The 286,882-nt window shown below is 43.9% G+C and overlaps 4 protein-coding genes and 1 pseudogene across 8 annotated transcripts; 4 read left to right on the forward strand and 1 right to left on the reverse strand.

The window, feature by feature from the left end:
- The first annotated feature begins 6,264 nt into the window (after positions 1-6,264).
- Positions 6,265-38,870, forward strand: TSPAN33 (tetraspanin 33). 2 transcript variants are annotated; one of them, XR_016281466.1, is made up of 9 exons: positions 6,265-6,400; positions 16,617-16,674; positions 17,590-17,717; positions 23,669-23,743; positions 26,221-26,316; positions 28,655-28,783; positions 33,379-33,540; positions 34,688-36,932; positions 38,388-38,870. XR_016281466.1 is itself a non-coding variant. In XM_089527386.1 (8 exons), exons 1-8 carry the CDS (start codon positions 6,287-6,289, stop codon positions 34,787-34,789), a joined length of 864 nt encoding a protein of 287 aa, XP_089383512.1. In that variant the 5' UTR covers positions 6,265-6,286; the 3' UTR covers positions 34,790-38,870. The 2 variants fall into 2 exon arrangements, 1 of the variants encoding a protein (XP_089383512.1); XM_089527386.1 differs by having other exon boundaries at positions 34,688-38,870.
- A 7,543-nt stretch (positions 38,871-46,413) lies between these two features.
- SMO (smoothened, frizzled class receptor) lies at positions 46,414-76,301 on the forward strand. 2 transcript variants are annotated; one of them, XM_089527388.1, is made up of 13 exons: positions 46,414-47,028; positions 56,010-56,215; positions 57,083-57,292; positions 57,733-57,905; positions 59,357-59,576; positions 60,102-60,225; positions 61,082-61,174; positions 62,563-62,671; positions 64,383-64,568; positions 66,398-66,546; positions 67,937-68,071; positions 69,239-69,345; positions 75,896-76,301. In XM_089527388.1, the coding sequence occupies exons 1-13, from the start codon at positions 46,758-46,760 to the stop codon at positions 75,977-75,979; spliced, it is 2,067 nt and encodes a 688-aa protein (XP_089383514.1). In that variant the 5' UTR covers positions 46,414-46,757; the 3' UTR covers positions 75,980-76,301. The 2 variants fall into 2 exon arrangements, with proteins under 2 accessions (XP_089383514.1, XP_089383513.1); XM_089527387.1 differs by lacking the exon at positions 75,896-76,301 and having other exon boundaries at positions 69,239-73,920.
- A 6,634-nt stretch (positions 76,302-82,935) lies between these two features.
- AHCYL2 (adenosylhomocysteinase like 2) lies at positions 82,936-236,076 on the forward strand. Of its 3 annotated transcripts, none has more exons than XM_089527389.1 (17): positions 82,936-83,426; positions 177,479-177,587; positions 183,722-183,865; positions 185,572-185,672; positions 186,371-186,473; positions 187,709-187,803; positions 201,623-201,729; positions 204,770-204,886; positions 210,124-210,187; positions 210,842-210,930; positions 212,408-212,478; positions 212,614-212,708; positions 216,856-216,954; positions 217,311-217,379; positions 221,595-221,673; positions 226,825-226,945; positions 228,787-236,076. In XM_089527389.1, the coding sequence occupies exons 1-17, from the start codon at positions 83,004-83,006 to the stop codon at positions 228,791-228,793; spliced, it is 1,893 nt and encodes a 630-aa protein (XP_089383515.1). In that variant the 5' UTR covers positions 82,936-83,003; the 3' UTR covers positions 228,794-236,076. The 3 variants fall into 3 exon arrangements, with proteins under 3 accessions (XP_089383515.1, XP_089383517.1, XP_089383516.1); XM_089527391.1 differs by lacking the exon at positions 82,936-83,426 and adding an exon at positions 156,253-156,276; XM_089527390.1 differs by lacking the exon at positions 82,936-83,426 and adding an exon at positions 174,190-174,298.
- LOC149311564 (solute carrier family 2, facilitated glucose transporter member 11 pseudogene) lies at positions 166,473-168,250 on the reverse strand (annotated as a pseudogene).
- A 7,351-nt stretch (positions 236,077-243,427) lies between the features above and the next one.
- STRIP2 (striatin interacting protein 2) lies at positions 243,428-285,460 on the forward strand. Its single transcript, XM_089527392.1, has 21 exons — positions 243,428-243,576; positions 251,645-251,714; positions 255,585-255,659; positions 257,863-257,997; positions 258,978-259,098; positions 260,123-260,191; positions 261,065-261,171; positions 262,840-262,967; positions 263,642-263,836; positions 265,010-265,233; positions 266,610-266,675; positions 267,846-267,909; positions 270,701-270,772; positions 272,702-272,776; positions 273,314-273,411; positions 275,332-275,458; positions 276,082-276,182; positions 276,304-276,370; positions 280,654-280,758; positions 281,729-281,933; positions 283,103-285,460. The coding sequence occupies exons 1-21, from the start codon at positions 243,481-243,483 to the stop codon at positions 283,351-283,353; spliced, it is 2,451 nt and encodes an 816-aa protein (XP_089383518.1). The 5' UTR covers positions 243,428-243,480; the 3' UTR covers positions 283,354-285,460.
- Positions 285,461-286,882: the final 1,422 nt, after the last annotated feature.

A 286,882-nucleotide genomic window follows, 5' to 3' on the forward strand; every position in this document is an offset into this window, starting at 1 on the left:
CTTTTTTAGCAGCCGCATCGCACTGTTGACTCATCCCTTTCACATGTATAAGTCTCCTTAACCCAGGTGTCCCTCATCCTATATCTCTGCATTTCATTTTTCTGCCCTAAGTGCAGTACCTTACATTTCTCTTTGTTGAAGTTCATTCTGTTAGCTGTGGCCCAGCTTTCTAGTCTATTCAGGTCATTTTGAATTTTGATCCTCTCCTCTGGGGTATTTGCTACTCCTCCTAATTTGGTGCCATCTGCAAATTTGATAAGCATGCCCTCTATTATTTCATCCAAGTCATTGATAGATGTCGAATAGCCCTGGGCCCAGATGTCGTGGGTGTTGTCGGCCACCTTGAGTTCCACATAAGGAAAAAGGCAGAGTACAAAAATTAAATAATCACAGAAAGGAATACAATAATTTTAATAGAGGAGCAGGAACAAAAGCCTGCAGGTCAGGTCATAAATGGGAGACAAATGAAGCCGTCACTGCGCTGTGAGGTTATGGATCTTGCCAGCCAATGGTGCCAGGAAGGCATCTCTCCCATCATCCTGACCCTGAAAACCATGAAAACCATGCATTCCATCTGCTAAAACTGCCATTCTTTTTTACCGTTGCCTTTCATTTCTTCTTTTTCAACACATTTTTGTCTGTTCTCGCTTGGATGGAATAGTTCTTTAATTCTTCCCTCTCATTTTGCCTATTCAGCACAGCCGCTGCTGGCAGGCCCTAACATTTTTCAGAGCATGGGGGGGATAATAACAGAAATCCTTTTTCCTCCCCCCTTTTTGAAAACCACACACAACATTTTAAGATCCTTGGTGCTAGAGGTGGGATATAATCCAAGAAAAGGGATTGCTAGGTCTTTCCAGCAGGCAGAGAATAGATGCCTTGATTTTTATTTTTGACCATTTGAGCTTTATCTCCAAAACAGTACCTCTGGTATGCAGGCATTAAAATGGTAATTCTGTGCACAGTGATTCAGATTCCTGCATTCATTTTAAATATATTATCCTTGCATTTCCATAAAAACATCCAGGTGAGCTGGACAACATCTGAATAAAAGAGAAATGGGAGATGGAGATAACTTTTAGGCTTTAAGAAAGTTCCAGATTTTGTTCCTGTTCTTTCCGATTTTATTGTGGAGATTTGTACAAGTTTTGTTTATCCCATAACATTTTCTGTCAGCTCCTGGTACAGTCAGAGACTTTTTACACCAGTTCCCCAGGTTAGTTTATTTTAATCCAATATAAAATTGGAAAGATCAGGAACAAAATCTGGATCTTTAACATTAATCTGGATGTGTAATAGATCCACACTGCACAGTTATAGCATTTCACTTGCCATGGTTCCTTGTTATGGAAGGCAAGGAGTTGTAGTTTGGGGAAGAACATAGAGTTCTGTACTAGGCTATATCTGCATTGCAGAATTAATCCAGTTTGACACCGCTTTAAATGCCATGGCTCAATGCTATTAAATGATGGGATCTATATATTTATAAGGTATTTAGCCGGTTGGAGAACTCTGGTTATCCATCACTAAGCTATAAATCCGGGGATTCCATAAAATGTACCCATGGAAGTTCAAGTGCTATTGAAGGTTCAAGACACACCACAGAAATAATCCAGTTTGAGACCACTTTAACTGCCCTGGCTCGGTGCTACCAAATTCTAGGAACTTTTTGTGAGACATTTAGCCTTCTCTTTCAGAGAGCTCTGATGCCGCAATAAACTACAGTTCCCAGGTCTCCCCAGCATTGAGCCAGGGCAGTTAAAGGAGTCTCAAACTGCATTATTTCAGCTGTGTGTTTTGGACTGACGTGTTATAATTGCACAGTGTAGATGCAATTATTAGAAAGAGAGAGAGAGAAAGCAATTTCCTATAGGAAAGCTTCCTATTTTTCTAGGAATAAGCACCACAAAACAGAAGAAGACTTGCTTCTGAGTAAAAACGTGTATGATTGCACTGAATGCATCGTTTCTGTTCTGTCCTTCCAATGCAATAATGGGAAAGACTTTCAAACGTCATCATCCATATCCCATCATTAACTCGTCTGAAAAGCGTGATCGACCACAATCGTTCAAAAGACTTTCAGATGACATTGCTCAGATCCCATCATTAGCCTATCACTTATCCATCATTAAAGCAACATTGGCCAGCACTTTGCATTTACAGAAGTTCGCATTATTGCAATGCTGCTTTAATGACAGGTTAATGGTGGGATCAGCACTATGATTTGAAAGCCTTTCACGCTGTCACAGTCACAGATGGGTTAATGACAGGGGAGCGATCCCATCCCTCTCCCAGCCCTATCCCGTCTGTGTATGATCTAGCAAATGGAGGGGTGCAGGTAGCAAGGAGAACCCTTACAACCCTCTGTTGTTGTTGTTGTGTGTCTTCAAGTCGTTTCCAACTTATGGTGACACAAAGGTGAATCTATCCTTGGAACACCAAGGAGGAGACCATTCTGGATTATGTGAAAATGGAGCCTAAGGGCACCCAACGAAAAGGTCCTTTTGTTCCTATCAGCCTTTTTCACTGTCCAGTTTTTGCAACCATACATAGAAATGGGAAATATGATAATGGCATGGGCAATCCTGACTTTTAGAGATACAGGTAGTCAAGCCTAGGGAGTTCAGCACACAAAGAAGGTGCACTGCTGTGGCCACAAGACAGTTTGATGTACATACTGGATTTTGAGGAGAATTCAAACAAGCCGAAGGACCAGCCAAGGGAGTCCCCCTCAACCAATCTCCTTGGCTTTCTCTGCAAAAGGCTGCAGGGCCTCTCTTTTGTCCTGCAAAGGGTTTGTCCCCCATTGGCGTCCAGTTCAGCAGAGGTCTGACGCAAATCCCTGCCCAGTGATCTGAGACAGTCTTTGAACAGGAGTCTGGGAAATGGGAAGACTGGCACTGAGGTCTGAGCCACTGTGAAAGACTTTTCACAAAGCTCTGGGAAAGAGCTTTCCTGGTTATAAATTCACTTATTCAGATGCCGTACTTCTTCTAGAGAGTTACGCTTGGCTACTGTGGTGGCTAGTAGCTCCTTTGTCTATCAGTTGCTGAAACTGATGCAACTTGGAGCTAGCCAAGGCTGCATCCGCACTGCAGGAATAATCCAGTTTGACTGCTGTGGCTCAATGCTATACATTTGCAGGATTTGTAGTTTGTTGTGTAACCTGAGCTCTCTGACAGTGAAGGCTAAATGTCTCACAAAACTACAAAACCCAGAATTCCATACCACTGAGCCATGGCAGTTAAAGTGGTGTCAAACTGCATCAGTTCTGGAGTGTAGATGCAGCCGTAGTTGGAGGACTGTTACTCTACTTTAATTGCTATGGAATCCTGGGACTTGTGGTTTGTTGGGACACTAGAGAACTCTGGCTACGAGTTCCAAATGACCCTCCGTAAACTGTAAATCCCAGAATTCCATAGGAGGTTGCCATGGCAATTCAAGGAGATATTATTAATACATCCTGACCTTCCTTATTTCTATTTTTTTAAATAGCTAAACTTAGGTTGCATCTGCACTGCAGAAATAATGCAGTTTGTTAGCCCTCTAACTGCAAAGTGTATGAATGGGCCCCAGTTGCTGGAAATGCATCATGTGGAATGACTGTTGCATGCGGTTTTTATTCTGAAAACAGGTGAACTGATATCCCTTCTATGGAACAAGAATGCATTTCCTAATGATCAGTCATCCCTTAAAAAGAGGAATCATAGAATCATAGAGTTGGAAGAGACTGCAAGGGCCATCCAGTCCAACCCCCTGCCATGCAGGAAATCCAGATCAAAGCATCGCCGACAGATGGCCATCCAGCCTCTGTTTGAAGACCTCCAAGGAGGGAGATTCCACTACACTCCGAGGAAGGAGTGTGTTCCACTGTCGAACGGCCCTCACTGTCAGGAAGTTCTTCCTAATGTTGAGCTGGAATCTCTTTTCTTGTAGCTTGCATCTGTTGTTCCGGGTCCTATTCTCTGGAGCAGCTGAAAACAAGCTTGCTCCCTCCTCAATATGACATCCCCTCAAATATTTAAACAGGGCTATCATATCACCTCTTAGCCTTCTCTTCTCCAGGCTAAACATCCCCAGCTCCCTGAGTCGTTCCTCAGAGGGCAAGGTTTCCAGACCTTTCACCATTTCTGTCGCCCTCCTTTGGACACATGGCTCCAGTTTCTCAATGTCCTTTTTAATTGTGGCGCCCAGAACTGGACACAATAGTCCAGGTGGGGCCTGACCAGAGCAGAATATAGTGGCACTATTACTTCCCTGGATCTAGATACAATACTTCTATTGATGCAGCCTAAAATCGCATTGGCCTTGTTAGCTGCCGCATCGCACTGTTGACTCATGTTCAACTTGTGGTCTACTTGGACTCCTAGATCCCTTTCACATGTTGTCTCCTTAGACCAATTCCCCCAGTCTTATATTAGCAAGATTCATCACACTGACAGCAAAGAACAGAAAGAAGAGACAGAAATTAATCTAGAAATGTCTGCAAAATTACAAAAAGGGAGCATGAGTTGGAAAACCTACGCTGATCTTGCATCTTGACAGTCTTTAGTTCTATTTTTTTAAAATTAGCTAAACTTAGATTGCATCTGCACTGCAGAAATAATGCAGTTTGGCAGCCTTAATTGCTATGGTTTGGAGCTGTGGAATCCTGGGAGTTGTAGTTTGTTGTGGCACCAGAACTCATACAATTTGCCTCACTGAGAGCTTATTTTTCACCTGCAAGCCCCACTTAACTCCATCCTTTATCCTTGCAAGAAAGGTAACATCCACTGGAGTTTGGCTCCGGGATCCCCTGAAGATACCAATATCTGTGGATACTCAAGTCCCATGGAATACAATGGAGTGAAATGGTGCCCTTTATATAAAATGGCAAAGTCAAGGTTTCTTTTTGGAACTGATATCTTTTTGGAATATTTTCAAACCCTGGAGAGTATGGCCAAAGAATCAGTGGAGGCCGAGGGCTGACTGTGCAGCTTAGGCTTCCAAAGAAAAGGAGTAGCCAGAATGACCCACGCGAATAGAGAGCTGTAGTGGTGCTTTGAGTGATTCTGGAGAGGAGGGTTCAGATCCCCACACAGCCATGGAAAACCATGGGGGACAATGCCTGCTGCAGTGGTCTCAGCACTGGGCTAGGGCTCCGGGAGACCAGGGTTTGAATCCTGGCTCGGCCTTGGAAACCCACTAGGTGACCTTGGGCAAGTCACACACTTTCAGCTTCACAAAGCCTGGTGATAGGGAAGGGCCCAGTGTGGTGTAATGGTCTGAGCGTTGGATTAGGACACTGGGGGACCAGGGTTCAAATCCTGGCTTGGCCTGGGAAACCCACTGGGTGATCGTGGGAGAATTACACACTCTCAACCGCACAAAACCTATTGATAGGAGGAGAATAGCCTGGCATAGTGGTTTCAGCATTGGGCTAGGGCTCTGGGAGACCAGGTTTTGAATCCAGGGTTAGCCATGGAAACCCACTGGCTGGCCTGGGGCAAGTCACACTCTCTCAGCCTCAGAGGTTGGCTATCCAGGCAGTTTTTAAATAAATAATAATAATAATAATAATAAATTTTATTTGTATACCGCCTTTCCAAAGGATCAAGGCAGTTTACAAAAAACGCACAAACAATGACATAACCACACAGACAACTAAAAATCCATCCCCTTACCTTACCTTAACTAAAATGCCAGCATTGAGATGCAGTAAAAATCAATCGCATTAAAATATATTTAAAATCAAGAATTTTAAACACGAATATTATATTTAGTGACCGTCCCACGATGTATTGTGCTATAAAACGTTGTGCAGGGTGCGCCTTGATATGTGTGTTTTAATGTAACGGTTGTGTTTTAACGATGTTGTAACCAGGCGGGTAAGAAATAAAATTATTATTACTAATATTATTAATTAATTAGTAATAACATAAATAAATAAATAAATAAATAAATAAAATTGGCAACCCTATGGCCAGTAAGACCTCGGAGGCCCCCATAACCAATGCTTCCCCCATTAAAGTCCCCATTGAGAGACCTCCCACCTGGGAGGGACGCGGCCCCTTTAAGACCCCCCACCTCGCCGCCGCCTTTGAACAGGTGGAAAAGGATACACAACGTTCTAAAAGAGAACGCGGGAGGGGGGAATGACCGAAGGGAGAGGCAGCCAATAGGAGGGATGCTGGCGGAGAGCTCGACCAATCAGAGCGCGGCTAGGCGAGAAAAGGGCGGGGCTGGGGAGCTGGTGGTGTTGCAGCTGGAAGAAGGTTAATCAGTAGCAGCAGTGGAGGAGGAGGCCATGGCCAAGCGAGTGGGCGCCCCCCAGCAGCAGCAGCCCTTCCACGGGGAGGACTTCTCCTTCGTCAGCCCCTTGGTCAAGTACCTCCTCTTCTTCTTCAACATGGTCTTCTGGGTGAGGCTAACAACTGGGGTGGGTTCAGACGTGCATGCGTGTACACGTGTCTGGAGTATACGTGTCTGGAGGGGATCAGGTGCTAGAGCTCCCAAGGGAAGGGGAAGGAGGGAGGCAGGGTTTGCACGCCTTTGCCCTTGAGCCTGGGTCTTCGGGGGGGGGGCAGTAATGGCTCCTGGTTCTCCCTGTGGTCCGCCCCAAGACCCCCTGGGCAGAGGCCCCTTGGCTTGAAAGGGTTGGGGTCACCTTGGAGATAGGACCCAGGTCTAAACATTACATCCATTTAGGTTTGCAATACCTCTTACCTGCAAAGCCTGAAGGTGGTTTTGCATGCAGTATAGTTAGTAATATTGGGCATGGGGCAAGGTTTGGGTACCTTGAACCATCAGAAAGCAAAGGTCTGTAAAGCAAAAGTATATACAGGGGGTGTGTGTGTGTGTATGTGTATATATATATATATATATATATATATATACACATACTCTCTCTCACTCTGTGTGTGTGTGTGTGTGTGTATGTATGTATGTGTGTGTATATATATATATATATATATATATATAAAAATCTGGACCATTTGGGGGTTTGCATTATTCCAGATTTTGGGGAATATCTGCATCTGTATAATGGGATATATCTTGGAGGTGAGACCCAAGTCTAACCATGACATTTGTTTAGGTTCTATATTCAACTTACCTGCAAAACCTGAAGGTGATTTTATTCACAATATATTTAATCATTTTGGGCACAGCGCAAAGTTTGGGCACATTGATCCATCAGAAAGCAAAGGTGTTAGTACTATGTCACCCACCCCTGTGGACAATGTTGGATTTTGGAGTATTTTAGATTTGGGAATATTTGCATCTACATAATATCTTGGAGACGGAATCCATGCATTTCATATACATCTTATACATAAAACCTGAATTCTGAACATTATACACAACATTTTAAAATAATTGTGTGGGTGGAACAAAGGTACAAAACACACTGCAGAAATAATCCCATTTGAGACCACTTCAATTGCCCTGGCTCAGTGCTAGGGAATCCTGGGAATTGTGGTTTTTCGGCACCAGAGCTCTCTTTGACAGAGAAAGAAGGCTCAATGTCTCACAAAACTAGAGTTCCCAGAATTCCCTAGCTTTGAGCCGGGGCAGTTAAAGCGGTCTCAGACTGGGTTATTTCTGCAGGTTTTTTCGGATGAAAGTTTGTGTAGTGAACCAGCCGAAAGGAAAGGGGTCACTGTCTCAGCTGCGTATCTGGACGATTTGGCATACTTGCGCCTACGTAATATCTTGGAGATGGGTCCCAACTCTAAAACATGACATTCATTTATATTTCATATACACCTTGTATACAAAGCCTCAGTTGGTGACATTTATACACAATTTGGTACATGAAACAAAGTTGAATCAGAAAGCAGAGGGGTCACTGTCTCAGCCAACCGTGAACCTTGTGGACCATTTTGGATTTGGGAGTATTTCAGAGTTCCAGATAAAGGAGACTCAACCAGTATCGTTTCTGACTTGAATTTTGGACCTTCCGTGATTCATTTTCTGCCTGAGAATTAGTGAGGTTTCCTCAGATAATGTGGCGTATGTTCTGAGAGCTTTGCTCTTTGCAAATGTGCTCCTCTGTTCCCATCCAATTAGGATCAAATTGTTTAATTGTCAGACTGTTATTCCCAGTTTCACGGTCTACTAGGTTTTACTGACTAGAGGTTTGGACCGTCAGGGATTTGACTTTTATCCAAGAATCTAGGAATCCGTGAGAGATCCTTGAGTAATGTGCCACGTTCCAAGTAATGCTGCTTTTTGTAATAGGATTTTGTAATAGGATAGGATTCTTGCCATCCTCCCTATGGCAGTTTCCTTCACTTTTGTTAATCAGCCATTTGGATTTGCTCCCAGGGCACCTCTCACAACTGGATAACCGTTTTTATGTTCTTTTCAAAAGAATCCATTATTTTCTGTTGTTATTAATCTCATTGCTATTATTAATGCAATCAAAAATCCATCAGTGATACTTTTATTGGCCAACCGAAATGCACAATATACTTTCAATTGGCCAATAAAGGTATCACTGATGGAGTTTGGTTTGCATTTGTTAAAAGGCCAACACAGCTACCCCAGCATGATCACTATTATTAGATGGTGATTATAATGTTGTTATTGCTGTTGCATTTCCAGCTGTAAGAAGACAATTTCCTGGCCCTTTCCTTGACAATGATTGCCTTGTAGGATTTTTTATTTTGAATTCGTAGAGGAGTAGAATTGAAAGGGTTCCCTAGTGGTAATCTACTCTAAGCCATTGCCAGTGCAAGGACCCACTGCCATCCAGCCTCTGATTGAAAAATTCCAATGAAGGAGTTACTTATTTGAGTTCAAGGCTGATGTTTTGTACCAGAAAGGACAATTTTATAAGTCTCGGGGTATCATTATCTTTGTACCACCAAAACCCTGTTTCCAACTCTATGATTCTGTGACTCTGGAGACCAGGGTTCGAATCCCAGCTTGGCCATGGAAACACCTGGCTGAGCAAGATTACATGTGAAAGAGATCTGAACATGAGTCAACAGTGCAATGCGGCAGCTAAAAAGGCCAATGCAATATTAGGCTGCATCAATAAAAGTATAGTGTCTAGATCAAGGGAAGTAATAGTGCCCCTCTATTCTGCTTTGGTCAGGTTCCACCTGGAATAATTCTATGTCCAGTTCTGGGCTCCACAGTTCAAAATGGATGTTGAAAAGCTAGAGCATGTCCAGAGGAGAGTGACTAAAATGGTGAAGGGTCTGGAAACCATGCCTTATGAGGAAAGATTTGGGGATCTGGAGATGTTTAGCCTAGAGAAGAGAAGGCTAAGAGGTGATATGATAGCTCTGTTTAAGAATTTGAAGGGATGTCATATTGAGGAGGGAGCAAGCTTGTTTTCTGCTGCTCCAGAGACTAGAACACAGAGCAATGGATGCAACCTACAGGAGAAGAAATTCCACTAAACATTAGGAGGAACTTCCTGACAGTAAGAACTGTTCGACTGTTCGGAGTGTAGTGGAGTCTCCTCCTTTGGAAACAGCTTGATTGCCATCTGTCCATGATGCTTTGATTGTGAGGTCCTGCATGGCAGGGGGGTTGGACTGGGTGGCCCTTGGGGTCTCTTCCAACTGTTTTGATTCTGTGAAAGTTGTAGTCTGACATTTTCCAGAATGGTGGTATGTGGTGTCATAGCTGAGTGTGCAACCCTTTTGCTTGGCATAGAAATGTCCCATGTTTAATCTCTGGCATCTCCATCTCCCTCCAAAAAAATCCATCATCCACAGCCAGTGTGGCCACCTGTCTGTTTTGCTCGGCTATAGTCTTAGCTTGTGTAACCGTTATTTGCTGTCTGCCTTCAAGTCAACTGTGCCATCAACTATGACTCCAACTTATGGTGACTTTCTGCTGCATCTTTCTTGACAATATTTATTCATAGGAGGTTGATCATTGCCTTCCTCTGAGGCTGAGAGAGTGTCACTTGTCCAAGGTTACCCAGTGGGTTTTGATGGCTGAGTGAGGAATCAAACCCTGGTCTCCAGAGTCCCAATCCAACGCTTAACCCACCATGGCTGTGGTGAGAAGATACAGTCCAAAAGCACAGTCTCTGCCATAAGCTGTACTCCATATATTTGGAAGGACTATAACTCCCAGCAACCTTGGTCAACATAATAGTGAGAAATGTTGTTGTTGTTGGGTGACTTTAAGTTATTTCCGACTTATGGCAACCCTAAGGCAGACCTATCATGGGGGTTTTGTTGCAACCCACTTTGAGCCCCAATCTGGGAAAAACGAGGGATAGAAATAAATATCAGCAGCAGCAGCAGCGTCTTGGTCTCCCCCAGCCATGCTGACACTGCTCTTAAGTGGCCTGATTTCTGGAGATTTTGGGGTGGGATGGATGGAAGAAAAATACTTCTTTCAGTCTTCCAGATATATGGAGAACAGCTAATGGCAGAGGCTGTAGTTTTAAACTATATCTTGCATTGCAACTTCCAGTATTTCTACAACTCTAGAGGTCAGGGTTCAGTTCCTACCTCTGCCATGAAACCCACTAGGTAACCTTGGGCAAGTCACACTCTCTCAGACTCGGAGGAAGGTGAAGGCAAAACTCCTCTGAACAAATCTTGCCAAGAAAACCCCATGATAGGTCTGCCTTAGGGTTCCCAAATTGGAAACAACTTAAAGGCACCCAACAACAACAACAACAAAAGTTCTCACTATTAGAGATGTTAACCAAGACTGCTGGGAGTTACAGTCCAGCTATCTGGGAGTCCAAGTAGACCACAAATTGAACATGAGTCAACAGTGTGATGCAGCAGCTAAAAAGGCCAATGTGATTTTAGGCTGCATCAATAGAAGTATAGTGTCTAGATCAAGGGAAGTAATAGTGCTACTCTATTCTGCTCTGGTCAGGCCCCACCTGGAATATTGTGTCCAGTTCTGGGCACCACAATTCAAAAAAGACATTGAGAAACTGGAGCATGTCCAAAGGAGGGCAACTAAAATGGTGAAGGGTTTGGAAACCATGCCCCATGAGGAGAGACTTAGGGAGTTGGGGATGTTTAGCCTGGAGAAAAGAAGATCAAGAGGTGATATGATAGCCCTTGTTAAATATTTGAAGGGATGTCATATTGAGGAGGGAGCAAGCTTGTTTTCTGCTGCTCCAGAAACTAGGACCCGGAGCAATGGATGCAAGCTGAAGGGAAAGAGATTCCAGCTCAACATTAGGAGGAACTTCCTGAGAGTAAGGGCTGTTCAACAGTGGAACAAACTCCTTCCTCAGAGTGTAGTGGAGTCTCCTTCCTTAGAAGTTTTTAAGCAGAGGTTGGATGGCCATCTGTCGGGGATGCTTTGATTTAGATTTCCTGCATGGCAGAATGGAGTTGGACTGCATGGCCTTTGCAGTCTCTTCCAGCTCCATGATTCTATGATTCTATTGTGGGGACAGACGGACACATGAGTCCCACTTTTGGTCTACCGAGGGTTCGGAAGTTACAAGCAACATGAATCTCCTTATTTTATTTTGCTAGAAAGGTGTAATAGAGTAACATTTCAAAAGCAACGTACTAGGCAAATGTGGATTGTATTGGATTTTATTGCTGCGATGAGTAACATCTTCTGAGTCCCTGTATTGGGAGAAAGGCGGGATATAAGAAAATAATAATAATAATAATAATAATAATTAGTATGTAGCAAACAGCAGCAACAAGTTACTTTTCCAGGGCTGTGACATGTAGTAGGAACACCTTTCTTATTAAAAGTAACTTTCTGAGTTCTGTGCTGAACATGGTATTCGTCCCTCTTTTCAGAGGAACAAAAAGTTCGAAAAGGGGTGATAGGAGGAGAATTTTAAAGAGCTTGATATAATGGAAGTTTGGATAAAACTGTATTCAGAGGTGAGTCATGAACTCAAAGCCGACTGTTTTCTCAGAGAAATACTGGGGAAATCACTGCTTTTTAAACTGGGCTGCCATTTGCTCCATTGCTTGTAAGATGTGTAACAATTCTCTCTTCAGAGGTTAGCATCTGCGAATGAGACATGGAGCATCCTTGCAACAGATCCAGTGTCTCTAGACTCCTAAATTTCTAGATTTCTATCAAGCTCCTTGTTCTGCTGACCTGCAGAATTCAAAGGTATAGCCACGTTCATCTATAAAACCAGTCTGCAAAGCGATCTTGAGACAAACTGAAAGGAGCAAATTGACAGCATGAGCTTTTGTAGACTGAAGTCTGCTTCTTCAGATGCATTTGGATTAATTCCCCAAATGCAACTGAGAAAATAGAACTTAAGTCTAGAAAAGCTCATACTGCCAGCTTCTTTCTTTCATATAGTCTCAAAGGTGCTTCAAGATCTCTGGTCAGTTGCAGGTTGATGTCCAAAGAAGGACCTGCACATTGTTGTTGTTATGTTTCGTCATGGCAAATTTGACTTGTGGTGACCCTCTCCTAGGTGTTTTCTTGGCAAGATTTATTTTGTGGAGGTTTGCCATTACTTGCTCCTGAGGCTGAGAGAGTGTGACTTCCTCAAGCTCAGCCAGTGGGTTTCCAGGGCTGAGCAGGGATTTGACTCCTGGTCTCTTGGAGTTTCAATTTCAGATGGACACACCATACTGGCTTTCAAGGCAACAATGTCCTAGGGCTTTCTTGGCAAAATTTCTTCCAAGGGAGTTTGCTATTGCTTCCTCTGAGGCTGAGAGAATGTGACTTCCTCAACCTCACCCAGTGGGTTTCCAGGGCCAAGCTGGAGGGATTCGATCCCTGGTGTCCTGGAGAGATTTAGCCTTCTTTGTCAGAGAGGTCTGGTGCCACAAGAGATTACAGATCCTAGGATTCTGTAGCATTGAGCCATGGCAGTTAAAGCGGTATCAAACTGCATTCTTTCTGCAGTGCAGATGCAGCCTTAGTGTTTTTAAACTTTTAAGAAGTCATAGAATCATAGAGTTGGAAGAGACCACAAGGGCCATCCAGTCCAACCCCATTCTGCCATGCAGGAAATCTCATTTTGTGTTGGCTTTTAAAAGCATTTGTTTTAATCTGTTGGGTGCCATCCATATTGAAAGAAAAGCAGGTTATCAATAGAATAAAATAATTCACTTCCACAAAGTGCAAGGGAAGGAGTGTTGTCCCCTTTCTTGCAAGGATAAAGGATGGAGTTAAATGGGGTTTGCAGGTGAAAAATAAACTCTCAGGGGTGGAACTGGTAAGGCAAGTTTTATGACCCTAAGATTTTCAGTGGCATTTGTGAAAAGAGCTAAACGTGGAGGGTGTGTCTGGAACGGAGAATTTATTGGGAAATACATGGTTGGAAGGCTTACGGCCCAGAAAGCCTAATTCTGCAATGCGGATGCAGCCATAAACGCTTGTGAACTAGAACAAGAGTTGGGATGATGGGCCCCTTGGGTCATGTGAGGCTTTAAACCCATTTGTGGGCCCCAAGGCACCCTTGAAGGCCTGGCATTACCCAGTGCGGTAACCCATGGTGTCCCCCGTTGACCACCTCCCATCCCACACCAAGCAGAATCCTTAGTGATGTTTTTTTTGTACTAATGTTACTCATAAATCATCATTCCCCTATATCACTGGATCTAATGGTAATAGTTTTTGGAAGGTTTTTCGGGCTTTGTGGTTGTGTTCTGAAAGAGTTTATTCCTGACGTTTCGCCAGCATCTCTGGCATCTTCAGTGAAACTGGTGAGGAAACACAACCTGCAAATGATCTATAAACTGACCAAGAAAATCCAGCAAATGCTGTGCTCTGCAAAGGACAGGAGGGACCCTCTCACGGCCGCAGGAGTTTCTCTTATGGTACATTTTAAATGGGAACAGGCAAATGCCAGAGCCCGTTTTTACCTGAACACAGATATTTGAGGAGCAGTGGTGCCACTTGGTGCAGTTTGAACCCCTCGCACCCCCTAATGATGCCACTGGGCCCTGGTTCTCAAATATTTCTTGTAAAAAGAGAAAAGAAGGAGACATCTTATACAAACAGATACTCCCAAATGGCACAAATGCATGATGCTGAGCTCCTTGGGCTTTACTTCTGCGTAGGCACCATCCACTGGATTGCTTAATAAGCTGTCAAGGTACTACAGGGTGCTTTGTTGTTCTGTGCAATTATTCTTGGCAAGGTTCGGAGTCGCTTGGAAACCCTTTGCTGAGTATGAAAGGAAGGCGGGAAAGGAACGGATGCCAACAAAGCAGCGTTGTGGAGTGGGAAGGGAGGCAGGCTTTTGTCTTTGGCTCCTTCTCTCCTGCCCTCCACTACTTTTGCTGATCACTTTTGCTCTCAAAAGGGAGGCTTGTGTTTCAGGTACCAGGGGCAGAAAGGTTACCACTAATTGTGCACTTAATGTGCTGAATGAGCCCATCACCACCCATGCCATTAGCATGGCAGAAGGAAGAAAAACATGCCAAGCCACCATCATCCATGGTCTGGAAGCCACCAAGACCTCTGAGGAGTGGCTTAGGAAGCTGGATATGTTTAGCCTGGAGAAGAAAAGGTTAAGGCAGCGATTCTCAAACTCTGGTCTAACAGGTGTTTTGAACTTTAGCTCCCAGAATCCCAAACTGTTGGCCAAAATGGCTGTGGCTCCTGGGAGCTGAAGTCCAAAACACCTGGAAAAACAGGGTCTGGGAATCACTGGGTTAAGGGGTGACGTGATAGCTCTGTTTAAGTACTTGAAGGGATGTCATATTGGGGATGGAGCAAAGTTGTTTTCTGCTGCTCCAGAGAATAGGACATGGTGCAGTGCATGCAAACTACAAGAAAAGAGATTCCAACTCATCATTAGGAGGAACATCCTGACAGTAAGAGCTGTTTGAGAGTGGAATACACTGCCTTGGAGTGTAGTGGAGTCTCCTTTTGGAAGTTTTCAAAGAGAGGCAGAGTGGCCATCTGTCAGGAGTGCTTTGATGGTGTCGTCCTCCATGGCACAATAGAGTTGGACTGGGTCGCTGTAGGGGTCATAGAATCATAGAATTGTAGAGATGGAAGAGACCGCAAGGGCCATCCAGTTCAACCCCATTCTGCCATGCAGGAACTCTCAATCAAAACATCATTGACAGATGGCCATCCAGCCTCTGTTTAAAGACCTCCAAAGAAGGATCATAGAGTCATAGAATCATAGAGTTGGAAGAGACCACAAGGGCCATCCAGTCCAACCCCCTGCCATGCAGGAAATCCAAATCAAAGCATCCCCGACAGATGGCCATCCAGCCTCCGTTTGAAGACCTCCAAGGAGGGAGACTCTATCACCCTCCGAGGGAGTGCATTCCACTGTCGAACAGCCCTTACTGTCAGGAAGTTCCTCCTAATGCTGAGGTGGAATCTCTTTTCCTGCAGCTTGCATCCATTGCTCCGGGTCCTAGTCTCTGGAGAGACTCAACCACTCTTCAAGGCAGCATCCTCTACTGTTGAACAGCTCTTACTTTCAGGAAGTTTCTCCTAATGTTGTGGTGGAATCTCTTTTCCTGTAGTTTGTACCCATTGTTCAGAATCCTGTTCTCTGGAGCAGCAGAAAACAAGCTTGCTCCCTCCTCAACATGACACCCCTTCAAATATTTAAACAGGGCTATCATATCACCTCTTATTCATCTCTCTGACTTATAACCAACTTCAAAGTCTGCTTCCAAACTTAATCCACACACGTACAACAATAAACACCACACTGCTGCTTTAGCCATAGCTCTCAACCAACCAAACATGCCAGCTGTCAACTGTCACCTGTCAGTCAAAAAAATGTGTGTGTGTTTTGTTGTTTTTTTGTTTAAAGACATATTACACCAACAATTTCCTCCATCACTGCTGCAAAAGGGTGAATCTGCCACAATCTGGTGCACCATCCCAGAGTCTGGCACTATTGCTCCCATCATCTCCAGCCATCTTGGCCATGCAATTTTGAGGATGCTGGCAGTTGTAGTGGGATAGAAATGATCATATGAGCACAGTTCATGGGAAGCAAGAGAGGTCCTTCTTCGTGGCTACTCCTAATACTCTGAAGGTCCTTTTCCAGGGAGACCGGAAGTAGTCCCTCCTTGCTGTCCTTCCACCAGCAGCTGAATACTTTTTAATTTCTTATTTTTTAAGTAAGGACATTTAAGAGGATGCTATGTTGTTTAGAATTGTGCTGGTTTTTAACTTCATCTGCTTATTATTAACTGTGTTTTAAGTTGCTTAAATATTATGAATTGATTCTGTTTTAGTATTGATGTATGTGTTAACCACATTATACTTGTTTTAGCTTGTAAAGCCACTTTTATTTCCAGATTTGGAGGAAAGTTGGGATGTATGCAAAGATGATGGTGATGATCATTAATGATTAATACCTGATCAATAAAACATCAGGGGAGTCCCCTGTTGGAGAAGACAGATGTGGTGTGCAACATAGCCAGGGGCTGGAAAACGATGACTTAAGTGTCAGTTTCTCACCTTACATCTCAGCATTAAAGACCAGTCTCTTCTAGCAGGCCTATCCCGATGATCATTGTGCACTTTCAATAATTAATTTTGAAATGTGGATTGTTCTAATATGTATGCATCTTATTTGTTCTTTTAAATTGACATGTGTGTTTTAATTGATGAGTTTTTAACTGATGTTATGTATTTGTTCATCTGTTGTTGTTCCCTGCCTCAATCCGTAGGAAGAGGCAGGTGAGAAATAAATGATGATGATGATTTATCTTTTGCAGATGATTTCCATGGTGATGGTTGCCGTGGGGGTCTACGCCCGTCTGATGAAGCATGCAGGTAAGAAGTTAAGGACTCAAAGAGAAAGAAAAAGGTGCTTTTACAAAACTGATAGGAATTCTGGTTCAAGGCTGCTGGGAGGTGCAGTCTAGCAAGGTCTGAAGGGCCAAGTGATGCCCATAGAATCATAGAATTGTAGAGTTGGAAGACACCACAAGGGCCATCCAGTCCAACCCCCAGCCCTGCAGGAACTCTCAATCAAATCATCCCAGTCAGATGGCCATCCAGCCTCTGCTTAAAGACCTCCAAGAAGGGAAGGAGTGTACTCCACTGTCAAACAGCTCTTGCGGTCAGGAAGTCCCTCCTAATGTTGAGGTGCAGTCTCTTTTCCTGGAGCTTGCATCCATTGTTCTGGGTCCTGTTCTCTGGAGCAGCAGAAAACAAGCTTGCTCCCTCCTCAACATGACATCCCTTCAAGTATTTAAACAGGGCTATCATATCACCTCTTAACTTTCTCTTCTCCAGGCTAAACATCCCTAGCTCCCTAAGTTGTTCCTCATAGGGCATGGTTTCCAGACCCATCACCATTTTGGTTACCCTCCTTTGGACACATGGTTCCAGTTTCTCAATGTCCTTTTTGAATTGTTTTGCCCAGAACTGGACACAATATTCCAGGTGGGGCCTGACCAAAGCAGAACAGAGTGGGACTATTACTTCCCTTGATCTAGACACTATACTTCTATTGATGCAGCCTAAAATTGCATTGGCCTTTTTAGCTGCCGCATTCCGCTGTTGACTCATGTCCAACTTGTGGTCTACTAGGACTCCTAGATCCCTTTCACATGTACTATTGTCAAGCCAGGTGTCCTCCATCCTGTATCTGGGCATTTAATTTTTCATCCTAAGTGTAGTAGTACCTTATGGATGGATGATGGTGGTGGGACTAAACTGTCTGCTTCTTCTCTCCCTTCCCAGAGGCTGCCATGGCCTGCCTGGCTGTGGACCCAGCCATCCTGCTCATGGTGGTGGGCATCCTGATGTTTTTCATCACTTTCTGTGGCTGCATTGGCTCCCTGCGTGAGAACATCTGTCTGCTGCAGACGGTGAGGGCAGAGGAGCATCAGCCTATGACTTCTCCAGTGACAGTTTCATGGAGAAAGAAAAAGGCTTGAGGGGGGTCTTCAAAATAAGGTCTCTTCCCACATTCCTCAACTTTGTTTCTGCTGGCTAAGACTGATGGGATTTGTAGACCAACAGTATCCAGAGGAACATTCTTTCTCCACCTCATCTTGATCTACTGTACCATGTTTCTGTGGGGATAAATTACTGTTATTTAAGGCAATTGTTTTTGCTGTTCTTGTGGTATTTATTTATTTATTTATTTGTACATTCACTCATTCATTTGTTTCCTTTTAATACTGGATTGTAAAGTACAGTCAGCCCTCTCTATCCATATCTTTATCCATGGATTCAAACATCCCCAGCAGATGCCAAGGGCCCACTGTAATAATAATAATACCCCATTGTATATGGGCTTAATTTTAAAGAAAAAAGAAATAAAGTATTTCACTTTTTGAAAAAACAGTGTGCAAGTATAATTTGCTTACAGGAAACCCATTTAAGGCATAAAGATAACAGATTGATTGAGAATAGCGGATTAGGAATATTATATACTGCTCCTAGCACTCATGTGAAAAAGAAAGGAGTGGCAACATATATAAAAAACAATATAAAATCAAAAGAAATATTCAAAGATAATATTAATGGTCTTTATGTGGCTACTGAAATAGAGGTAAAACCCGGTAAAATTTTGATAATTAACATTTACACCCCACAAGAAAAAAAAGCCAAATTCTTTAACGAGATAAAACAAAAATTAAAAGATTTAGAATATGAAAAAATAATTATTATAGGGGACTGGAATGGGGTATTAGACCCTAAGATAGATAGATCAACACAGGATAAAAAAAACAGCAAACAGGGAACACTCCCAAAAGCAGCACATAACTTAATAAATGACCACCATCTGATAGACATATGGAGAGTGCAAAATGAAAATGTTAAAGAATTTTCTTATTTTTCTGGATGCTTTAACTCCTGGTCCAGAATCGATTTTGCGCTTATTTCTAAATCATTATGTAGGGAAGTAGAAAAAACGGAAATATTGCCGAGGGTTATCTCCGATCATAGTCCAATTTTTGTTCAATTAAGGGAAGAAAGGAAAGAATATACGTGGAAACTTAGGGATTATATTTTAGCAGATGAGAGAATAATAGAAAAAATAAAACAGGAGATTAATGTGTATTTTGAACAGAATAACAACAATGAAACATCATTTGATATTATCTGGGATGCTTCCAAGGCAGTGATTAGGGGACACCTAATCCAACAAGAGATAAGACAAAGAAAGATTATGAAAGAAAAAAAAACTCAAAAGAAAAGAAAAAGAATACATTTCTAATCCAAAAAACAAAAGAATGGGTGAAGGAATACAGTTAATTAGAAATCAAATAGAGGAAAAAATAACAAATGAAATACTTCATAATATAAGAGAATGTAAACATTATCATTTTGAAAACGCAAATAAAGTAGGAAAATGGTTGTCCAATAAATTGAAAAAAGAAAAAGCAGGAAAAACAATCCTGAGATTAACTGAGAATGGAAGACCGTACACACAACAAAAAGATCTATGCAGGATTACAGAACAGTATTTCCAAAACCTTTTTAAGGAAGATAGAGGAGCTGAAAATGAAAAAGAAGCAAAACGGGAATATATCAGAAAGTGTCAAATCCCAAAAATAACTAAACAACAATTAGAAAATTTAAATTCCCCGATATCAATATCAGAGGTAGAAATCGCAATCGGAAAATTAAAGGAGGATAAAGCTCCAGGGCCTGACGGGTTTACAGCAAAATATTATAAAATATTTAAATATGAAATATCACCTTGGCTACACAAAACCATAAAACAGATAGATAACGGAAAAATTCCGGAAACCTGGAAGCAATCTTTAACGATTTTAATACTCAAGGATGGTAAAAACCCCGAAAATATATCAAATTATCGCCCAATCACCCTTTTGAATGTTGATTATAAAATTTATGTTTCTATTTTGGCAGATAGGTTTAAAAAATTCCTGGGGGAATGGATTTCGCAAGAACAAGTAGGATTTCTTCCAGGAAGATACTTAAGGAATAACATTCGTACCGTTTTGAACATAATTGAATATTACAACACTCATAAGAATCAAAAACTTGGACTGGTCTTTCTAGACTTAGAAAAGGCGTTCGACAACGTCAATTGGGATTATTTGTTAATGCTCATGGAGGAATGTGGAGTTCAAGGGAAATTCCTAAACGGTATTCAAGAAATCTATAAAAACCAAGAAACCCAAATAATTGTTAATGGGGAAAAAACAAACAAATGCAAAATTTTTAAAGGAACCCGTCAGGGATGCCCACTTTCCCCATCATTGTTTATTATGATTATGGAAACTCTGAGTAGAAAGATTAAAATGGAAGGAAAAATCTCGGTACCTAAAACAAAAAATTACCAATATCATTTGCGTGCATATGCGGATGATGTAGTAATCTTTTTGGACGATCCAATAAGAAGTATAAAAACATTAGAGGAAATACTAGAAGAATTCGGAAAGGCTGCCGGAATTAAAGTAAACAAACAAAAAAGCGGAATAATAACAAAAAATTTAAGACCCTTTGATATTGTAAAATTAAAAACAGAGACAGGATTTAAAATTATAGATAAAATCAAATATCTAGGGATAACAATCACGAATAGTAATAAAGACCTGTACAAAAACAACTATGAAGCCGTTTGGAAAAAAATTAAACTAGATTTAAATCATTGGAATAATAAGTATTTGTCATTTTGTGGAAGAATAGCATCAATCCAGATGAATGTCCTACCTAAGATGTTATACCTCTTCCAAACACTACCGGTTATAGTGAATAAAGCCCCCTTCAGACAATGGAACAAAGAATTAGTTAAATATATTTGGAAAGGGAGGAAGCCCAGAATAAAGTTGAAGGTGTTGCAGGGTAGAAAAGAGAAGGGAGGAATAGGATTACCTAATCTGGAACTATATTACAATGCATGTGCCCTTCTATGGGCGAAGGAATGGATCTTGTTAGAGAATAAAAAATTATTAGAACTCGAGGCACTGGACTTAAAAACAGGATGGCATGCATTTCTTACATATGACCAAAGAGATAAAAAGTTCAACACCCACTGTACGAGAAAAACTATATTAAAAGTCTGGAATAAATATAAGGATTTCTTCTATACAAAATTACCCAAATGGACCTCACCGCAAGAGGCATTTCATAAAGAGGAATATCCCGGAAATTATAATTGGATTAAATACGAAGAATGCATATTAAATATAAAAGATAAGATGAAATTAAAAGATAAGGAGGTGTTGGTACAAGAAGGGAAAAAAATCAATTGGTTACAGTATGCACAATTAAAATTGGAATTCAATAAAGATTTAAGAAAAAAAGGCATAGAATTGGGAAAAATGGATTTGGATAAAAATATAATGGAAAAAGAAAAAGGTGCCATTAAAATATATATAAACTACTTTTAGATATTGATCAGGAAGAAGAAACAGTCAAAGAGTGTATGGTAAAATGGATGGAAAATATAGGAAAAACAATACCTTTAGAAAAATGGCTGAAATCATGGAAAAATACACAAAAATTTACAAAAGGGAATACCCTGAAAGAAAATTATTATAAAATATTTCAAAGATGGTATTTGACCCCATCAAGACTAGCGAAGATGGTTAAAAATATGGACGGTTACTGTTGGAAATGTAGAGAAAGAGTAGGAACAATGTTCCATGTATGGTGGCAGTGCGACCAAACTCAAAAATTTTGGAAACAAATACATAAAGAAATACAAGAAATAACCGAAATACGAATACCTTTAATTCCAGAACTATTTCTATTGAACATGATAGAATTACCTCACGCAAAATTAGACAGAAACCAAAACAGCCTATTATTGTACCTCATTACGGCTGGACGTATGGTGTTTGCTAGACATTGGAAGGGAAGGGAAATTCCAGAAATGTTTGAGTGGAAAGTAAAGGTAATGGAGTTAAAAGAAATGGATAAAATGACTATGTATAGTAAAGGGAAAACAGAGCAAGAATATGAAAAGAAATGGGGAAGGCTTGTAGAAATATGGAATTAAAGGAAAGTGAGGAACATACTGGGAAAATAGAGAATACGATTCTTTTTATTACAAAAAGATGTTTTCTAATATTTGGCAAACTCTTGATAAACAATGAAGGGGAATATGAGGGGGGAAAAAAGGGGTGGGGGACTCAAGGTGAGTTTGGTTTATGTACTTACAGGTAGAAAATTTGTCAGCTTAGGTAAATTGCCCTTCTTCTCTCTGTCCTCTGTCCACATATTATGATAGAACTGGAAATTGTTTTTGTTTGTTTGTCTGTTTGTCTGTTTGTTTTTTTGTTTGTTTGTTTGTTTTCTTTTTTTTCTTTCTGGTTGTGAACATAACGACTTAATACAAAATCAGAGAGTAAGATACTTTTTTTTTAATGTATATAAAAATTGCAATAAACATTATAACAAAAAAATAATAATACCCCATTGTATATAATGGGACTTGTGCATCCACGGATTTGGGTATCCATGGGGGGGGCCTGAAATCAAACCCCAGCAGATGTTAAGGGCCCACTGTATTATACATTTTAATATATGTATATGTGTTCTGTGCTTTCAAGTAATTTCCAATGTATGGGGGCACTAAGGCAAACCTATCACAAGGTTTTCTTGGCAGGATTTCTAAAGACAGGGTTTGCCTTTGCCTCCCTCTGAAGCTGAGAGAGTGTGCCTGCCTAAGGTCATTCAGTGGATTTCATGGCCAAACAGGGATTCGAACTCTGGTATCACACTACAATGCTGAAACCACTGTACCATGCTGGATCTCGTTTGTTTACCACTTCTCAAACCACTAAGGCTCTTGAAATAAAAACATTAAATATTGAATACATGATGGAAAAAATATTAAAAAGCAAATGAAGCTCTTCTTTAAAAATAATTTTAGCACCTCAGTCAATTAAAAACAGCTTAAACTAGCCAGGGCAGCAATCCCTAATTTTAAGAGCCAAAGGCCAGTTGAAATAGCACATGACTCTGGAGGCCAGAATTTGAATCCATATTTGACCATGGGAGCCCACTGAGTGACCTAGGGCAAGTCACACTCTCTCAGCCTCAGAGGATGGCAATGGTAACTGTGTTTTCCAAATACTTCAGCTCCCAATATTCCTGATCGTTGGCCATGCTAACTGGGACTTATGGGAGCTGAAGTCCAAAACCACTGGAAGAGCAAATATTGAGAAGCAGTGCTCTAGCGCACTTCCTTAGACTACAGTTGTCCTTCCAAATTTGTGGCTTTGATTTTTGCAGATTTGATTATTCATGGATTTGATTAATATGTCCTCTCTAGGAATCTCTAGGTCCTCCACTGTGACTCTATTGTCAAATTCCACTGAAGGCCACTAGTAGACTTGCACTGGAAGACCTAGAGATTCCTAGACAGGTTTTCCCTGGGTTTTAAAAAAAGTGGTTTTTTATTTGTGTTTTCCCCACTTTCATTGGAGTCCTGCACCTGTAATCCCATCAAATATGGATGGCGCACTGTATAACATGAAAGCTTTCTGGCACACAATTCTATGTACTTATACAAACTACAAATCCCAGCATCCCCCAGGGTAGAGCTGTTGCAGTTGAAGTGGCCTCAAAATGCTATAAATGTGTAGTGTAGATGCACCCAAGGTTAAAAAGAGATACGGCTGAAAATTTGCTCATAAAAGAAAACGTTTTTTAAAAACCAGTTCAACCAGCTATTCTATTAGAACACCACTGATATGAAAACAAGGCACGGAGGGGTGAAGGTCAAAGAGGTTATTCCTCCACAGGGTTGGTTTTTGTGGGAGAGATGGACCTTGAATGCTTTTTTGGGGGTGCAAAGATCTTCCCTGATGAGAGTTTCTCCTCTCTGCAGTTCTCAGTCTGCCTGACGGTTATCTTCCTGCTCCAGTTGGCATCTGGCGTTCTGGGCTTCGTCTTCTCAGATAAGGTAGGTGCCCAAAGGCTGTCTGGAGGGCTGTATTCTTCCATACAAGGTTGCCCAGGCTTTGAGATCTTTGGTGCAAGGTGACCAGATGCTCTCCTTTTCCAGGATGTGTGTAACTTTTCAACCTTCTGTCCAGGAGGAATTCCAAAATGTCCTCCATTCAGAGTGTCCAGTTGTCTTCCTTTTCCAGAATGTGTTCTGCCTTTCCACCTTCTTTCCAGGAGGAATTCAAAGATGTCCTTCTTCGGGAAGACCAGACTCCTTCCTTTTCCAGGACCTATCCTACCTTTCAATCTTCTGGCCAGGAGGAACTCCAAAATGTCCTCCATTTTGAGCATGACTAAGGAGCCCATCATGTAACACCACGCTTGCTTCTTCCCTTTTGGGAAATCGGTTTACTTGGCAGGCTGCCCTTGCTGCAAATAAGGGGAATAGGATGGTATCTGATCTGGGAATTGAAACCCTGTCTCTAGAGTCATGGTCCAGTACGCAAAGCACTCTGCCATGCTGGCCCTTATGCAGTACAGTTGGCCCTCCACATTTGTGGCTTTCACTTTCGTGGATTTGATTATTTGTGGTTTTGATTAATATGTTCTCTCTAGGAATCCCTAGGTCCTCCAGCGCAACTCTGACAAAAGTTGACCATAGAGTTGTGCTGTAGAACCTAGAGATTCTCTCTAGACATTTGTAGGTCCTCCAGCATGATTCTGTTATCAACTTCTTGCAGATGTTGACCATAGAGTTGTACTGGAGGACCTGGCGATTCCTAGAGAGGTGTTCTTTTAGGATAAAAAGAATAGTGTTTTTTATTTGAGGTTTTTCCACATTCACAGGCGTCCTTCACCCCTAACCCCAGCTGATGTGAAGGGACCACTGTAGTCTAATCAAGAAAGTTGCTGGTGTATGGATGACCATTGCTTATCCTTGTCCAGGAAAGACCACAGGTGGCACACCAGTCGGAGCTGGCGCCAAACACTCCAAGCCACAAAGTTCACTTGGGCTCCAGGACCTAGGATGGATCCTGTCTGGGAGAAATACTCCCAAGTTATACAAGCTGAATATGGAGAGAAGGATGTTGAGAAGCTAGAGCGTGTCCAGAGGAGGGTGACCAAAATGGTAAAAGATCTGGAAACCATAAAGCCCTATGAGGAGAGACTTAGGGAGTTGGGTATGTTTAGCCTGGGGAAGAGAAGTTTAAGGGGGTGATATGATAGCCATGTTTAAAAATTGGAAGGGATGCTATATGGAAGAAGGAGCAAGCTTGTTTTCTGCTGCAATGGAGACTAGAACATGGAGCAACGGATGCAAACTACAGGAAAAGAGATCTCACCTCAACATTAGGAAGAACCCAACAGTAAGAGCTGTATGACTGTGGAAGACATTCCCTTAGAGAGTGGTGGAGTCTCCTTCTTTGGAGGTTTTTAAACAGAGGCTGGATGGCCACCTGTCGGGGGTACTTTGATTCTGCATGGCAGAATGGAGTTGGACTGGATGGCCTTTTGGGGTCCTTTCCAGCTCTATGTTTCTATGACAAGGGAGAATTAAAATCCTTTTCTCATTTTCTCTTTGCATCCGACAATCCTAGTAACAGTTGTGCATGATTGTGATCTGGAGTCTCACTGGGACAGAAAAAGACCAGGTTTTCTTGGGTTTTCCCCCTTCTCATTAGGTAGACAATCATTTACTGTATGAGGAAAATGTGAAAATCCACTCTGTACACACTCAGAAGCCTTCTCTTTATGTGTGTATCATGACGTCTGGGACTACAACATTGGTACTAGAGGCCATATTTTGGGGGATGGAGATAAAGTCTTTGCTGGGATTTGCATGGAGGGTGAGGAAAGCGGATCAGCCGTTTTCAGACTTTGGGGAAAGTTACTTTTTTTACCCAAACTCCCAGAATTCTCCATGCTAGTCCAAGAAGTCACTTCCTAAGCTCTGGTGATAGTTCACTGTCACTGTGGTGCTGTTTCCCATTGCTCTCCTGCAAAGAACAACCCATTTATTCAACACTCTAGTCCTTGTTGTTGTTAACTGCCCTCAAGTCAACTTTGATTTATGGTTACCCTATGAATGAGAGAGACCTCCAAGCCCCCGTCATCAGCTCTTGCAGACTCAGGGAAGTTTCCTTGACAGAGTCTGTCCACTTGGTCTTCCTCTTTTTCTACTGCCTTCCACTTTACAAAGCATTATAGTCTTTTCCATTGAGCCACATTGTGGGCATCTACACTGTAAAAATAGTGCCGTTTGATACCACTTTAACTGCCATGGCTCCACCCTACAGAATCTTGGGATTTGTAGTTTTGTGAGGCACCAGTTCACTTTGGCAGAGAAGGTCTTGTAAACCTACAAATCCCAGGAATTCTAAAGGAGTCAAATTCTAAAGGTGTCTATCCACCTGGTATGCAGCCTTACCCTTTTCCTGCTTCCCTGACCTTGCCAAGTATTATTATCTTTTCCCCTTGCACTTTCTCTTCCAGGCACGTGGGAAGGTAAGCGAGATTGTCAACAATGCCATTGTGCATTATCGGGATGACTTAGACCTCCAAAATCTCATTGACTTTGGTCAGAAGGAGGTAGGTCTGAGCAATATTTTTTATTATTTTAAATTTGTTGTTAGCTGCCTTGTATCTCTGTTGTTGTTGTTGTTGTTGTTGTTGTTGTTGTTGTGTACCTTCAAGTCATTTACGACTTATGGCGACCCTATTACAGAGTTGTCTTGACAAGATTTGTTCAGAGGAGGTTTGTCATGGCCTTCCCCTGAGGCTGAGAGAGAGTGGCTTGCCCACTGTCACCCAGTGGGTTTTGTGTCCAAGCAGGGAATCAAACTTTGGTCTCCAGAGTCATAGTCCAACACTCAAATCACTACATCACACTGGCTCTATGCTGGGAGAAAGGCATGATGTAAATAAATAAAAGAATAATACTAAAAATAATAATAAACATATGCAAATAGCCATTTTCTTACACTATCATTCCCAGCATCCCCCAGCAAGGGTGCAAGCCAAGGTGATATCTCCAAAATAGGTTCAACACCATGGATTGCTCCTTTAAAGTTTAAGCTCAGACCTAGAGTGGATTCACTAACCCACTGACCTGGAAGACTCTGCACAGTGGAATCTCTAATTGCGGATGCTTCCAGAAGTGCAATCTCCATGTTTTGAACAAAAAAAAGTGTGTATGCATGTGTGCAGTTGGCTCTCTGTATCCATAGATTGTGCATCCATGAATTCAACCCTCAACAGTTTGAAAGTATTCCAAACAGAATAATTCCGACAGTTAACCTTGATTTTGTCATTTTATATAAAGGATACAATTTTGCTATGGTATTGTATATAATGAGACTTGAGAATTTGTCATCCATAGGAGGTTTGGAACCAACTCCTAGAAGATACCAAGTGCCCACTGTATATAGATATAGATATATTTGACTGGAGAGAGGCATTGTGGCATAGTGGTTTAAGCATTGGACTGTGACTCTTGAGACCAGGGTTCAATTCCCCGGTTGGTCAAGGAAACCCACGTTGGGTGAATCACACACTCTCAGCCACAGAAGACTCCATGATAGGGCCTCCTTAGGGTCACTTTCTGCCTGGGTCAGAAAGACTTGAAGGCAGACAAGAACAACGTTTGACTTGAGGTATGGTCCGGAGGTGCACTGAGAGATGCAAACCTGGGCCATAGTAAGGCAGTGCATGGACTTGTTTCTTGTGCATCCCTGACCAGGATGTGAGGTGCATCTCTAAAGCAGGGATTGGCAACTGCCAGGGATTGTGGTAGCCACATTGGCCTCCCTTGAGAGATTCAAGGGGGCTGCCTACCTCCAAACAGCTTTAATTTTTCTTTTGAAATCGCTAAAAGTTTTTGACAATTTCTCCTTGTTTTGGGCTGTTTTAAGCCCAGGAGGGAAACCTGAAATCTATTTTTCTGGCTTATTTCCTGGGTGCAGGGAGGGGAGGTCTCTCCTGGGCTTAAAATAGCCCAGAACAAAGAGATGTGGCCCATCCTTGCTTCAGAAGATGCTTTGTTTAAAATGAGGACCCCAAGACAGTGGCATGCAGGCGGGGGGGGGGGGGGGGGGGCTGGTGTCATCTGTGGAGGCAGTGGGGAGTCAAGACTACTGTGACTTTTGGAAGTTATTTCAACCCCCAGCAGCCACCGCTGTTGGAAGACCTAATGCAGAGGCTGTTTGGACTCCGTCGTGGCTGCTGGGCAAGCAAGAAAAGGATGTGACACCCTTTCTTGGTCCCTGCACCCTCCTAGTGACACCACTGCCCTAAAATGAACAAATGAACAGGACGGGAGGCTTGTGACCAGCCTGTGGCTATGTATGAATGAAGAGTGAACCACAGTCTCTCTCTCTCTCTCTCTCTCTCTCTCTCTCTTTATTTCTCCATCCGTCTGTGTTGTCCCTTCCAAAACTGTTCCTCCTCTTTTGCTCACCTGTCTATATTTTACAGTGGTCCCTGTACATTCGCTGGGGTTAGGGATGGAGGACCCTTATGAATGTAAAAAAACTGCAAATAATAACAACAACAACACTATTCTTTTTACTTAAGGGAACTCCTTTCTAGGAATCTCCAGGTCCTCCAGCACAACTCTGTGGTCAACATCAGCCCAAAGTTTATCACAGAATCATGCTGGAGGTCCTATAGGTGACCAGAGAAGTGTTTTCCATAGGAACTGCTAGCTTCTCCAGCACAATTCTGTGGTCAATCTCTGGCAGAGATGTGCTGGAGGACCGTCCTAGGGATTCCTAGAGAGAACATACTGTATTAATCAAAATGCAAAATGTGGAGGACCAACTGTAGTTTGGAAGTCTGAGGAAAGGGGTTTCTGAAGAAAGGGGCACCTTTTCTTTAACGCATATGTGCACACTATCTGTCTTATTCTCTCTGCTTTCCCTCCTTCCAGTTCAGCTGCTGTGGGGGCATCTCCTATAAAGACTGGTCCCAAAACATGTACTTCAACTGCACAGCCCACAACCCCAGCCGGGAACGCTGCTCCGTGCCTTATTCCTGTTGCCTGCAAGCCGACGACCAGGTAGGTGAAGGCGGAAAGGCTCATTGCTGAAATATCTGCCCTACATGCAAAAAGGACCCAGTTGAGGCCCTGTTTATTATTTATATTTATTTGGATTTATTCATTTATTTCATTTTTATGCTGCCTTTCCCCCAGAAAGGGACCCGAGGCTCACAAATAAAAACATTTCAAAAAGCTTTACAATAAACAAATAAATTGTTTTTAAAACAATTAAAACTTCAAATAAAAACAGTATAAAAACAAAAAAGAACCCTAACTGCAGCGCACGCACCATATAAAAGCCACCCCACGATTATGTATTAAAAGCCTGCTTGAATAAAACTGTTTTTGCTTACTGGCAAAAGGGAAGCAGGAAGGGGGCCAGCTTAGCCTCCTGTGGAAGGGAGTTCCAGAGGTTGGGAGCAGCCACCAAGAAGGCCCTCTCTCAGGTCATCAAGCAAACCTGCGATGATGGCGGGACCAAGAAAAAGGCTTTTTCCAGGTTAGGGTTGCTAGTGCTTTCTGATTACTCGGTGCATTTTCATTCTATGTCTGGAAAAGTGACTTGTTTTTTCACTATGGGGGGAGGATTTAAGAGTCCAAAAAAACAACTTTTCCAAATTCCAAAACCCTCTGAAGAGCCTCTGACAGTCATAGTCGCACAGAAGTGGACAGCTGTGGGCCTTCAGATGTTATTTGATAGGTTTCCCAGATGTTGGGGCTTTCCCTGGTGTTGAGGGTGAGGAGAAGGATTCTCAAGGTGAGAGCACTGCCTTGAAATACACGTGTGTGTGTGTGTATTCCTAATTGGTTAAACTCACTTTGGAATGGCATACCGTGGGTCCTTGTTATCTACTGGGGTTTGGTTCCAGAATCCCCCGTGCATAACAAAATCCATGGATGCTCAAGTTCCATTAAATATAATGGCAGAGCAAAATGGTGTCCCTTATATAAAATGGAAAATCAAGGTTTGCGATTTGGAATTTATACCTTTTTTGGAATATTTTCAAGCCATGGGTAACCAAAAAGCCAGTGGATAAGGAGTTCCGACTGTACTTTGTGCAACTGTGGGTGATGTTTAAGACATCACCAGGGGTTGCTCCTTTGAACATCACCCTTGCCAAGGGACCATTCCAAGGTCTCAGATTTTGGTGGTGAAATCTAAGGATGAGTGGCAACTCTAATGACAACTCCCAACTCTCAGCTGGTTGCTGAGCTGATGTTGGAGGCGCCCAGGCTTCTTGTCCTGGGTGACTTCAACATCTCCCTCACGGCAAGCTCTGTTCCACCTGGTGCGGCTCGGGAATTCATGGAGACCATGGCGGCCATGGGCCTGTCCCAGCTGATACGGGGTCCCACGCATTGCGCAGGTAATACTCTCGATTTGGTCTTCTGTTCGGAGGCGGAAAATCCGTGGGTGGAAATAGCGGATATTTCCCCCTTGTCATGGACGGATCATTTCCTGGTAGAGGTGATAATCAAGGCTTCTACCCAGATCCCCCCCGGGGGTGGTGGACCTATTCGGATGGTCCACCCTCGAAGGCTGATGGAACCAGGGAGATTCCAAGAAGCCTTAGAGGGGCTCACGGTTGGAAATGATGGCGACTCTGTTGATGCCCTTACCGGTATCTGGAATACCGGTCTTTCGGGGGCTATACACAGAATCGCTCCCAAGCGCCCTCTCAGGCCCGCTTCCAAACGTAAGCCCTGGTATACGGAAGATCTCCGGGCCAGGAAGCGGGTCCTGCGACGGCTAGAGTACCGTTGGCGGAAACACCTTTGCTTCGACGACAAGACTCTCCTAGACCGACTATTAAAGGACTACGGAGAGGCAATACGAGCAACAAAGAATTCGTTCTATGGTGCTCGTATTGCGTCCGCGGAGTCGCGTCCGGCAGAGTTGTTCAGGGTGGTCAGGGAGCTAACTCAGCTCCCTCCCACCCTGAACCAGATCCTTGAACCTTCTAAGGCCTGCTGTGACTTGTTTAACGACTTTTTCGTGGATAAAACTTCTCGAATAAGCGAAGGTCTGAACGCCGACGTTTCGGCAGAACCTAGGGTAGAAGTGTCCAGAGCCTCTGTGGACTATCTTATTCTGGATCAGTTTGAGTTGGTGAGTACCGAGGATGTGGACAAGATCCTCGGAAGTGTTCGGAAGACGACCTGCTCCCTCGATCCCTGTCCCTCATGGTTAGCGGCCCAGGGGGGACCGGCGGTAACGTCTTTGCTACGCCGGATAATTAATACATCTCTCAGGGATGGGCGATTTCCATCGGATCTTAAATTGGCCATAGTAAGACCGATCCTAAAAAAGCCCTCCCTCGACCCCCTGGTTCATAATAATTATCGGCCTGTTTCGCTGCTACCATTTTTGGGAAAGGTGATCGAGAGGGCGGTTGCGATCCAGCTTCAGGCGGTCTTGGATGAAACGGATTATCTGGACCCATTTCAAACTGGCTTCCGGGCGGGTCATGGGGTTGAGACGGCCATGGTCGCCTTGGTCGATGATCTCCGTCTGAGCATTGACGGGGGAAGCGTGTCCCTGTTGGTGCTCTTGGACATCTCAGCGGCTTTCGATACCATAGACCATGGTATCCTTCTGGGGCGCCTGGCTGAGGTGGGAATCGGGGGCACTGCGCTCCAGTGGTTCCGCTCCTACCTCTCTGGGAGGTCCCAGATGGTGCAGCTGGGAGACGTGTGCTCCAGTGAGTGGGCCCTTAAAACCGGGGTCCCTCAAGGAGCCATTCTGTCTCCCATGCTATTTAACATTTACATGAAACCGCTGGGAGAGATCATCCGGAGACATGGGGCGCGGGGTTATCAGTACGCTGATGACACCCAAATTATTTTCTCTATGTCTCCGACTGATGCAGTGACCAGGGATGGCGTCTCTCCTCTCGTGGCCTGTCTAGAGTCAGTAATGGGCTGGATGAGGGAAAACCGACTCAAACTTAATCCAGAGAAAACGGAGGTACTGGTGATAGGTTCCCCTGGTCCAGGAATGGTGGTGGTTCCACCTGTCCTGAACGGGGTCACGCTCCCCGTGAAGGACTCCGTGCGCAGTCTGGGGGTGCTTCTTGACTCGTCCCTTCACCTGACTGCTCAGGTGAATGCGACGGTCAGGAGTACCTGTTATCAGCTTCGGCTGATTCGCCAGCTGCGCCCATACCTGGCCCAGAGGGACCTTGAAACCATCGTACATGCTCTGGTAACTTCGAGATTGGATTTCTGCAATGTACTCTACATGGGGCAACCCTTATACCAAACTCGGAAGCTGCAAATGGTGCAGAACATGGCAGCGCGGCTGGTCACTGGTGTCCCCAGGACCAGCCATATAACACCTGTGCTTAAAGATCTCCATTGGCTGCCCATCCGCTTCCGAGCTCAATATAAGGCGTTGGTTATTACCTATAAAGCCCTAAATGGCTTGGGCCCAGGTTTCCTGAAGGACCGCCTCTCCCCGTACATTCCGCCTCGCACCCTCAGAACATCTGGGCAGCAACTCCTGAAGGTGCCTGGGGCCAGGTTGGCTGTTACTGCCAGAAGATCCTTTTCCACAGCTGCCCCAGCCCTTTGGAATACGCTGCCCATGGAGCTCCGCTCATCTACCACCCTGGCCCAATTCAGGAAGGGTCTTAAAACCTTCCTATTTAATCAGGCATTCCCCGACTAAATATCCTACGGGCCTCCCTCCTCTCTCGTGGCCGAGAGGTTGGGCTAAGGGGCTTTTTATTGTTTTTAAGGATTGTTATTATGTGTATGGTCTTGGCTGTTTTTAACTTTGTATGATGTTTGCACTTTGGTGCTCTTGTAAGCCGCCCTGATCGTTTGGAAGGGCGGGGTATAAATAAAAATTTTATTTATTATTTATTATTCATTTGCAACAGCTGGCATCCTTCATCTTTAGGTGTGCTGATTAGAGCTGTTAGGAGTGCACAAGTCGACAATATTTGGAAATTGCTCATAATTTCTACCGCTGATCTGGCATCCTGTACCAACACTAGATGGTGCTGCTGTATTGCCTTTTGGTTATTGTTATTTGCTTCAAGATGATTTTGACTTATGGCAACCCCATGAATGAGAGCTCCAAGTCACTCTCTCATCAGTTGCCCTGCTCAGGTCTTGCAGACTCCGGGAAGCCATTGTGGCTTTCTTGATTGAATCCAACCATCTGGAATGCAGTGTTCCTCTTTTCCCCTTGTCTTCTACCTACCAAGCATTATTGTCTTTCCTAGTGAATTGTGCCTTCCCATTTTGTGGCCAAAGTACAAGAGACTCAGTTAAGTCATCGTGGCTTCCAGGGAGAGTTCAGGTCTGATTTGATCTATGACCCATATTGGTCTTTTTAGCTGTCTATAGTATCTACAGACCTCTTGTAGATGGAGCAAGTTTGTTTCCTGCAGCTCCAGAGAATAGGAGGTGTGCTGGGGTGCAAATTCTGGTGCAGTCCCATAATTTGGGGATGTAATTTGTCAAAGTCCCACACGATGAGAGCCGTTGGTGCCCATGCCAATGGGCAAACGCTCCCTTCCTGTGGCCAGTGATTAGACTGCCAGGTCATCATTATGGTTCTTGTCCTCCTGCTCCATCTGACCTGCCATTTCACTTCCTTCCAGTCGGTCATCAACACCATGTGTGGCCAAGGGATGCAGGCCCTTAACTTCCTGGAGGCCAGCGAGTTCATCTACACCAACGGCTGCATCGATAAGTTGGTGAACTGGATCCACAGCAACCTCTTCCTGCTTGGTGGGGTGGCCCTCGGCTTGGCCATTCCTCAGGTGAGCTTCCCTCTTCACCATCCTTGAGCTTGAGAAGGTTTCTTTTGTAGACCACAATCCTTTTGGGACACATATCCTTTTGGGGGTTTGTGTCAGTGTCGGTACTTTTCACAATGTTGCTGAAGGAGGTCTCTAGTTGCAACTTGGACAAGGTTTTTCATAGAATCATAAAGTTGGAAGAGACCTCAACACAGCAATGTCAAATCCTATCTGGGGACAGAGGGCATCTGTTTGATGAGGCCAGTCTGGGTCTTCTGTGTCCCCTTCCCCAGGCAAAATGTTGCAGAAGCTGAGGTGGAGCAAAGAATCATAGAATCATAGAGTTAAAAGAGATTCCAAGGGCTATCCAGTCCAATCCTATTCTGCCATGCAAGAAGACACAATCAAAACATCCCCAAAAGATGGCCATCCAGCCTCTCTTTAAAAAACCCCAAAGAAGGAGCGTCCGCCACCTCCAAGGCAGCATCTTCCTCTTACCCTTAGGAAAATCTTCCTAATGTTGAGGTCCTATAGCTTGAATCCATTGCTCTGTGTCCTAGTCTCTGGAGCAGCAGGGGAAAAAAGTCTCCTCTATCTTCAGTATGACATCCCTTCAAATATTTATTTATTTATATTGTTTATTAACACAATCAAAAACATCACAACATCAAAAACACACATATTACATGAATGCATAAATATGCACAAACACATGTAGCCAAAATTTTACACAACTTCCTTCACCTATCAATATTGGGTTGTTACTGAAGTTTTTAGCGTCTCTTCTGTATAACCTCATAAATCTATTTTCATACTATCCCCAAAAAGCGATTTCTCTATTCTTTCTCCTTCTCGTATAACTATGATCAGTGACACTGCCTTGGCATCCCTTCAACTATTTGAACATGGTTATCATGGCCCTAAGAGACCCAGTGTGGCATAGTGGTTTGAGTTCACCACTCATCCATGGAACCCACTGGGTGACCCTGGCAAGTCACACTCTCTCAGCCTCAGGGGAGGGCAATGGTAAACTCCTTTGAACAAATCTTGCCAGGAAAACCCAATGATAGGTTCACTTTAGGTTCATCATAAGTCTGGAACAACTTAAAGGCACATGACAGCAAACAACAACTGTGTCCTGCTTCACATTTCTCCTTCTCTTTTGCAGCTGGTTGGGATCCTGCTCTCCCAGGTTCTTGTCAATCAGATCAGAGACCAGATCAAGCTGCAGCTGTACAACCAGCAGCACCGTGCAGATCCTTGGTACTGAAAGCACCAATGTCCAGAGAAGAATCCCCTCATTTGAGGATCAGACCCCTGCAAGGAACATCCTGGTGAGAGAACGGAGGACCTCTTCTTAGCTGAGATTGCAGGAAGCGTGAAAGCAATCCCCCTTTCCCCTCCTCTTCCCCTCCCAAATTTAAGATTAAGGCTCATGGGGGAGAACAGGGATGGCACCACTAAAACCCCAACTTTCCCTTGCACTTGTTGCCTGCAGATACAGAAGCTGTGGCAGCAATGGCTTGAGATGCTGGTGGTCAGTATTTGACCAGCCAGGCAATGCTTTTGGCTACTTCATTGAGGTGTAGAGAAAGGTTTGGGAGGGATGGTTGCTGGATAGATTTATCAGTCAAAGGTAAAGGCACCTCCTGTTCCATGCTGTGGGAGAAAAGAGCCTTCTGGACTCAAGATCTGTCCATACTGCCAGTCTTCTGATTTTGTGATATATCCAGGATGGTCTTCAACAGAGGAATAGACAGGAAGAGACCAACGACTCTGAGACCAACGACCATCTGACTGGGATGCGAGCGTTGCATTCTGGATTACAGCTCACATGCTGGACATGGGCTAGACTAAATGACCTCTCAGGTGCCTTCTGACTCTGCGATTCTTTAACTGACCAATACAAGGATCAAGATGGAGGCAAGACCAGGAAAGCTAGTCGATCAGCCGGGGGAACCTTTGCACTTTAGATGGTTCCTTATTAGCAAATCCGTCTCCAGATTCTTCTAATGGGCACAAACTCTGTTGTCTGGAAGTGGAAATGCCAAGCATCATGCCAGGTTGAGTCTGGCCCTCGCTTCCTCCTCCTTCCCACTGAGAGCAGTGAGGTTCACAGCTGCCAAGGACAGCAAGTTTTCCGTTGTTCAGTCAACTGTTGTATTTCCACTCTGATCAGTGTTATGTGTGTGTTTGTGGATGCCATCTTGATTTTTCAGTTTAGGCCTCCAAAATGGCCTGAATTATCAGTGCCAGCAGTAATGTTCACCAGTCCATGTGAGAAAAGCCCTGCAGTGTTGGATTATCTGGCTAATATCCCAGCTTCTGTGGCATCTTGCAGTAATCCTGCACATTTCCACTGAAAACTGGAGAACCAGTTCCCACCTGAGATGGTTCCTTCCAACATTTGTGAAGTATCCCATTGCCCCAACAAGGCTGATCCACAATTTATAGGCTCTCTTTCCATCTGGTGTCTCCCAAGGTCAACACAGCCATGAATTTGCTCTGGGCTTTAGACTGAATTTATCCAAGGGGCTGAAGCCTTGTTCTGTTGTTGTTGTTTGCTGTCTATTTTGGCTTATGGAGACCTTATGAATGGGAGATCTCCTAGAGCCCCTACATTGTGTGATGATCAACACAATCATCAATATAGTTTGAAACGTGATGCTGGAAGAGAGTTTTATGGATACCATGGGCTGCTTTAAAAAGACAAATGATTTAGAGCAAGCCAAGCCTGAAATCTCATGTGAAGATGACTAAATCAAGGGTATCATATTTTCACCATGTCATGAGACAGTGGGTACATTTACACTGTAGATATAATGCACTTTGGCACCACTTCAAGTGTTGTAGCATCATCCTATGGACTCCTAGGATCTGTAGTTTTACAAGGCCTGTAGCTGTCTCTGCCAAAGCGTGCTGTTGCCTCACAAAACTACAATCCCAGGATTTTGTAGGATGGAGCCACTGTGGCTGTTAAAAGTGGTGTCAAACTGCATTATTTCTACAGTGTACATGTACCTGGTGTGTCTTGCTGGAAAAGACTATAATGCTTGGTAAAGTGGAAGGCAGTTGGAAAAGAGGAAGGCCACATGAATGAATTTATTACAGTCAGAGACCAGCACATTTTATTAAAACATAAGATTAAAATATACATCTATTTAAACATAGAATGGATATAGTAAAATATTACAATATTATTAAAATATCATTCTTATTTTTATTAAATTATGATTACCAAGACTACATTACAGGTGGATAGACTCAGTCAAAGAAGCCACCCTGAGTTTGCAAGACCTGAGCAGAGCTGTTGATGACTGGGCATCTTGGAGGTCTCACATTCAGAGGGTCGCCATACATCGAAGCCTTATGTCAGGGAAAACTAGAAAACACACAACAACAACAAAGAGGAGGTACTTCCAATTCTTGGCTAAAGAGCTGGCTTGTTCCAACTACCACCCTGAAATATATTGCTGGAGCTCTATACAGAGCATTGTGAATCCCTCACTAATTACAGATTTCTTGATTTGTAGGCGGGATCCATGATGACCATTAAACTGGGATAAAACCATGATAACAATGCAGTGCAGAAACTCCCCTACTGCTTTACACCCACAGCCTGCATATTTGCCCAGATCTTCCTAGCTGGTGGAGGTCTGAAGTGGTGAAAATTAAAAGATGGGTACAGCAGAGGCTGCTATTCAGATAGGGATTGTGAAGCGGGCAAGTGAGTTTCTAACACATCCAGACACACAACAGTCTGTCCCATGTACCACTGCTTTCCAATTTGTCACATCATGGGATGTGTTTAGCAGTGTAATTCTCAAACTGAAAAATCCTAAAATCTGCCTTTTCTAAGTCTATGATGATTTGAAGCTGTGTAAAACAGTGTCCTCAATCCATTTTTTTAAGCACCGGTTACAGCAAAGCCACTGAATCAATGGGCATTTAAGAAATTAACCCTTATTTATGTTCCACTGATTCAAAAGGTCTACTCATGGTGTAGGTCAGGGGCAGGAATAATCTTATACTCCCCCAAATGCTGGACTGAGTCCCTATATTGAGAGAAAGGTGGGATGTAAGAAAATATAATAATAAATAATGCAACTCCAAGCATTTCTAACACTCTGTTGGTTAGTTCCCAATGAACTAACACTCATGATAACATAGGGTACATCTGCATTGTAGAAATAATGTTATTTGACACACTTTAAGTGCTGTAGCCCAGTCTTATGGGATCCTGGGATCTGTAGTTTTACACTGTCTTTAGCCTTCTCTGCCAAAGAGCTCTGGTGCCTCACAAAACTACCATTCCCACTGTGTAGTTGTGTCAAATGGCATTATTTCTGCAGTGTAGATGCATCCGTCATCATCAGTTTCCTTGTGAAAATATGGGATCCAACACCATATTAAATCTTTTGTGTGCCATATAAAGGGAATTTTCAAAATGGTGCGACATGATCTCCCTGCCACTTCAAGGCTTTGAGGGAATATTGGGGACAGGTCTACTTGGCGACACTAGTCAACAAGCAGAATTCTCACTCAGCACTAGCGGGTTGGGCAGCTAACCGAACAATAAGGAAGGATAAAACGGCCCCTGTAACATTCTTAGTCAACAGGGATCACATTTTTCCAGTTCCCTTCGGGGACCTGGTGGCCTTCAAAAACCCTTGTCCTAAATCTTGACCAGTTCATCCTATAAAAGAATTGAAAAGGGAAAGATTGTGTATCAATTGTTTTTTCCCCCTAATCACTGAAAGTATTTTGTTACTGAATTGTAATTGTTGTGGTCAATATGGCCTTAAGTTTATGTAAGAATGAATATGAACTGTACGTGATTTGGGTTCTTTTTCTTTCATCTGTTCCAGTATAGGAGGATTATAACTGAGTTGAAGGTACTCAAAGAACTCTATTTTGTCAAATGTAAACTTGATTGTTACTGTGCAGATGGGAAAAACAGGTCTTACATTTTATTCGTGGTCTTCTGTCCGGCAAGGCCATCTTGAACTCAGAAGATGCAAAACAACTTCCTACAAAGTTAGTTTAAGGGCCGGTCAGTGGAATTGTTAGGAAAAAAACAACTGATGCATGAAAAATAGTGGCATGTTGGGTCAAGTGTTTCTTCTTAAATCTCTCAAATTCCAATTTCCATTAGGGGACCTGGTGGCCTTCAGAAACCCTGCTTGTCCTAGGCCTTGACCTGTTTGTCCTACAAAAGAATTGAAAAGGGAGAGACCACGCATCGGTTGTTTTTTTCTCTTAACCATGGAGAGAGAGTACTGTATTTTGTTATTGAACTCTGTGTGTTCTGGTCAACATGGCCTTAAATTTCTGTAAGAATAAATATGAACTGTAAGTGATTTGGTTTTTTATTTCTTTTTTCCATCTGTTCCAATATAGGAGGATTATAATTGAGTTGAAAGTACTAAAAGAACTACATTTTGTCAAGTGTGGCCTTGATTGTTACTGGGCAGATACAGGATGGTTATAGAGATGGCATGGACCTTTGCAACATGTGCTGTATTGTGATGGTGATGCTGGTGAGAAATGTGCCACAGATCCACCCCTCTGGATCCATCTTTGTCATGGTTGACCTGATAGGAATGTTTTCTACAGTCAAAGGTGGGGTCTTTCATAGCTGCCTTTCCCAGTACTAGTCTTCTGATTTATTGACTGCAGTCTCCTTTCTGATCAATAATTGATCCAAGGTAGTTATTTAATGGGTTGCTTGAAGAATGTGTTTGCAATGAACAAACTGTTGGCCTTGCAAAATTGAGTCACTCTCATTTCTTGATCCTAGGCCAGATTTTCCTACAGTCTTTGATTCTGCTCTTTTGCATTCTGCTTTTGCATTCCAGTCACCTATGATTAGCAAGAGGTCCTGTTTGGGTGGGTGATCTATTTCCTCCTGGACTCCAGCATAGACTCTTTCAGTATCTTCTTCTGTCTCTGTAGTTGGATCATAAACTTGGATTATGGTTATATTAATGGGTTTTCCCATTATTATCCCATCCAGAAAGCACGGTTGATCTCATTTGCATGAAAGACTTTCAAACGATGTTGCACAGATCCTGTCACTGTCCCTTCATTGAAGTGACATTATCCAACATTTTGTGTTAACAGGAGTTCACGTTAATTCAATGCAGTAGCACTATGATCTGAAAGCTTTCTGCAGGATCGCAGTGAAAGAAGAGATAAGGATGGGGGAGCGATCCTGTCCTTATCCCATCCCCGTGTGATAATCTCCACTGCACCCAACATGCATGGCCTATTAAAAGGGACTGCATCTGCACTGCGGAAATAATGTAGTTTGACACTGCTTTAACTGCAATGACTCAATGCTATGGAATCCTAGGATTTAGTTTTCTGAGATATTTAGCCTTCTCTGTCAGAGAGTTCTGAGGCCACATCAAACTACAAATCCCAGGAGTCCATAACATTGACCTGTGGCAGTTAAAGTGGTGTTAAACTGCATCATTTCTGCAGTGCAGATGCAGCCAGGGTTTCTTAGTGCCTCTGCAGCTTATCTGAGTTATGCATAAAGTTAAGTTTAATAAAGGTGATATAGGATTTCGGCAACAACTACAACAAGTACAGCAAGATCACACAGACTGAATATAAGAAACATCATGATAACGTGGCTGCAATAATATACTGAAATCTATGTATTTTTAAAAAAGGATTTACTCTCTGCAAGGAACTACTGGTGGGAACATCAGCTTGAAAAAGTTGTAAAGCTGGTGAAGTAAAAATCTCATGAGACTTGTAAGATTCAAACCAATAAACTATTATAATGCAGTATGCCAGATGTAATTGTGGTTGAGTTAAAGGAAGATGGCCTTATAGATCTAGTGATCCTGAGGGACAGTAGGATCAAAGACAAAGAGAGGGAAGAAAAGATTATGAAGCATCAAGATTTACGAATGGAGACTAGGTGCCGAAACACACTGCAGAAATAATCCATCTTGAGACTGCTTTAACTGCCCTGGCTCAATGCTAGGGAATTCTGGGAACTTTATTTTGTGAGGCATTGAGACTTCTGTCAGAAAGCTCTGGTACCACAACAAACTACAATTCCCAAGATTCCCTACTACTAAGCCAGGGCAGTTAAAGTGGTCCCAAACTGGATTATCTCTGCAGTGTGTTTTGGACCTTGGTGCCACTGGGAAAAGAAAACAACTTTCTTTCAGAGATGAAAAGGATGGACGGTGAATGGATGATGGAGTAAATTTGCTTTCGGCAACAAGATTCCAGTTGCAAGAGATTCCACCTAAACATTAGGAAGAACGTCTTGACTGTAAGAGCTGTTCAAGAGTAGAAATAGACTTTCTCGGAAGGTGGTGGATTTTCCCTCTTTGGAGGTCTTTATACAGAGGTTGAATGGCCATCTCTCAAGGGTGTTTCAGTTATGTTTTCCTGCATGGCAAGGGAGGGCCCTTGGAGGTCCCTTCCAACTCTTATGCTTCTAAAAAGTGGCACATCATGCACCTTCTGCGAAAGCTCCAGCTTTGCCTCTCTGTTTTTCCTCCTGCTGCTTGGAGGGTCTGAGCTGACATCACTGTGAGAATGCGTGTGAGAGCCAAAGGCATCCAGACACTCCTTGCTTACGTAGACAAAAAATGGCTGGGGAGGGAGGCACGACTCCAGACAGGCGGACCACACACACAGAGGGCCTGGCAATGGGGAAGGTTTCCATCCATCTCCCAGCAAACAGAGCAGTGGGGAGGAGGCACAACCCACCCACGTTCTGCTCCCAGGCCAAAAAGAGCAACGTCAGATCCCAGGCAGGGACAGAAGGAGTCTGTTTGGGGAGCAGAGGGACGGTCCAGGCCTACCATGGCCCCTTGGCAAGGCAAGGCAGTGCCGAAGATGGGGCAGAGTCAGAGGAGACCTCCAGGGCGATCTAGTCCAACCTCTTCCTTCTACATGGGAAGACACAACCCAAGCACTCCTTGTGGCAGATGTATCTGCTTAAAATCCTCCAAAGAGGTTTCGGAGAGACTCTGCCACCCTCCAAGGCAGCAGCGCCTTCCACTGTCAAGCCACTCTTAGGAGCTTATCACACGAGTTTATCTGGAGTTTATCCTGGGGGGGAAATCACGTAATTACACAAAACAATTTCACACGACATCGCACAAAACTCGTCATTAAAATGGTCACAAAGAATGCACATCTTTTTACTTTTGGGATTTCAGCAACAATGCATTACTAAGCACTTTACGCAATTGCATGTGATAATTCGCGCAATTACCATTTTCACTTTATTTGCAGAATGGTTTAAATGCTCTTTAATCTCTCTTTAATGCCGAAATTAGCCCCAGTGTGATAAACTCCTTTAGTGTCAGGAAGTTCTTCCTAATGTTTAGGGGGGAATCTCTTTTCCTGCAGCTTGCATCCATTGCTCTTTGTCTCTGGAGCAGCAGAAAACAAGCTTGCTCCTTGCTGAAGATGACATCCCTTCAAATAGTTGAACATAGCCTTCAAATGTATATAATCATAGAATCACAGGACATTCTTCCTAGTATTCAGAAGGAGTCTCTTTTCCTGCAGTTTGAACTCATTTCTCTGGGTCCTAGTCTCTGCAGCAGCAAAAAAACAAGCATGCTCCATCCTCTGTTTTACAGCCCTGCAAATATTTAAACATGGCTATCATGTCACCCCCCCTAACCGTCTCCTTCCCAGGCAAAATATACACAGCTCCCTAAGTTGTTCCACATAGTACATGGTTTTTTCCAGACCTTTCACCATTTTGATGAAAGAATTGAATTGCAATAATTTCCCATGCAAGCAAAGTCATGCAGCAATGCCTCCTACCTTATATGGGAGTGAAAGATCCCTAAGCTTCAAGATGGATTCAGAAAAGGAAGAGGTGCTAGGGATCACATTGCAAACATGTTGGATAATGGAGCGCATCAGGAAGAAAATCTGCTTGATTGGCTACAGCAAAACCTTTGACTGCATAGATCATGAAAAGCTATGATTTGCGCTTAGAAGAACGAGAGTGCCACAACATCTGATTGTCCTAATGTGTAACTTATACTCAAGGCAAGAGGTTGCCATCAGAACAGAAGATGGAGAAACAGAATGGCTCCCAATCGGCAAAGGGTCAAGCAAGTCTACATACTATCACACTATCTATTCAATCTATATGAAGGAAGTATCATATACAGAACAGTCTTAGACTCAGAGGCAAGAGGAATTAAGCTAGATGGAAGGAGCATTAGCAAGATATATAGATGACATAATACTACTAACAATTACTACTAACAGAAATAAAGGTTTGGAGTGATTGAGGAAGATCAAGGAAGAAAGTGTCAAGGTTGCATTGATGCTGAACATCAGATGATGATGATGATGATGATGTCCACCACCACCACGGAAGATCTACAATAATTCATTGTAGGCAATTGAAATAGTCAAAGAGTTCTCATACCTTGGTTCAAATATTGATCAGGATGGAGACAGCAGTCAGGAAACCAGAAGAAGACTAGTAACAGGAAGGGCTACAATGAAAGAACTGGACGAGATCATAAAATGTAGAGACATAACTAAACATTAAAGTGAGAATCATCCAATCCATTGTATTCCCCATCACCATGTACAGATGCAAGAGACGGAGAGCGAAAAAAGTTAGCAGGAGGAAAATCAACTCATTTAAGGGGTAGTGCTGATGGTTTGTCCGTAAAGCCATTCATTCAACTGCTGAATGGTGAGTCAAGCACATTGGTGAATGCCATTGATTCAGTGAATCTACTCAGTGCTGAGAACAGAAATTAGTCTATGGAGAGTATCACACGGGGGAAATCGGGATTAAAAGGGCATTTGCCTGGGAAAGTCACATGATTGTGGAGAAGATTTTCACACACATCGTGATCTGAGAGGACTTATTCTGGGAAGAACCAGGAATGCTCCAGCAACAAACCATTCATAAGGAAATCCCATGAGTGGTTTGTTGTTGGAGCATTCTGGGTCCTTCCTGGGATAAGCCTTCTTAGATCAGGACATCGTCTGAAAGTCTTCGCCACGATCGTGCAACCTTCCTGGGAAAATGCCTTTCTAATCCCCTGAATTTCCCCCTGTGATAGTCTCCTGTTATTTGATGAAAATTATTTAAATGTAATAAACCAAATGGTAAACCTCTGAGAGGTAGTTCTGAAATAATTAAGAAAAGGCTCGTGACTTTTCAGTGGGATTTCTGTAGTTGCCAAATACAAAGGGATCCCTGACACACCAAGAAGTCCGTCCGGCCTTCTTCGCACAGTGGTCTTGGTGGGAGTCTTCTCAAACCGTTTTTAGTTTCTGGTCAAGCTTAGTAATCGTTCCTTTTAATAGCAAACTCATCTGGAGACGGCCAGCAGAGTCAGAGGCAAAAGCGATGTCTCTGTGAAAGGAGGGATGAATGTGCTGAAGAGTTATTTTCCATGGAGTTGTTGTCTTTGGTGTATGGTGACCCTGTGAATGAGAGACCTCCCGAATCCCCAGTTTGGCACATATCATCCAACTCTCCCAGTTTGGTAAGGAAAGCCCCAAATAGTCGCCTGCTCTCCTGCTTTTTCAGCTGATTTTAAAATGTCCCAGTTTCTCGGTCTCCCTCCCACTTTCACCCTTTGTTTACTTACTTCAGTTGCTGCAAACTGAGTTCAAAATACTAAAGTTGTTTGCACTCTGCTAACTCAGTCAGAGACAGAGAAGAGCAGGTGGAATCTTCCTTCCCTTCCCGGATGGCTCTGGCAAAAGCAACCTGCTGCAGTCTCTCCTGGCTTTGGTGTTCTTCCCCATTAATAACTTTCACTATCTTGAAAGATACGGAGAGCCACCATGGTCTAGTGGGTTGAGTGTTGGACTAGGATACTGGGAGAGCAGGGTTCAAATCCCTCTCCAGCCATGGGAACCTACAGGGTGGCACTGGGCAAGTCACACTCTCTCATCCTCAGAGGAAGGCAATGGCGAACCCTGTCTGAACAAATTCTGGCAAGAAAACCCCACAATAGGTTTGCTTGAGGGTCACTATAAGCTAGGAATGACTTGAAGGCACACAACCATCACCACCAACAGCAACATCTTGACCACGTGGCATTTTTATTTTCCATGAAGGTGGCTTCCAACCTTTGGCGACTCTATGGATGAGAGACTTCCAAGAATCCTAGGCTGCATCCAGACTGGAGAAATGACCTGGTTTGGCACCGCTTTAACTGCCCTGGCTCAAGGGTATAGAATTCTGGGAGCTGGAGTTTGTTGTGGCACCAGAGCTCTCTGACAGAGAAGGTTAAATGTCTTGCAAAACTACAAATCCCAGAATTCCAGTGCATTGAGCGATAGGAGATTCTGCCTGCTCTTCTCTGTCTCTGGCTGAGTTAGCAGAGCGCAAACAACTTTAGTATTTTGAACTCAGTTTGCAGCAACTGAAGTAAGTAGACAAAGGGTGAAAGTGGGAGGGAGACCGAGAAACTGGGACATTTTTAAAATTGGCTGAAAAAGCAGGACAGCAGGCGACTATTTGGGGCTTTCCCCAAACTGCATTAATTTGGCCTCCTGGATGCAGCTGGAGTCTGGTCAGACCATCTTCCCTCCCCAAAGTATTGTCCAACCCATCTGCTTTGCTCAGGCCCCAGTTCTGGGCCCCAGAATTGAGGAAGGATGTGGACAAACTGGAGCCATGTGTCCAAAGGAGGGCCACCAAAATGGTGAAAGGCCTGGAAACCATGAAGCCCTCCCTATCAGGAGAGGGTTGGGGAGCTGGGCCTGTTTAGCCTGGAGAAGAGAAGGTTAAGGGGTGACAGGAGAGCCCTCTTTAAATACTTGGAGGGGTGTCATATTGAGGAGGAGGGAACAAGTTTGTTTTGTGCTGCTCCAGAGAACAGGACCCAAAGCAGCGATGGATGCAAAGGGCAGGAAAAGAGGTGGTAACACGTGTCTAGCAATGGCCAGAAGTCCCCAGGTGACTTGAAGCCCCCCCCCCCCCGAGAGACTCCCCCAAATGCCCCTGAGGCAGTCGACTGAAGCCTAGGAAAGCGCCTGCTTCTTTCTTTCTTTCTTTCTCTCTCTGAGTCTGAAAGGGGCCCCAAGGTCCTCCTGGGCTTAGTTCGAGTGAGGGCCAGAGTGTGGCTGCAGGAATTCCCTCTCTGTCTAAGGGGGGGGGCAATGGGGATCATGGGAAGGTCTTCCAATCCTTCCTTCCCTCTCCTTCTATCTCTTCCCTTCCCTTCTTGGCTGCGCTTCCAGGAGGAGGAGGCGGAGGGGAGGCAAGGGAGGGCCGGGCTGGGCTGGGCTCTCCTCCTCCTCCTCCTCCTCCTCCTCCCTCTCTTTCTCCTCCTCCTCCTTCCTTGCCCCCTTCCTTCCCCCTCTTTTTGGGGGAGCCTCCCTCGCTTCGCCTGGCCTCCAGGCCCAGGACAACAAAAGCCCCGCCGAGGAGGAGGCCGAGCAGAGCAGAGGCGCCGGGAGGGAGCCAGCTCCCTTTTGGGGGCAGAAGAAGAGAGACAGGGGCCCGGAGGAAGGGGCTGGGGCTGGAGGGACCCCCCCAAAAGCCTCCCCCTCCTCCTTCTCCTCCTCCTCCTCTTTCTCTTTGCCCTTCCTTTCCTTCTCTCTCTCTCTCTCTAACTTGGGCCAAAGTTGGGAGCAAGTTTCGCCTTTGTTCCTTTGGGGTCTTTCTTTTGGAGAAAGGCAAGAAAGGGGCCCGGAGCCAGGGAGGGGGGCTGGGGGACACCCCCCCCAAAAAAAAAAGAAGGCCTCCCTCCTTTTCTTTTCCCTTCTCTTCTCCTCTCCTTCTTTCTCCAAGTTTGGCCAAAGTTGGGACTCACTTTCCACTTAGTTTCCCTTGGGGGTTTTTTTTGGGGGGGGGGGGAAGGGGAGAGAGAAAGAAAGAAAGAAAGAAAAGTGGGGGGGGGGGGAGAAGAGAAAGCTGTAACTGAGGAGACCCCCCTCAAAAAGAGCCCCCTCCTCCTCCTCCCCTTTTCCCTTTTTCCTTCCTCGAAGTCCGACCCAAGTTGGGAGCCCCTTTCTTTCCTCTTTGTGGGTCTTGTTTTGGGGGGAGGAGGGCGGGAAGAGGAGGGCCTCAGGCGGGGGGGGGTCTCCTCCAAGTACCCCCTCTTTCCCCTCTCTTTCCTCTTTCCCTCCTTCCTTCCTTCCTTCCCACTTCGGGGCCCCTTTGCGCCCCGAGGGGTCTGTGGGGGGCATGGCTTTTCCCTCGGGGTCCCCTTCCTCCTCCTCCTCCTGGGTCCCCTGAGGGCCCCCTGAGGGCCATGGCTCCCGGGGCGACGGGGGCCTTCCTCCGCTGCCGCTGCCTCTGCCTGGCCCTCTTGCTGCTCTGGGGCTCTGCTGCCGGGGGCCAAGGCCGGGCGCCCCTCAACCGGAGCCAGGGGCAGCCTTTCTGCCGGAGGGCGGCCAGCTGTGAGCCGCTGGAGGAGGGCGCCTGCCTGGGCTCGCCTCTGCCCTACGCCGCCACCGCCACCCTCCTGGCCGGGGACTCGGCTTCCCAGGCCCAGGCCCGCCACAACCTCCTCCTCTGGTCCGGTAAGAAGAAGCACAAGGAGGCTGCGCCCCCCAAGCCCTCCTGGCTTTCCTTTGCAGGCAGCCAGAGCGGAGAGTCCTCCTCCTCCTCGGGAGCCCCTCGAAGAGCCCCGCTCTGGAGCCCCAAGGAACTCCCAGAAGGCCCTCCCTAGATAGCCCTGGAGCCAGAGCCAAAGCGGGCTCCCTGCCCGGCCCAGATGGGGATGGAGGCAGGGCTGCCAGCGCCGGGACTAGGAAAGCTGGCCTCTTGTCCGCCCAGGAAGGACGGAGGAAGGCTGCTCCCCTTCGGGGCCTTGGCTCTCCGAGTCCGGGAAGAAGGAGCAGCAGCGGCAGCAGGAGGAGGAGGAAAGGGGTCCTCTGGCCCTGCTTTGCCAGCCTCTCTCTTTCTTCCTCTGCTCCAGGAAGGAAAGGGTCGCCTACCTTTTGCACGTTTGGCACTTTCTCTCTTATATAAGGTCCAGGAAAGACAACCCTTTTCCTTTGGATGCCTTCGACCTTGAGTCTCTTGAATGCTTCCTAGGCTCCAGTAAAGACAAAGGTTTCTCTCACTTTGGGATGTTCTCTGTTTTGGATGTTTTGGATGTTGAATGTCGTGAGTCTTGTCTATGGTCCGGCAAAGACAACACTTTGCTTAACTTATTTGGGGTGTTTTGTATGGTCCAGTAAGGACCAAAGACTGACTTGAGTCTGGAAAACAACAACAGCCACAAACCTTTTGGGTGTTTTTTAGGGTCCAGTAAAGACAGAAGTTCTTTTTAAAGAAAAAAGTTCCACGTCTTTATGATAACTTTCATACTGTTTTAAGAAGATGTCTTTAATTGCTTTTTAAGTCGGATGGTAAAGGTTTGGGTCTTAAAAAGATAATATTCCTTTAAAGTTAAATACAAAGAAAGGGAACAAGACAAAACCAAACAGCAAATCATTTTTATTAATGACTTGGAGGACAGAATTGGGGGCATACTTCTCAAATTCTCAAGCTGAATCCAGAGAAAACGGAGGTACTAGTGATAGGTTCTCCTGGTCCAGGAATGGCGGTGGTTCCACCTGTCCTGAACGGGGTCACGCTCCCTGTGAAGGACTCCGTGCGCAGTCTGGGGGTGCTTCTGGACTTGTCCCTTCACCTGACTGCTCAGGTGAATGTGACGGTCAAGAGCACCTGTCATCAGCTTCGGCTTATTCGCCAGCTGCGTCCATACCTGGCCCAGAGGGACCTAGAAACGGTTGTACTCTATGAGGAACAACTGAGGGAGCTGGGGAGGTTTAGCCTGGAGAAAAGAAGGTTAAGAGGTGATATGATAGCCCTGTTTAAATACTTGAAGGGATGTTATATTGAGGAGGGAGCAAGCTTGTTTTCTGCTGCTCCAGAGACTAGGACCCGGAGCAATGGATGCAAACTGCAGGAAAAGAGATTCCACCTCAACATTAGGAGGAACTTCCTGAGAGTAAGGGCTGTCAGACAGTGGAACACACTCCTTCCTCGGAGTGTAGTGGAGTCTCCCTCCTTGGAGGTCTTCAAACGGAGGCTGGATGGCCATCTGTCAGGGATGCTTTGATCTGGATTTCCTGCATGGCAGAATGGGGTTGGACTGGATGGCCCTTGTGGTCTCTTCCAACTCTATGATTCTATAAAACCCAACTCCACCTACAAAAATAAAAACATTATACAGTCAGTCCTCCCCATCCACAGATTCTTTATCCATGGATTCAAGCATCCACAGCTTGATAATAGTCCAAAAATACATAAATGTCCAAACAGCAAAGTTTGATTTTGCCCTTTTATATAAGGGATAGCTTTTTACTATTCATTGTACTGAATGAGATTTGTGGATTCATGGATTTGGGTATCCACAGGGGTTCCTGCAACCAAACCTCAGCAGATACCAAGGACCCATGTTAATAATAATAATGTTATTGTTGTTGTTGTTGTTGTTAATCGCCCTCAAGTCAGCCTTGGCCCATGGTGACCTTGTGGATAAGACATCTCCAAGACCCCCCTATTTTCCACTATTTTTCTAAGTTCCTGCAAATTCATACCTGTGAGAAAGTCCATCGTCCATCTGGCATGAGGCCTTCCTCTCTTTCTGCTTAGCTCTACCTTTCCCAGCATTTCCAGTGAGTCCTTCCTTCTCATGATGTGTCCGAAATACTACAGCCTCAGTTTGGTCATCTTGACTTCCAAGGAAGTTTTCAACTTGAGCTGCTCCGGGACCCATTGGTTTCTCCTTTTGGCTGCTGTCCATGAGATCCTCAGCACTCTTCTCCAGCCCCACATAATCTCCAATGAAGGGACTTTCTTCCTATCTTCTTTCTTAACTGTCCAGCTTTCACATCCATACATGGCAATAAGGAATACAATGACTTGTATGATTCTAACTTTTGTGCTCATATCTTTGCATTTTAGGATCCTTTCTAGTTCTTTCGTATCTGCCTCCCCATTCTTAGTCTTCTTATGCTTTCTTGACTGCAGTCCCTGCTCCGATCAATGTTTGATTCCAGGTATGAGAACTCTCACTATTTCTATTTCCTCATTTTCTAGGTTAAATTTGTATAGATTCTCCATGGTCATTATCTTTCTTTTCTTTATGTTCAATAAAAGCCTGCTTTTGCACTTTCTTCCTTGATCTTCCTTAGTAGTTTCTCTAGGTCTGTGATGTTTTTTGCTAGTAGCGTTGTGTCATCTGCATACCTTAGATTGTTGATATTCCTGCCTCATATTTTCACTCCTCCTTCTTCTGTGTTCAAGCCTGCTTTTCACATAGTATGTTGTGCATACAAATCGAACAGATAGGGTCAAAGGATCCATCCTTGCCTGACCCACTTGCCAAGTGGGAACCATTCTGTTTCTCCTTGTTTTGTCCTGACAGTGACTTCTTGTCCTGAGTAAAGATTCCTCTTTAGGACTATCTAGATGTATTAGCACTCCCATCATGTCTTTAAGGGTGTTCCATAGACTATCATGATCTATGCAGTCAAAGGCCTTGCTATAAAGCACATGCTGATTTTCTTTTGGAATTCCCTGGTGGGCTCTATTAGTCATAATATGTTTGCAATGTGGTCCCTGGTGCCTCTTCCTTTCCTGAATCCTGCTTGAACCTCTGGGATTTCTCTCTCCATGTATGGTTGGAGTCTATGCTGCAGAAATTTGAGCAATAATAATACTACTACTCCACTGTATGTAATGAGACTTGAACATCCACAGATTTTGGTATCCACGGGGGTCCCGGAATCAAAGCCCATTAGATAACAAGGCCCACTGTACTTCCATACAGTTCATTATACTAAATTCGTTACACATCATTATTAATTTTATTGCATTACTCTCTACTGCTTTCAAGTCTATCTTATATTTCAATAACACAAATTATGTAACGAGATTGTTTTCGTTCTTCCTTTACAATGTCTAAAGCTCATTACATAACTCTTTCCATCCCTCCCTTCGTTTCTAAGATGAATGTGTTATCTACTAACCCCCATGTTAAATTCTTAGAATGTCGTAATTTATAATCTCTACCTGATCCTCTATGCTTCCTCTAAATTATTGAACCCCAATTAGCCTCCCGATATCTGGTAAATAACAGTCATTGATGTAAGGTTTTTAAAAATGTTTTATCTTGTGAGCTGGTTTGGGTCCTTTTCTGGGAGAAAGGCAGCACAAAAAACGAAATGATGAAAGAAAAGCAGAGGGGAAAACACTCCTAGAAATGCAAATGAATGCTTCTTAGTCCTGCACAAAATGGAGGATGTTTTGGAATTCCTCCTGGACAGAAGGTGGGAATGTAGGACAGGTCCTGGAAAAGGGGGATGTTTGGTCACCTTAGACTGGTTGTCGTCACTGCAGAGATGGATAAGGCACTGCAGAATGTAGGGCATTCCAGAAAAATGGAGGACGTGACCAAAGAAAAGCCAAAACCCAGTCATAGCAATGTAAATGCATGCTTCTTAGTCTTGTGCAAAATGGAGGTAGTTTTGGAATTTCTCCTGGACAGAAGGCTGAAATGTAGGATGCGTCCTGGAAAAGGAGGACATTGAGTAGTCCTGTAGTTCCCAGAGACCCCCCTTTACTTTTGCCTCCCAGTATTCTCACTTTTGCACACCCACAGTCACACTGTTCCATTCTTTTTCTTACACAGTTGCACTCTGACACATTGGGCAGAAAGGGAAGGTTTTTTCCATCTGGAAAGGGGCAAAAAGTTTCCTTTTCTCTGTTTGTGACACACATACAACCCTCTTTCTCTCACTCACATGTTCAGCTGCACACTTTTCTTCTGCTGCCTTTCTCCCTCACAATCTCTTAGCCAGTTTTGTTTGTGACAGACACACAACCCCTCTTTCTCTCACACATATGCTCATCTGCACACTTTTTCTCTGCCTCCCACATAGTCACACCTTCTCACACAGTCATACATTTTCTTTGCACTTTCTCTCACACACTAATTCTTATGCTCAGCCATGCTCTCTCACAGGCATTCAGTCACGCTTTCCCTCACTTTCTTTCACACGATTGCTCACACACAGACTCATTCACGCAAACTGACATACAAGTGATTTAAACACACTAATTCTCACTCGCACACTCAGTCACACTCGTTCTTTGCACTTTTTGTCTTATTCTCATGCTCAGCCATGCTTTCTCAGCCACGTTCAATCACACTTTCCTTTTCTTGCTTTCACACAAGCACTCTCACACACACCCATTCATGCTAACATACAAGTGATTTAAATACACTAGTTCTCTCACACATTCAGCCACACTCTTTCTTTGCACTTTTTGTCTCACTCACTAATTTTCATGCTCAGCCATGCTCTCTCAGCCCCATTCAGTCACACTTTCCTTCACTTTCTTTCACACAGTCACTCTCACATGCTAACATACAAGTGATTTTCTCTCACACACTAATTCTTTTTCACACACCCCTTTTCTTACTCTCTCTCCCTCAGATGCATTCATTCAGTCTCAAGCACAACTTTTCTCTCTCACACACATGCACACACACTCAGTCACACTCTTTATCTCTGTTGTATATATTCACATATGCACTCATTCACATGAGAGAGTTAATGTTTCTGTGCGACTCTGTGTGTGTGTGTGTGTGTGTGAGAGAGAGAGAGAGAGAGAGAGAGAGAATGCATGAATGAATGAAAGAGTGTGACTGAATGTGTACATATCCACAAGTGTGGCGATATGTAAGAAAGTATGTGTAAACGACTGTGTGTGAGTGAGTGCCAGTATGTGTGAGAGAGAATTCAAGTGTGCAATTGTGTGAATGAGTGTGTAGCAGAGGAAGAGTGTATATGAAAGATAATTAGTGTGTGTGACAGAGAGAGAGTGCATCAGAGAGCCCTATCACACTACACTGTTGTAGAGCTATTATTCCCCTGTAATTGCCATGGCAGCATGAGATCCTGGGATGTGTAGTTTAGGGAGTGGTATTTAAAATTTTCAGCCAGAGAGGCCACACTAAACTACAAACTCCAGCATTCAACAGGCCCTAACTCTCTGGGGTAGGAGGGCACTGGAGTGTAGATTTAGGAAGGTAAGGATGGTATGAAGGGCTTCATGAGTGTGATGTAGCAGCTTAAAAAGCCAGTATGATCTAGGCTGCATCAATAGAAGTAAAGTGTCTAGATCAAAGGAAGTCATAGTGCCACTCTATTCTGCTCTGGTCAGGCCCCACCTGGAATATTGTGTCCAGTTCTAGGCTCCACAATTTAAAAAGGATGTTGAGAAACTGGAGTGTATCCAAAGGAGGGCGACTAAAACGATGAAGGGCCTGGAAACCATGAAGCCCTATGAGGAATGACTTAGGGAGCTGGGGATGTTTAGCCTGGAGAAGAGAAGGTTAAGAGGTGATATTTTTAAATATTTGTAATGATGTCATATTGAGGAGGGAGTAAGCTTGTTTTCTGCTGCTCCAGAGACTAGGACCCGGAACAATGGATGCAAGCTCCAGGAAAAGAGATTCCACCTCAACATTAGGAAGAACATCCTGACAGTAAGGGCTGTTTGACCATTGTACTTTGGATCCTGGATGAAGAAATAATTCATGCCTTGAGGAGTGAAAGGTGGGGACTGTGTGCCCTTCCTTACAGTCTTGGATTGCAGATCCCAGCATCCATCACCATTGTCTGTGCTGGTTAGGGGCTGCTGGTAGATAGAGTCCAAGAACATATAGAGAGCCACACTTTGTCTGCCTTTAAGTAGATGGAACTGTGCATTTCTTCATATTGTTCATGTAACAATGCTGCAAGGGCTCAGCTGCTTGCTGTCAGAAAAGAGGACAACTTGATTATCAGTCTCTTTTGTAGATTGCATTCAATGACCTTCTCAACCCATATAAGCTTTCTGTGCATGGCAGACTTCCTGTGGCCAGAGCCATGACCCTAAAAGAATTACCCACCACAAGGTCCCTTCTGGAACAAACACAACTGCTTTCTTAAACTTCAGGATGAATTTCTTTTTTTTAAAAAATAAGTTCTTCAAAGTAGCCATTGCAAAATTTGAAAGGATAGTTTGGTCAAATCCTGGGCTGATATGTTTTATCTCGGGAATGGAATGGGGATGCAAGATGTGTGCCATTGATATATTCACAACATGACCCCAAATAACTTTGAAGAGAATGTGCATTGCAACAGGTAGAAGTAATGTTTTAAACTGGCCACCTGTAAAAAGTAAGAAAGGAAGGAGGAAGGAAGGAGGGATCTCTTGTTTTGTTTTCTTCCTCTATTGATATGTGAAAAAGCAGATGGTTGCATCAGACTTGGAATATATTTGTATTGGGTGCGCAAGAAGCTGTGGAACTCACTGTCACAAGATATAGTGACTACTAACTTGGATGTCTTTCAAAAGGATTTGGATGAATACCTGGCTGCTATTTGGTGTATACTTGTCAGGGTAGATATACATCACTGGCACAAAAGAAACTACTTGAGGATCTCAAAAAGAAAACTATACCTAACAAACTTGAGTGGAACCATGCAAGGTACCAAAATAATTCATGCCATGTTTCAGCTATGTTTTGGCATTGCAACTGCAGCCTATCTGAGAAGTTGCTTTGCTTATTATTCCACTCCTACAGCTTGACACCTCTAATGGTTTGAGTACTGGATTATGACTCTGGAGAGCAGGGTTCAAATCCTAGTTCAGCCTTGGAAACCCACTGGGTGACCTTGAGCAAGTCACACTCTCTCAGCCTCAGAGGATGGCAATGGCAAACCCCCTCTGAAGAAACCTTGCGAAGAAAACCCCATGATACCTAAAACCTAATCCTACATTACTTCACTATCCTATCATTGCAAAAAAATAAAATGAAAAATAGACATTTCTAGTTTTGGCCACTCAATGTATCCCAGAATATTTCTGAAACCACTTTTATTTTATGTACAGGTTTATGCAGTACATGAATACAGGAACTGCTTTGCAGGAACTTCTGTGCAGTACCTTTTGTTGGACAATATTCTGCTATAGCTTTCAGAAGAAAACTATTTATAACAACGTTGGCCATTGAAACCCCATTCCCCTTGTTCTATACTTTAAATGTCCAGAATGGTTGGGGAACTAACATCTTCTCCCCTTTTCCAATTTGAAGGGGTTTCTTAAATTTCTATTGCCCTTGTAAGTTTTTTTTTAGGGTCGCCATAAGTCGGAAATGACTTGAAGGCACACAAGAACAAACAGCAACAAACAGCTTGACACCTGAGGAAGTCAAGTAGTGTTTATTCCAAGATACAAGACTTGAAACTTTTGTGATAGAATCAGTTCTTTTTATGAACTTCTATTTAGGACAATTCTTTTCATGGACCTCTATTTAGCATCTTAGCAATCCAGCCAAGTACTGACATTGTGAATACTAATGGCAGTAAAGTCAATTTTGCAAAACATTGTCAGCTACTTTCTGTATGCAATTACATAATTGTCAGTTACTTTCTTGATAATTTTTTTTTAGTTTCTGTAATTTTATTTCATTATCTAATTAGTAGTTACCCTTTGTATGTTCTTTAGTTACTTTTGGATCATTTTATATCGTATTTGTTATCTTGTATGGTTTTCCCAATGGTTATTAGGTATAGAGATACAGCAGCTGTGTGGTGTACTGGTCTGAGCGCTGGACTATGATTTTGGGAGACCAGAGTTCAAATCCACACTTGCACATAAAAAAACAGTGATCTTGGAGACACACAACAGCAACAATAATAATCCGAAGAAAATAGGGAGAAAGGAATCCAGTAGCACCTTTTGAGACCTAATGGAGAAAAAAAGGCATTTCTAGCATAAGCTTTCACAGAGTCAGCTTCATCAGATGTTTGATGGACTGGAGGGCATGAAAACTTAGGCTGCAGATTTCTTCCTGGTTAATTTTAAAGATGCTGTGGGATGCCTTTGGGTGCATCTACAGTGTAGAAATAATGCAGATTGACACCACTGTAATTATTATTATTATTACAGTGGACCCTTGGTATCCACTGGGGTTTGGTTCCAGGTCCCCACTTGGATACCAAAATCCATGGATGCTCAAGTCCCATTATATACTATGGATTATTATTATTATTATTATTATTATTATTATTACAGGGGACCCTTGGTATCTGCTGAGGTTTGATACTAGGACTCCCATAGATATCAAACTCCATGGATACTCAAGTCCCATTATATACAATGGTGTAGTGTTGTTGTTGTCGGTCATGGATGCTCAAATCCCACTAAATGTAATGGCATAGTAAAATGATATCCCTTATATTAAATGACAAAATCAAGATTTGCTTTTTGGAATTCATATTTTCAAGCCATGGATAGTTAAATCGGTGGATTAAAAAACACATGGATATGGAGGGCTGACTATATTTATTTATTGATTCTTTTATTTTCATTTTAATACTGTACTATCAAGTGTTGTACATTTTATTACTAGAAAGCAAAAAAATTGCCAAGAGGAGGTGCTCAAGCCGGTATTGCTGATCCCTGTTGCTCTTGTCTATTTTATTTCAAGGTCTGCGAAATGCCCCCCGTTGCTGGGACGTAATCCAGCCCCTCCTTTGTGCCGTGTATATGCCAAAGTGTGAGGATGGCATGGTGGAGCTGCCCAGCCAGACCTTGTGCCAAGCCACACGTGGACCTTGCACCATTGTGGAACGGGAACGGGGCTGGCCAGACTTCCTCAAGTGCACCACAGACCAATTCCCCGAAGGCTGCCCGGTAAGGAAGTGTGATCCTAGTGTAGTCATGGCACAAAAAGTGATAGATCCTAGACCTAGGAAAATGCGATCCTAGGCTGCATCAATAGAAGTATAGTATCTAGTTCAAGGGAAGTTATAGTACCACTCCATTCTGCTTTGGTCAGGCCTCACCTGGAATAATTTTATGTCCAGTTCTGGGCTCCACAGCTCAAAAATGATGTTGGGAAGCTGGAGCGTGTCCAGAGAAGGGTGACCAAAATGGTAAAGGGTCTGAAAACCATGACTTATGAGGAGAGACTTAGGGAGCTCGGGATGTTTAGCCTGGAAAAGAGAAGGTTAAGAGCTGATATGATAGCCCTGTTTAAGTATTTGAAGGGGTGTCAAATTGAGGAGGGAACAAGTTTGTTTTGTGCTGCTCCAGAGAACAGGACCCAGAACAATGGATGCAAGCTACAGAACAAGAGATTCCACTTAAACATTAGGAAGAACTTTCTGACAGTAAAAGCTATTCAACAAAGGCATGCATTGCCTTGAATCATGGTGGAATATCCTTCTTTAGAGGTCTTTAAACAGAGGCTGGATGACCATCTCTCAGTGGTGCTTTGATTGAGAGTTCCTACATGGCAAAATGGGGTTGGACTCGATGGCTCTTGGGGTCTCTTCCACCTCTATGATTGTATGATTCTCTACGGTTAAAAAAAATAGTGTTTTTTTTATCTGCAGTTCTTCCGCTGTTGTGGTGGCCCTGTGCCCCTAACACTAGCGGATGTGGAGGACCTATTGTATATTAAAAATATTAAAGTGGGCAGGCAAAGTCCTGAGCATTGCAACTTCCAGGAAGTATATTGATTTGTACATTTTCCCACTTGCTTTTCTTTTCCCACAGAATGAGGTCCAGAACATCAAATTCAACAACTCAGGGCAGTGCGAAGCTCCCCTGGTGCGGACAGACAACCCCAAGAGCTGGTACGAGGATGTCGAAGGCTGCGGTATTCAGTGCCAGAACCCGCTGTTCACTGACACGGAGCACCGCGAAATGCATGTCTACATTGCCGCCTTCAGCTCCGTCACAATCTTCTGCACTTTCTTTACTTTGGTAAGTAGAATGGGGGTCCGATCCACATCTTAGTCCGAACTAGGGATTCTCAACCAGGAACCCTGGCTTTTTGCAAGTGGTTGCTAGGAATTCCACATGAGTAAAAGAAAAATAAATAAACTTTCCCCCCCAAATAATAGATACAATAATCTTTATGCAAAGATTTATTGAGCCCTAGAGTGCATCTACACTGTAGAAACAATCCAGTTTATTGTAGAAACAGTCCAGTATGTTAGAATCATAGAATCATAGAGTTGGAAGAGATCACAAAGGCCATCCAGTCCATCCTCCATTCTGCCATGCAGGAACTCACAATCAAAGCATCCCCAACAGATGGCCATCCAGCCTCTGTTTAAAGACCTCTAAGGAAGGAGACTACACCACATTCTCAAAATCTCAAAAGCATCCACTGATTCTGCTTTTTTGCCTGTTTTCCGTAGGCCACCTTCATTGCCGACTGGAAGAACTCAAACCGCTACCCAGCCGTCATCCTCTTCTACGTCAATGCCTGCTTCTTCATGGGCAGCATTGGCTGGTTGGCCCAGTTTATGGACGGAGCACGCCTGGAGATTGTGTGCCGTGCTGATGGGACTATGCGCCTGGGGGAGCCCACGTAGGTTTCCCAAGGGGACGCGCTTCATTTTGGGAGGGGGGCTTCCCTTGCACAGTGAGAACTCCTGGCTAGCAAGAAACAGAAATCCTTCTCTATGATACCCAGAAATGGGAAAAGTGTGGACCTCTCAGGCTGTTCTTGCGTCCCTCGGCACCTTCACATTCTCTGAGCTGCCCTTTGCTTGACAGTAAAATCTGGAAGCTTCTGGGTGTGGCAGTTTGCAAGGCTCCTGCATCAATTAACATTAAAAGGAAATCTTTTTTGTGGGTTTTTCAGGCTCTGTGACCATGTTCTAGAAGAGTTTATTCCTGACGTTTCACCAGCATCTGTGGCTGGCATCTTCGGAGAAATGAAGATCTGCTGGCGAAACATCAGGAATAAATTCTTCTAGAACATAGCCACATAGCCCAAAAAACCCACAAAAAACTATGGATGCCAGCCTTGAAAGTCTTTGACTTCACAAAAAAGAAATCTGTTTTTTTTTTTTTAAACAAGAAGTGGGTTTTCCACCTCTTCCAGGGTTTTGCTTTGTTTTCAATTGGGGCACCTCCAAAAGCTCCCAGAATCAAAAATCAATCAGTGAATCAATCACGTTAGTTATATCTCACCTTTCCCCCCAAAGTGGAATTCCAGGCAGCTTACAGAATAAAAAGAGATACAAATTAAACCACATACAGTTAAAAACATTTTTAAAAGCTAAGATTAAAATAATAATAAACTGCCTATAGAATTAATTGTAGTCAGCCATCCACATTTTCAGTTTTGACATTTGTTAATTTGATTATTCAGTGATTTGGTTAACATATTCACTTCTCTAGACATCTGTAGGTGTTCCAGCGTTCTGTGGTTAATGTTTGGCAGATATTGACCATAGAGTTATGCTGGAGGATCTAGAGATTCCCAGAGAGACATTATCTCAGGTTAAAAAAGGTGTGTTTTTTTAAAAAATTACAGTTTTCCCACTTCCATGGGTGTCTACATCTCTAACCCCAATGAAAATGGAGGGTCCACTGTATATAAAACAGCTTTATGATGCTCCAGAGGTGATGCTCTGGAGGTTAAGTTCTGAAGGGTGACTATTTTCTAATCTTTAAAAGGAGATACTCAGTGGCACAGCTGGTTTTGTTTCCCTGATCAATACTTTGGCTTTGGAATGAGGTGCGTGAGAGTGGCATGAGTGGCATTACGTCTCACACTGGGGTGTCTTATATCAATATGGATGGTAACAGCTTTTGAAGAGAGCTTGACCCCATGCCCCTCCTTCCCAGTCCTTTCCTTATGATCCTTAGAGTCATAGAGTTGGAAGAGACCCCAAGGGCCGTCCAACCCAATCCCATTCTGCCATGCAAGAAGACACGGTCAGAGGACTCAATGTGACAAATGAACATTCAGTCTCAGCTTAAAATCCTGCAAAGAACTTTTCTGATAAACTTTTCTGTCCCTATGTGCAGCTCCAATGAGACCCTTTCCTGCGTCATCATCTTTGTCATCGTCTACTATTCCTTGATGTCGGGCGTGATCTGGTTTGTCATGCTGACCTATGCCTGGCACACATCCTTCAAGGCTCTGGGTACCACTTATCAGCCGCTGATGGGCAAGACCTCCTACTTCCACCTGGTGACCTGGTCCATTCCATTTGTCCTCACGGTCGCTATTTTGGCTGTTGCCCAGGTAAAAGGCTGGACCTGCTCAGTTTCCATGGCCAAGCTGGGAATCAAACTAAAAATATACCCATGGCTAAATTATCCATGACTTATGGCTATCCAACCTCTGTTTAAAAGCATCCAGTGAAGACGACGCCATCACTTTCCTGTGGGAATCTTGTCAAAAGTCAAACAGCTCCTAGACAAAGAGGGAGCAGGTACAGGGCAAAAACCATGCAAGGATCTGGGTTGTGTTCCTTCCTAAAGGACCATGGTTCTTCCATGACTCTAAACATGGTTGGGAACATGGCCCTGTAGATATGGCTGGACTTTGGCTCCCTTAATCTCCAAGTATTGGCCATGCTAGCTAGAGCTGAGGTCCATTGAGAGACCAACAATATCTGGAGGAGCACAGCTTCTGAACCCACAGTTAAATGGCCCAAACTGTTGGAAAGAAGCGGGCAGTGGGTATTCCAAGAGAAGTGGTGTTTTAGTGGACAACCGTGGAACTTTCTCACTAATCTCTGTCTGTATCTCTTTCTGGCCTCTCCAGGTGGATGGAGACTCAGTCAGTGGCATCTGCTTTGTTGGATACAAGAACTATCGGTACCGAGCTGGGTTTGTCCTGGCTCCCATTGGCCTGGTGTTGATCATCGGGGGCTATTTTTTGATCCGAGGTGGGTTTTATTCCCAGTTCTTTGTAGCTCCTTTACTCAGAAGTTCTGTGGCCCTTTCAGACTACACAGTTATGCAGTGGACTTGCCATTTGCAGATTTAAGCATCCAAAGATGGCAAGCCCCATTGCTTTCAATGGGGGCATGTTCAGGCAGCATTAGTGGCCATGTGCCCACCAGTGAGGAAAATGGGACTCCTGCATTTTTCCTTATTGCATTTCCTTAACAGATCCCCCATGGATACAAAGGGTAGACTGTTGCACGATGACTCCATTTTCCTTTCCTTGGCTGCATCCTGTGGAATCCTGGGATTTGTAGCTTGATGAGGTGCAAGAGCGGTGGCTCCCAAACATTGCTCCTACAGATATTTTGAACTTCAACTCCCAGCAGCCCCAACCAACTTGGCCAACAGTCTGGAAGCTGAAGTCCTAAATATCTGTAATACCAAAGTTTGAGACCTATGTTTTGACCTATTCAGCATTGATGTTTATTGGTTTGGTTTGACTGATTGATTTTTAATGTTGCAACTGGTATGAAGTGTGGTTCTGGAGATGATTTTTAGTATAAGGAATACAGGTACACACCACAGGGCGTCATTTTTTGTAATAAAGAGGTCTTGTAGCACCTTTGAGACTAACTGAAAGAAAGAAGTTGGCAGCATGAGCTTTCCTAGACTTGAGTCTACTTCCTCAGATGCAGATGACTGTATGGATTGTTCATCCTCCCTGTATATCCAGAAGCCCTTGTGGTAAACTGGGTTTTCCTGTCAGTGCAGACACCCTCTAGGAGAAAGAGCTTGTTCCCATAATATAGACCTTAGGCTAAATAACCAATAGGACTTTTTGCTTCTTCATTCCAGGTGTGATGACCCTTTTTTCCATTAAAAGTAACCACCCAGGCCTGTTGAGTGAGAAGGCGGCCAGCAAAATCAATGAGACCATGCTACGTCTTGGTAAGTGGGCACAATCTTCATGTGTGGATCCATCTGTTTGGTGGTTGGGTTGCTTTACTTGTGGGACACAGCATCACCAAGGCTCAGGGTGCATCTACACTGTAGAGAGAATGCAGTTCGACACCACTTTGGGTGCCATAGCACCATCCTGTGAAATCCTGAGATTTGCGGTTTTACACGGCCTTTAGCCTTGTCTACCAAAGAGTGGTGGTGTCTTGCAAAACTAAAACTTGAGGGGGAGAGAGGCAGGCTAGCAGAAGAGCCCTCCCTCCGGTCCATCTGCCTTGGTCCAGGCCTCAGAGGGAGAGAAGAATGCTGGACCCGATCCCCTCCTCCCCACCATTCCAGATGTTCAGATATACTGAAGATATATAGATATTCAAATATACTGAAGACTCTGTGATTCTAAGCACACATTGGCTCAACAGTATGACTGCTAAAAAGGCCAATGCGATTTTGGGCTGCATCAATAGATGCATAATGTCAAGATCAAGGGAAGTCATAGTGCTACTCTATTCTGCTTTGGTCAAGCCTCACTTGTAATATTGTGTCCAGTTCTGGGCACCACAGTTTAAAAAGGATGCTGAGAAACTGGAGCGTGTCCAAAGGGTCTGGAAACCACGTCCTATGAGGGATGCCTTAGGGAGCTGGGGATATTTAGCTAGGAGAAGAGAAGGTTAAGAGGTGATATGATAGCCCTGTTAAAATACTTGAAGGGATGTCATATTGAAGATGGAGCAAGCTTGTTTTCTGCTGCTCCAGAGAATAGGGCAAGGAGCAATGGATGCAAGCTACAGGACAAAAGATTCCACCTCAACTTTAGGAGGAACTTTCTGACAGTAAGAGCTGTTTGACAGTGGAAGTCACTCCCTCAGAGAGAGCAGTATATCCTTCTTTGGAGGTCTTTAAGCAGAGGCTGGATGGCCATCTGTCGGAGATGCTTTGATTGAGAGTTCTTGCATGTCAGAATGGGGTTGGACTGGATGGCCCTTGGGGTATCTTCCAACTCTATGATTCTATGAATACTGTCAGTACTGTGCACAGATGCAAACTGATTTTATGAACACACATTCACACAACAGTGGGTGTGGACAATGCTGCCAGTATCGACAAGCTGTTCGACAGTGGAACACACTGCCTCGGAGTGTAGTGGAATCTCCTTCCTTAGAGGTTTTTAAGCAGAAGCTGGATGGCCATGTTAGGGATGCTTTGATTGGGAGTTCCTGCATGGCAGAATGGGGTTGGACTGGATGGCCCTGGCGGTCTCTTCCAACTCTATGATTCTATGACAAACTTCTCAAAGAATAAGAATATACTTGCCTCTTCTGTTCACCACCCATACACCTGTGAATCTGACAGCCTTCCTTTACTCTTGTCTGTGATGACAGGCATCTTTGGCTTCCTGGCTTTTGGGTTCGTGTTCATCACATTTGGTTGCCATTTCTATGACTTCTTCAACCAGGCGGAGTGGGAACGCAGCTTCCGGGAACATGTCCTGTGAGTAGGGGGATGCTGGTGCTTACACTAGTGACTTCCATGTTAGCAGGGGTGGTCTGGGGGGAAATTAATTTGTTCTGGGTTTAATTCCTAACTTTTAAAGACTATCCAAGATGTGCTGAACTCTTTCTCCCCCCCCCCCCCACCCCAAATAGGTTCAACTTCTTCAATAACTCCCTTAAAATTCAAGGTAAAAGCCGCAACAGAAATGCACACACACACACACACACACACTCCAAAAAAAGAAGCTATTGGCTACCACTGGCAACTTTTTTGGGGGGAGAAAACAAGTCATTAGTAGTTACTACTCATTTGCTGTGGAGAGTAATGAGAATGTAGTGTTTTCCAAATTCCACAATTCCAAAGCAAAACCATGAGCAAAATTGAAGTTATTTAATCAGCTCAACAAATAAAAATTTCAACTTAGGTTCAGATATTATTTTTATGGACATGTGCAGAATAATTTTATAAGTGTTTTCTAAATTTTGTTCCATTTAAATCAATCTTAAGGTTTTTACTCTCCCTGAATAGTAACTTAAGAGTAATGAGGAGTTCGCAAGAAATAATCAAATGGATTCTTTTTTAGCATTGTAGCTGGCTATTTTGCAAACTTGTGGGAATGAGTTACTTTTAGAAAGTAACTTCCCAGCCTTTGGAGAGTGTCCCTTCCAATCTCCCTCCTGTTTTCAACACTATGTATGAGAATTATTGGGTTTCAGGGTGAAATGAGTGCAGGTTAAGACGAACCATAGTTTGGCTAGATTGCCATCCATAATAGGTTAACACACATTTTTGAACTGATGATCCTTAGTTAAATAAATCCTTATTTGATTAATTGTACAAGTTGGGCTTCTTTTAAAACACTGGATTTTTAAAGTATGCCATTAGAAAGAAAGCAAATAGAAAGAAAGGAGAAAATGATGGAAGGGGAAGTATGTGCAATATGAACTAGGGCCAGGGATATCCTTTGACTGAAGCTGAAAAAGCACATTTTCTTGAAGCTGGTATCTATAAAAGAGATGTTGATTTGTACCTAAAGCAGCAAGATCTTCTGACTCCTGAACAACAGACAATGGGTGTTTATCTTTCCTACTTCACATGTCAGGTTTACAATACTGCAAGCATGCAGGATCCAAGAACACTCACCCTTAAATACATTCCACATTGCAGGAAAATAGTTTAAAAGAACATGTCCATTAAAAAAAATCCAAATATTTTTCTCATACAAAATTAATATGTTGAGACACGTCTAAGTAACAAGGAAGAACCACTGGACACACCTAGGACAAATTCCTTATGTTATCTGTATTACGTTGTCAACATCTGAGCTGCATCTACACTGCAGAGTTAATGCAGTTTGACATCACTTTAACTGCCATGGCTTAATGTTATAGGATTTTGAGAGCTATAGTTTTGTGAGCTATTTAGCCTTCTCTATCAGAGAGCAAAGGTGCCACAACAAACTATAAATCCCAGGGCTCTGTAGGATAGAGCCACGGCAGTTAAAGCAGTGTCACACTGCATTAATTCTGCAGCATAAAAGCAGTCAAAATCACCTGTAGGCATTAAAATATATCCTCAAATATTTCTTTTCAAAGTATATATCCTCAAAATATATTGAATAATTTGCAATCTTTCATGAGTCAAAGGGATATGGGATTTCGTGCCTGTTACCAACTCCATTTTGCCCTGTACTCTGCCTCTGACGCAGGTGCGAGGCCAACGTGACGATTGCTACAGAGACCAAAAAGCCAATCCCTGATTGTGAGATCAAAAACCGACCCAGCCTCTTAGTAGGGAAGATCAACCTCTTTGCCATGTTTGGAACGGGCATATCAATGAGCACCTGGGTGTGGACCAAAGCCACCTTGCTCATCTGGAAGCGCACCTGGTGCAGGTAAGGGATGGGATCGGTCTCTGAGGCTCAGGTTTGAATTGGTGAACAGACCCAGAGTCCTGTGCGTCCATTATAGGCATCGGAGACCCAGTTTGTTCTGTCTCTTTTGCCTTCCGAGTTCTCCTACCTTAAAGTACAGTGGTCTGTTTAAACAGTTTTAGATTCTGGACACTGTATTTGTATATCCCCACCCCACTGCTATATCTCCTGTTAGATGAAGGATGGGTAACTGTTGGGGGGGGTTGTCGTTGTTGTTATTGTTGTTGTTGTTGTGTGCCTTCTTATTATTTTATTTATAGCCTGCCTTCCTCCCCATATAGAGACTCATCTCTGATTTATGGAGACCCTAAGGCAAACCTATCATAGGATTTTCAATTATTTCTGATTTATGGAGACCCTAAGGCAGAGGTTCTCAGCCTGTAGGTCGCAACCCCTTTGGGGGTGGAATGACCCTTTCACAGGGGTAGCCTAAGACCATTGGAAAACACATATTTCTAATGGTCTTAGGAACCGAGACACCGCTCGGGGGGGTCAGCACAACATGAGGAATTGTATTAAAGGGTCGCATTAGCAAGGTTGAGAACCACTGCCCTAAGGCAAACCTATCATGAGATTTTTTTCCTGCAGAATTTGTTCAAAGGGGGGTTGCCCTTGCCTTCCTCTGAGGCATAAAGTGTGTGACTTGCTCAAGGGCACCCAGTGAGTTTCCATGGCCGAGTGGAGATTCGAACCCTGCTCCCTGGTTCCAGCACTCAGACCACTACATCATGCTGGCTGTGTGTTGGATTACAACACTTCAACAACCATCTTCTCCATCAAACAAGGGAGAGTTGGCTGAATTTGTGGGCTGAAGATAAAAGGTGTTGTAGTGTAAGAGGTGTTGTGTGTTGGACTACTCTTGAGATGAACTTATTGATTGTGGGAGAAGTTGGACAGTGGAATCCTAGAACCATAGATTCATGGAGTTGGAAGAGATCCCAAGGGCCATGCAGTCCAACCCCCTTCTGCCATGCAGGAACTCTCAGTCAAAGCACTTCCGGCAGATTGCCATCCAGCCTCTGTTTAAAAACCTCCAAAGTACAGCCTGCCTTGATGGTGGGCTCTCCATCTCTGGGAAGGGAGAGGTTGGAGGAGCATTTTGGGGAGTGTATTTCTCCATAGCAGTGGGTTGCACTTGATTCTCCTTGGGATCCCTTCCAACTCTTGAGGTTCAATGACTCCGTGGTCCAAAAGACAATGCAGAAATAATCCACTGTGTTACGACTTCAACTGCTGTGGCTCAGTGCTAGGGAATCTTGGGAACTGTAGTTTGTTGTGGCACCAGAGCTCTTTGAAAGAGAAGGCTATATGTCTTAGAAAACTAGCAATAGCAATAGCATTTACATTTCTATACCGCTTATCAGTGAACTCAGCACTCTCTAAGTAGTTTACAGTCTGTAAGCCAATCAGCCCCAACAAGCTGCGTATTCATTTTACTGACCTACGCAAGGATGGAAGGGTGAGTCCACCTTGGAGTCCTGCCTGGGATTGAACTCACAACCTTGTGGTTGTAATCCCAACATTTAACCACTGCGTTATCAGGGCCCCTTAACTACAGTTCCCAGAATTCCCTAGCATTGAGCTAGGGCAGTTAAAGCAGTCTCAAACTGGATTATTTCTGTAGTGTCTTTTGGACCAATGACTACACCGCTTGTCCTCAGCCAACAAACTTGAACTATCATACCACACCGTCTCTGTCGCCCCAACTGTGTGGTCCCCAATTTCCATCCAAGGTTCGTGCCTTGCGTGACCCTTGCTGGATGTCCACTGATGCCCTCTTCTCTTTTCAGGCTGACCGGTCAAAGCAGCAACGAGCCCAAGAGGATCAAGAAAAGCAAGATGATTGCCAAGGCCTTCTCCAAGAGGAAGGAACTGCAGAACAACCCCAACCAGGAGCTCTCCTTCAGCTTGCGCACTGTCTCACATGAAGGTCCAGTAGGTAAGTGCCATAAGGTGGGGAGAAATGGGCCCACTGTGGAGCTTTCTGGAGGTACAAGTTCAATCTTCCTTCTCCAGAATTCTGAAATCTAAAATACTCCAAAATGGGGGTGGCTGAGACGGTAACACCTTTGCTTTCCAGTGTTCAGTGTACACAAACTTTGTTTCATGCACAAGATTATTAAAAGATTGCCTGGAAAAGAGATAGTTAAGAGGTGATATGCTAGCCCTGTTTAAATATTGGAAGGGGTGTCATGTTGAGGATGGAGCAAGCTTGTTTCCTGCTGCCCCAGAAACTAGAAGCAGGATCAATGGGTGGAAGCTACAGGAAAAGAGATTCACTTAAACATTAGGAGGAACTTCCTGACAGTAAAAGCTGTTCAACAGTGGAACAAACTCCCTTGGAGTGTAGTGGAGTCTCCTTCTTTGGAGGTCTTTAAGCAGAGGCTGGATGGCCATCTGTCGGGGATGGTTTGATTGAGAGTTCCTGCATGTCAGAATGGGATTGGACTGGATGGCCCTTGTGATCTCTTCCAGCTCTATGATTCTATGAAAAACACTGTGTATAACATTGCCTTCAGGCGATGTGGGTAAAGTGTATACAGAACATAAATTAATTTCTTGTTTAGACTTTTGTCCCATCTTCAAAAATCTCATTATGTATATGCAAATATTCCAAAATATGAAAAACCCTGAAATCCAGAACATTTCTGGTCTCAAGCATTTCAAATAAGAGAGGCTGAACCTACCATGATGATTTAATTATATGTCAAAATTGGTTACTGCATTTATTCATGTATAAGTCTAGAAATTTTAGTCAAAAAATTGACCCTAAAAACCTGTGCCGACTTATCCATGGGTCCATATAAGTGCTATACTTTCATACTTACTAAAAAAAGGAACCGTACTCTGCTGAAAGGAAAGAGCATAATCTTTCCTGGAAGCACTGACCCCCTTTCTGTTACCTCATCCATACAGCCTTTAATATGAGCACAAACAATTAATGTCTGCTGGAATTTTGTATGTTTTTGACATTGTTTTCCTTTGCATCATCCTTTACATCCTTTGTTACATGCCCTTAAATTTTACCATCAACTTATCCATTGGTCATATCAAATTTTGGCCCCCAAACCTGCCCTTGACTTATACATGAGGTCAAAATATAGCCTAGTATATACGGTATGTTTTCAGGGATGTAAATTTTTGAGCTGTACCTATAAGACCTTAGGGTTCATGGCTAGGATTTGGGTTCAGGAATGGCCCTGGTGGCCTTGGGTGCCTGTGAATTTCTGCACATTCTTTGTGGGCGTAGATTGTGAAGAATTTAAATTTTTAAGGATTTTTTTTGTTAAAAAAATTAACATTTTCAATATCTTCTCTTCCAATTCCAGCTGGTTTGGCTTTTGATATTAATGAGCCGTCCGGAGACGTCTCCTCTGCTTGGGCGCAAAATGTCACCAAGATGGTTGCCAGAAGAGGCGCCATCTTGTCACAGGATGTCTCTGTCACGCCTGTCGCGACACCTGGTAATGCTTTTCGAGATGAAGGTTTGGTATTGTGGGTACTGGCAATGTCTGGCTAGGAGTAAGCAAAGCTTGGAAAAGTTGGGTTTTTTAAGACTACAACTCCAGTTGTTGGTTACTGTATGGAACACAACAACGGGAGTTGTAGTCTATTCAGGTAACTTTCCCACCAAAGTTTGTTTATTTATTTACAGGCTTGGCTGGTTTAAATGACTTTAAAAACCCCCAAAATCTTGTTTTTAAAAATTGTTTATTCTTTTTCTTTAAAGTCTGGCTATTATTATTATGTAACAACAACAGCAACAATCTTCTTACTGGAACAACAACAGCAACTTGAAATTAAACCTTCTAACTTAGCAGATGTTAATTGTTAGATCAATATCCAGTGTCAGTGGCTTCTTTTTAATCACTTTATTTTAATGACAAGAAATGCCATTCAGAAACAAATCCTTCCGTTAACATCAGTTCAACCAAAACAACTTGCTTTAAAAGAGCAGGTTATTTTAGAATAATTATTATTTAAGCTAGTGGCCATAACATCTTTGCGACTTAATTTTCTGATTTACTCCTAAACTGGTGTAGTCCTGCGTTCCTATATATAGACTACCAACTTCTCAATATAATTTCCAAAGTTTTATTTAAGACGGCCATCTAAAACCCACTGGGTGACCTTTGGCAAGTCACACTCTCTCAGCCTCAGAGGATGGCTGAAGAAATTTGCCAAGAAAGCCCCATGAAAGGTTTGCCTTAGGATCGCCATAAGTCTGAAGTGATAAAAATAACCATGGTTTAACCCCCCCCCCCCAAAAAAAAAATCAGGTTTGTTGTTATTATTTTTTAAACCTGGGCTTTTTTTAAACCTTGTTTATTTTATTTGTGTCCATCCCACTTTTCTCCCAAATGGGAATCAGAATGGCTAATTCAAAAGTTCAGAATAGGTTTCGTATCATGGATACTTCCTTTAATGCTTAGACCAAACCCTGGAATGGCTTTGCCAGTATCCAAACAAGGGCGCTACTGGGGACCATTGCCTCTCCTTGTACCTCTCTATCTCTCTTTGTTGCTGAATGTCATGTCTTCTCTTTGTGCCTCTCCTTGTGCCTCTCTGTCTCCTTGTGCCTCCCTATCTCTTTTTGCTGCTGAATGCTTTGTCATGTCTTCTCTTTTCAGTGCCCCCCGAGGAGCGTGCCAGCTTGTGGCTGGTGGAGGGCGAATTCTCCCCCAGACGAGAGAAGAAACTGAATCGCAAGAAGAAGAAGCGGCGGAAGAAGAAGGAGGTATCTCCTGCACAGCCGGTGGGCGATGTCTGTGGCATGGACTACTTCTCCCCGCAAGGCGTGAGCTCTGTCCCACGCCTGCCTCAGCTCCCTAAGGCCAAATGTTTTGTCTCCAGTCCACGGGATTTGCATGCTCTGAATGAGGTCCTTGCACCCAGAGCCCACCCTGAGTGGATGCTGGGCTCTTGGCAGAAGCAGGAGAAAGAGGGAGAGGATCCCTTTCCCAGAGGAACCCGAGTGCAACCTAATAGTTACCGACGGAATAGCACTCTAAATCCCATCAGCCACCCCTTTTGCCCTGACAGTGCCCTTCCGGATGAGGTGGGATCGGATAGCGGTGCTTGGTTGTTCCCTGGACATCGGCAGCCACTTCCCCAGCACCCCTCGACCCGGAGCCCGGCCTTGGCCTCCTGGTTCCACAGCAATGTCCCCTGTCGGGGGCAGCAGGCTCAAGGAATGAGAGGGGCATTGCCCCCTATCCACTCCAGGACAAATCTCATGGATGCTGAGCTGCTGGACCTGGATTCTGACTTCTAGGATGTGGGGAGGGACTCTGGAGCCCCGACGGAGTGTACTCCTGCTGTTTAGCTTGGTTGTAGATCAGCCGCGCAGCTATTATTGTTGATGTTTGCTTGAAATGGATGTTGGATGTTGATCAAAGGTGGCAAGTGGCTTCGACAGTCAGTAGGGGAGCGGTGAATTTGTTCCGGCTTACAGCCTGAACTTTAATGGAGCTATTCAACCGAAAATATATTTTGCACCTCAACTCAAACTCAGAGCAGATTCACACAAACAGAGATTAACACCTGACACAGAAGCTATGAGACACTGCTGCTTGATTTGCCCATCCTCTAAAGCATCCTCAGACTTTGGCTTCAGTTACACAGTGGATTTTTCCAATTGAGATTAGTTTCTTTTTCAGAGACTTCAGAGCTTTTGCCTGGCAGTGGCTGGCTGTTTTTTCACTAATCGACTGAAGCCAGGTCCTCAGTTTTTCCTTTTGGGATCCTGTCTTTCTTTCCTCCCTGAAAGGAGCTTTCTCTGGACTGTGATATATTGTCCTTGAGGTGTGGGAGAGAGCCTTTTGCATTTAGGATGAAAAGGTGGGAAGAGAGGGAATCCTCTTTTCTCTAGCGGAGTGGTGTGTGGCGGGTCTTTTAAGGGTTTTTAGTTACATAGCGTAAATTCACTCTGTTGTAGCTATAGCAAAGTTGTTACGCTATGGCATATTTGTACGCCAGAATTTTGCTATGACAGAATTGTACGCCAGAATTATGGTATGGTGGATTTGTGCTGGAGCTATGCTGTGGCACTGTTGAATGCTGGAACTGCTCTATGGAGTGGCACAATTGTATGGTGGAGTTACACTACAGCACAGTTGTACTCCGGAGTCACATTGTGCTAGAATAGCTCTGGAGTTACTTTATGGTGCAATTACATTCTGGTGTTCAACAGTGGTGCTGTTGAATGCCAGAGTTATGCCATGGAATGGTTGCACTGGAGTTGTGCTATTGTGCAGTTATGCTACAGTGCAGTTGTATGGTGGAATTAACACTGTGGTGCCATTGTACTAAACGGCACTCTTGTCCAGTCGCAGTGTCTTCCATTGATCTGTTGCATTGTGTTTTTCCGGCTGATCCGGGATACCGCAATTGCGTGACCTCATAGAAAATACAGTCAGTATTTTTGCCAGTATAAGTCACAAACAGGCTTCCAGCCCCAAACCTCCCAGAATATTTATTGCTTCAAAGAATTGAGGATAATATTTCTGTGTAAAAAATGCTATTTCCTGCTCAGAAAATAGTTTCCTATGCTAAAAAAGGTGAGTTTTGCAGAATAAGTCCCAAACTGCCAAGATTCTTATCTGTCCAGGATTCTTCTTCACAGAGTTTCCCAACACTTGAGAAACACATTTTGAGTATTTTTGAGTATTTTCCAGTATACTATCCCTAGAATGTGCACAATTTTTTTTACTTTTAATGATGACAGGGTTTAGTCTTCTTATAAGAAATCATTACGAAAAGAGAAAAGATTCCAACCTGAAGTTCCTTTGCTAAGGAATGCTCTCTCTTGACCTGTGTTTGTTTGTTTGCTTAAAAAAGAAAGTTTAAAAAAATGTTGGTTTCAAAAGGGCCTCAAAAACCTAAAATTCCATTCTAGAGAAAGCTCCAGATAAAAAGCACCAAAGAGGCCTGTTTAAGGGTTGGAAAATGTCTGTCTGGGTTTATTTGGTCTCCCACATGGAAAGTGGTAATGCTCAAATAAATGTCCAACTCCAGGAGAGTGGTTCTCAAATGTTGATTCTCCAGGCTTTTGCATTTCAACTCTCAGAGGCCCCAGCTAGCTTGCTAAGTGGCCAGGGATTCTGGGAGTTGTAATCAAAACACTTGGAAGACCAAAGGTTGAGAACCAATGTCCTAGAACAATGCTTCTTTTATTAAAAAAGTGGCGGTCCATGGACCCCTGCCATTCTGCAGACTGCTGCGCTGCCAGTCTTTAGTTTCCAAGCAAGAAGGAAATAGTACTAGCCGCTGCGCATGCATATGGTGCCAATCCCTGGTATATTGAGAAAGAAATATTGGTGGTCCTCCCCATTACAGAGCTGGAGAAGCACTGGCCTAAACAATGCTATTTAAAAACAAAACAAAACTTGTCAGTAGTGCTTCTTACTTGTATGCACTGAAAGCATAAGAACATGGGAAGAGCCATGTTGGACCAGACCAACGGCTCATCTAGTCCAGCATCCTGTTCTTACAATGATCAGTCAGCCACCTTTGTAGCTTGTAAACAGTAAAATCAATCCCAGTTGTGAATGCAGTATTTAATTATAGTTGGACCTTCATATCCACAGGGGATCCGTTTCGGGACCCCCCAGGGATATGAAAAAATGCGGGACCTGAAGTTCTGTTGTCACAAATGGCGGCACAACAAGCGTTCAGTTGCTTTGTGTCTGCAAAGGCTCAGATCCGTGGATGGCAATCCCATGGATAGCAAGGTCTGACTGTACTTCTTTGCTCCTGCTTCTCATTCATGATTTTGTCAAAATGTGGAAGTTTTTTGCTGACTGCGATCTGCAGGTCTCCTGTGGATTCAGGCAATTCCTAGATTTTGTCTTGACTGACAAAAGCGAACTGAACCTAGATTCACATATCTTTGTTGCACCTCCTGAAACTGTGCCTCGCACCCTCTGTGGGTATGGGCACCCCAGATTGGGAATCCTTGGTCTGGAAAGAGGCTTGCAGGGAAGACATGGTTTGTGTTAACCCACCAAGGTAGTAAGTCATTATTATTATTATGTCTGTTTTACAAATGGGGGGCAAGGTTTGAGGCTGAGATCAGAGAGTCTTTCCTGAGACCATCAAGGTGACATTTTGAACTGTATGATTTTTCCACCTGGTGCTACACCAACTACATATCTTCCAACTGCCCAGGGCTGCATCCACAATGGAGAAATAACCCGGTTTGGCTCCACTTTAACAGCCCTGGCTCAAGCCTGGTTCAAGGCTATAGAAGTCTGGGAGTTGGAGTTTGTTGTGGGGCCCAGAGCAGAAATGCTAGGGTTGGGGAGGATTAAAAATGTTGTAGCAAACCACAGTTTCCTGTTGCAAAACTGTTTAGGCAAACGATTGTCCTCCATGTTGTTGTGTGGCTTCCAAGTTGTTGCAACCCTAAGGCCTCAGCAAGATTTATTCAGAGGAGATTTGCCATTGTCCTTCTCCTCTTTAGCTCACCCAGGAAGTTTCCATGACTGAGTGGGGATTCAAACCCGGGTCTCTAGAATCCTAGTCCAGTACTCCAACCACTAAAATATATTGCCTCTCTTATTTGGACTAGACTCATTGAAACATAGAATTGAAAGAGACCACATATTCCTGTCCTGGTTGATCCCGATAGTTGTCTGAACAAGTAACCATCTGAATTCTGGTGAAGGGTTGACTTTCCGAAGTATCTCAGTGCATGTCAAGGATGTGAGTCATCTGATTTCTTTACAGTGAGATTGTTAAGTGTGTGTGTGTGTATAATTCTGGCATCTTGGAAAAGGGGGGCAAATCCAGCAGAGGAGATGGAGATGTACAGGCAAAAGTCCAGACATTTTCCTTTTTCTGGTGTTGGTCAACAAAGCAATGGCAGGGTGGCTCTGTTACACTACATATTTATACCACAATGATTCCATGATAGCTGCCATGGCAACATCCAATCGTACCCTGGGATTTGCAGTTTAGGGAGAGGTGCTAAGGATTCCCAGACAGAGAGCTCTAGTGCAGCTCCAAAATCCAAGCCTGAAGATACAGTGGTTCCCAACCTTTGGAGAGCCAGCAGGACTCAGTGGTTTTAGTGTTAAACCAGGGTTCGATTGCTAGCTTGGCCATGAAACCCATTGGGTGACCTTGGGCGAGTCACACTCTAAACTCCAGGGGAAGGCAATGGCAAACCTCCTCTGAATATGAAGTCGAAGGCTTTCATGGCTGGCATCCATAGTTTTTTGTGGGTTTTCGGTCTATGTAGCCATGTTCCAGAAGAGTTTCTTCCTGACGTTTCGCCAGCATCTATGGCTGTGGCTCTGAAGATGCCAGCCACAAATGCTGGCGAAACGTCAGGAATAAACTCTTCTAGAACATGGTCACATAGACCGAAAAACCCACAAAAAACTATGCTGTGATAACTGCCTTAGGGTCGCCATAAGTCAGAAATAACTTGAAGGCACACAACAACAACCACCTTTGGTCCCCCATTTGCTATGGACTTCAGATCCTAGAAGCCCCAGCCAACAGTCAGGAATTATGGGAGCTGAAGTCCACCTGGAAGACCAAAGAATGGGCACCACCGTACATTGCCATGACAGTTAAAGTGGGCTGGAAGTGTTGGTAGTTGGGTGTGTGAAAGGGCTTGAGGTGTTTCCTTGCAGAGTCCTATTCATCTGCTACGCAGGCTGTTGTTGTTGTGTGCTTTCAAGTCATTTCTGGCATATCGCAACCCTAAGGCTGAGGTTTCTATGGAGTTTTCTTGGCAAGGTTTGTTCAGAGCTTTGCCATTGCCTTCCTCTGAGGCTGAGACATTGTGACTTGCCCAAGGTCAACCAGGCGGTGTCCATGGTCGAGCGGAGATTTGAACCCTGGTCTCCAGAGTCAGATCCCAGTGCTCAAACCCTCCAGGCCATGCTGCTATGCAGGCAATGGAGGGGAAAAGCTTACTGGAGTAGAAGCTATGAAGGCTAAAAGGCCTTGGAGAAAGTTAATGGAGGTGGATTTTGTCTTGTGCAAACCTTTGGCACAACTATGCAGCTCTGGTGGAAGTGCAACTACTGGCACGGTGGCACCCAAAGGATCCCAGCTCTTGATGTCAACTCAAGAAGAGGGACAGTATGAGAATATCTATATTTTTTGCAGTGATCTCCCATTTTTTGCTTGGGTTTTTGTGCTAAGTGCCACACAGATTAGATGGATAAAGTGACCTTTGCTGTCTTCCTAGACCAGGGGTTTTGTGATGAATGTTAGAAGACCAACTGGAATGCTTCTTTGGCCTGCGTTGGTCTCTCAGCCCAGTCTGGCCCTCTGGACATCTGGAGCACACAGTTGTTGGTCTGTTTTGTAACCATGTACATGACGGGGGAGGCGGAGAAAGAGAATTTGTATTGTTTGAATATGCAGTTTTCAAATAAATATATACTGTTTTATATCCCTTTTGATTTCTATGTGTGGCGGCAGTGGGGAAAAAGCACAGAATATTTGCCATGCTTTTGCTCATAGGCCAGTGAAGAAGCCAAGTCAACCATCCAGGGCTTTTTGACCCCAGTACAAAGATTGCCAAACTGATGAATTGAAAGTGTGTTTTGGTCTCAGTTGACCACAAGATGATAATGCTTCAATAGCAAACATATCCAGAGGCAGCCGTGTTTGACCAGACAGCAAAATACAATAACATCCAAAAAGCCACAAAACAGCAATACCTCATTTCCTCTTTGGCTTTATAGTTCATTTGGGGCATGCTTTTCTTATTTGTGGAGCAGAGGAGCTGCATCAGGGTGAGAAGTTGTGTAGCATTCCAGATGTGGGTGGCTTGCAATTCCCAACATTTTGCTCCATCGATTATGCTAGCTAGGGCTGCTGGGATGCGCACTCCAGCAGCATCTGGAGGGCTGTGTGATTTCCAGCCCTAACTTGAGCATCCCTGGATTTTGGCATCCCCAGGAGACCCTGGAACCAAACCCAAGCAGATACCAAGGGCTCACTGTAGTAGTAGTAATAGCAATAATAATAATACAGTGGTGTCAATCTGCATTATTTCTACACTGTAGATGCACCCAAAGGCATCCCACAGCATCTTTAAAATTAACCAGGAAGAAATCTGCAGCCTAAGTTTTCATGCCCTCCAGTCCATCAAACATCTGATGAAGCTGACTCTGTGAAAGCTTATGCTAGAAATGCCTTTTTTTCTCCATTAGGTCTCAAAAGGTGCTACTGGATTCCTTTCTCCCTATTTTCTTCTGAATATTGTTATTGTGATAATGATAATAATAATAATAAATAAAAATTTTATTTGTATTTTCCAGCCTCTCCCAGATGGATCAAAGCGGGATTACAATCGAGCAACAACAACAGTATACAAGAATAAAACATATAATATTCATGATTAAAAACAGTTTAAAAACAATACAATCATCCTAAATAGAAGAGTGGGGTGAAGTCCTTACAAGAGATTGGGTGGGTAGGCTTGCCAGAAGAGATCTGTCTTAACTGCCCTTGAAAGCCTCCAAGGAGGTAATAGATCTCTTTTGGAGGTTATTCCATACTTTAGGAGCCACCGAAGTAAAAGTTCTTTGAGAGGTTGAAACCAGTCTAGTTGGATGCACCTTCAACAGACTTTCCCCAGAAGTTCTGAAAGTGCGGGGCAGACTATATAGGGATGAAACCGATTATCTAGACCCATTTCAAACGGGCTTCAGGACAGGATATGGGGTGGAGACTGCCATGGTTGCTCTGGCTGACGATCTTTGTCTAGGCATTGACAGAGGAAGCGTGACCCTGTTGGTGCTTCTAGACCTCTCAGCGGCCTTCGATACAGTAGATCATGACATCCTCTTGGAACGCCTGGGAGAGTTAGGAAATCGGTGGCACTGCACTCCAGTGGTTCCGGTCCTTCCTCTTGGGTAGATTCCAGAGGGTGATGCTCGGGGACAGTCGCTCCTCGAAAACGGAGCTTAAATGTGGCGTCCCTCAAGGCGCCATACTGTCCCCGATGCTATTCAACATTTATATGAAGCCGCTGGGGGAAATCATTTGCAGACATGGGGCAGGGTGTTATCAGTACGCTGATGACACCCAAATATATTTCTCCATGTCCCGATCAGCAGCTATGACAACAGATGGCATTTCTCCCCTCAATCAATGTCTTGAAGTGGTAATGGGCTGGATGAGAAAAAACAGACTCAGGCTGAATCCAGACAAAACGGAGGTACTTACAGTAGGGGCCCCCAAACCAGGTACATGATTGCAATCTCCAGTTCTAGATGGGGTCACGCTCTCCACAAAGGACTGTGTTCACAGTCTGGGGGTGCTACTAGACCCATCGCTTCACATGAGAAATCAGGTGAATGTGGTGATCAAGAGCGCCTGTTATCAGCTCTGGCTGATACGCCAGCTGCGCTCTTTCCTGGAAGTAAAGGACCTAGAAACTGTTGTACATTCACAGGTAACTTCACGACTTGATTTCTGTAATGCGCTTTACATGGGGCTACTCTTGTGCCTAGTCTGGAAACTTCAACTAGTGCAAAATATGGCAGCCAGGCTGGTCGCCGGAAAAACTAGGAGTGACCAAATAACACCCATCTTAAAATCTCTTCACTGGCTGTCTATTAGTTTCCGAGCACAGTACAAGGTGTTGGTTATAACCTTTAAAACCCTACATGGCTTGGGTCCAACCTATTTGAGGGATCGCCTGCTCCCATATAATCCGCCCCACTGCACCCTCAGGTCCTCTGGGAGGAATCTATTGCAGCCTTTAAAAACCAAACTAACTGCTCCCTCCCAGAGGGCCTTCTCTGCAATGGCTCCCAAACTATGGAACGGACAGACGGATGGATGAGATCCGTCAAATTGTCAGCTTAGACAGCTTTAAAAAAGCTGTCAAGACGGATCTCTTCCGGCAGGCCTTTCCTGAATAAAGTGCCCGGCCACAGAATGACTGCCCCCACTTCATGGATCAGCCCCCGCTCTGTCCTCGCTGTATTTTACTGTGTTTTTAATAGATGTTTTACTTGTAACTTGTTTAATCCTGTTTTAAGGGGGGAATTGGGGAGACAAATTTGTAAATGTGGATTTTAACGTGTTGTAAGCCGCTTTGATTCTCTTGTCACAGAAAAGCGGGATATAAATAAAAGTTTTATTATTTATTATTTAGAGGCATTCCTTTAAGTAACTTGGGCCTGAGCCATGTAGGGCTTTAAAGGTGATAACCAACACCTTGTATTGCGCTCGGAAGCTGATGGGTAGCCAATGAAGATCTTTCAAAATAGGTGTTATATGGTCAAATTTCAAAGAACCAGTGACCAATCTAGCTGCTGCGTTTTGAACTAGCTGAAGCTTCCGAACTTGGTACAAGGGTAGCCCCATGTAGAGCGCATTACAGAAATCAAGACGAGAGATTACCAGAGCATGTACCACTGCTTCAAGGTCCCCTCGGTCCAGGCAGGGACGCAGTTGGCGTATCAACTGAAGTTAGTACCAAGCACTTCTGGCTGTCGCATCTACTTGAGATGACAAGAGAGATCCAGAAGTACTCCCAAACTGCAAACTTTGTCCTTTTGGGGAAGTGTGACCCCGTCCAGGACAGGATGATTAATTTCCTTCTCAGGACCTAGGGAACCTGTTGCTAGTACCTCCGCTTTCTCTGGATTCAACCTAAGTTTGTTTTCCCTCATCCAGCTCATTACCAACCTAATGCAGGCATCCAGAGTAGAGATGCCATCCTTAGTCACTGCAAGAGTCGGAGACATAGAGAAACATATCTGGGTGTCATCAGCGTATTGATAACACCGCGCTCCATGTCCACGGATGATCTCTCCCAGCGGCTTCATGTAAATGTTAAACAGCATGGGGGACAGAATGGCGCCCTGAGGAACACCGGATGTCAGCTCTCTCTCAGAGGAGCAACTTGCGTGTTCTGTTGTGTGTTCTGTTATGTGGTTTCAAAAACAAAGCCTGCATCTACACTGCAGAATTGTTGCAGTTTGACACCACTTTAACTGCCATGGCTCAATGCTGTAGAATTGTGGGATTTGTAGTTCTGTGAGATATTCAGTCTTCTCTTTTGGAGACCTCTGGGTGCTGTAACAAACTACAGATCCCAGGACGCTACTAGATGGAGCCATGGCAGTTAAAGCAGTGTTGAACTGCATCAATTCTGCAGCTGAAGACAGCAAGAGAGGGAAGCCCTCGTTGTAAGCAAAACTGGAGGGAAAAGTTACTTTTTTGTGGGTTCAGTGGCCAGAGTTCTGGGGATTCTGGGAGCTGGAGTCCAAAAGACAGAACCTCTCCAACCTTTAAGTAAGAGCCTGGCCCTCAATGAAGAAACAAAAGGGGAACCTTGGTTAGCAAAGATTTTTCCAGCAGATGGCAACACAGAGTCGGATTGTATTTGCTTTCCCCCATTTCCCTGAGATGAGAAGAAGGCAGCTGCTTGGATCCTATGCAATTTTCTCAGAGATGGGGAAGGTTCCTTTACTAGGACTACAGCTCCCATAATCCTGCAGCTATGGATTACGGAGGTTGTAGTCCAAAATGCTTTTCTAATCTGCAGGAAGAAGGAACATGTTGTTGTTGTTGTTGTTGTGTGCCTTCAAGTTGTTTCCAACTTATGGCGACCCTATGGCGACCTATGATGGTTTTTAAGCAAGATTTCTTCAGAGGTGGTTTGCCATGCCTTTCCCTTGAGGCTGAGAGAGTGTGACTTGCCAAAGGTCACCCAATGGGTTCCATGGCTGAGCCAGGATTCGAACCCTGGTCTCCAGAGTCCAACACTCAAACAACTAAACTATGCAAGCTCACAAGACCATATTATTTATTTAATTCATTTTTATTGAAAGATTTAAAATGATACCTATGTCATACTTTGCATAAGTGTTATCAAAACATGATTGAAGATATAAAAGAAATTGCATTCTAGCACGATTTATAATATCTCACATAAGCTTAAAGGCAATTCTTTCAAACTTTGCCTATGATTTCAATTAATAAGCTTTGTAATACCCCAGATATCATTAGTATTATACCTTATTTGTTCTACGTACCTCCTTTGTTTTACCAGATCTTCATCAATTGAGGACTTTCTCTAAGTATATCTTTCCCTATATCTTTTCTAAACATATTAACTAAGAGTTGGAAGATAAATTTCCTCCAACTTCATCCCTCTATATAACAACCAAAAGGAAATTTCTATTTCCACATGAGATTATTTTTATCTTTATCTGTTATTTACTACTACTTAATCATCCTTTTACATTAAGTATTCCCTACTTATCCCACCTTGATCATTTCTAGACAAACGTTTAGAGGTTGAAATGAGTAAGTCAGTAGTAATATAACATACATTGTTTTCAGACAAAACACTATCTTAATTCTACTGCATTAGTACAAGACCATATTTAAAACAGTACAAAATAAAAACAATACAATGCATTCATAAATATATAAATTTTAAAACCAAAGCGTTTGAAATATGGGGCCGGAGGACAGTTCCAGACCTAGAGATTACTAGAACAGACACTTCTCTAGGCATTTGTAGGTCCTCCAGTGCAACTCTATGGTTAACTTAGGGTCGCCATAAGTTGGAAACGACTTGAAGGCACACAACAACAACAACAACAACAACAACAACAAAAAGGGGTCCTTTTTGCAAATGTGGAGGGCCTACTGTTGTGTGATATTGACTCTACATTCCTCTCTGTCCTTCCGTCCCGTTTTCTAGGAGAAGGTCCCAGGGAGGCTGTGCATTTGCACAACTAGCTTGCTTGCTCTTGTGCAAATAAGATGCTAGACCAACTATAGTATAGGCAAAGCTGGGGAAATGTACGTTCTTGAACAACAACTCCATGGGTGTCACCTGGCTTGACAACAGTGCATTCAAAAGTGGTCTAAGAGTCTAGAATTCAAAGATATAGCTGCGTTAGTCTGTAGAATCAGTATGCAGAGAGACCTTGTCGCACCTTTGAGACTCACTGAAAGAAAGAATTTGGCAGCATGACATTCTCAAGCACTAATGGCATATATAGGTCTGTCCCTGGCTTTCTGCTCCACCTAAAAGCATCTGAGGAAGTAGACTGAAGTCTAGGAAAGCTTGTGCTGCAGTGAGTCTCAAAGGTGCTACAAAATCTCTCCATAAACTAGGAGTTTAGGTGGACTACAAGCTGAACATGAATAATGCAGCAGCTAAAGAGGCCAATGCTGTTCTAGGAATAGGAATGTAGTGTCTAGAACAGTGATGGTGAACCTTTTACAGACCGAGTGCCCAAACTGCAACCCAGACTCCACTTATTTATTGCAAAGTGCCACGTCCCTCTGGCTTTCTAGTAAGAAACTCTGGCAAACTCTGTGCTAGGGAGACAGCATGTGTGCCCACAGAGAGGGCTCAGAGTGCCACCTCTGGCACACGTGCCATAGGTTCGCCATCACTGGTCTAGATCCAGGGAAGTAATAGTGCCACTCTATTCTGCTCTGGTCAGGCCCCACCTGGAATATTGTGCCCAGTTCTGGGCACCACAATTCAAAAAGGACATTGAGAAACTGGAGCCATGTGTCCAAAGGAGAGCGACTAAAATGGTGAAGGGTCTGGAAACTATGTCCTATGAGGAATGACTTAGGGAGCTGGGGATGTTTAGCCTAGAAGAGAAGGTTAAGAGGTGATATGACAGCCCTGTTTAAATATTTGGTGTCATATTGAGGAGGGAGCAAGCTTGTTTTCTGCTGCTCCAAAGACTAGGGCCCAGAACAATGGATGCAAGCTGCAGGAAAAGAGATTCCAGCTCAACATTAGGAGGAACTTCCTGACATTAAGAGCTGTTCGACAGTGGAAGACACTCCTTCTTCTGAGACTGTGGTGGAGTCTCCTTCCTTGGAGGCCTTTAAGCAGAGGCTGGTTGGCCATCTGTCAATGGGGATGCTTTGACGGAGAGTTCCTGCATGGCAGAAGAAGGGGGCTGGACTGGGGGCCCTTTTTGGGGTCTCTTCCAACTCTGTCATTCGATGAACAATGGGCTGAGATAATGGTTTCCTGGAACACTTTGCCTATTATTACAACCCTCATCTAGCCCATTTTACCACAGTTCCTTTCTGGTTCCCTTAATACATTTCAAGAAATGCCTCCACATTTGTCCGGCTCTCTGCTCCTCTCGGGCTCCGGCATCTCCATGTGAGACAGGAACAGGTTGGACTGGATGTCCCTTGGGGTCCCTTCCAGGTCTGTGGTTCGACGGTTCTAGGTATCCCTGCAGGGCAGAAGGGGCTTGGACTGGATGTCCCTTGGGGTCCCTTCCAGGTCTGTGGTTCGACGGTTCTAGGTATCCCTGCAAGGCAGAAGAGGCTTGGACTGGATGTCCCTTGGGGTCCCTTCCAGGTCTGTGGTTCGACGGTTCTAGGTATCCCTGCAGGGCAGAAGGGGCTTGGACTGGATGTCCCTTGGGGTCCCTTCCAGGTCTGTGGTTCGACGGTTCTAGGTATCCCTGCAGGGCAGAAGAGGCTTGGACTGGATGTCCCTTGGGGTCCCTTCCAGGTCTGTGGTTCTACGGTTCTAGGTATCCCTGCAAGGCAGAAGAGGCTTGGACTGGATGTCCCTTGGGGTCCCTTCCAGGTCTGTGGTTCTACGGTTCTAGGTATCCCTGCAGGGCAGAAGGGGCTTGGACTGGATGTCCCTTGGGGTACCTTCCAGGTCTGTGGTTCGACGGTTCTAGGTATCCCTGCAGGGCAGAAGGGGCTTGGACTGGATGTCCCTTGGGGTCCCTTCCAGGTCTGTGGTTCGACGGTTCTAGGTATCCCTGCAGGGCAGAAGGGGCTTGGACTGGATGTCCCTTGGGGTCCCTTCCAGGTCTGTGGTTCGACGGTTCTAGGTATCCCTGCAGGGCAGAAGGGGCTTGGACTGGATGTCCCTTGGGGTCCCTTCCAGGTCTGTGGTTCTACGGTTCTAGGTATCCTGTCCCTTCCAGGTCTGTGGTTCTACGGTTCTAGGTATCCCTGCAGGGCAGAAGAAGGGGCTTGGAGCGGGTGGCCTTTGGAGAACCCCGTCCGTCAGGAGGAGAACTTAATTCCAAGGCATGTTAGTTACTGTATAATGACCAAGCCACGCCTCCAGGCGCTGAGCCTCCTCCTCCTCCTCGTCTTAATGGAGGGGGTGAGAGGACTACACTTCCCAGCTCCCCCTGCCTCCTCCTCCTTTGAGGGAAGAGGCGGAGCTTGTCTCGCAGCGCCTGCCGGGAAAGCGAGTCCGGCCCTCCGCGGCGTCCCTGCTGGGAGTCTGAGGGGAGGACTGCGTTTCCCGTGATGCTCGTGGGCGCGGGGGGCGGGGCCTGGCGCTGCGCGTGCGCGTCGGGGGGCGGTGAGGCGAGCCAGGCGTCCTGCTCTTCCTCGGCCGCCGCCGCCGCCGGGAGCGAGGGCGGTCTCGGGCCGGGGAGGATGTCGGTGCGAGTGGCGGCGCCTCCTCCTCCGTCGGTGGAGCTGAAGGAGCTCGGGGGGCCCCTGGACAAGGCCTCTCCCGCGGCCAACGCTCCGGCCATGGCTCCTCCGCCGCCGCCGCCGCCGCCTCCTCACCCGCAAGCCGAGGCCGGAGGCGGAGGGGCGGCCACCCCGCTGCCCTCCTCCAAGGCGCCCCAGGCCTCCGCCATGAAGCGCACCGAGCCTCCGCCGCCCCCGGCCTCCTCCTCGGCCGCCGCCTCCTCGGCCTCCCAGGCCCCGCAACAGCAGCAGCAGCAGCAGCAGCATCAGCCCCGGCTGGGAGGCGACGGAGGGGACCCCGGGAGGGCAGCGGCAGGCAGGCTGGGCGAGGCCCTGGCCAGCCCCGAAGGCACCGTCTCCGAGGCCCCGCGCACCGTCAAGAAGGCAAGGAAGGGAGAGGCCGAGGAAGGGCCAAGGGCTGCGGGGAAAGAGCCGCCGGGGAGGCGAGACTCAGGAGGGGAGAAGGGGAAGGAGGGCGAAGGGAGGAGAGAGAAGGCAGAGCGGGGCAGACATTGGGGAGCCTCTGAGGAGGGAGAAGAGGGGCCTGTGGGGAGGAGGAGGAGGAGGAGGAGGAGGGCCAAGCTCCTGGAGAGACCTCTGGGGAGAAGGAGCAGGTCTCCCTTCTCCCGGCTAAAAAGCAGAGCCTTCAGCCCCGGCTGCATCGTGGCCTCCCTTCGCTAGAAGGAGTTCCAGGCCTTTTGCTCCATCGATGGCCACAAGAGCGAGCCCTGCCTGCCTTCCTCCCGGGGCCCTGGGCCAAGATGGCAGCAAGTGCTGAGCCTTTGGGCAGCGGGAGTCCCTGCTCCTCCTCCTCCTTCGGGAGTTGAGTCTTGTGGCGCCTTTGGGGCTAACTGGGAGCATGCGCTTTCTGGCCTTGAGTCACTTCCTCAGATGCAGTTGCTAGAGTGAAGGGTAGGAAAGCTCAGAGCAGCTGCAAGGCCTCTCTGCCCACTGACTCTAGAGACTCACTCTCTTTCAATGGTCGGACTGAGTCGCTTGTGCCCCTTGGGCCTCAGGGAGAGTGATGCTGGGACCTGTCTTTCTCCCCGGCGTTTTCTCGGTCGTGGTCTAATCTTGGTTATTCTCTGAAGCCAAGAAATGACATAGGCTTTCTTTTTTTCCTTTGGGGGGGGTAATGTTTACTAGAGAAACATAGCAGTCACATTTTCATTTGGAGCAGCAGGAAATGGCAGAAGGGTGAATGAGCTTTTCAGTTTCCCAGGACTTTCCCCCAGACTGGATGCAGAACAGAAACAGTCTTCTGGGGGAGAAGAGTCTGGAAATGATGCTCCAGTATCAAAGGCAGTGTCATGTCTTTGTGTCTCTTGCTGGGAAGAGTGACAGGGAAGGTGTGCTTGCCCTCATGTCCTCAGAGGTAACTGGTTGTCCAGTGTCTGAAGACCCTCCTGGGCCAGATAGGCCTTTGCCCTGATCCGGCAGGGCTCTTGAGTTGCTGTTAAGGGGCATGGCAGGTCTTGCCAGCTCTGCACTCAGATTTCAGTTCTCATATCCAAAGGAAAGTCTGTGAATCTCAAAATGCCTTGCATTTCACCCTCATCACAGAAAGCATAAGGCCACTGCTCCTTTTGGGGTTTCAGTTATGCCTGCTTCCAAATCACCAGGAAGAAAGACGCAGCTGGAAAAGGATGGTCCCTCAAGTCTTTGCTCTGATGGAACAATCTCTTTCCTCGCGGTTCTAGAGAGCTGTTTCCCATTTTGTTTTGTTGTTCTCTGTCTTCAAAGCAACTCTTACTTATGGCAACTTGATCCTAGGGTTTTCTTGGCAAGATTTCTTCAGAAGCCTTTTGCCATTGCCTTCCTCTTAGGCTAAGAGAGTCTTATAACAATAGCAGGTACGCTCCTGTATGGCTTCCTTATCCAGGGTGGCAACCCAGTGGCTGTCCGTGACTCGGCAGGGATCCCTGGAACCCTAGTGTTATTATTATTATTGTTGTTATGATTACATCCCACCTTTCTCCCAACATAGGGACTCAGCTCTCTAACCACTACATGCCAGCTCTGCTTTACACTGATCTGTTTTGTTGTTGTTGTGTGCCATTATTTCCAGTTTATGGTGATCTTAACACAAACCCGTCATGGGGCTTCTTGGCAACATTTATTCAGGAGGGGATTTGTCTTTGCCTTCTTCTCAGGCTGAGAGAGTGTGGCTTGCCCAGGGTTACCCAATTGGTTTTCATGGTTCAACAGGGATTCAAACCCTGGTCTCTTGGGATCCGAGTCTGATGCTCAAACCACTACCCCATGCTGTTTTACCATACTAGTAAATTGGAATTGAATACAATTAACTTGTGCAGTTGCTGTAGGAGGGGAGGGGTGCTGAACTAGGAGTTAGTTGTTGTGCACCTTCCAGTTCTTTCCAGCGATCATGGGGTTTTGTTGGCAAGATTTCTTCAGACAGGAGTTGTTGCTACTTTCCTCTGAGGCTGAGAGAGCGTGACATTTCCAAGAACATCCGGAAGTGTCTGTGACTGAACAGGGATTCAGACCCTGGCCTTCCAGAATCCCAGTCCACTGCACTGGCTCTGGAATAGGAGCACAACATTTTGCTATATTTCCCCCTCCTGTAGCATTTGTTTTCTTCAGGCTTCAGTATGGAGGCTTTTTTCTGGTGCCTGGGAAGGGTTCTGCATTTATTCACCTTGGGATCTTCCATACTTTCTTAGTCTGCTAAAGAGAAACATTAGCATAAATAGGTGAAAAACACAGCCTTAGTGTAAAAAGCCAAAGGTATGCATTGTTGGCTTGTGTAATGTAACTTTCACAATGGATTCTAGTTGAGGTAGAGCCTTTGTAAGCACCAAAAAGCTGTTCATTTAGGAAATGCAATATGTTATGATCTAAGCCAGTTCTTCCTGATGATCCCAAATATGAAAAGGTAGCAGCTAGACCTGGGAAGACCATATGGAAGTGTGTTGTTTCTGCAAAGACGAGCGTGGTATAAAGAATCAGAAAACGCTGCCTCAGATTTTAAACAGAAGCTGCCTGGAGTGCTTTGATGGCAGAATGATGTTGGACTGGGATGGCCCTTTGGACCTCCTCCAACTCCAGGATTCTCTTATTCTATTTGCTTCCCTGAGATTCCCCAGGCATCCAGGTTGTCACCATGGAAGACAGAAAGCTGGCTAGATCAAACAAATGAATGGGGTTTTGAGATGGAGTGGTTTTGGGATTTCTGCATTGTGAAAAACGTAAATATGAAATATGCTCCTTCTTCCATGTTACATAGTACAGGGGATAGTTTCCCCTTTCTGTAAAGAAATACCAGCAATGGGCTATAACACAGTAAAAGTACAAATAGAGGAGTTTGAATATATTTGTGGCTGTTTGAGTTATTTTTAAAATGTCTATTATATTATTTGTTGAGAGCCTGTGTGTTGTAGTGGTGTGAGTGTTGGACTGCGACTCTGGAGACCAGGGTTTGATTCCCATCTCGGCCATGAAATCCACTGAGTGACCCTGGGCAAGTCACACTCTCTCAGCCTCCTCAGGGGAAGGCAATGGCAAACCTCCTCAGAACAAATCTTGCCAAGAAAACTCCATGATTGGTTCACCTTAGGGTCCCCATAAGTCAAAAACAACTTGAAGGCACACAACACATATCATTTGTTATGTAAATGGATTTATAAGAGCTGTGCCCTAAAAGATGGTCTATAAATAAATGCATAAATAAAATCTCTTTTAGGCCTGAAGGTTTGGGACGTTTTTCCATGAACAAAATTAAAATAATTCTAACACGCTGACAAAACTCTTTGAACAGCTTAGGTCAGGGGCTGCACAACTTTCCCCGAGGGTTGTGTATGATTCTAGCTGGTGAAGGAATAAGGAGGGAAATGAGAAATCATATAGAATTGGAAGGTATCCTCAGGGGTTTCTAGTTTTGCAGGAATACACAGCTAAAGCACTCCTGTGAGATGGCCATCCAACCTCTGCTTAAAGACCTCCAACGAAAGAGAGTCTACTAGCCTCTCAGGTAGTTCTTTCTATGCTGAATAGCAATTACCATCAGGGAGATCTTATTTTTTTGCTCCATAATCTCCTTTCTTGAAAGGTGTTGAAAAGAAACATGCTGTTGAGTGGCAAAAGTGCACCAAAAATCTATGTAAGGATTGCCAATGAGCTGTCAGTTTACACATCTCAGTGTGGCGTCTCTGAAGGAGCAATGATTCAAGCTCTTCGTCCTATTTTATTTAGTTACTGAGCTGTTTACAGTCTAAATGGATAAAAACCTCTTGGGCCATCATCATCATCGTTGTAATAATAGAAATAAAAATTTATGCGGTCTTTGACCAGTATACATCATCGTTGTTGTCATTGTCTGCCAAGAAGACTTTGACTTATGATGGCCCTATGAATGAGAACCCTCCAAGATCTCTGGTCATCAGCTGCCCTGCTGAGGTCAAGTCAGATAACCATGGCTTTCTTCATTGAGTCAGTTCCACTGTAGTACAGTCTCATTCTTTTCCTACTGCCTTCTGCTTTACCAAACTTTATTGTCCTTTAGTGAGAATTCAGACTTGATTTGCTCTGAGATCCATTCATTTTGGCTTTTTAGCAGTCCATGGTATCTATAGACACTCTTGGGTCCTGGAACTTATAAATATAGTGTCTGAACAAGGATACCCCCTCTCCATTTTTCAGAAGTAGTGTATGTATATATCTGTTGACTGGTACAGAAAAGCAACTACAGTATTACCCACTTGAATGCTTTTACTGTGTCTGGGAAAATAGTTGCTTTTGTGCATCATTTGAAATTGGCTATTTACCCTAAAGGCACAAGATCCTGTCTGATCTTGGAAGTTAACCAGGTGCTGATTAGTACTTGGATGGGAGACCACCAATGAATACTAGGTGCTGTAGGCTATATTTCAGAGGAAGAAACTGGCAAGACCACCTCTTGAATATTCCTTGCCTTTAAAAAAAACCCTATGAATTTCAAGGGGTCTCCATAGATCAATAGGTAAGATGAATGCACACACATACACATTTAAAATGTTCAGCAGAATTTATCTGGCCTTAGAGGGGACTTTGTTGGGTTTCTGCATAAGTTACTGCTCAGGGGTTGCTTCTCCTCGGTCAAAAAGCAAATAATAATAATAATAATAATAATAATAATAATAGGATTTATTTATATGCCGCCCAATCACTGGGAATCCGGGCAGCTTACAACAGAGGGGATAATAGACGGTTCCCTGCCGTCAGGCTTACAATCTAAAAGACACGACACAAAAGGAGAAGAGAATGGTGGAGGGAAAGGGGATGAAGTCCAGTGGTGGTTCTCTTCCCTCTGATGCCTGGACCAAGGCAGATGGACTGGAGGAAGGGCTCTTCTTCTTCAGGCTAGCCCTGGTGGAGCTGGGCTTGCCTGGTCAACTCCCTCATAGGCCCATGAGATGCACACATTTCTCTAGATAGCCTATAGATATTCTGTAGATAGATCTATGCCGGCCTCTGGCACAATTGACTGAACTTCAAAGCATTTTATCAGAAAGTAAGTATGCCTCTTTTTCTAAATCAGATACTTGCCTCTGTGTGCTGGCATTATCAAGACTTGCAAAACAGTGGCCCAGGACTAATGAGGCTTATTAAATGTTAAGTATATTGAGAGACCTTTTGTGTCTTGGCAGCATTTCTGCATTAACATATGCTCTCTCCCTCCCACCAAATGCAAGTGGGTGATTCTCTCCTAATGGCCAGTGCAGTTATAGCCTGAGAAGTATCCTTTCTAGGTGGATGGTCAAAATAAATGATCAGACTGGAACTATTCTAGTAATATAATAGGCCAAACATTTTCCATAGCTAGAATGCCTCTGTGTTAGTGATTCCTGTAAAAATGAGCTTTCTTATTAAGTTGGTCAGCCACAAAACTAAAGGAGGTCACATGTAATACAGTATATCATGTAACAGAGAGCACTGTATTAATTAAAAAGAGTGCCTGATACATCTTAATCTGTGAGATGGCAAAAGTTATTTCAACCTGTATCCCTTTATTTAATCCAAGCCCTTTTCTCAGTATCAGTGTGAAGATGTTTTCCAGCTCAGATTAAAACCACATACAGCTAAAAAGATTAGAAAAATTAAAAATAATGAATCAGTCCCATTAAAAATGGTGCTAATTTAGGACAGGTTAAAACATAGCAATGAGAATAAAAGTATGTTGGTTTTTTTGCCACCAAGTTGACTTTGACTTATGGCGATCCTTCTGCAACAGTCAGTTAAAACTGAAAGCCTGCTTAAATAAAAAGAACAAGAGTATAGAGTGGATACCTAGTTTTATGGGGAAAGGAGCTCTACAGCTTGGGAACTGGCCACCATGATCTCTCGCTTGTCTTTATCAAGGGGGCTTGTGAGGATGGTGGGACTGAGGCAGAGCTCTTTCCCAAAGATCTTGAAACGTGGTTTGAGTGCTGTACTATGACTCTGGAGAGCAGCGTCTGAATCCCTGCTCAGCCATGAAAACTGACTGGGTGACCTTGGGCAGGCTACACACTCTCAGCCTCGGAGGATGGCCATGGCAAACCCTCTCTGAGCAAATCCTCCCAAGAAAACCCTGTGACATGTTCATCTTAGGGTTGCCATATGTCAGAAATGACTCGAAGGCAAAACAACACACAGCACAACCATATATGATCTTCATTGTTTGGGTGTTGTCCTTTATGTTTCTATATGAAGATAGGGTCTTTCATATAGGCTAGACCCAAGCCGTATAGGGCTTCCAGAAATGGAAGCCTTATACATTATTGTATAGGGCTTTCCTATTTATTATTTCTGTCACTTCTTGCCGAGCTGTTTTAACTGATGTTATTCCAGTTAAATGTTTTTATTGTTATTATTTTGTGTTGATAGAGGGAGGGTAGAAGGGCGGGGGTTTTCTGGGACTGTTTCCTTATTTTTTTATTTTATTTTTTGTGACTCTGTATTTGAAATTTTCCTTGCTGTTATCCATCTCGAACCTCAAGCAGAAGAGGCGGGATACAAATAAATAAATAAATAATAAAAATTATTATTATTATTATTATTATTATTATTAATGGGCCAGTAGCCAGTGGAGCTGTTGCAACAAAGGAGTTGTGTGTTGCCTGTAACTAGCAGGGAACACGCAAGGATGTTAGAATGAGCCAGCATGGCATAATGGTTTGAGTGTTGGACTATGACTCTGGAGACCAGGAGGGTTTGATTCTCAGCTCAGACATGAAACCCACTGGGTGACCTTGAACATGTCACACTCTCTCAGCCTCAGAGAAGGGCACTGGCAAACCTCTTTTGAAGAAACCTTGCCAAGAAAACCCCATGATAGGTTTACCTTTGGATCACCGTAAGTCAGAAATGACTTGATAACATACAACAACATTACCTAGCTTTCCATGTGAAGAGTTTTGACTTAAATCTAGGTTGCATAGTGGTTGGAAATGACAAGTCCTGAAAAAGAAAGCTCAGCTTTTGGTGTCTGGCACAGCGATGTACGGAGAGAGTCAGAGTAGTTTACTGCCCTTTTAGTTGCAACTTTGCTTTGGCCATGTGCCCACTCACTTTCATTCTAATCAGTATCACTCAATTTTTAAAACTGTGTTTAAACCTTCCCCCCACCCCCCTTTTTGGACTAAATCCCCCAAGGGCTACCTCATGAGGTGGGCTTATTATCAGAATCCTAACTAGATATAAAAGCATGACATTTGCTTCCTGTTTGTAGCATGCAAGGACCATCTTCTTTCAGAGATACCCAGGTTATTTTTAGGCAACATTTCTGATGCATTTGCAGCTGGGTGCAAAGACTCTGGGAAACCGCCACTTTTCTTCTCCCTGTCACTAGTAGTAATATAAAACTTTTCAAGATGTGGAGATGCAAGTGGGTGTCACAAAATCCAGATAACCATTCCCAGTATACAGTTAGCCCTCTGCATTTGCAGCTTTGACTTTTGTGGTTTTGATTATTCACTGATTTGATTCATATGATCTCTTTGGGAATCTTAGTCCTCCGGCATGACTCTGTGGCCAACTTTTGCCACACGTTACCCTAGAGAACCTAGAGATTCCTAGAGAGAACACTTCCCTAGGTATTTGTAGGTTTTCCAGCACAATTGTATGGTTAACTTCCGGTGGTTGTTGACGATAGAGTTGTGCTGGAGGATCTAGAGACTCCTAGAGAGGTGTTCTCTCAGATACAAATTAATATTTTTTTTAATTTGTGGTTTTCCCACCTACATGGGAGTCCTGTATCCCTAATCCCAGCAAATCTGGTGGGCCCACTGTATACAACTTCATATGTATGGATTGCTTTAACTGTCATGCCTCCATCCTATGGAGTTTGTTCTGGCACCAGCACTCTTTGACAGAGAAGGCTAATTATTTCACAAGAAATACAAATCCCAGACCTCGGGAGTGTTGAACCATGGCAGTTAAAGAGCTATCAAACTGCACTGATTGTGCAGTGTAGATGCAGGCTATGACTCCACTTTAATGAAGTAATAAGATGGCAGGTGCATAAAAAGAGACAAAGGGCAGTGCAAGCTTCCACCATTTGTAATACTTGGTTTTTTGAAGCTCTGTGGAACTGTGGTGCATCTTATATGAATGTTAAAAAAGGCAGGTGAAGGAGTTAAAATGTGCATGGGAAACTTTATTTGTTTATGTACAAAATTATTTCACTTTCCTAGCTCAGTTATGATGAAACAGGCAGAAATAGGACAGAGTTGATCATGATTTTACAATTTTTCTGAGGAAATCACTCATATATACATGTTTGTGGCTTGAAGTCTTCTGAAGCTCACATTTTGTAGTTGTTGTATTACACAGGGAATGTTCTTGCTTGCATTTAATTAGTGGCCTTCCTGCTTAAGTTATTCATTCAAGAATTTAGCATATCCCTCTTGTGAGTCAAGTGCTCCTTCTTTTATGAGCCTGAGGTCATCTTTATGGGTCCTTTTAACCTAATATCCTGTCTCTGTTGGCCATCCACCTGCAATATAATCAGGAGGGACAGTGACGAACAATCCAAACTATTCAGTGTAATAAAAATAAGTTACTCTAGTTTTCCAGTAGCCTGAAGTAGGAAGACATCTGCAGCAAAAAGCTTATGAGATTGTCTTGTTTAGAGCTTGGATAGTACATACAAGAACATAGAACTGTTAGAAAGATAATGTGCAATTGTCTACAATGTTGTGACCATTGGGTGCCAAGGAAATGTTGGCACAAGAAATGAGAAGTCTAGCCAAAACTGATACAAAAGAGTAGAGACTTTAGTATGGATATGTAACCTGAGAAGGCAACTTCTTAATTTCTTTCTGAAATTCATGGTGAAATGTTGAAATTGGAAGGGAAGGGATTACAGACATTCTTTGTGTGAGAGAAACTAAGCTGGCACTTGGTATTCACTATGAATTAAAGATTTGATGACTGAAGGAAGATACAAGTAGGCAAGGCAAGCAAAAGGCTCCGGCTTTGCAAAAGAATCTTAGTTTGAGAAAAGATTTGTTGAAATAGATGCGTAATGGGTCCATTGCAGTGAAGGAGGTGGGAAAGAGTTCACTGTGGATGAAAGTGTAAAGGAGTGTAGTGTGAAGCCAGAGGAGAAGATCCTGAGTCTGGAGGTTCCTCTTACTCAAGAGTCTTGTTTTAGTCTTGGAAGCCTTTGAGCAAAACTGACAAGTTGTGTCTGATCATATGAAGCAGGATGTGTCACTGGAGCATGATAATGATTTGAGGTGGAAGAGTTACGGGGAGATAACAGAAAAGTTGCAGAAAAGCATATTGAGATTAGAAAGTGGCATTGGTTTGCATTCACTCAGCAGTTGTTGGAAAGTTGGATTTGAAAGCACTTAATTTAGCAATTTATGGCCAAATGTTAGGAAGACTGAACAAATTTTCAGTAAACTGTTCAGTGGAACCTGACATGAGGAGTACCTTAGTCCTCAGGGCAGAAGCTCCTGGATTCATTGGGTCAGTGTTGCAAATGAATACAGGGGAAAAAAAGATTTGTACATATGGAGAGCCATCATGCTGTAGTGGGTTCAAGTGTTAGATTACAACTCTAAAGAGTGGGGTTTGAATCCCTGCTTCAGCACTTGATAGCCTTAGACATCTCTCCTATAAAGTGATGGTAGTTTATAGAGGAGAAGACGACAACGTTTGTAGATATGAGGAAGCACACTTTCTAGGTTCTCAGAATAGTTGGGCATTCAAAATGGCTTGTCAGAAAAGTCAACCAAAGTTGGGTTCATTGGAAGGCATCTTATTCTGTTGTAAGAACATTTTGTGGATTTCAGAGGAGATTGTCTCTGTTGTTCATGCTTATAGTGAAGACAGAAGCCAAGCTGTCCATCTGTTTAAGACACTCTATTAACTTTCATTGTGACTGTGGGGAACTTGAACTGTTCACTCCATTTATGAAGGCTGCTATCTCAGGAAACAGGAGGATTTTTTTTAATGTACTGTAAAATTTCGTTTAGAGTTGCCAGATTGTTTAGATCATTACACGCTAGGTGAAATCTTTTTCAGCTCTGAAAACAAGTGTAGAGGGATTGTGTTGGGTGAGGATTTTCTGAAGCATTGTGAGATCTTTGCATGCTCATTTTCTTTCTTTCTTTCTTAGAAACCCATTGAAAATGTACTTTCCCCTTGGCCCCTTTTCTTTTTGCATTGCCCTTTAATTATTTCCTTCATTATCTTTTGTTCCGCACTCCCTGCCTGCCTTCTCGTTGATTCAAGATTCAAGGTACATGGTTTCATTTTCTTTACAGTTTGTACATCCAGAGTCTGTGAAGTACAGATGAGCGGTGTAGTTGGATGGAAAATGAACCTGAAGATAACTCCACCATGTGCAAAGTCATGCCCATGATCTTCTTAATGGAATCCATCCATCTAGCATGCAGTCTTCCTCTCTTCTTACTTCCTTCCACCTTTTCTAGCATTCTTGTTTTTTACAGTGAGTTGTGCCTTGTCATGATGTGGCCAAAGTGCAACAGCCTCAGCTTAATCAACATACAAAACATATATAATACAAAACATACAAAAGTTAAGAAAGTTAAGAAAATTCACAATATTTGTGAATTTCTGTAATCCACCTTGAACATCCCCAGAGCATTTGGTCAGGAAAACAGAGAAGCTTTGGTTTCTTCTAAATGAGGTGGGGCATTGCATCTCTAAAGTGCATTGCTAAGATTATTGCTAAATGACTTGTTAAAAGGAATGGAAGAGCTATTCAAATCTAATGATTAGATCATAGCTGTACCAGAAATGTCCGTCATTCAAATGTTTATTAGCTCTTTTGTTAGAAGAACAGTTCTTTATAATAATAGTTCAAGATTGTTTTTCAGTCCGTAGGTCCTCAATGCAGTTTACAATATTCTGGTTTTTGTTTTGCAGTCCAGAGGGTGCGTTGTTCTGTTCATTTAACATAAAGTTCATAAATGAATTATTGATAGTCAAATTCCCAAATTTAGGAACCAAAATGTGCATCTTTCCACTAAGGATATATTGAGAACTTATTGACCAGTAAACACAAAGCTGCTCTATCATTGTAGAAGTATCATTGTAAAAGCAATGTCAGAATTTGTGCTGGCAGTGTTTGTTGGCATCCCCTTTCCTGTGTATGTCCATAATAAAGACATATTTCTATTGAATTAAGTATCTACAATGTGCCCTCCACATTTTCTGGGGTTAGGGGCTCAACCTGTGTGAATGTGGAAAAATCGTAAATCAAAAACAACTCTTTTTTCTTTAACCTGAGAGAACACCTCTCTAGGCATCTCTAGGTCTTCCAGTGCAACTCTGTGGTCAACATCTGACAGAAGCTGACCATAGAGTCGTACTGGAGGGCCTACAAATGCCCAGAGAAGTGTTTTCTCTAGGAATCTCTAGGTCAGGGGTAGGCAATCTTTTTGAGCCGGGGCCCGGGTTGCTGTCCCTCAGACAACTGGGGGGCCGAAGCCAAAAAGTAAATAATTAAATAATTTTTTTAAAAAATTAAATATATAAATAAACCAGGACAAATGTAGGACAAAATTTTCAAATGGAAGACACTTTTTTTAAAAAAATGGAGGACACGCGAAAAAATTTGCTGATTTTTAAAAAAATGTTAATATAAATGCATGTTTCTGAGGCTCCTATAGACAATTGCCCCCCAAAGGCCTCGGCGGCAATCGGCGGCAGGACAGGGCTGGGGCCGGTCCCAAGGCTTTGCCGGGCCGCATCCGGCCCGCGGGCCACAGGTTGCCTACCCCTGCTCTAGGTCCTTTGTGTGATGTTATGGTCACTTTCTGGCAGAGTTGCACTGGAGGCTCTAGAGATTCCTACAGAGTACCAACTAATCAAAACTGCAACTAATCAAATCTGCAAAAGTCAAAGCTGCAAATGTGAGGGCTGACTGTAGTTGTTTCTATTAGGATATTCTGTTACACAGTCCAGGCTAGTAGAAACTAGTTGCCCAGACAGAGGAGCTATGAGGTTACTAACCTCTCCAGTTTGGAACTGAGCAGTAATGACCTCCCTAGACAAAGCTCAGCCTAATACTACAGCTGTTTCTCAGGTGTTCTGTCTTGGGTTCGTTCATTCATTCTTAATTTCACAAAATGCAAAGATAATTAATTAAGTATACACATAGAAATCAAACTACGTAGATAAACGACTAAGTATACACATAGAAATAAAAAAAGCCCAAAACAATATAAGCACCAAACCAGAGTTAGCCATGTTGGTTCATCAAGTGGGAAAAACAAAATCCACCACTGGGCAATATTTTTGTCCACCAAGTGCCACAGAAATGTGGAAGCTTTTGAGTTCTACAGAACTTTTCCATCAGCCTAGGCAAGTAAAATAAAGAAGCAGAGGCAGAGGCGGGGCAAAGAAAGAGAAGACTCTCAACATTATGCCAGATGTTGGGGCCTTGAGGCTTGCAGTTTAGGCTCAATTTCGGAATGATGCTGTCTCTCAGGTATTGCTGCTCTCAGATTTTATATAGCAGTGGGGCCTGGCACAATGAAGTGAGAACTGCTAAGACACTTTTCCGACAAGCATCAAATCTGGTCTCAACTCAGATCCATCTCTTGCCTTCAGGTGACATGCACCCTGAGAAAACAGAGAGCAAGTGTAAAGAGGAACGTGACATGAAAAAGATGGAGCAAGCTTGTCTTCTGCTGTTTTAGAGATTTAGGGGACAAACCAATGTATTCAATCAACAAGCTAGACTCCATCTAAACATTAGGAAGAGTCCCCTGATAGTAAGAACTGCTCAATAGTGGAATAGACTCCCTTGGAGAGTGGAGGACTTGCCTTCTTTAGTAAGGGGTTGGATGGCCATCTGTCAGGAATGCTTTAGCTATGGTTTGGTTTTGTTTTTTGCATGGCTGAAGGTGGGGTTAGAGTGCCCTTGTGGACTCTCCCAATTCTTTGAACATAAAAAGTCACCCATTTAGTTTAGTTGGCATACTAGATTAAAAAAAAAAAGTCAGGCGAAGCCAGTTTTCAAGGAGACTTTATTTCTGAAAATAAAACCGTCATGTTTATGTGGTGCTTTTGAGATATGATTAATACATTACTCAGAAGCACCATTTTATTCAGGAGTCAGCTTGGTGTAGTGGTTTGACTTGATTTTAAATCAAACTTCCTGTTTGGTACAGTCTCTAAAATACATTCAAGAAAGTAAATGATTTACTATTGAGAGGCAGCATGGACTAGGACACTGGGAGACCAGGGTTCGAATCACTGTTTGTTTATGGAAACCCACTGGGTGTTGGAAATGACTTGAAGATATCCAACAACAACAACTGCTGTGTTCATTGGAGCTTGGATGGGGTATGGATAGGGTCAGAGGCTATGTTTGGTAATTCAGTGTAGTCATTGGGTTAACTAAATGGAAAGTGGCTGTGCTTTTAAGCTACCCAACCCGAAGTTCCCTCCTTTGTTCTACTAATGTGTAGTGTGGCAGCCTGAGCCTTCCAGGGTGGTACATCCATGCTGAGGTGCAGCTGAAGGAAAGAAGCAAGAAGTTCCCTGGATTTCAAAGATGGTTGTTCTAAATGCTTTGGACATCTGCTTGTACTGCCTGCTGGGATTTTGAAGTAAAGAAGTAGTTATATCCCTGATATGTTGATGAGATTTAAATGCTCCGGAGTGATGAAGGGGAGAAGCCAATAAAGTAATTCAGTTGTTAAGCCACGAGAATGTCTGGCTGGAGCTTCCTCTTCAGGAGATTTCCACGTTGTGTTTTGTCCTCAAACTCAGTTTTCCCCCTTCCTTTTTAGCAGATGACTTAACTCTGCCTGTGAGTTTGTCATTCTTCTTGCCTGGATTTGCTTAGACGTTGAAGGAAGATTTGGACCCACGGTCACCCATACGCTGTAACACATGAGTGTTGTGTGATAGCTGATATGTTCTTTTTTAATTTATACAAGCTTGGGGGGAAATGGAATTGGGCGTAAAGATATTGGTAAACTAAACACTTTGAGAATGTTTATCTAACTGATTTGTGTGTGGCAGGACTTTGTGATCCACACAGCAACTACTATTTAAGGATTTTAAGGAATTCTAGCATTACCCCCATTTTAAAATTGACATTAAAATACATTACAGTTTAGAATTGACTTTAAAATAACAGGCTTCCCATGATCCACTCAGTATGCTGCTGGGCTAAGATGTGAGCTTGGGCCTATGTTCTTAAGCATGGCACTTTTATAGCTTGTTGTCTGTTACAGATTTTCTTTCCTAGGTCTATATTTTATGTAGTTGAGTTACTTGAATTCACATGAAACACACCTATAAAGCTGGTACTCATGTGCAAGGTTGCTGTACATAACACAGTGAATACATTTTTGAAAGTCCAGGTAGAACCATACACATTTGTAGCTTTCTTGGTGGTCGTTTTCACAAAGGCCTCTTTTCTGTGTGTGCCTTCTCTGTTCTGAATTATTTAGAATGAACTGTTTATTGTTGCAGTTAGAATAATACATGGTTTATTATTATTATTATTATTATTAACCTTTATTTATGAAGCGCTGTAAATTTACACAGCGCTATACATACAATCTTTTTAATTAGACGGTTCCCTGCCCTCGGGCTTACAATCTAAAAAGACATGACACAAAAGCTGGCTTAGTCTGAACAGATAGTATGGGAAGAGTACTCAAGAAAGTAGGGGGTTTAGGATTGGTCCCTGCACATGTCTGACAATCAGAATATAAAACCAGCATGTTTTGTTTTAAATTGACCATTTGCATATGGTGGAAAATGAAATTATACCTTACAAGGTTAAATATGCTGATATAAATAGCTCTTGTTCTCAAGGGATGATATTAATGGATAATCCATGTGGCAGGCAGAGTCTCTTGGAAGTGTACTGCCAGGGCTTTCCTTAGCAGGTGCTAATCTCATATTTTAGCAATTACTACAGAATAAATTAGCCTTGTAGTGTCATTCATCTTGTGCACGGAAACTGCTGTGTTTGCATACCTCAGGGCCATTGGCAAGGCCTCTTTCTACCTTTCTTGGAAACAGTTTCTAATTTTCTGCGGCCCTAAACAATGTTTTAAATGGATGCCATTAAATTGGAATGCTTTTGTTTCATTTTAGGACAAACTTGGGACGAGAACTTGAATGCGCATGCTGAGAAGGCTCTGAGGTTGTCCATTTCTGTTTCAGCCTTCTTGCTAACAGCCTGCAAGGGTTATGAGTGGAGACAATGGCACTCCTATAAATAAGAGTGGTGGAGCTGGGTCACTGGTGCTCTTGGGGGAGCCTAAGGAAAGAGCAAAGTGCCAGGCCAAATCCGATTTCCTGTGTGAAATGGCTGTGGGGACAAGAGTGCTTAAGAAGCAGTTGCTGTGGAGGGAGCAAACACTCTTGCTTTGTCAAACAATTGAGGCTCATTAAATTTGAGGAGAAAGAGGGGAAGAGGTCCTTTGAGTTAAGCAAGACAGGGTTGCCACATAAATCTTAACTGTTGATGGATAAATCCAGTGACAGTCTTAAGGTTTTTATTGCCTTGTTCCACCTACTGTATATATTCATGTATAAATCTAGAAATTTTAGTCAAAAAATTGACTCCTCCCCAAAAACTGAGTTGACTTAGCCATGGGTCAGTGTAAGTACTGCACTACAACTCTTACCAAAAAAGGAACCATCCCCTGGTTGTACGCTGTCCTGGAAGCTCTATTCTCTCATCCATCCAGTGTTTAGGGCAGTGATGGCAAACCTATGGCACGTGTGCCAGAGGTGGCACTCTGAGCCCTCTGTGGGCACACATGCTGTCTCCCTAGCACAGAGTTTGCCAGAGTTTCTTACTAGAAAGCCAGAGGGACGTGGCACTTTGCAATAAATAAGTGGAGTCTGGGTTGCAGTTTGGGCACTCGGTCTGTAAAAGGTTCACCATCACTGGTTTAGGGTGAGCACAGTGAGTTATGCCTGCTTGAATTTTGTAAGTTCCATGACACTGTTTTCCTTTGCTTCATTCTTCAGATCCTTTATTACATGCCCCTAAATTTATCCTCAACTTATCAATGGGTCATATCAAAATCCATAATTTTGGCCCCAAAAACTTGCCCTTGACTTATAGTTGAGTATATATGGGTAAATGCTGGTGGCAGTGATATACAATTGGCCCTTCATATCCACTGATTTTCTATCCACAGATTCAGTCATCTACAGCTTGAAAATATTCACACACACACACACACACACACACACACACACTAGAGTCTCGATTATCTGACGTAAACTGGCGGTCCCATAGGTCGGATAGTCAAAAAAGTCAGATAATCCGGAGGGTCATAGGAAAAGCCTAGCAATCACTATGAAAAGCCTTGAATCACTATGAATCACTGGGCCTGCTGTTGCTCTGGGCCTTGTGGCTGCTCTGGGCCTGGTGTTGCTCTGGGCCTAGTGGAGGTGGGGCTGCTTACCGCTTGTGGCCTGGTGGTGGTGGTGGCGGCGCTCGGGGCAGTCGGGGCCTGTGGCCTGGCGGGGGTGGCGCTCAGGGCCACAGCTGCCTCCACGTCTGCGGCCTGGTGAGGGTGGCGCTCGGGGCTGCTGCCGCCTGGTGCTCTGCGCCTGCTGCCTCACTTGGGACCTGGTGTTGGGGGCATGGTCAGGGCTCAAAGCCACGCCTACCGACCAGTCCGACGTCAGATAAACCGGAATGTCGGATCAACGAAGGTCGGATTAACAAGACTCTACTCTGTGTGTGTGTGTGTGTGTGTGTGTGTGTATTCCAGTACACCATTTTGCTATGCCACTGTATTTAATAGGACTTGAGCATCCATGGATTTTGGTATCCACAGGTGTTTCTGGAACCAAATCCAAGGGGATACCAAGGGCTCGCTGGGTGTTGGTGAAATTCAAACCTCAGAACAGGAATGGAAGAGAACTGAGTACAATCCAGAACAGGGACAAAGGTATGTGACGAACAGGCCCTGAATTAATCAGCAATGGAGGCAGCCAGTCTTCATGCTTGATAGGCATTGCTGATATAGTTTATCTTGGCCCTTGGTATGCTCTCTGCTTAAATGGTAATAATATCTATGAGTTCATATTTAGATAAGCCATCATCTTAGGAAGGTTGTACAGTGCACCTGCATCATACGCGAGCGTGCTTTATGCAGCTTTCAGCATACGCTGAAAGCTGTGCGGGGAGAAGGGACGACATGTCCCATAGGGACAAATGGGGCATGCGCCTGTGGTGCTCATGTGCCACCACGCCACCACATGCATGAGCCCCATTCATTTAAATGGGGCTCGAGCATAGGCGGATCCCCCGTGTAAACAAAGGGCGAACTGTATAGTAATGCAGATGGTTGACAACTTACTCTTCCCCACATCAATTAGGCTGACAGGTAGTAGGTATAGTGTGTTATTAAACACAACATTGGATGTGGGTTATGGCTAATGTATAGATAAAAACTTTTTAGGTTTCTAATGCCCGCTATGGAGCCAGTGTGGTGCAGTGGTTTGAGCATTGAACTGTGACTCTGGAGATCAGAATTTAAAACCCTTATTGGCCATGGAAACCCATTGGGTGACCTTGGGCATGTGACGCTCTCTCAACCCCAGAGAAAGACAAAGACAAAACCCTTCTGAACAAATCTTGAAGAAAACCCCATGATAGGTCTGCTTTAGGATCGCCATAAGTTGAAAATGACTTGAGGGCACACAACAACAACCATGCCTGCTGAGAGACATAACCAAGAGAGCTAATGCAGTATAATATGCTCTCCTGTTTGACAGAGTGCCAGTTTTGGCAGAGTACAGTGTATAAATGCATTATGTATGTCTTGTTTCATGTAGGAAGTCATTCTCATTTCCTCTAACTAATAAGGTGGAGTTGATGCTTAATGTCCAAAGAATTGTACAAGTGAGAAACTACAGATGTAGCCCAGACATCAGGTGGTGGGGAAGTGCAGCTTTCCAATCCATTTGACAGCTTTTGATGTGTTGAACTACAGCTCACATTATCCCTAGCCAGTGGTTTGGGAAAGGCTGTCTTGGAGAAACCTGCACAGGACTGTGATTCTTGAAGGTGATGTGGAGGTCTGAGCTAAGCTAAAGCACTCAGTGGTTGGAATTTAAAAGTAACCTTGGCAACCATGATAATTGAAATGGGGTTCCTTGGAAAGCGTGGCTTTATGTCTAAGGGTGTGGGTTGGCTGCAGTGGAATGGATCCTTTGCTACAACAAGAAAATGTCATGCAGTCATTCACACTAATACTCCAGCATAGAGCCTGGCAATGCCAGCTTCCATACTGGTCAGGTCTTGCTGACATCCTTCATGTAGCAGAATCATAGACTCATAAGAACTTGAATCTAAACAAGCAAGCCCCCCCTCCCCTGCAATCCTTTGAGCTGTAATCCAAACATAACAGGATGGGGGATTTGGGCAATTGTAAACAAAGAACATCCTTGTAGAATGGGGGGGATTCTGGGAGTTGTAGTCCAGACAAGGAATACTCTTGCCACAGATTTAGAGAGCTGTAAATCCCAAGCTGTGGGCTTTCTTTCAGAGGAAAGAACTGGCAAAAACCACTTCTGAGGATTCCTTGCTTAAGAAAACCCTGAGAAATTCATGTGGGCACCGTAAGTTGGCAGGAGACTAGACGACGCATACACACACATCTGATCTTGGAGGATAAGCAGGGTTGGCCCTGGCTAGTTCTTGGATGGGAGACTGCCAAGGAATCCCAGGTGCTGGAGGCTCTGTTTCAGAGGAAGGAAATGGCAAAACCACCTTTGAAGATTCCTTGCCTAAGAAAACCCTAAGAAAAATACTGGAGGTTGCCATTAGTCGACAAGTGACTCAAAGCCATAGACACACACAGAGTCCCAAACTTGATGACAGAGTAGCAGAAATTTTGGGAATTGCTTTCTAAGGATCTGATGGGTTCTGGGAGTTGTAGACAAAAACAATATACTCACACACTCCCCCCGCTCCACAAAAGGCCATGCATGTACCAAAGAAGATCAGGACTGTTTGCCTGAAACCAGATGCACATAAATATTAGGGAGTGAGGGTACTTGGGAGGAAGAGGGGGCAGCATTGGTGGTACGTTGCTCTGTATAAACCCCAAATGTGTGTGGTTCTCCAATTTAGATTTTTCAGTGTATGACCTGGAACATACATTGTTCTGGGTCCTTAGGTTGTCATTACACATGCTTTTGGTTGTCTTCGGTGTATCATGTTGAATCTAACAATGTCTATTTAACAGATGTTTTGAAAACAATAGGAAATCCAGTCTACATTCTCCAGTCCAGCACCAGGGACCCATTAAGAGCTGGACTAGGAAAGTGAAAAGAGTGAATAATGGAGGAGCTACTCTTTTAGGACAGCATGGTGATATTTTTGGAAATGTATTAGGTGTAGCTGCTGATTGATCTTGGCAAGGCAGTTGTGGGACTAGAATACAGAATTTGGCTTTACTAAAGAATCAGGCTTAGTTCTGCAAAAAAAAAGGGATGAATCCCAAATAGAGGAGGCAGAGAAGTCAAGAGGGAAAGATTGTTTTTGGGGAGAGGGCTAAGGGTATCTTGTCTTGGCAAGAAGATAGTGAATTTCTCTCAGTATCACAACTGGAATGCTGGAACACAAGGAATCTCAGTCAGTGAAAGAGCTCTGCTTTTCTTGGTAAAGTGTAAAGCAATTTTGACTTCTTGTCAAATACGGTTTATTATTTCCCAGCAGATGATGATCACCAATTAGCAGACATTAATCCTCGTTTGCATTAACCTCCCAGCCTGAGGCCAGCCATCAGCACAAAACAATACACATGCAAATCACTCCTGCATTCCCAGGCTCACACAGTATATATACACCCAACTTTTTCCAGGCAAAGCATTCTCTGAAGATGCCAGCCACAGATGCTGGCGAAACGTCAGGAAGAAAATTTTCTAGAACATGGCCACATAGCCCAAAAAACCCCACAAAAAACCCACGGTTTATTATTGTTAAAGCTTCAGCTACATGGATTTCCAGATTACTAAAGTCCCTAAAAATTAAAATGCAATGGTGGTCACTCTAACTAGACAGAAATGTGTGGATTTAGTTTCAGCCATGTTAATCATCAAAATGGGTAGATCGAAGCCCTCAAAAGACATAAGAGAATTGCTTTTCTTGGGTAGTGATACTATTTAAAAAAAAGATTTCAAGAATTGGCTAGTCCCTGTACCATAAAAGATATTGGTTACTTTATATACTCATGTATAAGTCTAGAAATTTAGGTTTAAAAATTGACGCAAAAAACCTGAGTCGACTTATCCATGGGTCAATGTAAGTACACTGTACTTTAAGTCTTGTGTATGTGTATAAAGAACCATCCCCTGGTGAAAGGTTTAATTTGCCCTGGAAGCACTGACCTCCTTCTACTCTCTCATCCATCTAGCTTTTGTATGAGTACAAATAGTTATGCATGCTGGAATTGTGTAAGGTTCCTTCATCCTTTACATCCTATATTGCATGCCCCTAAGTTTTACCCTCGACTTATCCAAGAGTCATATCAAAATTCATAATTTTGCCCTCAAAACCTACCCTCAACTTATACATAAGGTTGACTTATAGTCGAGTATATATGGTACTTGCTTGTGCAGAGTGGAGGTGACTTGGTTTCTCATACTTTAAAACATCAAAAATATATACTGTATAAAAACTGGAATTTGGATGCACCTGAGCCAATTACTTTTCTCCTACTTACCAAGGAGGTTGAAATCTGTCACACATTATGTTCTTAAATCATAGCTAAGAAAGAACATAGGAACAAACTGTATTTAGAAGCTCAGCAGTCTATCGCTTTTAACAGCCTGCTCCAAATTCTTCTAGCAGCTTTAGTTGATTGTGAATTCTAATATGCTACCTCAGTTTCATGCTGTCTGTTCTAAACCCTGAGGTAGCTGATTGGAGGAATTAAATTATTAAATATTAGACTGGATGTACCTTTTATCATCTTTGCAAGAATTTCATGGGTAGCTTTAAAAAAAATGGAATAAAAACACATTTTAAACCTCTTACATATATAATTATTTCTAAACTCCTCAGTTATAGTAAGTAGCTTTCCTTTTAAAAAGTGGCACAAGCAAAATAAAAATTCAGACAATTATTTACTCATTTTATATCCTCTCTTTCCTCCAGCACAGGATGCAGAAACACTTTTTAAAATGGTAGTTTACTTAAAATAGAATTGCAATCATCTGTCAGACAGGTAATATGTGCTTTGTTGTTATCAACCGCTCTTGAGTTGACTGTGGATGAGGCATCTCCAAGACCTCCTGTCTTTAGTCTCTCTGCTCAGTTCCTGTAGTCTTCCATCTTTCCTAGCATCATTGGCTTGTCTAATTATTCATTTTAATTCATGGTGTGGCCATGAATTGAGAGCCTCAGTTTAGTTATCCTGGGTTCTAGGGGTAGTTCTGTTTTCTTGGCTGTTCAAGGTATCCTCAGCACTCTTCTTCACACCACATCGCAAATGAATTCATTTTCATCCTATTGGCTTTTTTCACTGTCCAGCTTTTGCATCTGTACATGGTGATGGGGAATACAATGGCTTGGGCTACTCTCACTTTAGTGTTCAGAGTTACTGTATATACTCATGTATAAGTAGAAATTTAGGTCAAAAAATTGACCCAAAAAACCTGAGTCAACTTATCCACGAGTCAATGTAAATACTGTACTTTAAATCATACATATATACATACATACATATCCCTTTCCACTCACTCTTCCATTCAACCTTATGAGGGCAAATCGTTATATCTGCTGGAATTTTGTAACTTCTTTGGCATTGTTTTCCTTTACTTCATCCTTTATATCCTTCATTACATGCCCCTAAGTTTTGCCCTCGACTTATCCATGGGCCATATCAAAATCCATAATTTTAGCCCCAAAACCTGCCCTCGACTTATATATGAGGTCGACTTATAGTCGAGTATATACGGATATGTCTTTTCATTTTATGATCTTGTCCAGTTCTTTGATAGCTGCCCCTCCCATTCCATGTCTTTTTATTTCTTGGCTCCAGTTGTGATTCCAATCAACATTTGATGTGAGGTATATGTGTATATGTCGCGTTGATGGGGTACTATTTTTCTTCATAAGAGAACCTGGTGGGTGGACCTCTGAGGTTAGGACTGCAGTTTTCACTGGATATACTTCCAAGTAGCATGATTGATTTCACAAAGCACTGCAAATGACACAATACTGCATATTGCATTCCTGTTGTGGGCTTCCCACTGGGTCCATTGGAAATCTAAGCAGATGCATTTCTGAAGTGCAAAGAGCTGCATGTTTCTGCATGTCCCAGGCTTTTGGCTTATGCTGATTAAGCTATAAATACTATGTTCAGTTGCGTACCAAATATGCTTTATTTTTACTAGTAACCAGATAAAATATATGCCTGTTCAAAAAGTAAATGAATATCAGAATGGGAAATTGGATTTAATGAATTATGGCTGCAGTTCATTGGTTCCTGGGATGACATTCATTGGGCTGTGAGATGTTTTAGCTATTCCTTTCTGGGGCCTGGAGAAATATATCCTCGGAGGGGGAAATCTGACCTCCGGAGCTCTCTTCCCAGCCTCCCAGAAACCTGATCAACTCTTGCCTTCCCACGACTGAAGATCTAATATTGGTAGGTGCAAGAAGGGGACATTTCCTGAGTGTGTCAGAGGCGGGATCAGGGGAAGGGCATCTTTCAGAAGTGATGTATATTCCTGAATGACATTCTCTTTCAAATCTTAATATTCTGTGGCTCTGATCTATAGAATCCCATCTGTCAGGGATGCTTTGATTTAGATTTCCTGCATGGCAGAGGGTTGGACTGGATGGCCCTTGTGGTCTCTTCCAATTCTATGATTCTTTATCCTGCCTCCAAACTGGCAACAAATCTTCATCAGTCCTCAAGCTTATGTTGACTGTAGTTGTAGGGACTTGGAAGAACAAGTATGAAGGTGCTAGACAAGATTTTCAAGTATAAAGAGAGATAATTAAATTCCAAGGTCAGAATCATCCAAACCACTACATTTCTGATTTCTGTGTATGGTTATGAAAGCTGACTGTAGAGAAAGGTGACAGAAGAGAATCAACTTGTTTGAAATGTGGTCCTAAAAGAGGGTACAGTGGATACCATAGAAGACATATAAGAACAAATCAAGAAAAGACAATAATGCTCTGTAAAGTAGTAAAAGACAGTAGGATAAAAGGAAGAAAGCAGTACAGATGGATTGATTCCATCAAAGAAGCCATGGCTGCCCTGAGTTTGAGACCTGAGCAAGGCAGTGGAAGACCAGATCTCTTGGAGGAGTCTCATTCATAGGCTTGCCATAATTTGAAGTCAACTTGGAGGGCAAACAATAACAAAGTAGAAGAAAGAGAGAAAACAGCCTAGAAAAGTGGAAAGAAACTCTAGCAAAACAGTGCTCTTCTCTTTTTGGTATTTATTGCCATTGATTTTGTATATGATGGATCCTCTACCTTTGGTCCTCCGCGTTAAAATTGCTCTTCTTAAATGGTCAGCAAAGCCCAGTTCACATCATGGTGATATAAATGGCTTTGGCTTAAACCAATGATTCCCAACCTGTGGGTTGGGACCCCTTTGTGGGTCAAATGACCCTTTCACATGGGTTGCCTAAGACCATTGGACAACACATATTTGCATGTAGCAATGAAAATAATTTTATGGTTGGGGGTCACCACAACATGAGGAACTGTATTAAAGGGTCACGGCATTCAGAAGGTTGGGAACCACTGGCTTAAACCAATCTGTTTTTCACTTCATTTTGGGAGTGGGGGTACTATTGTCTTATTTGGTTGTTATTATTTCTAATGGAGTTAAATCTTACAGGTTCAGGATGCATGCTGTGGAAGTAAATGTTAAGTCTAAGAAAAGGTACATTTGCCTTAAACCAAAACATGACTTTGAGAACTGAGGCTCAGGCTCCCACTAAGGTGCGAAACTCCCTTGGTGTAAGGAAGCAAATGACTTACCTCAAGATGGTTGTGCCATTAAAATGCCACTAAGTGAGTATTTCTAGTGGAAGCGCAGTACAATATGAACGGAACAGGGTAGGGCATCCTGTTTCGGGGACAGCACTGAACAGAACCATCCCAACCTGTACAGGGGTGTTACTTGTGGCCCAGACAGTTATTTCCCTCTAGCCCTGTATATTTCTGTTCTCGCAGTATTGAGATGAGTCACGCAGAAGAGGACTGATTGTCCTTTGTGCCTTTCTGTGCAATTCATTTTTCTTGCCAGTGTTGGCTTCCTCTGAGGCCTTCATGCCTCTTTGTTCCTCTGTCTGTTTCCTCCATAATAATAGGGCTGCTGTGAATTATTGATCAGTGTTAGCTGAGTTCCTTGTTATTTGAAGACAGAGTCTGTTTCCCAATAGTTCCAAAATAACCAAGCTGCAAAAGAAGAAAGTAGATTTCTTGATTTTGAAACAGTGCTCGACCCTCCTTCTTCCAGATAGGACATAGGCTAGTTTTCTAGTCATTGGCCTAAAAAGTAGCCCCTCTCCATCATATTGTTGGAAAGGAACATGATCTTTCTAACTCAGGTCTAAGAAACTCAGGCCTGGTAACAACACACTGTATATCTGTTGTTGTGTGCCTTCAAGTCGTTTCCGTCTTTTGGCAACCCCAAGGTGGAACTATTATAAAGTGATCTTGGCAAGATTTGTTCAGAGCGGGTTTGCCATTGTTATCCCCTGAAGCTGAGAGAATGTGACTTGTCCAAGGTCACCTGATGGGTCTGTCTGTCTTGTTCATTTGTCATTTTTGATAGTTATGTTTTTAAATGCTTTTAATGTTATTGTTACTTCAACGATATTTTTAACCCTTGTGTTTGGTATATTTTGTAGCTCTCCTTCTCTTAGCTATTGCAAGTCACCTTGAGTCCCAGACCAGAAGGGATATAAATAAAAAAGAGCTAGTGTGGTGTAATGGTTTGAATGTTGGACTGTGACTCTAGACCAGGGTTCGAATTCCTGCTCGGCAGTGGAAACCCACCTGGTGACCTTGGACAAAACATACTCTTGGCACCAGAAAACCCTATGATAGGTTTGCCTTAGGGTCACCATAACTCAGAAACAACTTGAAGATGCAGAACAACAGCAAATAAATAAAGAAGAGGAGGAAGAGAAGGCTGATAGGAGCATTATGTGACTACAGTGTGCCCGCCCCATATGCAGGCTGTCTATCTGTGCACTCAAGCTCACGTGGATGGCAAGCCCCGGGCATTAAAATGATGTGCATACCTGTGGCGTGTGTGGCCATAGCAAACAACAGAACAAGGTCTTGAGTTTTTTCCTATATGTGTGTGTGTTTAGGGGGGTGTTTCCGAATGGATCCCCCACTTATACAAAGGGCCCACTGTACTTCCAGAACTGATATGCTTCAGGTGGGTGGACAGGTTAGGTGTTGTATATCAAGGACTGCAATTGCAGTCTGAAAAAGTCAGCCAGAGTGGTCATGAAATGATGTTAATGGAGAAGGTGAGTGTTCTGGGAATTTGCCCTGTGTGCACAACCTTTACCGGTATATGTCAGAATGTGGCTTTGCTTCCTCATACCCCTGTCACCTGTGGGTGAGGCTTTTTATGAACTTCATGTGATATACTGTCTGTGCCCTTATCTGGAAGAAAAGGGCTTGGAACAAGGAGTCCTTTGCTTTAAGGTTAACTGCCTCTTAACCTTCTATTTCCCTGGCTAAATATAAGCAGCTCCTTAAGCTGTTCCTCATAAGGCATGGTTTCCAGACCCTTCACCATTTTGGTCACCCTCCTCTGGACACGCTCCAGCTTCATGGTTTCCAGGCCCTTCACCATTTGGGTCACTATCCTCTGGACACGCTCCAGCTTCTCAACATCCTTTTTGAATTCTGGTGCCCAGTACTGGACACAGTGTTCCAGGCGAGGTCTGACCAAAGCAGAATAAAGTGGTACTATTACTACTACTATAGTCTTTTATTAAACACAACATTGTATGTTGATTGTGGCTTACATAAACCCTTTTTTGGGTCTAATGCCTGATCAGGAGCCAGAGTGGTGTAGTGAGGTTTGGACTATGAGTTTGGAGACCAGGCTTCAAAACCCTGCTTGACCATGGAAACCTACTATGTGACCTTGAGCAAGTTACACTCTCTCAGCCTCAGAAAAAGGCAAAAGCAAACCCTCTCTGAGCAAATTTTGCCAAGAAAACTCTGTGAGGGCCACCGTAAGTCACCTTGAAGCACACAACAATAAGTTTTGAATGGAGAAGATATGAGATTTACCAGCATGAAAAGCATCGTATTAACACTATTTATCCCACATATACAGACATGTAAGCTTTACAAAATTCTTCCCAAAGCTTTGCATTGGTTTGTATTGTTTATTATGTTGAAGGAGGAGATCCCTGAAGAATCTGAATATTCTTCCCAACAGGAAAAGGGGAAATAAAATCTGTCCATCATCCCTTAAGACCTTGAGCTTTTGTGAATCTGGCAAAAAATGTTACACCCCAAATACCAGATTCCCTAGAAATAGTGTGCTCCCCTATCTAAAACCTGAATCTGTGATTCTGATGGACTGACAATCTCTTCTGATTACAGTGCTCTTGTCCTTTAAAGCACCATTTTTGTGGCTGTCAGACTGTACTCCATTCTCTGATGGTTTCATGCATGCATGGAAGAGTACATGACAATAAACCTTGGCTTTACGTCACACACACACAGAGTCAATGATTGATCTGTGTGTGCAGCCATAATTGCTGACAGGATCATACATTTTTAATGAAACCAGGATGAGTAAAAGAAATAATTTATTTGGCTCAGTGGTTGCAGTGAATCCTCAAGATGCTGGGAGTGTTTGGTTTAGCTGCATTTCTTTTTACGCTATGACCTGGTCTGATCAACTTGCTTATAAATCAAAGCAGGAACATCTTTTTCTTTTTTCTTTTTTTAGAGGAAGAGCATATTCTTAACTGAAGTGACAAACTGAAAAATATAGAGTGACATGTACTGCTGAAACCCTTTCCTGCAGTGTGATGTGTAAATGGGACAGTAGCCAAAGTCTAAGAATGGTACAGTAAAGTTGCATTTGTAGAACTCAGAGTATAGACTAACTAATCTGTTAGTTTTTGTGTAAACCTGCAAAGTTTGCACATTTATGCCACAGTGATAAACATATACTCCATTGAACTCATTGAAATGCCTTGAAACAAAAGTGACTAATGAGGGAGTATTATGAACCAAACACCGGTTGATTACTGACTAGATTGCCAAAAGAAGGGTTCTGAGCAAAAAGGGATAAATAGAATTTGTGGTGATATAACAATGACTTCTTTCCATCCCCATCCCTCTGTGCAAGAGCACACATAGTCATATTCATTGAGGCATGTCATACTGTGTATAGATCCTGTTACTGTACTGTGTTCTGGATCCTCACAACTGTATCAATATGCTTTATACCTGAGGCCTTAATACCACTCAGTATTTCATCTGAAGAAGTGGGTTTATATCCCTGAAAAGTCATGCAAAAATAAAACCACTTAGTCTTAAAGGTGCTGCCACCTTTCTTTCTACTTACTTCCTTATTGGCCTGGTTATGACCAAAATAGACTATTGTAATCCACTTTATATGGAGCTGCCTTTAAGGATGGTTTATATCCTGCAGTGCATGCAGAATATGGCCTTTATAGCCCTGGCTTGAGTCCAGGGTACTTGAAAGGCCACCTGTCTCTTCTGTACATGCCTGCCCATATTTTAGGACCATTGGCAGATAGCCTTTACTGGGTATCCCTGCCCTCTGAAATGGGGTGGATGACTGCCAGGGGCAGGACAGTGTTTTGACTGTGAGATGCCCCCCAGCCATGGCATGGTGTACTGCCAACCCACTTTATTCCTTGGTGCCAGGCAAAGATCTTTGTTTCTCCAGATCTTTAAAGTTGTAGGTGGGGAGGTTTGCCTGTTGATGCATTTTAGCATGTTGATTATTTTATCTTGCAATGTTGTGTTTTGCTTACTTTCATATCGAAACTGTCCCAAGAATTTGAATATAAATACCTTAAATAATTGGTCACTTTATAGGTTTATCATATGTTTGATAAAGTATGGGCATGCTAACAAAAATCATATGCCATGTTAGACTTTTTATTAAGCTTTTCTTCTTTCCCAGTTCAGAAATGAATGGCCCCTTTTGTAGAATTTTCATTATCTAGAGTATTCTAGGCATAACTTTGCTATAAGATTATGAGAACTGTGAAATTGATATTTTGTGGTTGGTGAAAGACTTTTTACAGCCTCATACCTTTTACAGACTTGGACAGCTAGACTCTGTTCTTGTTTCCTTGAATAGGAAATAGAGAAGACTTTTATATTTCATGTACAGTTGTATGTGCAGGTCCCTGTGGAGTAAGCAAAGTGAAAGAAGTAGTACAGTCACGTCAGTCTTTTCCACCTCTGGACACTGTTACTGCCCTAAACAGATGTGAACCATTCTACTTTGCTTTTCCGTGACAGCACAAATTGGAGATCAGAGGGGTATTAAAGCAATTGACTGCTCCAGGTGTGGCCTCCCAAGCATGTATTCCAAAGGCATTAAGATGGACTTAACGGCTTTGCAGCTTTAATCATGATTGCAGTTGTCAGCATTTCCAGTGTAATGTATGCCCCCCACCCTGACGTTCTGAGCATAACGTATAAACATTGGCTTCATACTAGGAGATTTAAAGATTTGAACTCTTCCACCTTTTGTAACGAAGTACAGTTAGCCCTCCATATCCATGGATTCATTATTCACGGGTTCAAGCATCCATGGCTTGAAAATATTTTAAAAACATATAAATACCAAAAAGCAAATACCTTGATTTCATCATTTTATATAAGGGATACCATTTTATTACCATTGTGTATAATGGGATTTGACTGTCCATGGATTTTGTTATTCTCATGGGGTCCTGGAATGAAACCCCAGCAAATACCAAGGGACCATTATATTCTGCTTTTTCTACAAGTTAGTTTGGACCACCTTAAAATTAAAATTTTGCAGATAATTTATACACAGTGTTTCAGTTCTGCAGTACTCAGTCAGTTGTGTTTGAAATATCCTAATACAAAATCACACATGATTTTTCTAGCTTGTATGTCCATTCTACCCTCTGCTCGATTCCCTTCTGTTTTTCCCTTCAAGGAATCCAGGTCACTGCTCTTGGATTCTTCCTGTTGCATTTAGTGGCAGCGTGCAAGTGATTTGGGGGGAGTTTCTGATTTCAAACGGGCGGGTTTTGAAAGTGTAATACTATGCATTTTGTGAATCAAGTATGCATTTATTACATAATCATAAATATGGAAGTGAGAGCTAGCATTGTGTAGTAGTCCATTGTTGGGCTAGGGCTCCAGGAGACCAGGGTTTGAATCCCCTCTTCTCAGCCATGGAAACCCATGAGGTGACTTTGGGCAAGTTGCATTCACTCAGTCTTAGATGATGGCAATGGCAAACTTTCTCTGGAGAAATCTGTCCAAGAAAACACTACAAGAAGGTTACTGTAAGTCAGAGGGCACATAACAACAAACAAGTATGCAAGGGATCTTAGCACCTTGGAGACAAATTGAGTGAAAGACATTGTAGCGTAAGCTTGGTCTGCTTCCTCAGATGCATGGGTATCGTGACCCATAGGTTTTGTGGTGACCAATACCCATGCCCACAGGTTTTACATCTCTATGGCTATTCATAAAGTCTGAATATAAAGGTCCTTCAAGGGGTACCTTTTCGCACCATGTATTTGGGGAAGGAGATCAAGTCTGTGAAAGCTATAACTTATTTTGCATAGTCTCAAAGGTGCAACAAGATTCTTTTGCATACTGATTTTCCAGACTAACACAGGTTTGTCTCTGAATTCTAGAAGTAAGCATTTGTCCCTCATATGGAGTTAGACCATTGGTTCACTAGCCGACTGTTGGCTACTCTTCCTCCAGCAGCTCTTTAGGTATTGTGGCCAGGTAGGTAGCATAATGAGAATAAGCATGCATAGGTTGGATACTTTCTTCTTTGATGTTTTCCCAACAGCAGCCTTGTGTCTGTGCTGGAAGAAAGGTGAGATATAAATGGGGGAAAAACATAAATGTTTGCAGTTTAAATTGTAAAACTTCTTTGCAGGGTTGGGTTTCCATTTAAAAGCTAAAGGTTGCATCACAGCTTGTCAGAGATATTTAGTTAAAGCTTAGTGTTCTGCATATAGCCAGAAGGAAGCATGGCTGAGTTCAGTGGAGCTTCAAGGGAACTATGCATAGGGCTGAATTCATGAAGCTCCTAGTGTGGAATTACAGGAATATTATGATGGCCTTTATCGACTGATCTAGAACCATGTCCTTTCAGAGCCAAACCTTGCTGCTCTATAAACAAGTTCTTGATACCCATGTGGTTTGGCCATGTTCAAGGAAGACGAGATTACTGTATATACTTTTGTATAAGTCTAGCAATTTTAGTAAAAAAAAATGGCCCAAAAGATCTGATTCAGCTTATCCACGAGTCAATGTACGTATTGTATCTTAACTCTCATAAAAATAGAAAAGATCACCTGGTGCAAGGCAAGAGTGTAATCTGTCCTGGAAGCACTGACCTTCATCTATTCTCTCATCCATCCATCCTTCTGTGTGAACACAAACAGTTATGCCTCCTGCATAGAATCATAGAGTTGTAGAGACTGCAAGGGCCATCCAGTCCAACCCCCTGCCATGCAGGAAATCTAAATCAAAGCATCCCCGACAGATGGCCATCCAGCCTCTGTTTAAAAACCTCCAAGGAAGGAGACTCCACTACACTCTGAGGAAGGAGTGTGTTCCACTGTTGGACAGCCCTTACCGTCAGGATGTTCCTCCTAATGTTGAGGTGGAATCTCTTTTCCTTCAGCTTGCATCCATTGTTCCGGGTCCTGTTCTCTGGAGCAACAAAAAACAAGTTAGCTCCCTCCTCAATATGACATCGCTTTCAAGTATTTAAACAGGACTATCATATCACCCCTTAACCTTCTATTCTCCAGGCTAAACATCCCCAGCTCCCTAAGTCGTTCTTCATAGGGTTTCATGGTTTCCAGACCCTTCACCATTTTAGTCGCTCTCCTTTGGACATGCTCCAGTTTTTCAACATCCTTTTTAAATTTATCTATCCTGGTTTCTTGAGACACCTCCCATTTTTTCTCCTCATTGGAGCTGTTTGAAATTGTGTCTTCAGTATCTCCCCTTTGAGAAACTCCCATCCATCGTGAACTCCCTTCTCTTTTAGTATTCCTGACCATGAGATCATCCCCAGTATTTCTCTATGTTTACTAAAATCAGTTTTCCTAGAGTCTAGGATACATGTCTGACTATGCCTGGCTTCTCCTTTCCATTGTATAACAAACTCCAGGAGAACATGGTCGCTTCCACCTAAGGATCCCACCACTTGCACCCCATTAACCAAGTCATCCTTGTTGGTTAGGATCAGACCTAAAATAGCTGATCCCCTTGTTGCCTCTTCCACCTTTTGGACCATGAAATTGTCTTCCAGGCAAGCCAGAAATTTCCTAGACCTTGAGGATTTGGCTGAGTTTGACTTCCAGCAAATATCAGGATAGTTGAAGTCACCCATCACTACTACATCTCTCCTTTCTGAGTGTGTGGTCATCTGTTCTAGAAAGACATCACCCAATTCCTCCGTCTGCAACTTTGTAAGTTCTTTGTTATTGTTTTCCATTGTTTCATTCTTTAGATCAGTGGTCCCCAAACTGTGCCCTTTAAAATTGGACTTCAGCTCCCAGAAGCCTCAGCCATGTTGGCCTATAGTCAGGGATTCTGGGAGCTGAAGTCCAAAATCATTTAAAGAGCACAGTTTGGGGTCGACTGCTTTAGATCCTTTGTTACATGCCCTTACTCTCGACTTATCCATGGGTCATATCAAAATCCATAATTTTGGCCCCAAAATCTGCCCTTGACTTATATATGAAGTTGATTTATAGTCGAGTATATATGGTACTTCATTTATGGAGCTGCCTTTTATTTTATTTTATTTTATTTGAGGGGGGCATTATGTTGTTGCATTCCTTTTCTTGGCAAGCTGCACAGGTAAGTAGTCATTCTGTCTGTCTGGCTGGCTTATACTGCCTAGAAGTCTAGCTGCTGAAGCTCCTTGTAGAAGGCTATGGCATGCTTATGGCTTTGTATGCATTCAGAAACATGTGTGGGAAGCAGAGCATCATGTTGCTTAGCAACTGGGTCCTTGGTCTCCCGTTTCTGGAGGTGCAGTCTTTTAGAGCAGCTTGTACTCATATTGCTGGCAATATAATTAGTGGGCCCCTCAAGCATAGTGCCGTTGAATCAGTTTCTGTAATGCCTGTGAATGTGCTCAAGTGTGTCACTGTTTCCTTTTATGGGTTTGTTAGAAAAATCAGATGATTAATTGTCTTGGGACCAGGTCTGCCCATATGTACCCCTCTTCTCTGAAATCATCTGATGAGGCTTTTTTAACCCATGTCGCTGTAGTGATGCATGGGACTACTTTTTCCATTCATGTGGTACTTCCTGCCATGTGAGGTTAGGTTATATGCCTCTTCATTAGCAGTCTTTAATAAGATTTTTAAAATTATTTCTCAGAAGGCTTTTGCATTTTCTGCATTCAGCCTTTCCCCCTTCATTAGCTTATCTGTCATGCTTCTTAGTTGGTGTCAGCCTCGTGTGCTTTATTACTGCTGGCTTCTTCCCTGCTCTTTTTATATGGTCCACTTTGAGCATTTCCTTATGGGAAGGAAATTTCAGTTGCAATCCTGTTGTAAATCAGAAAATTCAGAAAAAAAGTCACCCACATGAGCATTATAACATCTGTGAAAAGTATGTTCTGATTAAAGTTACAATGGTTTCCTGATATGCTACATATATTATAACACTAGCTAACCCCCATCCTTATTGGGGCTGTCATGGCAGTCTCCTTTCTAGTTCCCATGCTGCATTCCAATACTTATTCAAATGGTTATCTACTTACCTTGGATTTAGGCAATATCCTTCTTCCTGCTTTGGTTCTCCAACAGCCATTGTTAAAGCTGGACTTGTCACCTCATCTCTATATCTACGAGTTTTGTATTCTCTCACACAGCATGCTTAAATAAGTCTGTCCTTGGGCCCTCTCTTGCACTCCATGCACCTGAGGAAGTAGGCTCAAGTCTACAAACGCTCATGCTACCAGCTTCTTTCTTTCAGTCTCAAAGGTGCTACAAGATTCCTTTGCACTCTGATTCCCCAGACTAACATAGCTATGTCTTTGAATACTGTTACGCTGTCTTGCCATTGATGTCTTCACAGCTGGATGTCCTTGGTATTTATAGGAGTTAGTAGGAGAAAACAGCCAAATGATCCTTGAGGTATTTAGAAAGATCAGACTTAGGTTTTTGTGGGTTTTTCGGGCTATGTGGCCATGTTTAGAAGAGTTTTTTTCCTGATCAGACTGCACACAAATCATTTTAGAAGCCTATGCGGGACTGAGGATTCCTGAGGGCCTGAGAATGGAAAAGCAAAACAACTCCAGCGCATGTTGGTCCAATGTCTGAGGATCATCACGTATGGACTGACTCGCTGTGCCAAAGAAAAGCTTATCTAACTTTCAACAATTGAATAATCTTATTGTTTATACCTCTTCTTCAGAACAGATACCTGTTATCTGCATACATCAGTGGTAGTAGCAAAGCTGGAAGCCAAACTGCACACACACCTCTCCCACTGACCCACACTCCAAAGGTTACTCTTTGATGTTATGGGCTTCAGTATACAGGGACCTGCTATTCAGAGATTTGCATTGTTTATACCTCTGAGAAGATGGGAATGCTTTTCTGTAAACGTACTTGATTGCATATGGAATGGGAGACTTGGTTCGTAGGCTCTGTTACAGTATACTTGGAGCCTGAGCTGTTGGTGGCCTTTTAATTAGTTACCTTCTTAGGGTGAATAATATTTTAGGCCTAGGGCTTGAGTGCTCAAGTTGCAGTGAATCTGCAAACTCCACAGTGGCATGTGCAGATCATGTTATACAGTCGACCCTCCATATCCATGGATTCTGCATCCACGGATTCAACCAACCATGGCTTGAAAATATTAACCAAAAACAAATTCCAAAAAGCAGACCTTTTGCTGTTTTATATGAGGGACACCATTTTACTACCCCATTGTATACAATGAGACTTGAGCCTTCATGGATTTTGGTATTCATGGGGGGGGGGGGGGCTGGAACCAAACCGCAATGGATACTGAGGTCCCATTGCCTATACTTGTGGGGCATATGCTTTTTGCACCCTAACCTACACAAGAAATCCAAGGCACGCAAGGGACTGGGATTTTGTGCTGCTGAGTACATAGTAGGTTGGTGTGGAAGCAGTGACACAAACCAAATTTGTATCTTTCCTTTACAATGCAAATGATTAATAGCTAGAAGAAGAAGTGGAACCTGCAGTATGCCTTCCTGAGGGAGAAGGAAGCAGGAGAAACAGGAAGAAGTGGAAACGAAGGAAGGTCTGAGTCGTGCTCAGTGTGGAAAATACTGACACACTGCTTCTTTGTTCCTTTTGTCTTGATTTGCTCTATTGAATAGAAGGGAAAGGATCATAGAGCTCAAATCATACCATGCTAAAATTAATTTTAAGAATATACTCTGCCATTGTATTTAATGGGATGTGAGTACCCACAGATTTTTGATATTCACAGCGGGTTCTGGAAACAAACCCTCTTGGATACCAAGGGCCCACTGCAATATCATGTTGGTGTAGTAAATAGTAAGACTGAGGCTAGTTCACCAGCAGTCAGAAATGGAAGGGTAAAATAGACTTCAAAAAACCATGAGCACCAAAAACATAGTCATTTGGCAGGATTGTATGGGAGAGAGAACAAATGGAATTAAGGAATTGGAAATATGTATGTATTTTTAATTGAGTTGTTTAATTTATATCCCACCTTTCCTCTTATACAGTATCCAGGGTGGCTTACATCAAAAACATGGTACAGGTAAACAATTATTTGTACAAAAGTTAAATGACAATCCTGTTAAAATCACCAATGTTAAAACCATATCATAGAATTATAGAGTTGGAAGAGATCCCAAGTGCCATCCAGTCCAACCCTCTGCCATGCAGGAACTCACAATCAAAGCATTGCCAAGGGATGGCCATCCAGCCACTGTTTAAAGTCCCCTTAAGAAGGAGACTCCACCACTCTCTGAGGGAGCGTGTTCCACTGATGAACAGCTCTTACTGTCAGGAAGTTCCTCCTAATGTTTAGGTGGAATCGCTTTTCTTATAGTTTCGATCCATTGTTCTGGATCCTATTCTCTGTAGCAGCAGAAAACAAGCTTGCTCCATCCTCAGTATGACATCATATCATATCAGCTCTTAACCTTTTCTTTTCCAGGCTAAAAATTCACAACTCTCTAAGTCTCTCCTCATAGGGCATGGTTTCCAGGCCCTTTACCATTTTGGTGGCTTTCCTTTGGACCCGCTCCAGCTTGTTAATATCCTTTTTGAATTGTGGTACCCAGAACTGGACATAGTATTCCAGGCCTAACCAAAGCAGAACAGAGTGGCACTATGACTTCCCTTGATCTAGATGCCATAACTCTATTGATGCAGCCTAGAATCGCATTGTCCTTTTTTAGCTGCCGCATCACACTGTTCACTTATGTTCAACTTGTGATCTACTAAGACTCCTAGATCTCTTTCACACATAGTCTTCTTAACCCAGGTGTCCCCCATCCTAATTCTGTGCATTTCATTTTTCTGTCCTAAGTGCAGTACCTTACATTTCTCTGTGGTGAAATTCATTTTGTTAGCTTTGGCCCAGCTTTCTAATCTATTCAGGTCATTTTGAATTTTGATCCAGTCCTCTGGGGTATTAGCTCCTCCTAATTTGGTGTCACCTGCAAATTTGATAAGAATGCCCCCTATTCTTTCATCCAAGTCATTGATAAAGATGTTGAATAGCACTGGGCCCAGGACAGGGCCCTGTGGGATCCCACTGGTCACTTCTCTCCAGGATGAAAAGAAGCCATTACTGAGCACCCTTTGGGTTCGGCCGGTCAACCAATTACAAATCCACCTAAGAGTTGCATTGTCTAACCCACATTTTACTAGCTTGTTTGCAAGAATGTCATAGGGGACCTTGTCAGAGGCCTTACTGAAATCAAGATATACTATATCTACAGCATGGATAAAATACAAAGTATAAAAACAGATAAAAATTAAAACTATTAGTTAAGAGTTCTATTAGAACTAAGACGTTCTCTGCATGTGGGGCTTATTCTCATTCCCATTTTTCATGAAAAGTTCCAGGCTTCCATATTGATGTGCTTATAGCACATAATAAAGCTTCCTGGACAAGGCTTTGAAAGACGTTGAAAGCCATGAGTGTTTCTTACTCTGCTTTCATGGAGAGAGTTTCTCTTCTGTAGTGGTGAGCAATATGGTGCCTTCCAAATGTTTTGGATCTCAACTTCCATAATTCCCAACAAGCAAGGCTAGAGTACCGGGACTCTTTGAGCTGTAGACCAAAATATGCAGAAAGCAGTAAGGTCGCTCATTCTTGTTACAAATGCTTTGTGAACTTTTTTCTGATGGGAAGTCTTCAGGAGCCATTCTGGGATAGAAGAGTGGCTTTGGATTGTGGGAAGAGGATGAAAAACGAGTGTTTGTATAATCCACTAGAAACGTCTACCACTGAAATGCAAGGGAGTTATATGAGACTTGATATTTTTCTACATAAACTGTATTCATTTCAATGATGCTTGGGTAAAGGTGATGGATTATGCAGCTACTACCTACCTTATTTTGTTTGTTCCTTTTCTGTGTCCCAAAGCATCCAGAGTCAAAAAAATGCCAAAGTACACATTTGTGTGGTTGTTGATTTTAGCAAACTGCAAGGAAGAAGTGTGTCCTTTTAGTGTATTTTCCCATGCTCAGCCACTGTATTCCCTTTTATATGTGCCTTTAAAAATTTCAGACTCCTGAAAGGAGCTTTCCCTCCATAAACAAAGGGTGGGACAACTTTCTAACATACCTTTAGAAAATGGGAATTCTTGCTGCCTCACTGTCATAATGCTCTCCTTGTGTAACACAGTCCCAGAGGTAGCCCTTACGGTAGTGGTCATCCAAAGGGATCATTTGCTATCCTAGACTGAGAAAGTAAAGGTTAAGTGGTTTAGCAATGTCATTAGAGCTCCCTTAAGCCAATTACTGATTCTGCTGTAATCTAAGCAATACTACTAGCCGTAGAGAAATGTTTTAGGTTTACCATCTGACACTTCATAGGCCTTAGGAAAGCTTGGTGTATCTTGTGTTCTGTTTCCTGCATTTCATTCCATTAGTCAGAGGAAAGCCATCTTCCCAAACCAGTTGACTGTCCACTTTTGGCAGTATATGGAACTAAAATAAATGTTCAGGAAGGCATGCCAGCATTTTATTCCTAGGCTAGATTGAACAGTAGATTGTTAAAACCGATTTAGCATTTGGAACATATTCGATTGGAACACATTAAACTTTATGATGACAGTGGCCATGCTGTGGAAGGCGGCAGTGAAGAAGTCATCCACGGCCTTCAACAGCATGACTCTTCCACAAGCAGCTCTGTAACCCTGAGGCTGTGCAATGTGGGCCAGAGCTTGGTGCCTCCTATCGACCCGCTTTACACAAAATGTGACCCTTGTGTGTCCTCCTCTTCTGCCTGTTCATCAGAATCTCCAAAAACTAGTAATAATAGTGACATACATGGGAGTTCTTGGAACGGATACAGATTTGAGAAGCCTTTCCATCTGTGATGTGAACCCCTTCCTGGTGAAGAGAAATAGAAAGTTCTTTGCTTGTGAAGAGAATGACAGAAAAAACATAAGCCTACATGAGCATTTTATTTCTTTGAATGTTGTGTGTTGAACAGATCTGGGAAGGAAGGGATCAAATAAAAGCCCAATATACTGTTCATTCACTTCTACACTATGAACACAAAAAGCTGCATCAGTCCAAGTCCTGTTAAGTCCAGCACTTTGTCTCCTACAGACAAATATTTCCCTTGGAAGTCCCAAAGCAGGACAGTAGGTAACAGATGTCCTGTCCTACTCCTGTTTCCCAGCTACTGATATTCAGAGGTAGGTTGCCTCTGAATATCAGTTGCTGGGAAATAGGAATAGGACTGGACATCTAGGTTGCCTCTGATCATGCATATGGTTGCCTCTGATCATGATCATGGATATGGATGATCATGGATTTGTCTAAGTCCATTTTAAACATGGTGACCATCATCCTGTTCTTGTTAACTAGAAGTATTATACACTGGACCCTCCACATTCCCTGGGGTTAGGAGCACAGGACCCCTATGAAAGTGGAAAAAACTCAAACAAAAAGACACTATCTTTTTCTACCTGAGAGAGCACCTCTCTAGGAATCTCTAGGTCCTCCAACATGACTTCTTGCAGACTTGGACCATAGAGGTGTGCTGGAGGACCTAGAGATTCCTAGAGAGAACAAATTTACAAACTCCATGAATAATAAACTGGATTATCAAAAAACCATGAACATACCTGGCATTTTGAGTATTCCTGTAGCAATACTTGAAGTGGCCTTCTTTTACAATGCATTTTTACAGAAATAAGGTACCACCAGTAATAGTTTATCTGCATATCATTAGAGACAAAGCAGAGAAGCAGCAGATCTTCACATAACTTGTGAATACAGGTAATGCAATTCTCTCCCATTACTGTGAGCTTGAATTGCAGATGTGCAAATTTTTATACTGCTACTGCATAGTAGTCAGATGCATGTCTGAGATTAAAGGTGCATTTTAAAGAAGTTATTGGCTTTGGGGGTAGTGGTTTGCTGGGAAAATCTTAAGCAATCAGTGATATGTTGAATCAGGGACAGGCTTCTGGCCTTGTTAATTATGTGCAAGGCGGCACATGGAGGGAAAAATTGAATTGCTGCCGTGTAATTTGACTAGTTAGTCTGGGATTTACTGTATATACTCATGTATAAGTCTAGAAATTTAAGTCAAAAACTTGACCCAAAAAACCTGAGTTGACTTATCCATGGGTCAATGTAGGTACTATACTTTAACTCTTGAAATTACTGAACTTCCTCTATTTTCTCGTCCATGAAACCTTTAGTCTGAGCACAAACATTTATGCTTGCTGGAATTTTGTAAGTTCTTGGACATTGTTTTCCTTTGCTTCATCCTTTACATCCTTTGTTAGATGCCCTAAGTTTTACTCTCAACTTATCTGTGGATCATATCAAAATCCATAATTTGGGTTCCAAAACTTGCCCTCGACTTATATATGAGGTTGACTTATAGTTGAGTATATATGGTAAGCTTTAGTTCTTAAATTGAAAATCACTTTCATTTGAATTAAGCATTTCTAAGCCTGCAACCCATTGTTACTGGCTTCTGCCGCCACCACCATCAGTGTGTGAAAACTGTTGCCAAGGACATTTCTTCAGATAAGCTGTGTGTCAGTGGAACTGCGCACTCTCTTGACATATGCCCACACTCCCACTCGGATTCTGCTTCCTTTCCGCCAAAGCAGATGCTGCTCCCTCTTCTTTGAACACCTTCTTTGCTGTCCACTTCCTCCATGCCATTCATAATTGTACAGCCCTCAATGGGTTCTTCCCCACTTGCCTGTTTTAAAGGTTTAAAAAAGCCCCAAATGTTGTAACTTTTCCTTATAGAGGAGTTTCTCAAAGCACTCCAATAGTTTCGGTTGACTTTTTCTGGTTCCTCAGTACAGGTATACCTCAGTCAATGACGTAGATGTGTTCCTGGCATTACCTGTACTTTTTTAACAAGAAAATTTGGCACTGGAGGTAAAGATAACAGGAAAAGAATAGGACAGGTTCTGACACAACAAAAACAGTGTGATGCGGCAGCTGAAAAAGCCAATGCAATTCTAGGCTGCCTCTATAGCAGTACAATGTCTAGCTCAAAGGAAGTAATAGGGCCACTATATTCTGCTTTGGTCAGGCCTCACCTAGAATACTGTGTCCAGTTCTAGGCAAAACAATTCAGAAAGGATGTGGAGAAGCTGGACTGTGTCCAAAGGAGGGCAACCAAAATAGTGGAAAGTCTAGAAACAATAAAGCCCTCTGAGGAGTGACTTAGGGATCTGGGTATGTTTATCTTGGAGAAGAGACGGTTAAGACCAGGGATATGATAACCTGGTTTAAGGATTAGAAGGGAGGTCATATTGAGGATGGAGGAAGCTTGTTTTCTGCTGCTCCAGAGACCTGGACCTGGTACAATGGATGCAAACTACAGGGAAAGAGATTCCACCTCAACATTAGGAAGAACCTCCTAACAGCAAGAGCTGCTTGACAGTGGAAGACACTCCCTCTGAGAGTGATGGAGTCTCCTTCTTTGGAGGTTTTTAAATGGAGGCTGGGTGGCCATCTCTCAGGTGTGCTTTGATTTGACTTCATACATGGCAGAAGGGGGACTGGATTGGATGCACCGAGGGTCTCTTCCAACTGTATGATTCTGTGAAAAAAGATGAGCAGTTCACATGCACATGTGAAATGAAACAAACAAGTCAAATAAACCTTACTTCAGTAAACAAGAACATTAGTAACAACTTGAGAGCTTCTTCCAAAATGCATCCATAAAATCATAAAGTTGGAACAGACCCCAAAGGGCCATCCAGTCGAACCCTCTTCAGCAATACAGGAAAACAGTCCAAATCCAAGCGCTCCTGACAGATGGCCATCTCTACCACTCTCTGGGGCACCAGCATCTTCCACCTCACAATAGCTGCTACCCTGAAGAGGTTCCTCCTAATGTTGAGGTGGAATCTCTTTTCCTGTAATTTACATTTATTACTCCATGTCCCAGTCTCTGGGGCAGCAGAAAACAAGCTTACTCCATCCTCAATATGTCATCCCTTCAAATATCCAGGAAGGACTTTTCCTTTACCAGCCACCACTTTCTTATGATTTTCATTTTGATGGTCAAAGATGTGGAATGGCCTGCCAAACAAGATCCATCATATTGCCACTCTAAACAGCTTTTAAAAAGCTATAAAGACGGATCTCTTCTGGCAGGCCTTTCCTGAATAGTTCTCTGGCCATCGAAAGGAAAATCTAACTGCCAAACTCCGACTTCACCACAGTTATTGTATTGTTTTTTAAGTATGTTTTATGTTTTTAATCCCACACTGTTTAATTGTATTTTAAGGGGTGGGTGGGTTGAAGGTTTGGACTGTATATTTTAACTTTGTAAGCCACTCCGATTGCTTTTTGTAGAGAGGCGGGATATAAATAAATTTTATTATTATTATTTTAGCAAAGTTATAGAGCTATTTTTAAAAACTTGTTATTGGTAGCTGGTGAGGTGAGCTTATTTGCTCTCCCATTTTCTCTCTGCTTTGCTGTTTAGGCATGCTCTGTAAGGGATTCTGGAGGCTACTGCTGTTTGCCTTGCCTATTGTCGGCAAGCACACAGTGACAATAGGATCAACTAGAGTAGAATCCCATTTCCCCCCATCTCAAGCTTATTGCAGTGTTTACTGCAGATATACTGCTACAGTGCAACACCAAACCTCTGTGTTTTTCCAGCCTTCCTTCCACATCCTCCCAATGATATTACTGCAAAGAAAATCTTGCTAGACAGACTGCTGGGAGGAAAAGCAGGGCTGGGTGGATATAAAAAGATTTTGTAAAAGAGAGTGTCTGTGTTAGAGGCTTTGTTAAGAAAGGTATGCCTGTATTCTTTTGGAGCTGTGGTAGATTGAATACCATATATAGACTCCCAAGTGTGGTTGCCGCCATATGCGTTGAAGAAGATGGTAAGATACTGGCAGTATTTTTAACCCTTTCCTAATGATAACTAATATGAAGTATGCCTTTCACAGCCAGCTGAGGTCTCCATCAATGTTGTTGTGTGCCTTTGAGTTGTTTCTGACTTACAGCAACCCTAAGTGAACAAGCCTGTCATGGAATTCCCCTGGTAGGATTTGTTTGAAGGGGCTTTGTAAATGTTCTGCTTAGTTCTAAATTTTTATATTTCACAACTGGAATAATAATTTAATTCCGGAAATTACCTAAGAAGTACTAATAAAGTACGACATAGTATCATTTATATGTTGTTTTCCTAGGTTAAACTGTGCCAAACGTAGTTCAAAATAGAATTAGACTGACATTACCTTTAAAATTGCCTTCATTTCTTTGGGACTTAAATGATAAATTTATCAGTATATTCATTCAATTTTAAATCAATCATCGTGCTTGGTGTTGTCGTTAAAATACATTCAGAACAGTAAATACCTTACTATCAAGAGCCAGGGTTGTGTTTGACAAGCACACTGGAAGACCATGATTCAAATCCCTGCTAGGACATAGAAACCCATTGAGTGAGCTTATGCAAGTCACACTCTCTCAGCCTCAGAGGAAGGCAAGCACAAATCCTCTTCTGAACTAAGTTTTCCAAGAAAACCCCATGATAGGGTTGCCTTACGGTCGACATAAGTTGGAAACGACTTGAAGGCACACAATTTACAACAAAGTCGGATATGACTTGAAGGCATACAACAACAACAACATACAATATATCTTATAAACAATGTCCCTGATCTAGATTATGACACATAAATATTGTTAGCACACTTTCTCTGAGATAAATGAGCATTCGCTGTTGATAGGTAGTAATAAATGTTACTAAATTTGAGGACACAGTGTAAATACAGAGTGTAAAATGAGCACAAGCTTCGTACCTCTGGTTTTGAGACCGAATTGTAGACTTAGTTTCTATTTAATAAAGATTTTATTTCAAAACCTGCTGTACAGTAAGAGAAGGATATTTTAATGGAAACTTTAAAAACAAAGGAGTTATGGTATGCAGTTTGAAAATGGATAGTACAGTTTGAAGCCATAGTTAGTAACTCTTCCTAACTTCATTGCCAATAAAGGCTTTCAAGTAATAAGTACATTGGGCCCTTGTTATCCGCTGGGGTTTGGTTCTGGGACCCCCTTTGGATACCAAAATCCCTGAATGCTAAAGTGCCATTAAATACAATGGCACAGTTAAGATGGTGTTCCTTGTATAAAATGGCAAAATCAAACTTTGCTTTTGGGAATTTATGTATATTTTGAAATATTTTCAAACCATGGATGCTTGAATCCATGGATAAAAAAATCTGCGGATGTGGAAGGCTGACTGTATATCACCCTTTTGCTCCCAAGGATGTTAAGAAAGTCTGTCATACAGTAAGCATGGAAGAGGAAGTGGAGCTGACCAGGAGCTGGATGGCTGTCGGTTGGGAGTGCTTTGATTGTGTGTTCTTGCATGGCAAGGAGTTGGTCTGGATGGTAACTGGGATCTCTTTCAACCCTGCGGTTCTAGGATGCCATAGCTTGAGCAGTATGGCTATGCAAAAAATCCCTTGCCCTTTGTGAGTGGCAAGCTGAAAGTATGATGCAACACTCCTCCTCCTCCTCAGTCCGCACAAAGAGAGGAGGCTGGTATTGATTAACAGAGTAAGAACCCATCAAAACAGGCTCTTTACCCTTAACGCCCCCAACAACAGTGACAACAAAGCTCTGAGAAATAGGTTTTTCTCCACTGTAGGACTCCCACCCTTGGCATTTCACAGAGCCATGCACAGAATGCACCAGTCACCTCTGCGTTTCCTTTCCCAAGCGTAGGCGTCAATCTTTGCCACCCCTGCAGATGACATAATAAAACAGTTGCCTCTTCAGCTGTCAGAATGTTCTTGTTCTCTCAGACCAGAAGCCTTAGCAATTTTCCATTATTTGGTTTTAAAGTACCCTCATTATTTCAGTGCTCTTCTCAGTCCCATAATGTGTCAAGTGCCTGGTTGACTTAGCTGTACTTTTGTTGCGTCGGTCTAACTAACAGCTTCTGATGCATGATTTGTTAATGCTTCACCATTTTTTAAATAATAATAATAATAGGTTTATTTTTTCCTTCCTTTTCTTCACCCACTTTATCTAGAAGTTGTATTTTTCCTTCCTGCCGTTGTGAACTTTCCGTGAGAACGTTCATGGAGCTCAGTGTCACAAGCAAACGTTTTCCTGTAAGTTGCATAAGAGCAGTGACTAAAGTTGAAGGAGATGTCAGGAACGATCAGCGTCAGAAGCCTAAAAACGGCACTATCAAAAACCGAAAAAATCTTGGCAGATGTTTACATCAAATATTCCTGTACTGTGTGCCCATCCCAATCGGTTTCTTTTAAAGCTCCCTACTCTTTTTTAAAATAATGTTATTTCAGAAAACTTTAGTAAAATAAAGGGATCACCACTTTAGCGTGAGGAAATCCATTGAGGAACAAACGCTGGTCCAACTGGTGCAGGTGGGGAAGGGAAAGTTGCTCGAGGTGAGGGTTTTTTGCTTTTTGGAATTGGTATCTTTTAAAAATATTTTGAAGCCATGGATGTTTGAATCCGTTCACCCCTAAACGAGTTGAGGAACAGTAATAATAATAATTTGTTTTATTTATATACTGCTATTCCAGAGATCATAGCGGTGAACAGCAAGTAAGCTAATTAGCAAGTAAGAAGATTGTGTGAAGATGAAAGGGGGGCTTTTCGGGCGTGGCATCCAGTTATGGAGTGCCTTTCCCTTGGAGGCTTAAATGGCACAAACCCTGTGATTAATAAACACTTCTAATTAGTACAAGTTTGGGCCAACTTTATTAAATGAAGACCAAGGCACAGCTCCTGATGCAGTCTGTCAGCAAGATCTGTTGCTGGAGTGAAGCCACTTTATTATTATTATTATTATTATTATTATTATTATTATTTTCTTATATATTGCCTTTCTTCCAGTATTGTCTTGGGACTCAAGGCAGTGAAAAACAAATATAAAACTATACAATTTAAAAACAGTACAACAACATTAAAATGCATAAATATAGACTTTAAAAACAATTTTAAGAGTTAAAACAGTTATAAATTCATACTGCACAACATTTAAAACCCAGCCCATATCAGCTTAAAAGCCCTGACTGCACAAAAATGTCTTTACTTGGCACCAGAATGGTAGTAGGGATGGCATCACCCTGGCCTCTCTAGCTTTCTCTTCAAGCTGTTGAATGGCAATGGAGCCAGGCAATGCCTTTTGGCAATGGGGAAGGAGAAAGGAGAGAGGAATTTAACCGGAGTGGGGGGTGGGATGGCCCCAGCTGTTAGCCTTCAACCATTAAAATCCCTCTTCCAAATGTAAATGCTTGCAGTTCCTGTCATATATTTTGGATGTTCAGCAAAGATCTAAACAGCCACCAAGAACAGAATGATCCTCACAAGTCCTTATGGCTTTATCTTGATAGGCAAGACGTTGCAAAAGAGACATTCAGGCTGTGGTAATAATTCGGGTTGACAGCACTTCAACTGCCATGGTTCCATGCTGTGGAATTCTGGGAATTGTAGTTTTGGGAGACATTTAGTCTTCTTTGGTGCCACAACAAACTACAGTTCCTAGAATTCCATAGTATGGAGCCATGCTAGTTAAAGTAGTGCCAAACTGCATTATGTCTGCATTGTGGACACAACCCCATTTTGGCCAGCAGAAGCATCCCTTTCCTTCCAATTGTATGTATGTATTTATTTATTTAGTTGGTTATTGGATTTATATACCATTTTTATGCTTTGAGTTTTGCCTTGTAGAGTGGGCTCCTGGTATCCGTTGGGGTTTGGTTCCAGGACCCCCCCGTGGGTGCCAAAATCTACAGATGCTCAAGTCCATTTTATTTTATTTTATTTAAGTATTTATTCCCTGCTCTTCAGCCACAAAGGCTCTCAGAACATCTTATAAGATGGCCAATTTGACAGTTTCCTGCCCTCAGGCTTAAATGCAATGGGGTAGTAATATGGTGTCCATTATATTAAATGACAAAATCAAGGTTTGCTTTTTGGGATTCATATCTTTTTAAAAAAATATTTTCAAGCCGTGGATGATTGAATCTGTGGATAAAGAATCTGTGGATACAGAGGGATGACTGTATTTGTACATGATGGTATAGTTTTGTAACATACCTGAAGACATGGGCTTTCTAGCTCACAAAACACCCGACATAATACACAATCCTTGTCTTTGAAGTTGTAGAAAGACCCTCTGTTGTAACAAACTGTGAACATGGCTCCCTCTCTGGGATTTAAAACTCCAAATCCCTCTGCTAGGTTCCCATGAGAAAGCAGGATGGGCACAGGTGACTGCCTGTCATCACCTTCTTTTACACGGCTGTTTCCCTGACTAGAACAAGGTCTCCTGATGAATGCCCTGCTCATTAACTTCATTTTTCTCCTGACCCATTGACAACTCCATCATTTGTGAGATTGTGAAGGAGAGCAGCGCTAATTTCCTGCCAAAAGTTCTGCATCGTGTCCCCTGAGCTCAGGAGGCTTCTCGCCAGATGTGTGCTCCTAAACAGTGACGCCATCTAACTACACATCACACACAGCATATTTTCCTGTGGCTCATCAGCACAAATCCTTTGGGGTGGGAAGCGAGATGTGTGTTCCTCTTTTGCCTGGTTTGCTAAGAGAAGGAATGGCTTGTGACAGGCTGATGCATGTATGGGAGCAGGGTGGAGAGGAGGCAAAGCTGGCTGTTGGGAGCTCAGAAATGCCTCCAGCCTCTTTGAATCCCTTGGGAGGGTTCTAGGCTTTAGATCTGAACACGAGGATTGAAGGATTTCAAACAAACATGCATAAGATCTTGCCATGGCCACAGAATTTAACCCTTTGGGGAACATCTCTCCTCTTGGATTTGTTGCACTGTGACAAGAAGGAAGCTCTTGCTGTTGTTGTTGTTGTTGTTGTTGTTGTTGTTGTTGTTGTGTGCCTTCAGGTCACTTCTGGCTTTTGGTAACCTAAGGCAAACCTATCATGGGATTTTCTTGGCAAGATTTGTTCAGAGGAGGTTTGCTGTTGCCTTCTCCCTAGACTGAGAGCATGTGATTTGACCCAAGATTACCCAGTAGGTTTCATGTCCAAGCTGGAAATTGAACCCTGGTCTCTAGAGTCATAGAATCATAGAGTTGGAAGAGACCACTAGGGCCATTCAGTCCAACTCTATTCTGCCATGCAAGAAGACACAAGCAAAGCACCCCCTGATGGATGGCCATCCAGCCTCTGCTTAAAGACCTCCAAAGAGGTAGACTCCACCACACTCTGAGGCAATGTTTCCCACAGTCAAAAAGCTCTTACTGTCAGGAAGTTCTTCCTAATGTTTAAGTGGAATCTCTTTTCCTGTAGCTTGCATCCATTGCTTTGGGTCCTAATCTCTGGAGCAGCAGAAAATAAGCTTGCTCCATCCTCAGTATGACTCCCCTTCCAATATTTAAACAGGGCTCTCTTATCACCTCTTAACCTTCCCTTCGCCAGGCTAAACATATTCAGCTCCGTCTGCTGCTCCTCATAGGGCATGGTTTCCAGACCCTTCACCCTTTGGGTTGTCTTTCTCTGAACGCACTCCATAGTCATAGTCCAGCATTCAAACCACTACTATATGGTGGCTCTCTTGGGGGTTGTTAAATAAAAATCGTGTGTGGGTGTGTAGATGCTTCGAAGTCACCTGTTGACCTTTATAAACTGTATGCATTTCTTATGCAAGGGATTCTCAGCAGTGGTTTGCTATTGCTTTTCTCTGAAATACAGCCTACAGCACCTGGGATTCCTTGGTGGTCCCCCATCCAAGTATTAAGCAGGCCTGACTTTGCTTACGGTAGCTTCCGAGATCGGATGGGATCTAGGACCTTTATACATTAAAATTAAACTGCTGAGGGCTTCTTAAGAAGTTATAGTTGCATCCAGCTAAAAAATAATAATTCTAGAAATGGGTGTGTTTTCTACAGCTTGGATAGGTAACCTATTGTCCTCTAATTGCTACTGGTCTGTCCTTTCCATCAGCCCTAGCCAGTGTAAGATGTGGTGAGGAATTTTGGGAACTGAAGTCCAACAACATCTTGAGGATCTCAGCTTGCCCATTCCGATACAGTTACCCTTTTCATAGCCAGGATTGGCTACCTCTGGCTGATTTCTGACTTTACACAGGATGAGAAATACTGACTTGCTGCAATCAAATCCATTGAGTTGCTTTGAACTTGTTTTCGATAGCTGTCTTTAGTCCTATAAAAGTTGTATCCTTGTGGATGATTTGGGGTTTTTAATCCCCCCCCCCCCCGTATCATGGAGTTGGAAAGGACTGCACAGGTCATCTATTTCAACCCCCTGCCATGTCGGAATGCACAGCTAAACCACTTGTATGCATGTGTTGGGTAGTTTGCCAAAATAGGTTTGGAGTGGGTTGAAATTAACATTTTTCCAATAGCAGACCAGTTGTATGACTTCAGATCACTTTCTCCTCATGCTGACAAAGGCAGAGAGATATGTGTGTTTTTCTGGGTCAACTGGAATACTCAGTAAACCTCTGAGTAGGACTACTTGCTGGAGGGTGAGGGGCAGGGGAGGTTTATTTATATATTGCATTTCTATCCTGCCTTTCTCCCAAAATAGGATCCAAGGAAGTTTGTAAAGCACAGTCTTACAAATGGCTGATGTGGGGTGGGGGCCACTTCCTTTGGGGAAGCCTTACGTTGGTAAGGCCTGTGAGAGCTGAGGAAACTTTTCTACAAAACCAGGAACTCAAGATATGTTTGCTGAAAGTCAAGAAACCATTCAACTTCAAGGTTGCCACTGGGATTCCTGGGAGATGGCATTTGCAAAGGCTGAGGGCTAGGGGACAGAAATGTCTCTTTTTGTTCCTTGATTTAGAGAAGTATGACTCAGTGGGAGGATGGAAGATGGCAGTCTATGAGTAGAGGAAGGCTGAGCATGTTCTTTAGCTGGTTGAGGAATGGAGGCTTTGCCTTGAAGAAGAGCCATGGATGTAGGTGAGGTTCAGTTTAATTTAGGTGGTGTATCTGAAGGACAAGGAAGTCTCCTTATGGTGGAGTTGCTATAATCCACCTGGAGTCCTAAGGCTAGGGTAGGGTGTGATTTCCTTGAACATATCCTTGTTTTTTCTCTTTGTAGCTATTTACAAGGTCTAATTTCAATAGTGCTTCCAATAACCAGCTGCCTTAAATCCTTCACTTGTTCACCAAATTGTTTTGAAAACAAGTTCACTGTCTCCATTGTACAGGTGAGGTGTTGACTGAGAGAATTGCTGGCCTGGAGCTATGTGAGTGAGCTCATGCTTTGGCTGCTGTTTGAACCCAGGTGTCCCAGGCTAAAGTTCAACATTTACTCCTTGGGTTTAGCCTTTCACTGCAATGTTATTGCAAGGTAGTTCACAACAGTATACATAGTACAGCAGGGGTGGGCAATTGCAATGGATGCAGTGGACAGTTGTTTGCTCCTGCAGACACAACGAAGCCATGTTGCCTCAGATTCAAATGATCAATAGAAAACTGCAGCAGAAAGTGATCCAAAGTCAGCTCCTACATGTTATTGGAGGAGTGTCTTGCAATCTACCATCTTCTGGTGTTTTTCACTGATAAAATACTTGGAGGGGTTTTGGAGCTTGAGGAGGCCATATATGTCCCACAGCTATGGGGCCTTATGTGACACCCTTCTCCCTGCAATAGAATGTAAAAATACAGCAAAAATGCAACACGCAAACACTGACTTGTGCAAGTATAGATGGCAGCTAAAACTCTTTTGAGGACCTTAGACATGAGCTAGAAGTTTGGGAGAACACACATTGACTGACTCCTTAAAAAGGGCTGGACTAAAACTACCTAATTCCACAGCATTGGGTGCCAGGAAAAGAAAGGGCACCTCTCAATGCTATACTCTCCAAAACTCTGAGGGCCTCAGGCTCACCTAAAAAGGGCCATTGATGATCTGAGTTGGTGGGCAATTTCTTTGTGATTCAGGCTTGAGGTCAAAGATCTGTGTAGGGCTTCATTATTCAAGGGTTTCCACATATGGGGTTACTAATCCTGACAGAACAGGCAATGTGTGCTGGTGGTTGTGCTGCATTTTGCAGAAGTGGCTGCACCCTCCTCCTCCTCCTCCTCCTCCTCCTACTCCTAAGACTCTCCTCCTTAAAATTACTAGTACTCCTGCCTCCGAATATTTCAGATCAAGTTGATGACAGCCCAGTGCAGTGTCAAATTGCTTCTTGAGACAGCTGTTCAGAAAAAGAGCCTGGTGTGTTTGGGCAGATCTTTCCCAGATCATTGAAGCCAGCCATATGCCTTGTTAACTGCAGTATGGATATTATTTTATTTACAAATCATTTAGCTATCCCCACTCTCTTGTTTCTGCTCTTGGGACATGCTTCAGAAAATGCTTGTTTGCCCACTTGTTGACTGCTGAAGGAGAGCAGCGTTCAGGTGGACATTATTGTGCTGAAAAAGATTGGTAGTTTAAAATGAGTACAGGTTGAGTCTCCCTTATCAGAAATACTTGGAACCAGAAGTGTTTGGGATTTCATATCCTTTTGGATTTCAAAACACTTAGATTTGCATATATGTACATAATGTGAGATACCTTAGAGATGGGATCCAAATCTCAACATAAAATTGATTGATGTTCCGTATACATCCTTATACATTTTAGATACAATATTTTAAATAATTTTGTGTATGAAACAAATTGTTTTATACATCTTATACACACGACCTGAAAGTAAGTGTATATACAATATGGTTAATATTTTTGTTCATGAAACAAAGTTTGTGTACATTGAACCATCAGAAAACAAACCTGTCACTATCTCTGCCACCCATATGGACAAATTTGGAATATTTTGAATTGTGGAATTCTGGATAAGGGAGACTCAACCTGTATTCCATTGGCAGAGATGTCTTTGTGAAGCTCTAAGCTCTGTTAAATACTGAAATTGGTTCTAATTCTGGAAAGGATGGTATCTGCCTTTACCTGATACTTGACAATGGTGCCCTGTGTGCCCAGCAGGATTGCTATGAGTCCCCTGAGTGCACTATGCAGGTAGTTGAGTTTCAGATCCTCACTTGCCCATCAGTCTTGGTTAGGCCTGGACATGTAGGTCATTATAGCCGTGCTTCATCTTGCTCACTCAATAGAAAGAATCAAAGGGAAGGGAAGGCTGGGATGGATACTTGAAATACTCTTCTCATACTGCACACCTCCTGGACAAATTTGCCAAGTTTCTTGCCTGAGCAAGTTTCAGAGACATTGCTGTTTGGGCAGGAAGCAAGTGGGAGGTAAAATCTGGAAGGCTAGAATTTTTTAATTTGTGAGTTTATTTACTATACATTTTTTAGATTGCTTTATACCATTGGTTCAGTATATGGGGAAAGGCAGGGTCATGAAATAATGCAGCTTCTGATTCGGTTCTTTCAAACCAAGCTATTTGGGATGGCACTCAGCTGAATTACAGTGGGCCATCCACATTTGCTGTGATTAGGAAGGAAGAACCTCTGTGGAAAACCTACAAAGAGAAAACATTTATCTAGGCATTTGTAGGCCCTCCTGCATGATTCTATGATCAACTTCTGACAGATTCTCTAGTAACTTCTAGGTTCTCCAGGACGGCTCTATGGTCAACTTCTGGCAGAGTTGTGTTGGAGGATTCCCAGGGAGAACATATTAACCAAAAACTGCAAATAATCAAATCCACAAAAGTCAAAGCTGCAAATGTGGAGGGCCAACTGTATAACCATGCTGAAGCCAGGTTATATCTGTTGTTCAGTGTGGTTTGAAGCAGTGCTTTGCGTGCTGTCTGTAGGGGACCAGCAGGATTTTTCTACCTAGTGTCCCAAGGACAGGCACCATATTTGTTCCCACTTGGTTTCCTTCTGGAAACCTTCTATGGACAGCAAATAGCTTGCAAATTGGCACTGGTCCTTGGACCACCATTCTGAGTAGCACTGGCCTTCAATTTATTATGGTAGGAAAGTGAGACCCAATTAATGGTGTAACTTGTCACAGCGAAAAACATGTCTTCTGAGCATCACTCTCAAGTCTGTGATGAAAGAAAGTATCATAGTCATCTGAGATGGGAACAGTGACTCTGCCTCTTTGCTTATGATTTGAGTGTCTATTCCTATGTGGCAGAGGGTTTAACTAGATGACTCTCTGAGTCTATAGTTTAAGGCAGTGGCTCTCAACTGGTCTTAGGCAACCCCTGTGAAAGGGTCATTCGACCCCCAAAGGGGTGGTGACCCACAGCTTGAGAACCGCTGGTTTAAGGTAATAAGACTTGTTATTAGAGGCTCCCATGTGAAAGCACATAGATTGTATTCATGTGTCTCTGATGCATTGATAGCTATGGTAAGTAGCAAGTTGGGTGCTGAGCACAGGACAGTGAATCCACCTTCTCATAGGTCCAAAGCAAAGTACAGTTTTGCAAAGAAACTCCCTGACCTTGGTCAACAGCAGTCTCTTAGGGCCTCAATAGGCACAACTCAGTGGTAACTAGACTTTGCACCTTGAAAGGACTCAAACTGACTGGGCAGAGAGGTTCTAACACAGTGGTTCCCAACTTCTGGTCCTCCAGGTATTTTGGACTTCAATTCCCAGAAGCCTCAGTCATCTTGGCCAATGGTCAGGGATTCTGGGGGCTGAAGTCCAAAACATCTGGAGGAACAAAGACTGGGAACCACTGTTCTAGCAGGACTGTGATGCAAAGACCCAGCAATGTGAGGTGGAGTGATGGAGGCAATAGACTTTTAGTACCTCAGAAATGACTGTCTAAGATCAACTGAAGCAGGCTCTTTTCGGACATGGAGTTTTAGTAGTGATCAGCACCTGCTCCTTTTGTATCCATCCCCAACTGTTCTATTCCAGTCTCACTTTTCAGATTACTCTTGATTGTGGAGGGCATCTTCAGTTCAGGGTAGTAACATGCACCTTGTAATCGGGACGTTCTGGCTACTGCAAGCAACTCTATATATCACAGAGGCAGCTTACTTGACAGAAGCCCAGTTAAGCCTGCAGTGCTAAGAATAGTAAAAAGACCCCATTTGCACAGCCAAGATGGCCAAATGGGGCAAATGTTCACGTCTTAACACATAAGCAGGCTGATAAACTTTCCTTTATTGGTGCTGATTTGGCTGTTTGCATGAGATGAACAAGTTCTCTCATGCCCCCAGTTAGTTACTCAACTGTTTCTGCTCACTGTGTGTGTACGTGCATATCTTCAAGTTGTCTTATGGCAACCCCATGAATTTCCTGGAGTTTTCTTAGACAAGGAATACTTAGAGGTGGCTTTGCCTGTTGCTTCCTTTGAAATATAGCCTCCAGCACCTGGTATTTGTTGGCAGTCTCCCATCCAAGGATGAACCAGAACTGTCCCTGCAGTGCATCATGCAAATTCCCACACCTGGATTCATCTCCCTGAATTTATTATCCAGTGTGTGTTCTTGAATGACCCCCCCTTCCTTCTCCCAATGAACCAGCTTTCGACAGTTTTGCTAGCAGAGCTGGTTTTGGATTCCTGGGTTTGGTGTTCTCAAAGCAAAAATTGCTTTGTGACATCTTACAGTTTCATATCTTTCCTTTTTGCCTACAGCTTCTCTCCTTTTCTTATTTTCCCCACTGTCTAAGACTATGGCTGACAAACTGTATTATCTTTCCATTTATAAGCCACATTGTAAACACTCAACACATTACCAACTATGAATCATAATCTATTATACTCTTGTTTTATGCCTTCAAATTGACTCTGACTTATGAAAACCCTAGCCTAGGGTTTTCTTAGCAAGATTTATATGGAAAAGGTTTGCCTTTGCTTTCCTCTGAGGCTGAGAGAGACCTGCCCAAGGCTATCCAGTTGGTTTCCACTGTTGAGGGAGGATTCAAACCCTGTCTCATGGAGTCACACTCCACTATTTGAAACACTTCACCATGCTGGCTCTCAGTTATGGCAAACCTCTCCTAGGGTTTTCTTGGCAAGATTAACTCAGAGGAGGTTTGCCATTGCCTCCTCCAAGGCTAAGAGAGTGTGGTCACCCAGTGGGTTCCCATGGCTGGATGGGGGATTCAATCACTAGTCTCCCTAAGTCTTAATCCAATGCTCAAACTGCCTCTGTTCAAAAACTTCCAAAGAAGTATTTGAAAATACTGGAAATATGAGAAAAGAAAAATGATGTGAAAATATACAGACTAGAGAGAGAGATGCATAGGAAAAAAGAAAAGTATTATTTATTTTCAGAAAGGAAAACATAAGAACCATATGATAACCACTTAGCTGAGAAGAGGAAGTCGACTGTTTTGTTTGTTTTAGTTTGTTTTTAGTTAAAAAACCAAAACAATAGATTAGATGTCATGTATGTCTAAGTATTTTGCTTGTTAATGTTTGTGGGTGAGTGTTTCACAATGTAAATGTCTGTTGGTTATATTTTAAATGTTTTATGTGTTTTAATAAAAATATTTTTTTAAAAACTTCCAAAGCAGGAGACTCCACCGTCATCCAAGGGAGTGTTTTCCACAGTTGGACAGCTCTTATTGTCAAGAAATTCTTCCTAGGGTTTAGGTGGAATCTCTCTTCCTGTAATTTGCACCCATTGCTCTGGGTCCTGTGCTCTGGAGGAAACAAGTTTGTTCCATCTTCAGTATGACATCCCCACAGATATTTAAACAGGGCTGTCATATTGCTTCATAACCTTTTCTTCTCCAGTATAAACGCACCCAGCTCCCTGAGGGTTTGGTGGTTTCCAGGCCTTTCACCATTTTGGTCCCCCTCTGGACACGCTCCATCTTCTCAACATCTTGTTTGAATTGTGGTGCCCAGAACTGGACGCAGTATTCTGAGTGAGGCCTCACCAAAGCAGAATGGAGTGGCACTATTATTTCCCTTGACCTAGACGCTATACTTCTGTTGATGCAGCCTAGAATTGCATTGGCTTTTTTAGCTGTCACATCATATTGTTGACTCATGTTCAATTTGTGGTCTACTAGAACTCCCAAATCCCTTTCACTTGTCATACTTTGGTCACATTGTCTGATGAGAAGGCCAGAAAAAATACTAGAAAAAAACAATAATGTTAGGAAAGGTGGAGGACAGTAGGAAGAGAGGAAAACCGCATACCAGATGGTTTGACTCAATCACGGAAACCATGGCCCTGAGCCTGCAGACCTGAGCAGAGTGGTTGAGTACAGAAGGACTTGGAGGTGTCTCATTCACCTTGTCGCCATGAGTCAAAGTTGACTTGAATCTAATGTTAACAACAATGACAATAATCATGTCAAAGAGAAAGTAACAATTTGTCATTGCTGAACAAGCTTCTCCTGTTTTTTCTTTTGAATACAGAAACCAAGCATTTGTGTAACTTTAGCAGACTGTGGCTGTTGCAGAAAACTCAATGCTGGTAGTTTCTGAACTCCTTTCTCCTCTTTCCTTTATTGTAGTCCCATGGGCATTTATCATGCCAGTAACACATTTCCCTATTAGCAATTGTACTGACTTGATGCAACTATTTATCCGAAAAAAATGCATCAGTTTTTGTTTCAAACTGCCCCTGTATGTAAGAAATTATGGCATGTAGGAGAATCATCATGCAAATTAAAAAAGAGCAGATTTCCCTCCCAATTACTTGAACAAGATTCGATGTTTATGAATCCACAAGAGTAAGAAGAGTCAATTTAAACAATAGGAGAACCAGCATGCCCTGTGAAGCATATCCACCCAAGACGCAACAACATCCTCCTCTTTACCTAATACTACAGATGAGGTAGGGTTGGTTATTGATGGTTGGAAAGTCTTGGCCAATTAAGAGTTTCCTGTAATGATTTTCGCCTTGGATGTTGGCCCCGTAGTAGTATGTGAATCAGTACAAAATATTGGAACGATGTCAGGACTTTTGTTCAGCCTCTGTTCAGATAGAAAAGAAATGGAAATGTGTGGCTGGGGCTGAGGGGGTTAGCAGATTTCTACAGGCTACGTTGAACTGTCTCCCTGTCACACTTGGTTAGCTTTTCAAATGCGAACCCTTGTCTCATAAAATTAGAAATCCTTATCAAAGGTATGGGCTCGAACATTGTCTTGGTGAACTTTTATCCTGTCAAGTCCTTCAGTTTGATAATGTTGGGCAACTCCAGTACATTGACCTGCCCTTCTCCAGTTTCCCCACTGGCAAGGTCTTCCAGAACAAGATGGGGTTACACATGACCTCAGTCCAGCAAGCTATCATTTCCTTGGGCACAGTCTAGTCAAAGCACATTCTCATATGCATCCCTGGTTAATTCTCCAGTAATAGTCTCCTCCCTGAAAAGTTGGCATTTTATATTTGGGAGGAACGGTCATCCACAAAAGTGGATATGGGCTGTTTTTGTGAATGTTGGGTTTCCCACTTGGTTGGTTTCCATGCTGTTTTGGATGTGGAAATAGCTGACAAGCTTGCTGTCGCAAGGTGTGAGACGGTTGCTCGTCATCATTCTCTATTCAAACAACAGACCTCTCTTAGTTTGCTTAACCTACTTTGCTAGTCATATGTAATGGAGGAAAGAGGAAATAACACAGGATGCACAAGGACTATCTCTGATCTGAGGCATCACTAGGCACTACTTGTCCTTTCAAAGTCTTGTCCTTCACACCTCACATACCCAGAGGGTATTGAGATTTCTGCAGTACTGAATTCTCCACTTGGCACCAAAGCCAGCAACTTCTCTGCATGTGCTCAGGATTGTGCAGCTCTGCCTGTGACTTGGTTGGCATTAATGCTGTGCCAGGGCATGCTGCAAACAGCAGAGTTACCTCCTAGCCATCAGAAGGGAGGCGTGGAAATAGTGAAAGACTGCCAGCTTGATCAGGCATATGGCATGGGGGTGGCTTGGTGGGCTTTTTAGAAGAGGCATGAGTAAGAACTGTGGTGAGTCAAGGCAGAAGAAAGTTTCATGCGTTCTAATTAGGCAACCTAATCACACAAGTGCCCTTTTGGATTATCTCTGGAACCTGGTGTAGGAATTCAAGGGGGAGCATATGAAACGCCACAGTTCTTCCCTTTAGAAGGGGAGTGTGCCTGTGGCTGTAGCTGTTTTGTGCGCAATTAGCAAGCATGCCACTGGCAAATTCTGGGGTTTGCATTTCACAGCTTTACAGCTTGTGAATTTCCATAGCTAGCGAGCAGGAATTCTGTGCCAACCAGCGAGGCTGCAGGGGATCCCACCCACCTAGGCTTGGCCACAACTTAGAGGAAGTGGGAAAACTCACAATGCACTATTTGACTCTTGTTCGTACTTGTGCTGGCTGTTTCACAGGAAACTCTAGAGTGGGACTGAGAATGTGTTTTAGGGGTGGCGTTTGGGTTCTTGGGCCTCAACACTGATTTGATAGAGATGGTTGCACAGTTGTATGCATATTTGTGGAAAAATTCTGCTTGGCAGATTGCATTTGCAAAGTGCTTTGCAATCTCTTTTGTCCTTTCAAATGAATTTAAAATAGGTTGTTCTTGTTTTAAGATTGGTAACTGAGTCAGAAATTTTGCTTGTATGTGTCAGTGTTGTTTCACAGGGATGTCATGTTGATGAAGAAGCAAACTTGTTTTCTGCTGCTTCAGAGAGTAGGACGTGGAGCAATGGATACAAGCTACAGGAAAAGAGATTTCACCTCAACATTAGGAAAGAACTTCCTGACTGTAAGAGCTGTCTAACAGTGGAAGATGCTACTGACTTGGAGGGTGGTGGAGTCTCCTTCTTTGGAGGTTTTTAAACAGAGGCTGTCCCAGGGAGGGCTTGGATTGTGGCTTCCTGCATGGCAGAATGGGTCTCTTCCAACTCTGTGATTCTATGACTCTGTAGTTATAGACATAAGCCTACAGAAAATGGACAGGAGTGCTTGGAGATGTCTCATTCACAGTAGTCGAGGCCAACTCAAGGACATTAACAACCACAACAATAGTTAATCAATCATTTTACATTTGATTCTCCGTATCCATGGATTCTTTATGCATGAATTCAAGCATCCACTTGATTTTGTCATTTTGTATAAAGGACAACATTTTACTATCCATTGTACAATCAGCCCTCTATATCCACTGATTTTTTATCCACAGAGTCATCCTAAATGGCTTGGGCCCAGGATACCTGAAGGACCGCCTATCCCCGTACGTTCCGCCCCGCACCCTCAGAACATCTGGGCAGCAACTACTTAGGGTTCCCGGGGCGAGATTGGCCTCCACTTCTAGGAGGACCTTTTCCATCGCCGCCCCGGCCCTTTGGAATACGCTGCCCATAGAGCTCCGCACAGCTACCTCCCTGGCCCAATTCAGACGGGATCTGAAGACCTACCTGTTTCAGATAGCATTCCCCGAATAAGGCCCCATAGCCCCCCCCCCCCCCCCCCCGCCGCACAGGCAATGGATTGGCTAACCGGGGGCTTTTTGTTTTTGTTTTTGCTTTTGCTTTTATTGCATGATTTATGTAACTTTTGTATGGTTTTAATGAATATTGTGTATTTTAATTGTTGTAAACCGCCCTGATCTTATGGAAGGGCGGTATATAAATAAAATTTTTATTATTTATTATTATTATCCAACCTCAGATTGAAAATATTAAATAATAATATATATTCCAAAAACAAATCTTGTTTTTGCCATTTCTTTATAAGGGACATCATTTCACTATACCTTTTTTATTTAATGGGACTTGAATATCCATGGATTTTGGTATCCTCGGAAAGTCCTGGAACCAAACCCCAGCAGAAACCATGGGCCAGTGTACAAATTTATAAACCGCTTTTTAAACATTTTTATTCCTGTGAGGTGCAGAAAACCAAAGGGAAAATCCCTGTGTGTTTTGTAAGACAGGTCTAAGAGCATGGAGGCAACTGGAATATGGTTTCTCAGCAGATTTTCCATTCTAGTTTTATGTCTTCATTCTGTGCTTCTTCCATGGGAATCGTTGCAGAGAGGATTGAAGCTTTGTGCAGAAATTTCACACAAGGTTCCCTGTGTTAGCTGTGGAATTTAAACAGAGAAGTCTTTCAAACTTGGTCCTTATTGGCTCCTTAAAATGAAGTTGGATTTGCCGTGGGAGTCCCTATCTTTTGCCTGACCTTTTTAATCTACGCTTGACTCATTTGGCTGGCCATGCCATGATAAATCTCTCAAAGACCTTGCTTGAGCTTGATAAAACACTGCAAAAGTAATAGCCCCACAGTAAGGAGACTCGCCTATTACTGATTTCTCATCATTCCCATTGAGAGGTGTGATTTTTAAATTCTGCTTCCTCTTCCACAATTACCTGGCTTTGAGCCGGCTGAGAGCATTTGTGTGGATTCGTAGCCCCCTCTCGTGTCCACGCTGAGCATTTGTTGAGTAGTTCAGAGCCTGTTTTGTAACTTCTCCTTTGACTGGCATAGCTTATTTATAATCCAGTTAGCAGGGTCTGCATTAAATAATTTACTGCTTTTGCCTTAGACATGGCTAATGTTAAGACCCAAACAGAATTAATTCTAGAATGAAACTTTAGGTTGAAGAAAAATCAAGTATGCATCGAGATCAGTTTGAATAAAGACATCACCTTGTTAGTTTCGTACTGTACAGTTGGCCCTCCACATTTGCGGCTTTGTCTTTTGCGGAACTGATTATTTGCAGTTTGATTCATATGTTCTCTAAGTCCTCTGGTGCAATTCTGCTGGAAGTTGAACATAGAGTTGTGCAGGAGAACCTAGAAGTTTATAGAGAGAACACTTCTCTAGGCATTTGTAGGTCTTCCAGCATGATTCTGTGATCAACTTCTGGCAGTTGTTGACCATAGAGTCGCACTGGAGGACCTGGAGATTCCTAGAGAGGAGTTCTTAGGTAAAAAGAATAGTGTTTTTTTATTTGTGGGTTTTCTACATTCACAGGGGTCCTTCACCTCTAACCCCAGAAAATGTGGAGGGTTCACTGTAATTGGATTTCTTGCCTACTGCCTTCTTGAACAGTAGTCAACCAGGGGAAAGCTAACTTCCTTTTTTCTAAGACTCATTTCCTGCTGGTGAGGCAGCACTGGGGGCAGTCTATGGACTGGGGAGGGGTCCTGCCTTGTATAATGACTGCCCTCCCATATCACATCCCATGGGGTGGTTACAGGAGAAGGTTTCATGATGGGAATGGGGAGAAGATGAGACTGTTGCCTTGTTTTCACCCAGTATTGGCTTTGTACATCTCTGCCATGCAGCTCCCAGAAAGTTAATCCTTGTGTTTAGAAAAGTCCGCCAACCCTATACTTTTGTATCATTGCACCAAGTTGCAGTGCTGCTCCAACTCTGCCTAGAAAGGAAGAAAGTGGGGTCAGTTCCTGAAGGTGCAGGTATGTGGAATCCATATATGTTGGAGTGCATAAGTGATGCTGGAACCATTGTGTACACTCCCCTTTCGTATGAAAAATGCGGAATAATAATAATAATAATAATAATAATAATAATAATAATTTATTTCTAGCCTGCCCAATCACGAAGGATCCAGGCGGGTTACAACAGTAAAATACATCAAGTTACAATAGAGTTAAAAAAAAATCAAATCCTAGACCTACCCCTCCCCATTCCCAGTACTAAAACAGAATTAAACAGTAATAGTATAAAAACCTTAAAAACATTAAAGACATTATACAAAAAATAGGCAGAAAGATAGGCGGGGAAGAGTAGACAGATGAGGGGACAAATATCTCTATATCTGGGGAGGGTAACTAAGTTGGAAAGGCCTGCCGGAAGAGATCCATCTTAAGTGCTTTCTTAAAAGCTGTCAGAGTGGGAATGTGACGGATCTCCTCTGGCAGGTCATTCCATAGTTTAGGAGCAGTAGTAGAGAAGGCCCTCTGAGAAACTGATGTTAGCCTGGATTTTTTTAGCTGTAGTAGATTTCTTCCATAGGACCTTAGTGTGTAGGACGGACAATAGGGAAGAAGGCCAAGTACTCTGGGCCCAAGCCATGTAGGGCTTTAAAGGTAATCACCAACACCTTGTACTTTGCCCGGAAACTAATAGGCAGCCAGTGCAAGGACTTCAAGACCGGTGTTATATGGTCATTCCTAGAAGTTCCCGTGATCAATCTGGCTGCCATATTTTGTACCAGCTGAAGTTTCTGAACTTGGCACAAGGGTAGCCCCATGTAGAGTGCATTGCAGAAGTCCAGTTGAGAGGTTACCAGTGCATGTAGTACTGTTTCCAGGTCCCTTGGCTCCAGGAAGGGGCGCAATTGGCGTATCAGACGAAGCTGATAACAGGCGCTCCTGACTGTCGCATCCACCTGAGCTGTCAGTTGGAGCAACGAGTCAAGGAGCACCCCCCCCCCCAAACTGCGGACCGAATCCTTCAGGGGAAGTGTGACCCCATCCAGAACTGGCTGACACAACTCCATTCCTGGATTCGGGGTTCCTATAGCAAGTACCTCTGGTATATGATTTTAGGCCACAGGCGTGCATATCTGTACATCTGTATGCTGTCCCCATGCAGTTTTCCCACCTTTTATGAAGCAGGCAGAGTATATACTGAGTGTATTTTATATAATATTGTAGCTTTTATTGTTGTAATGTTGTTTTTGTTGCTGTAATCCTGCCTCAATCTGCAGGGAGAGGCAGAAAATATAAATAAAATTATTATTATTATATTATGCTTGTAGGACCTTGGAGGAGCACAGCGCTTGCCACATTTGAAAGAATGATGTATAGACAATATTTACAAATGGACTTATATTTGGACCTTTGGTCAGCTTTTATAGAAACTTACAACTCATGTGGTTATTTTTCCTACTTTTGTATTTTTATTTTTTCTTACATGGGAACATTATTGCATGTAACTGAGATCCCTCTTGAATGTAAATAAAAAAGAAATTAGAAATCAGAAATACCGTTAGAACTAAGACTGATTTGATTTTAGGCCGCCAAAGGGCATCAGCCACAGTGGTGTTGGATGGACCTTCAGGGTCCAGCATTGCTACTGTTCTGATGCATACCTTCTCACCACCCAAGCACCGACTGGTTGTTGTTGTTGTTGTTGTGTGCCTTCACACTGTTTCTTATTTATGACAACCCTAAGGCTTTCATAGGGTTTTCTTGGGAACTTTCTTCAGCTGGGATTTGCCATTTTCCTCCTCTGAGGCTAAGAGAGTGTGACTTATCCAAGGACACCCTTTGGGTTTCCATGGCCAAGCAGGGATTCGAACCCTTGACTCCACAGTGCTCAAACCACTAGTCCATGCTGGCTTTCTTCTACCCAGCACCACCTGTCCTATTCTTTAAACCTGGAAGCAAGGTTAATCCTCGTGAGGTAATTTAACTTTCTGAAGGTTTCACCTTTTGTAAAGGCAAAAAATAAAATAAAATAAATATCAAAAATACCGGAGCCAAGCTGTTAGGGTCTAGCATTTAGCAGAAATGTGTTCGTGTACTAAGACAGAACTGAGACTGACCCCAAAAACCACACTCATCCCTCCATGTTTGCGGGATTGACTTTTGTGGATTTGATTATTCACGGATTTTGTTGATATGTTCTCTCTAAGAATATCTAGGTCCTCAGCGCAACTCTATGGTCAACTTTAATCAAAAGTCACACTGAAAGACCCAGAGACTCCTAGAGAGAACACTCCACTAGGCATTTGCCGCTCCTTCAGTGCATTTCTGTGGTTAATGTCTGGCAGATGTTGACCACAGAGTTGCACTGGAGGACCTAGGGATTCCTAGAGAGGTGTTCTCTCAGGTAAAAACATAGTGTTTTTGTTATTTGCGGTTTTTCACGTTCATGGGGATCCTGTGCTCCTAACCCCAGTGAATGTGGAGGGACAAGTGTAGTTTAAAACAGAAGTTTACTAAATTAGGCTTTAATCTATATTTACATAAAGGCTGTATCTTAATCTAGCTAGTGAATAGTTCTGGTAGAGGAAAAGCCTTCATCTCGCCATCTTTCCAAAGAAAATCGAGAGAGGAGGAACATGGAGGACCAACAGTTATGTAGAAATCTTGAGAGTGTCAATGTGAAGTCAAAGGCTTTCATGTCCGGCATCCATAGTTTTTAGTGGGTTTTTCGGGCTCTGTGGCCATGTTCTAGAAGAGTTTATTCCTGACATTTCGCCAGCATCTATATATATTGTGTGATTCTGCGTAAGGAGGAGTGATTCCCATGTTAATCTGTGTGTTGTTCCTAGAGAGTATTGTTTGTATTGATTGCCTGGCCATCAACAACAGAACAATACACAGATTAACATGGGAATCACTTCTCCTTACCCAGGATCACACAGTATATATATTTCTTCTTCGTGGTCTCTGCGAATCATACAAATGGGTTGTACTGCGCCTGCGCAGTGCCTTCGGAAACTTCTGGAATCACTAGGCAAAGTACACTTTGCAACATGTTGAAACTTTTTGGCGGTAACCCCGCCCATCCCCTATAAAGCCTCCGTTCCCGCTCTTTTCCCCAGTTCCTTTTTTCCGCCGCGTTAGCTGCCACTAGGAACTTCACTCTCTATCTCGGATAAGGAATCACTGGAAATTTGACCTCGGACCGTTTTTTGACTCTTCTCTGCCTTGCCCTTGAACTGATTTTGGCTTTAAGACCCCAGACTGTTTTGACCTCGCGCTTGTCTCTCCCTCGGCTTGTTTTCCTCACTCGTTGCCAACCGGACCGTCTGACTTCGCTCTTCGGATCATGCCATCGGTGCCCTTTAAGAAGTGCTCCGTGTGTGGGGGTAAGATTCCCGGCCAGGATCCCCATTCATCCTGTCTTCTGTGTCTAGGGGAGACTCACGTCCCAGCCTCTTGCGCCTTGTGCAAGTCTCTAACCCCTCAAGCGAGGAAAAATCGGGAGACCAGATTAAAGGCCGCGATTTATACCAAAGTCTTCACTTCGGGGGCAATGTCTTCTGTGGGAGCTTCGTCTTCTACCGCGACTCCCCTGCCGACCCTCACTGAGGCTCCAACTCAGCCGCCATTGGTCGATCTGCCGGCCCTCGCCGTGGATGTCCCATCTGAGTCCCAGGGCCCGTCCGAAGAGGTCTCCAAACCCCCTAAGAAAGACAAAAAGCATAAGAAGGTCCCCAAGGAGAGCCGGGCTGTCGACAAGGACTCGAGCTCCCATAAGGGTTCTGCCTCGAGATCCTCTGTCCCGAAGGCATCCACTTCGAAGTCGGGTTCCGCTTCGAGACCTTCGACTACCAAGACCCTGACATCTCCGGGAGCGGCCAAGTCTCCAACCCAAACGACAGCCTCTGCTTCATCTAAGAGGCCCTGTTCTTCTTCCTTGGATGGCGACCATCAAGCATCAAAACGACACCATTCTTTAGAACGAGACCAGGAGGGCACTCCCCAAGTCCGCTCCGACACCGTACACAGGCGCTCGGATACCGACCGCAGACCGTCGGACACCGACTCCCGACCATCAGATCCGCGCCTGGCGGCCAAAAGGGCAAAGAGCTCGACCTCCAAGACACATGACACCGGTACTAGCCGTTCAGATCGTCCCCTCGATCTGGCCTTGGGGTCCCGACCTCTACCCACCTTCCGTCACACTTGTGAGGAGGCCGTCCAACTCCTCTCGGAACCTGCTTCCCCTGCTGGCTCCAGAGATGAACGTCGCTCTCCTACTCCGATGCCTACCCGCACACGTCGGGTCGTTTCACCATCCCCATCCAGAGACCCTGAGCCTGATTATTACTATGATTCTGAGACGGGCAGGTACTATAAACTAGTCCCTCAGGATGATGTCGAGTCCTTCCTCGAGCACCGAGATCAGAGGCCCAGACCGAGAGCCTCTTCTAGACCTTCCAGGGTATCGGTGTTTTCACCCCGTCGCGTGGAAGCCACTACCGATCCAGACGTCGTGAACCTCGAATCAGACGAGGAGACATCTTCCCAGGTCCGTTATCGTCCAAGACGTGACTCACTCTCTTCCCGGGACGATGACTATCAGTCGGTCAACCAGGACTTTGCCCAGCCTGGTGCAGTTTCCCCGTCCGACGACGTCCGAACCTTCGCGGAGCACGTCATTAAAATGAGCAATGCTCTGGACATTAAAATCTCCCAAACCGAGGAGGAAGCGTCGGACCCGATCGAGAGACGAGTCCATGGTAGACTGCCTACCCCGCTGGCAATACCTCTTCTTCCCTCCTTGGAGAAGTTGGCCAGGCGCTCTTGGGAGGCTCCTGCATCTACGGCATCTAACAACAGGAAGGTCGAGTCCCTCTATAGAATCTCGCCGACTAATCCATCTTGGCTGTTTGGCCACCCCAAGCAAAACTCAGCCATTGTAGAGGGCTCTCAGCGTGCGTCCACCCCGAAGGCCTCCCTAATGCCTTCGGACAGGGAGGCCAAGAAAATCGACGCCTTGGCTAAAAAGGCCTACTTCTCTTCGGCGCTGGGCATGAGGGTGGCCAATTACAACGCATGCATGGGTGCGTACATCCAGTGGCTGATGGAGAAAGTCTCCCCTCTCATACCGGACTTACCTGACGAGTCCCAGGCTATCCTCTCGGAGGTCCGTGACGAGGCCCCTCGATTGGAGGGTGGCTCATCACCTCAGCCAGACATGCCACTGACTGTTCCGCAAAGTCCATGGCGGCTGCCATAGCACTCCGCAGACACGCCTGGCTAAGGTCTTCGGACCTTAACCAAAATGCTCGTTCTACCATCGAGGACATGCCCTTTGACGAGGACGGCCTCTTCCATTGCGAGACTGACGAGAAGCTCAATTTCAAATATAGAATGAGAACCGCGGCTAAGAAACACGGTATGTCTTCTTCCCCCCAGTCATCTTCTCGCAAGCGCTTCACTGCGGTACGCCAGTGGTATGGCCAGGGCCAGAGACCCTACCAGCAGGATCGGCCTTTCCAGCGCCAGGATCAGGCTAGACAGCGCTTTCCGTCCCAGTCTTCCTCCTCCTCGGGCCGTCGGTTGGGGCCCAAATACAAAAAGAACTACAGGAGGCAAGATTCGGACCCAAATAAGAAAAGAAACTGAGGGGACGCAGCGTACTCCGTCGTTTCTTCTGTCCCTTCCTTCCTGGACAGACTGAGGCCCTTTTCTAAGACCTGGGCCGCAATCACCACCAATTCTTGGGCCCTCACCATCGTCTGTAGGGGTTATGCCCTTGAATTTGAAGAGCTCCCACCACCTGGAGCTATCCTGTCCACACCCCCATCAGACACCCTTCTCGACGAAGTACGCACCCTTCTCGCCAAAGGCGCCATCTCTCCTGTCGATCCCGTCGACATCCCTAGATGTTTCTTCTCCCGTTATTTTACGGTCCCGAAGCCTGACGGAGGAATCAGGCCTATATTGGACCTTAGACAATTGAATGCTTACCTGTCTTATCGCCGTTTCCGGATGGTAACGCTTGCTTCTATTTTACCTCTGTTGCAGCAGGACCTGTGGTTTGCAACGATCGACTTAAAGGACGCTTATTTCCATGTCAGCATCCGAGAGTCCCACCGCAGGTTTCTGGCGTTCGCCGTCGGGACGGACGCCTACAGATACAACGTCCTCCCCTTCGGCCTATCTACAGCTCCTCGCATCTTCACCAAGTGCATGGCGCCTGTGATATCTTACCTACATCGCCGCGGCATGAGGGTCTTCCCGTATCTGGACGACTGGCTCTTCGTGGCCCCTTCACGTCAAGAGCTGCAACGGCACACCTCAGAGACACTCGAGCTCTTACGGGACCTGGGACTGGTGGTCAATCTCGAAAAATCCCAACTGCTCCCCACCAGGCAGATAAGGTTCATCGGGTCCATCCTCGACTCAGACAGTTGTACGGCATACCTGCCTCCAGACCGTTTCCAGGCCTTGGTCCGAGCTGTCAGCAGGTGCACCACCCGAAGGCGGGTTATGGCCAGGGACGTCCAGGTGGCTTTGGGCCACATGGCATCGACAACATTCGTCACTCCGTGGGCAAGACTTCGTTCTCGGCCGCTGCAGTCGTGGTTCCTGTCGGTCTTCGACCTGGAAAGAGACCCCCCTTCCCACAGACTCACTGTACCAAGACCAGTCATACGCTCCCTCCGTTGGTGGCTCGACTGCCAGAACGTCTGCGTCGGTATGCCTTTTTCGCCGCCCCAGCCAGAGTTGGTGTTGACCACGGATGCATCAGAAGAAGGATGGGGAGCCCACGCCCTAGACCTGTGGGCCAAGGGCATCTGGTCCCTAGACGAGAGGGCACTCCACATCAACGCGCTAGAACTGTTGGCGGTGGAAAAGGCTTTAAAAGCTTTCGAGTCCTCACTGTTGGGAAAGGTCATCCAGTTCAGGACAGACAACACCACGGTGATGTACTACCTGAACAAACAAGGAGGCACCAGGTCGCGCACCCTCCTAGACATCACGCTCCGACTTTGGGACTGGTGCATCGCCCGGGACATTTTGCTTCAAGCAGTACACTTACCGGGCACCCAGAACTCTCATGCGGACCTACTAAGCAGGTCCCCCTCGTCATGCCACGAGTGGAGACTCCACCCAGAGACTGTACACGACCTCTTTGCCCGATGGGGAACCCCACAGATAGACCTGTTTGCAACTGTGTACAACTCCCATTGTCCCCAGTTCTGCTCCCGGACGCCGGACGACGACTCCCTCGGGGACGCGTTCGGGTTCCGATGGTCGGGGATAGCACTCTACACCTTTCCCCCCTTCCCGTTGATCACCAGGACGGTCTCCAAGATGGTCTCAGATGCAGCCGACACGATCCTGATCACGCCTTGGTGCCCGGGACAGCCCTGGTTCCCTTGCCTTCTTCACCTCTCTCGAGCCAACTTTCTCCGGCTCGAGTCCAGGCCAGATCTCCTCACGGTTCAGGGAGGACGGGTTCGACATCCGGACATCGAGACCCTTCCCCTGGTGGCATGGAGAATCCATCCCTAGCCCAGCTACCGGCCTCGGTACGGAATGTCATCTTGGCTGCCCGAAAACCGGCCACCCAAAAGTCCTATAGACTTAAGTGGAACAGATTTCTTCGGTTCCTGTCTGACAGACACCTCTCCCTAGCCCAGGTGACGACACCGGTGGTCCTGGAATTCCTGATGTCCCTGATTGATGCGGGCCTCTGTATCACATCTGTTAAGTGCTACCTGTCCGCTATCTGCTCTTCCTTCCAGTTTGATGGCAAGCCCTCTTTCTTCAAGGACCCCCTGGTCAAGGGATTTCTGAGGGGATGCAATAACTTACACCCTCAGGTATCTTTGCCGACTCCGGCTTGGAGCCTCGAGACGGTGTTGGGGGCCTTACAGTCTAAACCATTTGAGCCTCTAGCCACCACTGACATTAGACTTTTAACTTGGAAAACGGTATTTCTGGTGGCTATCACTTCTGCCCGCCATGCAGGCGAGCTTTGTGCCTTACGCCGGGACCAGCCCTTCCTTAGATTTCACTTGGACAAGGTAGTTCTCAGGACAGATATTACCTTCTTACCCAAGGTTGTTTCCACTTTCCATATGTGCCAGGATATTGTTCTACCTACCCTGGCACTGAGCCCGACTACCGATACCGAGAGGGCCCTCCACTCCCTGGACGTCCGCAGGGCCCTAGCCTTTTACCTGGACAGAACTAGGGACTCGAGCCGCTCTGAGAGACTGTTCCAGTGCTACTCGGGACCGAAGAGAGGACTGCCCGTGTCGGCTCAGAGACTCTCTAAGTGGGTTTCTAGTACTATTGCCCTATCTTATGAACTTTTGGGCAAGCCCTTGCCGACCAGGATTCGCTCCCATGCCACAAGGGCAGTAGCGGCCTCTTCTGCCTTCCTGTCTGGTATTCCTTTGGACGACATTTGTAAGGCTGCTGTATGGTCACAACCTTTAACTTTTATTAAACACTACAGGTTGGACACTAGAGCCAAAAGGGATGCAGCTTTCGGGAGGGCTGTGTTGGTATCAGGACTGCATTGATTATGTTTAGCTGTCTACTGTGTTCCATGCAGACAGCACAAGCCTAGGCATTCTCGAAGGACTCAATGCTTGGTGTTGGATGCCCTCGTTTGGGCTTGTTTCATGAGGTGGGATTTCTTTGCAAGTATATAAACAAACCATCAACTCTTATACTTGTATTCAGTTATCCTTTATTGACCATTAACTTGTTGGTTCACTGAGGTATCATGACACTCCCGCCTCCGCTGACCTTAGCTTGCCAGTCTCAACCCATTTGTATGATTCGCAGAGACCACGAAGAAGAAGGACAGGTTGCTTACCTGTAACGGTATTTCTTCGAGTGGTCATCTGCAAATACATACAAATCCCGCCCATCCTCCCCTCAGTGTCCTGCTCTGATTGGCTCATTTTTTGTTGCCTACACGGCGGAAAATTGCGGAACTGGGGAAAAGAGCGGGAACGGAGGCTTTATAGGGGATGGGCGGGGTTACCACCAAAAAGTTTCAACATGTTGCAAAGTGTACTTTGCCTAGTGATTCCAGAAGTTTCCGAAGGCACTGCGCAGGCGCAGTACAACCCATTTGTATGTATTCGCAGATGACCACTCGAAGAAATACCGTTACAGGTAAGCAACCTGTCCATACCCACTCTCTTCCAGGTCAGCATTCTCTGACGATGCCAGCCACAGATGCTGGCGAAACATCAGGAATAAACTCTTCTAGAACATGGCCACATAGCCCAAAAAACCCACTAAAAACTATTGAGAGTGTCAGTTAATCCCAAAGTGTGAGTGACCTAAGTCACATGGTTAGTTTGAATGAGAGAAAGAGTGCATGCAGGAATTCCCTATCTATCTAAGGAGGGGAAAAGAGAATGCAAAAATCTTCCAGCAATCCCTTTACATGTTACAAGCTCACTTTTGTTTTTCAAAGCACTGACCTTAATTACGACTTGAAACCAGTGTTTATTTGGGAAAGAACTCTGAGTGCTGCTAGGTGTTCTCAGCCTCGCCTTCAACTGGCACTTGATAAGTCCTATGAATTTCACTTTAAAGTGAAACCTTGTCTCCTGATAACATTTGTGGTCAGGATACCTTTTCTGCTTTTTCAGGAGTCTTGAACTAAAGCATAGGGAGTAGTAAGCAATAAAAGTTGATAGGATGAAGTAGTGATAGGCTGTGTTTGTTCCTTCAAACAAAACTTCTTGTTTTCAGAGGTTGTGATGGATGGGATGGGATGGACAGACTCTTGAGGGGTGCGGGTTTGTTTATTTGAAATCTGTCTTACCCAGATAAAAAATGACTTTAATGGAAATTGCCCTATAATAAAGCGAGCACTCGTGTCAGAGCTGTTTGCAGGCAACTCAAGTTCAGCTACAGAAGTCACTTTGGGATATTCAACCCAAAGTGGAAACTGGTATATGAAGTAAAGAGTGTAATGTATACACTGAGAGTCAGCATGGTGTAGTGGTTTGAGTGTTGGACAGTGACTCTGAAGACCAGGGTTCAAGTGCCCAGCCATGGAAACCCATTGGATGACTTTGAGCAAGTCCCACTCTCAGCCTCAAAGGAAGGCAAAAGCAAAACCCCTCTGAACAAATCTTGTAATAAAACCCCCTGATAGGTTCCCTTTAGGGTCACGACACAACAACAACAACAAGAACAACAATGTATAGGTTGCATGCATTCAGGATTTTCCATTTGAAAGCATTCCACAGTGGTTTTCTTTTGGTTGAGGACCACTTGTCTTGATTTCCTAAGACTTGTGGTCATTTATCTAAACCAGGGGTAGGCAACCTGCGGCCCGCGGGCCGGATGCGGCCCGGCAAGGCCTTGGGACTGGCCCCAGACCGGTACTGCCACCGATTGCCGCTGTGGCCTTTGGCCTCTCGCGCGCAGGGGCAAGGGGGGCAATTGTCTATAGACGCCTCAGAAACATGCATTTATATTAACATTTTTAAAAAAAATCAGCAATTTGTTTGCATGTCCTCCACTTTTTTAAAAAAAGTGTTCACCATTTGAAAATGTTGTCGTACATTTGTCCCAGTTTATTTATTTATGTAAATTTTCAAAAAATTATTTAATTATTTATTTTTTGGCTTCGGCCCCCCAGTTGTCTGAGGGACAGCAACCCGGCCCCCGGCTCAAAAAGGTTGCCTACCCCTGATCTAAACATATGGTTGATATGTAGGCTTCTTTCTACATATGGTTTGCCCATATGTTCTGGTCAAGAGAACACTGTCAAGACACAGTTTGGAGAGTTTGGTTTTTCATTGGGAAAAGAGATCAGATGAGGCTGCATTTTATCACTCTACCTGTTTAATATATATGCAGAACACATATGGAAAACAGTATTAAGAGTCAAAGGAAGGAGGCCTGAAAACTGGGGGAAGGAACACCAGCATTTTAAGTTATGCAGATGCCACTATATTAGTAGCAGCAAATAGCAGACTTGGAATGGCTAAGAAAGTTAAGGATATACAGCTAAACATTAAGGGGGGGAAATGACTATAGATGGTTTATGTAACTTTATAGTGGGTAGTGGTAGATCTCAAACTAGTGAATGGTTTCCTGTTTCTTGATTCAGTTATTAATCAAACTGGAGACTAGTCAAGAAGTCAGAAGGAGTCAGATATCAAGGTACTAGATATGATCCTCAAGTATAAATATACATCATTTGATACCAAAGTCAGAATCAGCCATGCTATTGTATTTCCCATTTCTATGTGTGAGTGTGAAAACTGGACAGTGAAGAAAGCCAACCAGAGGAAAATCAACTCATTTGAAATGTGGTATTGAGGAAGAGTTTTAGGGATACTATGGACCACTAAAAAGATAAATGCATGGGTCTGAGAGCAAACCAAGCTGGAGTTCTCACTGGACGTATAGATGGCTGAGGCTTTCAAAGAAGCTAGTCTCTTGCAGCATAAAAAGCAGGAATGGAGGAGGAGAAGGGAGAAAGAAAAGTGGGAGCACCTTTAAGACTGACTGGTTTTTATTTTAACATGAGCTTTTGTGGATATAAACGCACTTCTTCAGATGCAGGACAAAGTGATACTGGGATTGTCATACCTTGGGTATACATCACCATGGACAGATATGACTGCCCTGATGTTTGGAGGACCTGAGCAGGGCTGTTGCATTTTTCTTGACGAACAGAAGACTAAGAAGTGAGTGCAGATCCCCCATCTCCTTTTCTTGTCAGCTGTGTGAACAAGATCACTGATTCCAAATCATGCCACTTCAGCTTAGGATGAATTTGCGCAGTCTCTTTACTTATGCCCAGAAGAGGGTGCTATGGGCAAGCAAATGATGCCTAGAGTGGCTGTGAGAACAATAGCTTCCCAGTTCTCCCCAAAGTCAAGACTTTCAGAAGTTAATTCTAATTCCTCATTTGCTGGTCTCTTGCCAGGTGTTCTTGCCTGGCAGCTGGAATCCTAGAGGGTCTTTTGCTTCAGTTGCTCAAACTTTTAATGCCATCAAGTTCTAAAGCTACATGTGGGAAGACATGGATTTTGCAATGCATGTCATAAAACGACTTCTTGACCTTGAGATTTATTGATCCTCACTATCGGCTTCTTGGCTGACGCACTCCGTTGGAAGTACATAGACTGATGATAGATGGCCACACATGCACACCTGCAAGGTTGGCCGTCATGTAGACCGCAGTCGCCCTGAACTAAGCCAAGCATACAGTGGCTTCTTGGAGGTGGCTGCTTGAAAGCGTTAAAAGCTACAGCAAGAGATAAGGCATTTAGAAACTTCATCTGGCCCCAGATTTGAAGCAAAAAGAAGCCAAATAGACAACTTCAGGAGTGAACATTGGAAAGAGATTGCAAATCCTGTGGGCTTTTGCAAAACATCAGCGTCCATAGCTGCATGCCACTAAGTCAGATTTGCAGATCCAAATAAAAGCCCTCCTGCCTGGAGTTACACCTGTGGAAGATACAACCTTCACCAAGTGTCTGTGATGGAGAAGTGGGACAACAGCGCAGGAGCTTCGGCTTTCCACATGCCAGACTGGATGGTGAGTGCAGTGCTGGCCAGCTTTCTTTAGTGAGCAGCAAAAGGGTCTTGGTTGGAGCTGAATTGATTCACACCATGCTTTATGCATGCCTTTGACTAGAGTCTTGTCAAGTCTGAAGCAAATGTGATTTTTGGCTTATGCCCGTGGTCTTAACTGTCCAAACTGATTTATGAGTGAACAGCTTCCTATCTAGAATGAAGCCTACAGAGGACCCTTGGTATCTGCTGGGGTTTGGTTCCAAGACCCCCCATGGATGCCAAAATCTGTGGATTCTCAAGTCCCATTGTATACAATGGCATAGTAAAATGGTATCCCTTATACAAAATGGCAAAATCAAGGTTTGCTTTTTTGAATTTCATGTGTGCAAATATTTTTGAACTGTGCTTGGTTGAATCCATAGATGCAGAATCCATGGATACAGTTAGCCAACTGTATTTTTCCCTATCTTTCCCATAGCGTTTTCTCCCAGATTTAATCTAGGCATAAAGCAGTGTTTTAGATAAGGACAGCTTGTTGGAAGGAAGCAGATGAGGTAGCCACCTTGGGTGCCAATGCTATCAGAGGGTGTTGGAGCTGGATAGTGAATAGGTCTGTTCCATTCTGTAAGGGACTGGAAAGAAAGAAAGGGGCACAGGAGGGCCTCTGTGCCAAGGCCAGCCATAGAAGGACATTCACATGGATTGTATCCCTGGGCAGTTAATGGTAATGGGGTGCCATTTGAATTTTCCACTGTAGGAAGCAGTCTCTCATACTGGCCCCTCATTTCCAAATCTCTCTATGGCCTAATTCTTGAGCCACAGGGCAGCTTGTGTGGGTGGTTTTGGTGACATATTTGATTAGCAGGTTGCAATGCTGTCTTTGTTGGAAAGTGTACTAACTTTAAGGTGACATAAAGATCCATCTCTTGTGGGAGTACATGCTCCCATTGTGTAGGTTCCTTTCAGCTGTCAGTAATCAAATTTCTTCTGATTTCTGCAGAAATTGCCTTCTTTGATATTTTTTCCCCAAAATTATTCCATGTACACTCTTTTCCGTCTCTGCCTTAACTTTTTTCCAGAGTTTGGAAAAATTGTCATTTTGGACTATAACTCCTAGCATCCCTCAGCTACTGTGACCAGTTGCAGTCCAAGAAAGGAACTTTTGCCATCTCTACTTTTTTGCCTCCTGTGTCCTGCACTTTGAGATGACCAAGAGATAATAGATTTGGCTTCATTTTTTATAAGGACACTCATTTACCCCTGAATGTGAACTTCTTAGACTTTGCATGCTCCAGAATTCTGTTCTCCTGGCTTTCTCAGAATGACTGTCACTTTAGCTATGAAAAATACAACACTAACTCTTTTAAGATCCTAACCTTTATTTGAAGTAGTACCGAAGAAGTGATGTTTAATGAATAATTCTTCAAAACTGAATCCTTGGGGATAGTCAGGTGTGATACCATGATAGGATTTGTGAAATCTCTTTTTAAATTCTTGTCTGCTACTAGAACTAGAACTGAACCCATAGGTTTATCTCTGTTGGAATTATTTTAGCTATCAGGAGGTAATTTATTGCATAGCATACTTTGATTTATATCCTAGAGTTTGGAAGGGATTTGTATGTTTTTAATTGCATTGTTCTTTTCAATTGTACACTGCTTTGAGTCCCAATTTTCAGGGGAAGACAGGATGCAAATATCATCACCATCATCTCATAGATCTTGTTGGTATAGGATGTCCACTTGTTATGGGTAATAGTTCTTACTACCACCAAAGGCTTCAACCCTAATTACTACTTCTGGCATCCCCAGAAGTAATGTTTATGATATACCTTGCAGTCACTTGAAGTCCTCCATAGGCTTTCCTAAAGTGTCAGGATGAATAAAGTGAATTGGGCCCCAGGGGCTGCTTGGAGAGGAGTGGATGGGAAATTTTCCTTCTGTAAATACCCTTAAATAAGCTTTCTGTTATTTACAAAAATTCTGCTCTTTCCTTTCAAGCACAAAGTGAATTTCAGGGAAGTGTACATAGTGCTTTGGGAATACAGTACTAAAATACAGTGCAAAGACTGCAGATAAACACTGGAATGCATGCCTTCCATTCTAGTAGTATTCAAAAGAGATAGGTGTGTTGTTGCATGAAAAAATGCAAGGGATTCTAATAGCACCTTTGAGGAGGACTGACTGGGAAAAATAAAGTTCTAGCATAAACATTTGGGGACTTCCATTTCCCTTCACGGGTGCTACATCTATCTCATCAATGATAACATTCAGAGAAGGGCCTCAACTCACTGGCCTAGTGCACCAGCAAGCTAGTAAGTTGGGAGTCCTACCTCCAGGTATTTGCATCCTAAACCGTCTGATTTTGTAGAGTTTTCTTAGGTAAGGGATACTCAGAAGTGGTTTGTCATTGCTTTCATCTGAAACATAGCCTGCAGTGCCCAATGTGGATTATATTTTGCTATGTTTTTCGATTCAGGAAGATGCTTATAGCAGGTCTTATAACATATGAACTTCACATAATTTGTTCAATGAAGAAGAATACATGAATGCTTCATGAATGCTTATTTTTATCAACTATCTTTTTTATTTGATATATTTATTTTATATACTTTATAATATTTACTGTAGAATATATTGCAGAAGATATCCAGATTATACACATTATAGAGTTCTTTGTTTTTTCACCACCCTCTTTTCGGTTTTGCTACTCTCTGGAGCAGCAGAAAACAAGCTTGCTCCATTTTCATTGTGACACCCTTTCAGATATTTAAACATGGCTATCATATTAATAATAATAATAATACTTTATTCTTATATACCGCTATTCCTTTTTCAAGATCATAGCGGTGTACACGTTAAAAAACAGTATAAAAACAGCAAAAACAGTGTTAAAACATCAAATAACAATCTAAAAACAGATAATAAAACATCAACTCATAGGGGGGAAAGCTTGACGGAAAAGGAAAGTTTTTAGCATCCTCTTAAATCCATCAAGGGATGAGGCTGTGCGGAGCTCGTCGGGCAGGGTATTCCATAATCTGGGGGCTAAGATTGAAAATGCCCTCTGTGTTGCACTATAATGTGCACTTGGAATAGACAAGAGATGTTTCCCACCCGACCTGAGAGTGCGGGGCGGATTGTATGGGGAGAGGCGGTCCTCCAAGTACCCTGGGCCTAAGCCATTTAGGGCTTTATAGGTAATAACCAACACCTTGTATTGCGCTCGGAAGCGAATGGGCAGCCAATGGAGGTCTTTCAATACAGGTGTTATATGACTGGCCCTGGAGCATCCAGTGACCAGTCTAGCAGCCATGTTCTGCACCAATTGTAGCTTCCGAGTTTGGTACAAGGGTTGCCCCATGTAGAGTGCGTTACAGAAGTCCAAACGAGAGGTTACCAGAGCATGTACCACAGTTTCAAGGTCAGCCCGGTCCAAGTAGGGACGCAGCTGGCGTATCAGCCGAAGCTGAAAACAGGTGCTCCTGACCGTCGCATCCACCGGAGATGTGAGGTGGAGCGACGAGTCCAGGCGCACCCCCGGGCTGCGAACAGAGTCCTTCACAGGGAGCGTGACCCCATTCAGGACAGGTGGAACAATTTCCTTCCCCGGACCAGTAGAACCTATCACCAGTACTTCCGTTTTCTCCGGATTCAAACTGAGTCTGTTTTCCCTCATCCAGCCCATTACTGACTCCAAGCAGGCATTTAGAGGAGAGATGCCTCCTTAGTCACTGCATCAGTCGGAGACACAGAGAAGACTATTTGGGTGTCATCAGCGTACTGATAACACCGCGCCCCGTATCTCCGGATGATCTCTCCCAGCGGCTTCATGTAAATGTTGAATAGCATGGGGGACAAAATCGCTCCTTGAGGGACCCCAGATGTAAGTGCCCTCTTGTCGGAGCGACAGTCCCCCAGCTCCACCATCTGGAATCTACCCGAGAGGTAGGAACGGAACCACTGCAAAGCAGTGCCCCTGATACCCAACTCCCTCAGGCGATCCAGAAGGATACCATGGTCGATGGTATCGAAGGCCGCTGAGATGTCCAAGAGCACTAACAGGGACACGCTACCCCTGTCCATGCCCAGACGGAGGTCATCGACTAAGGCGACCATGGCAGTCTCAACTCCATAGCCCGCCCGGAAACCAGTTTGAAATGGGCCCAGAAAATCACTCTCCTCCAAGATCCCCTGGAGCTGGAAGGCAACTGCCCTCTCGATCACCTTCCCCAGAAATGGTAACAGCGAGACAGGCCGATAATCGTTCCGAATTAGGGGGTCTAGGGAGGGCTTTTTCAACAAAGGTTTTACTATGGCCGTCTTCAAAGCAGATGGAAACTGCCCTTCCCTAAGAGATGAATTAATGATGCGGTGTAACATCGCTGTAACAACTGCTCTCCCTTGAGCTGTTAACCATGAAGGGCAGGGATCAAGAGAACAAGTCGTCTTCCTAATGCTCTGAAGGATCTTGTCCACATCCTCAGTACTAACAGACTCAAATTGAACCAGTATAACCAAGTCCACGGAAGCTCTGGATGCCTCTACTCTAAGATCTGAACTAATACTGGCGTCGAGATCAGCTCTTATCCAAGAGATTTTATCTGCGAAGAAGTTGTTAAACTCGTCACAGCAGGCCTTAGATGGTTCCAAAATAGGGTTCAGGGCGGGAGGGAGTTGAGTGAGCTCCCTCACAACCCTGAACAGCTCTGCTGGATGCGACTCCGCGGACGCAATACGTGCAGCAAAGAACGAGTTCTTCGCTGCATCTATTGCCACTCCGTAGGCCTTCAAATGAGACTTTAGGAGTGCCTTGTCGGCTAAGATTCCCTCTCAACCTTCTCTTCTTCAGGCTAAATATACCCAGCTTTCTAAGCAGCTCCTCACAGGGCTTGGTGGTTTCCAGATCTTTCACCATTTTGGTTGCTAGGTGGGTTTGAATTCCTGGTATTTCCAGCACCATCCAAAATGCATCTTCCTCAGGGAGTCTCTGAACGGTTGCTGAACAGTCCAGAACTAATTACACTTTTTTAAAAAATGCATTCAGAAACGTTTGTCTTGTTTTTGACAAATGTTCAAAATGGCTTAAAACGTGTGCATTAAAAGTTGGAGATTAACTCAGAAACTAAAAATGCCTGCTCTCACAGCAATGTAAAGTCATTTTTAACCTGATGTGTTTGTTCATGACCAGTCAGAAGACAGGCACCAAAAATGCTTATGAAAGCTTTTCTAAATAAAGGGGCTTTGCCCAATATTGTGAAGGGCAGTAAAGAGATTACCAGTTGTGCTTCTTGAGGGAGACCCTTCCATAATCCTGGGACTTCATTGGGAAGACTCTGTTCCTTGTCACAGATTGCTTTCCACACTGAAAACCAGAGTCCCCCAATAAACCCACTAGGGCGATTGGCAGATCAGAGCTGGGAAATGTTGCTTTTCTGGACTTGAACTCCCATAGTAACCTGGCCAAGAAAGAAACTGGAGTCCCCCTCACCCCCCCCCCCCCAATTTCCTTGTTCTGTGTAAGATACTTCCATTCCAAAATAATTTGAACGGAACATCCAACAGTCAGAGGAAGGAAAGTGCTAATATCCAGGAGCACTTTAGGAACCGTGAAAGAGATTTTTCAAAATGTACCTGTGATGCTTGTGAGATTGGGTTCTCCTTACCTGTTGAAGGTGTAGCTTCAGTGTGATGCTATAGTCACAGCACAAAGCCAGAACAAGTAGATTGTGAATCTTGGTTGCAGTCTTATGTCTGATAAGAAAGCTACAAATTATGTACCTGTTGGATATGGAGGGAAGGTTGGCTTTGTCATTCAGCTGCAGAAATCCAGTGCAGTTGAATTAGATGCTCAAGAAAAAAATGATAATTCATAGCCTGGCTTGTCCTGCCATTTGCGTAGCCTTCAGAAAATATTTGAGGTATAGCAATAGTATGTCTGTTGTGGCTCCTTTTTAGTAAGCACGAGGTTTGTGTTCTTTTTAATTTAAAGTGTTTGCTTTGTAATCAGGCAGATATTGTTGGTGTTGTGTGCTTTCAAGTCGTCACCGACTTATGATGACCCTAAAGTGACCCTATCATTGGGTTTTCTGGGGCTGGGAGTGACTCGCCAAAGGTCACCCAATGGGTTTCCATGGCCAAGCAGAGAATTGAAGCTTGATCTCCAGAGCCCTAGACCAGTGCTCAAACCACTACACCACACTGGCTGTTTCAAGCAGGTATCTACAGTAATAAAACTCTTCAGGATGTCATGTGCTGACATTGGGTCTTTTCAGTTCGCTTTCTCCTTTCTGGGCTTTACCATTTTTTGACTCGCTGGGTGTCCTTGAGCACACGATTGCCCATCCAAACCATGTACCTTCTGTTCATGGTCTGAATATTGTGACATTCGGATTCAGCACTTTAGCTTTTCCCTTTGTCAAAAATCATAGAAATAACTCATCATTGGCTGATTCCTGTTACTTGTTTTGAGAGGAAGGGCAGCACGCCAGGGTTGGACAACTACCACATATGATGTGAAAATCCAGGCACTGGCAGCCATCTGAATTTGGTCATTAAAAAAGATTAGTCATTGGGCAACGGCCATTGTTTTGGTGAGAGGGGCCTTCATTAGTTCTGGGACAAAAGCCTCGTGGGATCGACATGCACGAAAAAGTCTGCACCTTGAAAGATGCTGATAATTATGTGTACATGTGTATGAGAGAGAGAAAGAGAGGCTGAGTTTAAGAACGATAAAGAGTTAAAAGCATCGGTGTTAATCCTCATGTGACATTCTAGCTGCACACTGGAATCTTAACCACTCTGCTAAATCCTTAAAAGCCTTGGCACTACAGCCTTAGTCTAAAGCATGAGAATTTGATGCAAGCAGCAACCTCTTTGTAGAAAGTGGAGAAAATATCCTGAGGACCTTCCCCCTTGATTCTAAGGAGCCCACATTGGAAGCCTGGAAAGTTTCTTTTTTATAACCCACCACCCATGTAAGTCCGCTGTTCCTGGCAATAGCAAACGATGGTGGTGTACATTACCAGTAGGGCCAAGGGTGGCTCTGAAAAACCTCCTCTGTGTGCCTCCCTCCTCTTGTGTTAGCACCCAGAAACGGATGATGTTTCATGTGAGAAAGTAGGGCAGGTGATAAGCATCTTGCTCTGTAACCAAGACATTGCTTTTTTAGGTTGCTGCGGCCACGTGGTTTTCCTTTCCTGACCAACGAAGAAGTCTTAGGTGCTGACAAGTTTCCCTTGGTGCATTGCCTTAATACACCGCCCTGTTTGGAGAGCCAGAAGTACAGAGTTCAGTTCTTGGGCGCCAGGCTTTTGCTGAAGCCCAGTAGCCCTCGTCCCCAACTGCAAACAATATCTCTGTTGTGACAGCAGGAGAATGTTCGAGATAAGCAAACCCTTTGGTCTGTGTAGTCGGTATAGCTAAGGTTTCCCAGGAGCTTATTTCCTTGACCAAATTTTCCAGGCAATTTGTGGTCTGGAATGAAAGTTTTCTCATTATCATTGCCTGGCCTTGGCCCAGCTCAAATAGCTAAAGGTTTTACTTTTGATGATGGGAGTGTATTTTGGCATGAAAGCACTCCAGGAAACTAGGAATTATTTTTTCAAATAGTATAGTTTGCAGACCATTAAAAGTATTTTAGAGCCTTTGTTAATGAATGAACAAATGGCTGGACTTTGGGATGACTGCTGTAACAGGTGTTGATGGAGGGAGGAATCCTGTGGGGTGAATACAGACGTGTCTCTCTCTCTCTCTCTCTCTCTCTCTCTCTCTCTCTCTCTCTCTCTGCATGTTCTTTTTTTTATACCCCGCTTTTTGCTAAAACAATCAAAGTGGTTTACAACACTAAAAAATACAACCATATATACAGAGTATTCCCCCCTTAAAAAGAAATTAAACAATATAAGATTAAAATTACATAACAATTAAAACCTAAACGGTGGGCAGAGTCATCACATATATGTGGGGGAATCACCACATGGCCGAGCAATTTATTTTGGGAATGCTTGCCAGAAGAGATCCGTCTTGACAGCTTTCTTGAAGCTGTCTAAGTTGGTAATTTGATGGATCTCGTCCGGCAGGCAATTCCATAGACTGGGAGCAGTTGCAGAAAAGGTCCTCTGGGAGGTTGCAGTCAGTCTGGTCTTTCTAGGCTGCAATGAATTCCTCCCAGAGGACCTGACTCTATGGGGCAGATTATATGGAAGTAGGTGATCCCTTAGATAAGTTGGACCCAAACCATGTAGGGCTTTAAAGGTTATAACCAACACCTTGTACTGTACCCGAAAACTAATAGGTAGCCATTGGAGTGACTTCAGTATTGGTGTTCACTCCTAGATGTTCCGGTAATCTACCTGGCTGCCATATTCTGTACCAGTTGTAGTTTTCGGACTAGGCACAAGGGTAGTTCCATGTAGAGCTCATTGCAAAAATCAAGTCTTGAGGTCGCCAATGCATGTACTACAGTTTCGAGGTCCCCCCGGTTCCAAGAAAGGGTGCAGTTGGCATATCAGCCGAAGCTGATAATAGGTGCTCTTGACCATCGCATTCACTTGACTTGACATTTGAAGCGACGGATCAAGAAGCACCCCCAGACTGTAAACATAGTCCTTTGAGGAGAGCGTGAACCACTCTAAGACTGGAGGTTGCAACCCGATGCCGGGTTTGGGGGCCCCTACTGTTCAGTTCTGCAAGACCCCAAACTTCTCATCCTACCTGTGTTGTGAGAAAGGGGTTGTTTGAGGACATACCTTGGCCTTTATTTGTTGTTGTTAACCACCTCAAATTGATTTCGACCCATGACGACCCTGTAGATGAGACATCTCCAAGACTCTTTGTCCTCCACTGCTTTGCTTAGTTCCTGCAAACCCAAATCTGTGACCTCCCTAATAAAGTTCATCCATCTAGCATGTGGCCTTCCTCTCTTTAAGCTTTTCTTCAACTTTCCTAGCATTACTGTTTTTTCCAACCCCTTCTCATGATCTGTCTGAGGTACAACAGCCTCAGTTTTGTCATCTTGGCTTCCAGAGATTTCTTGCTTGATCTGCTCTAGGACTCATTTGTTTGTCTTTTTGGCTGTCCACAGGATCCTCAGCACTCTTCTCGAGCACTACATCTCAAACGAATTGATTTTCCTCCTAGCTTGTTTCTTAACTGTCCAGCTCTCACATCCGCACATGGTAATAGGGAAAACAATGGCTTGTACGATTCTAACTTTTGTGCTCAGTTGTATACCTTAGTATTTTAAGATCTTTTCTAGTTTTATTAGATGCATTTTCAGCCCTACATACCTGGAGTAGGCTGGTGGATACTCATGCTAAAAGTAATCTGATTCAGGTGGGACCTCTTTGTTAGTCAGCAGGAGAGGGTGAGTTTTCCCTGACATAATTTTTTAATGTCATCTGAAACAGAATCCATTTTCACTGGATGCCACTCATATATTCAGCACAGTCCCTTTACACATATGTCTGAATCAGCCACTACTGTGACTGGGTTCATAACACTTTTCTTGTGTAATCCCAAGATTTTAGGAAGTACCAGAGAGAGAGAGAGAGAGAGAGAGAGAGATTTAGCCCAGTAAAAACTAAGCATGGTTAGGGACAGAATGATTGCTGATTGTTGCAGGAAGAAACTGGAAATATTTCTTCAACATTAAGAAGCATCATGTGTTTCTGACCACTATTGCTATTGTTGTTGCGTGCCTTCAGGTCTTTTCTGACTTAGGAAGGCCCTATGGTAAACCTATCATGAGGTTTTCTGGGGCTGAGAGTGTATGACTCGCCCAGGCGCATCCAGTGGGTTTATATGGCTGAGCAGGGAATTGAGTCCTGGTCTCCAGAGGTATAGTCCAATGCTCAAACCACTACATCATGCTGGCTCTCCTATTAAGATTGCTGATGTGTAAAACTAGAATAGCCATAGCAGCTTCATTTATATACTGCTTCATACTGAAATAAGCACTCTCTAAGCGGTTTACAACTGTAAACTAATTGCTCCCAACAAGCTGGGTACTCATTTTAGCGACCTTGGAAGGAGACAAGCTTGAGTTGAGCCTGAGCTCCTGGCTGGAACTGAACTCGCAACCTTATGGTTTGTGAGTGAGTGGCTGTGGTACAGGAATCGAACCACGGCACCACCAGTAAATAAATGGAGCCCATGTCAGACTCAGTTTCAGCAAGCAGAGATTTTGTCATAGACAAAAATAATAGACCAGTTTTCTCTCCCAAATACCAGTTGTTGTATTTATTTTAACAAGGGGTGTATTTGTAGTTCAGCATGCAGAAAGGTTTTACTTTGGAATTCCCTCTCACCTGCATTTGAATCAGTACTGTCCAAGGAAGGCCGTGTTACATTATTCTTCTGAATTGAAACTGCTGTAACAAAGACTCTCTCAAAGGAATAGTCTTTTCTGGACTTCTTTCATCTAGCCCATTTGTGATCATCCAGTCTGTCCTTGCAATAAACCCCTTCTTCCAAGCCTTTTAGAGTTTTGTGCACACTGTGACATCTTCATACAAATTGTTAATCATGGCAGCTTCCTTTTTCTTTCCCCTTTTTGATTTGCTGAATTCCCCCTGGATTTCAACAATTGACTTGCCTTTTGTCTCTGGGAGAAACCAGAAGATGATATTCCAGGAGATTACTATGAAACCCATAAAAACTAGAAAGCAGAAGGTACCCAGATGGAGCGCTGCATACGGGAAAAGCATCCCAAGCAAATATATTCCCATCCAGTGGAGACTCATGGAGATGACTAATGCAGCAGGCCTGGATGACACCGTGAAGAGTTCGATTATGACAGGGAATGTTGCTCCAGCAGGACCCATTCCGTAGGCCAGGATGAAGAGGAAGATAAGGCCAGTGCTGCAGTAGGGTATCCAGAAGGCTCTGTCTTGTAGAGAGAGCGCAGCTGTTAGGAGTGCCAAGATGAGGATCATAACACCATATCCCCACAGTAGCAGTTTCCGCCTACCAAAATGCTCTATGAGAATGAAGCAGAAAATGGTAGCACATAGCTCGCAGGCCCCTATCCCAATAGTCACATAGGAGATAAGCCCTTCATCAAACCCAGCAGTACTGAACACATCAGAAGCGTAGAAGTAGACAGCACTGATACCACTTAGGGATAATGAAATCCCTATGACAATCAGCAGGTATAGCTGGCACCGCATGGACTTCTCTCTCAGGAGCTCCCAGACATTCATGATTTTGGCTTCTTTCATGGATGCCTGCTCCTTCAGCATATCATCCACTTCTGCTTGGTGATCCCCTTCACCCCATAGCTGTTTTAGAGCTTTCAGGCAGCCTTTTAAATCTCTTTTCTGGGTCAAAAGGTAAGGTGGGGATTCAGGGAAGAATGGAGTGGTGACCAGGATCCCCAAACCTAAAACTCCATTGATGGCCAACAGGAGTGGCCAGAGAGACTCAGTCCCCAAAAGTTCATTTTGTCCTGCCACTTGTCCTAGGAATTTCCCCAGGGTTGCAAAAACTGCAAGAGAGACATTGATGAAACCACGGAGGTGTTTAGGAGAAATTTCTGCAAGATATTGAGCTTGGATGCAGCAGCCAAGACCTGCACTTAAACCATATAGGAGTCGCGCAAGCAGAATGATTTCAAAGGTCTTTGCTATTTCACTGGTACCAACAGTCACTGCCGCTGCCATCATAAGTAGGCTATTGAATATTAGACAGTTCTTTTTCCCATATTTTGCAGACAGATATCCTGAAGACCAGGATCCTATCAGTCCTCCAATGCTGAAGATAGACACAATGAACGACCATAGGAGCATGAGGCGCTCTTCGTCGACGGGAGCGTTATATCTCTCCAGCCAGGTGTCATTGATGAATGCCTTGATGTATGGTGAAGTGAAATTGATCACAGAGACTTGGAATCCAAAAAGGAAGGTTCCGCCCACGCCTGCAATGATGGCCATGTAAAGGACTTTACGATACAAAATCAGGTTTGAGCAAAAGTTTGCCATCTTCTGACTTGGAGCCCTTAATGGTATTCTGTTCAAGCAGTAGAATCCTTTTGCAGTAGCAGCCCAGCTTCATTCCTTCTCTTTACTGATTCACATTATGAAGAGAGAATCAGACTCAGGGGGCAGGCAAGTTCAAATATGACTTTGTACTATTTGGATGCCATGAACTGTTGCCTACTTTTGTGGTAGAGTTCATTCACTCTTGCAAAAGAATATATCTTCTGCTCAGGAATCTCTTTATTTGGTTAACCGCTCCTGACACATAGTGTTCTCATTGAGACCATTGAAGCTCTAGAAATATGTTTGGGTTTTTTTGCCTCTCTTAGGCTGCATCTGCAGTGCAGAAATAATGCACTTTGACACCATTTTAACTGCCATGGATCAATGCTGTGGAATTCTGACATTTGCAGTTTTGTGAACTATTTAGCCTTTTCTGTCAGAGAACTCCGGTGTCACAACAAGCTACAAATCCCAAGATTCCACAAGATGGATCCGTGACAGTTAAAGTGGAGTCAGACTACATTATTTCTGCAGTGAAGTTTGTGATTTGTTCACGTCTAACTTTGCACACTAATTTAGGAAAAGCAACTTTATTTAGATGCTCATAATTATAGGGCCATGGCCCAATGGTGGATGACCTACGCAGGAAACTGGACAGGGGGAGTGTGTCCCTGTTGGTTCTCCTGGACCTCTCAGCGGCTTTTGATACCATCGGTCATGGTATCTTTCTAGACCTCCTCTCTGGGATGGGGCTTGAAGGTACTGCTCTACAGTGGCTCCGTTCCTTCCTGGAGGGGTGAACTCAGAAGGTGGTGCTGGGGGACGCCTGTTCGACCCCCTGACCATTGACCTGTGGGGTCCCTCAGGGGTCTGTGTTGTCCCCTATGCTGTTTAACATATACATGAAACTGCTGGGAGAGGTTGTCCGGAGTTTTGGGGTGCGGTGTCATCAATATGCAGATGACACTCAACTCTACTACTCCTTCCCACCTCAATCCAAGGAGGCTGTCCTGGTCCTAAACCAGTGCCTGTCTTCAGTAATGGACTGGATGAGGGCAAACAAGTTGAAACTTAATCCAGACAAGACAGAGGTGCTCCTGGTCAGTCGGAAGGCAGATTGGGGAATAGGGATCCAGCCTGTGTTAGATGGGGTCACACTCCCCCTGAAGACACAGGTTCGCAGTTTGGGGGTAATCTTGGACTCAGCATTGAACCTGGAGGCCCAGGTCTCTGCTATGACCAGGAGTGCTTTCGCACATTTAAAACTTATATGCCATCTGTGCCCGTTCCTTGAGAAGCCAGATTTGACCATGGTAGTACATGCCTTGGTTACATCCCGTTTGGACTACTGTAATGGGCTCTACATGGGGCTGCCTTTGAAAAGTGTTTGGAAAATTCAGCTGGTTTAAAGAGCTGCTGCCAGGCTATTAACAGGGGCAGATTACAGAGATCATACAATGCCCCTGTTGAAACAGCTTCATTGGCTGCCAGTTTGTTTCCAGGCACAATTCAAGGTCCTGGTTATTACCTACAAAGCCCTACATGGTTCAGGTCCACACTATTTGGCAGACCATTTCTCCTGGTATGAACTGGCCTGGACTCTAAGATCCTCTGGGGAAGCCCTTCTCTCTATCCCAACATCATCACAAACACGGCTGGTGGGGACACGAGAGAGGGCCTTCTCGGTGGCTGCCCCTAGATTCTGGAACTCCCTGCCCAGGGTGATCAGAACAGCTCCCTCCTTGATGGCCTTCCGCCGGCAGGTGAAGACCTACCTGTTCACACAGGTATTTAGGGAATTACTATAAGGACAGGCTGGGATGTTCGATGTTGGACCAGTTTAAAAATTCATTTCAATGTACTTTTTATTTTATTGTACTATTTTTTAAAAAAATACTGTGAAGCTGCTCTGAGTCCCAGTCCTGGGAAAAGAGCAGGATACAAATAAAAATAAATAAATGAATGAATGAATGAATGAATGAATGAATAAATAAATAAATGGCCCCTGTGAAAAATTGGATGCAGAACTGTATAAACACTTGGTGTAATGTGAAAATAGGATTCAAGAGTCTGTAGCCACTTCATAGGCCCTGAATGTGAAGTTTGCCATAAAATACAACTTCCTAAGAATCTTTGTAAAACTAATTTCTTGCCCACTTTGCTGTAAAGATGAGCTAGAGGCAGATTATCTTCTGCCTTTCTAGGATATGCTGAGTTAGGAATCTCAGTGTGCATTTAATGAATACAAAGATTGATTTCTTCTTTTCTAGACATGAAACTGAAAAGCTTTACTATCTTTGGATTCGGTCCCCTGAAGCCTGTAAAAGTTTTGCCAGATTGATTTTCTTGCAGGCAACTCCACTCCTCATGTGAAAAATGCTTTAGTTCACAAATTTATTGCATTTGTCCATGCCAACTAGACAGTTCATAGGTTGCATTCCCATTCCACAGATAGAGAATGAATACTGAGAGTGAAGTGGCTTTCTAAAACTTGTCTAGGTTTCCAAAATGCAATTTCAACCCATCTTATTCAAGCCTCCCATGTAGCTGTTTCCTTGTTGGCATATCAGTGGTATTTCTTTGTTGGAATATCACCCCAGACAACTTATGGCTGAACAAGCACACACATCTCTGTGTGTGGTGTGTGTGTGTAGAAAATTTTCCACGGAAAAGTATAGTGTTGGACTTTTTCTGGATGATTTTCCTCAGAAAATTTTCCACCCCACATCTCTCTGGCTGGGAGAACTACTAGTTAGCAGTCTTTTCACATTGGGTGCCTCCACCAGTTTTAAGGCAAAAAAACTTCAATGTATTGAGTGTGAACTCTGTCAGTAGGCAGATGGATTTTAGACTCTTTGTCGGCATCATGGTCAAATGTTAACACTTGTTCAGTGGGATAGAAATTTAATTTGTATTGGAATCAAAGAATCTTAGAGTAGGAAGGGACAGCAAGGACCATCTAACTCAACTCCATGCCATGCAGGAATACACAACTCAAGCATTCCTGAAAGAGGTGGCATGATAGCCATGTTTAAATATTTGAAGAGATGTCATGCTGTGGAAGGAGCAAGCTTGTTTTCTGCTGTTCCAGAGAATAGAACCCGAAGCAATAGATTCCAACTACTGGAAAAGAGATTCCATCTCAACATTAGGAAATGTTGCCAGTCTCTTTCTTTGAAGGTTTTCAAGCAAAGGCTGGATGGCTATCTCTCCCAGGGAGTGCTTTGATGGTGTCTTCCTGCATGGCAGAATGGAATTGGACTGGGTGGCCCTTGGGGTCTCTTCCAACTCTGTGATTCAACGATCACTGTTTAAAGACTAGATCTGGCTAAAGAGTTTCACTTTACTCTGGCACCTGCCTGTTACCAACCTGCTTATATTGTTCTCATAATGATTAGGGTGGGAGATGGATCATGCCCTGCATACTTCGATTTTATTTATTTTGCTTCTGCACTATATAAACCTTGGTAGTCCATCTTCCAGTGATCTTGCCTGGTGTGCATATGTGGGTTTTCACCCCAGCCCAAGGAACCAGTTAACCAGCCACAGAGATCTGCAGTATTATTCATAGCATAGTCTGGGTGGAATTAGTTGCTTAGAGGCCCATTTCTACCACTTGCTGTAGGGGGATGTTGGGACCCATCAGCTAAAGCAGTGCTACTCAGAGTGGTAATCTATGGGCTGGTGTCTGACTGTGAGCGCTTTGCTGACAGACTGTGACATGTTTCCAAGAAAAAAAACAATTATAGCCCGTGGGCACAAATTTGGTCCTGGTCTCTGTCACACTGGAAAAAACTAATTGCTGATTCCCCCATATTAATATTTTAAGAAGTAAAGGACTCTAGACCACCTGCTGCAGCCATTTATTACCAGCAAAACTTACCTTGAGAGGCCAGCGTGGCATAGTAGTATGAGTGTTGGATTATGACTCTGGAGACCAGGGTTCATTTCCCAGCTTTGTCATGAAACTCACTAGGATACCTTAAGTCACACTCTCTCAGCCTCGGGGGAAAGCAATGGCAAACCTTCTCTGAACAAATCTTGCCATAAAAAAACCCCATGATAGGTTCACCTTAGGGTCGCCATAAGTCAGGAATGATTTGAAAGCACACAACAACAGTGGTGTCGTGGTTTGAGCATTTGACTACTACTCTGGAGACCAGGGTTTAAATTCCCACTTGAACATGGAAACCCACTGAGTGATCTTGAGCAAGTCATGCTTCCTCAGCCACAAGGGAAGGCAAAGGCAATCTCCTCTGAACAAATTCTGCCAAGAAAACTCCATGATCGAATCGCCTTTAGGGCTGACATAAGTAAAAAATGACTTGAAGGCACACAACAACAGAGCTTATTTTACAGTAGACATGTGTGCTAGTTTCGGTATCAAACCAAGTCTTGGAAAGGCCTGGGATTACAGCTAGCTTCTGTTCTTTTATCCTTGCAAGAGTGATGGTGCTTGCAGTGTTCTGTGGCCTGAAGAAGAAGAGCCCTCCCTCCTTGCCAACAGTCATCTTCTGGCCTCTTAAGAAGAAGAGCCCTCCCTCCAGTCCATCTGCCTTGGTCCAGGCCTCAGAGGGAAGAAGAACCGCTGGACCTCATCCCCTTTCCCACCACCATTCCCTTTGCCTTTTGTGTCCTGTCTTTTTAGAGTGTAAGCCTGAGGGCAGGGAACCGTCTCAATAATAATAATAATAATAATAATAATAATAATAATAATAATTGTAAGCCACTCCAAGAGCCTTTAGGGCTGAAGGGCGGGGTATAAATACTGTAAACAAATAAATAAATTCTGTGCCTGCATCAGTGCCCTTCTGGGGATCTTGTAATGTTCATAGAATCATAGAGTTGGAAGAGACCACAAGGGCCATCTAATCCAACCCCATTCTGCCATGCAGGAACTCTCAATCAAAGCATCCCCAACAGATGACCATCCAGCCTCTGCTTAAAGACCTCCAAAGAAGGAGACTCCACTACACTCCATTAAGGGAGTGTGTTCCACTGTCAAACAGCCCTTACTCTCAGGAAGTTCCTCCTAATGTTGAGGAGGAATCTCTTTTCCTGTAGCTTGCATTCATTGTTCCATTGTTGAAGGAGAACATTACAGATGTCCAATACATGTGATGTGCTCTCTTCTTCTTGGAAAGTATGTGAAAGCTGTTCTGCAGCCCTTGTCCTTCCTCATTCCTTTTCCTTTTCAAAGAGGTGCCAGAAGGAGGGGAGACAGAGGGCCATGCAGGTGTGAGCCCCATGTAGGTGCCTTGAACCACACAGTGTTTTTGCACCAGGTCTTGACCCTCCGAAGGACCCTCTGCCAGTGACCTGACATTTACAGAGAGAGGCTAGGGCACTCTTGACCACCAGACTGGCCAGTAAATGCTCTCTTTGTTTCAGGGGCTCATTAGTTAACTTGGTTCTAACTTCCCTCTGTTTAAACATAATCTGACCCTGAGAAAAAAGACGAGGGGGAGGAGGGAGAGAGGGAAGGGGTGGGGATGGGACCCCAGTTAAAAGGTGCCTAATTAGCAAGTTAATTATAGCAGGCAAGAAAATGTCCTGGTTATATAAATCAGCTATTGTTATGCATGCACAAGCCAGGCCTGGTTGGAAACCCCAGCTTAATGATTTTGAGATGAGGGGCACATAAAATAAACTTAATAAAGGAAAAATGGCATGAGGAGGGAGCAGATAGGCAGTAAAAGACTTTCTTTGCCAGCCTCACACAGCAATGCCTCGTTAAACGTTGGGGTTCTTTCCCTGCTAAATGAAAGCCCCCCCCCCCCCCCCCCATGACGAGAGATTGGAAGCAAAGCAGGCCGGAGGGAAGGAGTCCTCTTTACCTCCGGCAACCCTCCTCCCCTCCCGCCTCTGCCCCATCTTCCCTCCCCAGAAAAAGAGTTGAAACCAGAGCAGACAGGATCACTGGTGCGGGGAGGTATAAAGGAATAGCCGGCCACCTCTCTGGAGGACCGGACGGGGTGGTGAGTGGGCTCTAGATAGCACCAGCGCCATGCCGAACCAAAAGAAGTACGTCGTGAACGGTGGCGAGTCGGGGATTAAAGCCCAGGTGAGGGAACCCTTTCTGTTGGGTACGGGAGCAGAGGGGATCCTTCTGTCCTGCCTCCCCCATTTCTTTAGGGGGCAGCTGGAGTCCCAGGACCAGCGCTCTCACCTGTCTAGCTCAGTTTCCCACAAGGTCAAGCGTGGAAGCCTTTGATCGAAAGGGCTGGTTGCTAAAAGGGTCTTTGCCTCCCCTCAGCTTTGCCAGGGTGCTGGATTATGCAGACACACCTGTTGGTAGAAAAATCTTTCCTCTCATGGCAAAGGGTGCTCCTAGGCTCTGGTGTTTTGATGGAGAACAAGACAGTCCTGGCTGGTCTCAGCACCGTTTCTTTGATGATGCATGGATGAACCCTTGATGTACTGGAAATCATGGTTGTCTTCTGGCAAACATCTCACTTCAAACATTGACAACGGTCAGACTTGCACGTCTTGCATAAAGCAGCATTTGCCTCATTGCAATTGGTCAGACTCAATAGTTTGAGTGTCTTTTAGGGGTCCATGATGTGTCCTTTAAACAAAACAAATCAACAAGCCCCCAAAACCCATTTTTGTCATCTTCCAAGAGTTTCTTATTTCTTGAAACGGAATATCCCCGTAAGCAAGCTCTCCTGTCTTATTCTGGCTTTGGCATCAGAGTTATCTGATAAACTTGGACAACAGAGACTGCTTGTTTATATACCATTACAGGTTTTTTCCAGGCATTTTTCTTTGAGGGGAGCAAACTCAAGAACCTTGGGGTTTTTTTGTTTGTTTTAATGCTGTGCATACTGTACTGCCTCCAAGAAAATTCACTGAAAAATCATTTTAAGCTCCCCAGTTCAAAGTTCCCTTTTTGCCTTAGAAGAGCCAGTGCACTAAGTACATCTGACAATATTTTATACACTGACTGGCAGTGGCTCTTTATGGCTGTTTAGAAGCCTTTCCCAGTTGTTTCCTTGCTTGCCCAGGGCCTGTGTTTCTGAAATGGGTCTGGACCTAATTCCATGACTTGCTAGTAAGCTCTTCAGGCGCAAGGGATGATTGGGGAGATTGGGATGGTGCTGGCAGAACATCTCTTCTGTACTGTTCTTCTCTTTCTACTGGGGAACAGGCTGTCATCATATAAGGCCTACTTAGCTCTGCTTAACCTGGAGTTTCCTCCGTCTCTTTTTGTGATCTCTCAATTCCTCTACTCTTTGGGGAAAGGTAATGTGGCAACTTATACAGTGGGCCATTGGTATCCACTGGGGTTTGGTTCCAAGGTATCCTTGGTTCCAGGATACTGCTATGAATATCAAAATCCGTGGATGTTCATGTCTCATTATATATAATAGCATAATAAAATAGTATACCTTATATAAAATGGCAAAATCAAAGTTTACTTTTTAGAATTTATATTTTGCTGTTATTGTTAACTGCCCTAGAGTCGATCTTGACTCATAGCAACCCTATGGATGAGACATCTCCAAGACTCCCTGTCCTCACTGCTCTGCTTAGGTCCTGCAAACCCATATCTGTGACCTCCCTAATAGAGCTCATCCATCTAGCGTGCGACTTGCCTCTCTTTCAACATCCCATCACCTTTCTTAGCGTTACTGTTTTTCCCCAATGTGTCATTCCTTCTCATGATGTGTTCAAAGTACGACAGCCTCATTTTTGTCATCTTGTCTTCCAGGGAGATTTCTGGTTTGATCTGCTCTTGGATCCACTTTTTTTGGGGGGGGTGGGGGTGGGACTGTACATGGAATCCTCAGCACTCTCAGATATTTTAATTTTTTCAGACTATGGATGATTTAATCCACTGATAAAGAACTTGTGGATATGGAGGGCTGATGGTATACTATACTCCACTGCAAGTTGAAATTTATATTTCTGAAATATTTTCAAACCATAGATGGTTTGAATGCATGGATGAAAAATCCGTGGATGTGGATGGCCATCTGTACAATCATAGACTTGGAAGAGACCCAAGGGACATCCAGTGGCCATCCAACCTCTGTTTAAAAACCTCCAAGGAAGGAGACTCTGCCACCCTCTGAAGGAGTGTCTTCCACTGTCAAACAGCTTTTATAGTAGGAAGTTCTTCCAAATGATGAGGTGGAATCTGTTTTCCTACAACTTGAATCCATTGCTCTGGGTCCTAGACTCCGGAGCAGCAGCAAACATGTTTTTTCATTCTTCCTTATGACATTCCTTCCAATATTTAAACATGAGTATCATGTCACCTCTTAACTTTCTCTTCTCCAGGCTAAACATATCCAGCTCCCTAAGCTGCTTCTCACAGGGCATGGTTTATAGACACTTCATCATTTTGGTTGCCCTCCTTAGGACATGTACTTAATTTTTTAAAAAATTTTGCCCTAGGAAGATGATCAAACAAGCACTTGTATATGATACTTTTAACAAACCACCCTCTCCTACCACCTGCCTGCTGCCTTAGGTCAGATGCATGGGCCCTTCTCTGTATCCTGCTGGTTGTAGAAGAAAGGTTGGGTGTGGGATGAGAAGAAGGATCTTCTCTGTATTTGTTCCCAAACTATGCAATAGCTCGATTGGCCACATCAAGTACTGTACTTTTATTGGTGGAAAAAGAGTGTATAACTAAAATAGGCATGCAAACACAAACACATAGCCAAGGGATGTTGGCAATTCATCTTCAGCTGCAGCAGCTTGGATATCTAAAGACCTCTCCCCTGACATCATGAATATAACTGCTTTTTGGAATTATTTCCAGATTGATCCCATTGAAACTAATATCTGAAAACAGGGATAGGTGAATTCTAAGGGATAAATGTTTGTTTCTAGAAAAAGAAATGGGGCTTTTAAACACTACAGGATTCGAGCAAGTAGACCATTGAGTTATGTGTGCTTTGGTAATTTAAAAATGGATGGTGTTATGGAAGACAGTAGTATGATGTGTGCAGCTTATGGTTGAAGCAAGCAAAGTAGCCGAGCCTAGAAACATGAACACTTGTGTACAAATTGTGGAGGGCAGTTGAAATATTTATGGGTTTCTCCAAATAACATCTCTAGCCAAAGTCTCTCTCAATCTATTAAGCAAGATTCATGGTGAACACATTTGCAAACTTGTCTAATTGTCAACAGAAACAAGTGGTCCTTGACCCCAACAGCAAGACTGGAAGTATTGCATATTTGGTCTTTTATTTTCCCTCACTTTGCTAAATCTAGTTTTCTCTCTTCACAGATCCAGTTTGCTGACCAAAAACAAGAATTCAACAAGCGCCCCACAAAGATCGGCCGCCGTTCCTTGTCCCGGTCTATTTCTCAATCGTCAACAGATAGTTACAGCTCTGGTATGTATCATTGTCCCAGTCTCTTCTCAGTATCACTGTAATCCCTTCTCTTCAAGCAAAGCTTTTTGTGCTAGTGCAAACCAAATTTTCTAATCCCCTCTAAATATGAAGATGGTCTTGGTAAGAGACATTGGTTTCTTGGCACCAGTTATAGTCGTTGTTGTCTTCCTTCCAATCGTTTCCAACTTTGCTGACTCTAAAGCAAACCTATCTGCCTTCAGATCGTTTCCAACTTATGGTGACCTTAAGGCCAACAAATTCTTGGCAAGATTTGCTCATTGTGGGGGTGTTCCTTGCCCTTCCTCTGAGGCTGAGAGTGTGTGACTTGCCCAAGGTCACCCAGTGGGTTTCTATGGCTGAAGAGATACTTGAACCCTGGTCTCTGAAATCATAGTCCTGCACTCAAACTGTACCATGCTGGCCCTCAACCAGGTATGATTAGCATTGGGAAATTGCATTAAATAGATTTTGATTTTTAAAAAGACAGTCAACTGGTAGTTTGTACAATGGTGTATATATCACATTTCCTATTACCTGTAATGTGAATACTTATAAAGATGTTTATATTGTAATTACAATATTATTGTTATTTTATTTTCTTATATCCCACCTTTCTCCCAGTATTGGGACTCACAGTGGCAATATAGGGACTCAAGGCAGCCAGTAATGTGGTGGAGGTACATCAGACACCTTACAACATTTCAAAATTCCTTTTATTGCATCAAATAAAAAATGTAAAATGGTATCTTTCCAAGACAAATTAATGGTTCAGTCAATAAAATATAAACAATTCCCCCCCCATAGAACCATTACATTGAATCATAGAATCATAGAATAATAAAGTTGGAAGAGACCGCAAGGGCCATCCAGTCCAACCCCCTGCCATGCAAGAAATCCAAATCAAAGCATTCCCGACAGATGGCCATCCAGATTCCGTTTGAAGACCTCCAAGGAGGGAGACTCCACTACACTCCGAGGGAGTTTGTTCCATTGTCGAACAGCCCTTACTGTCAAGAAGTTCCTCCTAATGTTGATCTGGAATCTCTTTTCCTGCAGTTTGCATCCATTGCTCCGGGTCCTAGTCTCTGGAGCAGCAGAAAACAAGCCTGCTCCCTCCTCAATATGACATCCCTTCAAATATTTAAACAGGGCTATCATATCACCTCTTAACTTTCTTTTCTCCAGGCTAAACATCCCCAGCTCCCTAAGGCGTTCCTCGTAGGGCATGGTTTCCAGACCCTTCACCATTTTAGTCGCCCTCCTTTGGACACATGGCTCCAGTTTCTCAATGTCCTTTTTGAATTGTGGCGCCCAGAACTGGACACAATATTCCAGGTGGGGCCTGACCAAAGCAAAATATAGTGGCACTATGACTTCCCTTGATCTAGACGCCATAACTCTATTGATGCAGCCTAGAATCGCATTGGCCTTGTTAGCTGCCGCATCACACTGTTCACTCATGTTCAACTTGTGGTCTACTTGGACTCCTAGATCCCTTTCACATGTAGTTTCATTCAGCCAGGTGTCCCCCATCCTATATCTGTGCATTTCATTTTTCCGCCCTAAGTGCAGTACCTTACATTTCTCCCTGTTGAAGTTCATTTTGTTAGCTTTGGCCCAGCTTTCTAGTCTATTCAGGTCATTTTGAATTTTGATCCTGTCCTCTGGAGTATTAGCTGCTCCCCCTAATTTGGTGTCGTCTGCAAATTTGATAAGTATGCTCCTAATTCTGTCATCCAAGTCATTGATAAAGATGTTGAACAGTACTGGGCCCAGGACAGAGCCCTGTGGGACACCACTGGTCACTTCTCTCCAGGATGAAAAGGAGCCATTGTTGAGCACCCTTTTTTTATCCATGGTTTGTAAATGTTTTTTAAAATATATAAATTCCAAAAAGCAAACCTTGATTTTGCCGTTTTATATAAAGGACACTTTAGTATGCCATTTTATTTAATGGAACTTGAACATGGACTTTGATATGCATGGTGAGGTCTTGGAACCAAACCCCAACAGATATCAAGGGCTCACTATACTAACTCAGATTAATAAAGTCTTATTTTCACAAATCAGCTGGAATTTTAAGTTTATATTCAACGTATCAGGAAACCAACTGAAAACATACCATGCCAAATACATTTACAATTGCACTAATTTGAAATAGATCCACATACAATTCATACAAATAAGTCCTAGCAGTTACAGGTAAGCAACCGGTTCTAATGAAGGGATTGATAAATGAGTGGAAGTTGATGGTAGGTTTCTCGGTAGACATCAACTGTGGTGACTCCATGTCAAGAGGCAGCATGCCACCAAACCTCAGTTGCTGGGGAGCAACACTGAGGGACCCTTGTTGTTTTCAGGGCAATTGTTTGTGAATTTATAGCTGGCTGTGTTGGAAACAGAATACCGGACTAGGTGGACCTTGGTTGTGTATTTCCTTAGAATGAGTTGTGTCAGTTTAAATAAATATTGTTGGAAAATAAGAGATGTACTCCAGTGTTCTTGGGGGGGGGGGGAGTGTGTATGTTAAGCCTTGTTGTTTTAAGAAAGGCTTTTTTATTTTATTCAGCTGATGCATTTCAGGTGTCAATGAGCTAATTCTTCTATTTCTCTTTTTCTGTTATCGTAGCCAGAATTTCTAGCATTAAGTAGTAATGAATGGTAGGAGGTCCTCTTTATATTGTCAATAATCTGCAGACACTAATCTGCAGTTAAATAATAATAATAATAATAATAATAATATTTATTTGTATCCCGCTTCTCCAAGCAGATCGAGGCGGCTAACAATAATAAAATATCCTTAAAACACAATAAAACAGTTACCATCATTATATCCCAACTCTCCCAAACCCACTCATCCACAAGTCTCTAATAGATATTGTGCTTATAAGTACTTGGACTGTTTCAGTTCAATGCAAGAATGTATGTGTGCTAAGACTTGCTTGGAAATTTCAAATAAGAGAATAACTGGTTTTTGACTGATTGGTAACTAGCGATTCATGGAAAAAGATGGCAACATTTTCAGATAGCATTTAGCATTTAGATGCTGAAGGGAACCTTGAACACATCCAGTCTCCTATGATTTCAAAAGGTACGCAGGGTGACCCTGCTTAGTACTTAGGCAGGGGGCCACCAGGAAATAACACCTAGAATTTCCAAGTATAAAATCATAGAATCATAGAGTTGGAAGGGACCACAGGGGCCATCTAATCTGATCCCTGCCTTGTGGGAATCCACAATCCTGAGATGGCTATCCAACCTCTGTTTAAAACCTCCAAAGAGGGAGACTCCACCATTCAATGAGGCAGTCCATTCCACTGTTGAACAGGTTTTATAATAAAGAAGTCCCTTCTCACATTCAAGTGGATTCTTCTTTCTTATCATTTGAACCCACTGCTTTATGTTCTAGTTTCTGGTGCAGCAGAAAAATAAGCTTGCTCCGTTTTCTACATGGCATCTCTTCAGATATTTAAAGATGGCTGTCATGTCACCTCTCAATCTTCTCTGAGTTAAACATCCACAGATCCCCCAGTCTTTCCTCATAGGTCTCCAGTCCTTTATCATCTTGGTTGCTTTCCCTCTAAACACTTTCCAGCTTGTCAGTATCTTTCTTGAACTGTGGTGCAAGCTTAGAACTGCATTGACTTTTTTTGGCTGTCTAATCCTACTGTTGACATACATTTAAATTGTGTTCTACTAAGACCCTAGATCCTTTTCACATATAAGGTTTTCAAGACAGGTGCCACCCATCCTATATTTGTGCATTTCATTTTTCCAGTCTAGACGTAGCACCTTACATGTACCCCTTCATTTTGTTAGTTTTGGCCCAGCTCTTCCAAAGTGATCTTTGAATCTGCCAAGGTGAAGCTACCTGCTTCCTTAATTTGGTGTCATCTGCAGATTTCATACGCTTGTTCCATCATCCAAATCATTTATAAAGATGTTGGACCACACCAGGCCCAGGACAGAACCCTGGTCACATCTGTCCAGGTTGAAGAACAACCATTAGTGAACACTCTTTGGGTTTGGTCCTTCAACCAATAACAAATTGAGATAGGGCTTGTAAAGAATCTTGCCTAAACCCCTGGAAAGCTATTTCTGCCAGACAGAGTTGAAAGTACTAGGCTAGATGGACCAAGGCTGTGAGTCAGTATAGGGTGTCTTGCTGTGTTCCTAAGGGCCTTTCATTGTTTGCCTGATTACTTAACCATTTGCTGATTTGAAACACAAGAGTTCAGGAAACTGTTGCATCTGGCAGTGAAAGTCAGTATTGAGCTCAGTTCCATCCTGTCTTTGGAACTTCTAGTCATAATGACCAGTTATGACTCATCTCTGGCCTTGAGCATGACTTTTACTTGTGGGCCAGAAAGTGACCCAGGGAGATGTTCCAGCCATATGTTCCTGTGCATGTGCTAACACAAAGCACTTCTCTGCTGAGTGGAAAGATTCCAAACAGATAAGATGGATGTACCAAGAGTCTATTCACTGGACTCTTACGATAATGAAATACCTCCTGTGTCACAGCACTCAAGCTGGTCAGATCAGAGGCCAAGTCGGTCCCGTAGTAAGCAGGTAGATCAGGGTGAGTGGACCTGTAATTCATCCTTAACAAACTCACCAGGATTTGTCTGGCTTTACTGAAATGACTCCAAAGTTGACTTCTTGCATTCACATCTTGATGGTAAGGAATGCCATAATTTGGATCCTAATCCTGATGGTTATCTGGCAAGTTTTGTTCCTCTTCCATAAGCCTTGCAGAGCAGCAAATAAAAATATGCCTTCCCATGCGCCTGCATGGCATGTGTAGCACAAGGCGAACAGCTTGAATGTTGGGATTTGTATGCTACAGTCCTTCTGTTGCATTGTTTCACTTTTACTCAACGTTGTGGTTGTATTACTGGGGTGGAAAATGATAAAAGCAAGCATGTAGTTCCATGAAAATTTCAGAGCAAATACTTGCTTAGACAAGCAAAATAAAATTGACACAAATGAATCCGCTTAAAAGATCCTGCTCTATAGGTGTATTTGGATTAACTTTATGGTTAATCTACAAGTGCTGTAGCTTTTTGCCATTGGCATGTCTCTGTTAAAGGTGTTGAGCAAATGGGATTTTCCATACAGCTTCCATCTAATCACAGTTGTTGGGGAATCCAGCCTTGCATTGCAGGAATCGTAGTTAGAAATGACCTCAAGGACCATCCAATTCAAACCCATTCTGCCATGCAGGAAGACACAATTCAAAGCACCCCAACAGGTGGCCATCCAGCCACTGTTTAAAAACATCCAAAGAAGGAGATTACACCACACTCTGAGGCAGTGTATTCCACTGTCAAATAGCTCTTACCATAAGGAAGTTCTTCCTAATGTTGAAGTGGAATCTCTTTTACTGAAGTATGAATCCATTGCTCCAGCTCTTATTCTCTGGAGCCACAGAAAATAAACTTGTCCATCTTTAGTATAACATCCTTTCAAATATTTAAACAGGGCTACCATGTCCCCTCTTAACCTTCTCTTCTCCAGGCTAAACATACTCAGCTCCTTAAGCCGCTTCTCATAGGGCATGGTTTCCAGACCTTTCATCATTGTGGTCGCCATCCTCTGGACACATTGCAGCTTGTCCACATTCCTCTTGAATTGTGGCACCCAGAAGTGGACACAGTATTTGAGGTGGAGTCTGACCAAAGCAGAATACAGTGGCAATATTATTTTCTTTGATCTACACATTGTACTCATATTGATGCAGGATTGTCATGGAAGTTCAGTTTTGCAAGTTGACTTCAGGAATCACTCTAGAAATTGTCTTGCAAGATGTCAGTATTAGGAACAAGGGTGTGTAATCTATCTATGAGTTTGGTGAGCTGCCATTTATACCTACTTTCATACGATCAATCATGGTGGCAGGTGCCATATGGCCAAATGACCACTAGACAAAAAGAGGGAGGGGGGCACACCTGTACTGGTTCTGAAGCATGGATGCACCACCACCCCATTATTCATGGGTCAGGAGCTATTCAGTTTCATAGTGAGGAGCTCTTTCCCTTTCCTATACGGTGCACCCATATGGTATCTGCCTGGGTTGCTCTGGTGGCAGTTCTCGCATTGTTCATCCTGTTTCCTGTTTCGTTTTTCTCCAGCTGCCTCCTACACAGACAGTTCAGATGATGAAACTTCCCCCCGGGACAAGCAGCAGAAGAGCTCCAAAGGCAGCAGTGATTTCTGTGTGAAAAACATCAAGCAGGCTGAATTTGGGCGTCGTGAAATTGAAATTGCTGAACAAGGTAAGGGAGAGATGTTCTTGGTTTTACACACCTGTTCTTGCACAGCTAAGTGGGGAAGGGCTGAGGCTTGGCTCTTCTGATCTGTCCCAGAGCCTCCTGATATACATTCACAGAAGTGTGTGGTAGTGATGGACAAGGGCTAATTTCCTGCTCCCAAGACCCACCAGGTTGAGGACCAAGCCTCAATTCCAATCGTTGCCCACCAAATAATAAATAAATAAATTCCCTGCATTTTTTGTGGATTTTTCAAGCTATGTGGCCATGTTCTAGAAGAGTTTATTCCTGACATTTCGCTAGCATCTATGGCTGGCATCTCCAGAGAATGCTAGCCATAGATGCTGGCAAAATGTCAGGAATAAACTCTTCTAGAACATGGCCACATAGCCCGGAAAACCCACAAAAAACTATGGATGCCGGCCATGAAAGTCTTTGACTTCACAAACCTGCATTTGCCACACTAATGTATAGTTTTGGCCTTACGTTTTGTTTATGTAACCAGTAAGGCTCTTTGGGAGGTTCATGATTATGTTAAACTCTCAACTGTTCTGAAGTTGAAGGCTTTCATGGCCAGCATCCATAGATTTTTGTGGGTTTTTCAGGCTATGTGGCCATGTTCTAGAAGAGTTTCTTTCTGACGTTTTGCCAGCATCTGTGGCTGGCATCTTCAGAGAATGTTTGCCTGGAAATGAGTTGGGTATATGTATTGTGTGACCTGGGAAGGCAGGAGTGATTTGCATGTGTCTTGTTCTGTTGCTGATGACAGGCCTCAGGGTAGGAGGGTCTGCAAAAGAGGATGAGTGTCTGCTTGATTCGTGCTCATTGTCTGCTGGGAAACCCCTGACCCTGGGAGATTTCTCATTTGCATTTGTTGAGTCTTCGTCTTGCTATTTTTCAGGACTGGTAGCCAAACCTTGTTTGCTTTAAGGGTTTCCTCTTTCCTGTTGACATTGTCCAGGTGTTTGTGGATTTCAACTGTTGCTTATAATGGGCAAGGAACCTCAGGTGGTTCAGCCAGTTTGGTTTGGTTACCATAAACATGGAAAGCCTTCATCCCAGTATTTTTTCATCCAACCTAATGGTCACACCATTTTTGTCTTTCTAATTGCCAAATCTCTGAAAGAACTTGCAGGATTAAGGGTAACTGAGAGACAATGATTCTTGGGCTTTGAAAAGGTGTGATTGGGCAAATTCCACAGAGAACAAAGCTCTCAGTGGCTGCTGTTAGCAGACTCTTACCTCCAGTATGGGAGGCAGTACACCTCTGGATACCAGTTGCTGAGGACCACAACCAGGAGGTTGTTAGTGATCCCACACCCTGTTTCTGAGTTTTCCATTGAGACGTGTCATAGGCCCCTGTGGGGAACAAGATGCGGAGCCTGGTAAGCCTTTGGATTGATCGATTCTGCTGGGCTCTTTCTTAGGTATGAGGATTTTATGGGGTGGGAGAATTCTTTCAACGTTCTTCATTAATTAGGACTTTGTTTCTGCTGATTATCAGCACCACTGCCACCCCATTGTAAATGGATTACAAATGGTTTTGTGGGCACTGGCTACAAAAAACTTTTCACATCATTTTCAAGCAGTGAATTTCTGGGTGAGGAGAATGAGTACCTAATGTGATATTGGAAAGCCTCTGCTCAAATGGCTGTGGGGTGTTTGCTCATTGGAGTCCTCATTTGTGTGATTTCCTTTCTCTTCCTTCCTAGAAATGCCTGCACTCATGGCCTTGAGGAAAAGAGCTCAGGGAGAGAAGCCGCTAGCCGGAGCCAAGATTGTGGGCTGTACCCACATCACAGCCCAGACTGCTGTAAGCTGAGACATCTGCCTGCTCTTCCAATATTTTGTACCCAGCACACAGGCCCACACCAGTGTCACAAGCTGGCTGAAGTATATGATATCCTTCATTGCACTACCAAGAGAGACAGCAGCTCAGATAACAGCCACGTGTGACTTCTTCAGGAAACCTCTAGATGTTCCCTTAAATTCAGGGCTCTTTAGGGAAATCCATGTTGTGCTTTTTAATAAACTGGCACTGCATGTATATCATGCCTTGCAGTTTCTGTGGTGGCTTGTTGTTGTTGTGGGCCTTCAAGTCATTTCTGACTTATGGCGACGTTAAGAAGACCATATCATGGGGTTTTCTTGGCAAGATTTGTTCAGAGCGGGTTTTCCACTTTTACTTTCCTCTGAGCCTGTGAGAATATGACTTACCCAAAATTTCAGTAGGGCCTCTAAGGAGAAGATATTCTACAGCTGCAGTGATACAGCAGAGCAGGCCCTGTCCCATGTCTTCCACAAAGACACAGAAAGCCCCACCTGCAGAAAGTAGTCCTCGGGGTGGGTGTATATGGGGGAAAGTATTCAGTTCCCCAAGGCATTTAGGGCTGTATGTACCTTGTCTCACCAGTGCCTTGAATCCAGATGGGAAAGTTTGTTTGTGGAAATTTCTCTAACCCTGTCACTTGCACGTCTCAGTTTGCTTTCTCCTGATTCTCCCGGTTACAGGTTCTCATGGAAACCCTCGGTGCCTTGGGTGCTCAGTGTCGTTGGGCTGCCTGTAACATCTACTCTACCCTCAACGAAGTGGCAGCTGCCTTGGCTGAGAGTGGTAAGCATTTGGCTTTCTTTAAATTCTAGATTAAAAGTGCAGCTGGAGGTCGTTGCTTGGAAGTTTTAAGAACCATTCAATATTATTGTTTCAGTCAGTGCCTTTGTGAGATTGCCAGTGCTCTTGGCTTTAAAAGCAGCTCAGACAAAACCTCAGGACAACTCCATTCTATTGCTCTTGACTCTCCTCGCGGGTGTATTTGATGGCTGAAGGAACACTGGCTTGAAAGCTTCTTTCTGTTCTACAGGAGGCCTTCCTGACCCATAGGGGGAGGAACTGAGAAAGGGTGACTTAAGTGTGCAGACCCGAAAAGTTAAGAACTCTTCTGCCTTTTGGTGTGGCTGTTTGCTGGGCACTGTGATTCATTGGGGGTGCTGTCTTTCTCTTCACATGCTTTTCTCTCATTTTTGTGGGGTGTTGGGGATTGCAACAGTCCCAGGATGCTAAAAAGTGTGGATTTCTGTCCCTGGAAAAGTGCATTAGGATGACACTTGGAATGGGCTTTGGGAAAGATTTATTTAACTTCATTATGTCGGAGTTCCACTTGCAAGAAACTAGTTACCCACTACTTGCTCAGTGACTCATAGAACTGTAGAGCTTGACCCAAGGGCCATCCAATCCAACCCTCTCCCAGTGCAGGAATCCACAGCCATAGCCTCCTTGACAGATGACTATCCAGTCTCTGTTTAGAAACCTCTGTTTAGAAATGAAGGAGAAAAAGTTCTGACACTACTCTGTGGTTGGGATTGCCTAGGCTATGATGGGTGGCTGATCTAGCATTAAGGACATGAGAAGAACTGTGCTGGATCAGACCAGAGGCTGATCTTATCCAGTATCCTCTTCCCGCAGTGACCCAATTTCCAACAATATGCCTACAAGCTGGCCATGAGGACCCCATGACCTTCCCTTGTGCCAGTGGTGGGACTAGATCACTCTGCATACTCAAGGTGGCTCACAGACCTGCTCCACTAATACCTCTAAAGAAAGTTCATTCAACCTGTATGTTCTCATACAGAGCAGTTAAAATATAGATAGTGGGAAAGCATCTTCTGGATCATCAGAAGTGGTAAAAGATGGAGGATTTTGTTCTACCTTAGTGACTGATATTCAGAAACATAACAATATTTCTGATGGTACTGAGCAAAGGTTGTGGTGTCTTTCACTGTATATCAGCTATTTGGCTGTGATCTGCATGCTGTTGTTTGAAGTACACACTCTCCCCATTTCTTCTACAGGCTTCCCTGTCTTTGCCTGGAAAGGAGAATCAGAGGATGACTTTTGGTGGTGTATTGATCGCTGTGTCAACGTAGAAGGATGGCAGCCAAATATGGTGAGTTTTGAAGAAGAGTCTGCAATACTGAAACACTGAAACACTGATAGACAAGCAGAGATAAAGCAAGGTGCAGGTGCCAGAATTCCCTTCTCCTTCAGATTGTTAGCCCAGTACTGCCTCTTTTGGACTGAAGCTCTCCAGGGTCTTAGAGAAAATCTTTTGCTACTTTTTCCTTTTGGCTGGAGTTGCCAAAGATTGAACCTGGGACTTTCTGCACATAAAACATGTGCAGAGCTGTGACAAGTTACTTTTCCAAATATAACTCCCAGAATTCCTTGTTTGCTGACCTCCTTTCCCCAGTGAGAACGAAAATTCACAGTAAGTACAGAATTTCTGGAAGTTGCCTAAAAAGATAACTTGCACAAGCGCTGGACATAGATAACAACAGTGAACTCTTGCCCTTCTCCCAATTAGTAATCTGTTGTCTATTTAGAAGTAAGCCCTGCCTGACACAGAGAGGCCATTTCTAAGTGTTCACTATTTGAAGTGAGGGACAACAGGTATGTTAAGAAGTTGCTTGATGTCTACAAAAGCAATTTATAGAAAATGTTCGCACACTCAGTTGGAAACAAGATACATGAGCTTGGTGCCTTTAACAGGGCAGTCTTCAAGAAGTCTCTAGGGCTGAAATAAGCCATACTTTTTGGTTTCATGACATAGTTCTCTTGAGTTTTTAATCTGTGCTTGGGGTCCTCTGACCTATCTGGGAAAAGCATCACATTGGCAAAGGAATCATATCTCTCATAAAAGCTTGAACTGGAGCATAGAAGAGTGTGTGCTTTCTGAGCCAAAAGATGGCAGTTTCTTCTGCCTGCAGATAACTATAGCACTGGAATTTCAATTCGAAACCAGGAGCATGCAGTTGGGATGATACCTATCCCTTGAAGCATGTGGGTCTTATTGCTGGTAGAAGTGAGATCAGAAATGGTATTTGAACTGGCTTGTTCTTCTAGTGTCTTAACTTGCATGGAAAAGTCCCAGTCCATAAGAAGCCTTGTGACTGTCCAGCACAGTTTAATATACTCAGCTGTGTCAATAGCTTTTTGGGTGGGCAGGCTGGGAAAAACATTGGTGCCTATAAGCGTTTTACTGAGAGAATTGAGGGAGTGAGCCTGGGGTCTTCTAAATGCAAAGCAGGCAGTTTGGATTTCTTCTTACAGTTTGCAGTTTGACCTTAGTTCAGGGGTGAAGAAAGGGCAGCCTTGTATTCAGCCCTCCAGGCTTTTGGCCTTTCCACATTCCAGTGGACCACTCTTTTCTGGCCAAAGAAGAAAAAGAAAAAGGAGAGGAGAATTGACTCTTCTAGAAGCTTCATCCTTTAACTAGTTCTCAAGGTCTCTATATAATATTAAAAAATACTGGTTTTTCAAAACTAAAAACCACTTCCAAGTTGTGAGGTTTTTTTCTTTGTTAGTTCACCTAGCCCCCAGGAGATCTCAGGGACAGAATATTGCCCCCCACCCCAGCCCATTGTAGTTTCATGGAAATACCTCAGAGCTCACAGTGCCAATGCAAAGTAATGCCAGAGGTTTAATCAAAGATGAGGAAAATGTGACCCGTGGACAGCATGTGGTCTGCCAAGGCCATTTTGTGGGCCACAATGTCATCTATTTTTTGCTCCCAAATGTCCGCCGACATGGGATATGGGAGGCAATTTTGGCATGTTTTGGGTCTGCATTCAGTTGCTTGTGCCCAGGAGAGGACTTGTTTTTCTGCAGAGAAAGAGCTAAAATGGACATACATGACTGAAAGATGTGGTGAAAATGCCCCCTCTTCCAGAAAAAAGATAGGCCCTCCCCCTTTTATATGGTAACAGCACTCAGATCTTTCCTTTATCATGCTATTTCACCCTCTTGGGTGGACCCCTCATAGTTGCCCATCCCTGCAATAGGTTGATAAAGGAGAGATTTGAGTGCTGTTGGCCATATAAAAGTGAGAGAGCATACCTTTTCTCTGGAGGATTAGTAGTGTTGCATTTTCAGGAGATAGCAGTATACAGCTAGCAGAGGGGCCCTTATTGTCCATGGGGGAACTCTGGGTCTTTCCTTGGACACGAGGAAATGGGAATGACTCATCAAACGGGATATGCAGGTCAAGAAGGCTGGGAAGAGTTTACATGTCTTCCTAGCTGAAAATAACATTCTTGTAGAACTGTATCCAGAGTCAAAGGTGCCATTTGTACAAAGGGAGGAAAGAGTTAATCTTCAAAGTACAGCTTGCAGAGAGAAAACCCCCAGCTCAAAGTGGCTGGGCTCTGTTTTGGCCAATTAATTTCCCAGCAGATTTCAAGTTTAGTTCTCCTGGGAGAGGGGCGGGTCAACAGAGCTTACCTAACCTTGGTGCCTGCCAATTTTAGAGCTTGGTGTGACCTTGTCTCCCCTTGCCCCTTTCCAGAGGGAGTTGGCAGAGCGTTCAGATTTTGCATTGAGCTCATGACTCAGCATGAACCTGTAGGGTCAGCCCCCTTCTGCAGGATGGGCGCTTGACTCCATTGCCCCAAAGATCAGATGCTCAGAAAGGAAAAAAGCATTGCATGGCTTTCTAGTGTCCCTGAACTTCAGTACAGCATAGCGGTTGCATGATTCCCTTCTACCACGGAGGTTAGCATGATCTCATGCCTCTCTAGGCATGGAAGAGAGGTAAGGTAGTGCTTTCCAGAAAAACAATACTTGCCACTGGCAAAGTTGCAAGCCCATTTGTGGGCCCCTGGTCATTTCAGTAAGATATTCACAGGGATGCTCAGTCTGTGTTTCAAAGCAAACCAACTTGGCTGGATGGCCTTCTGTCCCATGAAGTGCTTTGATCGTGTCTTCCTGCATGGCAAAATTGGGGTTGGATGGCCCTTGGGGTCTCTACCAACTTTACGATCCTTGCCTCCCATGAACTGGAAACTAGGATCCTTTATTAGCTGCCCTTGAGCTCACCTCGAGTAATGGCAGTCCTGTAGTTGAGACACCTGCAAGACCCCCTGTCCTCAGCCTCTCTGCTCAGGTCTTATAGCCTCAGGCCCATGTCTTCCCTGACTGAGTCTAGCCATCTGGCATGTGGTCTTCCTCTTGATGTGGCCAAAATACAAAAGTCATCTTAACTTCCAGAGAGAGTGCAGGCCTGATCTGTTATAGAACCCATTTGTTTGTCTTCTTGGCTGTCCACGGTATCCTCAGCTCTCTTCTCCAGCACCACATCTCAAAGGAGATGATTTTCTTCCTATCCCAGCTTTTACTCCTCCAAAACCTGTGGGTTCCAATCACGAACAATCTCCACCACTTTGTACATAGTGCTACAAAGTGATCCAAGGCATGCCTTTCATGATATCTGCTCCAAGCAGATAGAAACCTCCGTTATATCCATGACATCTGTGCACATGTCCCAGAAGTAGTAGCATATGCTCCTTGGGAGTAAAAGAGAGCATGGAAAAATTACTTTTAGAAGCGAGGGGACATGCTGGCTGGGGCATTTGGAAAGTTGAAATCAAAAAGTTAAGTTTTCTGATCTCTGAACTCGTGGCAAATGACTAGATTAACCCTTTCACCCCAACATGGAAGCTGCAAGCTACCAGTAGCAGTAATGGGGAGGGAGAGGAACACAAAAGACTAGAGTAAAGAAGCCATTTGGCCAAGCCATTGCTATTTGTCCCCCAGTGAGATTGCAGCCTCTCAGTTGCCACATATCAAGTATTGATGGGTTTGCTTGGAGCTGTAATAGAGGAGGCAACCAGAATGGGGGCCCAGTTGGTGCTTGATGTTGGGAAAAGGACAAACCTTCTTCTTCCTCCTCCTCCTCAGGAACTAGGCATGTTTTGGCAGCAGTTATTGTTCTTCTTTCCCACAAGGGTACAAAGGAAGCTGGCAAAAATGTGCTGTTCTTGCTCTGTTCGTGCATTTTGGGAATGGGGAGAGGGAGTGGATTATGCAACCTTCTTAATTAAATAAAGATTAATGAGCTCAAGCCTAGATTGGGAGGGAGGGAGGGAGGGAGGGAGAAAGGAATGAGCTTTATATTGCAAAGTTTGCTCCAGGCCACTAATCCATCGGGGGTGAAGACGAGGTGGCTCCAGTCAGGGGCTGGGAACCTTGAGCTGCAGGTCTCTCCCTGGCTTCCATTGTCCAGCTTCTGTGTGACGTGCTTCAAGTCTTACCCCTGGGGCCAGGATATCTGGAGGACAGCCTCCTCCTCCCATGTGAGCTTGCCCAAAATTTGAGACCTTCAGCAGTGACCCACAAGGCTAGGTTGGTGTGTATGCATGATACGGCTTTCTCTGACAACAGTACCCCTCAACAGTGGAACTCTGTCCCAAGGATAAGTTAGTTTGAACTTCTGACAGGCAAAGAAGACGGTGTTCTTTTGCACAGCCTTTTTTAAAATTTATTCAGTTTATTTATTCAATAAGACCTCTGATCCTTAAAATGAAGAGGGCTGCTTTACCTGTTTTAACTGTTTGCAATTTTTAAACTGTTCTAAGAAGTGGTTTTCATCTTTTAAAAATGTTTTTATTTGTCTATTTAATGGTCTCAGTGTTTTTATCTGTTATAAATTGCCTCGGGGGCCCTGAAGGGCTAAGAGACATTAGGTAAATGCTTTAAATAAGTAAATAAACCCCTCTAGCAAGGCAGCGCTATTGCAAACACCATCAGATACCTAGCCATTTGGTGTCCCGAATCCCATTGCATGTAGTCTAACACCATTGAGATTCCCTACATCTCAGTAGTCTGTGAGGGTCTATAGTGGGGGCCCTCCTTAAAGCTCCACCACTTTCCTTTCCTTTCCTATCTTCTGAGATTTTTGCAGTCTCTGCCCAGACTCTTATAAAGCACCTCTTCACAGCCACAAAGGCTGGGAAGTTCTGATTTTTGGGAAGAAGAGAAGGAGAACTGTAGTTCCTAGGGAGCTAGGTTTTGAAATCCTGACCACAGTCTTTGTGCACACTGTGATTCTGCAGATCTTCTGAAACGGCTGCCATTTGTGGCTATGATGAAGTGCATTCATTCTTCCTTACCCTACAGCGCAGGGGAATAATCGTAGGAGGCTAGGGGTCCCATTAGTACCCTGCTGGAGATCTTAGAGGGCTGCGGCCCTTCAAAAGCAAACTAACTTTTGCCCCCAAATGCCCTCTGGAGGGCATGGGGCTTTTACCATACTAAACTCCACTCCAAAGCCATTTTAGGCCCGAGAGCCCTTTTTTAAAAGTCCCTTCCTGTTCTCTTCATATTTTTTCAAAAGTCCTGTCCTGGTCTTAAAAGGGCCTGGGGGAGAGTGCCAAAACATATGCCAATGCTTCCCAGGGAGCATTTTGCGGGAGGGAATTACCCCTTAGGTCCAGAAAAACACCCTGGGGGGGGGGGGTTTGCAGATTTATTTATTTTCTTCTTCGTGGTCTCTGCGAATCATACAAATGGGTTTCACTGCACCTGCGCAGTGCTGTTCGGAATCTTCTGGAATCACTGGGCAAAGTTTACTTTGCAACATATAGAAACTTTTTGGCGGTAACTCCGCCCACCCGTTATAAGGCCCCTGCCTTCCCGCTCTTTTCCCCAGTTCCTTTTTTCCGCCGCGTTAGCTGCTGTTGGAACTTCGCTCGTCGCTCATTTGCTTTGAATCACTGGCTACTTGACTTCGGACCGTTTTTGACCATTCTCTTTGCTGACCTCCCTATTGTACTTCGACCTCGGACTGTTTGACTTCGCTTTCGTATTCTCCTTCGGCTTCGTCGACCTGGAAAGATGTCCCCTCCCTTCAAAAAGTGTGATGTGTGCGGGGGCAAACTCCCTGTTCAAGACCCGCATTCATCATGCTTACTCTGCTTGGGCAAGGACCATGACATGAAGGCTTGCCAGTTGTTTAGGTCCATGACGTCCCAAGCGAGGAAGAATCGGGAGTCCCGCTTGACCTCAGCCATCGCGCAGGGTAAGGTCCACGGGGAGAGTTCCCGCCCAGCCTCAGCTCCGTCTCCAGCAACCTTACCCTTGGCCCCCAAGCCCCGGGAGAGCCCGGCGAGTGCCGTGTCTGCACCTCTGGCACCCACTACACCTTCTCTTGTGGCCCGCGGCCCAGACAGGCCCAGCGCCACCTCCAAGGCTCCTCAAGTGGCCAGCGGCCCAGACAGGTCCAGTGCCACCGACAAGCCCTCAAAGCGCCCCCATAAAACTTCGGGGACCGAGGGCTCGACGGCTGCAGCAACTCCCTCCGGTTCCGCCTCTGGCGTCGGTACCGACCGTGACCCCTCCGTCTCCTCGCATGAGTCCAAGTCGGCCAAAAAGAAGGACAAGAAGGCCAAGGATAAAGAGGACCGCCCCTCAGCCGCGGGCACATCAAAACCTAGCTCTCCCTCGAAGCACAAGTCCTCCAAGTCCGGGACTTCTGTGATTGTCGACCTGGAAGACAATCCGTTTTTCCCTCCGGAGACTCCAAGGGCCCCGAAGAGAAAATCGAAATCCACAGACTCTACATCTTCGGCCCCAAAACAAAAGAGGCCGCGTGATGATTCTTCTAAGGGAGCCTCGACATCCAAGGTCGCCTCCAAACATACCGACCATCGCTCTGGCTCCAGGCTCCACTCTCCGGACCGTCCAATCCCGACGGCACAACCTGCGGTTCGGCCCAGTGTGGAGGTCCATGGACGACCCTCATCAGGGAGACTTCAGATTAGCCCAACACAGAGCCCTCCAAGGTTTACTACTGCTCCCCTTGGAGACTCTGGAGATGAAGGTTCACAGCCTAGAGGACGGCGCTCTCCGACTCCGGTCCCATCTCTACCTACCCTACAGCCCTCGGGTGTCGAGCCAGAAGATCCTGAGGTCTTTTATGACTCCGAGGCCGACCGGTACTACATGGAGGTCCCTCGAGACATGGCGCTGCGCAGCTTCCGGGACAAACAGCAGGGCCACATCCCGAAGGGCAAGGTTTCAGTACCGACTCCCAAGCCGGTGGACCAAACAGCATCTAAAGCTGCCGTGACCCGTCCAGAACCGAGGCCCCGTCCTTCGACATCCGCTCACGATCAACCCGGGGTGGAGGATTTCACTATCCAGTCAGATACTGAATCCGACCTGGTACAGGTGCTGTCACCAGCTTCCCAGTCTGATGAGGAGCTCTCGCTCCAGGACTCTCTACAGGACATGCACCATCCGGAGCCAGCCTCCCCCACAGATGACCTGAGGACCTTCAGTGAACACATCATAAAGATGTCCAGGGCCCTGGACATCGAGTTAGCTTACCCTGAGGAGTCTGCGCGGGACCCGGTAGAGCGCCGCGTACATGGTCGGATCCCAACTCCACCGTCCATCCCTCTCCTTCCGTCGCTGGAGACTATCATCAAGAGGTCTTGGGAGACCCCTGCTTCGCTGGTCGGGACCTCACGCAAGATAGAGTCACTCTACCGTGTTCCCCCTGCGAGCTGTGCCTGGCTGTCGACGCACCCTAAACAAAACTCTGCTATTGTGGAGGGTGCTCAAATCGCCTCTACCCACAAACAGGCGACGTCCCCAGTGGACCGGGAGGCCCGTAAAATTGATGGACTAGCCAAAAAGGCATACTCTGCGGCTTCTCTGGCGGTCAAGGCCATCAACTATACGGCCTGTATGGGGGCTTATGTCCAGGCCCTTATGGAGGGTGTCTCTCCCTTGGTCCCGGACATCCCAGATGATACACAGAGGAAGCTCGTCGAGATTCGGGACGAGACACACTCTATCGGCGGCTGGCTTATCACCGCGTCCCGAAACATGGCCGACTGTGTAGGAAGGGCCATGTCGGCGTTGATGGCGCTCCGTTGACATGCCTGGCTGCGCGGCACGGATCTCACCCCGGGAGTCAAGGCGGCCATTGAAGAGATGCCCTTGGACGACTCTGGCCTCTTCAATACGGACACTGATGACCGTCTAAACCGCAAATTCAAAATGAAGGCTGCAGCCAGAAAACACGGCATGTCTTCCTCTGTGTCGACATCGTTCCGGAAGAAGCAACAACCTTGGCAGTCTCAAGGTCAGTCCTTCCGTCCTTATAGCCAGGAACGCCAATATCAACAACAGGGCTCCCAACGCTCTAGATACCCCTCCCAATCGTCCTCCTCCTCTGGCAAGCGAGGTGGCCCTCCCCGGTACCGAAAGTCCCGCAGGCAGGACGCCGAGCAGGCCAAGAAAAGATCTTGAAATGCCCCTGCGCGCTTCGTCACAAACCCTTTCTTCCTGAACATCCTCCAGCCCTTGTCTAACATCTGGGCTTCTATTACGACGGACTCGTGGGCGCTTGACATCGTCCGTAGGGGTTATGCCCTCGAGTTTCAGGAGCTCCCTCCAACTGGAGCCTTCATATCCACGCACCCCTCGGACACCCTTCTCGACGAAGTGCACACCTTACTAGGCAAGGGAGCGATCTCCCCCTTACCTCCTGACCAATATTCCAAGGCTTTTTTCTCCAGGTACTTCACGGTACCGAAGGCCGACGGGGGCATCAGACCTATCTTAGACTTGAGGGATTTGAACCTGTTTCTTGAGTACCGCCGATTCCGGATGGTAACCCTGGCTTCCATTCTGCCGCTTCTCCACCAGGGCTTGTGGTTCGCGACCATCGACCTGAAGGACGCATACTTCCACGTCGGAATTCGGGAGTCCCACCGGAGATTCCTCGCCTTCGCCGTCGGCTCCGTCACCTACCACTACAATGTTCTTCCCTTTGGCCTTGCCACGGCTCCGAGGGTCTTTACAAAGTGTGTGGCACCAGTGGTAGCATACCTTCATCAGAAGGGCTACAGAGTCTTCCCTTATCTGGACGACTGGTTGTTTGTCGCCGACTCACAACAGGAGCTCCAAGAGGCAGTCTCATTCGCCTTAGACCTGTTGCACTCCCTCGGACTGGTTGTCAACGAGGAGAAGTCCCACTTCATCCCGACCAGACAGGCCAAGTTCATCGGGGCCATCCTAGACTCCGAAAGTTGCTCCGCCTTTCTCCCTCCGGAACGTTTCCAGGCGTTGGTGGCATCTCTGAGACCTTGCATCTCCCACAGAAGAGTGAGGGCCAGAGACATCCAAGTGGCCCTAGGCCACATGGCGTCAACGACGTTCGTGACACCGTGGGCAAGACTTCGCCTCCGTCCACTGCAGTCCTGGTTCCTCTCGGTCTTTTCTCCGATGGAAGACTCCCCGTCCAGGTGGCTCACGGTACTGAGACCGGTGGCCGCTTCACTAAGATGGTGGCTAGACGACCGCAACGTCTGCAGCGGGATGCCATTCCATCAACCTCAGCCTCAACTTACCTTGACGACTGATGCCTCTCTGGAAGGCTGGGGCGCCCACCTTCTGGACCTTGTGGTCAAGGACAGATGGTCGGCCCAGGACAAGCGTCTCCACATCAATGCCTTGGAGATGCTCGCGGTAGAGAAGGCTTTGAGGGCATTCGAATCCACTGTCGCAGGCAAGGTGGTCCTCCTGAGGACGGACAACACCACCGTGATGTACTACATCAACAAGCAAGGGGGCACCAAATCCAGGACATTGCTCGAGATGACGCTACGCATTTGGGACTGGTGCATCCAGAGACAGGTGCTCCTCCAGGCAATTCACCTTCCCGGAGAAGACAACGAGCTCGCGGATCGCCTAAGCAGGTCCTCTTCGGTGTGCCACGAGTGGAGGCTCCATCCGGAGATGGTCAGCGACCTGTTCGACCGGTGGGGAAGACCCCCAACTCGACCTCTTCGCGACCGAGTGGAACAGCCACTGTCCCCAGTTCTGCTCCAGGAGGCGAATGGACGGATCCCTCGGAGACGCGTTCGCCTTCAGGTGGACGGGGGAGCTACTCTACGCTTTCCCTCCCTTTCCCCTCATTGTCAGGGTGGTGTCCAAGATGATGACGGACCGATCGGATGCGATCCTAATCACGCCGTGGTGGCCGAGACAGCCTTGGTTTGCGTCCCTCATCCACCTCTCCAGGAGATGCTTTCTCCGTCTCGACTTCCGTCCAGACCTGCTGTCAATCCAGGACGGCCGGATCCTGCATCCCGACATCGAGAGCCTGCCGCTGGTGGCCTGGAGAATCCATCCCTAGTCTCACTGCCGGACGCGGTGAGGACGGTGATCCTGGCTGCACAGAAACCATCCACCCAGCGGTCCTATGCCCTGAAGTGGAAGAGGTTCAGCCTCTTCCTTGATGGAAAGGGCTTGTCTCCTGCCCAGGTCTCCACTCCAGTAGTGCTGGAGTTTTTGATGGCGCTATTGGATGAGGGGTTGCGCCTCTCATCCATCAAGTGCTACTTGTCTGCTATCTGTGCCAAGTATCAATTCGGGGGGAGGGCTTCCTTTTTCAGGGATCCCTTGGTGAAGGGGTTCCTTAAGGGATGTGCCAACCTGTACCCTCCCGTGTCGGTACCGACTCCGGCTTAGAGCTTGGAGGCGGTGCTGGCCGCACTCCAGTCCAAGCCCTTTGAACCGATGGCCACAGCGGACTTGAGACTATTGACTTGGAAGACCGCCTTTCTTGTGGCCATCACCTCTGCCCGCCGTGTGGGCGAACTCTGTGCCTTGCGGAGGGACCAGCCCTTCCTGAGGTTTCACAAGGACAAGGTGGTCCTCCGGACAGACATTACTTTTCTGCCTAAGGTTGTCTCTGCCTTTCATATGTGCCAGGACATTGTGTTGCCCACCCTCGCTTCCAACCCGACCTCAGATGCGGAGCGTAGTCTGCACTCTCTTGATGTCAGGAGAGCGCTGGCGTTTTACCTGGACAGAACTTCCACCTCCAGTCGGTCCGAGAGACTTTTCCAATGCTACTCGGAACCGAAGAAGGGGTTGCCCGTGTCTGCGCAGAGGTTCTCCAGATGGGTGGCTGGTACCATCCACCTCTGCTATGAACTGTTGGGCAAACCCCTTCCTGGCAGAGTTCGGTCCCACTCCACAAGAGCAGTTTCGGCATCCTCTGCATTCCTGTCGGGGATGTCTGCAAGGCTGCAGTCTGGTCCCAACCTCTGACTTTTATTAAGCATTATAGGTTGGACACTAGAGCCATCCGAGACGCAGCTTTCGGGAGGGCTGTGTTGGTTTCAGGGTTGCATTGATTGCATTACTGATGGTTTGTGTTGCAGAATTTATTTACATAATGCCACTGTTTTACATTCTGTTGAATGTTGGTTTGCACATGTCTATGGGACTTGTCTTGCATGACCCCTTGTTCCCTTCTCAGGTTTAGCAATGTTATTGCTATGTTTGGTTTGTGCATGAACAAGAGGACTGACTCTTTTATGGTTCAAGGTGTTTATTGTTTCAATAAATATACCTTTGGTTTACCATAGCTTTTGTTTCAGGACACTCCCTCCGCCGCATACCTAAGCTTGTCAGTCTAAACCCATTTGTATGATTCGCAGAGACCACGAAGAAGGACAGGTTGCTTACCTGTAACAGTATTTCTTCGAGTGGTCATCTGCGAATACATACAAATCCCACCCGTCCATCCCCTCAGTGTCCTGCTCTGATTGGCTCTTTCCATCGCCTACTTGGCGGAAAAAATTGCGGAACTGGGGAAAAGAGCGGGAAGGCAGGGGCCTTATAACAGGTGGGCGGAGTTACCGCCAAAAAGTTTCTATATGTTGCAAAGTAAACTTTGCCCAGTGATTCCAGAAGATTCCAAACAGCACTGCGCAGGCGCAGTGAAACCCATTTGTATGTATTCGCAGATGACCACTCGAAGAAATACTGTTACAGGTAAGCAACCTGTCCTTATCTTGCATGGGCAAATGTGTCTGATTTCACATCCAGTTTCCTTTTTGGTTAACTTTGCAGTTCTCTCCTGAGCAGTGACGTCACTAGGGGGGGTGCAGTGGTGCATACCGCACCAGGTGACACCCCAAAGGAGGGTGTCACCCAATAGGCTAGTACACACCGGAAGGGTAAGACTGTTATTTCCATCAGCTCCCCCTGGGTACCTTCTTAAACCTAAAGTATCTTAAGCGAGATTCAGCTCTACATTGTCACAGTGTTGTCTCCCATTTGATTTCTAACTCCTTCGCCTGACAAAGAGGCCTGTGAAGCTTTGAAAGCTAGCATGATGCATTTTACACCTTTTAATAAGCAAAATAGTGGTATCACCATGATATATATTTTGGATTTGTTACATAGCCAACACAGCTACACCAGAACAACCTTCTTCCCCTCTGGATATCTGACAGAACCCAAATGGGTTCTGGGCTCAGCTTTGTGCCCCCCACAAATATTTGCAACTGATAGGCCATGTCCCACCCAAGGAAAGAATACGCTACAAAGTAAGGCTGCTCCTACTTCTCTGGTGCAAAATAGCACCCAGATGGCCCCTGCGCACACCTGGGAGCAAATTAGTTATGGGGGGAGCTGTTTATAGGAGCCCTTGACTGCCTTTCTGCAGCCATAGCAAACCTGTTGGGCAAGAGGGAACAGCATCCTTCCTCTATGGTTTAAAAAATACTTAGACTGGTATAATTAGGATTTACTCTAGTGTAAGGTTGCATAAGGTCCTGGTTAAAATCTTAGAGGCAGTAGTAATCTTGTGCCATCAAAATGCAGTACCAAAAATAGATGGTAAGTATGAATGAGTTGTTGTTCTTGTCTTGCGTGTACATTTTGGCTTTGCATAAGAGTGCCGTGGACCTCTAGACCCAGATAATAAATCTTAATGCCCACTGAGGGCCCTGTTTGGTGCACTTGGTACCACCACCACCACCACCACCACCACCACCACCCCCGGGTGACAGAAGCTTTCCACTTTGCACAGAGACCAGCATTTGGTGTTCTGCAGCTGTGAACCTTTCAAGACAGGGTTGCAACTAGTAACAGATTATAGCTTGTCATTGTATGTGAGTCAGCTCATATCTTACAAATTTGTACTGTTGTCTCTTAACGTTAGAATTCATTTGTTTTGCTGCTTTCATGACCTTCTTTATGGCTTGTTTGACTTTGCCTGTTGGTCTCAGCTGCTGCCTCATAACCTTGTGTCTTACCTAATCTGTAGTACATGTCTTTCTCTAAGCTTCACAAATAAAACAACTCACAAGAACCTTGGAGATACATTTCTCTCACTGCTTTCCTTTTTCACCTTCATTTTTCCTTCTCTCTTTCATTCTTTCTTTCTTTCTTTCCTCATTCCCTCCCCCCTATCCTTTCTTTTCCTTTCCTTGAAGCTTTCTGTTTGATGTGAAATGTGAGATTGTCAGACGCCCTTGGCACTGTTTCTAATGAAAGAAATATGTGAAATTGGTAGTACTTTGGTACAACAATATACGTTACATGCCTTCAAGTCATTTTCAACATATGGTAACCCTAAGGCCAACCTGTCACAGTGTTTTTTGGCATGATTTTTTTTTTCCTGAGGAAGTTGACCATGCCTTTCCTCTAAGGCTGAAAAAGTGTGACTTGCCCAAGGCCACCCTGTCAGTCTCCATGGCCAAGCAGAGAATTGAACTTTGGGCTCTAGAGTCATTGTCCAGTGCTCAAACCACTGCACCATGCTAGTTCAATAAGTCCAGGTTGAGTTGAAAGCACATAAAACAACAACACAACTTTCTCCTTCCCTTTTTCTGAATTGTTTATACCAAGGAATAACACTATCATATTACATATAATCTTGTTACCAAGACAGATTCATGATCAGCTCTCTTCATCCCAAGTCAATCCATGGATTTATGTGGCCAAGCCAGGATTTGAATCCTGGTCTCCAACTATGCCACGCTGGCATGTGCATATACCTTTAAAAAAATCATAAAAGACAGAGTAAGCCAAGATATCCATGCCCCATGTGGAAAAAGCAGTGCATTGCATCTGTAGTAAAGCATTGTGGTGATGATGACTTCTTTGTGATGTTGCAGATCTTGGACGATGGCGGGGATCTCACACACTGGATCTACAAGAAATATCCCAACATGTTTAAAAAGATCAAGGGAATTGTAGAGGAGAGTGTTACTGGTGTCCACAGGTAAGGGCACCAACATATTTACGGAGGGTTTGGTGCATATCTTGTTCAAGTGGTGCAAACAATTTGCTCAACTTGCACCGCAACTTTACCAACAATAACTCTCCAGTGAAAGAGTTCAAAGATATAGCCATGCTAGTCTGGAAGATCAGTAGGCAAAAGGATCTTGTAGCACCTTGGAGACTACCTGAAAGCAAGAAGTTGGAAGGGACAAGCTTTCATACAAAAGCTTATGCTACCATCTTGTTTCTTTCAGGTAGTTTCAAAGGTGCTACAAGATCCCTTTCCACCAGTGGAGGTTAGGCTTCCCCAAGCTGAGTGGCAATTCAATTTCCCATCTCCTTGGACCACTGTTTGTGCTGCTTTGATACCTCAGAATGCCATTTTGTGGAGGATGATAACAACAACAACAACAACAAATGCTTATTTCTTTCCTGCCTCTCCTCAAGGTGGAGTACAGCATGTTAAAGTACAAACAATTAAAAAGCAAATACCATATTTTCCGGCGTATAAGACAACCCCCAACTTTTCCAGTTAAAATATAGAGTTTGGGATACACTCACCATATAAGAGTTACCCCTCTTCCAACGCACACCAAATAAAATTTTTTAAAAATGAGATTTGATTTCAATATGGTAATTTTAATTCAAATGCTTATGACATGTAGGTACTTAGCAGGAAACCTTGTTGTATACAAAGCCTGCTTGGATTGGTCAGCTCTCCTTGCCTGCCCAGCTCTCCCTGTCTCCAAGACTATCAGAGCAGTAGCTGCTTTCATACGATGGCTGCATACGGTGGGGATGCAGCCGTGGCCGTTTTTGAGCTCCTCCCACCATATGCGGCGACCACAGATTCTCCAGTCCAGCTCAGAAGTTTCAGCACCTGCCCTCTAAGACGACACACGGCGTATAAGACGATCCCGACTGGGTTAAAAAGTAGTCTTATACGCCAGAAAATACAGTACATAAAATCATCAGTTAAAATACAATACTATAAAACCATTCAAGTACATTCATATTGGTACATTCTTATACAGATACAGATTAAAAAGCCATGTTTTAAAAAATGACTGGAAGAGATGTGTCTTTAATGTTGTTTTAAATGCTGTCAGCGTTTCCAGCTGTCGTATCTCTTCTGGCAGGTCATTCCACAGTCTAGGGGCAGCAGATGAAAAGGTCCTCTGTGAAACCATTGCCAGTCTAGTCCTGGATGGTTGAAGTAAACATTGCCCAGGGGACCTGAGTGTACAGGGCAGATTGTACAGGAGAAGGTTATCCTGTAGATAACCTGGACACAAACCATGAGCAATACACAGCGCCAGAACATTAGCTCCATTGTGAAATACATAAGTTGCAGAGTGCGTACAGAGCTTGATGACAGCTGTTCCTTCTCTATATGCTTCAGGAGAACATGGGTAAATTGCATTCTTCCCATTGACATGAGGGTTAAGGTCCAGCCATTTGCATCAGTGGTCATTTTGCTATGGGTTGTAGCACTTGTTATGCAGAGAGGCAAGAGAGGGAATGTCAGAGGCTTTTTTGGTGTGCTGTGAATATCAGGTGGAAGAGCCAGCCTGCTTGGTGTAGGAGTCTAAAAGAGAAAACAGAACTTCTGCCATTTAGCTAATGACATATGATGTCTCACCATCATGAACTGTAGTTCCACAGAATTTGTTGACTGGTGTAGTAGTTGTACTTTTCTTCTCCCACCCACCCCAGATTTTATAAGAACTAGCTGCATGTCTAAGAAATACAAAGGGGTAGATACTTGTGTGAGTTCGCATATTTGTGTGTTGTCCTCTTTTCAAGTATGATTTTATTGAAAAGGACCTATAGAGTCTTTGGACCTTCAAAATAAGAACAGCTTCAGATTAATCCTGTCCCTGCTTATGTGGGCAAATAACTGGGTGTGCCTGGGTTTATTCACGTGAGAGAGCAAGACCGAAAGACTGAAGTCCCATGGGATTGCAGCTGTCATGCTTTCCTCTTAATGGAAAAGGAGATACAGTCTTCCTCAAGTTCCTTCCTCTGTTTCAGTATACATAGAAACATAGAGTTGCAGATGACACCAAACTAGGAGTAGTACTTAATACTCCAGAGGACAGGATCAAAATTCAAAATGACCTTAATGGATTAGAAAGCTGGGCCAAAGCTAAAAAAATGAATTTCAACATGGAGAAATGTAAGGTACTGCACTTAGGGTGGAAAAATGAAATGCACAGATATAAGATCATGGGGGACTCATGGCTGAATGAGAGACTTATACGTGTGAAAGGGATCTAGGAATACAAATAGACCACACATTGAACATGAGTCAACAGTGCAATGCGGCAGCTAAAAAAGCCAATGTGATTTTAGGCTGCATCAATATGATAGCCCTGTTTAAATGCTTGAAGGGATGTCATATTGAGGAGGGTGCAAGCTTGTTTTCTGCTGCTCCAGAGACTAGGACTCGGAGCAGTGGATGCAAGCTAAAGGAAAAGAGATTCCACCTCAACATTAGGAGGACAGTAAAGGTGTTCAACAGTGGAACAAACTCCCTTGGAGTGTAGTGGAATCTCCTTCCTTAAAGGTCTTTAAACAGAGACTGGTTGGCCATCTTTTGGGAATGCTTTGATTGAGAGTTCCTGCATGGCAGGAAGTTGGACTGGATGACCCTTGTGGTCTGTTCCAACTCTATGATTCTATGATTCTTTTTCCTTTTTAGTAATTTGAATCCATTGATCCAGATCTTACCTTCTGGATCAGCAGAAAACACACTTGCTTCCATGTGATAGTGCTTTTTTTGCATGTGAGCTGATACTATAATAACTTAAAGAATGGTGTTTTAAGAAACATGAACTATTCACCTGGATAATGTTTATTCTGCCCTGAAGTAAAAGCAAGTTTATGTGGAAGCAGAGTCACGTTATTTGAATTTTGACTCTTCAGAGTTGTAACCTTCTTTCAACATCAACAATGCTGTCCAGTCAGTCATATGCTCTCCTGGAAGACTGGAGGAAAGCATTGACCACCTTCCTGTGTGTTTGCTTTCCTTTCCTCAGATTATACCAGCTGTCAAAGGCAGGCAAACTCTGCGTCCCAGCGATGAATGTCAACGACTCCGTTACCAAACAGAAGTTTGATAACCTCTACTGCTGCCGGGAATCCATTCTAGATGGGTTTGTATCTTGTTGCTTATTTATAAATTCTCACAGGAGGAGATTTTCCCGCTAGTAAGGACAGTCTTGGAAAGAGTGGGCTGCAACCCTAATGACAACCAACTGGTTCGCTTTTCTCTTTCCTTACATCTCTTGGGATAAGAAACATTCCATTTGTGGTGTTAAATCACAACAACAGTCTGGTGTCATTGGCTGGAATTCTGTTATCGATTAACTTTGTTGCTGTTTTAGTTCTGTGCCTTTAATCCTTTACAATTTATGGCAACCCTGTCATGAGATTTGCTTGGCAAGATTTCTTCAGAGATTTGCCATTGTCTTCTGAGGGCGAGAGAGTGTGACTTGCCCAAGTTCACTCAGTAGGTTTCCGTGGCTGAGCAGGGATTCGAATTTTGGTCTCCTAGAGTCCTAGTCCAACACTCAACATTATGCTACAGTGGCTCTGAAGATTTATTCAGAAGAGATTTGCCATTGCTTTGCTCTGAGGCTGAGAGAGTGTGGCTTGCCCAAGGTCACCAAAGGGTTTCATCAAGGCCCTCAGGAATCAGATGGTTTGAAGCTTTCATCACATTGTGAAACAGCACACTGTGGTCTTTATCTGCTACTCTCCTGTTTACAAGAAGAAAAATGTGTGTATCAGTTATATCACACACACTCAGTTCAGTTCAGCAGTAAAGGGCATGTTTCTTATTATTCTTTTGTCCATCTTCTACTACTCAGTTCATCTCTTGAATTATATTTAGCATTGTTAGCCATGGGCCATATTTTTAACATCCACCTGGGGCATCAGATGGTAGGAACAAAAAGGCTCTTGGAGGAGAGCACTGCCTCAGAATAGCAATGTAGGATTAAGTGTGTCATTGGAATTTACCAAATAATCCTCCTGGGGTCAGAGCCTAGGTCACTTGGCACCTGTCATCCTGCTTGCATCAGGGTGCTCTAGTGGCCTAGGGCAGCCCTAGCTGAGAACAGTAGGAGAGCCATGATGGTCAGACAAGATTCTGTTCACACAGTGACCAACCAGTTGCCCCTGGGAATCAAAGTGTAAGGATGAACAAAAGCAATCTCCCATTCATTCTTCGCAGTGAAAGGTATACAGGGGCATATTGATGCTGACATGGATGGTATACATAACTCATGACTAATAGCCACCAGTAGCCTTACCCACCATGATTTTTCTCTAATCTCCTTGTAAAGGTCATCTGTTTGGTTCCCAGCACTGTATCTTTCTCTGGCCTGAATCTCCCACCTTCAGTGGATTGACCCCCATTTGGTTGTGCTGTCATTGGAGTTTCCTTCACACTATGCAGTTTTAGCATTTCAGTACCACTTTAAATGTCATGGCTGCATCCTGCAAAATTCGCCTTGAATCCCACTGTGGGAGAAAGGCAGGATATAAACCCTTGAAATTAATTAATTAATTGATTAATTAAACACATCCTGGGATTTGTAGTTTTGTGAGGTGATTTAGAAGTCAGGGATGCGTACTGTTCTGCACGGATTGCGTCAGCAGAGTCTCGTCCGGCAGAGCTGTTCAGGGTGGTCAGGGAATTAACTCAAACCCCGGCCACCCAGAACCCTTTACTTGAACCAACTATTGCCGGGGGGACCTAGAAAAAGTAGTACATGCACTGGTAACCTCTCGCTTGGATTTCTGCAATGTGCTCTACATGGGGCTACCTTTGTATCAGGTTCAGAAACTTCAATTGATTCAAAACGCAGCAGCCAGGTTAATTACGGGGACATCGAGGTCCGAACATATAACACCTATCTTAAAATCTCTACATTGGCTGCCAATTCGTTTCCGGTCCCAGTACAAAGTGTTGGTTATCACCTTTAAAGCCCTAAATGGCTTGGGCCCGGGTTACTTGAGGGGACGCCTCTCCCTACATAATCCTCCCCGCACACTCAGATCTACAGGAAAATCCTTACTCAGCTACCCTAAGTGAGATTGGCAATCACACAACAAAGGGCATTCACAGCAGTGGCACCTTCTCTATGGAATGCCCTACTGGAAGAGATTCGCCTCAGTGGAACGGTGGAAGCCTTTAAGAAGGCTCTAAAGACTCATCTCTTCCTACAAGCCTGCCCTCCCAATTCCGTCTGAGACCATCTTCCCCTATTGTCTTTGATATATAATAATTAATGGTTTTAATAGTTTATTATATGTTATAATATGTTTTTAATCTTGTTTGAATTTACTTCTTTTAATATGTATTTTTAGATGTGAATTTTAATTGTTCTTATTGTCTGTTTTTAACGATATTGTACACCGCTTTGATCGTAGGAAAAGCGGTTAACAAATAAACAATTTATTATTATTATTATTATTATTATTATTAGAAATCTCTGCCAGGGAGCTCTAGTGCTTCTCCTGACTACAGACCCCAGGATTCTGTAGGATGCAGCCATAGCAATTAATGGTGGGATCAAGGTGCTATCATTGCATAGTGTGAAAGAAACCTGGTTCTAGTATGAATTCATTCTCCCTTTCTCCCTCTCTTTCTCTCTCTCATGCACACACACACACACACACACACACACACACACACACACACACTTCCTTCACAATGGCCTAACTTTATTCACCTCTGTCATGCCTCTCATTACTCCTTTCTGCAGTGGAGCACCCCCAAATGCTGTAGCATTTTTCTCAAGGAGACTTTCTCCACCTCTTAATTGTTCAACTTGCCTTATTTTTGCCTTTTCCAGTTCTACAGTGTCCCAAATTTGTTTTGGTTATAAATGTCATTAGAGGACCTTCAGCTTGCTAGTCAAAGCTCTGGGCTGTTCCATTGTTTAGGTAGTAAATGTGGCTTCCAGTAATTAGTGCTGGAGAAAGAGCTGCACATTTGAGGAATCGTAGCAGGAATGGCTCCCTGCTAGTGCAAGTCCCTTGTAAATCCCTCTCTGTCGATAAGAGTTTTCCCTGAAAGAGATGTGTAGTATTAGTTCTCGCTATGGGCAGCTTGCTCTGTCTGGTTTGAGACTTTGAACTACAGTGGGAGCTCCCATGGCTGAGGGTTCCTAAAAAAGTAACCATTCCCAGCTATTAGAATACTATTGTGGTTTCTCAAGAAGACTAGCCCCTGCTCCCCACTTCTTAATTACCAGGAACCCTTGAATTCGCCCATATTTTAGAAAGATGGGCCTGTTTTCAAGATATTTTTCAAGTCGGACAGCTCAAAATATCAACAAGTGACCCCCAAATGCATTGGTCTATCTTATCTACCCTTTTAGAGGGGCATTCATTCCCATTCCTGATGTATATTTGTTGGTCTGTTGTTGTTCCCTCCTTGATCCATGGGGAGAGGCGGGTAAGAAATAATAATAATAATAATAATAATAATAATAATAGTGTTCCTAAACCCTCCAGTAAACCAAAAAAGGTGAAAATGGGCAAAAATAGCAGCTGGAAATGATACAACATGCATCTGTGTAGCTTTCAGAAGGTGTTGTGGGGTGAATATTGGCCCTGCCCCTTACATAGATGTCCACCTCTGCTATAGAGAAATATTCCAGCATGAGATTTCTGACTTGCAGTTAGGCATCATACAGCCCAGACTCAGGATAATGAACTCAAGGGGAACTCGATCACAGGGACCATGTTGGAAGGAGGTCTTCTGTAGCAGGGTGAGGTAGTGCCTTATGCTATCCTCTGCTTGGTTGTAAAAATTTAAAGAAATCATTATCTTGCAATTCTTTCTTACATTGCTGCAAACATAATAGCATGATGGCGGGGAGGGGGGAATCTCAGCTGCCTTTTCTTACTTTCTGCCTGGGTGCTGCAGAAATGGTTAAAAGTTTCAAGTAAGCTTAAGCAGCTAGGAAAAACTAGGCTTGGCCCTTGCAAAAGTGGGCCAGAAGAAACTGGGGCAGAATTGCATTCTTGTCCCTTGGGCCTTCTGTCTGCTTTGGTGGGAAATGGGAGTCGCCTACTCTCTCTGCACTGCTAACCTATTTTACTCATCTGCTAAAAATAGACCACAATGTAGGGCACAGTTGCCAAGATGCCAAGAAGGGAGCATTCACTAGGAGGAAGCACATCCATGTGTGGATCAGCAGGGATCCACCAGGAAACTTCCCTTTTTGTGTGGGTCCCTTCTGTGGCTGTTGCACTAAAACACATGGGGAAGAATTCCCTAGCACAGCATATCATGGCAGGTGTGAAGGGGGCATTCTCAAAGGGCATCCCTTGGAGAGGGTGCGAGACCCCAGAGGCAAAGAATGTATAACAGGAGCACCGGAGAAACCAGAAACAGACAACAGAAAAGCATTCAAAGGGAGCAAAGCCTGCAAAAGAAAGTAATATGGCCCTTGGCATGGCTGCATAATAAGAGCTTGGAGAAATTAATTCCTTGTACAGTGATTGCTGATAGCCATGTTGGCTGGGAATTTAGTTCAGAAAAGTAACTTTTCAAAGTTTTTCCATCCTCTTGTTGGATTCTCGTTTTCTACTGACTGCCTCTCCTACTCTTCAGTCCATATTTGACAGTTCCCAACCTCTCTTTCATTCCTAATTCGTTTCAACCCACAGAACTTGATTAAGTAACATTAGAAATACCTACAGTGCATGTAAGAAATTAGAAGAAACATCATGCGTGCATACAGGATCATTGCTGCATGTGCTATAATTGTGTAACATGTACAGAGTGGGAAAAATCCACTTACATGTTACTGACAGTCTGTATGTATCTCACAGATTCCAAGAATGAAGAGTCTTCCTATGTGAGAATTTTGCCACTCACAAACTGAAAGCTCACTTGGCAAAGACTGTGCTGTGCTGTGTTCTGTATAAGCAGCTAGCGCACATCATGGACGTTAAGCCATTCTTTGTCAATAGCAATAACAGAAGTTGTTGACAGAGGAATTCTTTTTCAGAAACCTAAAACCCATGCCACCTTTCCTTCATATATACAGAATTTCTGAAGATTAACCTGCAGCTGGAAGATCAATATGCAAAGGGATCCTATAGCACTTTTGAAACTAACTGAAAGAAAGAAGCTGGCAGCATGAAATTTCATAGACTTCAGTCTACTTCCTCAGATGAATGGAGTGGAAGGTCTGACCTTAAGATCTGTCCCTTGGCCCTCCACTCCATGCCTCTGAGGAAGTAGACTCAAGTCTAAGAAAGCTCATACTACCAGCTCCTTTCTTTCAGTTCTTGCATATTGATCTTCCAGACTAACATGGCTATATCTTTGAATTTTATCTTATGCTGTTGGTGTTATTCTTCCTAGCCTTAAAAGGACAACTGACATGATGTTTGGAGGAAAGCAAGTCGTTGTCTGCGGCTATGGCGAGGTAAGGCTTCAGATATCTGCCATTCTGAACATGGCATCCTTGCCTCATCTTTGTGCAACAGATTCATTACTAGTACTGTCTTAGGAATGATTTTGCTCCTCCAAGACTTTCCTCCAGGTATCTAAGTCCATCTCTAGAGTTGCAGGTAAGGGTCTGGAGGACTATTCATGTCATAAACCTCAGCACAATTGTGTGGACTATAGACATACATACCATTGAGTGTGCTGATGCTGCATTGATCTACCCCACCCCAGCCCCTGACTCTCCAGCTATTTGAATTTCTCATCACTGTCAAGAGAAGCCTTGCATTCTGCATTGTCTTTCTGTGAGAGTTAGGGGCACAGGTTGGTTTTTTAGAAACCTCTTCTTGTACCATCCCATGTTCTTGGTGTACTGCTAGAGCACTAAACGATGCACACAGTTACTGTTAAAACTGCTTTCTTCTCTCCATCTTTTTTGTGATCCCTTCACATTGGTGGAGTGCCTTCCTAGCTCTACATCTTAGAGTAGGACTAGAATATGCAGAGAATTGTTCTAAGCACTTGCCCCAGAGAATGTATTACTTCTGCATTTCCTCCCCTTTTTTGCCTAGCTGTTCAACCCCTGAGTCCTCCAAGTCTGTTTCCCCCCTCACATTATGATCTTCTCCTGCAGGTTGGTAAGGGGTGCTGTGCTGCGTTGAAAGCCATGGGTTCTGTCGTGTACGTGACAGAGATAGACCCCATTTGTGCCCTTCAAGCCTGGTAAGAACTGAAGCCATAAGGGAGAGAAGGTAGTCTTTGGTCACTTGGTGGGGTATGGGGCTGATAGTGGTTTTGACTTCCAACCGTCCAGTGCCAGTAAACTCCACCGGTCTGTCCTAAGTCAGTCAAAGGTCCCCACCCAGAAGACAATTTGGTGTTTGGGAGGGGCAGAATTGAGAGAGACCCCTGCTATTTGGTATCCCACTGAAGCAGAGATGTCATAGAGCTGCTTAGAAAGCTAGTTGAAGTTTTTGGTTTACAAAGTAGTTGCTGAGCTCAATAATAATAGCAAGCCTTTTATAGAGTTCACATTGCTAACTTAGGTCATTGTCTAATACCATTTTTTGTACATATAGAAGTTGACTGAAGTAGGTGGGGGTGACACTGTGCCTAAGACTGCTTGGAATGGACTGCCCCTTCCTCATCTCCATGTTCATCACCTTGAGTTCCATGATAGAAAAAAGGGGGTAGTTTAAATGTACTGTATACAGTAACGTCAGTGTGGCTTTGTCAGTCAACTGGAAGCTTAGGTGGGCAATACAAGAGCTTCTGGTGGGGCATACTATTATTATTATTATTAGTAGTAGTAGTAGTAGTAGTTTATTCATTTGTATCCCACCTTTCTCCCAATAATGGGACTCAAAGCTGCTAACAACAGCAGTCTTTATGTTAAAACGTATCAGCGAGTGAGACGTAATCATGAAGGTTATTTGACTATCGGTGGACCCTATCTAAAAGACCATATCTCCCTATACAAGCCAGCCCAAGCACTAAGATCAGCAGGTGAGGGCTTTCTCTCAGCTTACCTTCGCAGGTGCAGTTGATAAGGACTTGGGAGAGATCTTTCTCCGTGGCTCCATGGTAGACCTTAAAAACAGAACCATACAGGATTAAAAGACCAGACCTAGTCAGTTTGTAAAAGTCTGATGCCATTAAAATGTTTTTGACTTACTGATAGAAGGAGAGCACAGATAAGGCCATCCTGGAGGGAGTTCCAAAGTCTAGGAGCAGCCACCAAGAAGGCCCTCTCCTTTGTTCTCCCAAATGAGCCTGAGAAGGTGCTGGGACAGAAAAGCGATCTCTCCAGATGATCTTAGAGCTCTTATGGGGTGGGTGTGTTATTTGTGTGTTCCTGCACTGATGAAAATGCGCCAGTGCAGCTAGTATATAGAGAAGGTTCATCCATATTGTGTCAGCACAGAAGCTTCTAGTGGAAAGCTGGAGACTTTCTCTACCTGCACATTTTAGGAAGCTTTGCTCAGGGAGACAAAACTGTATTTGCAGTGAGCAGACTGGGAATTAAAATTTCAAACTGACCCCGTTCCTTTGAACACTCAGGGTCTGGCTCAGTTCTCTTGGTTCTCTGTCACCAGCTGCTAAAAGACACTGCTTTGGGTTGTCATTCCCAGTGGGTTGGGTTAAAGTTTCTGTTTCTGTTAGTCTTTAGATTTGAGAGATCTGTCTGCTTCTTTCGCAGCATGGATGGCTTCCGGCTTGTGAAACTGAATGAAGTCATTCGGCAAGTCGACATTGTTATCACCTGTACAGGTACATCTGGTACACTACATTGTTATTTACATGTAAAAATTATAACATGATAGGAAATTTGTATTCTGGTTGTTTTGGGACATGTAGACTGGGCCTATCCTTTATTGTATTACATACTCCCATTTTGCTTTACAGGAAACAAAAATGTAGTGACCAGAGAACATCTTGACAGAATGAAGAACAGTTGTATTGTTTGTAACATGGGACATTCCAACACTGAAATTGATGTGGTAAGCATGAGGCCTTCCTTTTTTCATTATCTGGTGAAGTAGGTTTAGAAAGAGCCTCACCAGCCTTCCATGCAGTACATTTTCAGGGATGTGGAAAGGTCACAGTTGTTTCACTCGTAGAGAATGGTCCCAAACTGAGAACAGTGTTGGAGCTGTTCTTTTCTGGGAATTAGATCTCTGGGAAACCTAGACATTTGTGTCATCCTGCTAAAAGATAGTATATGATATCTATACTTTGAAAGAAACACTACAACCAGAATCCTGTTGGTGTTTTATCCATACAAAAGTTCCTCTACAGAATAACGATAGCACTAACATTTCTATACTCCTTTATAGTGCTGAATACTCTTAAGTGGTTTACAGAGTGTTAGCCAAATGTCCCCAACAAACTGGGTACTCATTTTCTGACATATGAAAGAATGGAAGGCTGAGTCATCCTGGAGTCCTCGTGTTCAACTTGTGGTCTACTTGGACTCCAAGATCCCTTTCACATGTAGTCTCATTCTATCCTATATCTGTGCATTTTATTTTTCCGTCCTAAGTGCAGTACCTTACATTTCTCCGTGTTGGATTTCATTTTGTTAGCTTTGGCCCATCAGATGCATCTGGAATCCACAAAAGCTTAAGCTAGAAATTTATTTTTCTCAGTCTTAAAGGTGTTATAGGATTTCCTTGTATGTTTTGTTTCTTTGTTCACTGCATTTTTACTCCCTGCTTCACCCAAGGATCTCAGAGTCAAAGTTTTCCCTCTTCCCCATTTAATCTTTGGAAAGTTCTGTGAGATGTTTGAGGCTGAGATTGAAAATTTGAACCTAGATCTCCAGGTTCTGGACTGTTATTTACCACTATGGTAAACTGGGGCCTATTTATACTGCACAGTTAGAGCACAATAATTGGCAACATCTTGTAGAATTCTGTAGTTTGTAGTTTGGTAAGAATTGGAAATGTCCTTCCCTAAATTGCAAATCCCAGGATTCATAGGATGTTGCTATGGTAGTTGACGTGGAATATATCTCTCTATTTCTGTCATAAACAGCACACATGGACCTTTAAGTGAGCATAATGCAGATCTGAGCAGAAGTGGATAGTTCAAAAAGCAATCTAGCATCTTTGTATAAAATTGTCTTTGAGCTGAGGTTTATCTTTTGCATAGCAGCATCTCATCCATGCATTGGCACAAGCAGACAAGAAGACTTGTGTAGCTGTCTCTCTACCCAGTCCTTCCAAAACAGCACAGCAAGGAAGGCTCAAATGCTGTAGGTCCTGTTTCAGAGGAAGGAGCTGTGAAAGCCACCTCTGAGGATTCCTTGTCTAAGAAAATCCTATGAAATTCTTGGTTTGCCATAAGTCAACAGGCAGCTTGAATGCACATAAACAGACAGGGAAAGCTAACATTGATCCTTACTGATATCTAAAAGCAAGAGGCTAAAACATATCAGTCAGAAAGAAAGAAAGAAAGCATTTACTTTGTTCAGATATCTGCTGGCATGTCATTTTGTGTTCAGCTGCTAAGCAACCCCTGCAGCAAATAGTCCAAACTCTTTTGCCCTTGAGAGGTTCCATCAGCTCAGACTGTCCCCAAATGTCAGTGTCAGAGGTGAGTACTTGAGCCCTCAAGTGAGCTTCTTCTACCAGGCTTCTAGTGTTATCATTGTCCTTTGTGGAGCTAGGATACAACAAGGTGTGCCTCTGGTTTAGGCAATAGGGTGACAGCCGCAGCATTTCCCTGCCTCAGGTGTCTCCGTGACATTTCATTGTCCCACCACACTCAGCTCACAGAGGCTGCTTGTGTGTATTTTTAGGTGCCATGTTCTTCTCTGTTGGTGTTCCCACCCATCCTCAGTGCCAAGTATTGTTAATGCAGGCAAGCCCTTGCTTGTGAATAGGGCCTGGCCCAAACCTAGGGGTGAGAAATGGGTGGCCTGTGAAACACACATGACATTTGTGTGCCCCCCAGTGGCCCTCAGTGTCAGGAAAACAATCTGGAAGAAATTGCCTCTATATCCCCACAACATTGTATAACAGCCATGGGGGGATTTTATGGGGGGGAGGCTGTATGGGGGGCATGGGAGACATTTTTTTAAACAAGAAGTAGACTCGAAGTTGACTTCCAGGTCACTTCTTATTGTAAAAAAAAAAAAAAGCCCACTCGTGGGCCTAAAACAGCCTGGGAGACCCCCAAACATGGCAAGCTTGATCCTGTGCCTCCAAAAGGACATTGAGAGACAAAGGCCCGTTACACACGGGCACCCTAGGACGGACTCAGTCCGTGCTAGGGTTAGAAAGGGGCGTCTCTTCCAGACACCCCTAACCCTACCATGGACTGAGTCCGTAACAAATGGCGGCGGCCATTCCACACGGACGCCGCCATCTTGACGTAGCGGACACTCTGCATCTGCACACCGTGCCCCGGAAGTGGCGCCGCAAGTGTGCGACTACCGCCTCACGGCGTCTCTTCCGCAGCCCAGGAAGGAGCGCGATTTTCGTGCTCCTTCTCTGCAGCGTCTGGGAACCGCGCCGTTTGGCTGCTGCGGTTCCCGGACGCTGCAACCGGCGGCGGCGGTGGCAGACCGCCACTTCTCGGTAGTCTGTAACGGGCCAAAATTAATTTTTTTTGCAGGGGATGCAGCCCTCTGAGGTCTTCTGGAAGGTCAATGCTAACCCCAGACATTTGCCCTGCCGTGACCTAACTGAACGGGCTCTTTCTGCCAGACTGCAGAGGACTTGGTGGCATCTCACCAGCCTGCTTTCCCCATTTCCCACTTGTGAGTGTCAGAGTAGACTGCCAGGAGCAGTTTTCCTGGGTTGATTTTGTTACTACCAGCTTCCTAAAAGTCAATTTTATTTGTGTAGTGCTTTTGTGCAATTACTGCACAACCCACAATGACAGATCATCATATCAATTGAATTAATTTTAAAAAATGAAACCAAAAGGCAGCAAAACCATGCCAGAGCAATTTCAGGAACATTCAGATGCTAATATTTCATGACAAGAGCACCAGGACCAGCAGCACTTAAGTCACAGATCATTTACCCATCAGTGTTTTTGTTCTTCAGTTGGAGAAGTAGTAATGGGGGTGAGGAGAATAGTCACGACAGAAGGTAATAAAATTCATGTGCAGTTTGGAGAAAATGGATGGGGGCGGGGAGAAGTTGGAAAGTGGATAGGGAGAAGTCTGTTATAATACTAAAACTCAGTGGGGTCATCCAATGGAATTAATGGGTTGAGGAGTAAGGACGAAAAAAGCTCTTCGCATGACACAAAATGCCTTTTCCAAAGAGGCCCCAAGATCAAGGGTAGGTAGAAGGCTAACTTCCCCTGAAAATCTTGGAGAGCCAAACCACTGCCACACCTCCAGTTTTTTGGCCTCCAAATATCATCTTGGGACTATGGGGTCATTTCTGCTATGTTTTTACTTCCTCTAAGCTGATTTAGGACCAAGAGAAAGACTCTCCCACCCAACAAGAAGTGATTAGGAAGTTACTTTCGTTCACCTTCTCTTTTAAAGGGACCTAAAATGGTGTAGGGGGCTAAAACCAGAACATCATCCCACATCCCCAAGGGGGCATTTGGAGGCCAAAAACTAGTGGTTTGGAAAAAAAAAGGACCCTGGGAGGCACATGTGACCTTCAGACCATGTTTTGCCCACCCCTACCTTGGCTGAAGGGAGGGGAGACACATCATGGAGGTACAGAGGAACCTCCATGCTCAGGGTCGGCACTGTGTGTGTCTGTCGAGGGGTGTCTACTGTCAAACAAGAACTCCTCTATGCCCAGCCTGTTGGGCTCCCAGAAGCATCTCTCTGGCCTGGCCAGTGTGACAGTGAGGACAATGAACTACGTCAGCCTTCCCCAGCCTTGTGCATTTTAGATGTGTTGACTACCAATCCCAGAAGTGTAGCCATTGATTTAGTGGCTGAGGTTGATGGGAGTTGCAGTCCAGGTTATCTGTAGGATTCTGGGGTTGGGGAAGTTTTGAGCTAACATAATTCCACAATGTCTCCCTCTAGACATCTGAAACCTCACTCAACCCGCAAAAAAGTGCTTCATTGCTTTAAAAAAGTATGTATCTCATTGGTTGCTATACTGCATAGTTGAAAGGCCCCTTGCTGTTTTTTAAAAGTCCTTCAAACCTCTTGTCTTTCAGGCTAGCTTGCGCACACCAGAGCTGACGTGGGAGAGGGTGAGGTCTCAGGTCGACCATGTCATTTGGCCAGATGGGAAGAGGATAGTGCTCCTGGCAGAGGTAAGGGGGCAGCAGGGGAGCCTGGTGTTAGGAGGAGGGCTTCTAGATAGGATGGTACCTACACAGCTAAGTGAGTACCAGCAGCTGCCTTCTCTGGTTTGGAGTCAGAAGGTGGCCATCTGATTATGTCAGCTGTCTGGGGGCAGGCCTAGCATACAACTAGAAACTCCTTGGGATGTTTCCTTTGTGGCTGAACTGAAGATGGCAGTGGCAGAGTCCACCTCTGTTTGGGCTTGCGTTTGTTGTTTCTGCCTCATGATGTGCGGAGGAGTCAGGTGCTGGTGGCCTTTTGCAAGTCAGAGTAATCTGCCAGTGGGGACGGCAGTGCTAAATGCAGACATACCTTTGCCTTTCAGGGACGCCTGCTGAACCTGAGCTGCTCCACGGTTCCAACTTTTGTGCTGTCCATCACTGCAACCACCCAGGTGTGTGGGTTAGTGGAGGGAAAGAAAGTGTTCAAGAAACAAAGCATTGCCTTTCTGGGTCAGATCACAGATCTTTTCATTTTAGCAGTCGTAATAATGGAGAAATTGTGGATTTGCCAGAGCTCTGCCAGAGAAAGTGAAATATCTCACAAACCTACAAATTCCAGAATTCCATATCATTGAGTCATGGCAGTTAAAGCAATGTCAAACTGCATTATTTTTGCAATGCAGATGAAGTCAAAGTCGATGTGGAATTTACTGCAAAGCTCCTTCAGTGTGCAGTTCCTAAGTTTTGGATAGTGTATGAAAGGAACTTCTTGATTAATTCTTTATGCTTCTGTCTCTTCCTCCTCAGTTTTTATTTCCTAAACTACAAAGTTCCATACGCATCATGCATTCTTCATTTGGAAGGTTTTGTACATACAGTGTGCCTGCGTTACATGCGGATGCATTATACGCGACTTTCAGCATACGCTGAAAGTGGTGAGGGAGCCACACAGGGCACAAGGGGTGGTGCGTCCCATTTAGATGAATGGGGCGTGCGCCTAAAGTGCGTGCGCACCACTGCGCCACCGTGCCGCTGCTGCATGCACAAGCCCCATTACTTTCAATGGAGCTCGAGCATACGCAGGGTTTTTTTTATGCAGGGGAGACCAGAACTGATCCCCCACGTAAAAAAAGGGTGCACTGTACTTTCCTCAGCTCTGTAAAATTCTTCTCAAGATGCAAAAGGGGTTTTGTATTGTACATAGCATTCTGGATGTGGCTGCCTTGTAAATGTATTCAAAGGCCATATGATACTGTATTTGTTTTTTCCAATTCCTTTCTCATCAGTTCCTAATACATAACCTGCCTTTGCCACAGAATGTGCCTTTGCCACAGTGAAGTTGCAGTAGTGCTCTTCACTCATTCCAGTGTGACCCCAACATCAATCTTCCTGAGCAGTCACAACCAATATAAACCCCTTAGCTGTGCATGTGAAGTTGGAATTCTCCCCACTCTCTCGCAGTCTGCTTCTCTTTTCTTACTTTACTTACCTATGTGCTGTTCCTTTATCCACTTGGGAGAGATTCTTTCAGAACTCTTCATGGTATGTATATGATTTTATCATCCTGAATAATTTGGTCTAGACAGTGAGCCAGAGAGGATGGTGAAAACCCCCTTAGGGTGTGGTAGAAGCTAGATTCAGGTCGCTAAGAGCACTAAAAGAGCCAGGCAGGCACTTAGTAGCAGCCATCCATATCTCTGCCAGCTTTTAGCTAAGCTAGACAGAGCATTACTCCATCCTGGAAGGTAGCATTTCCTTTGTACTATTACCATCATGAAAGAGAATGCAGAGTACAAGTAGCTCCAGCTATTTTTCTAGGTGGGTTCATTTACACAGGCTACATCTATGAGTAGTGGTCTCATTCCTCATTCCCCCTTCAGGGATGGAGGTTGGGTTTTTCCCACTTTTAGCTCACACCCTACATTTTGAAATCTCTGCCTATTACAGTCACATATTAGACTCTTTGGGCTGTTGAGGGTTTCCCACAGTTAAAGGGGACTAGGTGATGGAGAGGAGTAGGAATGTAATTCTTCACTAATTTTCTTCTCAAGGAATAATTCCAGCAGTTTTCTTCTTGGTGTGAGAAAGTCTTTGAAAACCATGCCATTTTTAATGTCTATTCTTAATTTGGGACTTACTCTGCACAAAATTTGCATGTGGTTGTTCTGTATAGAAAAGAATAATAATAATAATAATAATAATAATAATAATAATAATAATAATAATAAATTTATTTCTACCCCGCCCTTCCATAGATATGATCAGGGCGGCTTACAAAATTTAAAAACAGTACAATTGAAAAAGAAAATTCAAATATAAAAGTTAAAAACATTACTACAAAAAACAGGAACAGGAGATCAATAAAATACGCATGTCAAGGGCAAAGAAAAAGAAGAGTTAATTTACAGCAAAACCGGGGTCAAAAGGGGAAAAATAAGGGGCAGGAAAATAAACAATCTAACTAAGGCAGGAAGGCCAACCGAAATAAATACGTCTTCAGATTTTTCTTGAAGATAGCTGGTGAGGCGGCGGAGCGAAGCTCTGCGGGAGCTTATTCCAAGATGAAGGGGCAGCGATGGCAAAAGCCCTCTGAGAGGTCCGTACAAGGTTAGACCTAGGGACCTCCAACAGGTTTGTCCCGGATGTTCTGAGTGTGCGGGGCGGATTATGTGGGGAGAGGCGGTCCTCCAAGTACCCTGGGCCCAAGCCATTTAGGGCTTTATAGGTCAAAACCAACACCTTGTATTGAGCTCGGAAGCGAATAGGCAGCCAGTGAAGATCTTTTAGAATAGGTGTTATATGGTCTGACCTGGAACTACCAGCGACCAGTCTGGCTGCCATGTTCTGCACCAATTGCAGCTTCCGGGTTTGGTACAAGGGTTGCCCCATGTAGAGCGCATTGCAGAAATCCAATCGAGAGGTTACCAAAGCATGTACAACAGATTCAAGGTCCTTACGGTCCAGGTAGGAACGCAGCTGGCATATCAGCCGAAGCTGATAACAAGCACTCCTGACCGTCGCATCCACCTGAGAAGTCAGCTGGAGCGACGAGTCAAGGAGTACACCCAAGCTGCGCACCGAGTCCTTCAGGGGGAGCGTGACCCCGTTCAGAACCGGGTGACAGATCTCACTACCCGAAGCCGGGGAACCTATCACCAGTACTTCCGTTTTCCCTGGATTCACACTGAGTTTGTTCTCCCTCATCCAGCCCATTACCGACGCCAAGCAGGCATCAAGAGGAGAGATGCCATCCTTAGTTACTGCATCAGTCGGAGACATAGAGAAAACTATCTGGGTGTCATCAGCGTACTGATAACACCTCGCCCCATGTCTCCGGATGATCTCTCCCAGCGGCTTCATGTAAATGTTAAATAGCATAGGGGACAAAATCGCTCCCTGAGGGACACCAGATGTCAGGGCCCTCCTATCGGAGCGACAGTCCCCCAGCTCCACCATCTGGGATCTGCCCGAGAGGTAGGAACGGAACCACCGCAAAGCAGTGCCCCCGATTCCCAACTCCCTCAGGCGTCCCAGAAGGATACCATGGTCGATGGTATCGAAGGCCGCCGAGATGTCCAAGAGCACTAACAGGGACACGCTCCCCCTGTCCAATTGATAACATGCAATTTCCTGCACAGAGAATTGACATTTTTGCACAGAAATGTGCACAGATCTATGAATAGAAATGCTAACTTCTGTGAAGTAAATGCTGTAATTTGGGATTATTCTGTGCAAAAGTTGTACATGGTTGATTTACATGAGAAACAGCCTTTTCTGCATCAAATCACCCACATATTTCTGTGTAAAAATGTTACTTTTGTACAGAAAATGCTTTTTCTCATACAGAAAATGATGTTTTCTGCAGTGAGGATTCTCATCAGTCCAGGATTCTTCTCATCAGGTTTTTCGACCATTTTTGACTATTTTCTTTTGCAGTTTTTCAAATATTTTCAAATATTCTTTGCATTCCTAGTGAAGACACTGAATTTTTTTTTGGTTGGAAGGCAGAGAGTGGTTGGTTTGCTATTCCTGTTTCTTGCATCAGAAATGGGCAAAAGATGTCCACTGCCAGTGGTCCAAATAGCTACTGATACTGGATTTGTCTTTTCCTGGCACATTTAGGCCAGCTGGCTTCTGGTTTCCATCTGTAGGCACACCGCCGCCAGTGGCTGACTTCATTTTATGGGGTATGGGAAGGTCAGGAGAGGTGGGGTGTAAAGGATGGAATATTTATCACCTATTTATCCTATTGCTCTGATCACCAAACTTTGGAGGATTGTAGTTTAATCCCAGCAAAATCTCCCAGCGTGGAAAACACAGCTCACTAGTTATATAAATTATATTTTATAAAAATATTTTGTAAATAGTCCCTAATCATTTACCTATTCATAATCCTATCTATGTTGACCACTTACAACCATCACAATACCATATTCTATCATACTTTATATTTTTTATGTCTGCACATTACACAATAGTAACAATAATTTATCCCCAATCCTTGCTTTCTGTGAGATGATATGAAAAAGATCTGGTTTTCAGGTAGAGTGCTAAATGAGAGGAACATCTGTTCTGCCTTTTGCCACTTTGTGTTCCAGTAGCCTTAAACACCAATGTGTGAATGGGTTGAAATGCTGCTTAACTGTGTTTTTCTTCTTCTTTTCTAGGCCCTGGCCCTGATAGAGCTCTACAATGCACCGGAAGGACGCTACAAGCAGGATGTGTACCTGCTTCCGAAAAAAATGGGTAAGCCACATATCCGATGATTCCTGAAGTGTACCTCTTAAATATGACTTCTTTTATGGGTCACAAGAATGAGAAAAAATATTGGAGAATAGCTCTTAATCTAATAACTGCAGCCAGAATTCTGCTGGCAAAAAATTGGAAAAACAAAAGTATACCAGACATGGAAGACTGGATTCAAAAAGTGTTGGATTTAAAGGAAATGGACAGACTAACTATGATAATTAAGAATAAAGAAAAAGAATATAAAGAGTGGGAAACTGTGGACAATTTCCTGAAATTAAATCGGAATATATAAAAGTAGAACAGAGATAGATCGTTTATGGTCATAATATGTGTGTAAAAGGATGAAGAATAAGATCATAAGAAGAAAAGAAGGAAAAAATGTTTATTAATGGATAGAGAAGTGATATGAGCAGAAAAGCAAGGATGCATTGCATATGGTTTATAAAACACTGTAGTGGCACGGAACAACGAATAATAAGATGTAAATAGATATAGTGTAGAAATTGTAGATATGTATGTATATTTGTGTTTGTCATAGTTTGACAGAGAGGTAACAAGACAAATAGTGCAAGGACCCAACAGTGGAGGCAAAAGAACTTGCACAGGCAGCAAGTAAAGGGAACACATGGTCTTCGATGCCTCTACACTAATGCACAGAGCATGGGAAATAAGCACGATGAACTTCAACTCCTAGTACAACAAAGCAAATATGATATAATAGGCATCACTGAAACCTGGTGGGATGAGTCTCATGGTTGGAATGTGGAAATAGGGGGGTATAACCTTTTCAAGAGAAACAGGCCAAACAGGAAAGGAGGAGGAATAGCCCTACATGTCAGGGACAGTTACACCAGTGAAGAGATCCAGGACATCAATCCTGGAAGTCAGGTGGAGAGCATCTGGATAAAAATTAAAGGGCAGGGAAACAACAAGGATGTTATGGTGGGAGTCTACTACAGACCCCCAAGTCAGACGGAGGAATTGGATGATGCCTTTCTAGAACAGATGACCACACACTCAGAAAGGAGAGATGTAGTAGTGATGGGTGACTTCAACTGCCCTGATATTTGTTGGAAGTCAAAAGCCAGATCCTCAAGGTCTAGTAAATTCCTCACTTGCCTTGGAGACAATTTCATGGTCCAAAAGGTGGAAGAGGCAACAAGGGGATCAGCTATTTTAGATCTGATCCTAACCAACAAGGATGACTTGGTTAATGAAGTGCAAGTGGTGGGATCCTTAGGTGGAAGTGACTATGTTCTCCTGGAGTTTGTTATACAGTGGAAAGGAGAAGCCAGACATAGTCAGACACGCATCCTAGACTTTAGGAGAGCGGATTTCAGTAAACTTAGAGAAATACTGGGGGCGATCTCATGGTCAGGAATACTAAAAGAGAAGGGAGTTCAAGATGGATGGGAGTTTCTCAAAAGGGAGATACTGAAGGCACAAATTAAAACAGTTCCAGTGAGAAAGAAAAATGGGAGGTGTCTCAAGAAACCAGGATGGATGACTAAGGAACTTTCAGCTCAGCTAAATTTTAAAAGGAACATGTATAAGAAATAGAAAAATGGGGAAATCACCAAAGAGGAATTCAAAGAAATAGCTAGCATGTGTAGAGATAAGGTCAGAAAAGCTAAAGCGCAGAATGAACTCAGGCTTGCTAGAGAGGTTAAGAACAACAAAAAGGGCTTTTTTGGATATGTCCGCAGCAAGAGGAAGAAGAAGGAAATGGTAGGGCCACTGCGTGGAGAAGATGGCAAAATGCTAACAGAAGACAGAGAAAAGGCAGAATTACTCAACACCTTCTTTGCCTCAGTCTTCTCAGAAAAGGCAAAGGGAGCTCAACCTGAGGATAATGGAGCAGAGGACAGAATAAGGGAATTTCAGCACAAAATAAGTAAAGAGAGAGTACAGGAATACCTGTTTAACCTAAATGAATTTAAGTCTCCAGGACCAGATGAGCTACATCCAAGGGTATTAAAAGAGCTGGCAAATGTAATATCGGAGCCATTGGCAATAATCTTTGAAAACTCCTGGAGAACAGGAGAAGTCCCAGCAGACTGGATGAGGGCAAACGTTGTCCCCATCTTCAAAAAGGGGAAGAAAGAGGATCCCAACAATTATCGTCCAGTTAGTCTGACATCAGTTCTAGGAAAGATTCTGGAGCAGATCATTAAACAGAGAGTCTGGGAACATCTAGAAGGCAATGCCATCATCACAAAAAGTCAACACGGGTTTCAGAGAAACAAGTCATGCCAGACAAATCTGATCTCTTTCTTTGATAAAATTACCAGCTTGGTAGATGAAGGGAATGCTGTGGATATAGTATATCTTGATTTCAGTAAGGCCTTTGACAAGGTTTCCCATGACATTCTTGCAAACAAGCTTGTAAAATGTGGGCTAGACAAGGCAACTGTTAAATGGATTTGTAACTGGTTGACCGGACAAACCCAAAGGGTGCTCAACAATGGCTCCTTTTCATCCTGGAGAGAAGTGACCAGTGGGGACCCACAGGGCTCTGTCCTGGGCCCAGTACTGTTCAACATCTTTATCAATGACTTGGAGGAAAAAATTGGGGGAATACTTATCAAATTTGCAGATGACACCAAATTAGGAGGAATAGCTAATACTCCAGAGGACAGGATCAAAATTCAAAATGACCTGAATAGACTAGAAAGCTGGGCCACAGCTAACAGAATGAACTTCAACACAGAGAAATGTAAGGTACTGCACTTAGGGCGAAAAAATGAAATGCACAGATATAGGATGGGGGACACCTGGCTTAAGGAGACAACATGTGAAAGGGATCTAGGAGTCCAAGTAGACCACAAGCTGAACATGAGTCAACAGTGCGATGCGGCAGCTAACAAGGCCAATGCGATTTTAGGCTGCATCAATAGAAGTATAGTGTCTAGATCAAGGGAAGTCATAGTGCCACTATATTCTGCTCTGGTCAGGCCCCACCTGGAATATTGTGTCCAGTTCTGGGCGCCACAATTCAAAAAGGACATTGAGAAACTGGAGCGTGTCCAAAGGAGGGCGACTAAAATGGTGAAAGGTCTGGAAACCATGCCCTATGAGGAATGCCTTAGGGAGCTGGGTATGTTTAGCCTGGAGAAAAGAAGGTTAAGAGGTGATATGATAGCCCTATTTAAATATTTGAAGGGATGTCATATTGAGGAGAGAGCAAGCTTGTTTTCTGCTGCTCCAGAGACTAGGACCCGGAGCAATGGATGCAAGCTGCAGGAAAAGAGATTCCACCTCAACATTAGGAGGAATTTCCTGACAGTAAGGGCTGTTCGACAGTGGAACAAACTCCCTCGGAGTGTAGTGGAGTCTCCCTCCTTGGAGGTCTTCAAACGGAGGCTGGATGGCCATCTGTCGGGGATGCTTTGATCTGGATTTCCTGCATGGCAGGGGGTTGGACTGGATGGCCTTTGCGGTTTCTTCCAATTCTATGATTCTATTCTATAGTATGTTATTGTATGTCTTATATGTTATTGTTGGATAATAAAAATTTTAAAAAATTTAAAAAAAAAGTAGGAAGATGGGTGTAAAAACTTGCTCCATGTCACTGGTTCCTTCAACACCTGGATCCAGTAGACCTGGGGGATGGAGAGTCCCCTGGTGAGGTGCAGTGAGGAGGTCTGTGAAGGCAAAAGTGAAATAGGAAAAACTGTAATTTAGAGGTAGACCACCAGTGTTGCATGCAGAAGAGTCCAGGTTCAATCCCCAGAATTTCCAAGTGGGGCTACATGAAGAAAGGCTGTGAATCATAGAATCACATAGTTAGAAGAGACTCCAAGACCCATCCAGTCTAGCCCCTTTCTGACATGCAAGAATGTACTACCAACATACTCCTAACAGATGGCCATCCACCTTCACTTTTAAAAAAGCCCAAAGAAGGAGACTCCACTACTCCAAGGCAGTGTATTCCACTGTCAAACAGCTCTTAACCTTAGGAAGTTCTTCCTAATGTAGGTGGAATTTTTCCCCCTGTGGTTTGAACCATTGCTCTGGGTCCTATTCTCTGCTGCAGCAGAAAACAAGCTTGCTCCATCGTCAATATGACACCCTTTCAAATACTTAAATAGGGCTCTCATGTCACCCTTAAGCTTCTCTTCTCCAGCTTAAACCTACCCAGCTCCCTAAGCTTCTCGTCATAGGGTTTGGTGGTTTCCAGACCTTTCACCATTTTGGTTGCCCTTCTCTGGACATGCCCCAGCTTGTCAACATCCTTTTTAAATTGTGGTGCCCAGAACTGGACACAGTGATTTCAGGTGAGGTCTGACCAAAGCAGAATAGAGTGGCACTATTACTTCCCTTGATATGGAGACTATGTTGGACAGAATAGTTGACCTGGGGGTAGAGAAATCTCTTCCCACTGTACAGTTATAGCATCTTGTCCCCAATTTAACTTAATGATGTTCCAGCTTGTGTCAATATCCTTCTTTAATTGTGGTGCCCAGAACTGGATGCAGTATTCCAAGTGAGGTCTGACCAAATCAGAATAGAGTGGCACTATTACTTTGCTTGACTAAACACTACACTCGTATTGAAGCTGCAGCTGAGTCCAGTGGAGAAGACCTATATTCTGGTGCTTCCATAAGCCATGGGCACTGCTGATAGCTGCTCTCAGTCCATGACACACGTGGCTCAACTCAGAAGATGAGGTAGTTTGCCACCCTGGCATTGCACCCAATAATGCACCTTACAAAACTCAAGTTTTCTAGAGTGTCCAAGTGCTCTCCTGCCTAGTACTACAAGCCAAGCAAAAGCAAGGGCCCTTTAAGGGTCGTGCCAGGAAGAAAGTCTGCCTTCCCTTGGGGACTGATTGAGCTAAGTGCCAGAGCCAAATTAATCATTAAATTAGGTTGGATTTTGTCCACTGCCATCAGCCAGTGTTCCAGGATATTTCCCAAATAAAATAGCATCACCCAGTTTCTAATCCTCTCGTTCAGTCTTGTGGTGAGAAACCTATTGTCTCTGAATATGAATGTTGGTTTTCTGATTATACCTCATCTCTCTTGAGACTGTCTTGAGCATTTTCTGGTACAAGTGCTGGTGACTTCATTTCCATACATACAGTTGCATGGTGAGAGGTTTGGGAACTGTAGCTCTGCTAATGCAATGTTCTCTTTTCTGTCTCAGATGAGTATGTGGCAAGCCTTCATCTCCCAACGTTTGACGCACACCTGACAGAGCTCTCGGATGAACAAGCAAAGTACCTGGGGCTGAACAAAAATGGACCTTTCAAACCAAACTACTACAGGTACTTGCCTTTCGTTCAAATATAAAATAAAAGAAATTGTAGGACACACATCCAACCCCACCTGCCAGGATAGTTTCCCCATGCAAATGTCTGCCCCCACAAATTGACAGTAATTTTCTTAGGAACCTCTGTGATTTCCCCTGTGGCTTTGGAGTGGAAGAAGGAGGAGAGAGTTTTCACATTCTTCTTGTGCTTTCCCATGGGAAAGTTAAGTGGACACCCCTTGTGAAGCAATCAGTTGAGGGTGTCTCCAAGTGCCCAAGAACACTTAAAGACCAACCAAGCTGCACAGTAATTCTGGAACTCCATGCTGAGGCACATTGGCATGCCATGAGAAAGGGATCAAATGAATGAAAGCACTTCTGAAGCCAAACTACCACTGACAGGGGAATCCTCTCTCCTGGGTCTGTCTTTGTTTCACCACCTCTGCCTGTCCCTGTCTCTTTCCACTAAGGCCTTGATGAATAAGTGATTCTATCCTGTCTGAGGTTTGGCACTTGGGCATGACAGAATTGCCACCAATGTGTGGAACCTGCATACTGCTTCTGTGTGTGAGCTGTTGCTGTGAGATTTCCCTTTCCAATAAGGAAACCATCCCAGATCAAGACCTTTCTTAGAAACACCGAGAGGTGATGCTTTTTCTTTTGTTATTATTTGCCTTAAAAAGGTTTTTATAGTAACTCTCTGAATGAGAGGCCTCCAAGATTCCTAGTCATCAGCTGCCCTGCTCAGGTCTTGCAAACTCAGCCACGACAACCATGGCTTCCTTGATGGAATCAATTCACCTGTCAGGCTCCTTCCCTCTTTTCTACTGCCTTAACTTTACTGAGTATTATCTTCTACCAAGCTGCTTCTTACACTTTCAAAGTAAACAAACATGCTTCCCATTTCTTTTGGGGGCGAAAAAGGTGCAACCACTTCTAAGCAGAAGTTCAGCCCCCCAAAAAAGTTGGGCAATTGGTTCATGCAAATAGAAACCCAGCTGTGACCTTCATGTTCATATCTTGTTTGACAGTGCATAACAAATTCCAATGTGCTGGAAAATCAGGAGTTTTCTTGAAGCCTTAGGCTGGATGGTTTTGAAACTGATGGTATGTGAACTGGCAATGAGACAGAAACAGTGTATAGTGAGTGCTTACATATTTGGCCAATTCATCTTTGTTCAAGGGTGCACAAGGTTCCCAGTTATGCCAAGCATAGGTGAAGATGGCACTCTGCTTAGCTCTGAGCAAAGGCTGAGTTTTCCACTGTAACCTAATGGTATGTAGCAAACTGACAGAGGGAATTCCTCAACTGCAAAAATCTAACTGAGCAGTGAAGCCACCTGACTCTCCTAGTTCATTGCTGCCCCAATGCAGCAATTCCAGCAGTTCAAGCTAAATTAACGGTGAACAGCAAGTAAGCTAATTAGCAAGTAAGCTATCCTTAGTTTGGGGTGAGAATGGGAAGTGATGCTGGTGGAACCTGACCACCTCCTAAGTCTCATCATTACAGCTTAATAGACTTCACAATGCCACTGGGAGGCACAGAATTGGCAGGTGCTTGCCAGCAGAGCTTATTTGAAACACATACATTTCTTATCTAATTTATGTGCCTTACTCTCTTTCTCTCTTTTGGAGATAGCATGGCTCAGCTGAAGGTGATCAGACCAGTTTGCAATGGGCAGGAGAGGGAGGGGGCTGGTGGTAGAAATGGAGCAACTCTTCCAAACCCTGGGAGACAAATGTAAAAGCGCACTGTGTGAATCCCTTTCCCTCTCTCCCTCCTCACAAGAGGGAGAGGCAAGCAGAGTGGATGCCTTTGGTTGACCCAGATTTTTTCTGATTTTTTTGTCCAAACAGGTATTAATTCCCTGTGATGGTAGCTGGACGGATGGGAAAGAACCAGGATCTCTCTCTTGGCTACTGTACAGGATGAACCAGGACAAGCTTCTCAATTTAGAACCCAGCTTGCTGCCGTAGTACACCGCGTGTGTTAGGTTATTTATTTATTAAACTAGAATACTGTAAATGCAGCCTCTGCCACTGGTGTTTTTTAAACTGCCACAGGACTGTGAGAAGATGGACTTGGGTTGTTTTTGAGGGTGGGGTGGGAGTGAAGGGCTGTAGTTGGGGACTGGGGGAGAGAGAGAGTTTAGAGGCAAGCGCATTTGACGGCAGACTTTGTCAGCTTTCGAGCAGTCTTGTTATCACTGTTGTGTCTAGTCCTATGTACGGCAGGGAGTTGGAGGAAAAGTCCGATGGGAGCGGAAGCAAACCATCAAGGGCACTCTTGAGCTCCTTGGCCTCTTTCTTCTTTCCAAGCCACAGCGGTTGGCAAAGCAGCTGCAGATTCACAGGGAAATTTGGAGCCACCCCTGCTGCTTTGAAACGGAAGTCTCAAAGAGTTTCTTTTGCTCCATGCTGCTGCTATGACAGTTCCAACCTCATTGTGGGAAACTCTGTTCTTAACATGGCTACTTGTAGGCTGGAGTGGGGATGGGGTGGGTGACTGGGAGTCTTTTAGGAAGCAGTACAGACAAGATATGTCACACCTGCACACCTTGCTGGGGTTTTCCAGAGACTTATGGAACTAGCCCTGTGTTGGTCAAAGATCCTTGTTGAGCTTCAGTGCCAGTTTTGCAAATGGGCAAATAATTTGGTCAGCTCCTTTCTTTTCCAAACCTGCCAAAGCTCTCTTCTGGCAAGGATGCTGCAGGGTTGGGATGTCACACACGATGGCATGCTGTTACATTGTCCAAACAGCATTGTTTGACCATCACTCCTTGCCTTTCATTCTCTTCTCAGATTGCAAACCCACCTTTCTAGCGCCATTGTGGAACAGCGCCACACAGCAGAGAGAAGGACACCTCTCCCTTGGGCTCTTCTTGGCTCACAGTCTTTTTCTCTGTGTGAAAGGATTTCAGCCTTTGTTCCCAAATTGCTTTTCTGGAAATCTTTTCCCTTTGGTGATTATGTATTGTGTTTTAAACATTTCAAACATCTCAGTGGAAAATTTGTTTGCCCAAATTTATTGTTCCATTCTTCCTCAAGGTTGAGCAAGTTCTAGTCATGCAAACTGAATGGGGATGTAGTTTCATCAATGGAATGTTTTCCCCCAGATTTTAGGCATGATCCAGTGGGGGTATCTCCTCCTGTACAAAACACTTTGAATAATAGACTCAGAGAATTGGAAGGAACCCCCAAGGACATTTAGTCCAATCCCCTGCCAATTCAGGAATCAGGAGCTAAGGCAGCCCTGAGAGGTGGCCACCCAGCCTCTGTTTAAAAAGCTCCAAAGGAAGAGAGTCTACCAGCTTCAGAGGTAATTTGTTCCACTGTAAAGCTCCTCTCACAGTTTTGAAACATGTGGAGGAAGTTCTTTCTGATGTTTAATTTGAATCCACTGGTTGTGGTTCTCTCCCCTGGAGCAACAGAAACAGGCGTGTTTTGCTTTTCCTGGGCCTGCACACACCCTGTCCATTTAAGATGTATCTGGCTCAGGAAATGTTTTCGCTAGGATGTGTTCATTGTATCTTGAAGCTGTATGAAAGGGGTGGAAAATACAGCTGTGTTCCTTTGTACAGGTGAATAATGTGCAAACGTCAGTGGAAACACCCTCTGACTACGATAGCAGACATTTTAGGGAGCTGGTCACAGTTGTATCTGAAGAATCCCCTTTGCACTGTTGCATTGTCCTCATGTCTGGAAGAGCTTGGAAAAAGTTGGATTTTAGACCACATAACCATGCTGACGGGGGATTCTCTTTTAACCCCAAAAATATTTTTTCTCAAGTTCAGGATGTTTCCAGCTTCCTGCTCAAAGGGAACTGGCAATTCAGCATTTGAATCACTGTCAAGGCAGGAAATTGTCAGGCAGGAAATTAGGAAGAAAAGAAACAACATGGGTGTATTTATACTGTAGAAATAATGCAGTTTGACACTACTTTTAAGTGTTGTAGCTCCATCCTCTGGAATCCTGGGGTTTGTAGTTTTACACAGTCTCTAGCCTTCTCTGCCAAAGAGTGCTGGTGCCTCACAAAACTACAAATCCCAGGATTCTATAGGATGGAGCCATGGCAGTCCAAGTGGTGTCAAGCTGCATTATTTTTACCGTGTAGATGCATCCGTAGTAGAAGTAACTGTAAATATCACCCTCCCATTTGAGTCTCTGAAGTTTTGGAGCACTCTCAAAGACTCAGAGAGCACCTCAGGGTGCATTCAGAGCAAAACCTGTTCTTGCAGACACTTTTCCTTTTACTATTCTTTGCAAATACCCTGGATCCATTAGCCACCTGGCATTAATGCTTCAGGTGTTTTGTTTTTATTTTAAATCTATTCAGAATTGGCAGTATTACACATGCAAACCTCTACCCACCAGAAAAAGTTGATTTCACTTTCCCAGAAAAGAGGGTGTGGTGGGAAACGCCTTCAGATGGGATCATGAATTTAATCCCTGGGTTTTGGGTAATGTTATGGCTTCTACTAAAGAGAACTGGTGGCTCAAAACAGCATGGTATGTACTCTGAGGGCAAGGGAGCAAATTAACTATAAGGAACTTGAAAGCCAAAAGTTTTCACAATAGAAGAGGATGAGGCAGGTAGACCTGGAAGTGGCCACAGTTTGGAAGAATTACTTTATTGGACTGTAACTCCCAGGACTCTCTCCCAGCCAACATGGCCAGTTGGGATTCCAAAAAAGATAATATCAACATTTTCCAAGCTCTTGCCTGTAGGGCAGTGCAAATAGCAAAAGCTTGCGTTTCTTTGGAGAGCAACGTTCTTGTGCCTACTTGGCAGAAGAGGAAAGAGATGCTAGAGCGAAAATATCAACATTCCTTTCCATATTTCATTGGAGAGTGTAGTAGCTGCCTGTCTAATATTCGGGGGGGGGGGGGAGCTAGGTTTTCTTGATTTAATCACTAGGAAAGTTTAGCCCTGGCTGTGATATTTCTGCTAGTTGTGGCTGTGCGAGGTGTCTGGCTGTGTGACTGCCATCCATTGCAAAACGAGGATTTCTGTGTTTCAATGCCAGTTGTGACCTATGCAGGGAAAGCAATTTTGTTGTTTTTAATGCAAGCAGTGTTTGTTCTGTTGTTGTTGTTTTTAAAAAACCACATTGATTCTTTTTCTTCTCTAGTATAGTTTTCACCCTATGAACATCAGGCTGGTGTCTCTGGAGCTCAGGGCTTCGTACCTGGCAAGACATCGAAGTGAGGGAGCGTCATTAAGTAGCAAAGACGTTTTAGTTATATTTAGAATTTGGACCATGCTGCTAATGGAGATTCTATTTGTTTGAGTTACAAAATGGTGGAAGAAGAGATGCTTTGGCAAACAGACCCTGCGACCCAAGAAGAAGGGGTGGCATATGAAGATACTGGTCCCCCTCCATCGTAGATTTGCTAGTGACTGAATTGAGTGCTCCATATGGACTGCAGACTATCCAGACCTTGGGAACGTCATTTTTGGGGGGACTACAGTTCCTAGAATCCCCAGACAGCCATATGGATATTCTGCAGTCCATGTGGAGCAATCAAAATTGAGAGTTGTGGTTCCAAAGAATGGCCTTGCTGAGGTCATAGGTTGTCTTGGTAGCACTGTGTCATATTTGTTCACTAAAATTCCCATCGAAAAAAACATTCTTCCTTGTGTCTGTCATATGACACAATTGCAATCAGCCCTCCACATTTGTGACTTTTTGTGGATTTGATTAATACATTCGTTCTAGGATCGTAGAATCAGAGTTGGAAGAGACCACAAGGGCCATCCAGTCCAACCCCATTCTGCCATGAACTCTCAATCAAAGCATCCCCAACTGATGGCCATCCAGCCTCTGTTTAAAGACCTCCAAGGAAGGAGACTCACTACACTCTGAGGAAGGAATATGTTCCACTGTCAAACAGCCTTTACTGTCAGGAAGTTACTCCTAATGTTGAGGTGGAATCTCTTTTCCTGAAACTTGCATCCACTGTTCCATGCCCTATTCTCTGGAACAGCAGGAAACAAGCTTGCTCCATCCTCAATATGGCATCCCTTCATATATTTAAACAGGGCTATCATATCACCTCTTAACCTTCTGCAGGCTAAACATCCCTAGCTTTGAATCTCTAGATCCTCCAGCATAACCCAGTGGCCAGCATTAGCCAGATGTTGTGCTGGAAGGGCTAGAGATTCCTAGAGAAGTGTTCTCTCAGATTAAAAAAAGTGTTGGGGTTTTTTATTTGTGTTTTTTCCCATTTTCACGGGGCTCCTGCATCCCTAGCCCCAGTGAATGTGGGGGGGCCCACTGTATGGCACATTGGTTCCACTTTGACTTTCCTTGAAATCCTATGGAATCCTGGGATTTGTAATTTGGTAAGGTTGCTAGAATTGTGTTTGCTCGGTTGTTGGTTCGTGTATCTCTAATGCTTCACCAGACTATTTGGTGTTATTAGTTGCTTATTAGTTGCTATTGAATTGACTTCAGTTTATGGTGATCCTATGAATGAGAGACCTCCAAGGTGCTATATTTTCAACCAGTCTTGCAGATTCAGAGCAGCAGTGGCTTCCTCGACTGAATCAACCCACCTGTACCCCAAACTATTTAGAGATCCTAGGAATCCTGTAGAGTGCAGCCACAGCAGTTAAAGTGGGTTAAAAATGCTACAACTGTGCAGTGTGAATGAACTCCTGAGCATTAAAGGACAGGCTATAATTGTGAAATGTGAAAGGGACTCGGACTAAGTCAAGCAAGAGTTTGTCTCATCCTCTGAGCCTGGATCAAGTGACAATCAAAAAAGGTAGAGGCATATCTCATTAACAAAACCTCTGATAAAAGAATTCTTTTTACATAGTCTTTTATCCCTGCTCAGTTGCCTGTTTTTTCTCATCCTCTGTCTAGCTGGACGGTTTTTTGTGCTTCTTTGATAGCTGTGCTTCTCACCTTCTAATTTTCTTGATGTTGCTGGACATCAGTTCCCAGAATCTGCAGCCCACATGGCCGCTGGTGGGGGATTCTGGGAATTGAAGGCCAACACATCTGGAGAGCCAGAGGTTATGAATCCCCAGTTTAGAACAGAGTGATTCTCTTCTCTTTCTTTCTTTGGACTGGAACTCCAGGTTTCTCCAGCCAGCAAAGCTGGCTGAGGGTTTCTAAAACATGTAGTCCAAACCCCTTTTTGAGCTCTGATCCAGAAACACAATAGCTAATACTTATTATTGCAGTTGGGAAAGGCTCAATGCCTCCTGCTTAGAGGCTTCTCTATGAAGAAGTGTCTAGAGGTATAAGGAGGCTGTGTCCTGCTCTCAAAGTATACCTCTCCCACCCTTCAGGCCATTTTCTAAGACCTGTCACCACCTGCATGGGCTTGCCTGCCTCTTTGAAAAGCGATTGCAAGCCACCTTTAATGCCATGATTGAATCAGGCGTGAGATAGTAGAGGAAGGCACTTCTCTAAAACCAGGCACATTGTTATATGGCTTACCTACGTCTGTGAAAAAAGGAAGTCTTCTCTTCCTGAGCCTGCCTTTGTGTGCAGTATCACAGAATTTATAGAGCTAGAGGAGAGATCCACAGGAATACCTTAGTCCCCAGCTCCCAACCAGTGCAGGAGTCTACAGCAGGGATTCCTAAACTCTGGTCCTCCAGATATTTTGGACTTCAGCTCCTAGAAGTCTCAGCCATCTTGGCCAATGGTCTGGGATACTGGGAGCCAAAGTCCAAGACACCTGGAAGGCCAGAGTTTGGGAATAAACTGGTCTACATCAATCTAGTAAGAAGTGTTTTAAGGTCAGGATGAGGACTTGGAAGGATGTGCAGGTTTTGGATTACAGTTAGCCCTCCATAGCTACAGATTCTTTATCCACAGATTTAAGCATCCACAATTTGAAAATATTTAAATAAAATTTAAATTCCCAAAAGCAAACCTTGATTTTGCTATTCTACATAAGGAACACCATTTCACTATACCATTGTATTTCATGGGATTTGAGAATCCATGGATTTTGTTATCTAAAGCCCAGGTGGTGATACCAAGGGCCCCCTGCACACAGAATTCTGGGAGTCGTAGTTGGAAACCAACACACCTTTCCAAGCTCAGGCCAGAAAACAAAACAGTATGCTTTTTAGCAAATACTTGTTTAGGCAGAGGACATGAGTGTTGGGATCATCTTGTATTCTCCGTTTGCAAGGGGTGGAGCTGCCGTTGTGCTTTTGGGGCCAGGAACATGAAAGGAGGAATGTTTTGTGGCAAACAGTTTGGTGTAAGCAAAGAGGAGGAAGCTGGGATGTTCTCAGAGGACAAGCAGGGCTGCTGTTGACCATGCCAACTGAGCCGGCATTTGCGTCGGTTTGAAACAAAAAAATCACAGTGATCCCATTTTTCCCATGGCATCCTTTGTGGAAATTGTGCCATGGCAGTTTGGAGAGGAAGGAATCTTGTTGGGTGGAGCAGGGCTAAATGGGAATGGGAAACACAACCATTCCGCCCGTGTAACCCTAAAGGTGTGTTACCCAAAGTGTGTGTGGAGAGTGTGTGTGTATGTGTGTGTGTATGTGTCCGGTCACACACCAGTGTCTATCACTAGCTAGAGCGTGTGATGGTGCTGTCCTCATTTGTAAATTTGTTTATGGTAACCATTTTTTAAAGACAATATCTTGAGTTTAGGCGAGAGGGAAAGGAAGGAACATCCATCCGGGGAAAAGGGGGATTTTATTTTATTTTTTAAGAATCTTTTCTCCGTTTTCTGCTTTCTTTTTTTAAAAACCCTGTAAGCTTTTTTGCTCGCTCAGCTTTACCTAATCGATCTGGAATCGCCATACTCTGTGATCACCTCTAAATTTTAAACAGTGTATAATGTTTTTATTTTCTAGTGTTACATTTTAAAGATTCTTAAAAGGAAGAAAACAAAAGATAGGCAACACCAGCAAAAATAAATTACTAAATGAAATGGGGGAAATTGAGGTGTAAAAAGGAACCAACGATGAATTGTGTTCCGAATGTCAGGAACCAGGAAACAGAAATCACAAATTGTAATTCTCCAATAAAGACCTTTTAAAATAAAAGTCTGAGAGTATAATATTTTCAAAAGGATGTTTTAAATATTAAATGTCTGAGTGATTGTATTAGATCAGCAATAAGGACTCTGTAATCTCAAAAATACAAATAAAATCCTGAAAAATCCACACTGGGCTCTGAAGAGAGTGTTATTGAATGGTTGCTTTGTCACACTTAGATTGAGAGAGAAATGACCTGAACATCTTTGCTGGTCATTAGAGGAATCATAGAATCATAGAGTTGGAAGAGACCCCAAGAATGGCCACCCAGTCCAACCTTCTGCCATGCAGGAACTCTCAATCAAAGCATCCCTATTGACAGATGGCCATCCAGCCTCTGTTTAAAGACCTCCAAAGAAGGAGACTCCACCAGATTCCAAGGGAGCATTTTCCACTGTTGAATAGCTCTTTCTTTCAGGAAGTTCCTCCTAATGCTAAGATCCAGTCATTGCAATGCAGGGGGTTGGATTGGATGGCCTTTGGCGGTATCTTCCAACTCTAGGAATTCATGATTCCTCTAATCAGATTCCTGGAGTCCTTTGGATGTTTTAAAAACATCTCCTTTGGATGTTTTAAAACAGAGGCTGGATGGCCATCCATTGGAAGTGCTTTGATCATGTCTTTGGGCATCGCAGAATGGAGTGGGATTGGATGAACTTTGTGGTCCTTTCCAACTCTAGGATTGTGTGAAAGAGACCTCTTGGCCAAGAGAGAACCAAATACAAAATTGCCCCCAACCTTCCTATGGAGACAAGGGCAAAAAGATTTGGGTGGGATGTAGTGGGGTGTGTGGCCTTCAAGGGCCCCCCATGGGGCTAATGTAGCCCTCTTATTCCCAACCATTGCTCATCCCTGCTCTAGAGAGATGCTGGGGCCCCAGAGTCCTCTTAGGACATCCTCAGCCAACTACAGAGAGGGGATCTTCATGCCTGCTCTGATCCAAGCTGGCAGATGGCTGCTGTGGAATGGGAAATATTCTGGCTATTCGTTGTATGCGAGTCCTTCCTGTTCCAAACCCGTGCCTGGTTGAAAAACTCGGTTGTGTTGAGGAACAAAAACTTCTTGGAACATGAGTTACTTTGGAAGGGTTCCTTCAAGCTGTTGCGTTTTGAAAAATCACTGCTGTTGAGGAATTCCGATCGGTCTCTTAGGACTGGCGCTCCAAACCATTTTATGTGTTGCCTCTCTGTCTCTGATCCTTACACTCCATCTGATCCTTTTGTCTTTTCCATATCGCCTAATATGATGAGCCTGCCTGAGTTTTCCAGTCCTTACAGGAGAGCTTTCTCTCGGTTCCACCACCTTCATTTATGGTGGCTGAGGATGCAAGAGAGGGCCTTCCCGATGGTTGCTTCCAAATCATGAAACTCCTCTGCCACAGGAGATTAGGATGACCTTCTCCCTGCTTTCCTTCTACCAGCAGGTAAAGGCTTTTTTATTTGAACTGACACTTACGGCCCAAAGAGACAGGCCAAAATAAAGCTGCTTTGAGTCACTTTGGAGGTATGCTGTGTAAATGATGCCTGTGTCCTAAGAGTCCAAAAGTCGCGACAAAGTCCTGCTCCAGTCCTAAGGACTGGAGCACAGCTTTGGCGCAGCTTCTGGCCTCTTAAGATGTGTGTGTCATTTAAACAGCATACCTTCAAAGTGACCCAAAGCAGATTTATTTTGGCCTGTCTGTTCGGCCCTAAGACTACATCTGCACTGCAGAAATAATGCAGTTGCACACTGCTTTAATTGCCATGGCTCAATGCAATAAAAGATTTATTGCACACCCTTGGAGTGTGGCGGAGTCTCCTTCTTTGGAGATTTTAAAAAAGATTCAATCCTGTGATGTGTGGGGTTTTTTTGTGACACCACAGTTGTCTTGCAGAGAAGGCTAAATATCTCACAAACCTAGAAACCCCAGGATGCCATAGCATTGAACTATGGCAGTTAAAGTGGTGTGAAGCTGCATTATTTCTGCAGTGCAGATTGGGTTTAAGTGGCTATTTATTTAGAGTATTTATGCCCCATCCTTCAGCCAAAAGAAGGCTCCTAGGACAGCTTATAAATTGTTAATATGACATAGTTTTTGTGGGGGTTTTGGGCTATGTGGCTCGAAAAGAACATGGCCACATAGCCCGAACAACCCACAAAAAACTATGGATGCTGGCCATGAAAGCCTTCGACTTTATTAATGTGACAGTTCCCTGCCCTCAGACTTAAAATCTAAGTAAGATATGGGACACACAAGGGAAAAGGGAATGGCACAGTATGTATTAACACAAATGGATTAACATATAGAGCCAGTGTGTCATAGAGGTTTGAGTATTGGACTATGACTCTGGAGGACAGAGTTTGGTTCCCTGCTCAGCCATGGAAACCCACTGAGTGACCTTGGGTGAGTCACATACTCTCAGCCCCAGAAAAGCCTGTGATGGGGTCACCTTAGGGATGCCATAAGTCAGAAATGACTTGAAGGCACACAACAAACACAAAATGTAGCTAAGACAATATATAATTGTGCAATCTGATTTATGAGTGAGCAGCTTCCTATCTAAAATGAAGCATACAGTGGCCCTTGGTATCCGCTGGGGTTTGGTTCCAAGACCCTCCATGGATACCAAAATCCATGGACGTTCATGTCCCATTAAATACTATGGCATAGTAAAATGGTGTCCCTTATATAAAATGCCAAAATCAAGATTTGCTTTTGGGAATTTATATATTTTAAAAATATTTTCAAGCCGTAGGTGCTTGAATCTGTGTATGGACAATCTGTGGATAGGGAGAACAGACTATAAACATTTTTAAAATCAATCGAATTAAAACATAGATTCAAAGCAGTTAAGAAGATGTTCAAATCATACTCAAAAGACACCACCTCACTAAAAACTGCATTTGGGATGATGTAGTCTGACACATTTGGAAAGCATCTGATGTGGGGCAGTTGCGTGATTCCCAAACTTAGGACCTCCAGGTAGTTTGGACCTCAACTCCCAGAAGCCCCAGCCAGCTTGGCCAACAGTTAGAAATTCTGGAAGCTGAAGTCCAAAACACCTGGAGGACCAAAGAATGCATCTAAACTGCTTTGTCCTCCAGTCCTGCCTCTAAAGACCTTACCCCAGATTCCATTTATCTGCTGGAAAGTGGTGCCATGTCAACAAACGCCCTTCCCCTACTTTCCCTGCTCTTGGACTCTTATCAAGGGCTCTCTGGGCTTCTTATCAGTCGGCTCTCAAGGGCAAACCCAGCTCAAGGATGTGGGTGGAGGAAAGCAGATTGTGGGCTAGACCTCCGACGGGTACAGTCTCTCTCCCCATCATTTCCTGAAGCCTGGAAAGCAGGTTGAAGGCTTCTCGAAAGAACCTTCTGGCTGGTTATTTTTTTCTAGGAAAACCTCTGGCTTCTCCTACAAGCAAGCCATGGGTTTTGTCATCAGTTCTATAACTTTTCATTACCATCTGAACCAGCAGGATGGGAAACTGGGATAAGGTCTGGGACGAAGTTTGTGCCTCCAAAACACTTGGTTTTGAAAACCCCTTTTTATTTTGTTTTTAAAAAATAGTCATAGAATCTGTTTAAAAACCTCCAAAGAAGGAGGCTCCAAGGCCACACGCCAAGAGTGCGCAGGAAACCTTTTATTGCAAAAGATACAATATGAAATATAATTTATGAAACCAAGCTTATTAATGTTTGTGTCTGTCTGCTGTGTGCCTTCAAGTCATTGCCGACTTATAATGACCCTAGCTAAGGCAACCCTATAATGGGTTTTTGTTGGCAAGATTCTTCAGAGGAGGTTTGCCATTGCCTTTCTCTAAGGCTGAGAGAATGTGACTTTCCCAGTGGGTTTCATGGCCAAGCTGGGAATCGAACCCTGGTCTCCAAAGTCAAGTATAGCACTCAGACTACTAATGCCACACTGGCACACCATTGCAAAACATTCACATCATGTACTCTGCATATGTATAGAGTTAGATATCCAGAGTTAATGTCTGTTCCAAACAAAAGCATTATTCCATATACTAAGCAATCGGGATTTGTCCTCTTGGCTCTATTGACTAAAACAACTTCCATTAATCAATGAAGATAAGGGCAAGCAATGGGTTCAGGTAACCCCTTTTTTATGTTGACCAGCGCAGTCAGATTCTGCAGACCATTTCAAAGGTGAAAAGGCTTCCAGTAGAATCATTGAAAAGAGCTGGAAGGGACCACAAGGGCCATCTAATCCAAGCCCCTGCCATGCAGGAATACACAACTAAAGCCCTCAAGAGAGATGCCCATCCAAGCTCTGATTAAAGATTAAAGATGGATCAAAGATGGAGAATCCACTGCCCTGTCAGGCAAACATCCACTGTCAAAACATCTCTTACAGCAAAGATGTTCTTCCTAACATTGAGGTGGAATCTCATTTTCCTGTCGTTTTAATCCATTGCTCCGGTTGCTATTCCCTGGAGCAGCAGAAAACATGCTCCATCCCCTTCAGATATTTAAACAGGGCTATCATGCCTCCAAGGTGAACATGCCCAGCTACCTAAATTAATCCTCATAAGGCTTGGCTTCCATTCCAGCATGTCAATTTCCTTGAAATCTTGTGCCCAGAATTGGACACAGGTTTCCAGATGAAGTCCAAAACCTTAGAGGGGCACTTACTTCCCTTGATCTGGGCACTATATCCTTGTTGATGCAGCCTGGAATTGTATTGCCTTTGCTCACAGCATCACACTGTTGACTGATGTTCAGCTTGTGGTCTACTAAGACCCCAAGATTCTTTTCAAGTGTATTGCTATCAACCTGTCTCTTTCCTCTTGCCTAGACAGAGTACCTTACATTTCTCCCTGTTAAAATTCATTTTGTAAGTTTTGGCCCAGTTTTCTAATCCATTGAGTTCATTTTGAATCTTGATCCTGTCCTCTGGGGCATTAGCTACTCCTCCTAGTTTGGTGTCACCTGAAAATTTAATAAGCATGCCCCCCCATTCTTTCATCCAAGTCATTGACAGACTGGGCCCAGGACAGAGCCCCACTGGACACCCCACTGGTCACTTCTCTCCAGGATGAAGAAGAAGAGCCATTGTTGAGCACACTCTGGGTTCAGCCGGTCAATCAATTACAAATCCAATTACTGGTTGTATTGTCTGTCCCACATTTTACAAGCTTGTTTGCAAGAATGTCATGGGGAACCTTGCCAAAGGCCTTACTGAAATCAAGATATACTATATCCACAGCATTCCCTTCATCTAACAAACTGGTAATTTTATTTACAAAGGAGATCAGATTAGTCTGGCATGACTTGTTTCTCTGAAACCCATGTTGACTTTAGCAGGCTGGTGCCTCCACCTCTGGCCATGCGGCAGTTGGGCAAAATCCAGGAAATTTAAAGTCCATTTGCACATCAACAAGGACCTGGGTTCGATTCCTGCTCAGCCATGAAACTCACAGGGCAGGTCCCACTCTCTCAGCCTCAGGGGAAGGCAACGGTGAACCTCTTCTGAATAAATCTTGCCAAGGAAACCCCTTGATAGCTTTGCCTTAGGGTTGCAATAAGCCAGAAACAACTTGAAGGTGCATGATATATATATATATATATATATATATATATATACACATACATAGGGTTGTGCTTTATCATTCATTTTTGATTATATACATAGACTGAATCATTGAATCGTGTGATGTTCTACCTTTTGGTGAAAAGGGCATTATAAATACATTCAAAGACATAGCTGTGTCAGTCTGTAGAATCAGAGAGATCTTGTAGCCCCTTTGAGACTCACTGAAAGAGAGAAGGCAACGAGCTTTCGTAGACTTCAGTTTACTTCCTCAAATGCATATGCATACACACACACACACACACACACACACACACACACACACAAACACACATAGTTAAAAATAAATGTTGTTACCAATCTGGTGAGCCTAAGATCTGAGCTGTAAGGACATGAGTGTACGGCAGGCATAGGCAAAGGGCTGCCATGGGCTGAATGTGGCACATCACTTTGGTGTGCCATGCTTAGCTCCTGGGTGGCACTTTGCCCATGTCTATACTACACTTGTGTCCTTACTGCTGGGCTCTTTCAGTCATTCAAATTTCTGGAGGTGGCAGCTGCAAAATCCATTTTCTCTTCTACGGCCCTTTTGTTGGGCAAGCCCTGATTCCAGAACAGGGCTTTCAATGGGCCTCCTTTGTGCAACCTCTAGGCTCCCTCTCCCACAATGTCCCCATTTCGCGGGTGGCTATAGCAACGGTCTTCCTCCCTCACCCAGCCCTTTCCCAAAACCAAAGCTCTCTCCTGGAGATGGACCATTTGGCCACCCACCCCTTCAGCCCCCTCTTGCCATGCGCAATGCCAGGGGATGCTGGGCCAGAAAGGGCAAGGAAGCCCATGGAGTGTAGGTCTGGGTCCAGGGGAGTCATAGTGCCACTGGGTCCTGCTTTGGTCAGGCCTCACCTGGAATAATCCTCTGTCCAGTTCTGAGCATCAGGATTCAAAATGGATGTGGACAAGATGGAGCCATGGGTCCAGAGGCAGAAGACACGCTTGCTCCCTCCTCAATATGACTTCCCTTCAAATATTTGAACAGGGCTATCATTTCACCTCTTAACCTTCTCTTCTCCAGGCTCCCTAAGTCTCTCCTCATAGGACTTGGTTTCCAGACCCTTCACCATTTTGGTTTCCCTCCTTTGGACACATGGCTCCAGTTTCTCAACATCCTACAAATCCCATATAATATATCTTCTATTAAATATTATGCCATATATATTATATAAATTATATATATTTATATTATTTATAATAACATACGTTACAATAATATTTATAATAATAATAGTATTTATAATATTTATAATGTATATTTATAAATATCTATAATAATAATAATAATACATAATATAAATATGATTGAGCCATGGCATTATTATTATTATTATTATTATTTGTATCTCACTATTCTCCCAAAATTGGAACCCAATCTAAAAACACAGTAGAGTTAAAGACTTATAAAAGTGACCCAAGACGACACACTCTCTCTCTCTCTCTCATAAAATTATATATATAATTATATATATATATATATATATATATATATAAACTGAATAAATAAATATATATATATATATATATATATATATATTGTTTAAAAATGGGATACAGTTTTACAAAGATAATAAAAGCACTTTATGCGCTTATAAACCTTAAAGCGGTATGAAACCGCGTTAGTCCCGCAGTGCAGACGCAGCCAAAAGCGCTGCAAAGCGCAGGAAGGGCAAGGCCCGCCCCTTCTGCCTGCTGCCCCGGTGACAGCGCTCCCACAGGGGGCTCCCTCCTCCGCGCCGCAGCCAATGGCCGCCGGGGGTGTGCGCGCCGGGCCGCGCCCCCAGTCGCTGGCCGGCCAATGAGGGCCGTCGGTGGGCGTGGCGTGTGAGCCCGGTCGGGGAAGCGCTGCGCCGTCCCCCACGTGGCCCTGGGCTGCTGCTGCTGCTCCTTTGCTGCCTTGGCTCTGGCTCTTCTCTGGGAGCCTTTGCGGAGACCGAGAGCGATGGAGGAGCCCCCGGGGAAAGGCAGGCAGCCGCAGCCGCAGCCGACCAAGGGCAGGGAGCAGCTCCTCTTCCGCAGCCAGAGGAAGGACTCCGAGGTGGGCAGCCGGCAGCGGCTCTGCAGAAGGGCATGGATGGGGCTGGCAGCCTCTCGTAGGCAGATGTTGCAAAGGAGGCACGCTTGGCCTGCCTCCTTTTCATTTGCAAAGGCTGTGCTCGCAGTTTGCGATGTTTGCAATGCATCAAAGGCACAGGTCGCAAGTTTTGCAGGGCTGCGTTTGTGCAAAGCCTTTCTTGTTCTAGTTGCAAACTCTCTAACGTTCGCGGAATGTCATGCGCAGACATTGCAAGCGGTGCATTTGTGCAGAGCCTGCCTCCTTTTTCATTTGCAGTTTCTGTGTATTCAGGTGTGTGTGTGTGTGTGTGAGAGAGAGAGAGAGAACTCTTTATTTCTGCAAACTGTACATGGTCTTCGCAGTGTGTTTGTGTACAGATGCACATGCATATATGCAAACGCACACACACACACATGTATATATGCAACCAAAACCCCAGCAGCCTTATTTGTGTGTTTAGTTTGCCTAGTCTCCTGTGTACAGTTGTGTTGCAAAGCCTGCAGGGCATCAAGGGGAAAGGGCTGGGGTGCCTTTTGGGGGCAGGGGACTGGAGGGGGATGTCTTGGCACCTGTCTGTGGGGAACAACAGGGTTATGGGTCAGCAGAAGGACCTCAAGCAGGTGATGCTGGAGAAGGGGCAAGGGAAGAAAACTGTTGTTGTTGTGTGTCTTCAAGTCATTCTTGACTTCATGGGACCTAAGGTGAGTCTGTTGATGGGGTTCTCTTGCCATGTTTCCTGGGAGGGGGCTTGCCATGGCCATCCTCTGAGGCTGAGAGAGTGTGACTCCCATGTGGATTCCCATGGCCCAGTTGGGATTCGAACCCTGGTCTCCCAGAGTCCTAGTCCAATGCTCAGATGCCATGCTGACTCTCATGGCAACCCTAAGGTGACCCTCTCATAAGGTTTTCTTGGCATGATTTCTTTAGAGGTGTTTTGCCTTTGCCTCTGAGGCTGAGAGAGTGTGACTTGACCGAGGGCACTCAGTGGGTTTACATGGCCGACGGGATTTGAACCCTGGTCTCTAGAGTAATAGTCCAATGCTCAAACCACTGCACCACAGAGGGGGGATTATGGGGCAGGGGTCAAGGGTGGTCCTGGCAAAGTTGGGGGCAGGATTTGGGGGAAACCAAGTGTTAGAACTGTTCCTGGTTTTGGGGCAAAACCTGGTGGGATTCCTTGCAGAGAGACCCTGGAGACCCAGAGAAGGCCATGGCCAAGAAAGAGGAGCCTTTTCTCTTTGGGGGCAGAAAAGACCCAGGGCTTGCAGAATACAGGCCCCCCCCCCCCCGCATTCCCTGGGGTCAGTGGCGAAGGACCCCTGAATGTGGAAAACCCACAAATAAAAATAACACTGTTCTTCTTATCTCTCTAGGGATCTCCATCTTCTCCAGTGCAATTCTGGTCAACATGGGTCAGATTCTGACCATAGACTGATGCTGGAGGACCTGCAAATGACTGGAGAGTTGTTTTTTCTCTGGAACTTGTAGGTTCTCCAGCACCAACTCCATGGTCATCTTTTGGCAGAGTGGCTCTGGAGGAGAAGACATGTGAATCAAAGCTGCAAGTAATCAAATCCACAAAAGTCAAAGCCATAAATATGGAGGGCAGGAGGATGAAGGCAGCCATGAAGAGCAAGGGAGGGGGGTATTGAAAATCCCCACTCCCCAAAACTGATCACTAACCCAAAGTAGTTGTAATGGGAGGGACAATCCACAGAGGAAAGGCTAGAAGAGAGAGGGATATAAGAAAGACAATGACAACAATAGTAGTAGTAATAATAATAATTGGCAGCCTGAGCTTTCATAGACATAGGCAATGCATCTGAGGAAGTAGACTTAAGTCAACAAAAGTTCATGCTGCCAATGTCTTTCTTAGGTAGTCTCCAAGGTGCTGCAAGATCTCTATGTACTGATTGTACAGACTAACATGGCTATATTTTTAATAATATTAATAACAACAACAATAGCAATATTACAGTGGGTCCTTGTTACTTGCAGGTGTTTGGTTCCAGAACCCCAATGGGTAACAAAATCTCTGGATGCTCCAGTTTCATTAAATATAATGACAGAGCAAAATGGTGTCCCTTATAGGAAATTTGGACTTTATACTTAAAAAACCCATTGTCAAGCCATTGGATGCTTGAATCCAAGGATAAGGAGGGGCCGGCTGTATTGTTTCTGATCTGCCTCTCCACATACATTGAGGCGGGGAACAACAACAGTGAACAGATAAACAACATTAGTGAATACACATCATTTTGAAAAGACAAATAACATACATAAAAACAATCCACATTTAAAATTTATATTTGAAAATTCACAGTTTAAAAACCATCTGTTTAAGCCTGCCAGAAAAGACTGGCTTCTAATGCTGTTTCAAATCCCAACAGCCTATTCAGCTGTCAAATCTCTTCTGGCAGGTCATTCCACAGTTTGGGGGCGGCTGAAGAAAAAGTCCTCTGACCAACAGTTGCCAACCTAGTCCTGCTGACCAGAGCAAATGTCCGCCAGAGGACCTGCATGTATGGGGTGGATTATATGGGAGAAGGTGGTTTTGTAGGTAACCTGGACCCACAAACCTTTAAAGGTACCTTGTACCTTGCCCAGAAACTAATTGGCAGCCAGTGGCATGCTTTTAATACGTTAGTCCTGGATGTCCTAGTAATATTGGTTGTGGGCAGAAAGTGGGGAATGTCTGGGAGAACTATGTAGTTATAGGGGACCCCTAAAAAAAACCATGGGAAGAAGGATTGAAGTGACCCCTTCTCTGCACAGATTTTGATTTTGGAAGAGAAGGGCTTGCCAGTCTTAGGAAAAAGCAAAGTCATGTGGGGAGGGGTGGATGTTGGATTTTTTGTAGAGAGACCCCCATGCACATTTGGGGGGAAGGTACCCCTTTTCCTTGGAAATCTACTTTTGACGGGGGTTGTGGGAGCAAGAGAACATGTTGCTGGTTGCATTGGACGGACGATCACATCCATTCATCCAAAGATGAAAATGCATTCCTCTAGTTTTTTGGGTGGGAATTACAAATGTGGGGTGCATTGCTCCTTGCTAAGGGTGTTGTGGCTTCTGCGTGTGTTTACTGGGGGTGGAGGCCCTGATCCAGGCTGTTGCTCTGCCCTCCGGAGCTCTGCCCGCTTGCATGCCCAGGCATCTTCCGTTCAGTGCCTCCATCTGTTTCTTGAACTCCTCTTTGGCACAGGAAGGAAGGTGGCACGGCATGAGGAAGGCTGCAAGCTGGAGTAGCAGCAGTTGCAACCTCCTCCCTTCTGCCCAAATAATGTCTGCTTCTTGTTTTTCCTCCTTGGCAGGTTTATCTCCTTCCCACCATCCCCCAGAAAGAAAGGAAGGAAGGAAGAGAAGTCCCCTTTTCTGTTCCAGTGTGAGAGGCAGGCAGGTGGTCCTTGGTGGGTAATGTACAGCAGCAGCTGGAGTCAGGAGAATAGGAAAGTGGCTGTGTGTTTTGGACTCTTGTGCGTGTGTGTTTGTGTTTGTATGTGGCTTCTGAAGAGCACAGGGATGGAAAAGAGGTGGGGGAGATGGCTTCCCTCAGCTAACGCCAGGCCGATAATATTTCTCCTGCAGCTTTTCCAGCGAAAGACAGGTTCCTGGCTGTCCCTGAAAAGAGGAGGAAAAGCCTTCAGCTGCTCACAGCACCGTTTTTTGCTTTGCTCTTGGACCAGGCTTTGCAAAGGGAGGAGTGCGCTTGTGCACGAATGCAAGGGGGAGCATCCCTGGGGCCAGATGGGCCCATTTCCCAGGATTGTGGGTGTTTGCAAGCCTCAGCCAAAGGCACCTTGGAGCCTGGCTTCAAACAGGTCCTGAAGTCCAGCTAAACACAGTTACAGGCGTGTAGCTTTGTGTTTTGTGTGTTGTGTCCTGGGGATCATAGTTTATTGCAGCACCAGACCTTTCTGACAGAGAAGGCTAAATGTCTCGCAAAACTACAGTTCCCAGGATTCCCCAGCACTGAGCCAGGGCAGTTCTAGCAGTTTCAAAACGGGTTATTTCTGCAATGTGTTTTGGACCCAAATTGCAAATCCCAGGATTGTGTCGGATTAGGCCTGGACCCACATTGTGGAGTTAATTCAGTTTAACAAAGCTTTGAATGCCATAGTGGAATGCTATGGAATTCTGGGATTTGTCATTTTATGAGATATCTAGCCTTTTACATGTTTTAGAGATCTGGTGCCAGAACAAACTACAGATCCCAGGCTTCTATAGGATGGAGTTGTGGCAGTTAAAGCTGTGTCTCTAGGAGCTCAACTAAAAAAGAAGCAGTGACTAAATCTTTCCTCAAATGATTCAAGTTCTTTATTGTTCCAAATGGAGAAAGGGTAACCATTTATTTCAAAACACAGCTCTTCTCCCCCAGCCCCAAATATTACCTTTTACTGATAAGAAATTACTCTGCTTTAATGTCAGTGCCAAGTCCACAAGCATTTTTATCTAATGTTCTTCACTCTTTTCTTTGAAGTAGAGGCACTTCTTATGTTATTCAAACAGCAGGAAACAAACCACTTAAATACTGCTTAAATATGTGTCAACTTTGTGCTCTTAGTTCTTGTTAGAGTGCCCAGATTTCGCTAAAGCATGTGGCTATTTGACAAAATCCTGTTGTTTTTCCTAGACTTAAAGTAGAGCTTGAGAAAGTTGCCTCTTTGGACTACAAGTCCCAGAATCCTCCATCCAGCATGGCCATTGCTGGCTGAAGGATTGTAGTCCATGGCAATTGCTGGCTGGAGCATTGTGGGGGTTGTAGCCCATGGCCATTTATTGGTCCATTTACTCCAATTGGATGGCCTACTGACAAGATCAAGATTTGTGAGATCTTTAGCTTTCTCTGCCAGAGAGCTTTGGTGCCACAACAGATTACAAATCCCAGGATTCCATAGCATTGAGCCATGGCAAGTAAAGCAGTGTCAAACTGCATCAGTTCCCCAGTGCAGATGTAACCCAGGAGAGAGGCTGGAATACATTTTCAGCAGCTCTCCAGAGGCATTGAAAATGCCTTATTGATCAACTTTAAACAACTTTGTTGTTTAAAGAGAAAAGTGGTTAGCATGCATTTGGGGAGGAGGGAAACTATTTTCGGTGGTGGTCTTTTCATTTGCCCCCCTTTCCCCCACGAATTGTTCATGCCCCAGTAAAATTCTATGGGGTCCTGAGAGGAATCCAAAGGGAATGGGTCCCATGCAGGTCAAAGCATCGCCATGGGGGATTGTTAAAAGGCAGAGGAAAGGGGGCTAATGGATGTTGGGAAGGGGACAAGAAAAGATGCGCAGGGGGGCTCCATCACAGCCCATAAAGATGCAGCAACACATGCCCTTGGGGTATGTCTGGCACATTGCAATAAGTCAACTGAGGTTTGCATGTCGGACTACGAATCTGGGAGACCCAGGTTCGGTTCCTGCTCAGCCAAGGTCCCTGGTTGAAATCCAGGGTGAGAAGCATTTTAGGGAGCTGGGTCTGTTTAGCCTGGGAAGAGAAAGTTAAGGGGTGACATGATAGCCCTGTTTAAATATTTGAAGGGATATCATATTAAGGAGAGAGCAAGCTTGTTTTCTGCTGCTCCAGAGACTAGCACCCAGAACAATGGATGCAAGCTCCAGGAAAAGAGATTCCAGCTCAACATTAGGAGGAACCTCCTGACAGAGCTATTCAACAGTGGAAGACACTCCTTCAGAGGGTGGTGGAGTCTCCTTTTTCGGAGGTGTTAAGCAGAGGCTAGATGGCCAACTGTCCCAAGGTGGGCCTTGGTAGTGTATTCCTTTATGGCTGAAGGGGGTTGGACTAGATACTTGAGGGTCTCTTCCAACTCTGATTTTGTGCAGAAAGGGAGTCTTAGTAAAAAAGATTCTAGGCTGCATCAACAGATGTGCAGAGTCCAGCTTGAGGGAAGTAATAATGCTACTCTATTCTGCTTTGCACACACTTTACCTGGCATAATCTTGTGTCCAGTTCTACGCTCCACAATTCAAAAAGGATGTTGAGAAGCTGGAACATGTCCAGAGGAGGGTGACCAAAATGGTGAAGGGTCTGGAAACCATGCCCTATGACGAAAGACTCAGGGAGCTGAGAAGAGAAGCTTAAGGGGTGACATGATAGCCCTGTTTAAATATTTGCTCCAGGAAAAGAGATTCCACCTCAACATTAGGAGGACAGTAAGGGCTGTTCGACAGTGGAACAAACTCCCTTGGAGGGTGATAGAGTCTCCTTCCTTGGAGGTCTTTAAACAGAGGCTGGATGGCCATCTGTCAAAGGGACAGCTTGGATTGTGTCTTCCTGCATGGCTGAATGGCATTGGACTGGATAGCCTTTGGGGTCTCCTCCAATTCTTTGATTCTATTCTCATGGTATCTTGAAAACTAGCTCAGGGAAAAGTGCACTAGAGCTCTCTAGCAGAGAATTGGAACTTACCCCCCCAGCAAGCTATAAATCCCAGGATTTTACCGGATGGAGCTAATACAGTTGGCCCTCCATATCCACATGTTGTGCATCCATGGATTCCATCACACACCACTTGAAGATAAATATTCTTTAATTGTTACAAAAAGCAAAGCTTGATTTTGCTATTTTATGCGCCATTTTACTACCCCACTATATATATTGGGACTTGAGCATCCATGGATTTTGGTACCCATGGGGGATCCTGGAACCAAACCGCAGTGGATACCAAGAGCCCACTTTACTCTTCTAGTAGGAAGTACAAGAGGGCCAAAGGTATCCTTACTCCTATAATGGAAATCTCAAAACCTCTGGGTCCTTGCCTAAGAAAATCTAATGAAACTTCATGGGGTTGCCATAAGTCGACAGGTGACTTGAACACTTTTTAAAACCATCCAAGGGAGGCTTTATTTGCAGGAGTTGTTATAGATTATGTTTTTTAACCTTTAAAATTTTAACTTTGTAGTGTTTTAATTAGGTTGTTTTAATTGTCTTTTAAATTTTGTTTTAAAGTGTTTTTATGTTGTGAGCCGCCTTTTGTCCCTTTTGGAGAGAAAGGCAGCGTAAAAATGAAATAAGATAAATAATGCAGGTATATAGACATAGTAAATGGATGCATAGATTGTTTGGTTCTGGTATTTGTTTATTTGGTTGTTTATTTGTTTATCTGCATTGCCCATTTTACAGACAAGCGAATTGGGCAGAAGACTGTCAATGCTGTGGTCTTCCAGGGAATCTGTGGCTGGATTTGGGCTGTTTCACATGACTTTCCCATCCTAGGGTCCTTTTGCATTATAACCATTATAGCCCTTTGATTCTACTTTAACTCCTGTGGTCCAGTCCTTTTGAATTCTGGGATTAATAGTTTATGGAGGAGTATTTTGAATTCTCAGCCAACCATCTTCAGTGCAGTGATTCTCAAGTGCTGATCCTCCAGATCTTTGGGAATCACACTCCTGAAAGACCTGCCCATGAGCTCTAATCTAGAGCATCATCAAACTACAAATCCCAATATCCCATAGGATGCCAGTGTGGCAGTTTAAGTGGAATCAATGTGTTATAACTATATATTGTTAAGGAGAGAGCCAGAATGGTGTAGTGGTTTGAGCACAGGACTATGGCTGCATCTGCACTGTAGAAACAATTCAGTTTTGTAGCACGTAAGCTTCAGTGGCTCAGTGCTATGGAATTCTGGGAACTATAGTTCCTTGTAGCACCACAGTTCTTTGACAGAGAAAGCTAAACATATTACAAAAGTACAGTTCCCAGAATTCCATAGCATTGAGCTGTGGCCATTAAAGTGGAGTCAAACTGGACTATTTCTGCAGTGCAGGTGCAGACCATGTCTCTGGAGACCAGGGTTTGATTCCCAGCTTGGGCAGGTCACACTCTCTCTGCCTCAGAAGAAGGCAATGGCAAACCTCCTCTGAACAAACCATGCCAAGAAAACCCCCTTAATAGGGTTGCTTTAAGGTCTCCATAAGTTGGAAACAACTTGAAGGCGCACAACCCACGCACACTGTGAAGGAAACTTCAGCTGATGTGTTGATAGCAGTGTCCTGTGTGCAAGTCTCTATTAAATTTGGTCCATCTCTTGCAGGGTTCAGTGGACTGTCCCAACCTGGAATTCGAATATGGAGACACTGACAGCTATGCTGCTGAACTCTCAGGTAAAAAAATAAAGAGGAATAACATCATTTCTTGCAAATACAAGGAGACCATGGTTGATGCCATACTACAAAACTGATGCACTTTGACACAGCTTTAACTGCCACAGTTCCATCCTATGGAATCCTGGGAGTGGGCAAAATGTCTCACAGAACTACAAATCTCAGCTTTCCATAGCCTTGAGCCATATCAGTTAAAGTGGTGTCAAACTGCATTAATTCTGCAATGTAGATGCAAACCTCAGTTGTTTTGTGCATTCAGGAGAACTCTGATTTTGGCAACCCCATTGTAGGGGTTTCTTGGTATTTGGTTGGCCATGGCTTTCTCAGGGGCCTCAATAAATGATGTTAAGGGCTCCATGTGGCCCCCAGAATACTGCAAAGGCTTGTGCTTTTCATTTGCAAATGAGTTGGTAATTCCTGAAAGCTTGCAAGAGTACAGCTTCTGCAGTTTAGTGTGTATGCATGTGTGTTAGAAGGAAAGCAAGAATATGTGTGGGGGGAATGTATATAGGTCGCATGTGGCCCATGGCCCATGGATCGCCCACCCCTGGCATACGTGTACCATTCTTTTTCTTTCGCTGCCACCTCCGATCAATGCCCCACTGAGATATGTACGCTGGAAGGCATTTTCCCCTCAACGCCTCTGCATGGTTATTGTGCATAGCGTTGCATTCATTGAATGGTTGTATATTATTGAATGGTTGTGCGTTCACAGATGTGGTGTGTTGCAGTTCAGAAGGGGGAAGGTATAGCAGGAATGGGGGGCACTATATTTCCCTAACCCAGGGTTTAGCATCACCTCTCCTTAGGGATAAGAGCACATAGGTTTGCAAGCCTCAATGACCCTCCCAGTTTGGCATTTTATTCTGTTTTAAGAATATTCCATTTTATTCTGTCGCAAGTTCTATGATTCTAAGTTGCAACCCAGTTACTGTTGAAGACCTACAAAATTCATCACCACTGTCAAATATTCAAACCACGCTATTAATAAAAATCTCGGATTCTGGAAAGAAGAAACAAATGCTGTTTTTGCAAGCCCCAGAAACCAAAACCCAAATATGCATATCTATTCAAAGCAGCCTCACAGCTAGACTTATTTAGGTCAAAAATGCTCTTCAGCTGTTCTTTACCGTGGGGCGAATTGGTTTGCAAAAATAAATGTTTTTTATCAGCATCACACATGCTGCCTTAGTTTTATCTTGAAGGGGGAAAAGGCATTTGGGGGTATTAAAAACTTTTCAAAATGGGGTTTCAGCATCTTGCAGACTTCCTTGTACTCCGATCCCTGCCCATCCCAAACCTCAGGTCTGCTTGGCTGGGGGATTCTGGGAACTATAGTCCAGAAATGAACTAATCCAGATATTGTCAGCTCTGGGTATAGTGGCTCCCATGTCAATGGGGCAGTGAATCCGCTCCAGGTCTTTGTCCAAACCTTGGAGGAGATATCCATGGTGCTGGATCTGTTTTACTGATCAAGTAAGTACTGATCAAGTACTGATCAAACAGCTCATTTGAAGTTCATACTAAAATGCATTGTGGGCATGAAACCTGGACTGGTCAAAGTCACGTTAATGCTTTGTTCTGCTTTTACCATTTAAAAAACAAACAAACATAATACAGGTTGAGTGTCCCTTAAGCGAAAATCAAAATGCTCCAAAATCGAACACTTTTTTCCTGGGCGACTGAGAGGGTCACGCCTTTGCTTTCTGATGGTTTCAGTGTACACAAACTTTATTTCATGCACAAAATGATTAAAAACACTGTGCATAAAGTGACCTTCAGGCTATGTGCGTAAGGTGCATATGAAAGAGAAATGAATTTTGTGTTTAGACTTGGGTTCCATCTCCAAGATACCTTATTGTTGTTGTGTGCCTTCAAGACTTTTCTGACTTATGGCAACCCTAAGGCTACCTTATCATGGGTTTTTCTTGGCAAGATTTATTCAGAGGAAGTTTCCTATTGTCTTCCCCTGAGGCTGAGAATATGACTTGCCCAGGGTCAACCAGTGGCTAAGCAGGAATCGAACCCTGGTCTCCATAGTCCTAGTCCAACATGGAAACCACTACAGTGTGCCGACTATTATTCCATAGGATCCCTTCCAAGCATTTGATTCTCTATGAAGTTGGCACCTTCTTGTTGTGGTTTGAGTGTTGGATTAGGACTCTGGAGACCAGGGTTCGATCCCCTGCTCGACCATGAAACCCCTGGGTGACCTTGGGCAAGTCACACACTCTCAGCCTCAGGTGAAAGCAGTGGCAAACCGCCTCCTCTGAACAAATCTTGCCAAGAAAACCCCATGATAGGGTCACCATAAGTTGGAAATGGCTTGAAGGCACGCAACACACACTTAGGGAAATATTCCATTGGCTACACACACGCACATACACTCTTTCTAGCTTCCCTTCTGCTTTTAAAATAGCCTCCGGTCGCCTGCCAGGCCGGCAACCAAGACAGAGTCAACAGGAGAGATGTGATAAGATTGCTCTGTATTTATAGACGGACACTCCTCTTCCAAGCATTTCTGCCACTCTGCCAGTCTCTTTGCAAAATTGCAAACGGCTGGCACCGTGCAACCCAGCGGGCAGAGCAGTACTTGCTCCAAAACACACTGTGGAATTAATCCAGTCCGAGACTGGTTTAACTGCCCTGGCTCAATGCTAAGGAATTTTGGAAACTGTAGTTTTGCGTGACATGTAGCCTTCTCTGTCAGAGAGCTCTGGTGCCACAACAAATTACAACTCCCAGGATTCCTAAGCACTGAGCCAGGGCAGTTAAAGCGGTCTCAAACTGGATTATTTCTGCAGTCTATTTTAGACCCTAAATGCATTGGACTTTTGTTTGTGTGTGAGACTAAGCTGCTCCATTGGTCTCCTCCAGATGCAAAGTTTGTAAAATACACTAAAGGAGAGCGCTTTTAAATGCTACACAACTGTGTGGTTTTATGGCTAATTCCACAATCTCCTCTCCTGTTTGAATTTCCCAAGACAGCAGGTTCCAGGCACCCTGGACTACAACTCCCATTGCCCCCAGCCAACATTGCCATGGAAGTTATAGTACAACAGATCAGGAAGCCAGCTGTGTTGCTCTTGACCTTCTGTGTGCCTTTTGTTCTTCTTTGTATTTTTATTTTTAAGGGGATATTATTTTTAAAGGGATATAACCCCGACCCTATAGATTTCTGTACATCAGAGACTCCAAAGAGCGTCTAATGTAGCTATCCTGTGGTTTAGTTTAATAAAATAAAATATCTGGGACTATATGTATTGGTCCCATTCAAAGTGTGTATATGTTCAAGGCTGTGGTTTTGCACCAGGAAGATAATAGGCCTTGCAACTGAGATTTGTTCTTGTTGTGTGCCTTCAGGTTGTTTCTGACTTATGGTGTCTCTCAAGCAAACTAATCACAGGGTTTTCCTAGCAAATTTCTTCAGAGGGGTTTGCTGTTGCCTTCCCCTGAGGCTGAGAGAGTGTGACTTGGCCAAGGGGTTTCATGGCCAAGTTGGGATTCAGACCCTGGTCTGCAAAGTCATAGTCCAGCACTTAAACCACAACGCCACACTAAATATTGGTTCAGCATTTTAGATATCTCCTTTAAAGTTCACACTAGAGCTTATCATGGATTCACTGCTCTGCTGCTGCTATTGGGAAGCGATTGAAATCCATGCATTCCATGCAGGCTTACTTTTTCAAAAACTAAATTTTGATACAGAATTGTACTGTGCATGTTTTGTGTCTTGTGTGGTTTGCTCCTCAGTTGTGCTGCTGCATCGTGTTGGCTTTGGGTCTCCTTCGGTGGGCAAACGCCTTGTAAAAAAGGGGTTACACATAGAATTGCATTAGCTAAATTTCACCTCAAACCTCTCTCTTGCAGAACTGTACAGCTACACTGAAGAACCGGAGTTTGCCCTCAACCGAAAGTGCTTTGAGGAAGATTTCCAAACACAAGGTATCTGGCTTTGAAACTGGGTCTCCGTATTCCAAGTTGAGCATTTTAAACATTACTCTGTATTGGTTCAGTTGTACCTTTTTAAAAAAGGTATGAACTTTGAATCAAAATGAGAGAGTCCAAAATGCCTGGAGGAACAATGCTTGGCTCTCTAGGAGATGCCACTGGATTACTATTCCCAAAGTCCCTTATTGCAATTCTCAATGCTTCTCTTGGGATAACTTGGAAGTTAGATTTGTGGGAGTGGACTAGAGCCCCTTAGCCAAAATTTCTAAGCATCTCAGCAAGCTGCAAATCTGAGGAGTTGATACAACAGAATTATGACAGTTAAAGTAGTGTCAAGTTGCCTTGGCTGTGCAGTATAAATACAACCCTTGTTGGAGTCCTGAGATATATGCACGCTACACAATACAGTCTTCCCTCCGTTCTTGCAGTCTTCAGACTGGCGTCCCTCGCTTATGGGCAAGGACGAACAGAGGGGGAATGAATGGGGCATGTGCCCATGGCACGACCTGCACGCCCACGCCTATGTTCAAGACAGTGGGGCTTGAATAGAAGCGAAAATCTGTTTTTGCAAGGGGGTCTGGAACAGATCACCTGCAAAAGAGGAGGAGCGACTGTATACAAGTTTGATAACAATTTCATCTGACCTGGCTCCATCCTCTGGAATCTTGGGATTTGTAGTTTGGTGAGGGGCATTTGGGATTCTCTGTTAGAGAGCTCCAATGTGGTTTGTCCAAAGGAGTCAATTGGAAAATTCTGAGTCGCTCTCACTGAATGGCAAATCCCAGCCTTCCATAAGATGGAGCATGGAGCAGCAGCTAAAAAGGCCAATGCGATTCTAGGCTGCATCAATAGAAGTATAGTGTCCAGATTGAGGAAGTAATAGTGCCACTATTCTGCTTTGGTCAGGCCTCACCTGGAATAATACTGTCTCCAGTTCTGGGCACCACAATTCAGAAAGGATTGTAGTGTCATATTTGTTTGTTTATAATTAAAAGCTATAAGCCATTACAATTCAATATAATTAAGGTAACATAGAAACAAATAAACTATAATAACAGTAATAAGTTTAAAACAGAATACGGGTAACAATCAAGTGAAATAAATAAATGCAAAAATATAAAATCGTCTTCAATATAAATGAAATGAAATTAAAAGCCCCATATCAGGTGCCATGTATCTTCATCATCTCTGTGTAATTCTTACAAATGATTTTGATGCCTAGATCTTAACTTGTGGCCAAGGCAGATTTTGCAAGCATAGCGGTGATATCTGCATAGTTGCCCAGCAATAGGATACAAATCTGCTCAAGGGGAGGTTGATGGGAAAGGGAGTGGAGAATATGATGAAGAAATTTTGCCGAGGGCCCATATAGAGAAAGCATTGCAAAAGATAGTGATGAATGTCCTCTCCTTCCCCTGACGCACAAATACAAAATCTTGGATGCACAGGAGTATCATTATATCTTCGCTTCAAGTAGGCGGATGGCATACACTGAAAGCATAGGGCTGTAAATGCTTTTCTAATTGGGGACAGGATCAGGTTTAAAAATATTGTTCCATTCCAAAAGATGTTTTATATAGAGGGTACCCTAAAGACATACGCTGTTTGGGAAAGTATATGTAGGTCCCACCATTTGGAGGCAAGCTGAATTTTTTCTTTAACTCATTGTTTGAGCACCAAATCCTCTGAGGAGCGTCTTAGGGAGATGAAGACGTTTAGCCTGGAGAATAGGTAGCTAAGAGGGCATATGATATCCCTACTTAAATATTTGAAGGGATATCATACTGAAGATGGAGCAAGCTTGTTTTCTGCAGCTCCAGAGAGTAACACACAGAGCAATGGGTGCAAGCTACCGCAAAAGAGATTCCACCTCAACATTAGGAAGAATTTCCTAATGGTAAGAGCGGTTTGACGGTGGAACATGGAGTGTAATGGAGTCTCCTTCTTTGTAGGTTTTTAAACAGAGACTGGATGGCCATCTGTCACTGGGAGGGCTTGGATTGTGTATTGCCGCGTGGCGGAAGAGGGTTGGACTCGAATGGCCCTTGGGATCTCTTCCAATTCTATGGTACTTTGAGCCAGGAAAGTTAAAAGTGGTATCAAACTATTACAACTGTGCAGTACAAATGCACCTCTGGGAAGGTAGTTGGGGAATGAGGACCAGCCTTTTCTCAACTCATCCGTTCCTTTTCTGCAGTGAAAGACAAGCGATGGTCCGAACTGGACTTAGCGCGTCAGAAGACCTACGTGATGTGCCTACTGGACGGATTGGAGGTGGTCAGCAGGGAGAAGAGGCTGAGGGTTGCCCGGGCCATTCTCTATTTGGCCCAAGGTACAGAGGAGACACCGGCCGCGCGGAGGTTCTCAGGGACTCATGAACCGTATGGAAAATGGCAGTTGCTACAGAAAGACACTGGCTGAGAATCCTACATGGGGGGCTTTTAGTCTGGGGAAATTTGTGGAAAGTCTGCCCCACCCTTTTGCTTTTATTTATTTATTTGTTTTCTTTTTGTAAAGTGTGTGTGTGTGTGTGTGTGTGTGTGTGTGTGTGTGTGTGTTGTGGGCCTTCATTTCCAACTTAGGGCGACCCTAAGGGAAAACTATCCTGGGGTTTTCTTGGCAAGATTTGTTCAGAGGAGGTTTGCCTTTGCCTCCTTCTGAGGCTGAGAGAGCGTGATTTGTCCAAGATCATCCAGTGGGTTTCCATTGCCAAGCCAGGATTTGAACCCTGATCTCCAGAGTCAAAAACACACTGCAGAAATAATCCAGTTTGAGACTGCTTTAACAGCCTTGGCTCAGTGCTAGGGAATCCTGGGAATTGTAGTTTATAGTGGCACCAGAGCTCTCACAACACACTTCCCAGAATTTCCTAGCATTGAGCCCCGGCAGTTAAAGTGGTCTCAAACTGGATTATTTCTGCAGTGTGTTTTGGGCCATAGTCCAACACTTAAGACACTATGACACACTGGCTTATTATTTTATTACACAAGTATTAAATTTAATTAACCCATTCAGTCTCTTATAATTTTGACACCCCATTTCTCTTTCCTTTTTTTCATTAATATTTCTTCATATTTCGTAAGTGAATTTTCCTTTATCATTGTAATTAATTTATCCATTTGCATCCTATCCAACAATTTCATCAGCTGGTCATCAAGGGTCAGCATAAATTTAGTTTTCCAGTTCTTTGCACAGATGCTCCTTGCAGCTGTGATCATGTGTAATAATATTTTCTTAAGTTGCCCTTAATTATTAAATTAATCAATGGGCTGCCGTTCTCTGATATGGGACCCCCTTCCTTTCCGTTTCCAGGGGTCTTTGGGGAATGTGACACGGAAGCGGAAGTCCTGGACTGGACCCGGCACAACAATTTTCTGTTGTACCAGATGGGAACGTTTACGGCGTTCCTGGAGCTGCTGAACATGGAAATCGCGTAAGGAGCCCTTCTTTGAGGACCTCAAACTAACATACATCTGATAGTGGCCCCTTACCCTCCAATTGTCCCAGTTTGTCAGGGACAGTCTGGAGTAATCCTCTGCCGTCCCGCTTTACCAGGCGGGTACAAAATGCTAAAAATACATAACACAATTAAAAATGACAACAAATAAAATGAACAATTAAAATACAACACTATAAAACCATTAAAATACACATAAAATGTTCTTTAAAGCATACCAATTAAAAGGTCATGCTTTAAAATTGACTGGGTAGACCAGCCGGAAGAGGGGCGGTAGAAGGAAAAGTCCTTTGGGGCCTTATTCCCACTACCTTTTAAACTTGAATTGTGATTCTGTGTGAACCGGTTTAAACAAGAATGATTCCCACTTAATCTGAATTACTGAAGCGATTCCAAAAGGTAGGCCATGCTCTTTAACCCTTGTCAAAACGATGCTGATTTTTTCCACATCTTTTCAATCAAATCAAATCTGCGCAAGTGGGAACCAGAACTGAATCGGATTCGTTTTCACAATTCGGTTTTAAATGAATCGCTTCAGTGCAAATGGGAACCGAACGTGGATCAGAATCGGTTTATATGACATGCAGTAAAGCGGATGGGGGAGGGGGGAAAATGCAGGAACCAATTCTATTTAAACCAATTCATTTCCCAGTGTGAACCACAAGTGGGTTATCTGCCTCAGGAACCGGTTTAAATAGAACCAATTCATTTGTGAATGGGAACCATGAGTGGGTTATTGCGATTCCATTTCATGACAGAAAATGCGATCGGAGCAAATGTAGTGGGAACCACGATCCGATTTCGAATCGATGAATCGATTCAGATCGGAAACCGATTTAGTATAAGTGGGAATGAGGCCTGGGAAACCTTTGTCAGTCTAGTCCTCAGGTTGTTGCTGTCTTGACCATGACATCCTCTTGTGAACCTCCAATGCAGTTTATTTCCAGAGTTTGTTTCAGCTTGATGGTTGTTGAGAATCCTTTCTGGTCTTTAATTCCAGCAACAGTCAGGCCTGCAGCAGCGCCTTGAGGAAGCCGGCCATCTCTCTGGCCGATAGCACCGAACTCAGGTGAGTCCGCTTGAGTGTTACCTTGCGACTGTCCATATGCGCTGCGTGTGAAAGGTGGGCCACTGTATATTTTCCCTGGAGGTCATTCAGACAGAGGACTTGGTGCCTGCTTTGCTTTTGCCAAAAAGTCAGAAGCCAGAGCTAGCAGTGTGTATGTTGTGTGTTTGTGTGTGCCTTCAAGTCGTGTGTCAAGTTGTGGCAAAGCCCACAAATGTCATAGGATTTTTAAAGGCAAGATGTCAGTACCCCGAGTGGGTAACAGAAGTGCTCTTTCTTCTGCTGGGAAAGAGAGGATAGTAATTGATAATAGATGACATTATAAAATAAGAATAATAACAACAGCAACAACAGTGACAATAATAATACAATTACAACTCCTACTGTAATAAAAATTTAAAAATTCATTTCCCAACAACAGTGACAATTACTATTACTACGAGAAAATAATTTTAAAAAATACTTCTTTCTTGCCTCTCCTCAAAGTTCGAGGCAAGGTACAACATGTTAAAATATAAAATGCAATTTAAAAAGGAATGCAATATAAAAACCAACCGTTAAAATAGAATACAGTCAGCCCTCCACATTTGCGACTTTGACTTTTGCGTATTTGATTATTTGTAGTTCTGATTAACTTGTTCTCTCTAGGAATCTCTAGGTCCTCCAGCGCAACTCTACAGGAACTTGACCATAGAGTTATGCTGGAGGGCTTAGAGATTCCTAGAGAAATGTTACCTCAGTTTAAAGTGTTTCTCTTTTTATTTGTGGTTTTCCCACTTTCACGGTGGTCTTGTGCCCCTAACTCAAGTGTATTGTGGAGGGCTACTGTGTTATAAAACCATTAAAATGTAGATGCTTTCTCTTCTTCTGCATCAGGGTGATCCTGAGTGTCATGTACCTGATGGTGGAAACCATCTGCGTGGAAATGGAGACGGACCCACCGAAGTGGAAAGCCTCCCGGGAGACCTTCAAGACTGAGCTCAGTTAGGTTTTTGAAACATCCGTCAGGGTGGGGAACTTTTCATGTGGTACAGACCGCCGAAAAATGGCAGCCTGCCTGCACCTGTTTCTCTGCCAAAGGGAAGCCACAGCTCCCAAACCATGCGCCTTCCCTCTGGTGGAAAAGGAACCCGCAAAAAGCGGGCTCTTTTTACGCTGCAAGGGGGGGGCATAGCAAGTGTACAACTGCTGCACTCATTATGTAAGCGCTATGTGGATGTTGCAGGGCACTTACATAACAATGGCGGCACCGTGTATACAATAATGCTGCCATTATTATGCCCTCTTCACATGCTAGGGTTGCGGGGGGGGGGGGGTGTATGTACCAGGCCTTTGTTACCCTATTTGTATGGGGCTCACAGAGCCTCTACTAACAGTTGCAAGCTATGTTGAATTAGCTTGGGGAACATTCGACGGGTATGCAAGAGGGGGTGACCTCATACGCAATATGCAAGATCCAGCACTAGCTATACTGATCAGAGACTCCAAGCCTAGGCAACTGCATAAACCTTTATTAACATTTTTGCTTGACAAAAGAAGCCAATGAAGCCAATGCTTATGTCTTCAACTTTCTTTCTCTCTCTCTCTCTCTCTCTCTCTCTATATATATATATATATATATATACACACACACACAAGCACATGCACAACGCGCACACACATTTTCTTTCTTTTTAAAAAAATTATAAAAATAAAAAACTAAGACACAGTATCAAAAAACAAAAGCATTTCCCGTAAAAAAAAAAAATCCCTACCCCCCCCCAAAAAAAACCCCAAATTGCAGCAAACTCAAGCACCTTTATTAATAAATATAATGGTAAATGTAAGCACACATGACTAGTTCATAGGAAGGAGTAAGTGTTTACAAGGTCTTGCCCATGGAATTGAGATTAAAACAATAATAGAAAATCAATCTCATTTAGTATGAAGAATTTTTGGAAGTACATGAAGAGAAAAGAAACATCTGTTTTAGTTGTATGACACATGCTGTGTGTTTGTGACACATATACATGCATTTTATTCGGTCAAAGACCAGCAACATTTAAAAAGGAAAACAAAGTACAATTGATAAGTGCAATAATAAACTACAAAGTAACACACACTAATAAAATACTCACTCAGTTATGATTTTGTTGATCCAAATAATCAAGATATATATATGTTTGTGTGTGTGTGTGTGTGTGTATAGTATAATTAACAATTTTAAAGTGTGTATATGTATGATATATAGGCGGAAAAGTCATAGGATCACAATTCTAGAGTTAGAAGAGGGGCCCCTCTGGGTCATATGTTGATGTTTTCAATATTTCGAAATGAATTATATATATATATATATATATATATATATATATGAAAAGAGAAAGGTCCATGGAAAGCTGGGAAGCTTCCTGACTCAACCCATGATGCTTCACTGGCTTCACTGTCAGACAAAGATGTTAAAAACCACACAAGACGAAAATAGTGATGATGTTAAAATCTCAGGCCTACATTCTGAGATGTTGTCAGTTAGATGGTATTGAGGGATTTCAAAGTTTTATTTTAACCCTCCCTGCCTGGGACAAAAAGGGAGACAATGGGGCCTACCTTGCAGGGGTGCTGGGAAGGACGAACCTTGCAACGTGATTTGTTTCATGATATTTCTTGTCTTGCAGGTTCTCCTGTACACAGCGAAGAGCCTTTTGCCCTCCTTCTTTTCACGATGGTGACCAAGTTCTGCAGTGGCCATGCTCCACATTTCCCCATGAAGAAAGTCCTGCTCTTGCTCTGGAAGGTGCTTGTGGTGAGTAAGGGCAGCGGGGTAAGTGTCACCATTTTGATTTGCTATTTATTTATCTTTATTTAGTAACGATCATTGTTCTTGCGTGCCTCCATTTCCGACTTATGGCGACACTGAGCCTATCACAAGGTTTTCTGGGGCTGAGACTGTGTGACTTGCCCAAGGTCACCCAGTGGGCTTACATGGTGGATGAGGAATCGAACTCTGATCTCTAGAGTTGTAGTTCAGTGTCCAAAACACTACACCACACTGACTATCATTAAAGATAACATTAGTCTTTATTTAAATATTTATTAATTAAATCATCTTGATTTCAGGTCACACTCTCTCATTCTCAGAGGCAGGCAAAAGCAAACCCTCTCTGAACAAATGATGCCAAGAAAACCCCTCGATAAGGTGGTCGTTTTAGGGTTGCCATAAGTCAGAAATGGTTTAAAAAGGCACACAATAGCAACACATTAAAGGTGATAAAAAGCAGTTTTTAAAAGGACAATCAGAACAATACAGTGTCCTCTTAAAAACCCTTTCTGCAGGGTTTTGGGCATTACAGGGGGGGAAAGGATTTTTTTCTCTGAGCTTTACCACTTCACCACATGAGGAATTGTGCATCCAATCATGTGCAGCTTGGAGCCAGCAGCCATGACGCCTTGCTCTCTTTCTGCCCCTCTCCCCTCCAGTTCACCTTGGGGGGCTTTGAGGCCTTGCAGACCCTGAAGGTGAAGAAGCGCCAAGAGCTGGGCCTCCCTCCACTGCCGGAAGACAGCATCCAGGTGGTGCGCAGCATGCGGGCTGCCTCTCCGCCAGCCTACTCCATCGAGCTGGTGGAACAGCAGCATCAGCCACAGCCAAAGCGGGGACATCGGAGCAGGAGGGTAGGAAATTGGGGTGAACTTGTTATTGGCTTGGGCCGATGGTTGGGGGAACCCCAAGGAAGGGGTTGTATGTGCTGGATGAGTTCCTATGACCACCCACCGCCATCACTGCTGCCACCTCTCCCATCACTGTCATTGTATGTGAAGGCTTCTGTTGCAGCCCATAAGGGAAGAAATAGGGCTTCTAGCTTTACCAACATGGCCAGGAGCCTTCTTCCAACATCACAGGCACCATGGTGGTGGGAGCCTTCACAGAGAATGGCGATGGGTGTGGCAGGTAAGGGAGAGTGCATGGTTGTCTGTTCTAATGGCTGTCACAGCAGAATTTATGGGAAACTTCCAAAAATAGCCCATATTTGTATTGAGTTTCCCTTTAGCCAATTTGTTAATTTATCTGATACTGCCAAGTCCAGTTACTTCTGCAAGAGCCCTGTTGGCACAGTGGTTAAATGCCTGTACTGCAGCCACTCACTTAAAACCATAAGGTGGTGAGTTTAATCCCAGCTAAAGGGGCTCAAGTTTGCATCCTTCCGAGGAGGTGGCTAAAATGAGTACCCAGATTGTTGGGGGCAATTAGCTTAAAGTTGTAAACTGCGTAGACCCTGTTGGTTCAGTATGAAGCAGTATATAAATGAAGTTGTTTGTTTTTGTTTTGCATCCTTTTTTCAACATTTGGGCTATGCGAAGTCAAAGGCTTTCACGGCTGGCATGTATAGTTTTTTTGTGGTTTTTGGGGGCTATGTGGCCATGTTCTGGAAGAGTTTATTCCTGACGTTTCGCCAGTATCTGTGGCTGGCATCTTCTGAAGATGCTGGCTTCCAGAACACGGCCACATAACCCAAAAAATCCACAAAAAAATTGGGGTCATCTTCTGCTTCCAATTTTTGACAGTTAGTTTTTCAAGTTCTATTGAATCAAAAAAAGTCTTTGCCTGTCTCTCGAAGGACTCCAAAGATACACCTGCCTAGGGAGGGAATATTCCAGTGATTGAGCTTGGGAGCAGCCACCAAGAAGGCCGTCCCTTGTGTTCCCACCAGATGTACCTGCGAAGATGGAGGGATCCCAGAAAATCCTCACTATCCCAGAGCAGTCCATAATTTGAGCATTGCAATTCTTCCTCCCTCCGGTGCCTTTATTCCTCTCTTGCTACCCACTTTTTCCAATGCAATGCAGCCTCTGATGAAGCAGGACAGCTTGGATCTGTACAACGAGAGGGACCCCTTCAAGAGCGATGAAGCCGGGGTGGACGAGGAGGAGGCAGAGGACCTCGACAACAGCATTGAAGGAGAACTGGACCTTCTGGAGCGGGAGCCGGTTGTTCCAGCCGTAGCGATTCCACGCCCACCTGTCGAGAGGGTCTCCTTCCCAAAGGGGCTTCCTTGGGCTCCCAAAGTCAGGTATTGCTATGCTCTACTCCTTCCTCTTTCAACAAGGACACCTGCCTGGGTCTGATCCCTGGTTCCTTTCCAGTTCAGACTCAAACCCAAAACAGATGCACCGTCCCACTGACATTAGCCATCCCCAGGCTTGAATTGACAGAACAACTGTGCCATTTTGGAGTAGGATACGTGTATGTTACCGTTTTTAAAATGTCCTCCTGATATACAATTCTCCTTGTGGAGCGAACTCCCCATATCATTGGGTTAGGGGCACGAGACCCCTGTGAAAATAGAAAAGCTGCAAATAACAACCCACTTTTTTTTACCTGAGAGAAAACCTCTCTAAGTCCTTCGGCATAACTCTATGGTCAACATGTGTAGGCAGCTGACAATAGAATTGCGCCAGAGGACCTACAAAGGCCCAGAGAAGTGTTCTCTCTAGGAATCTCTATGTCTCTCTGGGCAACTTCTGGCCGATGTTGACCTTAGAGTCACACTGGAAGACATAAAGATTCCTAAAGATGGCTTATTTATAAAATCCATGAATAAATGAATCAGCAAATGTGGAGGGATGACTGTATTTTAACATCTTGAAGAACAATTTGGAGAACTTAATGTGTGGAGCAAAACATATTTTTTGTGTGCAAAAAATCCACATGTCTTTCTCCTAAGGATAATTCCTCTACAACACTTTAAGACAATTGAAATGCAGTGGATCCTCCACATTTGCTGGGGTTGGGGTGCAACCAGAAATTGACCATAGACCATCACTGGGGGGCCTATGCTTAGAAAATTGTTTTCTCTGGGAATCCCGCCTAGGTCTTCCAGCATCAGCTTCTCCAAAGAAGATTTCTAGGTGTGAAAAGTTTTTAGTGTTTCACTCTCAGCAATGCTAAAAATTTGGGGACAGAAGAAACATTTCATGGAGGTGGCAGAAGTCTCACTTGTCAATGCCCTCATTTCATCCATAGCCGCACCCCTGACATGGAACCTGTCACTTCCCAAAATCTAGGACTTGGCATTACAGAATTTTGCAAAGGGATTTTATTTTTAAAAAGAGGATGGGCAAATGTTAGCCAGAACCAATGTCCTCAATGTACAATTCTTTTTTTAAAATAATAGCCTATTTTCCATATCCGTTATAAAGAGCTGCTCGTTTGCAGAATAGCTGTTAATGTTGTACTTGGTCTATAAACCAGTTTTCAGAATGCGTCCTTCTCTCTGTTCTGAATGATTCTTTGGAACACCAATTGGCTGGCGGCAGAATGCTTTTATTTTGAGATGCATGAATCCCTCCCCTCCCCTATAATGTCTGGTGTGGTTTTTCTATTTATTCCCCCCCCCCATTCCGCCGGCACCTTCTTTTCTCCCCTAACGCTCTGCTTGTCTTCCAGACAGAAAGACATTGAACATTTTCTGGAGGCGAGCCGGAACAAATTCATCGGCTTCACGCTTGGGCAGTGAGTATTATGCATCAGCGAGGAGAGTGGAGTTTTCTTGGCCTGTTCTTTGCCTTTCAAAGGAAGTACTTGTGCTCAATGTCACTCACTGACTTGATGGCTGGCTAGCTGGAGAATCACAGAGTTGGAAGAGACCCCAAGGGCTGTCCAGTCCGGCCCCATTCCACCATGCAGGAACTCAGAATCAAAGCACTCCCAACAGATGGCCATCCAGACTCTGTTTAATAATAATAATAATAATAATAATAATAATAATAATAATTTGTTTTATTTATATACCGCTATTCCAAAGATCATAGCGGTGAACAGCAAGTAAGCTAATTAGCAAGTAAGCTAATTTGCCCACAACAGTCTGGGTACTCATTTTAGCTCCCTCCTCAGAAGGATGCAAGCCTGAGTCGAGCTTGGGCCCTTTTGCTGGTCTTGAACTCGCAACTTTGTGGTTTTGAGTGAATGGCTGCAGTACAGGCATTTAACCACTGCGCCACCAGGGCTCCAAAGCCTCCAAAGAAGGAGACTCCACCACTCACTTTCAAACAGCTTTTACTATCTGGAAGTTCCTCATAATGTTGAGGTGGAATCCCTTTTCCTGTAGTTTGAACCCATTGTTCCGGATCCTAGTCTCTGGAGCAGCAGAAAGCAAGCTTGGTCCATGCTCCATATGACATCCTTTCAAATATTGAAGCATGGCTATCATGTCACCTCTCAACTATCTTTTCCCCAGGCTAAACATACCCAGCTCCCTAAGAAAAGGGCCCTACATATCAAAAGGTTGCCACATTCTTCTGCAGGATGAGCACCTGTTAAATTACTTAAGGGAGCACCTCTCTTAATGTATGCCTGCCTAAGAATTGAGGTCTGTTTGGAAGAGCCTACTGGGGAGGACATGGAAGAGGGCATTCTCTGTGGTGGCACCTCTGGAGGCCCAGAGGATGCCAACATTGGGGTCATTTTGGCACCAAGACAAAAATGAGTTTTTTAATAAAGTCTTCTGTGTGCTACTGTTGATGTTATCTGTCATCAAGTCGACCCTCTGGATGCAAAATCTTCAAGACCCACTGTCCTCCCGTTCTTGGATCCCTCAAACACAGTTTGCACAATCAAGTTTAGACACTTAACCACAATCTTTCCCTCTTCTCTCTCCCCGCTCACTTCTGGCCAACCTTACAGGGACACGGATACCTTAGTGGGTTTGCCGCGGCCTATCCATGAAAGCGTGAAGACGTTGAAACAGGTAAAGCAGAATAAATGGGTCTGGCTGTGAATGTCATGCCTTTCCCTCCATGCAAAGTACTTCTGTGGTTGTTGTGATGCCCTAATCAGTGGTAGAACTACACTACACTACACCTTTATTGTGCTATTATTCCAGTTTTACTGCTATGGCTGCCTACTGTGGCATTCTGGGATTTATAGTTTAGTAAGGCCTAAGAGCCCTCTGGCTGAGAATTCTAAATTCCCCCTAAACTGCAGCTCCCAGGACTCCACGGGAGGAAGCCATAGCAGTTAAAGTGGAATAATAGCGCTATAACAGTGTAGTGTGTTGTGATGTGTCTTAAGAGTTGTTTTTAACCTTCCTCACCTTGGCAGCCACAGAGGCGAATTTACATGAAAGACTGGCCTGGTCTGTATGGGCCAAATGATTTGTATATACCTATGTATAAGTGTAAACATTTTAGTCAAAAAATTGACCCAGAAAACCTGATTCGACTTACCCATGGGTCAATGTAAGTTCTTCAACAATGCTTTCGTTTGCTTCATCCCTTGGATCCTTTGCTACCTGTGCTCAAGTTTTACCCTTGACTTATCAATGGACCATATCAGAATCCGTAATTTTGGCCCCGAAACCCACTCTTGACTTATACATGAGATCATCTTATAGTTGAGTAGATACAGTATTTATTTATGGATTTATTTATTTATTTATTTATTTATATAGCGCTGTAGATTTGCACAGCGCTGTACATAAAACAATAAATATATAAGAGAGAGCCTGCCTATGGCGTACAATCTAAGAGATAATAGGATAATACATATAAAATACATAGCAATACAGGAAATGGTTCAATAAAACAGGAACAAAAGAATATCACATAGCAAATGATAATCACGCAATGCCTGGGAACACTTCTCTGAACAGGATGGTCTTCAACTCCGTTTTGAAGCTGGTTAATGAAGTGATGGCCCTTGTATCTTGCGGGGAAAGAAGGTTCCAGGATTGAGGGGCAGCGAGTGAAAAGGGGCAAATCAAGGCAGAAATAAAACATCGTCCCCTCAGTAGGGAAAATGGACAATGCACAACCTAAATCCCAGTTATTATTGTTTATTATTAACCTTTATTTATAAAGCGCTGTAAATTTACACAGCGCTGTACATACAATCTTTTCAGTTGGACGGTTCCCTGCCCTCAGGCTTACAATCTAAAAAGACACGACACAAAAGGAGAAGGGAAAGGTGGTGGGGAAGGGGATGAGGGCCCTTGTGGTGTAAACAGTCCAGATAACATTTGGCCACTTTAGCGACCCTAAGGCAAACCAACATGGGGTTTTCTTGGCAAGATTTGTTCAGAGGAGGCTGTTGCTGTCTCCTGAGGCTGAGAGAGTGTGACTTGCCCAAGGTCACCCAGTGGGTTTCATGGCCAAACTTGGAATCAAATTCTAGTCTCCAGTCATAGTCCAACACTCAAACCACTACGCCATGCTGGCTGTCCTGCATATATATTACATATAGACATTATGTTATATATATTATATATATGCCATAATGTATATGGGAGGCAGTGGCTTAGTGACGATCGAAAGGTTGGCAGTTCAAGGCCCAAGTGATGCATGATGGGGTGAGCTCCCATCACTAGTCCCAGCTTCTGTCAACCTAGCAGTTTGAAAGCATGCAAATGTAAGTAGATAAATAGGTACCACTTCGGTGGGAAGGTAACAGCGTTCGATGCAGTCATGCTCGCTGCAGGACCTCCATCTTAGTAATGGAGATGAGCACCACCCCCTATAGTCGATTATGACTAGACATTCAGGTCAAGAGAAAACCTTTACCTTTTACTTTATATATATTAGATATACATTACAGCTATACATTATGGATATACATTTCAGAAGCCCAACCTGTACTATGTTTTATGCCAGATTGTAAGCTGCCTTTGGAAAAAAGCAAGCTATAAATTGAATAAATAAAATATATAAAATAATACATAGCAAGTGATTGCAGAAAGGAGGTACTGGGATTTTAGCCAACCCTTAACAAACACTTCTGGTCCTTCTGAGTAGTTGGTGACCATAGTATTAAGGCATGGCAGTGTTTCTCTTGACTCCCTGGTACAAAAGCCTTACCCAGCAGTCCCTTCTTTGAACTAGATGCCTAAGTAGGGAAACAGACTGTGTGCTTCCAGTGTCTCTTTCACATTACGCACTTAAGATGCATCTACACTACAGAATTCAAGCAATTTGATTTCACTTTAACTGCCATGGCTCAATGCAATGGGAATCCGGGGTTTGTAATTTGTGAGTATTTAGCCTTCTGTCTCAAAGAGCTCTGGTTCCACAATGGATTACAAATCCCAGGATTCAATTGGATGGAGCCATGACATTTAAAGCTGTGTCAAACTGCAGTGTGGCGGCAGTATTAGAGCACTTTGGATCCCCTTCAGTTGTCTTAGCTGCATCCTATATGGAATCTTGGGATTTGTAGTTTTGTGAGGTATTTTGAATTCTCTTCCAGAGAGCTCTAGTGCTTCGTTATTCTACAAGTCTCACGATTTATTTCTTTATTTAAAGGCATTTATTTGTCCTCTCTCAGAACATGAGGGCCCACATAAATCTAAAATATTAAATACATTCTGTAGGATGAAGCCCATGCAGTTAAAATGGCATCCAAGTGCTAAACAATTGTGCAGTATGAAAGAAGTTTATGAGACTTCATGTACATTGAGTTTCCAAAGAAAGCTTCTTCAAGGAAAGTTTCTCTTCCGATTGCCCTTACTTTCAGACCTATGCTTATTGTTCACATCTCATCCTCAGCACAAATACGTCTCGATCTCTGAAGTGCAGATCAAGAATGAAGAGGAGATGGAGAAATGTCCCATGTCGATGGTGAGCATCCTCCCCAGAGGACTATATCTCTCTCACTCTCTATGCGATGGGCCCTCTACATTCCCAGAGGTTGGGACGCAGGACCCCTGTGAAAGTGGAAAAACCACAAATAAAAAAACCACTATTTTTTTTAACCTGAGAACCCATCTCTAAGAGTCTTTGGGTCCTCCAGTGCAACTTTATGGTCAAAATTGACCATAGAATCATACTGGAGGACCTACAAATGCATAGAGGAGTATTTTCTCTAGGAGTTCTATGTCCTCCAGCATGACTTCCCACTTCCAACAGATTGACATCAGAGGACCTAGAGAGAACATATTAGACAAATAATCAAATCTGCAAAAGCCAAAGCTGCAAATGTGGCGGGCCAACTTCTGGACCTTTGCAGAAAGTTCTGTTACCTTTGTTAAAGAAATTCAGTTAATCTATGGTTATATGTGTGATTTATAGTAGATGTGATAAGGTAAGGTAATGCTTTATAATATCTTTAGTATACTTGATTATCTGTACTGGCTCTTTTGTTTTATTCTGCAGTGTGTGTATGTGCGTGTGTTTACTGTATTTTATTATTTCATATTATTGGAATAATATTCCAATAATATTATTTTATGTTATTGGAATAATATTATATTACTGGTTATTATATAATATTATTGGAATAATATTATTATAGTATATAAATATATTATTTATTATATTATTTTATATTTTATATTATTATATTACTGGACTAATTATAAATGTTTTATTCTGTAACTGTAAAGCGCCATGACACTATATAAATAATTATGTTAATGATAATAAGTAAGCGATGGGGAGAGGATGAGAGTTTGGACAGGATTTTAAAAAGTGAATGACAGTGATGTACAGTATAATCAGAGATGTGAAGAGAGTTGGGCTCAGAGACAGGGATTAGTTCAGGGGTAGGCAACCTGCGGCCCGCGGGCCAGATGCGGCCCGGCGAGGCCTTGAGACCGGCCCCAGCCCGGTCCTGCTGCCGATTGCTGCCAGGGCCTTTGGGGGGCAATTGTCTATAGAAGCCTCAGAAATATGCATTTATATTAACATTTTTTTAAAAAAATCAGCAAATTTTTTCGCGTGTCCTCCATTTTTTTAAAAAAAGTCTGCCATTTGAAAATGTTGTCCTACATTTGTCCTGGTTTATTTATATATTTAATTTTTTAAAAAAATTATTTAATTATTTATTTTTTGGCTTCGGCCCCCCAGTTGTCTGAGGGATAGCAACCCGGCCCCCGGCTCAAAAAGATTGCCTACTCCTGGATTAGTTAGACTCAGATCAGTTAGGACTAAGTATGAGAGATGGGAGTTAGTTTGCCAGGATTTAGGTGTGTTAAAACAGTATTAATAAATAATAAAATAATAAATTTTATTTCTACCCCGCCCTTCCAAGAAATGATCAGGGCGGCTTACAAAGTTATAAAAACATTACAATACAGGTTAAAAATTCAATCAGCAATTAAAACCATTATTACAAAGACAGGAACAGGAAACGATAAGATAAAAAATACATATTACATATTCCTTTAACTGTAATGTTGAATCTTCATTTAATAAATAATAGAACATGCCATAAAGGTTATTGGAGTGCTTGGGTTCAGGCCACACTGCAGACTTAATGCAGTTTGACAGTGCTTTTACTGTCATTGGCTCTATGCTATGAAACCCTGTGATTTGTAGTTTGTTATGGCATCTTTCAAGTGTGCTTTAATTGTGTATTCCTGCATGGCAGGGAATTGGACTGGGACCCTTGTGGTCCCTTCTAACTTGCAAGATTCTGTGATCAGTCTGAGGGCTAAGATGCCAGACTGGCTGTGGTCTCTTGGCTTTTTCTTGCCTCTTTTTCATATCTGAACCTCAAAGCCATTTCTCTCATGTTCCTCCAATTGTTTCTGGTCTGTCCCATATCAGGGTGAAGAAGATGTGCAGGAGACGGCGTGTGAAATACTCTATCGGGTGATGCTCTACAACTTGCCACAGTACATGGTGAGCATTGTGCATGAATAACCACTATAATCAATACATATGTGCATGCATGCATACACATGCAGCAAGGGGAAAGCCTTGGGTCAGGGTATCAGGGTATTTGATTAAACCAAATCATAATTAAAAAGTAAATAAAACGTTTCACTGTCTAACATAGTGACTAGGTGGATTTAGTGAGTGGATTTAGTGAGTGGACATCTCAGAGGAGGGTGACCCAAATGGTGAGAACTCTGGAAGCCACCAGGCCCTATGAGGAGCAGCTGAGGGAGCTGGGTCTGTTTAGTCTGGAGAAGAGAAGGTTCAGAGGTTACAGGATAGCCGTGAAAACAGGGGTGACTGTAGTATCATCAATTGCTCCCCTAAACTGCTGGCAGTGGGTCTACTCACTTTTTTGCAGAGGGAGGACTTTGATTTTGGAGGTTTTTCTATTCTGTTATTCCAAGTAAATACAGAATAGGGAGAAGGATATATCAATTCCTGTGTAATTTTGAGACCGCATGTGTCTTGCCATGGGATTTGTCTTGTTTGTTGCTGCAGATAGCCTTGCTGAAGATCCTACTAGCCGCAGCGCCGACTTCCAAAGCTAAGACAGATTCGATTAACATCCTGGCAGACGTGTTGCCCGAAGAGATGCCGTAAGGCCTGGACGATGTTCTGGGTGATGCCAGTATAACTGGGATGGGGAACTATGAGGGGCTTGGTACCAGTTCCCCCCCCCCCTTGCCTCTTCCTCCCCATAAGTTGCACCCCAACAGCAAGCACAAATACCTCCATTTTCCTCTGCAGTCTTTCCCAAAATGGCCATGGCTTTGAGAGGCACTGCAGAGGAGAACATTCTATTTTAATGCTCACTTCTGGATGTTTTAAATTCTAGTTTTAAATGGTAAGCCTCATTGAGTCCAAGTTTTGGGAACAAAGCAGGATATAAATAAATATAATAATAATAGTTGTTGTGTGTCATGTAGTCATTTCCGATTTAACAGCAGCCCTAAGGTGAACATATAATAATAATAATAATAATAATAATAATAATAATAATAGGATTTATTTATATGCCGCCTAATCACTGAGAATCTGGGCGGCTTACAACAGAGGGGATAATAGACATTTCCCTGCCCTCAGGCTTACAATCTAAAAAGACATGACACAAAAGGATATGATAGGGTTTTCTCTGTAGGTTTCTTCAGAGGGGGTTTGCCATTGCCTTCCTCTGAGGCTGAGAACATGTAACTTGCCCAGGGTCACCCAGTGGGTTTACATGGCTGAGCTGGGATTCGAACCCTGGTCTCCAGAGTCATAATCCAATGCTCAAACCACTACAGCAGGCTGGCATCTTCATCATCATTTTAAAAAACAGGCATTACAGGAGCTTGTGTGTGAGGGGGGGGGGTATTTTTAATGTTTTAATGGATTTCGAAGGGCTTTCTGGATGGTTTGAGGGCAAAATTGTCCATAAATCATGCCATTTTAAAAAACAAACAAACTGGGGAACTAGTAGAGAGCTTCAGAGGCCACAAAACTGGAGTCCAAGGCCCACATATGAAAATTCCCTTGACTCCATTGATATTTCATTTTTTCCCAATAATCTGTGATCAGTGTTGAGGTTGGAAACTTTACTTCTTTTGGATGACAGTTCCCATGGCTGGCTTGGGGATTGTGGGAACTGCCATCCAAAAAATAATCTTCCAAAGTGTTGCTCCTGTATGGGTTATTTGGGACTTACAGATCAAATGACTGTCAGTTTTATGAGACTTCTTAGTTGACATCTGTCAAAACAAGGTTTTAAAAGATGCCAACAAGGCTGAAATCCTGGGAAGTGCCTTCTGAACTGTTGGCAAGTCAAACTTTGAGACAGAACCCAACAATCAAAATTGGACAGCTTCTCTTTCACATTCTGACCAGCCAGTGACACATGGTCATTTGAAGCTCTCAGTCAAAGGGAATCTTATATGTGAATTGAGACCTTACTTCTCCGAGGCCAAAGATTTCTTTCTTTCTGTGAAAGGCTATATTTAGAGATAGTGGTTTGCGTGCTTTCTGAAATATTAAAAACAAAAGATGTAAGAGTTAGAAGTGTAGTAGAGCAAGGGCCCTCTGTACGTTCATAGACTCCCAATTCCCATCTGCCTTTGCCAGCATAGCCTGTGATGAAGGGTGATGGGATTTGTAGTCTAGCATTATTGCTATTGTTGTTTTAACTAGATTATTTTAATTGTTTTTAAATTCTTCTAGTAGTTTTTTTAATGTTTTTATCTTCTGAGCCACCTTGGGTCCCTTTCTGGGAGAAAGATGGCATAACAATAAATAAATAAAACAAGTTACAGACTAGATCATTTCAGCCAAGCCAGAAAAGTAATCAAAAGTCCCCCACGTGACTAGCTAACAGATCAGATGGGATTTGTCATCCTTGATGTTCAATGGTGGGTAGCTGGGAGTCTGGACTCCTTTTGTCCAGCCTCGATCAGCTTCTGCAGGTGGGACAGGATCTCCCTGTGTCCAAACCATGGGGCTGCTTTTGATTTCTTTGTCTTTTTCTCCCCTCTTCTGGGCTTCAGCATCACAGTCCTTCAGAGCATGAAGCTGGGGGTTGATGTGAACAGGCACAAAGAGATCATCGTCAAAGCCATCTCCGCGTTGCTGCTCCTGCTCCTGAAACACTTCAAGTTGAACCACATTTATCAGGTGAGCTTGGCATCAGGAAGCATGAAGTCAGTGAAAAAGCTTCTTTTTCCATCGCTAATTCCCTGTTCCTTTGTGGGAGTTTCTTCAGGAAACCCTCTTGTCATTTTAGTTCTAAATTGGAGTTCCCCTGAGGCTGAGAGAGTGTGACTTGTCATCCTGCGGGTTTCATGGCCAATCTGGGAATTGAACCCTGGTTTCCAGAATCATAGTCCAGCACTCAAACCATTATGCCACTCTGGCTCTTTATTGCATTCTTGGTCCCCTAATTGTCTCCAAACATCCTCCAAGGCATTTTCACTATGTTTTTATGCCTGATTCATTTTAGGCCCTTTTAAACAAGAAGAAGTGGCTGGAAGTCACCTCCTGTTTTAAATAAATGCCTCTTCTGGGCCTAAATAACGGTGGGAGGTGCATTTGGTGAAAATTTTTAACCCCTGGGAATCCTTTGTTGCCTCAAAAAATGGTCTTCTGAGCCACAGCATAAATCTGGTTGAGTCTCAAACCAAGCGTGGGGAAGTTATTTTTTTATGTATATAGTTCAGCTCCCTAGGACCCCCAGACTGCGTGCTCTCTTCTCAGACATTTTATCCCATTTAACATTTTGGCTGCTCTTCTCTTTGTAGTTTGAATATGTCTCCCAGCATTTGGTCTTTGCCAATTGCATCCCACTGATTCTGAAGTTCTTCAACCAGAATATCATGTCCTACATCACTGCCAAAAATAGGTACAATGTGTGTGAACGGCCCCTCTCCCTTTCCCCCTGCAAAGGGACAAGTGATTTAAAAATAGATACTTTAACAACGATGCATAATAGCGATGAAGTGATCCATGTCTCTCTCCTGCAGCATATCTGTCCTGGATTATCCTTTCTGTACTGTCCATGACCTGCCAGAACTCAATGCTGAAAGCTTGGTAAGGAAAAGAAGAATTACTCTTTGCAATCCAGACAAAATGCAACAGCTGCAGCCTCTGTTTCCACCTGTAAAATGGGCTGAACACTGTGATGGCTGACAAAAATTGTTGTGAGGTTGAACTGGATTTTGACATTTTTCATACAAGTCACAGTAGTGGTGGCTGACGGCTACACCGGCATCCCATGTCAAGGGGAAGTGAGTCCGCTTTGGGTTCTAGTATTGAAAGGAGCTATAGAAAGTGGGGAACCTATTTGAAGGATAGGGCTTAACACCTTTGACAGTTCCTATGAAGTTTAGACAGAAGACTGATCCCTTATTTGAGGGATAGAGTCCGGTAACTTAGACAACTGTTACACTAAACCCTGATGCCCCTATGTTACGTGAGAGTGTTCATCATCTTGGACAACATCTGTAAAATTTAGGCTAAAGCCTGACGCTGATTCATAGTTTATTTATAGTATTTCTATATTGCCTCCCAACCTGCAAGTCTCCCAAGGTGAGTAACACATAAAAACCAATTAAAGCAATACAATGATAAAGGCATTTTTAAAACACATTAAAATACTCTTTAAAAATGCCTAAACCAGCCGAAAAACAATCCTAGAATCTGAAGTTGAAGCCTTTCGTGGCCGGCATCCATAGTTTTTTGTGAGTTTTTCGGGCTCTGTGGCCATGTTCTGGAAGAGTTTCTTTCTGATGTTTCTCCAGCATCTGTGGCTGAGATCTTCAGAGAGTGCTTTGTCTGTAAATCCTAGAATCCAGTTTGGAAAAGTTAAGACAGCAGTCAACCCTGAATGCCATGTGGAACACCATTGTTTTGGTTTCCTGCCGGAAGCCTGAAAGAGATGGGCCAAATTTCTTTAACTTAAATTTCTTTAATTTAAATTTCTGGAAGGCTTATATAGGAGAAGCTGGGCTTTCAGATATTTTGGCCCCCAAGTCATTTAGAGCTTTGTTGGCAAATTTCTGGCAGGCTCATATGGGAGGAGGCAATCTTTCAGATATGCTGGCCTTAGGTTGTTAGGTCAACACCAGCACTTGAATTTTGCTCAGAAGCAAATGGGAATCCAGTTCTTGCAGAACAATGTTATATGGTCTCTAAAATGCATGCCTGACATCTGTCTGGCTGCTGCGTTTTGCACTTGCTGCAGCTTCCAAACAGTTTCCAAGGGCAGTTCCATGCAGAGTGCATTATATTAGCCTAATCAAGAGGTAACTAAAGCATGAACCCCTGTGGCAAAGCTCTTCTGTCAATGAGTCACCAACAACAAATGCTGCAACCTCCTTGACTGGTTTAGTCAAGCCCTTGGTTGTACAGACAGCCCTCCACATTTGCGGCTTTGACTTTTGCAGATTTGATTATTCATGGATTTGACTAATAAGTCCTCCCTAGGAATCCCTAGTCCTCCAGAACATCTCTCTTGGAGGTTGGCCATAGAGTTGCGATGGAAAACCTAGAAAATCCTAGGGAAATCTCCAGGTATTTGTCTAGCACAATTCTGTGGTCGAGTTCTGGTGGATGTTGACCATAGAGTTGCACTGGAGGATTCCTAGAGACATGTTCTCAGGTGAAAAAAGAAAGGGGGGGTTATTTGCATTTTCCCACTTTCATGGGGATCCTGTGCCCCTAACCCCAGCAAATGTAGAGGGCCTGCTGTACATTAAATTGTGTAATTTTGCCATTAAGTGGAAGGGTTTTGTGGCACAATCAGTGCAGAACTCTGCCATTTTGATTTACGCTGCACAACCCTGAGGGAGAATCTGTGACACTAGAGAGGGGGGCTGTCTTCTGATGCCAGTGCCAGTGACCAGAAAAATAAGTTCCCATCATTGTCTATTAAAAGAAATTAAATTGAGTTGTGTGCTTTTCTGTTCTGTTCTGCCTGCTCCACTTACATTTTGGATTGGTAGCTTCCATTTCACTGGGAGGCAATGTATGGTGAATCTGCTCTGGGTTTTAGTCCAAATTACAAACAATGCATCCTGGATTCTGAACCCTATTCCCAAAACGGATTCAGCACTGTGAATTTGGAATAGAATTTAGAGCAGATTCTAAAATCCCACTGATGCAGAAGCTGTCACTGATTTCTACACCTGAAATTTATGCCTAGGAAGCCTCAATTGATGTATTTCAGAAGGTTGTGGAGACTCCTTCTTTGGAAGTTTTTTAACAGAGGCTGGATAGCCATCTTCCAGGGGTGCTTTGGTTGTGTATTCCTGCATGGCAGAATGGTGTTGGAATAGATGGCCTTTGTGGTCCCTTCCAGCTCTAGAATTCTGTGATTCTATGTGAGCCTTCTGCAGTCCACACTTGGTTCCTTGGAATGGCCCTCTGGAGCAGAAAAGACTGGAAACAACCCACCAGCAGATCTGTTTGCTAAGATGAATGGGTTCCCCACTCAACATGTCTTCTGGTATAGACTGTGCAGATTTTTGGGACAGGGAAAAATCACATTCCACCTCCCAAATTTTCCTTTCCCTTGAAGCAGCAGCGAACTCTAGTGGTGCCTCATGCAAATTGTCATTTGTTGCTGTGTGCCTTCAAGTCATTTAGGACTTATGGCAGCCCTAAGGGGTTTTCTTGGCAAGATTTATCCAGAGGAGGTTTGCCATTGCCATCCTCTGAGGCTGAAAATGTGTGACTTGCCCAAGGTCACTCAATAGGTTTCTGTGGGCAAATGGAGATTTGAATCATGGTCTCCAGAATCATAGTGACTCAAACCACTACACAATGCTGGCTCTCACAAACTGACAAAGATTTGTTATTTCTTGACTGTGCAAGGGGACTTCTTACATCCAAAGTCCTCACATAAACCCCTTTCCTAGTCAGAAAGCAGAGCTTGGCTTTCTCTTGAATTGGACTGGCAATGTGGGGCTGGAGGAGGGAAGTGATTTCACCCCCTGACATCATTCCAGGGCATAAACATAATACACACCTTAGTTATGTCCCTTTTGGACTACTATAACGGAACGGATTTCAGCATTCTTGAAGAGCTCCTTTAAAACCTGGAGTGCATTCATTGCCCCATTGACATGGAGTCACCAATAATGGCCACTGGCATACACAATGCTTCATTCTCTTCTCTAGCAGAAGGTATTGCTTTTGCCAAGGCTATGGCAGCCAGAGGAAATGGAGGCACATTTTTACACTGATATGAAGCCTTGTGTGAGCTCCCCTATGGGTTGCTGTTTTTAAAATAAATTCTCAGCTTGGAAAGGGAATCAGAATCCTAGAGTTGGATGAGACCTTCAAGGGCCAACCAGTCCAACCCCATTCTGCCACACAGGAAGACTCCATCAAAGACGTACTCCTTGTTACAGATGGCCATCCAGGCTCTGTTTAAAAACCTCCAAAGAAGGAGACTCCACCACCTTCCAAGGCAGCGTCTTCTACTGTCAAACAGCTCTTTTTGTCAGGAAGTTTTTCCTGAAGTTTAGGTGGAATCTTTTGTCCTGAAGCTTGCATCTATTGCTCCTTGTCCTAGACTCTGCTGTTGTTGTGTGCCTTCAGATTGTTTCCAATTTATGGAAACCCTAAGTTGAACCTATCATGGGTTTTCTTGGCAAGATTTGTTCAGAGGATGTTTGCCATTGCCTTGTCCTGAGGCTGAATGCACGTGACTTGTCTGAGGTCACCCGGTGGGTTTCGTGGCCAAGCCGGGAATTGAACGATGATCTTGAGGGTCCTAGTTCAGCACTCAAACCACTATGCCATACTGGCTCCTGTCCTAATCTCTGGAGCAGCAGAAAACAAGCCTCTTCCATCCTCAACATGACATCCCTTCAGATATTCAAATGGGGCTATCATATCACTCCTTAATCTTCTCTTCTGCAGACTAAACCTACCCAGCTCCCTAAGCTGCTCTTTATTGGGCTTCATAGTTTCCAGACCCTTCACTATTTTGATTGTCCTCCTTTGGACACGGTCCAGCTTCTCAACATCCTTCTTGAATTGTGGTGCCCAGAACTGGACACAGGAGTCTGACCAAAGCAGTATAGAATGGCACAGTTGCTTTCCTTGATCTAGATAGGTAGAGTAGACGTATTCAATTAATAGTTCAACAGAGAGACAATACATCAATAAATCTTACTGATTTAGTGGGCCTACTCTTGTCAGGACTAATGATAGGATTTAGAATTGGGTATGTTAAGGCAGAGAATGCAAACTCTGTACCAGTGTTTTGCCCAAAGAGATTTGTTTCTGAGAGCTATTTTGGAGAGAACAGTAAACTGTTAAGATGCGTTATCATAATTTTGAAATGTCCTTTCCCTTGGTTGCAGGAAACTGGGGAAAACAACCAGTTCTGTTGGAGGAACCTTTTCTCCTGTATCAACCTGCTGAGGATCCTCAACAAACTGACCAAGTGGAAACATTCCAGGACAATGGTGTGTGTGTGTGTGTTTCTGTTTCATTTTCCAACCAAGATAAAAAAATTTTATTACATACAGTCTTAACTTAACAAGGGTTAACTTCACTCCTTTTGCAATATAACTATTACCTTGTGTTTTTATAATTATGGAGGTACAGGTTGAGTCTCTCTTATTGAAAAATCCAAATTATTCCAAATATGTTTTCATAGGTGGCTGAGATAGCAACAGCTTTGCTTTATGATGGTTCAATATAAACAAACTTAATGCACAACATTATTAAAAATATTATGTATAATATATCTTTCAGGCTATGTGTATAAGGTGTACGTGAAAAATGAATTTCATGTTTAGTGTCCCATCTCCAAGATAATTGCATTATGTATGTGTACACAAATATGTACAGGTATTTCAAAATTAAAAAAATCCAAATCCAAAAGACTTCTGGTTCCAAGAATTTCGGATAAGGGAGACTCGACCTGTACATGTTCGAATGTTGGTCCATGTTGTCCTTTCTGTTGTTGAATAAAAAACATGCAAAGTAAAATGTAACTCCAAAATGACTGTTTTAGTAACTTTTGAGATGTTACTTTTACAAAGTAACTTCCAAGCATTATCTAACAACAACCTATATACCAGCTCAGCAAAGTAGAAAATGCAATGTATTGTATCTCACTATTAATTCTGCTACTGCAAGCCTTCTTTTGCTTCCTGCAAACATGTTTTACATTATACAAATCGTAGCATCATAAAACTAGAATTGGAAAGGGTCCCAAGAGTCATTGAGTCTAGCCCCCTGCCAGTGCAGGAAACTATAGCTAAAACAGGTGGCTTTTAAACGTCTGTTTAAAATCCTGCAAAAGAAGAAGAAGAATCCACCACCTTCCAAGCTAGTCAGCTCAGGAAGCTATTCCTAATGTGTTAGGTTTGAGCTTTTTTAAAAAAGAGCTCTGTTTTACCTCCTTTTACCTGATGGTTGTGTTGACAGATGTTGGTGGTCTTCAAGTCTGCTCCGATTCTGAAACGGGCTCTGAAAGTGAAGCAAGCCATGCTGCAGCTCTATGTCCTGAAGCTGCTCAAGATCCAGACCAAGTACCTTGGGCGCCAGTGGAGGAAGAGCAACATGAAAACCATGTCCGCCATCTACCAGAAAGTGCGCCACCGCATGAATGACGATTGGGCTTATGGGAACGGTGAGTGTTGCAAAGACCTTCCTTTCCACTGGAGGATTGACGGTGGTCTTCACTGATGTGGGACTCCTTTGTCAGGCTTGGAAAAGTTAGTTTTTTGGACTGTATTTCCATTATCCCCCAGCACCAGCCATACTGACCGCTCATGCATGTTTATTTAATTCAGTTTCACTAATCAACAATGACAACAAAATGTTCAAATAGATTTAAGATATGTGATAACAGAAAAACACATATAAGCGACACTTAACAGACAATTCCATTAGGATAGTTATCTGGGTGACATTGTACAATTAGGATGAACACAACATTTCACAGTGGGGTTGGTTTCAAGCAGAAAGTGTTTCTCTGTAAGTCAGCAGTTCTTGATAGTGGTTTGGGCAAGTGTGGCATAACTAATTTAATAAGAGTTGACCAGTGTTCATGAAAGGAGTGTGGTTTCTTTTGTCCATTACAAGAACTGATTGTATAAGAAATCTTTTCAAGTAACCTGAATGGTAGATTTTAGGATGACCTGTTGAGTTTATTTATGAAACCACTAAATTGGAAGGGACAACAAGGTCCATCTAGGTAAGTCAATCACTTTATTATATATCCTGCCATTTCCCCAAAAGTGGGACTTAAGCCCAACTTTCCACCTTGCCAGAATCCACTGCCAAAGCCTTCATGCTTTAGAGCCTACCTCCATGTGCCTTGAGCAAGGAGGAGTTTGCTGGGTTATTTTTCAACAGTCTCTTCCCTAGAGCCTCTCTTCCCAGAAGCCAGATCTGAGGTGATCACGCTAGATGGTTTTTCAGGGACTTTTGGGAAGCCCATGCTGTTGCCGGGATGAAGGACCATAGAGTAGTTGAAAAGAGCCCAGTAAGCTCTTCCTGGCTTGAGGTGCACAGAGGCAGCCTCAGCTTTCTCCTTCCTTCTCCCCTGAGCTGGGTGGTCCAGCCTCTGCACACCTCAAGTTAGGAGGAATTTGCTGGGTTGCTTTCCAACAATCCTCATGGACTCCCTGGTGGTCCCTCCAAACCCAAGCATTGCCCATGGGTAAGTTGACCCAGGTGTTCAAAGTCATTTTTATACTAACATTTCTCGAGTTACGGTCATGTATATATGATAGTCCTTTTTCTATTATTAGGGAAAGCTGTCTTACTTTTTCCTCTTCTTTGTTGATAACATAGATATAGACGCCCGGCCTTGGGACTTCCAAGCCGAAGAATGCACTTTGCGAGCCAACATTGAGGCTTTTAACAGCCGAAGGTATGATAAACCCCAGGACTCTGAATTTGCTCCAGTGGACAACTGTTTGCAGAGTGTCCTGGGGCAACAGCTGGAACTTCCTGAAGATTTCCATTACTCCTACGAACTGTGGCTGGAGAGAGAAGTCTTCTCTCAGCCGATCCGCTGGGAAGAACTGTTGCACTATCAGTGATAGCAGGCTAGGAAGCTTGCGCTGAACCAAATGCCATCTTAAGTCTTTCCAGAAAATTGGTGCTGAATCTTGGGGGGTGTGGGAGGGAGATCCTTCCATGTTTGCAAGCCCTTAGGTCTGGCAGGAAACCTTTTACAATAAGTTGAAATGTTAGGCAACCTAAATGCAATGCCCCCATCCTTCCTATCCCTTGGTGCACCTCACTTCTGTCTACTGCAAATCAGTAGCTCTCAGTAGTAGCAGAGAGTCTTATGCTGAGTTATTTTATGCTGTCCTGTCTTGAACAGTATATTTTTAAAATCCTTACATTTCCTTCCATGATTGCTTTCGGTGTCAGGGTCATTGCATATGCCATGTTTCCCAAGACGTGGTTCACAACTCAGTATTTGGATGCTGAGCAAATGAGCACTTTTGCAAACCTATAGCACACCATGTCTAGCTTGCTTCTCATGAAATCAAGCTCCATGGTTCCTAGAAATTGGTTTAAATGTGCCAGAGATGACCTTGTAGGTTATCTAGGCATGAAAATTGTACTATGGGAGTGGTTCTTCAAAGAGAGAAGAAATACTTGCAAATTTAGTTTGGGGATCTGTGTGTGTGTGTGTGTGTGTGTGTGTGTGTGTGTGTGTGTGTGTAAAAGAGAGAAAGAGAGAGTATGCATGCAGTGTGAACAATTTTATGCAATTTTCCATTCAATGATTCCTTGTTTTCCACTTTTACATGTTGGAAAAATTACTTGTTCAAATCTTAATGAGATTTTTGTAAATCACAAAATCTGCCTCCAAGTGGTGATACATGGGATTGTCCCAGGACTGTTGCTTGGTGTTTTGTGCATACCACAAGCACAGGCTATATAGCGGCCAGTGGAGAAATATTTGTGACCGAAAGTGCATCTGCGCAGTGGATAATAATGCAGCTTGACCCCACTTTAAACTGCCATCGCTCCATCCTACAGAATCCTAGGGTTTCTAGTATTGTGAAGCACCAACACTCTTTGCCAGAGAAGGCTAAAGACCTTGTAAGACCTCAACTCCCAGGATTCCATAGTATGGAGTATAAAGTAGTGTCAGATTGCATTATTTCTACAGTGTAGATGCACCCAGAGATAGGGCCAAACTCAATTCTTGTCCAGTGGCCCAAGGTAGCTAAAACCAGTTGCTAGCCTAAACTGGTTAACTGGAAATCTATAGTGTGTGTGTGTGAGAGAGAGAGAGAGAGAGACATTTTTACTGGCACAATGTGAAACACTGCAAGGCCTTCTCCTGTATAAAATGCAAATGACAGGATTTTAATTCTTCCTCTTCTTCCACCCCACCAGTATGAAAATTTGTTGTTTTTAAAAACTGGATTTTCTTTCCCTGCCCCTTCCATGCTACCTCTTAAAAGCACAAAAGGACTTCTGCATATTATGCCAACGTCTGAAAAAACATACAGACATTTTTATATAAAAGGTTAGTTCATATATCTAGCTCCCTGCCAGCTGTGTGGACGTTACAGGCCAAAAACTGTTCCATGGTTCACTGGTGTAACTGGGAGCCAGATATGCATGCTGTCAGCTCCAATAAAACAACTGCACACAGAAATTATCTTGTTATCTTTAAGTTGCTAATGTGAGACTGGGGCCTTTTTGCTGAAATCTTCAAAAACATAAAGCTTCTTTAAAAAATGATTTTATCTTTTCTGGGGGGCGATTCATGTTTGGAAAAAGGAATTTCATTACTAATACTTATTTTATTGTAGCAGCATGTTCTACGACAAATACTGCACATGTCTATTGCCGTTTATCAAGGATACGCACAAGTTACAAAAACACATGTATTCTCTCTGTTACTGTGGGGTAAGAAAGTTTGTTTTCTAATGTGAGTTGTACTGACAAATCATTTTTCAAGGAAATGGCCATATTAAGTCAAACCACTTCTAAAGCACAGCTTTATAACCAAGAATAAAGGTTACTCTTAAAAGTATGTGTGCATGTCGTCCATTTAATGACTTGGATCAGTGCTAAAATTACAAGTGCTTTCAGACGGAGAGAGGGAAGACATTTTAAACTTTTGCAGGAACAACTTTCACAAGCTGGACAAGTTCCAGGGATTCATTTATAATGCTGGGCATGTATAAATTAATTCAGGGGAGCTATATGATGTAGTGAATGTGGCAATAAATTCAAGAGCAACTACTAGCATTAATGCGCCTTCTTCGGTGGGGAAAATGTGGCAATTTATGGTTTCTGGCTCCCCTTTCTTCAGTTTCCCGCTTGCTGTGATGAGTTTAAAAGAATGCTGCATGGTAAGATGTAGGCTGGCCAAGCATAAGGCAATGAATCCACATATAGCTCCATAATAAGAGCTAAGGAATGACTGTTTAATATCAGTGGAAAATTAAAGATATATCTCTCCCACTATCCTCCTAGTCCAATTCCTGAGGTTTCCAGAGCTGGAAATGCACCAAAAGAGTTACTTGTGTCTTAGAGAAAGCAGCAGAGATGACAGACTTAAAGAGTCTTTCAGTGACCTGAGGTCGCTTCATGTCTTATCCACTCAGGTCTATATGTGTCTTCAAATTGCCTGTAGACTTATGGGGACCCCATGAATTTTGTAGGGTTTTCTTAGGCAAGGAAGACTCAAACATGGTTTTGCCAGTTCTTTTCTCTGCAATATAGCCTACAGTGCCTGGTATTCCTTGGTAGTCTCCCGTGCAAGGACTAACCAAGCCTGGCCCTGCTTAGCTTCCAAGATCAGATGGGGCCTAGTGCCTTTAGAGTATTTTTAGGCAATGTGTGTGTCTTCATGTCACCTGTTGCCTTATGGCCACCCCATTAATTTCCTAGGGTTTTCTTAGGTGAGGAATCCTCAGAGGTGGTTTTGCCAGTTCCTTCCTCTGAAATAGAGCCTCCAGCCCCTGGTATTCCTGGGTGGTCTCCCGTTCAAGGACTAACCAGGGCTGACCCTGCTTAGCTTCCAAGATCAGATAGGATCTAGCGCCTTGAAGGTCTTTAGGGCACTAAGTGCAGGCTGTGTGTGTTATGTTGTTGAATGGTGCAAACTATTTCATTTCATTTATTTGAACTTAATGTATTTTGCAGCAACTGCAGTAAGCTGAGAAAAAAGGGGGAAAGACAGAGGAAGGGAGAGAAACAGGACATTTTAAAAGCATCTGAAAACACAGTATCAGAGATTAATCGAGATGGTTGGAGGGTATGGCTGCTGTACATTTAATGGTTGCATAAAGGGAATTTTGACAGGTGTTGCATATTATGCAACCAGGTAACAAGCACATCTAATGAAATGTCCTCTTCTCATGCATTACAACCACAGGAGCCCTTTCTGGTTTTGACTCTAGCAACCCTACCGTGTCTCTTTTCAGGGTGTCTCTTTTTTATGGGTTCAAGGCTAGTTAATGCAACAGAAAGATATCTTTTTAACCATTGCTGAGTGCTCCCAAGAATAGATTTTTGGAAAATATGCGTTGCTGCCATGCTGCAGAATTAATGCAGTTTGATACCACTTTAACTGCCATGGCTCCATCCTAA

This window comes from Sceloporus occidentalis, unplaced genomic scaffold (assembly GCF_023333645.1).
Source record: "Sceloporus occidentalis isolate IW3139 unplaced genomic scaffold, rSceOcc1.0.p SCAF_5, whole genome shotgun sequence".
NCBI classification, from domain to species: domain Eukaryota; kingdom Metazoa; phylum Chordata; class Lepidosauria; order Squamata; family Phrynosomatidae; genus Sceloporus; species Sceloporus occidentalis.

Bases quoted from the DNA above. Each gene is read 5' to 3' on its own strand.
- TSPAN33 (XM_089527386.1), top strand. From the start codon at position 6,287: ATGGCCAAGCGAGTGGGCGCCCCCCAGCAGCAGCAGCCCTTCCACGGG. The intron at 17,718-23,668 runs GTGAGGGCAGAG...TCCTCTCTGCAG, and splicing joins ACATCTGTCTGCTGCAGACG to TTCTCAGTCTGCCTGACGGT. The intron at 26,317-28,654 runs GTAGGTCTGAGC...CCCTCCTTCCAG, and splicing joins TTGACTTTGGTCAGAAGGAG to TTCAGCTGCTGTGGGGGCAT.
- SMO (XM_089527387.1), top strand. From the start codon at position 46,758: ATGGCTCCCGGGGCGACGGGGGCCTTCCTCCGCTGCCGCTGCCTCTGC. The intron at 59,577-60,101 runs GTAAAAGGCTGG...TGGCCTCTCCAG, and splicing joins CTATTTTGGCTGTTGCCCAG to GTGGATGGAGACTCAGTCAG. The intron at 61,175-62,562 runs GTAAGTGGGCAC...CTGTGATGACAG, and splicing joins TGAGACCATGCTACGTCTTG to GCATCTTTGGCTTCCTGGCT.
- AHCYL2 (XM_089527389.1), top strand. From the start codon at position 83,004: ATGTCGGTGCGAGTGGCGGCGCCTCCTCCTCCGTCGGTGGAGCTGAAG. The intron at 212,709-216,855 runs GTAAGCATGAGG...CTTGTCTTTCAG, and splicing joins CCAACACTGAAATTGATGTG to GCTAGCTTGCGCACACCAGA. The intron at 217,380-221,594 runs GTGTGTGGGTTA...CTTCTTTTCTAG, and splicing joins CCATCACTGCAACCACCCAG to GCCCTGGCCCTGATAGAGCT.
- STRIP2 (XM_089527392.1), top strand. From the start codon at position 243,481: ATGGAGGAGCCCCCGGGGAAAGGCAGGCAGCCGCAGCCGCAGCCGACC. The intron at 266,676-267,845 runs GTGAGTATTATG...CCAACCTTACAG, and splicing joins ATCGGCTTCACGCTTGGGCA to GGACACGGATACCTTAGTGG. The intron at 270,773-272,701 runs GTGAGCATCCTC...GTCCCATATCAG, and splicing joins AGAAATGTCCCATGTCGATG to GGTGAAGAAGATGTGCAGGA.